The sequence below is a fragment of the Ascidia mentula genome, chromosome 3, assembly GCF_947561715.1.
Source record: "Ascidia mentula chromosome 3, kaAscMent1.1, whole genome shotgun sequence".
NCBI classification, from domain to species: Eukaryota; Metazoa; Chordata; class Ascidiacea; order Phlebobranchia; family Ascidiidae; genus Ascidia; species Ascidia mentula.
In genome coordinates, this window is record NC_138568.1 from 8,126,942 (window position 1) to 8,393,852 (window position 266,911).

Genomic DNA, 266,911 nt, shown 5'->3' on the forward strand with positions numbered 1-266,911 from the left:
ATGTTGTCCGCAACCAGATTGCGTTTCCATCCCTCGCAGACGTTTGGAACTGGAGGGGAACCTGCTTTTGTCGTAATTTCGTGAGTTTTAGCTCCGAAGAAATAATGAACACTATCAAAAGAGTCTATGTTAGTTTGACACATGAATATTGGAATTTTAATAAAATCTAAACTTGGGTTATATACTTCAGTTTGACAGTGTTTTACAGTGTGAGGGACATTACGGTGGCAGGATGTGGGTTCAACCACACTATATTCGCCACGTGAACTTGTTTCGTGGCATAATTTAAATTGTACTTCACCTCGACCATTTTGAACCAAAAAGGTAAATACGAATACAACAATTTTTATGGACATGGCTTATTGTCTGAATCTTAATGGTTTTCGGATTTCGCGACCACGTCTGGTGAACGTTGTTGGTTCCGGTGTTTCTGGTGTCTCGAAATCTGTAACAAGAGGTAGATTAGATTGGTCTAATACGGTATCCTGAGTGTCCTGAACAGTATCTAGTGTGCCAGAATCCGAAGGTATGTTGTTAGGCAAATGAGCTACTTTAATCCTATCAATGGAAACACTATCTTTCCGTCCGGACATAGCCAATACAAAGTATTTGTCATGCTTTTCTAAGACTTTGTATGGTCCTTTGTAATGATTTTGAAGTGGTGTTCTGTGGCCTCCTATTTTAACAAAGACATGGGTACACGTTTGAAGATCCTTGTCCAGGTAAGATTTGCGAGGTGGTTGTGGTCGTCTTGCTGAAAAGGTTAGATTTGACATAAAGGATGAAAGTTGTGTTGCGTATTCTGAACGGTGAGAGACAGATGCAGTATCTTCAAAGAATTCCAAAGGTAATCTTAAAGTGGTTCCAAAAACCAATTCGGCCGGGGAACAATCTAATTCCTGGTTGTAACTAGCGTGTATACCCAACATTACCAAACCTAAATTTGAATGCCAGTCCATTGGTCTTTCGTAAGCTTTAAGAGCTGCCTTTAATCTTCGATGGGTGTTCTCGATCAGGCCATTTCCGATTGGGTGATAGCTCGTGGTATTACATAATTTAATTCCCAAAGATTCACAAAGATCCGTAAATAAACCGGAAACAAAATTAGATCCTCGATCTGTTGTTATACGAAGAGGAACTCCATGCCGCGAAATCCAATTGAGTAGAAATGCATCAGCACAATTACTAGCAGAAATGTTAGTGAGAGGAATAGCTTCTAACCACCTTGTGAATCTATCAATGATAGTAAAGATATAGCTATAACCATTAGAATTTGGTAAAGGTCCTACGACATCCAAATTAAGATCGGTAAAACGCTCCTGTGGCTCAATATAACTTCCTAGCGGCGCAGTGTTATGCCTTTGTACCTTTGCGGCTTGACATTGTAAACAAGTTTTACACCACTCATGGATATCTTTTCTCATACCTGGCCAAACGTACCGTTCTCCAATCAATTTCTGAGTAATTTTAATTCCAGCATGTGATAAAGAATGAACCGTGTTGAAAATTTGTTTTCTAAAACCAGTAGGAACAACCAACCTAAAAACACCTGTGGAAATATCTCCAATGAGATCGACATTAATTTCTGGCCATCTTCGTTTCACAAGTTGAAGAGACCTACAATCCTGTTCTAGCAAGTTCTGAAAGCGCAAAGTGTCCTGTTCTACTGACAACTCGTGAAAGTCGATTGTCTCCGGAAATAGTTTAATGACATTAATTTCTATTCGTGACAAACAATCCGCGACAACATTTTGTAAACCTTGGATGTGTTCAATCTGAGATGTAAATTGTGAAATGTAATCAAAATGCCGTTCTTGACGTGGTGAAAGATTGTCAGACATGGAATGAAACGCTTTTACCAATGGCTTATGATCGGTGACAACATTGAAATCTCTACCATGTAATAAAGGTTTGAAATGCCTTATTGATTCATAAATAGCCAACAATTCTCGGTCAAACGTCGAGTATTTACTTTGAGCGGAATTCAACTTCCGAGAGAAAAATGCAAGTGGCAACCATTGACCATTCTCAAACTGATTTAACACCGCTCCCATAGCAAAGTTACTGCAATCGCAAACCAATGAAAACTTGCCATTAAACTTTGGATAATGTAGCATGGTTTCCGTGCTCAACAATTCCTTAGCTTTGTCAAACGCCACTATTTGTTCAGGGGACCAATCAATGAATTTACGTTTCCTGAAGGCTTTCTGTAACATGGCCGTTAAGACTTGGGTATGTTCAGCGCAGTGTGGAATGAATCTTCTATAGAACATTAGCATGCCAAGAAATTTACGTAATTCTTTTATCGATTTAGGCCTGGGAAATTGCTTGATTGCTTTTACCTTGTTTTCTAACGGGTGAAAACCATGACAAGTGACTTGATGTCCTAAAAATTCTACCTCTTCGACACCGAAAACACTTTTCTCGACATTAATTTCCAACCCATAATCAGCTAAACGTTGAAGTACCAAACGCAAATGTCTTTGGTGCTCTTCAGGTGACTTTGACGCAATTAGCAAGTCATCGATATAGCAAAAGACGAATTTTAGGCCTTTCAACACCTGATCCATAAATCTACAGAAAGTTTTCGGACTATTAGACAAACCAAAGGGCATGCGACAATACTCAAAACAACCATTTGGATAAACGACAGCGGTCTTATGTATGGAATCAGGATGGACTGGGATTTGGAAAAAGGCATTTTTCAAATCGACCTTGGTGAATATTCTAGCGCCATTGAGTTCATTAACAAAATCCGAAAGGAATTTCATAGGATATTGATCCTTAACTGTCCTCAAGTTTAGTCTTCGAAAATCACCCACTATTCTGTATTTGCCATTGCTCTTTTTAACAATGTGGATAGGCGAACAAAATTCAGACGAACTTGGACGAATGACACCTTTGCGCTCTAAATCCTCAAACTGCGTATCAACCTCGTGCAGAAACTCAGGTGACAACCTTCTAGGACGACAACTGACTGGGTAACCATCGGTGATTATTCGATGGAAAACATTATGTTGAACCGGCTTGTCAATGCTCATAGGTTCTGTGACAGACGGGAATTCTTGCACAATGCGTTCAAATTCGTTTGACGGCTTATCTGTTGCGCGGTTACATTCGGGTGCCCGATCGGCGCAAGTCTTATCAACATTCGAAGGTGCAGCTTTTATCACCTTGTTTATTTTTCGACCGGTGACTCGAGCACAATCTATGGGACCAGAATTGACACCATGGCCAGAGTGACAACATTTTCGCGATCGCTTCGACTGCTTCCGGAAAGGGGGCATTATCCTTTTGCGCTTAACATCAACCAAAATATCAAAGAACCGAAGGAAATCACTTCCTATTATACCTTGTTTGACATCGCATACAATAAATTTCCATTTAAACAACTGATTTAGACCAAAATCAACAACCTTAGTCATTTTCCCGAGAGAGACTATTTTATTGCCACCGAAACCTTGTAAAACGACCTTATGTGAACTAAATGATTTCTTTGCGGACTTGGCAAACCAAAAAGGTATAACTGATACATCTGATCCAGTATCAACAAGAAATGGCAAGTTTGAAAAAGAATCGTGTACGCTAAAGGTATCGCTTAAATTTCGCTTAAAACTATGTCTGCCTTTTCGCCGTGAGCTGTTTTTCGAAATGGACGAAAAGGCTGCTACAAGTTTTTTGAATGAAAGTGACCATAAAACTTACACGGTTGTGCACACGATCTAGCATTTTCACCATAAACAGAGTGGTAATAACAAACGTTGTTAATGTTACTTTGCCCCATAGAACCACTGTTAGTAAACCCACGATTTTCTGACCTGTTTTGAAATCCACCTCTCGATTGCCATGGGCGACCTCTGTATCTGTTATCGCCCCTTCCGCGTGACTGCGAATAGGCGCCACGGGATGCGTTCGAATATTGTCTGGAATTACCATAATTCGACCTGTTTGACTGCCCTGATAATGAGCTCAGTTTATCGAACAATTTATCAATTCGTCGATCAAAGTTATCATTGATCAACATTTGGGAAGAAACCGCAGGCGTTGTGTTTGGTAATGGCTTTTCAGCCACAGGCGCAACAACAGACGGTTGTGACATAGAAACCATCATATCAGCTTTCGAAGCCAGAGTTTCTATGTCCAACTCGTAATCTGTCGCAAGAATTAGTCGAATATGCGAGGGCAGTTTATCAATAAAAACACGTTTCAACAAGCGTTCGGTCATCGGATCCAAACCATTTCTTGCATCCAACAACGACAACATCTCATGTAATAACTCGGTGGGGCGTCTACCTTTCAATGACGTCTCATTCAACAACTGATTAAGACGACTTATTTCGCTTTTTTCATAAAACGTAATAAGCGCATTCTTTAAAGCAGAGTATGGTTCATCATGAGCTCTACTTAAAACCACGTGGCCAACTTTAGAAATTTGATCCTCACTAAGGCTAGACACAACGTAATTAAACATCTGCGACTCGCCACTAATTCCACAGCTTCCCAATGTCTGCTCAACGCTTTGGAACCACGCTCGAGGCATGCTCGTCCAAAAAGCAGGCAAAGTAAGCTTTGGAACACTTGGCGGCGGCACTGATCCTCTTCGCGACATTCTGACTGGAGATGTACTAGGGGATCGAGTCAACTTAGGTAAGCGCTCGTCGGCTGGATTCACACGACTGCTAAAATCATCAGGCAACGTCGAAAATCGTTGCGAACCTGATGGTCCAGCATGTGGTGATTTTGCGCGCACCGGGCCTAGCGGTGTATCAATCATGCGACAATCGTCTCGCATCGCTTCACGAACCGTATCTAACTCGTCTGGTGTGAAACGAACCCTTCCGCGCGAAGGTGTTTTTCGCAAACTACCTGGCTTGTCCGATTGTTTAAACGGAAACCAACTCATTCTGATACTAAGAAAAGCGACACACAAACAAAAATAAAATAAAATATTGTACAGTACCGTGACAAAGGAGCGTCTGGGAACGTAATTTCCGGAGAAGCGGTTCTCGACGATCCTCCAAGAAGATTGATTGAGTTCTGAATAAGCAAAAAGACTTGTGAGATTCGCAAGAATGCAATTCAGTAGAATATTTTTCAAAAATAAACGGAACAAACCAACCTGGTAAGAGCAATTGTGATCACGTCGGGGTCACCAGTGCAGCGTACCAGTAGGATTCCCAGTCGCTGCTTTGCTGAAGCTAAAGTCTGTTTGCGTGTTCTTGCTGATATAGACTACTGAATTAAAAGCTCCGTGAACAGACTTCTTTATTAATGGAAACACACGATTGCAATTACCAGGTGGCTTAAGTTTAACTTGTTTCAAGCGCGTTTAACACGTGACTGAATTGCAGCGAATTTAACTATTAAAAGAACATGCGAACGTTTACAGCGCGATGGCAAGAATAACGACAGGGCCGAGAGAATACGAGCGACTGAGCGATCGAACAATTACTACGAGGGCGTTTTATAACAAACATTCAGGAAAAACGTGGTTGTCCAGCAGGGTATCAGCAGCTTGGTTTGAACTCTGCAGGAAGGCTTAGCTCCGCCTGCATCCTTTCCGTCTAGTGTTCCAGTATTGAATTTCAGGAAACATGCGGCGTGGTCAGAACTAGGCCAGGGAAAACATGCGTGTTGCCACAAGGCGCCATTGTTTGTTCAAATTCAATTCCTATAGCGACAGGGAAAACACCTTCGTGTTTTTGTAATTTTGTTCAAACTTCAAACCATGCAAGCAGGAGTACACGTATCGTATGTAAAGTTGTGTTGTTATGCAGCATAATACAATTTGTACTATTACATACATTTATTACATAAAATCCCACAGTGCCACTTTTGAAGTTTGTAAACTATGAACGACCGCGTGCACCTAAAATTGGATCGAAGCGCGGCTTCTGCAGTTGACGCTTACTTTGAATATCGCAATATTGTTGGCGAAGACGACAACGGAAAACTTTTTACTCCAGAGGAGTATGAAGAATACAAAAAGACCGTATTGCCTATGCGCATGAAAAACAGGCTTTACGTTAGCTGGACTAACACTGCTGGAATTGACTGTAAGATTATAGGGCCGGAAACCCTTTGCTTTTGTCAACATCGATATAAACAACATCAGACTGACTTTCCAAATGCTTCAGGGATTGCTCAGTCTTCATTAAAATGCAAATCAAGAAGTTGTTTGTGCAGCGGATATGACTATTTCCCTAAAAATGGAAATCAGTCATTAAGATGCCACTGTAAGCATTTATCTAGTGATCATGGCCCCCAAGCACCACATGCTTGTCAGACAAAGTCATGTCTGTGTCAGTCATTTGTCACTTCTTTCCGTTGTGGTTGTGGGGACTTGGCCTCTGCACACAGTCTGGTTATAGAAACTAGGGATGAACGGATAAAGCGTGGTCACCCAGTTGCAAGAGAAGAACCTCCTTATGCTGCTATGGGTGGAATCACTGGCATGAGTTCTTTGATTGATGGATACATGAGGCTTGACGACAGTGGAATAGGTGCTCCCACAAGAGAGTTTTTGGAACAACCTTCTTCATCATACACTATGGGACCATCAGCTGCACCTAGTAGCTCTGGAAAGTCTCTAACATCAAAACGCAAACAATTAAGGCAGCCACAATGGAACAATTAATACATGTTGTGATTTGGTGTCAATAAGTATTACTCTGTTCCCATGTTTTTAGCACTGTGTCTAGTGGCATATATTATAGTTACAATGAGAATCGTTTGTTTGTGAATTACATTTTAATTGTATTACTGTAATTTTCTTGTTTTGTCCCAGATATACAAAAATTTAATTTAAATGCACTAAGGTACCTTGTTCTTACTTCACAAAATGTCAATGCAAAATTTTTTCAAGTTGTTTGGGAGATTAGAAGGGTCTGTGATAGGAATGGTTCATTTAAAACCTTTACCAGGTATGCTTTATGAGAAAATTTATCAACAAAACTTAAATGCTTTATTAAAGGATCACCAAGAAATACTGATTCCATTGTTAACATCAAATCCAATGCTTTAAGAGAGGCAGAGATGTATTTGGAAAATGGTGTTGTATGTACTATAGTTGTTACTTTTTATATTGCATTGTTTATGACTCTTTGTATAATGTAGGACTCCATTATGATTGAAAATATGCATGATATACCATATCTACAAGCACCAGAAATTGGTCCAGAGGTAATAACTGCCATGACAACAGTTGCTTGTTCTTTGCGACAAGCATTTCCTGAAACACCAATGGGGATTCAGATACTAACTGCTGCAAATAAGCAGGCACTGGCTGTGGCAAAATGTGCAGGTTTGGTTTGTTTTCAACACAAAATAACTAAACATAACAACCATTGCGTGAATCATAATTTTCTTTTTAAACACCCTTGTAGGTTTGAATTATATTCGTGCTGAGGGTTTTGTGTTTTCTCATATTGGAGACGAGGGATGGATTAATTCTTGCGCTGGAGATCTTTTAAGATACCGTAAAGCAGTTGATGCTAATGATGTGCTTGTGTTTGCTGACATCAAAAAGAAACACAGGTAAAAAAATTTGTTAAATACAGCATGAGAAAATACAAATGTCCAACAATTTACAAATATTAATTTCGAGTAAAAAGTATTGCCAACTTTTGTTTTTACAGTAGCGGGGATTTGGTTTATCTGTATATTTTAGTATATTTTCTCTTTTCCAATAGATTAGTACAATTTTATGTCAAATTTACTATTGTTTCAGTTCACATGCTGTGACCAATGACATAACAGTTGATGAGACAGCTCGGGCTGCAGAGTTTTTCTTGGCAGATGGAGTTGTTATTACAGGCACAGAAACTGGCATAGCCCCAAACCAGGGCCATCTAACTGGTAAAAGTTGGTTGAGTTTCACATCAAGTACCCCATTTCACATAACACTGATCTATTTTGCAGCTGTAAAGAATGCTGTCACGATTCCAGTCTTGGTTGGATCAGGTGTAACCACGAACAATGTGGAAAACTTTGTAGAGGCCTCTGCCTTAATAGTAGGGTCCCACTTTAAAAAAGGTGGTCTATGGAGCAATAAAGTTAATCCAACTCAAGTCAAGGAGTTTGTGGAAAAAGTAAAACAACTGAGAGGTTCCTAATCATGTGACAGGGGCTTGTGAATTAGGGTGTGGTGTTGTATTGAGGGATCAGATTTGATTTCCAGCCAAGGAATAAGTTTTGCAATATACTTTCTCTTGTGCAATTGTGTCTATCTACAGTCAATCACTGCCTTTTAACCCATATTATGTGGCAACTTTTGCTGCTTTTCTATGCACCCACAAATAGCATTGTGAAATGACAAACATACCTGCTACTATCTATGCATGTTTGTACTGTTACAGTTTCAAGCAAATAAATATCAACAATAATTGTAATGAATCAATTTACTGCACAGGATGATAGAAAGTATGGAAGCAATGTGCACCTTGTGAAAAAGAAAAAAGCCAATATTAACATCTTAAACTAAATTTGAGCAAAATTTGGAATGGGTAATAGGACAGAGTTTTAGATGATATTCTAAAATATTGCGTGAAATACCCTTGGAATGGTGGTAATATTGTGTAAAATATTCCACACAAAGCAGTTTGTTGTGGTATGTGCTAAAACACTGAAAAGTTCTATTGTAGCAACAATACATAAAGGAAATCAATGAAAATAAAGTAAAGCCCTGATTTCAAGGAAGCAAGCAGCAGTGACGCTAGTATAAAAGAAAATACGATGCAACTTAAATATATTTTTCTACCGGCTTGCAACAGAGTTGTCACCTTATGTTGGTTTGGAACATTATCTTAATGATAAACATCCTTTGAAAGAAAAGTTCAACAAACATTAAACAGCACAATGTCAACACCTTGTTTAATCCGGTGTTTGGGCGGCATTTCAAAGTGTTGTATCATCGAGTGAGACAGTGTGAAATACGCATAGACGGTGAGGTGTTCGAAAGAATACACATTTTCAATTATAAATAAACATGTGGCGACCGGTTAGTTAGTATGTAAGTTGGAAAATAATAGAAAGAAATGCGACCAAGGCGTTGAGTGACACTTGCACCTTGGAAAATTTGACAAAAAAAAAATCAAAAATGGAATGACTGCTAATAGTATTGGTTAAGATTTTTGGTGCCCGGAAGTTCCGGCCTTCCCTGGCGCTGAAAATATTCATACATTGGACTTTCGCGCGAATTGTCGTACCACGAACCTCTGCGCTCCAGGCGTGGCTCGGGTAATCCCAGGCTCACCGTTCGCGCATTTGAAGCTGGTTGGTGTTGCGGCTGCAACGACACGTAGTGTTCGTTAAAGCTCGACGTGAAACCCGTCGGGTGGCGCTGCTGCGTATGAAACGCGAGTGGATTGGTCCTTATCCGTTGCGGCTGTATATGCTGCTGGTGCTGGTGCTGATGATACGGTGAGTTAAAAGGCACTCGTTGTTGAGTGGCATAATGCGGTATGTTGTGTTGCTGTGGAACCTGGTAGCCATGCGTATGTTTCGGGAAAGGAGGTGGCTCGCGTGTGGCCATTTGTGGCTGCGTGTAGCCCTGTCGCATAGGGGACTGTTGTCGCTGTATGTATGGATTTCGATTTACAGCTTGCAGGTTAGGTGCCCCATTACCAAATGAACTACTGCTCTGGGCCGGCGAAAACTTGGAAAGGTTTGGAACCAAAGTCGTGGGGCGGACCGGCGCCACATGCTCCGAAAGCGGTGGGGTTACGTCATTGTCTTGATATTCATACTCGCTTGTTTCTTCATCCGCGTACGGTATTTCATCGCTCGTGTGTTCCATATTGGGGAATGCGTTGTAACGGGCGCCCCCGTCGGCCGCTTCCCGTTGGGGGCTCTCCGCTGGGCTGCTGGAAGAAAATATTGGCTGCGGTTCCACATCAAAATGACTTCGACCGCTCGCCACGGCGCTGATGGCGTCGTCGTCGCTGAGTGACGTAGAACGATGCTCGATTTGGTATTCGTCCGACTGCTCGTCGCGTTGCCAAGGAGCATTTCTGCAGCAGCACGAACACCACTTGTTCATTAGTCTCCGCATACGGCGTTTCCGTCGACGTTGTTCGTCGTTCATTCGGTTCATGACCGCAATGTGATTTACTCTCCCGTTGGAGTTACTTCTGGACGCCGGTGCACTGTACACGTTACCGGGACTGGCGGTTGATGAGCCAGTTTGCGACTGCCGCGCGTTGGCGTCCAAGAGTCTCGCATTTTCGGTGCCTTCGTTTGCCGAGTTTTCTCCTTCCTCGGTCTTGTTCTTGCGGCGAAATCTTCGCATGATGTTCTTTTCTTCGATTTTGCACACCAGCATACAAACTGTGAGGAAAAGTCCAACGCAGATGCAGGAAAGGAAGACGATCAGAACTTGTTCCTTGTTTTCTGGGAAAACAAACCGACAGTTGTTGCCTGTGTGATTTTTGGGGTTCTTTCGCATAAACCATACAACTCTAGGTAAATTAATTTTTGCGCTTGTATCTCATCAAATTAATTACTGTTGCATAACTACAGATGTACGACGTGCTTTGTTTATGCAACAAATTTATTAATCCGCAATTTCTGTTTCTGTGTTCTTTAGTAAAACGATGCCCACAAAACTACTATTTTATAATCTAATGTATGAAGAATAAGATTGAGTTTAATGTCATCTGGCTTCAACAGTTTTCTGCGAATGCGTTTGCATACCTCTGATGTATGCTGACAACGCCACCAGGCTTCTTATGACTGGAAAGGCGACAGTTTCGTTGCTATCGGCGTGCACAACCATTGGACCCGTAGTGGTTTCGTTATCCGACTTATCGACTAACGTCGTCGAGTTCATTTGGCCGGGATTTGGGACTGCATTTGCCGCCGATTTTTTGTCTTGAGTCGTAGTTTCGAAGTGGTTGCGAAAGATAAAGGGAGTATGAGTGGACTTCCTCCGTTTCTTGTTGGGCGTTGGCTTTACTGTTGTTGTAGCTTTACTAATGGTCGTAAGTAACGCCGTCTTCGGCTGGACTGTCGTGGTTGGTTTTTCAACCTTCGTGGGTTGAGTTTCTGAAACAGCAAAGTTGCCAGATAAAGAATAATCTCATTTGCCTTGCTGTGAAAAACAACACATTAGTAATAATTACAATGTAACGACTGTAATAAAGAACATAACGATACAGGTTAACAAGGGTTATATGCATTGGCCCGAATTGACCACAGGATATCAAGATATTTATAGTTGTTCGGAAACAATGTTTCGTGGTAAAAACAGCATCGAAGCCCGTGTTCTGGTTAACAAGCACTACGTAACGAAGTTAGGAGGGAGAACAACGGCTATCAGTTAACCTACTTTCAGGATGTCGTCAGTTTCTTGAGCCTAAGTTGATTGCGCACGACACTTCGGCGCGGATAAACCATGTCACATTATTGTAATGCCTAATCTCAAGTTTAACTGTAAATAAACTAAAAAAAAACGTTTTGTATTTATTTGTTCCAAAGATAAAAGTTGTGTATTTTAGACGCAAACTCACGCCGATTGTGTTTTTTACGAAGTAAATCAACACTATCCAATATTTTATAATCGACACACCGACATACAACCCTACAGTCAATAGTAGACTGGCAAGAATAGGTATTGGTTTCTCTTTTACCCAAATACGCAGAAGGCTTTTAATATGAGTAATCAAAACTGCAGTGAATGAATCTCGCAATTCACCCAAGCCTTTTTCCTCCAGAGCAAACCAAAAAAGCCGATTTCGCATTTGCGTTGACTGCAGATCCCATTTGCCCTCAGACTCGAGTTTAATCACTCGAACGCACGCCTGGGGAAGCCACTGTTTGTTAACAGTGGTAATTGTGACGACATAATGACATGCTGTAGTGAATCACGTGGCAGGTGGAGAACGCGCCGGAAATGATAGCGCTGACGGAAGCGCACTAAAACATAAAGCCCCCTGTAGTGTGCTACAGCCAAACAGACAAGAGGACACGATGTATGTTGTTTGTTAACCAACCAGAGGTTTTTTAACAGCATTAATCGTAGGGTTTAGGCAAGCAAAGCGTGTTTTGAATTTACCGAAGTTGTCTTTGTCGTGAAGCTAAACTTTTAGAAAAATAAAACCTTTTCGGAATTTTTTGTTGAAGTGAGAATATTTTGCGATATAATTGTACACTATATGGCCTTTTATCATTCTCACTATTACGCAGGAAAATATTAGTTTAGGATATGTTATTTATTAATCTAAAAACATTGTTTCATAGGATAAAAACGGAATTGTAAAGCACTGTATTTTAAGTTTACACACCTTTTCGCCCACGAAACAAAATACTGTTTATAACCAGTAAAATTAAAGATCAATCTACGATGTGGCGCTGTCTGCCCATTTTCATATTTTTCGGATTTATCAGTCAAGCAAAATGCGTCTGGGAGTACTCAGGGGTCAACGGTTGCACTCAAGACTGTTTCTACTCACGCACCAAGTAAGCGCCCTTTTTGTTTTTTCTCCCAACGTTTTTTTTTGCATTCATGCTTTATGTGAATGTTTGTTGCAGCAAATGTGGGAAAAACATTTGTTCCAGCGGTGCAATATTTGAGCAATTCTCGAACTGCCCCTATCCTAATGCGTGCCCCGGTGGAATGCAGGAGGTATCTGTAATTGAATCGTGTTCGGGCTCTTGCGACAGGTCAGCCGAAAAGGTAATATCCGACGAATAACAACCCGACATACAAATTTGCATGCACATTTTTAAAATAATTTTAAATTAGGAATTAGGAAAAAATACTTCTAAATTATTATCACTCTCTGTATAGGTTTTGTTTCGGTGTAGCAGCGATCAGCGTTGCTCAGTCAACCAAACACGTTTCTGTCAGTTTCTGCCAACATGTCGTGGCTCGTGGGGTGCGTGGGGAGCATACGGGGCATGTTCAAGCACTTGTGGAGGAAACAGATTCAGAACGAGAAGGTAATTGCCATTTCACTTGACTCAAATCGTATCTCTCCCGAACTAAAATGGATCTGGTATCCGGAACCAATTGTCAGAGTTGAAAGAGCAAACATTGGTTTGTGTCAAGTTATTTGTGCGTTGTTTTTGCACAGTATCAAAATCCAAGAATTTGTTTTCTAAATGACAGTAATTGATAATGGCTGTTGACAATCGTTGAACCAATTTTGCGCAGTAACTCATTTGAGGTCGCTGTGTGACTGCAACCCATGCTCTCGCGTGTTGTTTTGTAAACAAGAAACTGTCAAATTAAGTATTTATTTTTTGCGATGCAGATGTTTCTCAAAATCTGATCCCACAAGACCTAGTGTTGATTGCGCTGGGTCAAAAGGACTCAACGAAGAGGCCCAAAGTGTTGCGTGCCCGTCCTGCCCAGTCGGTGGTAACAATCCAACACCCACATCATCAGCAATGTAAGTGCACATATGTATTATCGCATTTTTTGACTAAAAATTTTCTCAAGCGGGAGGTTAATGTACTCAAAACTCGCGTTGATGGCCATTTTGGTCACTGGACTAGTAGATATTATAAACGTGCATTGTTACGACAACGTTTTTATTTGCCCGCGATTTTTGCGTGTTATAGGAATCGACCCATTCGCTCCCACTTGGATCCTACCCTGATTTCGGATGAAATTTGTTTTTCAGACCAACAACAACAAAAAAGAAAAGGAGCGGATTTAATTCGTGGCTAGTGTGCATCAACGACTGTGGGCACACGCACAAGAATATCAATCTTGATACCTTGTACGGCGCCTGCGACGGTTCCGGCACATCGTGCAACAGGTACGTTGCCCTTATAGTATCGACGTCAGCAGGAAGTGACCTTATTAACGTTGAGATCGCGACAAAATCGATTACTTTCTGCCTAAAGGTGTCTAACATAGCGGATCCTAGGAAATGCGGGCCCGATTAGACTAAAAATGTCGGTTAAACCCTGTGCGACACAAAACACTGTGACCTTTTTTGGTCTTTTTGGCAAACTGCGGTCCCCCTTTGTAAAGCGCGGGACGTAAATTGTTCAAATCGGTCCAATGTGCCACACCATGTGGGTGTTTAGAAGTGTTTGATATTTGTTGGCACAATTTCTATTGGCGTTAGCACGGAAACACATTCGCCAGCTATGGCAAATGGCAACCTTTGACTATTTGAAAACGAAATGCTTCATTATTAAAACAGCTTTTACTTGTATTTCGCGGTTTTGACTGTTCGGCGACGATAAACAACACTTCTAGTGTGAAACGCTTTGCCATTTAAACGAAACATTTTTGTAACCCATAAAAGTGACCCATATAGCTATAGAAAATATGAGTCGTCGTAAGTTTCATTAGATTCCACAAGTCCAAATATGTGTTTGTGTCGCAGAACCGAACGCTACGTGGTATTTTGCAACGGAAGTCTCAGCTTCAACGCCCGCTCATGCGGTCTTCCCGGACACGAGCTCCACTGCACCAATTATTTGCCGTACGAACAATGGAGCGCCTGGAAAACCTCAACAACCACCCCATCAAAACAGGTTAAAATTTGCATGAGTAATTTCGGAGGAACTGACATTTCGGCACAATCAAATTTTGATTTTATTCTGTGTTATGCAACTATACTCTGTAGGGTAATTAGCCTGACAGAAAAGCAACACAGTATTCGTGAGTATCAAGTAAAGCAAACTGACAAAGTTATCATTAAAGTACCGATTTAAATAACAAATATAACACTGCTCCAAGCACGGGCTTAAATTATTTAGTGATCGACGAGTGGATGCAAATAGTCCTAGATAGAAGTAAAACAAATGACTCGTATTCCCTTAAATAAACGGTCGTCTTTACACCAGAACCGCTACAGACACCAGTGGTGTTTCCTACCAGTGCTGGGGCAGCCGACCGAAGGTTGCAGACAGGAAGTGCGCGTTGAGAAGCAATGCCGTGAAACTGGTGAGTGATTAAAGCTAGCCTTAACGCCTTTGATACCAAACAGAGGTGACTGGTAGATACATCATACAACCGGAGATTGTAATGTTAACGCTTCTGCTGTGCAGATTAATTCATGAGTCAGAGCCGGAGATTAATTTTAATGATTCATTTGCAGTTTCACCGGAGAGCCTTTCTGGCACAGACTGGCTCACTTGGCTCATCGCCTTCCTGTTGGTCATCGCGTTTCTGATCTTCATCGTGGTCGTCTGTGTCCTAAAGAGGAGGCATTCCAAGAGGAAGAAGAGAAAAGGAATGGAAAGTGGACAGTCGGATAGCTTGCCACCGGTCGAAATGAAAAGTTTTGGAGGTGAGTAAAGTTGGCTAAATGATGACTTGCGCTCAAGAATAAATTAAATCCTTTGTTTTCAACCATAAGTTGCAATTAATCAAACCATTTCTGCATTTGTGGTATTTTACGAACATAAAATACATATTTATGCCGTGTGTTTAACCAACAGAAGAAGACACTGTTTTCGAGTCCGAGTCCGCCGCACAGAATGCCAACCATGCCCAACGGCGGAAGAGCAAAGAGGCAAGAGGAGAGGATGCTGTTACTCCAAGCAACCTGACGGTGATGCAGAGAATCCGAGTGGCTTCGGAACATTTGTACGAGAGCATCTCAGGACACGGAACACGTCTCTTCTCTCGGTCTTCGGTTGCCACGCAACCAGGCGAAGAACGGAGGTTGGAATCAGGGGAGCAAAACGCGGGAGCCGCCAAGCCGAGTTCCTCCAACCAGGCGAAAGGCAACGAGTATATAGTTGACGAGGGAGTTCCCCCGAAGGTAAATTCCCGCATGAAATGACTGTCAATCACACTTGGCTAAAAATTGAATTAACCCATGCGCTTTCGCAATACCCACTTTTACTGTTGTTTTGAATTCCTAAACAATTTTCTAAGGAAGGATTATACAATACCATTTTCACAGAAATCGGAAAATACTCTGAGGGCGAAACGACTTCACCCGTTTAGGATTTCAGTCACAATCACCGATCCAGAAGGAGTACAAGTTGGTAACAGCGTGTACAAAGCAAAGATGGCAACAACAGACCAGGTCGGCACATTTTGTCTCCCGTACTTGCAATTTCTTTCAGGCCCCCAGAACACGAGGCACAAAATTAATAAATCGATGATTTAAAAATTCCCACGGTATTTCAATGTTTTACAAAAGTGGAATAACGTGATTCAAAAGAGGATATTAAGGTGTTTCGTGTAAGAACCCCATACCTCAATAGTCGATTTTTCGTGGGCCTCACCAAGACAGATGTAGTCGAAAATTGTGGGCCACATTAGTTCGTGCCTTGCACCTGCGCCAAAGCGGCAATTTACTGTTTTCGCGACAGCTTGACAAGACAGGGATATGAATGTACGGCGTCCATATCCGGACTGAGCAAAATAAACTAAGGAAGTGGCGCCAAAACCGCAAAGCAAATTGGCGAAAAATTGTTTGCCTTTGTGCGCTCGCGTGCAAAACGGGCGCGACCGCAGTCGGAGAAGCATGTACTTTGTGAAGTTCATCCAACCAATTGATATTGTGATACTGCACTAGACAGGAAACAGTGTTCACACAGCTCAAAGACCTGACGTACACAGGGTCACCTGGTGTCGCACGACGATTTTCTTCTTAGTTATGCTATCAAAGACCAAACACTAAGCAATGCAATCCACAACTACTCCGTTTCGCCTTTGTAGTGAGAACGTTAAATAACGAGGAGTGTTTTTCGTTAGTTCGCCGACGAATCAGAGGGAAGCGACAAGAAGAAGAGATGGAGTCGCGTCCCAACTCCCAGAGACCAAACAAACGAGCAAAAGTTTTTCCAGAAAGATGTCGACCAAAATCCCCACGGTAATTTCATTTCAAATCAACGACAGACTGCTGACGTCCACAATCAAATTAACCATATTTAGCTACAACTTTTACTTTTAATGCAAAGTGTGACGCATTGAAAGGACCAATTACAGCAAGTCAAGGAAACGCCACTTTACGTAATAAACCCATTCTACTCGTAGTTTTCTCCTGACTTGCCTTTAAAAGTGCTTTAGTTCGAATTTAAGATCGGGCGAACGGCGCCTACTCAAGTATTCAAAGAGTTTAGAGCTTAAATCCAAGTGGCAACCGTTTTCAATGTAAATACTTCACGTATATCTCTGACAGAGTATTATACAAAAAATTCAACAGCCTTACGTTTTGCTTCTTCTGTCTACATAAGAATAACACAAGCGCATATTTTCGCAGTGCCTTCAGTTAAATACGTAACGGCCGGTAAAAACGACCGAACAAACGATCAAGGAACTAGTGCTGAAAAATCGCCCAAACAGCCAAGATTCGCCATCAGAGCTTTCCTCAAGAAACTCGCCGGCTCCCCGAAGGAAAAGTCTCACCAATACGATTCGGTGCCCAAGGAGGAACTGGACGCGAATGGCGAAACTCAGACACGTCGGATATTCCTTCAATCGGCAAGCGGCTCGGCAATGGGTTTGGACGACGATAACGCTTCCATGTGGTCGGGAAACACGTTTGACGGCAGCACATTTTCAGGTAAGAGTAGTCCAATAATAAACAAAATGCATTGGTGGGCGTATGGAGCGCGAAGGCTTTATACATCGTAAATCCTTTTGAGTAAACTAACTCATATGAATAGGCTTACTGTTTTTGTCCGCAACACATTATTGGTTGCAACATTTTTCCAGTCTTGTGTCAGGACAAATTAGGTCCTGTTGACTCATGTTATCATCACCGGCAATAGCAAGTTTAGGAAATGTCACAATTCTTACGTAAATTGGTTGGACAAACTTCGCATGATTATGTCTATATGTACAATAGATGACGAAATGGCGGGAATGGACAGTGTCCGATACAAAACCCCGCGGAAGACGAAGACGCCACGACATCACCGCCGTAAAACGCGAAGCGCGGAAAATTTGTCAACAGGCAACAAGGAAAACGTTGGCCTCGCTCCCCACCATGCCGTTTCCTCCCGTTCTATGGAATTTCCGTCTCCGCCGACCGGGCCCTTGACCCCAAGCGGGGATGTGCAGTCACCCGTAACGGCCAGGTGGCCGGAGCCAAGTAGACATGAACAGGGCATAAATAGTTTAACTGTGGCCAGCCCTAATCCGGGTGGCTACACAGACATGGCGATGCTGACCAGCGGAGACACACATGCTGTTAAACGCCAAGATATCAAGAGTTGGGTGAACTTGGGCCAGGCACCCATGCCCGAAGCCGAAGCGCCCAAGTCCAAGAAGAATGTGAATCTAAAGCTCGACCCTCAGCCGACAAGTGCGACGGACCGTGTCCGTTACGCTTCGCCGACTAAGGGAAGCCCAAGACGTTTGGAGGATTTGGATCAGAAATACGTGGCCTCAATTCCCGTCCCACAGGTTGCCGGCCTGAAACCTGGCGATTTGCCTACGGACACGCACGGCTACTTCCATTTGAATTACCCAAACTAGGGCCGAAGAGACATGACAAGATACACAAGTACAAAAACTTCCCTGGTGTGAATTAGTCGACGTGCAAATATGAATCAATCACCTGGTGTTGTGCACAACGCAATAATGGCGCCGTGTTTGTGAGAGAAATTGCTCTGTGCAAACACAAAATACCCAATTTAATGAGAAAACCAGAGACCACATTATGAACTTCGTAAATCACTGTTGTTCCGACCTGAGCGACAGAAACAAGTGGGCCGATGCACTGTTGTTTAACGCAAGCTTGAATTCACGTCAGCAGGGGCGAAAACCACCAAAAGCAAAATAAATTACGTCATACGTTTTGAAATAGCGATATTAGAAAACGATATTGTGCGAAGTTTTTCCTAAACTTTTTACAACGCAGTATGGTAGCATTTGTGTATGTTTGGTGTGCAGGATAACGTACCTATTTTCAATTTTCGTTAACTTTGATGTAGTTTACACGGCTTATTGCTTTGTACGTCTGCGTCATTACGGTGTTATGCTATCAAGTGGTGCGCTCAATTTGCACAAGTTTATATTGTTTATTTTTGAGTTGTTACATTTCACTACTGTACAGAAGTTATATTCTCAAAATAAATCGTTTTTATGTTGATACAAGTGCGGCTCACATTTCAGATTTGTAATACGGGATATGCAGTACCAGCATGTGCGCGATCAAGCGAAAATAAGTGTAAATGTTAACTTATCACGAGTCCGCACCTGGGCTTTTTGGTTCAGCAACTTTCTTACTTTTAGTCGTCGAAGTTGGAACTGTTGGTGAGATTGATGAAGTAGTTGTTGTGCTTGTAACGATGCGAACTACAACAAGAAGGCCATTCAGTTAAATCGTTAAAACAGAATTCGTCCAAAGCTGCATGCAACAAGTGCCTAAAATGTTTTCTATTTTACGTTGGGAATTAAAAGGTTTTATCAAAAATCCACAAGACATAATGACAATGCATGTTCAGGTATACACCAATGAAATTGGTTTCTTTTATAGTTTGCGTAGAAGCATTATCAAATTACCAACAAAATGATACAGATTTGCGTTTGACACAGGGATAGGTTAATTTGCATGCAAAAATTCCCAACAATTTCTTCCCCAGTGCCTTTAGTTCAAATTAAATTAATCGCATGTGGCATTTATCCCTTTAAGTAAAAAAATTCAAACCCGCCCATTCAAAGAAGCCTTTTTTACTCCAAGCCCACAATGTAACCCAACACGCCTAGCGTGGCCACCCAAGCCGCTGAAAAAATCTTCCAAAAACAACACAATAAAACGGTGGGTTGGCACTCACTGCTTGGATGAATCTCCTTTGGCGCCGGCGCCGTTGTGCTTGTTTGTGTGGTGGTGGTGGTAGTTGGTGGCGAAGTTGAGGTTGTGACCGAAAACGGGTTCTCCAGCGGCTCGTCCGACGCCGCCGACAAAACCGACGAGGGTAGGCGATCAGTAAGAATACGCTTTGGAACTGAAAATAAATACATAGGCAATATAGCAAATTGTAAACCAGCAAAACACAAGTTTGTGGTGAAACAAATACAAGCTGGTTTTATCTGGCAGTTGTTGCTTGCTCTTTTATACAGTTTCCAGCATAAGCACGATAATGAATGAGCTTAAACTAGAAAATATTACAAACGCAGTTGGGGATGTATGTTAATACACGTAAAAAGAAAAACTACAAAAAAAGAGGGGCAGACGATCTGCGTCAGTACATGATCCTATCCGTCTAAATTTTCGCATTCCCTTTTTCGCACTGTAACATATACGTGCAAACGAACTATAAGCTGGCGGAACTAATCTTTCATACGACCACACAGACCCTAAATCAGAGTGGCCCAACGGATGAGTGTCTCAAAGTTGCGCTATCATCCCCAAAAGGATCCAAACACCCTTAACACTTATATGTTCATTGCTTGTATTGATTGACACACCAAAGCCAAACAGAGTCTCATTTCCCCCAATGCATTGCATTTTATTCTTCACGTCACATGCATAAGAAAAGAACTCCCTGAAAGTTAAACAAATTTCTGCCAACCCTCAGTATCTAGTTCAAACTTGAATACATTGCGGACGAGTAATGCTACTAAATATCCATGATAAGTTACAACGCGACAATGCAAATCTGGTGAACTCAATACAAAATCATAACACCAAACAACGAATAAACTTTCCACAACCATTTAAGCTGCTCAAACGAAAGTTGTCATCGCAATAGTAGAAAAACGGCAGGTTGTCGGCTAAACGCGTCAAGACTTTCTCACCGCGCAACTTCTCACGAAAAAGTGGTTTTGAAACAAACAAACGGCCAATTTCGCACGCCAAAAGCTTCCTCGCTAATTTGCCGCCCATAACACTCTTCGCGTAGCAGAGGCCAAATGCTCATGGGCAAATGTTTGACCTCAAAGACTTAAGATGAGGGTTTGACGTCATGAGCTGTGGAAAAACGGTGCTTTTTGAGTCAGAACAGATCAGGTCCAAAAGGTAAAACACACAGTAACAAAAAAGACGAAATAGCCATAGACAAAATTCCATCAGGGGTCGATTGGAGCGTCTGGTATCGGGTTGCTACATGAGCTTTTAACACCGCCAACCGCAACTCGTTGAAAATGCAAACCACTTAACGTGGTAAAGCACTTTTTAACGACAGAAATAGGTTTGGCGACAAGCTGTTTATCATTTTCAATAAGTTTCGCATCAAAAGAGGGTATTCTGTGAAAATAGTAACGAAAGTAACGTTGAATATAAACAAAAATTCCCCTCTTACATTGCTAAGAATTACCAATATCACCACATCTCACTTTCCTGAATTTTCAGCTAAAATTGCTTTTGAAACCACTTGAAGCAATTTAATGCAAGACGTCCAAACGCTATACTCGCAGACTGGGTGTGGTGGCTATCAACCAAATGAGCTATTTGAGGACTTCGCAATTGATAAGAAATCGCCGTGAAAGGATACCCCTGAATTGTGGTGTTTGGATTAGGATCTTCAACGGCGGAAACTCTGGCAGAAAAGATGTGAAACACGAAAGGCAAATAACGCTTATAGCCCACCTGAAGTGTATATATTGGAAAAGGGGTTGTCAATAGACCTCGGCAGGCCTGTATTTTGACTGTCAGCACCCAGTAATATTGCCTATTGCCGTGTGTCGCAACACTTCGGAGGGACTGGGGCAACACACGCTGCACATCGTGTTAGTCAACGCCGATTCACATATAAGATGAACTACAAAAGGAGCCATTTGAGCTGTCGAAAGACGTTTGCTCGCCTAGTTCCTGGTGAAAAGGCTCTGAGACACGCGACATATATACTTCAATTCCCAAATGCAATCCTGGTGCATAAAAGTTTTTAAAAGTGCCGTTGAATCGCGCATGATGACTAAACCACCGCAATCGATATGTTACTTCGCAACGAATATTTGAAAAAACATTTCAGAAGTAATTCACACGCAAGGAAAGTGATGAGCTCGTTAAATTGCGCGTTATTGACGTTTCCAGAGCGCCAGATCGGCCAATGCAGCGCCAATGGTTGATTTATTCCCTTCAGTAGGTTCAACCACAGGATGCAGCTGTGGTCGCTCGCTTGTCATCGCCGATCATAACTCAATTTCGGGTCGTTTTGCAGTCTGCCCAACAGCCCTAATTGAATTTCCAGGTTTCGGACGTAGGCGAGGGACGCACGACAAGTGGTTATCAAACACATCGGCCGATCGGCGATTACGATTCATCAGATTACGTCACTCGTAGATAAGGCACAGCCTCGCCCGGTTTTGGGCGCCGAAAAGCCGCAAGAGCGCAAAATATGTCGCCTCTCAAAGTCGGTGATCACATTCCGCGGTTTCTTGACTCTACGACCTGGATTTCAACTCAAGCGGTTCATTCTGGTCGGGGCCTATTCACAGGTAATCTTCTTTCAAGCCGGCCGTCCAATGATGTCAATTGTATGATGCGCCATTCTAAGTGATTGCCAGTTTATTCGCTGTGTACATCTGTGTACAATTCTTAAAACTGATACAACCGCAAGGGTCAACACAAACATACAATTCGTGGCAATTTATCTTTTTTCAAAAAACAACCAAACAAATTAACATGTTTCTTATGCTAAACATTGTGCAGAATCCAATTTATTTTGGTTCTCGGATACTTTTCAGTATAAAAAGCAACAGACTAAGCCAACATGCCGTATACAGCAAAATGATAATTCAATGTGGATATCTACCCTGTAAAATCGATCGTAAACTTGGCAGTATTCAATAACAGTTCGGTCAGCCTGGCGCCAGACAAGCCCAGAAAGTCGCATAAAAACGGTGTTTGGACCTAGGTAATTTTCAAACGAATGGGTATCGTACGAGTTCTGTCTCTTGCTGACCCGGTCTACAATTCGGACGGTCTCTGTGTACACAAAGCGCCCAAGCAATATCGCATTGTCCGCGTCATAATGTAAGCATCACCGACCCAAAGGCAATTCTGGAATCGCCCGATTGTCGGCGTCGCGCAAAGACATTCTGTAAATATTTTCCTGTTGAATTACAAATTTCTTTCAATCGCTTCGGTTCCTAAATGAAGCCAGCTCAACGGGTTTTTGTTGTTTTTGATTGAAACAGAACACACAACCAATTAGAAATACTGAATTGTGGTTAGCACGTGTGTGTATCCATTACGCCCGTGGTATCGCACAAAATCAAAAATTTGTTACCATCTACTAGTACCAGCGAGATAATTAACCCTTAATCAGCTTAAGTACAAAATTTAATCAGATTACTGGCAATTTGGTTGAGTTCTACTGCTGTTTGCTAATCTCAACTTACCGCAGATGAGTAGCAAAACAAACACCCGCAGGGCGTGTGATTTTGATATCATGTCTTCTTTGGCACAGAAACATAAATCCTTGAGTTAGAAACTTAATCTCACTGGCCCATTTGAACGGATATGTGTCAAATTGTAAATCCCAACACACCTAATAATTATGTAACAGCAAAACCTGTAACAAATTGCATGTTGAGTCTACAGAAGAAACACCTCTCATTTTTGACAGTTCAATACATTTTTATAAAAGTTTCAAATTCAAAACAGTCTTCACTTGCCAGAATATCAACTAACCCCAGACAACCTCGTTCAATAAAATGTCACAACGTTTACCAGACGAACAGAAAATGCGACGCAACCACGGAAACATCGCCAGCAGGCCTTGGGCAATGACGTTAAGTTTTATCACTCTAACCGTAATGTACATATCTCAGCAAAAGCGGCCAGAATGCAACCTTAAACACAATATAATTAGCGCGATGGTCCGCGAAAGGATTTCGGAAATAATCTGGCCGCCGCTAAGCGTCTTCTCAAGTACCAGTGGCAAAACAGCAGGCGTAGATTCGGTCCACATCCTGCTGTTCGGCCTCCTCGCCACAAATATCTTGTTCTGGCCGTGTGGTTAGCCTTTCATTACGGACAATTGCACGTGTTTTAACCATCCAGGAATTTGCCTGTGGTCTCCTGGGCCTTTATGTACAGGCTTAGATATGCACTGTATTAAAAACTAGACCTTCCTGACAATGGTCTGATTCGCTTAATTTGTGGTCATTTAGCACAGAATCACTCCTCGCATACCAACTAGTTTTTGCCTGACCCTGGGAACTGTTCTTCGCTTTCTTACTTGAAAATGTAAACTAACCCGCATGCGACCGCTTTATTATTGCTTAGGATTTCAACCGTTACGCACCCGGTCTGTCAGAGCCCAACACAGAGCCTCGAAAATGCATGACATCACTGCTGGGGTCGAAGGGGCAACAGACACGCGAGACACGGCAAAGGAAATACGCTTCTGCAACTCAAGGAATTTGCCAGGCATTGTATTCTTCTACCAAAAGAACAATCTTCTGCATTCAGAACTTTGCGTTGTGGCTTAAAACTGAAAAGCTGTTACTGTTCTTTGAGGCTAATAGCCCTCGGTAATCCAAAAGTACACGTTTTCGAAGCAGAGGCAGTTCGCATGTAATTTGCAACCGTGGGAACCCAAATTAGGCGACTTAAACGGTGTTTAACGCCAATTCAGGCGAACCCAACAACTCAGAAGGTCACGAAACGCCATCGGGAGCTTTCTTGTGTTACAATTTGTTTAGCTAATGAGCATTTTAACCGTTTGGGCCAATGCGAAATGATTATCGAAAAATTAACTGGTTGCGGGAGTTAAAATTACGTCACAATAACCCGCAATACTTCGCTATTGCGTCACAATCACAGACCTGCTTTCAGTGCAGAAAACTACAAAGTAGAGCCTTTCTCATTTACTGTAACATTACAATCAAATGTTCTTTGATCTAAGTTTACACAAGCCTGCTGTGACGGATAAGTAAAACCGACATGACTTGATAAGGTTGATTCGGCGTTGCTTTTATCCGCCAAAGAACGTGTTGGTTCATGAAAGGACAGCCACAACCACGCGGTCAATAACGTCAATCAATACATGTGACTGACTCCAAAACAAGTGCCTTTGACTGCCTGGCGTACTGACGACATATGCCATCGCGTAGTGCTTCCTTAATTGCCCGCACTCATACCAAGTATTTCTGATCCTATCTTTCCCACGAATAGGTGAGATATGGGTTTTGCTTTTCACATTTCAGATCACTATTTGCAACACGCAGTTTGGTTTTCAAGTTGTTTTACAAGCATTATAGAAAAAAAAGTTACGTTGACCTCGATATATAGATTTTCATGATCTGTTAAACATTAACAAAATAATGAAAGTAACGAATGTGCAGGAATGCGGCGAATGTGCCATAAGTTAGCAACACGAGGTTGACCTTACGTCTTACTTGCAAACTTACTGTTCTCAACTCTTCTACATTCGCTGCAAATATGACAAACAGAAAGATACTAAACCCTGGATTTATAGCAACCTCGAAAGTTTTCAAACTTGCCAGTAGCTCGCTTCGCTCAGCGGCCGCAGCCGGAACGAAATAAAAGGCGACGCCGCGATGATTGAAAGCGCTTTGTCGTCGATCGCCCGAGCTTTTTTCCCTTATTGCCGATTCCGTATTCTCTATCCGGCCTAACAACAGCGCACCTGCCAAGCGGGGCGGACGGCATAAACCCGCCAAAAATTGCGATTAGATCTGACTTGCCTGGTGTCGCATTCGAAGAGGTAATTTTGGAACAGTGTTATTTAGCGGGGTTGTTCGCTTACTCAATGCGCGCCCATTACAAGACACGTTGGCTGTTGCTTGTTTCGCAATTACACACGTGTTTGATACATTAATTCCGGCCGGAGACGCGATTGAACATCACCTTAAAACACACGGGTCGCTCCAACTCTTTCAGACAAGCTGTTTAGGTTTCAGAGGCAAATGCTAGGCCAACAAACAGAAAGTAAAATGAATAAACGTCAAGGTTTTTTTCCCAGTAACGACTTAGAACCCAACACGTTTGTTGTTGACAAAAACGGTCCCAGAATTTCAAGCTCGTACCATCTTGGAGCAAGGGTTCAGCAAATGTTCACTACTTTCAATGAAATATACCTAAAATCCGGCTTGGCACATCACAGAACTTGTCGAATTCAAGAAACCAGGAAGCTCGTGGTGGCCAACTCCACGTCACCGAATATCCTATACCTTCGATCTTTGTTGTGGGAAAGGAAACCGCGTTGCTTTTCATTTTCCCGTTTTCCCAAGCACAGTGCAAGGTCACTTGACGTTCTCCCAGGAAGGTGCAGGATATTCGGCGACGCTTGGTTGGCCACCAAGGGTGTCTTGCTGTCGCAAGTTTGAAAGGACATTGCATGATGTGTCTTGAGGTCACAAAATTTTCGGGTCGACAAAACCTTTTAAAACTATCCTCACTTTGACAAAGCAGCTTTGAAGCAGGATCGTAAGCACTGCTTTAACTGAATGGGCAACAACAGGGTTACACAAACTATAGGCTGTGAGCCCCAAGTTGCAAAATGTAATTCTGGGCTAGCACAACAAAAATCCCTTCACTAACATGCACATGTATAGTTGGCAAGGGTCAAAGAAGGTGACAAAATAAAGGTGTACTCGTTTATACCAAAGCTTAAACTATGCTTGCACAAGCGTTTTTCATTTAGCTTTTCATTCGCGAGGCTTCTCACATTCCAGGGCGAAGAGATAATGACCAACCTTAGCGCAGCAGGGATCAAGTACACAGTGGCATTTCCGAGGGTTAACAACGAAAACCACCGCAGTACAATAGCTCGTGTGGAGCATTGTAACACGGTGCATTGTCCGTCGCCTCCCAAACAGGTGCGGTTTAGGCAATGGAAGGATTTCGGCAGTTCCAACGACCTCTGAAGAATCGCGAGAAGGTTTGTAACAAAAAGGTAAATATTTATCGTCGAAATGTCAACACAACGAGAGCGCACGGAGATTGTATCCTGTTTGATAGGCCAGCTCGGTTGAACTGCGATTAATGGCGTTCAGTCGTCCCAATTCTGCGATCATCCGGGCATTAAACTGCCGCCAAACGACTATCGGAACACAGATCAAAAAGGAAAGACCTTTCACGACAAGTGTGTGGGAACGCTTAAACAATTCGTTTTTCGAAAGCCAACATTGCTTCAACAGAGGTCTACACAGACATTCTGCAAATACTTCGCAAAGTTTTGGCATTTTCGCAATCTGGGAAAAAGAAAAGTGTAGGAATAACAAAATTAACAACTCTCCTTAACACCGTATAATTCAGATATGCAAACCAATCATAAATATCCCAGCGAACCAATAGAATCAATACTTTATAAAGCGACAAACTGGTGTCAAAACCTAGGATAAAACGCGGACAAAACGTCATCTGAGTACCTGACTGTCTAAACGCTAAAAATCTGATCCGAAAATATCAGCTTCAACTTTGTGCACAGTTTGCCTCGATAACACACCTTTTTACCGATGTCGGTTTAGAAGGATTGCTTTAAGAGAGGAGACCCTTGATTCGGCGGCGAACACGAAACTTTGCGGAATCGCGATCGACGATTCTCCCAGTAACGTGTGGAAAGAAACACGATACGGCAGCTACCTCCCCAAGTGCTATCGGAAACCCATGAGCAAATACGTTCGCGCGCGTATAGTTGGTGGATGTTATTTGCGCGGACAAATAAACACTCGCTATCGGCGAACGCACAATGCTCGATATTCTATTAAACTGGCAGTGTTTGCTTGTTTGGATAATGACGAAACGGATAGAATTTACGATATCTCAAAAACGAGAATTGACGTTCGGGTACGATTTCTCTGTTTGCTTTTGTGCGCACCTTGTTTCGGAAACTGTTTTTTACGAAGGGGGGGAAATATCGGCAAAAATGCGCGAGAATACTAAAGGCTTCTTTCAGAGTCATTGGGCAAAAGAAAAACAACCAAGAAAATGCCGTGATGCCAAATGTTATATTTTCCATGCCAAAAGCAAATGACATTCGTATAAGAACAAACGCAACCTGACCTAAAAAAGGCCCGTTTTTTACTTTAATCCCACCAATACCTAGCGTCGCCATGCAAACGTGGATATTTGGTCAATTGTTGCACTTACTGCACGCATATTCGAAGTGAATGAAGTTGAAACAATTCCGTTCAGAAACCTTCACAGTGCAACGCTGCCTCTTGTGGCAACGAGCCGTCACTTCGTCCAAGGCTGATTCCGACGTAAGGGAACAGTCTGTGGAATGACATCAATTCAACACTAGTAAACACTGTGATCAGATAATGTACTTTTGTGGGTAAATGTAAACAGAAATCGAAGACATCACGTATAAATATTTAAAGTACTTTTACTGAAGGTTTTAGCCCAAATTTGGGCAAAGGTTTGAGATGCTATTTAAGTACACGGAGCAGTTTTAAAAAAGGTTATTTTTCTTTAGGATAAATGTCAAATATTTGGAATATGGAGGTAGATGTATTTGTACTGTAGAAAATGTTTTTTGAGAAAAAAGCATCGCCTTTACTAGTACAACTTCAAAACCACCCTCCGTTCTGTTTGCTGTAGGAGAGATACACACTCCAACCCAAACGACCTTTCAAGATAAAAGGAGTTTCCGCCCAATTCTAATCAATACTCAAGAGCTCAGTAAACTTGTTTATCGTAGCGAGGGGTGCGTGTTGTTGTGTTCTTCAAATCAAGGCCTGCCCTCAAGCACTGATAACCGGTATCAGTTCTCTATTCAAGTAGCACTTGTCTGAGCCTAGATAAACCGTGGGTTCCACTTGGTGGGCGAACTTAGCAAACCTGTCTGTCACGCCTGTCTGTGTATTTATTATCGTGGTGAGGGAATACGATTGTGCGGTCTGTTGAATAAACTGCCACTGCTTTCGGGTGCAGTTGCACTTTTTCATTTGCGAGAGCGGAAAAAATATACGAAATACGTCCATCGGTAAAATATATGCCAATGACAAACGTACAGTTTCAAAATATCTGTCCGTGTATATACTGTATTATGTAAGGATATCAGGTAAATTTGGTGGTTAAATGTGTTGTACAGTATCGTTTTCCAAATGAACAATTAATATGACTTTTATATGACAATTAATATAATAAAAAGAACCTGATCCTAAAATATGGCAGAAACTGAGCATGATTGTTTTCCGAATAAAACGAAAACAATACTTGCGCAACATTGGTTCTCACGCTTGTTCCAGCTCCACTTCGTAACACAAACTCCTTTTGAACTGAATTTAATTGTTTCAAAAGTAACAGGGAGACATGATCGGGCAACGACCGCAGAAATCCCAACCGCGGAATCGCGTCATTTACCAAAGGCGCCCAACTTACATCCAGTCGTCTGGACTCGGATACAGAATTGACGGCCACATTAACTGTTGGATCGCCGGGGTGGTTTTAGAGGCGCCCCCACATCATAAGGCGCCACACACAGGCTGTCAGCCCATTGTGCGGTTTATGGGTGTGGGAACCTTCGACTTATTAGGAAGACGAAAAGAAATGCAGGAGTTTGTGCCTGGTCGGGTTCAGTGGTTTCCAACTTTCATAAAGCGGTGACGTATTTATCCTTAAAAAATATTATGACCGCACGCATAAAAATATCGACGTATGTTAGAGACGAATTACTAAGTGGTCCCCCATGCAAAACCTTTTAACATGTCGAGACAAAGTTAGCATTTCTTTTCCGGTGTCCTTCAACGATACTCATACTTTCTATCACCGCAGGTGAATGCCTATCTTCGAAGCACGATGCGTCAAACGGAAATAAAATTAGCAAAGCTTTTGTGAAAAGCGAACGCTATGGATGTAAGTTCGCGACGCTCTTGCCAAGTTAAAACGACTGGTCACGACGCCCCGTTCGTAAACCTCTGGTCTTACTCACAGTTTAAAATCAAAGGAAGGCAAGTCTGTTTAAATCGACGTTAAAACTAACAAAATGTTCATTAAATTAGCGCCAACGTGGATATTTTTTCATGTAAATTTCTACTATTAACAACAGGTACTGCCAAGTTTAAAAATGCAACCTTGGCCTTTAGTCCAAACACGTTTTTTGTCTCTATTAGTTACCTCTTATCAGCGGCGATTGGCAGATTGAGATAAATTGCCATAGCCTTTTGTGAAGCAGGACAAGTAAAATTCTGTTTACGGATTTTGGGTAAATGTTTACTGTACAAAGGAACCTGGCCGGTTTTGGTTGCCGACTCTAAAGTGCAATTTAGCTAATAGTTCACAGCGTATCGCTTGAAGAAGCTCAATTACGCACTAGCGTTTCTGATCGATGCGATGAGGAAAGGGAGATTTGGCGAAACTAGTGGCGGAGTTTATACAGTGCACACTGTTTCAACTTATTCTGTCTCATCAGTGTTTGGCGAACACAGCCCGTTAGTGGCGATTTCGCAGTCACCGACACTCCGTTGGGTACCAAATATAGGTACAGGCCACCGAAACGATAGTGGTAAAAGTTACTTTGACTGCGCTGGAAAAAAACAATGTAGATTAATCTTGAACTCTGGCTTACTGAATAAAAATCACAGTTTTTGTAACGATTTTTGTCGCATAACTATCCACTGTCCACTTTTTTAAAGCAACATAAGTATATTTCTATACTTTCTCCTCAATTTAAAGGGATATAATGGACAGGAGATGACCACTTGGTGTCGCAAAAGAGCGATATTTATCCAGCGTCGCTTCATAAAAAAATTTGGGAATTTCATAGTAGTTTAGCAAACCCCATAAGACGCGCTTGGTGAAAGACTGCTCAAGCGAATCCCTTCTGAAAAAACACTACTCGCCGCAATACATTTGCATTGATCAGATACCATGCAAAATTGCTCTCGTATCTTCAGCTATCAGCCACAGTATCAGGGCGCGGAGCCTTAACTCGTGTAACATGCGAGTTTCCTGGAGGCAACAACAAGTTCCCTACGAGTCGTTAGGTTGGTGACGCAATGTCTGAAAGTATGTAGCGATTTCGTGTTGTACATTGGACGTACAAAGTCCTGCGGAGTGGGAGCTGTTAGTGTTTGCCTACATATCACGGCGAGGATGTCAATTTTTCAGTGCACGACAATGGAAAGAAAACCTAGGATCGTGTGTTGATGCATTCACAAGTAAAAGTTTCACTTTGATTCGTGTCAAGACATGTGTGTTGTTGTGTATCAAGGCGCGGCCTTCTCACTGCAGCTCCCGTGTGGTGTCAATCTTAAGGTCAAGGCACAGGTGTAATTATAATTACCCTTTCTGGCCTTTGACCAGGTTTATTACGTGCACTTGGTTTGGCTTGTCAAGACACAAGGAAAATTGTAAAAATCAAGGGATTGGAACTTACTGGAACCCGCAGTAGCTCTGCAACTTTCCTTGTACGTCATCGTGACGTTGTACACAGCAATGACGTAGTTGACCTTAGCGCAGTGCACGACCATGGTTTCGTCGTCGCACGATCCTCGATCCTTAAACTCATCCGGCACTACAACATAAACAACATTTCGAATCGCCTGTAAAACATACTATTATAAAGCAGAACGTTGTGGCAAACCAACATACAGAAAACTGAATGTTATTCAACTGCTCTGTGGTTTGCTTAAAACAAAAAATATTGGGCGAATGCGCTGTTATTGTCATATTTGTTACAATAGTAGCGTGGTCTGGTGTAAGAATGCAAAGTTAAAGCAGCAAAATCCCATTAAATCCGAATTACGAGATGTAAAAATATCAAGTCTTATCCGGATTTTGCGCAGATCTGGATTAACCTTTTGTTAAAAAAAATATTGCAAATCATTTCCCCAAACTATCCCCAACTTCGCTCGCAATGGGCAAAGTTCCAGATATTAATAACTTCTATGGGCAAGGTGGCTGCAGTTTATTGGGTGCAAATAAGACTGTCACATCATGGGCATATGTTTTACGATACGACAGGTTCTACCAAAACTTACTCAGTTGGCATTTGTAGTTCACTGTCAAATACTTGGTTGTACCAGGACAGGGGTCGTCACCAAACACACGTGAATGCACCAGAAGCCCACAGTAGCGTCGACCGTCGCAGTCCGCAGCCGTTTTCTGCAAAAAGCAACACTAATTAGGATACAAAAATATCGCAAAAACTTTGCTGTGGTTTTTTGAGAACGAATTTTACTGTACTCTTTAGAACATCTCAATACATGACCCACCATACGATACACCTGTTACCACTAGGAGCTTACTTGTTGACCCCCCCTTTCAGATTATATTGCACGGGTTATTCTCTTGCGCAAGAAAAACAATTAGTAACCCCCTTTCATTTATCTCGGATGGGAGAAAATAGATGACATCACAAGCACTCCCTCGTGAAGCGAGAAATTGCTTACACGAGATGTTATCGCGGTGTAAAGCACCCGGTTGTACGACCTCCCGTCTTATTTACCCGCTATCAAGGTACGGTAAGGCAAAAGTAGGACCACATTGCACGGGATTTGTTTTTGAAACGCGTTGCCGCTTGTTGCAACACAAGTCGGATATGGCAGCACCGCCCGTTGGTCAGTGCTGGTTATTTTACTCCATCACGCGCGGGCAAAATGTTTTCGGAAATACAGGAAACCTGTCTCCATATTGCAAAGGCTTGGAACAGATTCCCACGAACCAGATGTGGGACCAACGACATATGTAGATAATCAGGCGCTATTGTGTTGGCGAAAATCTTGTGGAATCAAAGTGAGCGTATCGACAGCAATTTTTTTCGAATTCCAATGGAAAATGTTGGGACGATCAAGACACTTAGTTTCAGAATAGGGAGAATATTCTGAACTGTCTCGGTAAATCTTACGTTGTAATTTCATAATGAATGATAACGGTTAGACTCGTAACCGAAACATTAGAGTATGGTATTATTCGAGACAGTTGGGCTTATTCATTTTATTCCAAAGCTTACAACGAAATATGCCTGAAAATTTGTTGCATTTCCAAAACCTAAGTGGTACAATAAAGTGACGTAGGTATAATCTTTAAAAGTCCATCAACCCTCGTTAAAAACATCAAAGAAGCGGCGTCAATTGTTGGACCCCAATTGAACTGTTCTCAGATGGCAGTAATAAGATTTGGGGCGGCACGCTTCAACAAACCTGAAACGACCTCACAAACGATCCAATTTTGTCGCCACACGGGAGTAAGGGAAACCGCTTTAGCCCGCCTGTTAAACGGATTGATGCAAAACTGTTTTTTGTCACTTGGTGGTGATAAATGCAAAATTTAACATCGAGCATCTTCACTATTAAATGTTTGACGCAAGCAAGATAATGAGAAACGTTTGCAAAGCGTGAATCACAATCAAAAACGACAAGCAAAAAAATTGAGACTAACATACCGTCAGTGCGCTTGATACAAAACAGACCCCAAAATTAATTCGAAAGCGTTGTTTGTGGATTTAAAGTCTAGAAAAAAAGGCCTACCAAGATGCCACACTTTCGAACTGTCGGATGTGCGCGCAAATTACCCAAAACCAACTTATCGCGCATAAGCCGTTTTGACAGCCGCGAATCCTCTGATTCACACCGACCTGTTTAATGCCAAAACACCGTCACACAAAAACTCGACGCCTCAAACACACGTGGAGCAGTGAAGCACCGCCGGGAGTACTTTCTCCGCCGTTAGTGAGTCATAACTTTACGTCGTATGTTCGCAATTTTCGATGGATTGAATCCTTACCACGTGGCGATACGCTTTTGTAGCCGTCAATGCCCATTAGGGAAGCACTTTAATGGTCCGGGGCAAATAACAACAACTTGGACACAAACAGGAGACAGAAAAACAAAAAACAATTCTGATAATACTGTTTGTGGACAGTGCTGTTGGTTCGTTTGACGAAGAAATTGGAGTTTAGGTTCATGAAATACTTTATTGTAACAAAAGAGTAATATAATGCACAATTAAAACCGAGCACCTAAAAAGAGTCAAAATTGTTTACTTGTACTATGGACACTTATAGTGCAGTAACACGTTAATGGGGAAAGTTAGCATTAGTGGGACATTTAGACATTAGTGCAGACGTGTTTTCCTCGAATAAACCTTACATTGTCGCAGATTCAGTATTTGAAAACAACAGGCAACGTGCAAATGGCATTCGTAATAAACTAGAGTATTTAACTGCTTTCTTTCTCAATAAAACAAGATAGAATTACTTTGCCCCGATGACATAGAGACGATAAGAGAAATGGTTTACAGATATTTGCCCCGGGTTACACCGAAAATGCGTCACAGAACGAATAGGGTTCTCGTGTGAATTAGTCACGGAGAAATTCGACACCGCCAGTTTCTGCGCACGTATCACGTGACGGGAAGGGGAGAAACCGTTCACCCGTGGCCCCCTCCCCACACCCGGAGGTGCAAAAACGCGACAGGAGGGGATGTTTACGGGCGGTGCGTAAATTCGTCTTCCTACACCGGGCAACTAAATTGGCCATTAACTCAGACAAAACTTTGGAAATTTAAAGCACCTTATAGTTGGAATCGTGCCATAAGGGACAAAAATCGGTTCAAAGTGGCATCTTTGTAGAGAATTCCTTTTGATTAAGGTCTAGGTGGGATGGGTTTTGGTGGTTTAACACCGCTATCTTTTGTTCCACCATTTGTAGCGAGGTAAACAACGGTTATTAGATTTATGGGCCTGTAAACCTTGGGAACATTGTGACCTTTTGCATATGCTTCCAATGGATCTTACAGGAAAGCCCTGTACACACAAAGTTTACTGAGTAAATGTCATTTCCTTTAGATTAATTATAAGATAACTGGCGCATCCAGCGTAACTCAAATAATCAAACCAAATAGGAAATAGGGTTTAGGTCGTACAGTGAGCAATGCCTCCCGAGGTATTTGCGAGCCATCCGGGTCAAGGGCACAGGGCGGAATACAAACCAATTTCTTTTCATAACACGAGCAATTGAGTGCTCCTGTTGCATCAACAGATGCACGCGGCTTGCTTGTGCAATGGGCATGACAGGCTACTTGTGTTTCGCATAAACACTTGCCTCGAAATAAATGCGCAGCTTCAAAGAGTTGCGGGAATTGCTTTGTGAGCCAATACCCCAAACGCACTGATTCATTACACTGACTTTCAAACACAACCCGGCACAAAAGTTACCCAGAAAGCACATCGGCAAAAAAGTTTAATTGGCCTTAGTGTACAGTATGAAGAGTTGATTAATAACAGACCAATATTAAGGTCAGTCCACTAGGAACCAGGACTGACCTCATACAATCAACAACCTGAGTACAAAGGGTGCTTTGATGTGGCGGTGTTTGCGCGCCACTGTACGGATGAAGGCAGCAATAACTGACGTAAGCGGCGTTTTCCAGGAAACTTGTTTTATCTCAAGTACACAACCAACGAACACAAAGATGCACTGTGGGAGATGTCTCAATTTGATCAGACTCATAATTCACACGCATACTTTGGTTGGTATTAAAAAAAATATTGATAATACCAGCAAGCTGATCTTTATTGTAATGTCTCAAGTTTGCATGTGGCACTTTATGGGCAAAAAGGGTTTTTGCAAATCCACGTTACAACAACCCAGAAGAATTGTGCGGTGTGTGGTCATATTTTTCAAAATTTTCAATAAAAAGTTGGCGCCCAGCCGATGCCTGGCGGGTTCGGGTTTCAAACATCAACGAACCGTACTAAAAACCCATTACAATACGCTCAGGCCTCAAAATGAACACAGCGTCGCCTCACAGAAAAATTAAAACTTTCTGAAAACCAGGGTCAGTCAAGGACCTCTCACTTAACGCCCGCACGCATTCAGAAAGCATTTTTATGTAAGAACCCAAAATGCCGTTGATGGAGAAGAGGTCAAGCGCTTAAAAGGGGTAGAAAAACTCTATTGCGACACTTAGTCCATGTCGTGCCAGCGGCTTTCGTCGAGTTAGTATGTGACGATCAACGAAATATTGTGTTACAGGCTGGAGTTAAATCTTTTTTCGATGGACGCAAAGGTTATATGCCACCAAAAAATTGCCGAAAACCAGCAACGCCCAACCATTTCCCAGCATTATGGTGGCATAGTAAATCTGCACTCACGGCATGTTACGATTCCCAAACTGCCAAACAACAGACACACGCCGCGTTGAAATGAACGGGCACAATGCTTAAAACTGACCTAATGAAGAAGGAAAAGCCCCAAGACAATGCTTCATCACAACACAGGTCGTGAAGCATTCGGACAAATAATCCAATGCGCTGGCGTTCGATCACATTCGGAGACAAGGCGGTCGTGCAGACCTCTCGTTAATGAATATTGGCGCTCTGGGTGATTTACTTTATTGGATTAAATACGGTGGTCAACAGCAGGGGTCGTTACATAGTCAATAGAGTTGGAGAGTGACCAATATTTCTAACTTGTGTGTTGTAAAAATTGGTATTACAAAACTTCATTTTTTGATCGCAATTAGGAGATTTTTTACTGTTACTTTCGAGTTTGAAAAAAACATTACCCGGAATATCAGAAATAAAAATAACGATTACAGACTTTCGAATTGACATAACGCGTATCATTTTACTCACATGGCACCCAAATCAATGCAAACGCGATTAGACCAAAGGGCAATTATGTCATTAAATCGATAAACCACGTAATTGCGATGGGAAAATACCGTCCTAATTAAAAGGCGGCACTCGCACGTGCATCTGTCCTCAGGGTTTCAATAATCGCCTTTTTGTTTGGTTGCAAATATAATTTCGAATTCTTAAACGCCCCTAATATTATTCTGGATTAACAAAATGTAGAACAAAGTGAAGACGATTACTGACACAAAGCTGCACGTTACAACGAACACCATGAAAACAAAAACAATACATAATATATTTTATTTCTGCTGTACGGCAGTTTTCACGTTCCATGGACTTGTTAAGATTCGACGCACTAAGTTTAAATCTATCCAGGCGAATTGTTTCTATGTTTGCAATTGTAATTTTTAGTCACACCAAGCTGCATTAACTTGTTATTCGCCTTCATTTTTGGTTTTAATTTTTACGCGAGGTTCTTGGAACGTAAAATTCGCACTAGTACGTCGCAACGCACAGTTTAACAACCGTTGCTGTACGGGATGAAAACAAACGTTGGATTGTCACCACAGTTACACTGAGCAAAATGTCTACTTTATAAAGGCGTTTTGATTTGCCTTAGTAGTCAACTCAAACTACATTTGACCTGAGGAAATCTCATTGCAAAAAACAAAACGTCTTACCGCATATGACGTCACCGCTTCGCAGTTGGTGCTTTCCTTGCTTCTGAGGTAGGCGAACGATCCCCATATAGACGTCTTGGCAGGACATATCTCTACGCTCGGAACTTTGCGACCGAACATGGCGCTCTGCAAAAATATTGCTAAGTTATTACAAATATCGAACGTTTAAGTATCGGGTGCGATAATAATAAAAGGTTTGATAAATTGTGACATAAACGGCGGCAATGAAGAAATTATCAGAAAATGTCAAAACAAATGAACTTGGCAATGAACAAAAATCCCTGTAAATGATCAATATGTTTGAAACAACCGTAGGCAGATATGGTTCTGACTGCCATTCGCGCGCCTTATGCCACAAACCACTGTTTGTTTGATGCAAACAACAAACGGAACTTGGATATGTGTAGGAAGAAATGGAACGCGGTTTGTGTCCAAAAATACCCAAAATGAAGCTGTTCATAGCTTGACATTTTGCAGCAAGAGTGATTACAGACCTGAACCTTTTATCGCGTCGAATTACGCGTGTGTGACTGGTACGCGTTAACCGGAACTGGGAAATTACACACCATCAAACTTGACAGGAAACAAGTTCGCGGTGAAACGACTTCGACTTTTTGTGACAACTAAATTACCAACTGAATATTTAAAGGCAATCTTTATATAATGTTTACCGGATATTTTCCTGCATTGCAAAACAACACACCGTATATAGGGAAAAATGTAAATCTTTCCAAAACGATGTCCCCAGTATATATAGGCTAACTATACCTAAGTTGTTTTTATAACGAAACTGTTCTCTACTAACTGGGTTCATATTACATTTTCGGCGGCAAAGCTTTTGCCAAAGGTTCTGAAATGAGAAACGTGGGTTTTCAATTTACTGAAGCATCAACAGCTTTACAAAAACGTTGAAATCGTGAACTTTTCTATTTGGTAAATATCGGTGGTTCAGAGAAACGATACAGTTCAATTCTCTTGTTCCCAACCATACGTGCGGGCATGAATATTTCAGCTATTTATTTGTCTCGCATTGTTTTCCGCCTTAACAAACTGCGTGGATAAAAGCGCCCTTTGAGCCAGGGCACCTGGGCGAGGGTTATTTTGGGCTCTGTCGTCAGTTCTCGCCCCTTGACCGAACGAAAGGGGGCGTTCCTGTCGATTATAACGCCCCCAGGAAACCCTATAGCTGGATTCTAAACATCTACAAAGTGGGTCAGCGGCATATCAACAAGCGGTTTACCAAATGAGGTTTGTTTACATACAGCACACGCATAACAAGTTATCCGAATAGCTTCGTACGTTGCAAACAAGCTTATCAGAGGGAAGGAAAATAAAAGATGTTTTTCTACTGGTCCTAGAAACCCTTTGAGGCACCGCTGGAATTGTTTGCATGGCAACTTCGCTAAATGAATTAGGAGGTTTCTAAATCGTTTTTCGATCGATGGTAAACAAAAACACTGCCAAAAATCTGCCACCAAGCGCTTGAATGGATTTGCACGAATCAAAATACCGTTAGCTTGACACCAATTTGCATTGATAAAAGTCCACATAAAACCGTATTTTACAGCATGCAATAAAGCAAATGGTTTTAATTGCTTATTTATATCCAGGCTTGCATGAAAGCTTTTGCATTTCGGGTTCAAAAACAGAAACCAACCCCCAATATTCTAAATTCAAACACACCTTGCTTATTGTTCAATGATGCCCAGTTTAAAATTATGCCCATTGAAGTATGTGATTTAAATTTCAGATCTAACTTAAAAAACTTCAGAGAGCATTTGACTGCTGAGATTTGATATGCTTTGCTTGTCTTTGGGTTAGAGATCGGTGCTGTGTCGCACGGTGTAACGACAATGAATTGACCTTATCGACCAAAAACTCTTGCCGCCATAGATTATCGAGTTTTGTCTGCTGGAGTCACAATACGAAGAGCTGGAGTTTGGGGTTCAGAAAGTTACAGTGTCACTGCAGTGCGTTAAAGTGGTAGGAAAATTTGAACGTAAACATAAGCGACCAAACATTGCTCGGTGACCTACTTGCAAGTAAAGAGAGACCCACTAACACAAAAAATCGCCTTTTCCTACTTTGAATGTGAAAAAATTTATACATGGAGTTTCAATGCTATTCAAGGATTAACCCGGTCTTGTTTCTCACGCTGGCGACGGATTTCTATTGAGTGTCAAATACAACAATTGCTTCCATCGTTGACTTTTAACAGTGGGATTATTGACAACTGGATCCTGTGGCCAAACAATCCAAGCCAAACAGTAAACCTACTCGTTGATCCTTCTTTTCAAAGAAGAAGCATCATATGGTTAAAGTCACAGAGTTAGAAATATTTGCCAAATCCGAAAAAGATTAACGACTGCGCCAAACATGTGCAAATACTTTCGCTTTGGAAGGTAATCAATTGCCCCGTAGATTCACGGATAATAAACAAATGCACGGAGATAGAAATAATAAAAATATGTATGATTATTTTTGAATTGTGAAATACTGGACAGTAGTAATACAGAGAGGTTAAGGGGCAAGAATATATTGTTTTTGTTTGTTTAAGATGCAATTGTATATGTTGCTCACTGTAACATTTTTTCTGTTGTTTGCTTAAAAAATAGGCGTTATGACGCATATCTGTCAAGAAATGGCGTCTAAAAAACTACGACATTTTTGACCTGCTCGAGGGCTTTTACATTAACCATTGCTGCGAGGGCTTTGAGAAATCGCAGAGTGGTGGAAAAGGCATATAATGGCGTGGCGTTTATTTGACGGACAAAGGCCAAGTGGTGCCTGACTAAACAGCCAGTGAACCACAGCTGAGAAGCATCTTACCGCAGGAAATTGTATCCCGTGCTGCTCAAAAAGGGAACCTCTTTTGGGTTGCAGTAATATGTAAGCCCAGATTTTGACAAAAAAGAAGTGCTGATTAGACAAACAACAATACACAAAACCGAAGTTAAAGCCGCAGGTTTAAATTTGCATTGATTTGAATCGAGCATTTAGAGTATTTTTTGCCGCATCCTGAACATGAACACAACTAATATAAGTTTAGTCCCCATATATAAAATACTTTAAAAAGAATAGTGTGTATATCTTAAAGTTCATAATTCCAGGATATTTGTGATGGGGCGCTGAGTTTGCAAGCTTAACTTACTTGAATGTCGATGGTGGACATCATGGGACACCTGATGAAGAGGACCTGCCCCTCGCATGCGCTCGCCGTGTGGTTCGTGATAATCGACGCCATGTAACCTGCAATCAAATACATTGTGTCGGTAATTGTCGGCCATTATTGGACGCAAAGCGTGCTCAATGGAGATCCTATGGACGTCCTGCGGGGCGGGGCGGCAGCTGTAAATCGCGCGAATGTGTTTGTCCACGAAACAATGTGTTTGACGGAAAGCTGCGGGTACAAAGGAACGGGAGACAGCCTTTCCCGCAGGGCCATGCCGCGCATTTTAATTGTCCTTCAAGCGCATGGTGGCAATTTTCAATGAGATTTTGTCTCCCTGAAGTGACATTTATTTGCAAACACAAAATGTTGGCAATTTAAAACAAAAGATTATTAAATTTTTGGTGTTTTTGTGGGGTTTACATTTTACAATACATGCTGAGGATTGTTCAACATTTAGTTATTTGCAAGGTTGGCAATGTGCCAACTATCAAGCAAAACACCTAAAGTTAATTTGACTGTATATCATAGATGAATATATTGTATATGAAACAAAATCACTAAGCCAGTACCTACAGAACAGTTTGACAGAGGTTTGAGTGGTAAGCCCCCCCTGCACTCTTTAGTTGGTAATATTTCACCATGCAACGCTGGTGGCCCAAACTTCCTAGGTGCGTCGACTTTGACACACGTCAAAGCAGTCAGTTTTTCGAATAAACAACCGCTATAATTAGGCACGAGAGGCTTTTTCAAAGACAACTGACATTTCGTGCGTTGACGGTCAAAGCCACGTTGAGCAGACATGCGTGTTCGTTTGCTAAAAGGTCCAGTTACAAAATCGATGAAACAAATGGAAAACCCGACGGGCCGTCGCGGAGGCCCAGAGATCAATGCTAATGCAATAATAGGCGGAAGATATGATGTGTGCAGGTATAAGCGCCCGTGGAATCTCCCGGCTCTGGAGGGGGGTTTATCGCTTTGCACGCAAACACCCCACACAGTACGAATTTCGTGATTGGCATGGTGAAATATTTCTGGTTTAGAGTTGGTCACCTTACCCTTGTGGATGTCAGATGGGGTTTGCCCAACTTGTTTGGGAGGAAAACACTTGCGAGGAAACGGGCAAGCGAAGGTAGACCCGCGAAACACCTTAATTTAATTTACGTCGGTAGTTTTATAAAGATATATGATCTCCGAGAGCGGATAGTCTGTTTGCTGAACGGGGAGTGTATGAGCAACACATGCGCTTGGGGTCGTACCATAGAGGAAGATACATACACTTACAAAAATGATAGTAATTCACTTCCAAAATAAAATAAAAATGTCAACAAAGCTTCACAGCTGGTCTAGCTGCACGAGTGGCGTTTATTACCCTTTGAAGCCATTCTAATCCCTTGGAAACAGCCACGAGACAGGCTAAATCCTTCAGCAGCGCTGTTGAATCTAATAACCCTGCCATCCATCACTAATCCCCAGCCCACTGCCAAAGGCCCGGAAAGGCGATGCAAGGCAAATATCCAAACGGCCGCGATGGTTAGCAAAAGTGCACTTTTCTGTAAACCCGGAGAACAAGAATGCCCTCCATGGCACGGAACCGGCCAAGCCCTAGGTCGCAACGGTCCGTTAGATTGGTTGAATTGAACAGCAGACGCCGTTGGTCGGTTGTTGGTCCAGGCGCACTGGCTGTTGACGATCTTTGCCGCTACGTTAACCCCGAGGTCCCACCCGTCAAGATGGGTTTGAGAAATGGACTGATGGTGTTTGCGTTCGCCATCAAGCCCGCTGACGTAATTATGCTAACGATTTCTGTTGCATTGTGTAAGTTTGTATACAATGTTCCACATCGTGTACGTTGTACAAACTAAATGTACAAGGAGAACGTTTCCTGTTGGTGTGTAAAAAGCGGACGCCGCGTTTGCCAATTCAGTCTTAAGTTCTGGCTTACTTGGTTAAAATTACCAAGAGCAGGATATTACCATTGTCACTGCAGTCTAAAATTTTCAATTTTTTTCGAAGCGTTCGACTCGAGGGTAAAATTAGTATTACAATCGTTGACGAACAAGTTTGAGTTTAATGAGATGTCAGAGTATAACACAAAAATCCAATAAAGCTTTTGAAATTTATCCAACAACTTCAAAACGAAATGACACTTTTGGCAATTCTGCATTATCTGGAACGACCTCATGTACGCAGAAATCAATACCAGAACCACTGAAAGGTGCCTCGCTGTCGAACTCTCTCACAAGGAAGACAGTTCAATGCCAATACGCAATTAACTTCCTCGAACAGGTGTGACGTAACTGGTCGATCTGGTAACGAAATCGACTCGCAGCATCGATTTTTTGAAATCCCGCACCGCTTGGCTGACGGCGAAGTTATTTCCTCATTGGAATCGCGTTACGCTTGTTTTCGCACGGCGTCGGTCAATTGCAACGCCACAATGCTCGTCAGCGATATCCGGGGCTAGAGTGATGGATGAAATCGTGAGATTCCCCGTGGGAAAGCCGTTTCCAAATGTTAGGCCTGATATTGAGTTTTAATGGGAAATCAGGATATTTATATTAGTTGAGGTAATTGTTGCCAACGTCGAGGGTACACTCTGTGATTGACATGTATCTCGACTTTATATAAATGAATATTCTGATATTGATTTTGTGGAGATAAATTTAAATCGAGGACAAAAAATAACAATACCAAAAACACAAGAGGGTAACTGTTATTTACCTAATTACTCTTGATACAACTCCACGCTCTACGCATTTAAGACTTATCGTGTACTGACAAAAACATGTTTTCCTTGTTTCTGCTTCTAAAGGGAAGGCAACAAGTGTGCCAACTTCAAGCATAGCGCGTCCTTTGCTGTTACCAGCGTTTCCCTCGACCCAATATTAAGCTATGCTTTTGACACATTTATATTGTGGAGGGTTTTAGTATTGGAAACTATAATTCATGAATTTTTTTTTACGACCACGAAGCTAAGAGAACATGTAACAGTTACCACATCAATACGCCGCCCCTAATCTCACGGCAGACAATTTATGCCACTTGACATAAAGCCACATAAGAAGTTGCCTGGAGACGGATTAATAAATAAAAGGGGGCTTGAGTGCGAGTAGTTCTTTAATCGGTAAAGCATTGGGTAAATTATTGAATGTTGACAACAAAGCGAGGCGGTCTCGAATTGTCGTGTGAGCGCCAACTGTTTACAAACGCCTGATCTTGCTCAAAAACTGCCAGACAAAGATTAGGTCTGTCACTGGAAAGTTGACCTCTTTTGGGCGCCAGTCACAATTATGTTAAGGTCCCACATTTTGTTATGGATCCTGGTTGACATTAAACAAAAAAGAAATATTATGATTGCAATGATTTCAACGTATATTGGAATTACAGCAAACGTACGTAATCCCCAATTAGTTAAACCGAATCTTCGCCCAATTCGAACGAAATTGGATTTTTTATGATGTCCATTGCTGTAGTCAAACTGCGACACTGTCATACACGTGCTGTCCCAAGTTTAACATAAAATAGACTTTTAGAAAGTTGAACTACAACGAAACCGGATAAAGTTGGCGTAGTACACTTATGATTTGGAACAGATCGTTCGGTGCAGATTTATGTGTGTGTGATGTTGCGGTACATAAGGGAAACTTGTAGCGACTTGACACCATCCCGACACTCCGGGGAGTTTTGTTTACGTATCACACGGTAGCAGCAAACGCGTTTACCTGAATAGTAGTCCCCAGCGGCGAGATTGCACAGATGTAGGAAGTAAACCGTTAAAAGTAGTCGGTACATCAAACGACCGGGTCCCGACGAAGAAGTCCTTGTACGCTCTCGGCGGTTTAAAGTTCTGCTACATCCATTCAAACACCTTTTAGTTTGGCAGTAAATCCATTGAGTACAGCCTACCCGGGCACTGGAACAAACTGCGGTGGAACCGTTGAACCCGTATACCACGTCCACGTCATACTTTATCCACTTCGTATATCCGGATTTGACGTCATCGTCTCTATTTCGCATACTTTTGACGCTCTCCGCGTGATGCCAATACCCAGGCTTAATTACGTGAATGGTTGAAAAGAAAATGATGATGATGGTAGTTGCGTATCGCTACACAGGTTATCACAGAGATGCCATGAATATTGCCTGTCGAAACTCTTCTAGCAGAGCGGCGGCGTGTGTCTCTAAACACAGCAAACGATAATGGATCGCATTCCGGGTCGACAGGTCTCAATAAAGTCGTTCGCGTCCGGCACCTTACACACAATATAATAAACAGGTTTTCGACGACCGTCAGCGCCAGTCGAGGGCAATTCTAAAAGACAAAAATAAATACAGCAACACTGCGATAGACAACGGATAAATGAATGAACACAAACACTACTAAGATAGGCATGGGGACTTCTCATAACTAAGTATCTTTACTTATGAAACAACAGCATAAACGTACATTTAGACGCAACAGGAAACTTGGCAGACTCACTTTAAGGTACCTGCTAAAAAATGGCTTCCTGTCTGTGAATGGCTAACTCGGAATAAAATTTAAAACTCTTCCCTTCACGATAACACCCGAAAGCCAACTAAGGGCCATAATTGGCAGTTATATTTTAAGGTAAACTTTGGTCATTATCCTTTCTCCACGCGAAATAACATCTCATAGCTATCGTTATAGTAGTGATTCATCATGTGGTCGAGAAAACCTCTAAGCCGCATGCCTGGCCTGTAACACTTGCCACGCCGCTTGCCCCTGGCTCTCAACTTCGGAACTGTCCTGCATCAAACTGAAACAACAACATTTCGTGGCCTGTCGATCCAGCCTGTCTAAACAACCACTTGTCGGTGTAGCCCGGTGCATTACCGGGATCACTTCGATTTTCCGCCGCGTTTCTGCGTCTCTGGCGCCGTGGTCATGCTCCATTTCGCTCGAAGGCAAAAGATAATGAGCGTGCTGGAGCGGGTCGCGCAGAAAAAAAGCGGCACTGCTCTCGAAGGCGAAATGAATGGCACTGGGCACTGGCGACATGCTCGTGTTTTTCGCTGTTACCGCGTGCATCACAACAAAAAAAGCGACGACAACCCTATATCTTCCGACCAGACGCAAACGATTATGACAAATCCACTAAACACCAGTAAGAGTGCAACAGTGACATAAATTGTTGCGTATTTTGTCAATTTTTGACCCACGTGTGACCCGCAACCATAATACCATTACCTCGAATCAACATCCTCATACTGTAAATCCAACAGAGCAAACAGCAGCAATCCTTAGACAAGTTGGGGCACTGACAGTGACCTCGGTCTATCCTCTTGCATTACAGCGGGTCTGTACATGTTGCATAGCAGGTGGTAAACCCGGCCGAGTTCACCACGCAAGCAGCTGAATCAGCAGGCAAGCAGATAAATGCAGAGCAATGCGTTGAAACACGAAGGACGGTGGACGGTTAATCGCCCAGGCAGAGTGCCGTTTTCCGTAAGTCCACCAATTGACTATTGCCCCAAAGCCAAAACGATTTCGAGCGCGTTATTAACAGGCGCCAATTAACTTTGAGAGCGGACGCCGCGTTTAGCGCTAAGCCGCGAGGTCCTGTCATAAATCTTAGGGTTGTGTGTGCAAAGTTTAAGGCCCAATGCACGCAGAAGAGAAAGGTCATATGCCCCGTTCCTACTTTTAAAGTCAGAAAATACTTTTTCATAAATTCCTTTTAAAATAAAACACAACAGTTACCACATGTAATATCGCAAAATACTTCCTTCGTTCCACTTTATTAATATTACAATACAAAAAATTGGGGAATCGAAATATTATTCGAGTTATGCGAAAGAGATTTATAAAATATTAATACAAACACCCCTTCACCATAAACCTTTATCAATTCAAATAACAACTTTTTATTGCATCCGTGGTAATTCTCAAAAATTTTACACCTTACGTAAACAATTTGTTTCGCAAACATTTATGACCTAAAAGTGCGCGGTCAATCGTTAAAAATGATAAAATGTGGTCAAGAAATGGAACTCAACATATATTTTCCATAACTCAACCACACCACCGCGAGTTTATCTGATGGCAAAGGTTCCAAGTCTTGTCGTATAAAGCATTTCGACGGGAGGCCACAGCACGCAGTGTTGTGCTTGTGTACACACGCGCGGCAAAAATGGGCATACACGCACACGATAACAAACCACTACAGGGCTGGACGTACAGTTGTTTGCCCACTAGCTTACTTCGCGCGTAGGCCCTGGTAAATTGGGCACGAAACGATGAGGCGTTGACTAAAGCTTCCCAGAAACCCTTTCTCCACTCCAACTCCATTTCTAATATATTTTATCGCCAAAAATCTGTTTAGGTTACAAAGTTGTGTCCCTCAGAATTCCTGTGCCTATTTTTGTCTTAGATCTTACGTACTGCCTTTGGCTTCGGAAATGTTCCGTTTTAGAACCGAAAATTACAGAAAAGCGTTAGTTGTCCATGTCAAGTTTTCTGGTTGTCAATGACACTTGCAGGGTCGGACAAGTTCAGAAGGCGCTGCACGAAGGAATCGTGTTTACTTGGTGGTGAGTCCAATCTCTCTCGAAGATAAATTTAATTCACCGAGCTGTGCTTGCCATAACCATGTCTTTCGTAATTTCCCTTAAATAAATAAAACCAAAATACTCCCAGCAAAGCTATAGGCGCCACCAATTTGTTGGACTTTCCGAACATACTAGAGTGAATTGAAGTTAAATGCCAAAGGCGCCGTCTAAACCAGTTTACTGCATCACGCACCAAAAACCTGACACCAAAGAATGTCCAAAACAAACGACAATTTCTTCCGATATGGCTCACTGAGTTCATCAACAAATTCAGATGACTTACTAATAGATTTATTTTAAAATAACCTTATTCTTTAACAATTTGCATTCGTGTTCCAAAACTTTTGCAAACAAGCAATCAAAGATTAGCCGATTTCCACCATTGCCTCAGCTGCAAGTCTCAAGTGGCTCCTCTGTATTACGAGTGCCCCCGCCTAAAGTGACCACAACAGTTTCGTTAAGTGTGAGAAAATCGTCTCATTCAATCGTTTTTGTGGCTATATTGGCGCTTGTGTTTGCACTAACGTTTATTGACCCTGGAACTACACGTAGTTTTTGTGTTAGATTCACGAATTTACCTTTGTTATGTGCCTTTTGTTATTTGCTACTTTAATAGTACAAAACTATACGACCAGGCAAACGCACAATCCTAACTGCAAAAACCCTTACATCTTTCAAGCTCCCGGGCGAACGTATAAAACTCCAAACCGTCAAAACGAATAAAGTAACAATCCACAGTTTGTGCTATTCCAACAAAGCGGAAAAATTACCAATTTTTCGCAAAAAAAACATAGATTGTTTACAACGGAACCTATCTGTCAAACTCCCACTGTTGTTCAACGTACCGACTTCACCCCTACTCTACGCACGCTAGACCACATGCTGCTATCAAGCCGCGCTCCATCGCCACTACCAACTCTTGCAAAACGAAGACAGAAGGCTGGGTGCTCTCGCCGCTCAATCCCTTTCTTCCAGGCGCCGGGAGGTTCGCGCAGGCAAAGTAAACATGGGGTCGCCCAACGCGTTATGACGTCACACATACCGAGAATAACAAAGATGGCGCGGGCCAACGCGAGGTCAGGTGCTGGCAGGTTTACTATTTGTCGTTATCACAGCGGTTTAAAACAAGCAATATTGTTTTTGTCGTTTGTCGTTTACAGTCACAATGTTTTGGCTTACAATACAACAGAGGTGTTCTAGCACAAAAAATGCTTAATTTACTATTGAAGGACACATGATAGTTGTGGTTAAAATATAATCGGAGCAGCAGAAAAAAAATTCTCTGTCTTTGCAAACCTAACTATACCAACACCATGCCATCTTAGAAACCCGATTGATTGCCAGTAAACCTTGGAAGTTTCGATCGAAAGCCTTTACGAGCTGGTCGTGCATTCTCCCGACCATTACGTACTAGACTGGTTATTGGAGCAATCTAAATCGTTGAAAGTACTTCGCTTTGATCTTGATTGTCTGGAGTCGACAAGGCAGATTGCGGGCTCGGGTGATTGATCACAGTTGGTTGGAGCAGCCGCACAACCTCCGGTCTTTTGATTTTCCAGCAACATCCACTTGTTTGTGCATGTGCAGTGACTACCCCACACAACAAAGCACCGGAGGCCAAGTAATTAAATGGAATAGACTTCTTGCATTCTTGTCTTGGCAAGATGGGATCGCTCGACCACGAAGGCCCTTTCAAAGGGATTTTGGCTGACGTATCGATTATGACGTCACCGTGACTTTGCAGCCCCGAGTGAATCAAAAGTATGTTTTCAGTTAATTGCGATTTATTGCTGAAATTATTTATTGACATTCATATCATATGGCCGTAGTTCGGTGGTCAACCTGGTCTGAGACCACTGAAATTTTTCATGTTGTTTGGTTCAAGGATCAAAAAATTGGGGGAAGCAATTTTTTTTCTTACATTAGATTTGTTAATTTCGAATATTGTGGCAAACATTTTATTCGCGTATCCCGTAGTAAAAATGTAAACCCGCCTTCGAAAGATTATCTCGATTTGCTCTATAACGCCACCTTGCGCCAAACGTAAACGAAGTTTGCATGTTTAGAAAGAATTCGAAGGTCTTGTTTTTGTCAAAAAATTGGAAACGGCTTTCCACTGGCAATCATTACTAAAGGTGGGATTAAACATGTTTAGTTTCCAAAAGTTTATTCAATCAAACAACCGATTGGTTTTGCGAACCACAGACAAAATAATAGCGGGATGTAAAACAGATACTGTTTTGTTTTTGTTGAAATGTAGCCTATTACATCATTCGAATCCTTGTAAAAAAAGTTTTGCACAGTTTTAGAAAATGGTTGAAACTCGTTTCGTGATATCGGGACGACGTTTTGTTGGTAAAAATAGGTCTACCATACGTCATGTGCTCCTTATTCGAAATCAATAACATGTCCTCAGATGTTGCCCTTTGTAAAACGCCAGCAGACAACATTTTGAGGACCTAAAACGTTTAAAGAAGTGCGGCGCTGAGATATGAAAGTCACCTTGGGCTGCTCAATAACCCACCGTTCTCAAAAAGAGATTTACGATGTGATGTCATCGACGATAAGTGAATGAATCACCAAACTGCAACGTAAGCACACCAGAGCAGCGGAAACAATTTACACTATATATTAAACTAGCACCTAACGGTTCACATGAGAAACAGGATTTGCTTGGTAATTATAAGATCGGTGCAACGCCACAGCAGGCTACTGGGTAGCTATGAAGAGTTGGTTATCAAAAAATTAGGCTACCAGTTACTGGTAATGTAGGGAACAGTCGCAAAAAATGTAGAAGTTGTTCTGAACCCGGGTCTGTAAAGAGTTGTCAGGGGTGTTTGCTGAAACTTCTCAACGCGAGTTCTTGGACGGGGATAAAGTACGATTTTCCAAACATATTCTTGCATTATCAATCAAAACTTGCTTGCAACATATAGTCTTGTTGCTTGGCAAACAAAAGCCTACGTAACACCACGTATCTCAGTGGGAGGCGCGGAAGCAGATTTTTTGTAACAGCGCAAAAACTATTCAGCCTACACCAAACGGGATCCACCAGGACAAGTTGAGGCCTTAGTGTGAACCGTTTTTCGTCACCTTCCCGCATTCCTCCGTTTAGTCGCGTAAACATTCAATCAGGTTTTTGTCTTACTTAAGGTATTGGCATGCCAAGAAACAACTGAGCGCCTTTTTCTGATTCATTCCCCCAAGGAAGCCGGCTGGGAGAATGTCACTTTCCTGTATTCGCGCCATTTGAACTTTGGCGAAAGCTGAAGGCTTTGACAAAAAACAAGTGCTGTAGGCCACAACGGGATACTCAGCACGGGTTGAGTCATGGAACCACGTGGTATGTGGAGGGTCACACGCCGGTAAGATAAGTGAAAACGTTTTGAGCAAACTATTCGAGTTTTGGAGCACGTGGTTGCCATCTACCACATGGTTGAAGCGTAAAGGTGTGGTAACGTACAAAAATATTTGAAAATGTTTATATCAAGGTTAGTTTAATATCAAAAAATATGTTAGGCCTACATGCCGTGTTGTATGAAATGTGATGTAACGTTTGGTATAGAAAAGACATCCGCGCCAGTGGAGTTCGGGGTGGGCAGTGGGTGTGGTGTAGCAAACCCGCATGGTATAATAATAACCTCGCGTGGTTGAAATGTATCAAATGTTAGATATTGAAATTGAACAGTGATCACCAAACTTTTACTCTGGAGTGATATCTGGAGCATAGGTTCGTACGATTCCGTACTAGACCCATTATTTGTCTTGACTTTTCGTCATAGTTAAATGCAATAACGGTCAAGTAAGACCACATAACGCTGAAGAAATCTCGCCGGATGGTAGACGAAACGCCGGTTGTAATAAAAATTCCGTAACTTTAGGCCAGAAGAATAGTTCTGGAAATTTACGATGCCCGGCAACAAGAACAGCACTGTAAAAAGTAAGCTGTCAATTATTTTTATGCCATGCATTTCTCTGTGCAGCCAATTGGCCTAGATACAATCAATTTTGCCCGGAGCATGTCCTGCGCATTTCCCACAACAGCTGTTCGGCAATTAGTTCAGTACAGACCTGGAGGGTGGACAGACAGCATATATAATATTGTGGTCATGTTAAGAAGTGTCATTGTGGTTGTTTATTTGATGTTGGTGTTTTATATTTCAGATTTTCACTGTAACATTTTTGTATTTTGCTGCTATTGTTTTGCAAGGTCAGTTCAAAATGAAGTGTGACATACTGCATATTACTAGCTTGATTACAGCTGTGGTGGAAGGCCTCTTCTTTTCAGGTCTTATATTTGGTTGGTCATCTATAAGCAGAGTTTTGGAACAGGAAGGCTACTTTAGCAACTATTGTCCCTCTGCAAATTCTACCCTAAGCAACTCTACCACCTCTGATAATATATCCCATACAACTGTTGCTACCCCTTCAACTTGGGTTACTTGTCATTTGCAAAAGGAATACATCAACCTAGTCTTTACTATTGCAAGTGTAGCTTTGTCCTTTTCTACATTGCCAAATGGGTGGATATTTGATCGCTTTGGTACTTGGGCATCTCGCGTTTTTGCAATTCTTCTATTCACATGTGGCTGTGTGTTGGTTTCTGTTTCAACTATTGCTACTTCTTGGCTCTTGTACCCTGCTATGTGCTGCCTGTCAGTTGGTGGCATTCTCATGCTTGTCACCAATATGCAAATAGGGAACTTATTTGGTTCAGCCAGGTCATCTGTGATTACACTATTAAATGGTGCATTGGACTCTTCATCATTTGTGTTCCTTCTGGTAAAGCTGGCATATGACAGTGGAATTCCTCTCAGCACAATTTTCCAATTCATAGCCATTTGTTCCATTTTTCAGTGGTTTCGGACAATATTGGTCATGCCGAAAATGCACATTCCCTTTCCATTGCCCTATAAAAGGTTTAGATATGGATTGCATGACTGCAAAACTCAAATTTCCGAAGAGAAAGATCCAAGCATAATCCGACTGCAAGAAACAGGTGATGAAAAGATGGAAACAAAGGTTGAAATTGAAAAGCCCAAGCAAGAAACAGCTTCCTTTGTGTCATGCGTTAAATGTGTGAAATTTTGGACCAACTTATTTCATCTCAGCATTTTGCAGCTGCGAAACTACTTCTTTCTGGGGACCTTTGGCACCTGGATGGCTGGTCTATTACCAGCTGGAAGCAGTGAACTGAATGGATACTTCAATGCATTTGGAATCTTTCAATTTTTTGGGGTCCTTACAGCTCCCCTGAATGGATTTCTTATTGATGGCATGAAAAAATGGTTTTCCAGAACAACATCTGACCCATCATTAACTTCTGCAAAGGCTGTCGCTGTTTCGGCTTTTACTACAACATTGTTGGGAGTTTTGTTTTCTCTTATCGTTGCAATTCCAATGGCTAACATTCAGTACGTATCGTTTTTTCTCCAAGTGGTGTTCAGGTCTTTTCTATATGGTGGCAATGCCAGTTTCATTGCCTTCTCATTTCCAGGAAAGCATTTTGGAAAGTTATATGGCCTAACCATGACTCTTTCAGGGGTTGTTGCTTTGTTACAGTTTCCTCTCTTTAGTCTTGTCATCCGTGTACTTGATGAAGATTTTTCTTCCATTAACATTGCCTTTATTGTCGTCTGTGCCCTGACAGGAATTCATCCAGCGTTGATGTTCTGGAGAAGTGTAAAACAAGAAAAAATGTTGAAAAATCAACCAAAATCTGTGGAGCAACAGAATCTTACCACTTGACTGTCACCCGCAATTAAGAAGACTGATGTTTTTGTCTGGTAATTGGAGTTACTCAAGGATTTAACTTGTAAATGTGTTTAGGTGCCGTTGTTTTCAAACTTCACACTTGTGTTTAAAATGTGGTGGAAGTTGAGATGCATTGTTTGGTGTTGCTGACACTTTTTTTAAACTGTTGGTTTTGTAATAGAGTAGTGCTTTTATTCTTGTGGTAGCTATGATTTAATTTAATGTTTTTTTTGTGTTAAATTAAGTTTTAAAAAGTGTTCCAATAATTTATACACAATACACAACTTAAGTAAATGTATTTTTTTGTTTTCCATGCCTGTTTATGTTGTTCGTCATGGAAGTTAAAGTTCCTGATATATCAGTTACCTTGCAGACTAAAATGTGTACAGAAATAATCGCCAGAAATACTTTTGATTTGAAGGTTTTGTTATGCTGCAGTGATTTGTTTGCAATTGAATTTTAAAACATCCCTTCGTTCTAAATTAATCACTTCATTGCAATAAGACGAAGCTGATTTTATTAATATGCATTTTGACATGTTCATTAATTAACGCTTTAATATTGATAAATTGACGCTGTGTGAAAAGTAAAGTTACTTATTTCCTGCCTATGCCTTGTTAGTTTTAATACGGTGACAACTGTTGTGAGCGAAACGCCGCCCAAATCCAATTTTGTTATTTGTTTTAGCATGGGTGATTTAATAGCTAGATCGGACACAATTTGGGTGTACCAATTTCGAATTGTTCTGTTGGGTGATTCCACTGTCGGCAAATCTGCTCTTATCCGGAGATTTACGGATGGATGCTTTTTAGAGGTAAAATTGCTACTGCTATATATATTTTAAATACTCACTGTTGCTTATCCCATCCCACGAACACCAACAACTATCTTTCAGGGTGTTGCCACTATATTCACCTGATAAAATGAACCTGGTCAAAATGTTTTTGAGAAAATCAATCTGCCTTGGAAGTGCCAAGACATTATAAATGAACTGCACATTTTGAAGAATAATACTTTGTCCATTTGCATCTTTAGCCTGTAGACTATATAATAAGCAATAAGAAAAATAATTTGTGTAAGATGTTTGATGGTATTTGATTATCTTACATGTTGCCACTTGTTCTGTTCATTGATTATTCTTTGCAACTGTTCTCTCATTTAAGCAAGCAATCAATATCTTGGTGTATTGATTGCCCCTTCATAATTAAATGTAGACTTCCAAGCAAATTCCCAATTAGAGTCCAGACAAGCCCAGACAGTGAGAAACAACTATCCCAGTGCATCATGCACCTAAATGTCTATTATGTTGTCACTATTTTTAGGTCTTTCAGTGTGTAGTTTATTTATACTTATTTTACACAATAGCAGCCAACTTTTAATTTCCTCAATCGTGTGTATTTTCCAAATACAGTATTTCTAAACTGTTCCATTTGGCGACATGTGGTTGAATCAACTTGTGTTTCAAAATTTTTTAGGCTTCAGATCCGACGGTGGGAGTAGATTTCTACTCGAGGCTGGTTGAAATTGCTCCGGCAACGCGGGTAAAACTGCAAGTTTGGGACACTGCCGGGCAAGAAAGATTTCGGTAAATTTTGAAACTAGAAGATACGAGGCAGACTTGTAATTATTTGGGTGTAATTAAAAAAAAATTATGTGTAAAAAAAAACTAAAAAAATATAGCTATAGAACTGTAAAATCATTGCCATTGCCAACTATAAGTTTTTTGTTATTTTCAGGTCTAAATATTGCTATTTTCAGGTCTATTACACAATCGTATTACCGTAATTCGGTTGGTGCTATCCTAGTATATGATGTTGCAAACAGGGATAGCTTCGAGCACTTGTCATCTTGGGCGGAGGAGGCCCGGATTCACGTGGCACCTCGACCAATCTCATTTGTCCTTGTCGGACAGAAGTGTGACCTTGAAAGTGAAAGGAGGGTGGGTCTTGCAACAAACTAGTGTATTAAAAAGCCAAACTCATCAATTTGCTGATCAGCACAGTCATGCATACTTTTCAAACAGTGAACTGTGCTTATCTTAATGCATTAAATACAAAGCAATTGTGGCAAACCGGTTTGAAATCAAATAGCAATTGCCTTGAAACTGTCTGAAGCTGAAATAATTATGCAAAACATAATAAATTAATACATAACATAACCTCAAGTCAAAATGCATTTTTATTTTAAGGAAAACATGTTTCGCCAAAGAAACTATAAAATGCAAGACATAATAGGTTTAATTTGAGTAGAGCCTTTAACACTGGTTATTGTCAGGTTTCGACAGAGGAGGCGTCAGCGTTTGCTCGCATGCACAAGATGCTTTTCGTTGAAGCCTCGGCCAAACAAGGCATCAACGTTGATTGTTCCTTCTTACTACTGACGGAACTCATTTACAGGTGACTAGGATTACTAAGGTTTTATTGGTTTACCAACTGCATATATATTATGGAGCTCCTGTTGCTGCCAGGCATATTGCAATTTAAAATATAAAATTAACTTACTGATGCCAGAAGAGCAGTATATTTTGAATTGCATATATATTGTTCATTTATGTAAAATCAGTTGTATTACTCACAAAAAAATGATTTCATGTTGTTGTATTGTCATAAAATAAGCGTATGATAAACTTAACATTGCTCAGCATGTGCAACTTTAATCCAGGTTGGTCAAATCTGGTGAGCTCAGGCCTGAAGATGGTTGGGAAGGTATTAAAAGTGGTCTGGTTCCGACCCCGACACCAATTGAAGAGGATGAAGATTATCTTCCCACAAAACGAGGATGTTGCTATTAACTTCTTTGCTTTTCTAATGTTCTCCTGTTCTTCTCACTTTAAGGAAAAGTGATGCAGTATGTTTTTGAATGTTTTATATTGCCATCATATCACTTTTTGTAGCCCTGATGTTGTGACTTTTTATCTCATTTTAGTGTTTAATGTTGTTTTTGAAAGCTGTGATTTTGTTTTTCCTCGGTAACAAAAGCTGTGTTCAATTTTTTTATTTCAAAGGCATGGTGAACTTGCAAACATTCGTCTAGATTTACTATTTGTTGTCCAACTACTTTTTTATTTGTGATGTAAAATGTTCTATTGTAAATCAACCTTTTTATGTTTTTAATTGTGTCCATGTGTTTAACTTTACAGCACTCAAACTTAGCGTTTTATTTTCCAATAAGTGTTGAAGTGCAGTTTCCATTGTTGCCCTGTGCAATATTGAAATATGTGTATGTACTTTTTCAGTTGGCTCAACACAAGGTATGTTGTCTTGCCACTTATTCTCCTATCATACAAAGATATTGGCATATGGCTGTGATACATAAATCAGTCATATTCTTTGAATAAAAAAGCCAAAGCTAAGATGCTGTTGATCATTTTCAGTAAACGTTTCAAACCTATGCTTGGTTCGCATCTTAGCTTTGGCTTTTTTATTCAAAGTTATTAACTCCACTTATTTTGCACCCAATCATATTCTTTTCTTCATTTTATAACAGTTTTCGTAAATTTGCATTTTATAGCATTTTTAGTAAAGCCAAATCACCTCTTTGCTGCCACGAAGATTTTCCATAATGTCGATGTTGTACTGTGTTTATGTTCTCACTGTCACTTTTGATCAATAAATCATGCTGGTGGTTTGTATTTGTACCATACAGAATGATATTGCACATACACAGTAGAAGCCTCCATGTGTGTGTAGGTAAGCAGAGAGGCATTATATGAAATATTTTCAAGCAACATTTTGTAAAAACGTATAGTGGACACAGAAAAAAGTAACGTGTATAGCTAAAAAAATTGACATTCCTTTTAACAAAATAATGTTTGTACAAGGTTGTCCGAACAAATTAATGTACCTAATTTAATAAAGAAGCAATTACCACAAGCAAAAAAAAACAGTTCACTCTGGTCAAGCAGCTTACAGAGCTATATGGCCCACAATAATTCAATGTCAGTCACAAAAGCAATACATGCACAGCATCGACAGTTCACATTTGTGATAAAAGAAAACAACGTTCAGTGGTATAGCAAGTTTTTGAAATTGAAATATTTTCAAAAGCACTCGTGTTTAAATATTTCCAACTTTTATTTCATTACATTTTTTTTATAAGGCCAATAAAAGTAGATTCAATATTCTTTTGATGACACACACCTATTTTAACAAACACTAACAAATTTATCACAAAATGCATTTTTATGTAAATTGAGGTCGGTACTACTTCGGCTAACAATGGGAATTCGCAAGGTCAAGAGCAAGTACAACCACACTCTGTGGTGTAACTTTTTATCATGTATATAAATTCAATTCACACACACAGAAATTCAAAACACTTGTGTAATACATTTCAATTACAACTTCAGAAAACGATTCATCTTACACTTTGCAACTGATCTGACAACCACTCGATTCCTTCGTTCAGGCCGTCCCCAGTTATTGCATTACTTGCGCTGTTAAGAAAACAATTTTTTTTTATTTTTAGAAAACAAAATTACTAAAATGGTAGTTTGATTAATTTTTTTTTTTATTGGAAAATTTCAATTGGTCAAAAGTGTTGGCAGCGAAGAAAAAAGAATTAGCAAAAGGTAAAAATAATTTGTGTGATAGTAAATGTTAAAGAAAAGAATCTGCTGTGATCAAACTAAAACAGCAGTTTTGACTGTAATCCTTCCAATGCTTCATGCATAATTTACATTTACAGTTTGGTAATGTTGTGTTGTGTGTAAAAGTATGACACCTATTACTATGCAACAAATTGCCTATATCATACATATGTGCTATTTTATGGTTGTTGTTGTTGTTGTGGAAGGCAAAATAATTTGTTCCTTTCAGGATGCTATATCTACCTTATGTTCCATGGTTTCTCTTTTAGGTTATCAAGGCCCAAAATTTTAGAACATTGAATAGCTGATAATGACTCTGTTAAATCCATCTTGTTGGCAAAAAACAAAATTGGAATTCTCTTTGCCTTGACACCTGCAAAAATGTTTTTAATATTTTTATAAAACTTTTAATATGTAAGACTTGTGTCACAGTAAACTTGAGATGCACACACACTTTTGTTGAGGGTTTATTTTGGAACAGGTTTCTTTTTTTGTTAGGTTATGTGTTGTTGTATATACGTACATTATTATTATTATATTTTTGGTGGTATAATAAGTCCTATTACGCCATTAAAGCACCAGCCAATATCTATAGAATACTACATGTTACAATTTTGTCATGTTTTTTGTAACATACACCATAAATTCGGGATTACACTAAGCATACAGAAATAAACTGATAAAACATAAAAATTATTGTACTTTGGTTTTCAAGAAGTTGATCCAGTTCCTCCTTAGCAACTGACATGCGGAGTTTGTCTGCACTGTCAATCACGAATATTATACCATGTGTTTCTTTGTAGTAATGAGCCCACAAATTACGATAGCGGCCTTGTCCAGACATGTCAATCACAGTGAAGACCAAACTACAAAGAAATCAATAATGTATACGACTGTTACATTTCAAGTAATACCATTTATACACATTTTATAATATATATACCATTAAACAGGATATCATTTAGAGTGCAAAAAAATCCTCTGCAAATAACAAATTATTCAATCTGGAGACACACATTAAAAGTTCACACATATGATCCAGATTCATAATTTGCATGGAGGATTTTGGGAAACATCGCTTGCGCAGAATACACATACCAATGTTTTACCTACAATAAAGTGCCAGAATATACATGTTTTTGTTCAGAGTACCGATAAGACTATGAACATGTGTCAGCATTCTTTCCAATCAAAAATATGATGCCAAACAAGCTGTGTGAAGTTGAAAAAACATGGCTATGTTGGTGCAGTTAATATATTTTTCTTGATGAACTGTTACCAAATAAATATGCTTAAGTTTAGCAAAGGTCTACTAGTTCAACAGATTGGAAAGTTCATTATTTTCAAGGAATTTTTTTCATCATTCTCGCACGACATTTTTTCCAATATGGACAATTCACCATAAAAGCAAATAATAAAGCAATTTTATTTTACCTTGAAGTGACAAATTTTTCAACGTTGAAGCCGACAGTAGGAACAATGTCTTGTCTTTGGGCGTCCGGTGCTTTTAATTTGTTGATTATTGTTGTTTTTCCGCTATTATCCAAACCAACGCAAAGTATGTTTGCTTCTTTCTTTTTGGCCCTAAGCCACCCAAAAAATTTGTCCATAAAACCCATCGCACTGCAGAGTGTCTTGTCGAAAACCAACAATGTAATAATAGTGGGATTGTAAGCCCACGAACCTTCACGAAAATCAGAGCTCGTCGGCTTCTGTTTTGTATCTTGTTACTTGGACAACAAATGGCTGCATATTTCATGCACTGTTGATCATGCATGTCCTAATATTGGTTCAGTGAAGTTAAAATAATTAATATAGTTTGCTTTGGTTCAAGATTTTATTTTGAAAATCATTTGTTTGGTAGTTATATTCAAAATATTGCAAATCCATTTTTTTCCAAAATTTCAGTATTGTTTTTAAACTGTATCATCGCAGTTGAAACATGGTTTTATGAAACAAATAGGAATATTTTTTCCTGCTTTAAAGATACTAAATTATTTTTTCACACGATTAATCGCAAACGCATTTCATCTATTCAAAAATATAATTTATCCCATGTAGAAAAAGAAAAAAATTCTGACGCAAAACATTCCTTTTACCGTTCCACAAGGTGTCGTTCTTTTTGCGTGAGTGTGGCATGCTGTGAGGTTGCGCCACGAATTTCTCTTCAAAATGGGCAAGTTTATGAAACCAAACAAGGTAGTTTTGGTCCTGGCTGGACGTTACGCAGGCCGTAAAGGTGTAATCGTCAAAAACCAAGACGATGGAACGCACGATCGACAGTATGGCCACGCTTTGGTTGCTGGTATTGACCGATACCCTAGAAAAGTCACAAAGCGCATGTCAAAGAAGAAGCTAAAGAAGCGCAGCAAAGTGAAGACCTTCGTCAAAGTGTTTAACTACAACCACCTTATGCCCACCCGTTACTCCGTCGACGTACCGGTTGACAAAGCGGTGGTTAACAAAGAGGCAATCCGCGATGCAGCTGGCAGAAGAAAAGCCCGCCGAGAAGTGAAAGCAAAGTTCGAGGAGAGGTACAAGTCGGGAAAGAACAAGTGGTTCTTCCAGAAGCTGAGGTTTTAAACTTCGATAACTGCACACCTGCACCATTAGGATGGACTTGCCTTTGAGGTGGTTTATACATTTTATCGTAGAGCTAATGCATATGTTGCAGTCTACATTTGGAGTTGTCGTATCCAGTGTGCAGGTTGTGTGCGACTTGTTGAAGTAATAAACCTTAGTATAAATCGCAATCAGCTGCATTTTGTCAACAGCTCTTTTTTTAGAAAAACTCTAATCAGTAGAAACTGTTTTTCATCTCAATAGCCTGACTAAGCGACCGTGCAAGCATTAAAACTATTGAAGAAATTAATTTAAAAAAACACCCAAGAAATTTTTGAGTCAATTTTGCTGGGTTTAGAATTGTTTATTAATTGTCAGTTATTGTGTGCCCAACACAAATAAGTTGTTCATAGTCAGGGATGCCATTCCACCCGTTTTCTAAGAAATGTCACTTTTTCTGACTAGATGTCGTTATTTTTAATCTGCTTTAGAAACTTTGCAGCATCCTTATTTTAACATTGTTTCATTGCCAACAATGTAGCCTTTTGTTTTGCTGTGCCAAGAGACATTCCCCCGTAAAACAACTTCAAAAATTTCTTTTAAATCTTAGTACTGCATTATCAAAGGAAATTATTCCTGACAGTAATACTTCATAACAGCTATTGTGTTGTTGTTAACCATATTTCACAAACTTTGATCTATGGCGCTTTTAGCAGTAACTGCATAAACACACTAGTGACAACATAGGTTTTGTCCATAAACAATGAACAAAATTAAAACCTTGGTGCAACATGAAAAAAGATTAACCGACCTGAAGCATTTTATAAGGAACTTACATGCTATACTTACTGGATCGGTGCGTTGAGATTCACAAATCAAGATAAATCATGTAGTGAGTTAAAACTGTACGAAAGCTCTTGTAAAATCGGAAACGATATTAGTTGAATTCTTTGTTTCATGAAAACTTGATTGTTATAATGTTTAAATATTTCTAGATCTGAAACAAACTATTTCAGATTTTGTACACTTTTGTCAGAAAAATATTGGGAACATTTATTGTAACAATATTTGGTTGTATAGAAAATGAAAACTGAATCTGCATAAAACCCCATAACCTATTAACAGTATTCATGTATTTAATACATGCAACTCTGGGGATACAAAGAGAAAAATTACTGTTTTCTATATTATAATACTAACCGGAGCTCCACAATGCAAGACTGAAAAGAATTTTTCTCACAATGCAAACTGAAAAGAATGAAAAACCACCATGTGATTCTTTGATGCTTTTTTCTCAGTAATGAGAGATTTAAAAATTCCATAAAACAATTTTTACTGACGCCTTTTGTCTTCAAAAAGTCACCACGGCACCCTAAGTTTAATGTCTGCCGGCGGAAGAGATTACAAACTAAAGACAATGGTTGCACATGCTGTTGATGAATCTTTTGGGCACCCAGACAGCATTACGGCGAGGCTTTTCATAAGTAGTGGCTCCAACACGGTCCCAGCTTTGGCAAATACTCCATTTTGATGTAAAGATCAGATATATTTCCAAACACATCAAAAGCCAGTGCTTATGTGTAGTTGTAGACATCTAGCAGACCATAGGGTAAAACTTGTGGTTTTCATGAAATGTTACAAAATGGCATGGAAGATTTGGGTCAAGAGTTCGGTTAGTTGCTGCAATTTGTAAGAGCAACAAATCAAATTTCTAAATCAAAATACTGACTTTGTTCCTCAAACTTTAAAACTTAATCACATCGTTTACAAATGATTTTATAACTTGCTCCACTTAGTGTTTTTTATACAGTAGTTTTAGTTTATGCTTTTGAATTATTAATTTACCAGAATTTTTATCCTAATTTAAAAGGGTGACTCTAAAATCCCATTGTAAACCCATCGTAGGCATCACGTGATTATATGCATTCAATGCCTGCGATGCCTAGGCTCGGTGCCCACGAAGCCCACAACGGGTTTTCAGAGGCAACGTAAATAAACTTCTATTCCATCTGGAAGATAAAATTGACTGGTTCGGAACCAGACACGAGAATATCAGACAGAAGAGTCTACAAAAACGTTTTAATCCGCACTCCGTACACATGTCACCCCAGAGGTCGGCAACACTGACGCGCGTCGATATTCCAATATTGTTTAAAGTAATTAAACTATTGCATTGTTTAACAAACCATGGTGAAAGGTTCTGGGATGACGTGGCAGTTACGTAGGCCGGCATGCCAGGCAGGGTCCGCCGCATAAACCTGTGTGATTTTTAGGCATTTTACAGCACATGCAATATGGCAGAATCACGTTGCAGTCTTCTATCTCAGCAGGGGCAGATTTTTCGACAAACCCAAAACTGGGGTCCGCGACTACCCCGACGTGATGAAAGAGCATTAATGACCAATGTAGGGACACTGTTCTCAATATACACACGGGCCTGTTTCTTTAAGGAGAATCGCAATAGGGCAATACAAAACATATAAAGACAGAACCAAGGAGATATTGAACTTAATCGAGGATAATACAGACCCCATCACACCACGAACAAGGTGTGTTTTACATCACACGTTAACAGGAAGAAATATTAAATCTGCTCACAAAATTATAATAGAAATAGTCAATTTATCAGTGAAACTAAGATTTTCTATTTGCATGTGTAAGGATGTATATCAACCACAGTTAATCAAAATACAGTAGTCTAACTGTTGGTTGATTGCAAATTCTCCTGCGTATTCTTAGATGGCCCAAACTTTTTACAAGTTGTCGTGTCACATAAGGGAAAAAACAGATGCTGAATGTAAATATCGACGTTTAACAGAAAAAAGAACTTACAGTTTTAAATTAATTTGTTTACCAGCAAGTCTAAGGCCGGGTCCACACTCACGCTTTGCGCCGGCGGATTCTTTGTTTGTTTCATTATACGCCGGCGTGGGGGCGTACGCTCGGAACATTGAAACAGACATAGAATCCGCCGGCGCAAAGCGTGAGTGTGGACCCGGCCTAAGATATTTAATCTGCCGGGAAAAGTACACGAGCTACCCAAAGCTTTAGAAAATCCTGTACGTATAGATCGAAGAATCAAAAAGGCAAGTGGCCATTTCCCGAAAGCTTGGTTGATACAATATACGCTAATGCCCCGATGCTGATATTGAGCCGACTTAAAACTTACTGTCTGAAGTATCCCCAGTCACATCCCATGTTACCTCCGTACCGGTGTGATTTCGGACATTGGGACCAGTTCAAAAAACGTGCTAAAATAGGATTTTTTATTGTGCTGAAATAAACGAAACCCCCATCGTTTGGGGGCAATATACTTCACTGCTTACAACAGAATGAATTTTAGGAATGTGGACCACTGTTTAAAAAAATCAAGCAATTTCCAAAAAAGTGAGGTACGAAAATTGTAAGCTATAATTTGAAACAATATCCATGTCTGAGAAACAAAAATGCAGACGAATCAATGATTTCAGAAGGCAAACAGTTACGTACTTGGGCTCATAGGATTCGCTAAACCCCCAGGTGGTGCTTTCCCTATTGTGATATTTCAGAAGGCACGAAGAATCAAGCATTTTACTTCGAAGTATATACGGCAAAAAAAATGAGCCTGCCTGTTCATGCCTCAGCAAGGTTGATTGGAAAGTATTTGCGTGAGTACATATTTATACTCCGATAATAATAGAGCTCTTACTCAATAACAAATTTTGTGTTACGGGTTAGTTAGGTATGTTTTGTAATTTGTAATATTTTTGTAACAAAACGACAAAAGTCGTAATCGCATATGTAACCAGTTCACCTGGAACACATTTTTTGTTATTTCGTCAACCAATAAATTTCTCTGTTTACAACAGGCAGTTCCAATCTCTTGCCAAGATACTCCTACTCGCTACAATCAAATACCAATGGTTTGACCAAGGATTCCAACCAAGCAATTAACAAAGCAGTTTATGATGCTGAAAAGATAGTTGGATTTCCAACATCATTTCTCAGTTTGCGGGCTTTGCTTAGCAATGAATTAAGTGCAGTTGCATTGCATTTGCGTAAACTGGTTCGGACAAATCATCCTTTAATAAAAACTGCAAGGTAGTTTGAACTCTAAATCAGGTTTTTGGTATGCACAATTTTATCTGCGAAAGTTTTTTACAAAACACGAATGCAAAACTAAACTTTTTGACAAATTTCTAACTGAAAGTGGTAAAATCAATTTCTGATTTTGTTTGCAGAGGGATGCTGTTTGATTCGAAACACAATGTACAAGTGCGGGGGTTGGTTGTCCTTCTACTCTCGAAAGCTATTGCTGATAAGGATGGAGGCCTTGAAGCAAGTGAACTTTACACAAGGTGGAACACAAAATATTTTGAAAACAATGTGTTTTTTTGTCAACAATAGTGTACTTTGAAATGTGTGAGTCACATAAGTTTTGGTATCCTTCCCCCTTAGAGTCACTTACAGTCAGGGAATATAAACAAATTGTTTTTTTTGTGCTGCACTGAATAACAAATTCCTTATGGCATCTTCCTTAGACAATTTGCAAATAAAAGTGTTTATTTGCACAAAACATGAAATAATAAAAACCTCATTTTAAGTCGATCACTGTTTTACTGTTGCACACTGTAACTTTAATCTTTTCCTTTTTGCAGACAAAGGTCCCTGGCCGAATTAACAGAATTAATACACACTGCATTTCTAATCCATCGTGGGTTGGTTGATGTTGAAACTCTCATGAAAGCGGAAAGCAAAAATTCTAAGTCTGAATTGGAACTAGGCAATAAGATGGCCGTGTTGAGTGGTGATTTCTTGCTAGCAAATGCTTGTGTTGCCCTGTCTGAATTGAAAGATTGCAAGGTAGATCGCTTCTTATCATATTTTTTTGAGCTTTTTTGGGGTCCGAATCAAAATTTTTGTGGAAGTTTAACTATGCTAAACAAAATAAACAACACAATTTAACAAAGCTTCATGAAGCAGCGATCCAAAACAAAGTTAAATAATTGTGCACTTTTAGGTTGTGGATCTAATGTCTTCCTCCATCAGCGATATGGCCCATGGCTTTTTTGTACTACCTGAAAGTGGCGAATTTTCACGGATCTCTTCAGTGGATGAACTTCCAATGACCCTGGATGCATGGAGAGAAGCCATGTTTCTTGCCCATGGAAGTCTTCTGTCAAATGTACTTATTGTAAAAAAGTAATTTATGGGAAGCAAGGGACTCTATTTTTTGCAGGCCTGCAAAGCATGTGTAGAATTGGCAGGAAAAAGTTCTGACTATGAAGAGACAGCGGGTGATTTCGGAAAACACCTAATATTATCCCAGCAGGTAACTTTATAACTGTTGTAAAGTTTGGGGTCTCTGTTAATGTTTCATGTGGTTAATTTCGTAGGCCAATTTTGACCTGCAAAGGATCCATAACGGAAATGGCAACAATGGACACAACCACAATTTTCTCTCTGAGATTTGTATGCTGCCAGTTGTTTTAGCAGCGGAGAAAAATGGTGGCAAAAACTGGTTGGAGCAGTTCCTGGAAAAGGATGGAAATGATTACAAACTACAAAAAGATGAGGTAACCCTATGTGTATTCAAAATGTATTAATTTACTAAACAGTCTCAAAAGCAACATTCTTTTTAAGATTAGGCCTTTTTATAAATAAAATAGTAATGATCACACTAAATTCAGTCAATCTAAGATGTATTTATTTATATTGCATGTACTTTAAACACAAGTATTTCTTAACCACCGATCCCCATTGTATATTTACCAGAGGCACAAAATTGTATTCCACTAGTTTACCTCTAGGAAACCTCAAATAGGCAGAAATTTTTGTCAAGAAGACAATAGTCATTTTTACACATAATGAAATGTTCTTAAGTATTCTACTTTATCAATCTGCCATGTTTATTATGCTGGTTTAGTTTAGATTTTATGAAATAATCAGACTGTAAAAGTTGTTTAAATGTCTGCAAGCGTAAACAGACTAAGAACCACTGGTTTAAAATACTTACATTATTAGCAGAATATGTGCTGTGCAGTTGCCAGTTACTAAAACATAGTTATAACAAAAACATTTTTCTCATTTTAGCTTATGGCCTGTGTGAAGAGCAATAATGAAGAAATAACGTCTGCACAAGAAGTCAAACAATTTCACAAACACGCTGCATTGCAATCTCTTTTAAAACTACCTGTCTGTGAAGAGAGGACTTCACTAGAACTACTGACCAATGCATTTGCAGGGTCCTGATTCAAACTAACCATTGTTGAACTTGTGGATGAAAGCAAAAGTGTTTGATCCAAGAAATAGAATTGTGTTGTGTTGCAATTTTTTCAAACTTCCTATTTTGAAATGCTAAATACTTGTGTAATATAACATTTCTAGAGCTCCAAAAGGAGTAACAGACGATCACACCAGTATAAGATCTTTATTGGAAGAAATAATAATTTCACCTATTGGCATCTTCAGTTTCTGTCTTGTTCAAATAGAATCTGAAGATGCCAACAGGCGAAATTAATATTTCTTTGATAAAGATCTTATACTGGTGTGATCGTCTTTTCCTCCTTTTGGAGCTCTAGAAATGTTATATTGATTTGCAAAGACAGATCCGTCGTTTACCAACCTGCAAAGGCTGATTCCTGCAGTCAAATTTCTGACGTTTTTTTCTGTTACTTGTGTACTTGCAACTTTTAGTGGGCATGACTGGTCATTCCAAGCTACTTGCGTTTTACTACTGATTCTTCATTACTAAAATTTTTAGTTTGGTTAACATGGACCTAGTGGAAATATGTTACCAAACTACCTTCACACCTAACCCTATGGTATAAATGCCCGAGATCAGTGAACTATCTTTAAAAATCTGCCACTGTTTTCCTTTAACAGAAATATTAGTATTTTGCCATGAATTCTGTCTGCAAGCTGTGTGGTCAGCGGACGACCAACAGACTCGGAAAGCTTGTCAAAACTTTGTACATCAGCAAATTTCCTAAATCACAACTTTCAACCATTAGTAATGCAATGTGCAATACAAAGTACAAAAAAAGCAAAATTCATAGACTTACACCTTTACTAACCGCAACACCATGTCCTGGAAAAAGCTTATCCTCCAGTTCTGTATCAGAAGAAGAAACTGCAAAGTTTTCAAAACTTGCTGAAAGGTAAGTAATGAAATTTGCAGAAAGACGTGTTTTTATACATAAGTTAATATGGAGTTTATGTCATGTTTTGCATCCATGGTGTACAATTGTAGTGCATTTATTAGCTGTATTTTATATGCTGGCTGCATTAGGCAACCTCTGTTTTCATTTAAACATGTTTTTAGTTGGTGGGAGGTGGATGGTGACATGATGGCACTACACACAATGAACTCACTACGTGTTCCATTTATCAGGGATTGTCTGTTGTACCAGGGATATGGCCAGCCTAAAACATCTAAACCTTTGCTTGGGATAGATGTGAGCAACTAATCTGTAAATAAGTTGAGCAAAGTTAATATTAGTAATTATTAATGTTTTATATTTCCAAGTTATTTATTTTTAATTCTAAAATAAGAGTTTGATTTCTTTAAATCGCATGTATTCTTTATGGCTAACAGAGACTCAGTAACGGATTAGCACAAATTATTATTAATAATCCTGAGTCGTCTGTCTGTTTAAAGTTTCTACGATATATATATTTCGTGTTTGCAAGCATCATCAGTATCGCTTATTCAATAGCCTATTTAAAATATATACATCGTAGAAACTTTAAACAGACAGACGACTCAGGATTATTAATAATAATTAATTCTAAAATATGTTTGAAGGTTTTGGTAATAACCAAATGATTGAACTATTTCATGTGCTTCAAGTTTTTAAACAGGCTGTACGATCTGCTTTGGGCTGCACCCTGCCTATTACATTGACACAATTTACAAAGGACAAACTGAATAAATACATAACATTGTTTTTTGACACTGGCTAGATTTTGGAGGTGGGTTGTGGTGCGGGAATATTGTCTGAACCACTTGCACGTTTGGGAGCTTCCATTGTTGGCATCGACTCTTCAACTAAGGCTTTAGATGCAGCTCTAATGCACAGGTAAGTTAAAAGATACAAATGTTTTGTTCCTGTCTCATATTGTTGTGGTTATTGTCACCAATATAGGGATCTTTGGAAGTATAATTTGTGGAAGTTTGAATCTAAACAAAACAAACAATACAGAAATTTTCGAATGTTTCAATAATCTGTGTGTAAAGTCAAGACTTGATGGTTTTCAAATCCATGATTCCCTTAACTAACTGTCATAACTAAACTTTGCCCTAAGGTAACATTGGGTTGGCAGGAATGTTGCAAAACAAAATTGCCTATAATTGAATAGGAACAATAGCACTCCGATATTCGGCCAAATCCTAATGTCCATAACAGCCGTGGTATAAAGTGTTCACAGTGAAATTTTTCCTGTGATATGTGTTGTTGTAACTTCCAGTCCGAGAGCACCAGTTACTATTAGCAAAAACTTTGGACATCACTTGCAACATACAGTTATGTGACATCTGTGTTCACAGGGGAGATGACGAAGATTTGGAGAAACTTCAATACCTTGACTCATGGTTAGAGGATATTGTTGCAGTGGGTTCTATTAGGTTTGATTGTGTGGTGGCATCGGAGGTGATCGAACACGTCGAGGATTACAGAAATTTTATCTCCATGTGCATTAAAGTGTTAAAGGTGTGTATTAAAATGACCATTGTGTTATGTTAGTTAAGGTTTTCCCAACTGGGTCGTGCAAATTTTATGGGTATTATTGAGTTGACCATCACAAAAAATACAACATTTATCTGTAATATTTTACTATACCTCCAGGCATGAATACTGGGTTACATACTTAAAAACTTCTAAAAGTTTTAAATTATTCACTTCCTATCGGAATAAATTGGTGTCGCTGGTAGAATGACAATGCTCATTAGAGGGATAGATTCAGGCAAATTTAAGGAACCAGTCTGGGTTACATATATGGATTTGTGAAGTTTTCCAGTCGTTTTTTAAAAGTTGGTATAATAGTATTCAGTAAGTACCAAAAATTGACAGTTTTATCAAAACACAAAGGACAAATGGAAATTTTGAGTTTCTGAAACCTTGAAGTAGGCTGTATTTTAACCCGCTGTCTTCAGAGCCTTAATAGGGTTCGTTAAAGCTACAGTATACTGTTAATGCAAGGGTGTCCAAAGTGTGGCCCACCGCTGTATTTATAGTGACCTGCGACTGTGGTCATAAGTTGTGTTGCACATATTCCACCAAAGTTCGGAGGGCATTTTGCCACAAATAAAAGTTCTTTGAAAATGCAAGTTAAATAAAATGCTTCTCTATCCTTCTTAGCAGTTTGGGAAACAAAACGATTGTTTATGCATTGTTTATGAGTATTTGCATATTATTTTTTTGCTTTAAAACTACGAAGAAAAACAATGTACCCCCTGTGTTAATGTGACAAACAATATTTTAAAAGGATTCTCCATTTTATTCAGCCTGGAGGTTCTCTGTTTATCAGCACCATGAACAGAAACAATTATTCCTGGGCACTGGGTATTGTGATGGCAGAATATGTTCTTCATGTTGTATCACCAGGTACACACACTTGGGAAAAGTTTCTCAAACCTGAGGAAATAGAGGGAGCTTTAATCAAAGGTATGCCAATGGAAGTATGTAATAATGTTGTGACCTTGGTTCCTATTTATCATGCAGGCACCAGCAATTTTAAAGAGCAAAAAGTTTGTGCTCAAGACATATGATATCTAATATCTTACAGTTAAATACATCACAAAATTCAGTTGAAATTGTCGGCTTAGAAATTATTACTGGGTCTCTTGGGATGTAGTTCTGTTGTATGTGTAAAAATAGTTAGGTTCTGTAAAACAGACATATAGACATATTATGCCTCATAATAACATTGACCAATACAATTTTTGGGTACCTGAAATTTGAGAGACTGATTTTTAGACACTGATTAAAAAAATTAGCTTGTTTTTTCTGTCCGGTCAAAAGGTTTTTAAAAAATTAGGATTTTGTGATGATCTGAATATTATGACTTACTATGCTGTGTGTTGGCAGAAAATTGTCCGCTTGTCAAGATCCATGGCATGTGTTACGATCCACTTCGTAACAAGTGGAGTTGGACCAACAGCACTGAGTTGAATTACATCCTACATGCTGTTAAATCACCCTCAGAAGTTGTTGATGACGGATGTGCAGCAACAACAAACAATAATAACAATGTTGACAGCACATCTCCCTCAACTTAAAGTCCTTTATTGCGTCGTTCGATACAGACATTTTTTGTTGAACGCTATTGAATGGCATGGGCTTGAACATAACATGATTTATTGAAAATTTCTTAGTCGTTACACCCATGTTCTTTCCGTTTAATGTTGTTACGATTTTCTTTTAAAACTGGTTATCATGGAATCAATCATTTTAGTTATTTTGTCAGAGATGTAGGCTTAGGGCTTAAACTTTTGTATACATGCTGTAAACGACCATGCAATATGGAAATGCACCAGAAAAAAGAAAGTTTGAAAGTTATTGCATTTGAGCTACAAGATCTGCAGACCAAATGCCGCCGGATAAATTATCGACAGGTATGAAAATATTTATACATTTTAGACCTTTATGATTATCTGTTTTATTTGTAAAGATGGCCAAGAATGCGTTTGGGATGAAATCGATGCTTCCGTGGTCCTTCTTGCTTCTGGCCATCCTTTTTGTCATTATATTTTTTGTCGGCGGCATGTATCGCAGTGACAAGTAAGACTTTAAGTTTGTTGTATAGTTTAAGAACATTTTTATAACCTTAATAACACAGCCAGACCAAGTTTATGGAAACGTCTGGACACCCTGCTACTTGACACAAAATTAAAAAAACGTCTGGACACCCTGCTACTTGACACAAAATTAAAAAAACGTCTGGACACCCTGCTACTTGACACAAAATTAAAAAAACGTCTGGACACCCTGCTATTTGACACAAAATTAAAAAAACGTCTGGACACCCTGCTACTTGACACAAAATTAAAAAAACATCTGGACACCCTGCTTTTTGACACAAAATTAAAAAAACATCTGGACACCCTGGTATTTGGAACAAAATTAAAAAAACGTCTGGACACCCTGCTACTTGACACAATTTTTTTAAAAATGCATTCTTTCCATGTATTTCACCCTTTAGTTTTTTTATGTCATTGATCCAGATAACCTACTACACCAACATTTTTAGTCCGGATTAACAAGGTCAGATTTCATTGCTTGTAACTATTTTATTTCTATTCAGAACTGATTATGCTGCTGGCTGCATTGTTCTTTTGCTGCTGATAGTAAACTCCGCGACTGCAGTTTATGACAGTTTTCTAAAATACAGAGAGGTTTTCCTTAGAATAAAGCTCATCTTGGATTGCATCAAAGGTCAATATTGTGTTTTTTTAATATACATACAGTACATATAAGGTATATACAATAATCAATGATTTTTTGATAAATATGAGCCACAATGTTCAAAATTTAAACTTTTTGCAGGTTCAACTGACAATCCTGAGGAATATACTAATTTCATGGAAAACCTAGAAAATATGTGTAGTCCATCAGGTCCATCCCGCACATTTACTTCAGTGTGGAAACATTGCAAAGGTTTACTTTGTTTTCTATTGCCTGTGTTTTGCGACTGTTTCATCAGCCACGTTGTTTAAGGCCAAACAACTGAGAAACCCGTCTCATTTCCAACAAGTCTAATTGCTACCGGTGACTTCATCAGTTTGTGTGTTGGAGAAACATCACCATGCCAAGCAGTTTGTACTGAGGTAATTTGAAAACATATTTTTTCATGTTTGTGTTTTTCAAAGGTTTGTTTACTTGTTCTGGCCATTCCCACAGCATTTGATGAGTATATCCTGAAGTGAAGTTTGTGGCTAACATAAAAATAGGAAAGCTAAACTCACACGTCAAAGTGATGCACACACTTTTCAATATATCTGTTCATTTATTTTAAACCCTCCTGTATTAGGATCCCAGTCTAACACTGCAAAAGGATGGTATTTTTGCTGAGGACATTGTGCAAGGGCATATCACAGAACATAAAAGTGACTGCAGATACAGGTAACTTGTATCGATGATCAGTAACTGAACAAAAACGTATCCTGGGTGTTCGTAAATTTTCAAAAACCTTTTCTTATAGATTTCGGGTCCTTAAAAGTCCAATAACGGAGGAGCTGGAGATGGCTCTTTTCGACAAAAGACACAAAAACAGAAACTGCACATTTAAAAGAAACAAAACAAGAAGCATGCTGGTAAAAAGAAGAGAAAGGATGATGCACTTTTTTCTTGTGTATATGATACCACTTCTCTTCGTAAGTACGCACGTGTACAAGTTTGATTGCTCCTTTAATCACTGATGTTTTTCCTGATGATTCACAACTTTTTTATAGATTATTTCCAGCTTGTTTGGTATTTTCTGGTACATTTTCCAAGTGAATCGATCGATTATAATCACGGATTACAACAAAAATGAGACATGTGCCCCCCTTTTCTCTGATTGGTCTGTGGATACTTACTGGTTTCAGATATTCGTCTACACCCCAACACTCACGCTACTTCCTCTTGTGCCTATTATTTGCCCCACCTTGTGGCTGCTTCTTTATGGCATTGGTGAAGCGAAGACCTTGTCTCCCTGTATTTCCAGCGGCCATGGCAGTGGTAAAAGGGTAAGAATTGTGTGATAGTGTAAAGCTGTCGCTTTTAAATCAAAACCAGCATGTTTATATTAATAAAGGAAAAAGGTAATTTTTTGTAAATAGCTCATAAGAGTACAAATCAAATTGACCTTTACATGTCAAATGATAAACAATGTTAAGTGCTGGTTAAATGCAATCGAAACTTATAGCACAACATACCCTTGTTTGTATCAATGACATAATCGTCACTGTTTAATTCAAATTTTGAACTTAAAAAATGTACTTGCTGAATTTTTTTTTGTGTGTCCAGCTCTAAATCTTTGTCACAGGAAACACTGCCACGTTCTGCAACCACCCACAGTATGAGTGTTGCGCAGTTGAACAATGATAGCCAGGTACATAAGAATTATTTATATAAAAAAAATTGGCTGTCGCAGTCAGCACAACAAATATGAATATATTTCTAAAATATATTGCAATATATTTCATAAATTGGTGACGCACCCATTTCTTGCTAAATCTTATATTGTTGCATCCAAACAACGCTGACTTTTTTAGGGGTTAGTGAAACCATGGTTTTTATAGTGTTAATCTTTTTTTTTACTTTGTTTTTGATATTTTTTAGAATTTATCCAAAAGTTCTTGGATGCACATACTCCCATACACTTTGTTTGGCAATGAAAAAGTTTTACCAAGAAATGCTGGTACATTTGACATCCTAGGCTCCTTGACAGTAAGTTTTTAGCACTTTATGATCAAAATTACAATATAACAAAAAAAAATTAAAGTAAGAAGCAGAAACTGTGATGTATCTTATCAAAGTTGCCTTTTAAAGCATATCTGCTATATAATTTTGTGTTGTGTAGGTTTTGTGTTGTATCAACAAGGAAGGTCTGCTCTCCTGGATTGACCCCTACCCAGAGAAAGTGTTTTTTATGAAGACTAACAACGTTGAAGACAGCTGCAAATCTTCTGATGGTCAGAAACTACCCAATGCCTTTTTGTTTTCCTGTTGTGAGAAACAGATTCTGGCCCCAGTTTTAGATGTTTATGCATGTCTTTAAAATTTGTAATAAATTGTGGCCCATGAAGGTCGCCCCCTGGAAAAAAAATGAAAAAGGAAATGTCCAATTGTTACCAACAAAATCATGTGGTTGTGACCAACTTACACACAAAAAAATATCTCGAACATGAAAAACTGCATTGAATAAAGACCATGTTGGTAAATTTCACGAGCAAAGACTTTGAGCAGTGTTTGTAACAAACCAAAAGCAAACGAAATCTTCGAATTTCGTCTGGTTCATGGCAATCTTAGTCCCAATGCTCTGTGTTGTAATTAGTAACAAGATTTCGTTCTCTTCAGATTCTCGAGAGCTCCCTGAAAAAAATGCAACTTTGGAAGACCAGCAACTTATTGTAAGACCATTTTCGAAATTTTCGCAGTCTTTTTGATTGTCAGTTAACTTTGTGAGAAAAACTTTCACACACTAAACTAAAGGTTCACTGGTATTGCAACAAAGCTAGGTCAAAACCCAACCAGTCGGAGCGTGATACAATAAATGAAGTTACCGGTGAAATAGTTTTCTAAATCTTTGTCCAACTTGTCAGGAAAAACTAGCTTTAATGTCAGTAGACTATATGATAAATATGTGATAGCTTGGGTCAGGAAGGCCTTTGCAGTGGAGCGATACCTGTTTGTCATGCAAGAGCATGCATTTCTTCGGCTAAACTATTAGGTTTATGTTACATTCAAGTTTGTTTTTGTTATAGAGTGCCAGGTGCAAATTTTAACTTTCCTTTTAAATTATTTTATTAACAGCAAAAGAATGAGTCAACTGTTTCTGGTGAAGCCCACACAGAATTACTAACTTTGTCCCAAGATACACAAGATTCAGCCAAGGTAAACATACAACTCATACATGTGTTTTTTCTTGTAAATTACAAGTTATCTCAACAACTCAAATTTGTGCTGTATTTAGACAACAGTCGACACTTAAAAATATAACTATAATAACTGAAAACATGCATTTTTCAGCTTCATTTTGATGAAACTGACTGGTCTAAGCATCTGTCTTCTCTAAAAGCCATTTGTCTCAACATCATAGTGACCCACCCATCACTAGGCATCGACAAAATTCTCTTTCCAATTGCAATGTGTGACCAAGAGGAAGAAATATTGGCCACCGTTTCTAAACTGCTTCTCGATGTAAGAATTATTATTTTAGCTTCGTGGTGGAAGGCATTTGTTCTTCTTATCATCAACATTGTGTCCTTTGGAATCGATTTAAATGAAGTTGTGCAGTTGTTTATTAAGGGGAACTGGTTAGTGAGCAGAGGGTGCCATGATCAGACTTTGCATAATTACTTAATGCACAATTGCATTTGGAGATTATTTATTGTCCATATGCTCCACATAACGATATATTATACACATTAGCTGAAGGATCCTAAGAAAGATGGAGTCGACCCTGTCACGTGCCAACAAACCCTTGAAATGCACCAGAAACACATCGCCGACATTGCAACTGGAAAACGAGTTTATGGACCAGGTCATTGTTAGAACGATGTAAAAATTGTACACTCAACTGTTAAGTAACAAATGCTCGAATAGATGTTGGGACTAACATAAGTTATGTTGATGACAAACCTATATTATATAAATACAATCAAATTACCCAAAATTATATTGGTCACTAATTTATGCCTTTCTCGTAATTTCAAGTTTCTACATTTCCAGGCACTTCTACCACGAAAAATGGTCTTCTCTCCCTGGCTGAACTGACCGGCTTCAAACAGGACGTATCCTTCTTGTACTTACCCAAGGTAAAAGCAACATATATTTAAAAAAGAGAAACGTAATTTAGACGATTGGAATCAGCCTGTTTTGCTTGGTGGTACCGACGAATCTGTCCTAACTTATCAGATATCCAAAATCACCCTCGGTGTTGAATTTGGGTATTTCAAATATTGACATTGAAATTTCGCCAAAGAGAAATTTTGTGCCACTCTAAAGAAATGTTGCTGGTCAGGTTTAGATTTCCTGAAGTTAAAACATTTTGGTTGTTAATTTTGAATATATTTGAAAAAATAATGCATATTTGTCATTGATTGCTACTTCACCATTGTGGTCACGTTCTCACAGAGAGTGATCACCTTATACAAGAGCCCGACGTCAAAGCAACGAACGTCGACCGCAAGAACACCAAATTTGCAGCTCGATTCGGACTCCCACTTACCTTACGTACACGGCGTCGTTGTCTCTCAGCTTTCAAGTAAGCCCAACTTGAATGTGCAGTTGGTCACATTTGTTACGACGCTTAATCTGTTAATCTACTGCACCTGTTAAACAGTCTTTAGGCAGTACATGAAAAGCAGACTTTAGCCCTTGGGATTAATCCAGGAATTTAATAATATCAATATATCTTTATTTAACTGATTTGAATAGAATATAAAATAAGTTAATTAATGTTAACAATGAAGTAAAAGTGCTTGTCACAACCATGCTCCGAAGACAAAGCACTACATTTACACAATTCACACAATTTGCATGAGCACATTGACCTCTAACAATTACATCCACTTTTGCAAATTCTATAGTAAAAACATGCAGCAACTAAATCAGAGTTATCTGAGGTTTGTAACGCAAACATCTCCATACCAGTGCAAAAATTCTGTACCAACAGAGGAGCACCACCTACTGGTAGCTGGTTCAGCGGACATGGTCACCCATCTCTGCGGTTACTACTTTGATGGCGGCAACATTTTACCTTTCGACGAAGCGATTCGAGCCAAAGCGACTGATTTCTACAATCGATCGGCTGCGGTCGGTCACTGCGTCGCGTTTTCTTGCATTCCTGTTTCAAACAAATTTGCTGAACAAAACAGCGTCTTAAAGGAGGTCGAAGTCGACAACATTAGGTTGGTTTCTGGGTTAAGGGGCTGCAAAAGGTTTGCGGATTTGCAAAGCAAAGCTTACGTGAGGTTGCCCTTGCAGAAGAAATTAGCATTAACTTCATCATGTTCTAAATAATGTTCGTCTTTGTCCCATCTTAAAAACTTGTTTGCGGTATAAGAGCTGGTTTAGTATTGTCACTGAACAAAATTACATTACTACGCTTAACAACTTAAGACATAGTGCTTGGGTGTTTTTTAAAGGATCACTTTTTCCCAAACGCGTTTGCTGCATCGTTGTAGGTAATCGTGTGCTTAGGCAAGTTTGATCATAGCTTTTCTAGCATTTTTATTCAAATGAAGACACTTCATTTTGTAGTGCTTGTTTGCAGTGCCTCCGATCTTCCTTCAAACCAGGTTTTTCTTGGCATGGTTTCGCTTCAGTATCAAAGTCGTTTGCCCGTCTTCCATATGGTGGAGGCGCTTGAAAGTGCGTGCATCCGGTTCGTTCACTTTACACAGGAAGACGAAGTCAGATCACGGGTCAGTTTCCTGATCATGATTTTGTTTCGATACATTTTGTCTTCAATCTTCACTCACCTTCACAACAGGGCTGTTCTATTTTCACTTCCAGGAAATAACGCCAAAAAGCATAACTTTTTGTTAAAAACAGTACCTTTAACAAGATTTGTCCATAGGACTACTTGGTACAACCAAAATACCAGTGGAACTCCGACATTATAAAAAACTCGTAACGTTTCGTGAAATGTTCCAGGTATTTGCGGAAAAGATGGGGGTTGAGGTTGGGTGGAATTGCCACATTTCGCTGTCAGCTTGCAACACGTCACACGCGAGTCGCCATACAAGCACCAGTCATGCCCACACTGCCACTGACAGTGATGAAGAAGGTATATTTTGTCTTGTTAACATAATATTGTGGCCTCACTTGCTGTCTCCTGTATACATATAGAGGGGGCGTTTCACTAAGAAATGTCTTGTTAGCTGCGATTGCAAATGGTCTTTTTAACTTTGTTTTGGGTAAGCACAATGATAGCGTAGTACAGTAGAAGTGTTACAGGCCTAGATACATTCAGCTGTATCATCGTTTCACGTTTTTAACTAAGTACATATTTTTACATAAGTTTACTAAGTGTAACAAATAGTATATATGTTAATATTTTAATACAGATGCTGAGGACACGGAGCTTCTGCAGCAAATATTTTCGTCCTCTCCCACTAGCGAATCCACCATATCAGAGTCGGCGTTCCACGCTTTAAACCGGGTAAACCAACTTAGGAATATATTGTACAGCAAACAATTTGGAAATCAATGTAGGATGCAACTGGAAGATTTTGCATACACTTTATAATGCTCCGAGGGCCTATGCAAGACTTTGTTCAAAGAAATTGTAAGAACAATGTCCCAGATACAGTATATTAATAAAATCAACAATTAAACATTAAAGTTTGAAAATATAAAACTTTATATTTTTTTTCAACTGACTTCGCTTTTCAGGCTAAGCTCCCACGTGGCATAGAAAACATAATTCCCCACATAGAGAATGTGGACAACGTGCCTTTGCTGGTTCCTCTCTTCACCGACTGCCAGAAAGACTGTAAGCTTTATTTCCAAACCACTAAACATTTCAAAATCGGCTGCTCATGTTATTGTAAAAAGCACAATTTTTTTCCAGCCATGTGTAAGATGATTGAGATAATGCAGAAGTATGGAGAGGTTGTCTGTTGCATCGGAAGTGCGGATTCCCTCAACAACTTTCCTGTTTTTGCCCACGCTAACGTTGGGTGGGTTGGTGTTGTTGCTTGTCGGGTCCAATTTTCGAAGCGACTTGTAGTCTTTTATCAATTGGTATTTTATCGTTGTTTGAACGGAATTTTTGACCTCTCCTTGGTCGTATTAAAGTGTTTAGTAAAAGTGTGAATCATTTCACTTGCAAATTGTTTTACCACGCAAAAAGTATAAAAAAATATTTTTTTTTCGTTGGAAAGAAAGATAATTGACACCCACATGCGTTACATGTTTGATAATTCAATTTCTTCAATCTGCCGTGTCAGTCTCTGATCTATGAATATATTGCTTGCTTGTGCACTGCTATTATAAGGGACCGACTATGAAACCACCACGAGATTGATCTCGCTTCTTCAGGTGCAGCAAATGCACAAGCAAGCAATATGTTTGATAATTGTCTATCCAAAAGTAATCCGTGCTTAAGAACGTTTTTACTACCTAGTATTGCTCTGGAGCCTGTCGTCGCGTCGGATACAACGGATGAGAACAGGAAAATAAACCGGAACGTTTCATTCAACAGCCGATTCCAATTCGAATCGAGTCCTTTCAACAATTCTTCGACACTGGATTCCATCGGTGTAAGATACGACGGCATTTTACTGCTTTTTATTTTCTGGAATATTGTTTGTGTTGTCTCTTGTGTAACAATTGTGTGCTGAAACATAGCAAAGCTTGTAACAACGTGTATTTTATAAATTAAAATAGAGTCTGCTGATTAGCAACATGTATTTAAAGATTAAGAGCATGTCTTTAATTCTCACAGTTGAATAAACCTACTGTAGTGTCCTTCTGATCGTATCTTGTGCTCTTCGGCAGACTCATAACGCTGGGAATTCAAAAAACAGCTTGATGGAGGTGGCGCGACGCCTCAACACGTTTCCTTGTTCCGTCACATTATCAGGAGAAGACAGTCTGGCTGTTGTTTACAGTATGATCAAACAGGTAACTGTTCATCTGTTTGCGGTCGTATGTTCTGTATAACTTGCGTGCTCACGCCCACAATCCGTTTTGTTTGGCCATACTGTATGTTAAACACGTGTTTGTCTCTTATTAGTGTAACAGATGTGCAGTGATTTGCGACTAATCAAAACATGCACAATCTTTGTCAGACTGCTTTGAATATCATGAGCAATGAGTCAATAAGCATGGTTTCAACCACATTGATCATTGAATCGAGTCTCTCTGAAAAGTGTTTTAACATGTGTATCGACAGGCCCGCCACTTCCTCTTCCTGGTGCAAGTCTGCCTCATTTTTTACATCAAGTGCTTGAGCGTGACGTCACTCACCCAACTCGTATGTCACGTGACCCATTTTCCTCTGATGTTCGCTCCCGGGGATTTGCTTTGGCTTTGTTACGTTGTTTTTCCATTGCTCAGGTATGTTGTGAGGTAAAACTCGTTGTTTACTCACAAGACGATTGCCCGAAATTGTTGTAGAGTCACTTAAAAATACCGCGTCTTGAAATACCAATTTTGAGAGTCTGTGGTTTTCGCGTAGAGTTGAGAGTCACTTAAAAACCACGCCTCCGACCTCTTTGCTGTACTTACAGTCAGCGACAATGCAAGCTGCGTTGTTAAAAGGATTCGCTGGACTCAAACTAAAATATATTCGCGTATTTAGAGCCAACTAATTTTTTCGCAAAACCTCGGCAATAATTTTTAATATGCCGCTAGATGAGTTGTTAGTAATTTAAAAAACAAATCGCGGGAATTCTCCGTGTCCTTAACGTGTAGAACGAACCAGTCAAAGTGATTTCTTGGTATTGTAAAGTGCACATTTTTGGTTCACCCTGCAAACTCAATAGCGTTTTGGAATGCAGTTTGTGCAAAACAACTGTTGAAAATTGTGTTTTGTTGTTCAGAGTGCGTAAAGTTTTGAAAATATTACACCCGTCGTTGCAAACTTGATTTTCCGGTCGAATGCCATCGGGACGCCTAATTCGTGTTTGACACAATTTCCTGCTTCACCTTCTGTTCTTAACCCGCAGCTATTCGATTCTGGGATCGCCAAGTGACCCGGACTTAATGTCATGGGCTTCGCTGAAAAACACGCGCCGTCAGGTTTTCCACGCACCGCTCATACGACAGAACGTGGCCCACTTTTGCATCAAGTTTCTGCCAAGCTGCTTGGTGGTATTTCTGCTGTACGCGTTGGCAATGCAGTCGTCGTGTTTGCATTTGCAAGAGGTGATCATATTGTTGTGCAAATGTCCGTTAAAGTTTAAATTTGTTGATCTATTGGTTCGCTTTCATGCCAACCCCGTATTGCGTACACAACGATCAGCAGTTCACTTTTGTGGTTAATTTACATACCAGCTCTAAAACTAATTGACTTGCTAATTTTGGCGTTAATTAGTAATGATGCGATTACTTACAGCTCAGCGCCCACAGTTGAAAGGGTTAATTTACTTTATTTGCCTAACTCATTTATATTTAACACAAAGCTCTTTTTTTGTTGTAAACAGATGGTGACAGGGTCATTAAACACATCTGGTACGACCCCTTTCACGAGGTTGGTAAAATGCATACAACCTGATCGAACAGGTCAGTTGTTTAAGCAGTATTTTGCCACAGTGCTTCCGGTATTGGCATCAACTGCTACCCGTTCTTTGACTTGTCCCTCACCGTGACGTCACAAACGACTGAAACTATTCAAGCCATCATGGCAGCGAAGAGGCGGGAAGTTCAACAGATCGCCATGTTTGGATTTGTGTTATATATGTGTGAGTTGAATAGGGGTTCGTGCAAAGAAGTATACTCCAATGAATGTTAATTTCATCATAACAATTTAACTGCTTCATATATTTTTGTCCAATATATGAAGCAGTTAAACATTAGCTTTATATATTCCGTGATCGGCTGACTATGACCGCGCATTTGACTGACGATGCTATTTCAGGCGTGATTTCGGCTGGATATGTACATCGCTGGAGGCTTATGAGGAAAGCGTCGCCGTTCACCAATCGTCTCTGGCTGTTTCTGGCCATTTTAACGTAATATTTGTTGTTCTTGTTCAAAATCACTATTTAGGCGACCACACAAACATTAAACGTAACGCTTAAAACAACTGTATAATTGTTTTACAATTTGACCAACCAAAAGCGGGCAAACATGGCGTTTTTTTCTTGCAAAAAGTCTATAGTTTTACCACTCAGTTTTGTGTACTAAGCTAACAATACCAAGCATGTTACAATATCGCGAATGGATTTACTTAAATTTAAGCACATTATAAGTTAATGATTCACCAGAAAGGGGGCGATTACGCAAAAAAGAAGAACAATAAGTCAAAGTGTGCCTATCTTTTGCAGCGTCACCATCCAAGCCATTTATTCGGCCATTGTTATTTTCTCCAAATCGGCCACGCCAACAACATCCTTCCGCATTTTGAGCCTTGGACCGTACCAGGTATTGACAATATGCCTGCTTTGGTTCGTCGAAAATCTCTCAATGGCGACACTGATTATACATTTTTCTGGTGCCTTAAATAGAGCGAGGCATGTGTAACTGACTTTACAAGTGTCTGATACACAGTTTAGATGTCTCGGTACGCCTTGAAAATTGCAGCGTTTTTTGGTAATAAAAGCTGTGGTTATGTTTAAGCCGGATATAGTGGTTAAAGCGACCGCACAAACACTTGCTGTCAAAATGCATTGAAATGTAGATGCGGTTAGTCCGTTTGATCAGATAATTTGGGTTAGAGCCTTAACGACCCATGTCTGTACACTCCTAAAATCAAGCACAACGCAGTCTCATAACACCACAAATAAGTTGTTTGTTTTTTCCAGATTGCAGTGTGGGTAATGCTGTTTGCTTGGCCCGTGCCATGCCTCGCGTGCAATGAGATGGTAAAATGGCGAGAAATCCGATTATGGGACCGAAGTCAAAAGCGTGCCCGACTGGATTTCGGCACCAAGCTGGGCATGAACTCACCGTTTTGAAATGAGACATTGACCTGAAGTTAAATATGCCGGTGCCATTGGATTTGACCAACGTGTTGTTGTTTCATAAAATTCATTTTGGCAGTTTATTGATATTTTGGTGCCACTGTGAGTTCTTCTGTGCTAATAAATGTGACTAAAGTGTTTGACAGCAATGTTGCGATGGTAAGTTTCATTTGATAAACACCAAATGCTAGTTTAAATGTAATGAAAACCCTTTTTTCCTTGTTGCAACCCTGAACCATGGGTTTGCTTAGATAATGTTTAATTAAGTCCTACATGTCCTTACGAATTGCAAGGCAAATGTTTTGGTAGAATTGTTCCCCAAAAGCAAATCTGTAATCGCCCTTTGGCTTTACCTGTGTCCTTGTTTCCCCAAGTACATACTTGTTGGTTAATAACCCCAAAACCGTAAAACGCATTCCAAAAGACCTTCCAAATTCGGGTGGGATAGGTCAACTGAGGTTGTTTATGAATGATGTTGAACTACATTGTGTTATTTTGGGGCAATAAAAAAACTACTAACATTGTCAAAAAATACCATTTTCTTCTCCATTTTAACCTTTTTTTGGTTAAACATTTTTTAGTTAGAGGTTCTTTTATTGTTGAAATAATGTCATTGATATTGCAAGGCATAGACATGAAAGAAATAAAAGGATTGCATGAATGGACGATCTTGCCTGCCAAACAGCCAGGCGAAGGCTATTACATGTTGTTATTGCACTGTTATCGAAATGTCAACTTTTAAAGCTGTTTGGCAAAAAAACTTTTGAAAAAGTATTGCATAAAACATGAAGGGGTGGCAGTTTTTTAGCTAATATATCGACAGAAATAAAATGCACAGTGGCTAAAACATATTTTGGAAAAAGGTCACTATGGTATATATGAAATGAATGTTGCAGTTTTATGCCATTTCCACATGAAACAAGGTGACAATTTGCCCAACACCAATATTGGCCAGTTTTAAACACTATTAGAGCAGTGTCCAAGACGCTGGAAGCAGAAGACAAGATGATTGCTTGATTATAAAATCAGGTTTTTCCATATCTGCACAAAAATATTAAAGTTGTATATTGTGAAGTTTGAACAAATGCAGGTCATTTTCAAAATTTAGTGCTGTGACCAAGTTTATGGAAATATTCAGGATGAATTACTATTTGCAGTACGCTTGGTCTCATAATGCAGATAAACCCCACAAACTGCTGTGTTATTTTAGTGTTAGTTGTTTTAGTATCACATACCTTGCTTTAGCAGCACTTTAGTGTCAAGAGCTTTAGTTCTATTATCTGCCCTGGAAGCATAGGAATCATATCTCCACATGATGTGCGCTACATATTAATAGTTATTTTTAAGGTTTTAACCAAAAGTTCTGCAATAAGTTTATTTGACAGATTTTCCAATGATGCCACTACAGAGTTTAAGCAGATTGCAATTGAAACAAATGGTTGTGCAACTTTAAGTTGTTTACAGAATTCAGCTAATTGCCTTCAAGTTACACATAGGACAGTAATACCACTAAATACTTACAATTTGGTTTTACTGACCTTGAGCCCGATTTGCAATGTCGCTATACCATACACCAATTAAATTGGATTTGTTTTGACCAGCAACAAGTGTCTGTATCTGTTTTTCCCATAACTTTGTTTTATTGGTGTCCAAATCAAGTGTTTCTAGTTCAAAAATTCCTGAAAAATATATATGTTGTTTCTCCACACGAAAATTTGAGGAAATTTTACACCACTGTCTTTCTACTCTCCTACCTTTGATTCCAAATGCCGAAGATGGATTTTTAAACCAAGAGGGTATGTAGCACAAGGAATTTGACTGATTTTCAAACATGTTTACTGCATTGGAAACAAACTCACTCAGCCAGGCTTGGTTTTTTGACAAAGCAAGTCTTACATCTGCTCTATGTTGCAAACTGTCTGAAACAAAATAAACCATCATATATGGTTTAACATAGGTGGCACAAAAACAATCCCACCATATTCCCAAATGTGAAAAACTTCATTCAAATTGGAACCAATTTCTGAAGTCCAAAATCCAAAACACTTTGACACAGAAACCCTTGTGTGCATTTGTTCTTCTGTTAACTTTAGATACTGCTGGTATAAAGCAGGCTTAATAAGATACCGGCGCAGCTCATAGACTTTTGAATCTGACGTTGTTGTTCCATACCTTCTGCCAAACAGAAAGTGATCCCTGCATTGTGTCTGTATCAACATAATTAATTTTACATTTACTAATAAACCATCAATACAGTTCAAAATTTCTAAGCTACAAAGCTGTTAATAACATACAAATCAAAGTGTTGAACTGTGTTCATTTGGAATTACTTTGTTTTAGATTTAAATGATAAATGATAAGCAAAAATTTACAAGCCAAAAAATATGTACCAGAATTGAAGCTGTTCGTCCATATCCCATGGATGTGCTCATCATGCTACTTGATTTTAAGCTGCTACACAAATAAAAAGAGCATTCTACAGCCTGCAACACAATACCAGTCACTCAAAGTGCAAACACCTAATACATTTTACACCACAGTGGAGCAGATGGAACTCACAAACCAAACTGTCCAACTAGAAATGCAAATTGTATGTTCAAACCAATTTCACTGTGCGAACAGTTTGAAAACCGGTCATCATAAAAAGGCAGTTCACACAAGGACCAGCGTTTATGTTTGCTAAAAATAAATTAAACTAACACTCATAAAATTAAAAGATATTTGTTTTAAACACATTCTTAACTAAACAGTGGTAAAACACAAACAATGAACCGTTGCTGAACATAAAATACTGACAGAAATTAACACCAACATAGCAAAAAATTTTTCAAAAAATGTTTATTACAGTGGGTGGAACTTAAGTGTTTGCTTTTCCATAAGGTTATTAAAGGCTAAACAATTTGCAACTACACAATTACAATAATTTTTTGATGTCATCCTGGATGCTGAGAGGCCCGGTTTGTGGAGAAAATCGTTTCTTTGGGATTCCCTGTTTATCGACAAGAAACTTAGTGAAGTTCCACTTGATAGCATCTGTCAAAGTACCACCGGTGTTCTTGTGCTTCTTTAGAAATTTATATAAAGGTATAGCACCATTTCCATTAACTTCAATCTTGGAGAACAGATCGTACTTGGCATTATATTTTTCCCTTGCAAACTTTTCTATTTCTTCATTGGTGCCTGGTTCTTGATTGTTAAATTGATTACAGGGGAAAGCAAGTATGCGAAGTCCTTGTTGTGAGTATTTTTCATACAGCTGCTCAAGTTCTGTATAATTTTTTTGGGTTAAACCTCATTGGGATGCCACATTTACAATGAGGCTTACATAGCCATCATATTTTTTCAGTGAGACATCATTTTCATGAATGTCCTTGACGGTAAAGTCAAATATTGATGTTGCAGACTTCCATTCGTTTTCGGTACTTGCCATGCTTTCGCTGCTAGTAAACTTTCTGTAGGCAGCAACTGATGCTACTAGACCACCAACACTAGGAAGCAGTCTACGGTACAAAACACTAGACAATGTCATTTTGCTCTAAATTGGGTTGTCAGCATTGTCAAAAAGAAAATGCAAATTAAAATACATGCAAATTAAATGAATGCAAAACAGATTGATAAAACTTGTAAATCATGCCTTCCTGCATCTTTTAACAATAATATAGAGAAAATAAAAACCTAACTGCCTCGAGATAGGAAAAAACACAGCTAATTGTCGCAAGAACACGCGCGAGTCGTGCCACAATCGATTCAGATCCCTTCTCGTTCTAGCTAATTTCACAACCACAATCACAGTAGCAGCGTTACTAACGAAGCCGCTGGTCATAAGCACACGTGACACAGCAAAACCCAGAAAAAAAAGCAAAAGTCGGTCATGTGTGTAACAAGCGCCTTTTGCACTTTTGCAAGATTGACATCGCGCGGCAATGCTTGGAATGATGTTTTCTCCAAAAGATTTTAATTTTATTTTTAAGCATTCTGTTATGTATAAGTTTTTTTGTTATTTAACTTGTTTTCGAACATTACAAAAATATCTCAGTCTGTAACAATATCTACATACCACTATATACATATTTTCAAATATATGCTTAAAGTACACAGGAATCGCATCGGTTATCTGCCTCGTGTTGAAAAAAGACTTCGGCAAATTTGTCTTTCTAATTACAATCACGACTGAATACTTATCAGCGGCAAAAGAATATACAACGCAAAAATGTTACTGTCGGGACTGTGCCTATATCACTGCCTGGTTTCATGTCTACTCTCCTGCTGGTTATATTGTGTGTGGTTTAAGATTTAGGGAATTAGGATCACGACCATAAAATCGCAATTTACACGTTCATGTAAAGGCAGCATATTGGCTCAAAACAGTGTTGTAAATATTATGAGAGATGTATACCAGCAACCATCTCATTTCTTGACCAAATAACCCGTTGTTCTACGTGTTTCGTTTCGATTTCGTGTTCTGTAGCTTTGAACATCGGCTACCTCGATCTTCATGTTACTCGTAGGTGTTGATAGGTCAAAGAAAATGAAATGACAGATGATCTTACGTAACTGCCATAAACAATGGCCTACATTACATTAAGTTGCATACATATGTCGATTCATTTGTATATTTTATGTGAGCTTTGTAAGCGATACGCAACGGTTGTTACTTCATGCCGCTTAAATGGTCTTATTCGCACGTAATTTGTTGCTGTTGGTGTTTCAACACATTCTTTTACATCTGGGCTATATATATCTTGGCAAGCGCAGCACGCAACTACTTATAAAATTGAACAGCTGCATGATTACCCGACTGACACAATACGAGCAGCTCAAGAAGTGTCCTGTACCTATAAACATAGTTAAAACAATAATATGAAGTCAGATATCAGTCTATTACGAAGTCCAACAACGATGACCCTTGTTTCTTTTCATAAGTCATATGCAACGGGTGCCAAGAGCCAAATCTACGTCTTGCAGGGTCTCACTTCATTTAGTACTGCATCCACCCAACGTTACCCATTCGTTTGACCTACGTTTTCGACCACTCAAGTTTGGAAAGACAAATATTTGCCGTCGTGATGTGGCACTTTCGCGAGGCACGATTTGCTTGTCAGCAAGTGACCTAATTAAGCCGTTTGGCACGCAGGCATGTACTTCAAACGTGAGTATAGGGCAGATGATTGATATATTCAACTTTGCAAAAATACACCCTGAAATATAGCCTATTTGATACAAGAAAATTGTGGCAAAGTTTGCTTTGCTTTATAACCGTGCATAATGCATGCGATATATATTCAATATACACTACAGCCCCATAATGTAAAAAGGTAATGTATACATTTTTGTGTAAGCTGCAGACAGATGGCCGCACTGTTTCGACGTAAAAGGTCTTATCTGTGCAGCTGGTGTGACTATCAGACGACTTTGCTGACCAAACGGCCAAGCAAAGACTTCCACATTACTATTTTTGTTTGAACATTGTGAGAAAATATTTTTGTATGGGCTAAGTAAAGTTGCAGCAGATAAGTGTAGACCCATACAAGTTACAGCATCGATCGGCATTATAGTGGTTTAATGTCAATGTTGGCAAAGTAAATTTGTCTGTAGTTCATGAATTTTTACCCAACAAGTATTAAATTCGAAAGCTGGTTTCTTGCCAGTTAGTTACAGATAATGTTTCGCCGCACACTTGGGCAGCGCTTGGCAAACTGCCAGTGCTCGTACAGTTTATTTTCAGAGTCAAAGCGCGCGTCACGAAAAATAACGCTATTTTCTGTATCACAACAATCTAATATGACTAACCAACAAAATAGCGCCACACAGCTAACCAACAAAACACACCGAACTGTGGCGTAAAGCAAGCCTTCACTTCTTCGGTTTACAATTCAATGAGCATTAAATTTTAACCACCTCCTTATTCAAAATAGAATCTATAAAATCAGCAGAGTAAGCAGAGCACATGCAGCACAGCCAAACGACAACTAACACAACAAACAAAACAAAAAAAAACAATCGGACCAAGGCAATGTACTGCACTGACCAACAAAGGCACGCATTATTACGTAACTATAACGACTGTGCGTGCAGCACTACAAATAATTCACTTGTTAACAGGTAAGAAACAATGCTAACAATCGCATTTTAAAAGAGATTCTAGCCATCACGATGAAGGCCTTCACTAAGGCGAAATCAGCTAAATTACATTTCGATCATATAGACATCGCAGCCAAACTGGATCAAAGACATTTTGCCTGAGAAGCAACAAACTCATGTTACAACATAGCAATGGTCTACGGACTGAGCTGCCATCAGCTCGGAGGTTATACAGTGGTCATTATTTAGTCATAGCATTACACCTATACTGGCCGTTGGGTCCTCCATTCCTCAAACACCAGAAAGGAGCGTAACTTTTTGTAAGTTATCTTGTCCCGATTTGTCAGAAACAGTAAATTAATTGCAAAAATAATGCATAGGGAGTGCATACACCGCACTGTGAAATATCGGTTGATGTTTTATAAACGTTGGGCGTTTTTGTTATATTGTTGTTTTTTGCTGTAATATTTTTTTTGTTTACAAGGAAATTCATACACTTTTTTAAATTGCTGCGAGAAAAACTTGTTCATTGTTACATGCGATTAAAATAATTTTGAAAATTGCGCCAACCAACATTTACATGAGAATAAGTGGCGTTCAACGATTGATAGTTGGAGCAGTCTTAGGGTGGAATGCAGAAACCCCGCTTAACTTTAAGCTCGGCTTAAATCCCCGCTTAAGACGTCATAAGTTAAGCGGGGTTTCTGCATTCCACCCTTATTATGTCTTACATTCTTTGCTTTTTGTTGCAAAACATGTTGGAAATTAGTTTGCGAAAGTCTTTTTAGTTTTGGTACAAAAACCGTACCAAAATAATTTCAATATTTCCAAAGATATAAGCAGTTTGTATAAGAGACGAATTGCGCCGTTGAATAAGCGAACTACTCTACCAGCTTTTAGGTTTTCAAACCAAGTATGTGGTGTTTTTAACTTGTTTCTGGTAGCGAGTTTGAACTTTAAATACTTCCTTTTTTTGGTGTCAGGCCATGATGAATCCTCATTGAGATTTTCCATTTTACTATTAGACAGTGTTCTATACAACTGTTTGCTGTTTAGGCAGTAGATTCTGCTATGCCAACAGTCTGTTTGCTGCCTGGCACATTGGCAATCCATACTACTTGCCCTCTAACAGCACATTGTAAACTGCAAAAGTAAACTCCTTTTGGGGAATTTTTACCCTTTGCCGTCTCTGTAGATGTTATTGCCAACCTGTAGGCTACTTAAGGCAATGTTCGATGTTATAAACTTCGAAGAAAAGTCATTTTTAAGTTAAATGATTTTGTGTCATCGAGGGCGCTATGCGCCAACTAGCCAACACAGCCGATGCAAGGAAAAAAATGACTTCACTCTTGCTGATAAACAGAACATCTCTAATATTTTTGCACTCGTTACACCAAGCAATAAACTCACACTAATTTATGTTATTTACTTCAAAAAGTTTTTACTAAAAGTTTATATAAAAGAAGTTCTCACATCCTAAATATTCTAAATGCCATTAAAATTAAACATGCCAGTGCTAATAACTTGCTTACTTACTTAAAATAGCTTTTACTAAAATTTCTTTATAATAGGTTGAGTATAGGACTATAACATTTGATGTTGTTGAGTTTAGTGACGGTGCAGTTGTTTGTGTGACGTAATAATGAGGGTGCGCCAACTAACCAACGCGCCAACCATACATTTATTTATTTATTTATGGCCTTGAAAAGTTTTTTTTCTGTTTTTGCTTCCTTGACGAATGCCAACGGGTAGAATTGTTGCCGCACAAACTAAGTGATTTCTGAAAACCAATATTACAAATTTGATGGTCCATTTGCATTTTTGACTGACATTATGTTTCCTATTTTGACATGACATTTTTTGCAGCATTCGTACAATCAGCAGGACTGCACAAATTGCGCCACTGGGGCATGTGGCCCACGTGTTGGACATCGCTGTTTTAAATTCCAAATTTATCTAGTACTCTCATTGTACTAAAAACATTTTTGCCGGATCGATTGAATCAACCAAAAAAAAGACAAACTATTGTGTTTATATAGCCCTTGCAACGAATTTACAATTATACCAAGCTAAAATATTGCTACCTTATAAACACACAGGCGACTGCTGAGTTGTGCAACATGTTCAATGCATGTGTGTGTTATAAGTAAATCCTGTTTTTCAATGAGAAAGTGCCAGCCCATGTTATAACGTAAATTGTTTCCTCTGCTCTGGGCTTAACGTTGCCTGTCTCCACATTAACGACCAGGGTTAGGCATAATTTGAGAAAAGACAACAGTTTGTTCAATTCCATCTTTGCAATAAAGGTGCCATTTGAGTGAGGCAAGGTGAACTTTTAAAAAATAACAGAATCAGCAGTAGAAAATGTAAACAGTTTAAATATTGTGTTCTGTCTGTTGCATCTGGCGAAACAAACATTTTTAAGTCAAGTCAATTGCTATCTGTCAGCTTGATGCAGAAGCAGACATTTGGATCAGTTGGATTTCAAGTTCGGGGCGTGGTCGATTTTGGACTTTCATCAGCCGCCGTTGTCATTTTGAACCCTGCATGATCTATGTCACTAGTTCGTGACAAGTCGCGGCAAGGAATCGATGCCAACAAACTTCAAAGGGTTTTATTAACTTAAAAAATAAACATTTTTCGTTCCAAGGCGAAGAAAACTTCAGGACTTTCCATCCCCATTTCATCTCTGGACCCCAGGAGATCTCGGCATTTGATTAGATCATTCGAGTCACGTGTTACCAGTTTGTGGGAGTTGTTACGATTGCTCAGCGTCATGCAGAAAAGAGTGACGTGTGCGAAATTCATCCCGCCGAACGGACAGGAGATATATAGCACTGCTATTTCCCACGTGGACAACAAGGTTGTCTTTGTCGCTCAAAACATGGATTGTAGCAACAATAAAACAGTTGGATTTTTAGATTTGAGTAAGTCGTGTCACCAAAACGTTAGAATCTTTTCTCCTGCGTGAATGGCGTCTGTTAGAGGGCAAGTGCCGATATAAGCTTCAACTCACTATCTGCTTAGAAATTCCTTACACAGAAGCACATAGACAAGGGACCTGCTGTGTTACTGTTTTTGCCGCAAATCGCCTTGTTACCTTCTACGAAACGGGCCACATACTCTCGCCAATGCCTATTGTTGTGAACGTTCCTCCGGGTGAGATTTTAAATAAATAAATAAATTCACTTAATTTATTTTTTTGTAGTTTTTGCACTGTTCATAGCAAATGTATCAACATTATCAAATGATGAATAACAGTTATTTCAATCATTAGGACCATGAAAATATTTTGTGCGGATGCATAATATGATGCTGATGACAATTATGTAATAAATAGTGGCTTTAGTTCAGGAACTTCTTGTTTGTGGCTCGCTTATCATTGCTGCCTGCAGTATTGTTTCATGCAACCAAAAGGCCGCATAAACCCTGGGAATTATTTCTAATCCACTGGAACGTGCGACCTTCATAGGCCCCTCGCCATGATTTTTAAGCTTGAACAATAATCACTAAAATTTATAACAGTTATTTGACTAGAGAAGTGCATTTCAACCACTGGGACTATCCGCACTGATGCGGGTACGAAAATATTTGTGTGGATGCATAATATGATGCTGATAACAATAGTGTGATAAATAGTGGTTTTAGTTCAGGAACTTCTTGTTTGTGGCTCGCTTATCATTGCTGCCTGCAGCATTGTTTCATGCAACCAAAAGGCCACATAAACCTTGGGAAGTATGTCTAATCTACTGGAATGTGCGACCTTCATAGTCCCTCGTCATGATTTTAAGCTTTCTTCGAGTAAAATTTCTTTTGTAAAATTGCAGCAAATAGTAAATTGCAGGTTTATTAACTAATATCTATGGTAATGTTCTTTACGTAACCAAAATATTCTATCCTTTCTGGTGTTATTTACCTGTGTGTTAGTATTTGCGATGTAGGTTATACATAACGGGGTTTTTGAAAATCTAAATCTAATCCGTTCAATTCGTTTGGCTGGTTGTGCGGATAAAACTTTCGTGCCAGAAAAAAGTGCGGACCGTCCGCGAAAAGGTTGAAAATCACTGGACTAGAGTAACTTCCATTGTGGGGTAAGGATATGCAGACTTTTGAAATAAATAAGTTAAATCCAAACATGGTGCGGATCTCACACACTCCTGCGACTTTTCACGATCACCGTGAACCACGTGAGCAAAACCGCAATTGCACTACACCCATGCTTTATGGCCACTCCGTGATAAGATTTTGTTCTGTTTTTAAAATAACATCAAGTTTGTCTTTTAACACATGCAATAGGTACAAGAACTAGCTTAATTCAAAATGCGATAACCACCAGTGCAAAACAGCGATTTCAATCAATGGCGGATGAATATAGCGCTTGCCGAAACCCTCATGAAAGCACGTGGTCAAGATATAGAAAAAGGCGGTGTTTTCCAGAACTTTCGATTACCAGCAACCTGCCAGTCTCTTTTGCTGTTAGATCTAGTTGGTTGTTTCATTAGTTACGTGTGTCGTTAGCTTCCAGCAATCCACCATGGCCACCAGCGTATTTTTTGACATGACCGCAGACGGCAAACCATTGGGACGTGTTATCATGAAGGTAAGGAAATTATTACACCTGGAAAATGAGTTAAAATTGTTTTAACCTTGTTCGAGTAATGGACAACTAAAACTGGATGATACCGGCTGTAACAGGTTTTCTTTGCTTTAGATTCGTCCTGATGTTGTTCCAAAAACTGCTGAAAATTTTAGAGCTTTGTGCACTGGTGAAAAGGGATTTGGTTACAAGGGAAGTGCATTTCATCGTGTAATCCCAGGTTTCATGTGCCAGGTACTTTCACTTCCAAACAACATAAATATTTTTAATAAAATGTCAACTGATCCTAATGCTCCACCACTTTGTGCCAGGGTGGTGACTTCACTCGAGGTAATGGAACTGGTGGCAAAAGTATCTATGGGGAGAAATTTGCAGATGAAAACTTTACTTTGAAACATTTAGGACCAGGTTTGTGAACTGTTTATTGTTGGTAGGCTACTCTTTGTGGCATGCATACCTAAAGTAAAAAAGTTGTTTTCTTTTGTTTAAATGTGTCTGGCATCCGGGTAATTTTGTTGCTACATGAGCATTTTTCATATGTTTATCTGGATGCTTATCAATATGTTGCTTTTTTATATTTTTATTTATTAATATTATTAGTTTTTATTAATACGTTACGGTTTATGTTTAACAACAGTTTAAAACAAAATGATGGAGGACGCAGAAGTAATGCCATGCTTACGCATAGCAAGGTGGGATAGCCCCCACTGCGCAGGCCCTTTATATTTGGCGATCACAGCTCTAATATTCTGATCAAAAGGTTCACAGGCTTGGCTGCAATGCCTTGGCTGTGAAGCCTGTGAACCTTATGATGGAGGACTGTGGTAAAATTCATACCCACATGGCAGTTTTATTTTTAGAAATTAGTTGTGGGAAGATTGGCTTATCACATTTATTGTCATAAATCTGGCTCTTGAAATACTGCATTACACAAGGGCCTCCAGAGTTATTGAGGTTTTTGCCAATTATTAAAAATTTACATTCAAACTACACAAATAAATGTTTGCTGTGCCATCAACTGTATGGTGATGCACATATTATTCTGCCATAATAGGAGTGGTGCTTAGGGTCACGCTAAACATGTACTGGTAACTATCTCACAGTGCTCCTTATTGAAATGCCCCTGCAGTCAAATTGACCTTTCAGGAGAAACATTTCTGGAACATACTTAAGTACAATTTCGCATTAGACCATTAATTTGACCTGATACTTTACATCACACAATATTAATCAACTTCTAATGTATAACATACAAGATGTTAAAGGCCACCATGTTATATTGCCTGTGCATGACCAACACATGTAGCCCAGAGAGCAATCATTGCTTGTTCCTTGAAGCTAATTCAACAGATAGGTTGACATGACATCACAGTAAGGTACCATTTCTATGGATTTAAAGGCATTGGTGCCAGAGAGTACAATAAATGACTCATAACTCCCTAAGATACAAGAAATTTTGCCAAAATAACATCACATGATTTTTTTGTCTTAATGTTTCTCAAAAAATAGTTAATGGCCAAGAACTACTAAAAAGTTGATATCAAGAACTACTATGATTCGTTTTGTCACTTGTTTGCTGAAGAGACTAATTTACATATTTGCTGATTGGGCAAACTTTAACCTCTTTTGGAATAGCCTATGGAGATCAGTCTATATAGTCTAAAAGTTATTTTATATTTTGTAGGTACTTTGTCTATGGCCAATGCTGGACCAAACACCAATGGCTCTCAGTTTTTCATTTGCACTGCTAAAACAAGCTGGTAAGTTTCCTTTTACATAAAAATATTGTGGAAGTCCATTTTTACATGGAAAGAAAATCAAGTTTGCAAATGTGCAAATCTTAGGCCGGGTCCACACTCGCGCTTTGCGCCGGCGGATTCTTTGTTTGTTTCAATGTCCCGAGCGTACGCTCGCACGCCGGCCTATAATGAAACAAACAAAGAATCCGCCGGCGCAAAGCGTGAGTGTGGACCCGGCCTTAGCACTTTTCTTAGACTAGCCAGACCGGTGATTGTACAAATATTGGCACACACTGTATGATTGCTATGATTTAGGTTGGACAACAAGCATGTAGTTTTCGGAACAGTTGCTGAAGGAATGGATATTATCCAAAAAATTGAATCGTTTGGTTCAGAAAGCGGCAAGACATCGAAGAAAATTGTCATTGCTGACAGTGGCCAACTCTAATTAGAAGAATTTGTGATTTCGTCCCTTTATACACTCATACCTGCTTCTGTTCCTGCTGACAAAATTCCAACAACCAAGATCGTGTAATCCTGTTAAACCTGCCAAAAAGTTCTGTGTCCTTTTGTCTTTATATGAAAGGCGAGGAGTGTCAGAGGTCAGGTGACAATTATGTTGCTGCTTTACTTTTATAAACCGCCCACCTTGCTCAACATTGCTGCCCAGTCCAAGTAAAAAAAACAGAATTTTGTAAATCTTTTGTTTTTGTGTGGTTACTGAGATGGAGCAGAGGCAGAAACAAAAAAAATTTCGATCTGCAATCGTGTAACCACGATGAGCCAGCGTTTTTTGAAAGACTCCTAGTGTGCAGGCGTAATATATATTCGAAGAGCCTTGACTTCAGAAAACTGTTTTCTCTGAAATGGGTTTGTACGATATGCGAGCCCCTTGTTGTCTATGATAAGCATGATAATTAAAAATATAAACGACAGCATGGAAGTGCAAAAAGTGAATTTTTTGACCAAGGCCATATCTCCTAATTTAATGGCCAGATTTGGTGCGCCGTTGCGCGTCTCAACCGATCGTGGTAGCCAGTTTACTTCGGACGCATTTAATGATTTTTGTATTCAATTTGGCATTAAACTTCAGCAAACCACGGCTTACAAGCCCGCCAGCAATGGATACATTGAGATCCAACATAAGTACTTAAAATCTGCTCTAAAGGCACACAATCAACCAAATAATTGGCATGCGAACTTGGGACATATACTTTTGGGTTTGAGAAACGTATATAAGCCAGATATAGATGCATGCGCAGCCGAGTTGGTTTATGGTCAAACATTAAGATTACCAGGAGAATTTTTTGAGGAGATCGCACCGGAAATATCCGTATCCGACTATTCTAAACGATTAACCGCATTTATGGCTCATTTAAATTTTGCCAGACGCAAGACACAGCAACAGGTCAACGTCTACATTGATCCAGCTCTAGCCAGCTGCACTCACGTTTTTGTAAGGGTACACGCCAAAAAGGGTGCCTTGTATCCAGCATATGATGGTCCTTAAAAAGTATTAGAAAAACGACCAAAATTTTTTACCTTAGCCATGAACGGTCGTGAAAATACCGTTACTATTGACAGGCTCAAAGTAGCTAATTTACCTGAAATTCAAACTTTAACCGTTTATTCTCCTGACCTAACCAATCTTGATGTTCATCTAGACACTTCTATAGGTTTAGGCGAAATAACTGATCCTTCTATTGCATCTGACACTGCACCTCTTGTTCCAATTCCCGATCAAGATATACACGTTACCCGAAGAGGACGCGTAATCCGAAAACCTCTTCGATATTGAGATTGAAAAGAATGAACGGGAAAATGCATCAAATAGGTTTTATCCTTTTTATATCATTTTTTGGGAATGTAGTGAACGGCGGAATGCAATCGTTCAAACTTTGCCACGAGGCCTTGTATAAGGGAGAATATGCCATACCAGAACCTACTGTTTGTCAGAAACAGAGAGTCCCAATTTTTAAGACATGTTCTGGCGAGCTTTATAATCCTTCTAGCGATTTTATTCGGATAGAGGTGTATTCTTGTCAAATTTTTGAATCTTCATATGAATCACACTTTTATTTTTTCGGAGGTAAATTTCATACAAAGAAATCTATGGCCATAACACCCCCATCTTAAGGTGCTTGTGGGGATTGGCAACGAACTCATAGCGCTCCTTTAATAGGACGTTTAACACAGTCCTCTGATAACGTTTGGTCATCTTCGAATGAAGTTAAAGTAAATTATAAATGGCCTACCTCCACAAAAGGAGTTGTTCACAATGGTGTTTTGACAAAGTTCACTATTTTATATGACCCCATACATAAACAAATGAAGGGTGCATTAGGAATTATGTCCAAATGCAATATCCACCGTGGTAGCTGCACAGTAGGTACACGTATTTTTACGTGGGCGATGCCTCTGACGTCAGATACACCCTGAATCAATACTAGGGGGTTAAGTGAGTAGACCTATACACCTAAATATCAAATTATGACGTTTGACGTAAGAACATGTTTAAACAAGATCTTTTACGGTTGGCTGCAATGTCACCGATTTTTCGCGAAAACAGACATACAAGCTTTCTATAAAAAGGTTGCTGTAGTATTGGTGCCATTATTGAGCTAGAAAAGTAATCGTTTAGATGAAGTTGATTGCTTGCGATCTCTAAAACTAAAAGAGTCTGTTGCAGTGTTAGCTAAATAAATTCAATGTTTCGGCATTTGTTTAAAGGTTAACGTGACCCGAATGTATGGACAATAGGTTAGGTGGGCGTGACCGAAAAAAGGTAAGAACCACTTCTTTTAAGCTATCATACGCTTTAGTGGTGGGATTTAACTGATTCGCACCAGTTCGTGCGAACCGGTTCGTATAATTTATTGACCTACGCGAGACGGTTATTAACAGGCGTATGTATAGGCCTTTGTTTCACTTCGAGTACTGTATTCCCGCGGTTACTATGGCATGCTGCTAGCGAGAGAACTGGTTGCTAAAATATTTGAATCCCACTGCTGTTTTATACTGTTTAGTTTTAGTGGAATATGCGTTGTTTCAATATTGGGTCTTTTTGTAGTAACAGAATAGAAAAGTTTGGTCAAATTATGTTTTTGAAAGCAAAGGGTCGTGAAAATAGGTGTGTTTCGTATATTTATTTTCATGTCTTGCGCTTTTTCTCGCCGCAATGCTTATACCCCGGACGTATATGCGGCGAAAAATTTTGACAATGTTTGTTTGTTGTAGTTTTGTTGACAATCAGACTCTTAAAGAATTAAACAGATCTCTAATTTAGGCCCGTTTTTGCTTCCTACACGGAATTTTACCAAAAGAACGGTTTTTGCTACGGCTCATTTAAGTTTAACTTTTGCCAGGCTCCATTTTACTGCATAACTTACTTTACCGTTAATATGTTTACAGTGACGAAAAAAGTCTTATTTTTTTATGTTGCATGCCATTAACTTGAGTAGTACCTAGTATGTATGTTCGCAATTGTGACGTCACAACGTATTCGAATCCGAATTAAGTTGTTTTTCAACATCTTTACAGATTTGGCGCCGACTGTAACTGCATCAGTTAGTTGAAGGGGTCGGAAAATGCTTTTCTATGACGTAATTGACGTATTTGACTTTGGATTGCTTGGTTATCTATGGGCTTCGAAACACCAAAAACTGTTTCAAAAAATACGTTCTGGCGATGAGTGTTAGGAAACGTATATAAACTTGCGGGAATAAATAAATCACAAGCAATGAGAAGTATTTTATGTAGTTTACGTTTAGGCATTACTAAAAAATAAATATTACCGCAAAATCTTAGTTTATTGTTACACTTGAATCTTATTAGGCAATAACTGTGACACATGAAGGCGGTTTTAGGATCACACTCTCTTTTTGGATCCATTGGATTTGTTTGTGGCACAAAATTCAGGAGAGGTCATGTTGATAACAATGCATAAAAATGGAATGGATTATAGTCACTTTTAAGTCTGCTCAATTTAGATTTATAGAACTCTCGCCACACAGCAGCATTTAATGCGAAGTATAGGGCTGTCAAATTGTCCCAAATATGGACTGAAAGCACATGTCAGTTCTTGTGTCAAGCCTGCTTGGGCTTGCAGACTCCAATAGATGGTTTCAGTGGGTTCGTGAATGACTGCGAATTGTCAGCTTTTTTTCTTTTCTGTAACCTTGTTTTATGTCAAGTTGATTTGTTTTCCGGGGTATTCCTACGTGTTAGTTCACATCCATTTCTACACTTACACAACCTGGTTCCACAAATGCTACAGGTATATTTTCACTAGGGGACCACAAACTTGATAATTTTGAGAGGGATCTGTGAAAAGGTTGGGAACCACTGTCATTCATAAAAGACCGATGACTGTAATTATTGCCATGGTAGCATGCGCTGCTATGTTCTTGTATTTACATTTAACGCAACAGGTAAAAACTAATAAAGTGGCAGGGACATTGCCTGAGAAGTTGTTTTTCGTTCGCCTTTGTCTGTCAAATGCGTGGTAGGATATAACAGCATATATATATGCACCATAAGACGTCTTGGATCTCAAGCAACATTAGACAATACATAACTTATATAAAAAAAAACAATCAGAAAAACATAAGGGTTAAGTTTGGATCGTATCCACCGCAAAAAAACTAATTTTGTTTGGCCAAATTTGGGCCGCAAAGAAAAAAAGAGGTTTGGTTCAATTTGGTGAAAAAAATTTCCTGTCCAGTTTTTTTTTTCTTGACCATTTTACTTACATCTGTATGACACCGCATCGTATTACATGACAAATTTGGCGCCAAAAACAACAATTGAATTGTGAGATACTGTCCTCACGTGAATTTAGCTTCAATTTTTACGATCTGCTTAGCAATTTAACGTCCTGTTGGAATTGCTTTTAAAGTTTTACTGTCGGTACAGGATGGTTGATTCACCTTGATACTATCTCGTTGTAATATATATGGTTCTATCGCATTCACTTGAGGCAGATTTCCGTCAATTTGTGTTCAATCATGCGTGAAATCGTGCACTTTTTATTTCCCCAAAGTGGTGAGTCCTGATATCCATTGCAGTTTTTGCAATAAATCAATCATGGCCAGATCAAGGGTATTTTTCGACATGACAGCTGACAACAAACCATTGGGACGAATTGTTATGGAGGTAAGAAGTTCTCATTCCAGATAAACAAGTAAAGAGTGTCATAACTTGATGTGGATAATTGGCATCTAAGTGAGATGACATCAGTTTTTCATCACCTTACTGATTTTTTTAGCTTCGTCCTGATGTTGTTCCAAAAACTGCTGAAAATTTTAGAGCATTGTGCACTGGTGAAAAGGGATTTGGTTTCAAAGGAAGTGCATTTCATCGTGTCATCCCAGATTTCATGTGCCAGGTACCTTCCCCGAAGTATATTGTTGACTTCCAAACAATATATATATTTTTTAATAAAATGTCAACTAATCCTAATGCTCAACCACTTTGTGCCAGGGTGGTGACTTCACACGAGGTAATGGAACTGGTGGCAAAAGTATCTATGGAGAGAAATTTGCAGATGAAAACTTTAGTTTGAAACATACAGGACCAGGTTTGTGAACTGTTTATGGTCGGTTGTTTGTACCCTTTTGGGCATGCATATTTAACACCTTTACTAAATAATTATCATCTTTTTGGAATGCTATCTTTTTTAAATGTGCATGTGCATTTTGTAGCTGGTTAAAGCTGCTTCCCCCCCCCAAATATTTGTATTCTAATTTTGATTTGCTGCTTAAAAGGTATTCTGTCCATGGCCAATGCTGGACCTCACACCAATGGCTCTCAGTTTTTCATTTGCACCGTTAAAACAACCTGGTGAGTTTCTTATACAAAAAAATATTGTGTAAGTTACTTCAAGGCATGAAGTTGCAAAGTCTTAGCACTTTTCTGAGTGGCTAGAGCAGTGATAATGATTGTATGATAAATACTGGCTCAAAGTTTGTTCAAAAATACCTTTCAGGTTGGATGGCAAACATGTGGTTTTCGGAAGTATTGTTGACGGAATGGATGTAGTGAAAAAAATTGAATCTTATGGTTCACGTGAGGGAAAAACATCAAAACCCATTGTCATTGCTGACAGTGGGCAATTATAATTAGGAAATTTTGTATTTACTGTTTTTATAATCTTAATCAAATCAGATTTCTTCTGAGAAATTTGAACTACCAAAGGTCATGCAAATTGTGATCCCGCTAAAATTATTTAAAAAACTGCTAAAATTGTTTTGTGTCTTTTTTCAAAAAAGTACAATGGGCAGTGAAGGTCTGGTAGCGTTTATTTTTCTGTATCTATCTTCATAAATTGCCATTGTTAGGCCATATTGCTCTCTAAATAATGATTTGTATATTTTGCACAAACTACAACGCGATGAACAATCGGGCACATGAAATAAAATGGCTTGGGCACCACACTACAAAACACATTACAACGGAGTAATTCAATTATGCTGCTTACCACAACTAACTAACAATAAAATAATCCAGAGAAGCTTAAGTGGGTACCCATGAAACATTTTGAACATGTTATCATCGTTACAAAAAGGTCGCTGATTTACCCTAGCATTGTAATGTTAAAAGCGTGTAGTCTTTACGTAAATAACAAGACGGACAGGCTTTGTTTATTTTTTAAATTGACTGCAGACATAAAGGCGGAGAAGATTGGTTCGTTAAGGTGATATACCTGTAGCTAATCCAAAGGTTACAGTTTTTTTGTTAACTAACATCCCTCTTATGCATCGTTTGAGTTTCGGAGGCGTCTCGTAACAATTTAAAAAAATGGGTTTGTGTTTGGAAAAAATGGAGGCAAGTAACAAGTTAAGTGAGTCTTCCGATACTGATAATTGTAAACAAATATGTGAATGAATCGTGCTGATAGATTTGCAATTGGTGCGTCGCCACAGCGCCGTATCTTTACGTGCCTATAATTCTGATGAAAAGCTTCAAAACTTAATTATCCCCAACTGCATATTTTTAAACTTGTTTGACTGTGTACACAAACCAATGTATGACAATACTTTCCCTCCGAGAAAATTGAAACGGAAATTTGTCCTTCATAGGGATCGATGAAAAGTAGGCATTGTTCATACTTTCGTGTCCGCACCCTGTATAGCACATTCACAGACTCCAGGTAAAAAACCCTTACGTGAACAATATGATATAGATATACTCGATGATGATGTCGAGGTTCCTATTAGCGGCAAAACTGCCCAATATGCCTTTACTATAGGCTACGTGAATTATGTATAGCCATCATAAACTGTACTGATCTTAACATAATACCGAAAAATCCCCAGCATTCAAGCACTTTTTTTTTCCACTTCTCCCTGACGCAAATTTGAACACCAACATCCCGCGGACATGTCAGGGGATATATGCTCTGGCGTATGGCAACCCAATAAGTTATAATATGAAAAGTAGTCTAAGGAATTTGGCTTGTCGTAAGTTAAATTCTTTTAGCATTATATCTCGGTCTTTCAAAATCGCTTTGTACTTTTTTACATTTACATCCCGACTTTCTCAAACCTTCGCTGATTATCCGCTAGTTCTTCTTACAGTCTTATTTGTCACGAAATCGCAGCATTGTTTGTTAGTCTGTCTCGTCTTTAAAGAACAAATGATTATAGTGTTTTGGTCTCAGTCTCAGACTTTTTGACTCAAAACACAGGCCGGCCGTAAACGATATGTGGACTATACCGAAGAACACAGATATATACCAGTTACAACCCAAGATCAAACTCCGGGTCCAAAGGGTCTCTAAGAACACAGGAATGAACCGTTTCTTGATGTGGGGTTCACCTATTCACAGCTATGACACATATTTCTAAGGTCATGAAGGCATTTGACAATCAAAGGAGGTCGCATATTCACGAGCATGATTGGGTGGTTGGGATTTAAGTTTGCGTGGTTTTCTTATTCGCACATGTCTGCAAAAATATTACTTTTTGTGACTCGTACAAAAAAGCAAAGAATTGCACCATTCACCTGTGACGTGAATTTGGTTTTGACATAAAATTAATTTGGCGCTCTCTGTTCAAGTTGTTATTTTGTTCATTTTAATTTTTACGTATAATTTCACATTAAAAACGTGCCACAACAAATACAAATTGATACCACTAGATAACATCCACCCTTATTGGATAAATATTTTAAACTATTATATGGTAAATGCGCAGTTTGCCACAATTTATACTTGAATATGAATCCTTGCGTCTTTTTGCTTTGCAATAACTGTTTGAAAGTTACGGGGCTGTCATGGTTCAATGCACTCCATTTTATATCTTTCGCCTGCGGATCCAATCGAAGCGGCAGAATGAAACGAAAGTGCGAGTATGTGGGTAGCTTAGTTCTTTAAAATGTGATTTTGCACAAAATAAGTCTATCTCAAAAAGCAACCGAAATGTCAGTACTGCTTTTTGGTTACAAGACTGAGTACTGTTCTTTGGGCAGTACATTTTTTGGTGTTTGTTACAGACATATAATAATTTCCATAATCTAACGCAGCTCTAGCTCTGTAGCTTAAACACCAATCGTTGTTTGAGGTCCTTGATCTTGTAATGTACACTAAGATGTACCATTGAAGAGTGTGTAAAGTACTGACTTGAAAACGTTTTATCATACTTAATATGTTTATTTAATCATAATTAGGAAATTACACTTTATATGTTCAACTCTATTATAGCAATAATCACAATTGTAATACTATTTTTCAAACCTAAAATTTACATATGTATGCACACTCTTAGATTGGTATCATTGAAACAGTTGGCAGGGTAGCAAACACATTGTTCTGAACTTAGTTTATTGCCAGTATGGACACCTAAAAACAAAAAAGCAAAGTTGAACAGACAAACTACTGTTGGAAGATACTTCTGGTGGAATTCAAACAGATTTTGTACATTAAAAAGACTTTTTTTGAAAATCAACAACCTTGTACCTTCTAAGATGAGTGCCAATGATAAAGACCACAAAACTTCCACTGTGGAAAGATTTGTAAAAAGTAAGGTTGTTTGTTCTATGTCTTCGCTTCTGAGTCAGTGCATACTATTTTTATCATGCAAAATCTGTAGTGTTTTTAATGCCTTTTAACCCCCCTCCATGCAGCACTTGGACAAATATTTCAAATATTTTCTGCTTATTACTTTTCAAACATAACAGGTCCTCGTTAGGTCCACTTTTAATTTTTTTGTTGCAATCCATTTAATAGATGTCTTCTGTTGTTTTAGTAACAAATGCAAATTAAAAGTGATTAGGGTGTACACTGTACAGGGAAAAGCATCAGAAGTATGTTATTTATTTAAAAAAGCTAGCCTAAATGTTAGCATTCTACCAGTAAAGAAATGTAACCATTGTGCTGGTGTTGTATGAATACAAAGCCGCGCTATGTGGGCATTTAAACCAACATAATTGGATGTAGGATTGTATTTCATAAACAATAAATTAGCTTCCCCCCTCCAAATACTTTTGTGTATCATATTACGACATCACTGCTTTTCAGATAACCTTTAAAACCAGCACCTGGTTTGTTATGTTACTCTGCTATAACTTTTCTAATAAAAAAGGATCCACATATGAACGGGTGTTTTTTTAATTTTCTGGTTTACTTAAAACTCTATTGTAGTTGTGTAATCACTTTCTAAGACAAGGTCCTGGATAACAATATGTTGGCAATGTACTGAAATCCTATTTAATCTACCAACTAAATCTACTGAAATGTATATAATACATATTGTATGTGAAGCATTGTGTTTTGGCTGCATATTTAACCAACATTTTCTATTTCAGGTGTTCCTTTTCCTCCAAGCCATAAGCTTGTATTGCATGAAGTGTTCATGGAAAATGGAAAACCTCGAATTGATGTTTTAAAAGAACATTTTGTGCAAGAAGGAAGACTAGAGGAAGATGTAAGTCTTATTGAATTGTAGTTATGGCTATATTTTTGTTTGTCAGGTTTAATGTATAACAAGCTATTTTTACCCAATTGCTTGACAAACTTCTCTTTTGATAGGTTGCTTTAAAAATTATAAATGATGGCTCAAGTTTGTTGCGAAAGGAAGCCACAATGGTGGACATTGAATCTCCAGTTACTGGTTAGTAAAGTTTATGAAATGTTTTACACATTACCCAAAAAGTCAGTCATGCGAATTGTATATATTGGAGGCTGCCCACAGCCTCATCAAACATGCACTATTTGACAAGTGAGCAAACGCCCAGTCTGATGCCGGTGGTGGCATTGTTCAACTGATGAAAAAAATCCTCCGAGGTTAGCTGACAGTTGATGACAAATGCAAGCCAATACACAGAGTCCTTGCAATCCTGATAATGTTATTGTCTTCACTATTGATCTGTCCAGTGTATGATGGACAGATCAATACTGGTGTTGAGAAGTGGGTTTATGTGATTAGGTGAACAAAATTTCAGTTTTTCAGTTCTTCTATGATGAGTGTTAGGAAACAATGCATTTGGGCGGAGAAATGCCTACAAATAATCCCAATATGAGGATTTTGTTCATCAAAAACCTATACTCTTGTTAACTTTTTCTGATATTATTATCTGCTTGTGATTTTTTATGATTTCTTGATATCTTGGACATTGGTCATGTAGATAACATCAAAATGCTTACATCTTAAAACTTAAATGTAGTCTCCTTTCTAAGGAAATCTAAGTTTTTTATCTTTGAAAGAAATTGTTGTAAAGTTTCGAGATTAGGAGGCATTTACCCAAATGTGTGAAGGTGTTGCTTTTTTGTGGAAATGCTTACTACGGACATGATCTGTTTCTTCTGGCTTGTCCTAGTCAAGTCCACAAGGTTTATTGCCACAAACCACGAACAAATCAGACATACACCCCCAACGTGTATGTTGAATCATGTTGCTTTGGGGAACGTTTAAACAAGCCTCAATCTAGCGGGCGCCAGTGTCCATTGTGTAGCGCGTCCCAGCTTGCTTGGGGCGCCAGTTTATTTGCACAGCACAACGCCTCCAGAGAAGTGCCGATGCTATACTAACATCGGTAGACCGCGTGGGTCCACTGCTATGATGGAACTCTTGTTTGTGGTCATCGTGCGTTTGGCCTTGCCGGAGTTCGACGCTAGGTCGCTTGGCGATAATTGACAACGTGCTTGCCACAAATTGCTCAACATTGTGAGTGACCTTTGGGAAAGTTCAACTGTTATATTTCCACTCATATGTCGTGTTAACGTGACATGTTTTTGTATCTTAGGCTGCCGACATTAACATTTGCCATGCTTCTACCCAAAATAGAAAACGTATGCGTGCTAAAGTACAGGTGTGATCATGAATCGTTTTTTGCCATTCGAATCCTTGGCAAGCCTCGATGTTCCGCCACCATGTTGCAGGTTTTTTCGGTTCCGAAATGATTTACTAAAATATTTTCGGGCCAACGTCGTCTAGTTTGAATAAACACACTTCGCGGGGGTCTTATCACTTGGCTTTCGCATTCATAAATAATGAATTTACCTTTGGTTGCGCTTTGGCCCTTGACCCGAATGGTTGCTCCCTTGAGGGCCCAACGCGTAGACGCCTGATACAAGAATATGGTAAGAACTACGCGATAGCAGTTTTACAGAAAGTTGCGTTGTAAAACACAGACAGCTGATGTCACTTCCGCACCGCTATACCATGCCCCATTCATCGCTGTGCAGCACGTCCTGTTGATAAAGTATGGCGAAGGTAGATCCGGCGCAGTTTCGTCATAGCCATGTTGTCATGAAATACAAACCGGGTACTTGGGTTTTTTTTTGCAAGTGATGTTTGCTCGCTTGACAGAGTATCCCGCTGAAAGTAGATTTTGTTTAGGCGATTATCTGATATTTCCTTACCGGAAAGTCTTTGGAATATTCTGCATTAATATTGTTTCATTACTGCTATCAAAAGTGATTTAGTTGGTTTCAAACCGAATAAACTGATATTAAACATTTAAACACCGCTCCCACAGCCAATTTATTCTCCAATTTATTCTTTTCTTAAAGCACGGTTAGTGACCGCATCCGCCAATCATTAGAAACGACCCCTGAAATCGATGTATTGGCACCGTAGGCCAATCGCCGGCTCGTTTTTTATTGGGCCCAGCTGCATTTTGGAAGTCCTTCCGTTTGAATTTGGGATTAGGCTCAACAAAGACAGCGACGTAGCCAAATACACAACGACGCCAGTCCCTCAAATTAATTTCAACTGAGCACGTTTTTTTTGCGGGCGGGCCTGGAAAAACACGTTTTCTCGGCAAGCTGACAGGTCGAGTGGTTGTGCTCCACTCCAGGGGTCTTGTAATGTTTTGTGGTTAATATACAATCTTATCGTGCGATTATGCAAACATATTCTGCGTCTCATCCATTTTCGATGTTAACTGGAACTACTCCTTCACATGAGCGCTTGTCTGAAACTCCCAAGTTACCAGTGTTTGTGTTGTACCCCGTATTTTGATTTTTTTGTCGTTCATCGCAGCAAGCAAGTCCTATTCTATGAGCGGTTGTTGTAAAAATAGCAAAAACTTGTTAAAAAAAGTCGAACAACAACGAGACATTTGTTTTAACTGGGATGCCTAAAAAGGCAGCGAATGCTAATTTTTGTTGCAACATTAAGCACGCTCAAATCCCAGGCATACGAGACAGTAAAGCGTTGTGCGCATTTACATAGTCCCACACTTTATCACACCGGCATATTGAATACCGCACCCACATTCCACGTGCCGAGAGCAATTCGAGCAAGTGTGCGCTTATGCTGGTGCATCATAGCGTGTACTAGATCTAAGACCCGTCTGAGCGTTTAATATCAACAAGGGTGCCTTTACAGAGGAAGTTGCCCACTCTGTTTCGTCAGTTGAAAAGCTTATCTGACGGCTGGTGCTTGTGCATTCAGCGCGCTACAGCTGTCAGTACTACGCGTGCTGGGCGGGAGGAAATTCCCAACTCTTCACGGTGTCCGTTCGTGGATAAATTAGCGCGTCACACGTAAGTTCTCACCTGGTGTTAACTCATTCACACAAGCTTCCACGTTTCGAAACACTTATTCAGTTGGTCTGCTGTTGCTGCCACTCAAATGTAATTTTCAATACAACAATGCAGTCCCGCCGTTTGGCAGACTAGACGTTTGTTGAATGCAATCTTCGTTAGTTTTTGTGCCCGATCGCCAGTTCTATTGGAAGTTATTTTTGTACATCAAGTTAACCTCGCCGTTTCCGCAATTCCTAATTATTTGTGTTTCTCTCAAAAAAATACGCCGCAAAATACAAAATACTAGTGCCAAAAATACAGTGCACGCAAGCTCAGAATACAGAATAGTACAAATATAAAGTGCGTTATTATCTCTCCCACTAGTGTTTTTGTGTATGTTTGTACGATTTATTACGTACATTGGGTAATGAAGGTAGGCAATATGTATGCACATGAACAAGCTTTTTGAACTTGGTTCAACTTGTCAATTCACCGTATTTTGCCGCAACGTTTCCAGGAACAACATCAATGCAAAGCCATGAACAAACAATTTGAATTACCTTGCGCTTACTCTCCGGCCCTGCACCTAATTGTGATAAATAATTGCAACGCGGGCGTTAAGCGTCCACCAAAACAAACCCATCCCACTGCAATTTCACCTCAGAACAACATTGTGATTTATAATGGCTCGGTGCGGACATTTGAGCCCAGCGCTCGCTGCCGCTTGAATAATTTATTGGCCGCGTGGGGGAAATGGCGACTACCAGGGTCCTCCCTTAGCCCCTTTGCTACTTTGTGCTTTGCAGCTAACGTCGAGTTGCTGATGGTTAATGCAGTGCGGTTGGGCGTAGCGTTGTCACGTTGCTGTATGTTTCATTGTGCGGCACCGCCCATTCTGACACTTTTTTTCGCCTCTCCATCATACCGCAATGGATCGAGTTTCGAATGTGTAAACCCGACCCTACTTCGAAAGATCGATAATGCCAACGAAAAGTTTAAGTTTTCTGCACGGCACAGACAGACTTTTTCTTGTATCATGTGATAGCTTGCCGTTAATGTCAGCCTTCAAATCACTTTTCTTCAACACGAGCCTTTAAGTGCTCATCTGCGGTTTCGGTACAAGGCTTGGTGCGACTGTTATTTTTTTGCTTTTCGTTCAGAAAATTTTAAACAAGACGAAAAAGAAAATGAACTGGGCAGTTACTCCTAGTTTATGAACACATCGCATTTGCTTGTCTTTTGTTACTTGATGAATAATGTTCATTACTTTTTGGCGGACCAATTTTGCCATTGTTGTTCACCAAAACCTTATTTTACCGGTTGTTCAAGTCTAAACGACGGGCTATTAAGGTCCACAAGTATATGCGAAAAATGCACTTCAAGCTTTTTGTTCTAACACTAGTTGAGTGAGTAATTGAAACATTTGTGGCTGTCGACGGTTACCATGCGCTGTGCTTAATTATTCGCGGTTCGTCAGCGATCATTGAAAATGCTAATATGTGTGTTTGGCTTCGGCTCGCTTCGTTTATTTACAATTCCTGTGCAACAAAGACCAAACGGATACAACTTTAGAAACCTGAATTCGTTGAAACTATAACCGGCTGTTATTAGCGGGTGCTTGTTTTAATTGTTTGCCATGTATGTGTTGGGTAGTTTTTGTTTTCCCAAAATATTTAAGACCTGACGTGCACTAAAAACTGTGTTGTGTGCCTGATTGACTTTTTGACAATTGGGAATTTCTCTTTAAAAAGCGAGAAGCGTTGGTCGTGAAACGTCGTAGCCATAGTAACAGACGTGGGACTCACAACACAAGTACGGTCGTGCTTAAACAGCATTTTAAATGCTGTTTACCGAAGGACCAACGTAAAAATCACGGGCAGGTGTGGACAAACATTCGTTTTCGGAAACCGGTACAGTTTTTGAAATAGTCTGTTGCGGTTGTGCGCATACCATAGGGTTCACGAACTCCTACCTGCGTGGGTTAACAGAATGTGGCGTTGGAGGTCGGCCAATTCTACCGTAGAGATACGCCCTTGAATACATCTGATTCAAATCCCAAGAAAATTAGGCCTCCTGCTGTGTCACCCAAAAATGAATGTGTGTTGGCGGACTGTTCGGGCTCCTCGAGATAACTCGACCGATTGTGATGTCACAATTAATTAATAACCTTCGGAATCATATTCGGTGCTGCTTAGAATTGGTACCACATGCAGCGATGGGCTACGCCGTCGCATTGTGGACAGCCGTCGGTGTGGTAACAGAACACCAATCCTTCAATTAACAGAGCGCCTTGTTCTATTGTATTCGGTCGCGTTCGGTTTCTCCAGAAGTCCGGTGTTGGGTCGGATAAGGTGAACCTCAACGCTAATGTTTGCTTTATATTTCCTATGTGTGATTTCCGTCTGATAAGTTTACACATTTTGCCATTGAAGAAGAACTTTAAAATAAGGTTTTTAAACATTCTTTGCAAATATACAAAACAATCATTATCAGAAAAAATGGATTTTTTGTTGTTTGGAATATTGTTTTTACAAATGTTCCGAATTTATTTCAGTGTGTGGTGACATACATGGACAGTTCTTTGATCTGATGAAGTTGTTCGAAGTAGGTGGAAACCCTGCAAGCACCAACTATTTATTTCTGGGAGACTATGTTGACCGGGGATATTACAGTATTGAGGTAAGTGCCATTATACTCGCTGTGTGCTTCTGTGATAAATTGAACAAGGAAATGAGACCCACACAATTTTGTGGTGAAGTAAGGCATGCCCCAACGCACAGAGTAAAAGAATGGGCTTGCTATGCATAATTTATGCCGTGTTTGGCTGGTTTATTGCTACATTTGCCATTTACAAATCTATAGCCGGTGCAAGGATGTGCTTCACACTTATTGGCATAGCATATTCAAATCTGTGTATGCCGCTGCTGTGTATTACCAAGAAGCAATATGTCAATAATGTTAAGAGGTTTGTAAATTATGTTTAGCTCAAAAAAATTGTGCATGTCATCGTATCATTTTATGTAGAAGCATTTTTGACCCCAGGTAAAGCTGTTTAGCAAAAAAAAATACTCTTAATTTTCACACAAGTGTCATTAGCTAACTCCTTTTCATTCACCTGACTGTGAGACATGCCCCATAAATTATTGACCAATGGGCTTTTATTGTGCTCTCACTTGGGACAGGCAAAGTAGTATTGATTTTCTATCATGTAGCTGCCAGAAGGATTGGTCTGTTGTGTCATTTGGCCATTATTATGCAGGTCTATTGTCACTGATTCGGTAAATTTAGAAAAAAAGGCCTTTGGCTTTTTTGTAAAACCAAAACCATTTGAAACCCCCTGATGCAACTAACATGTTGCATCGTGCCTGGTATCTTTGTCTATCAGTGTCAGACCCAAATTTATACAACTCTGCTGGATTAAGAGTTGTTTGGTATTCCATGGCAGCAATATTTTTAACATTTTTGTTGTGAACCCAAAAAATATTATTTTCATACATTTACATATTAATTATTTCGAGAAACCTGTTTAAACTATTTTACCCAGGAAAAAAAATCTGTAATGTTTATTTCCATCACAAATGCTAATCGTGTGTTTTTGTATTGTGTTGCGCAGTGCGTTCTCTACCTTTGGGCACTGAAAATCCTCTACCCTTCCACACTTCATCTGTTGCGTGGCAACCATGAGTGTCGCCATCTCACAGAATACTTTACTTTCAAGCAAGAATGTAAGTGCAGCCCAACCAAAGCCAGTCTTTATTTGTGTTGTACACTGGGAACCACAGTTGGGTGCTGTGTTAGACTTGTAACACTAAACCAATCATTGATCCATTGTACTTCAAGTCAAGGTTGTCATGGTGATGTTTAATTTTTTGTGGAAAGGGGAGTCGCAGCATGACCTGTTGATGCAGACACGACTTTAAGCTTTATTCAACTTCCTCCATGCAAGGAACTCATTGCCTATTGCAAAACTTAAGATTTAAATTTGGGAATTTGTGGTTGCTGTTTTTCACTTGTTTTAGTACTCATTGATGAATATTTATCAGATATTCTTTGTAGTGTGTATTTTTCTCTGAATAGAAATGACAATAACGTTGTTGGTGAAAACTAACTGTGTACAAATTTGTAAAACAATTAGATACTATACGTGTCAAAATTTCAATCTTTTTCACAGGCAAAATAAAGTATAGTGAGAAAGTGTACGATGCATGCATGAATGGTTTTGACTGCTTGCCACTTGCTGCATTAATGAATCAACAGTTCCTATGTGTACATGGGGGCTTGTCACCAGAATTGCACAACCTAGAGGACATAAAGAAGGTGAGTAGTATATGATCTTGTTGGACACTATAATTTTCAGATTTCTATGTTAAAAAAGTTTATTTGTATGCAGCGCCTATTGTAATTTTGCTTGAACATGTTTTGCATTCGTGCTGTAGGTGTGTTAGGAGATTTCAAATTATATATTAGTTGATATGCTGCAAGTTTTATTTGAACTTTGAATACAAAAATGTTTAAATGCATATATTGTACATATTATATCATGTCAAAACTATTGGCAGAATTCATAACTATCTGCGTAACATGACATTAAACATAGCATTGTATATACCTTAACAACCCAGTTGATCTTCAGACATTATCCTATGAACATTATACTCATGTTGATTCTGGTTCAATTTGAAAACCGTCTGTGTTTTTAGCTGGACCGCTTCAAAGAGCCACCGGCGTTTGGTCCTATGTGTGACATTCTCTGGTCGGACCCACTGGAAGATTTTGGCAACGAGCATTGTGAAGAGCATTTCTCGCACAACACGGTCCGAGGGTGTTCCTACTTTTACAGGTACCACAGAATGCCTGTTTCAAATTTGCGCAGTGGAGTTAATAGCAAAGAAAGTTTTCTATCTTTAAAAAACAAAACTTTAAAAAACTCAGTTCAATTCATTGTATTTTGTTTACAAATGTTCAGATATTTTGGAGGTATCATAACCATCCATAAAAATTCATTTGGTCAACATATAACATTCATGTTTTTTTTTTCAAGTTACCCAGCTGTGTGTGAGTTTCTCCAGCGTAACAGTCTTCTTTCACTTATCCGTGCTCATGAGGCACAGGATGCAGGGTAAGCATGCTATTCCATCAAATACTCAGTGTGACATGAAATGATGTTATTTTAATTTAATAATCTGTTCTTCTGGCACATATAAAAAATGTAACTTTAGGAGAAGCCCTGAGGAAGCCTTGTTGAATAACAGGCGAAACGTTGGTGAATAAAGTTACGTTTTTTATATGTGCCAGAAGAACAGACTATTAAATTACAATATGCCTGGCAGCAACAGGAACATTATATTTGTGAAATGATGTTGTTTGAAACAATATAACTGAAGCGTCTTTTTGAAACTCTGGCTATCAACCTTTTTTTTATAAGCAATGGATCCAAAAATGTCTTTTGTAGTAAGCTGACAGGGCCATTGTTTCGACCTAATTGGTCTCATCAGTGCAGCTATGGCATCATCTAAATTTTTATTACCTGCAGATACCGAATGTACAAGAAAAGCAACACTACTGGTTTCCCTTCGCTCATTACAATTTTCTCTGCACCCAATTACCTCGATGTGTATAACAACAAAGGTAAACAACCTTTATGCTGTGTGTGTCTGTATTATCACATGTTTGCTTTGTGTGGGTGTTTGTGACATTCCTGTTGTATCCATATTTTGACAGATTCAATGGTGCTTCATCTCACATATTTCTTTGTAATATTACTGTATCACATACCTCAAAAGTGTTTGTGAAACACAACTTTGAAAAGCTTGGCCCACCTATTTATAATTTGCAATACCATAACAGCCATGTAGACGTTTCTACAATGGTTTTCATAACACCAGTAATTTACCTTTTATTTGCAACATCTTGTTTCTTTGCAATAATTGTCATGTAAACCATCAAAATTGTTCTATTGTCAGCTGCCGTGCTAAAGTATGAAAACAATGTGATGAATATTCGTCAATTTAACTGCTCTCCCCATCCATACTGGTTGCCCAACTTCATGGACGTTTTCACCTGGTCTCTTCCCTTTGTTGGAGAAAAAGGTTTGTCAAACGAAAAAAAAATATTAATATATTAAAATAAGTTTGCTTCGTTTTATCTGCCTTCTTTGGTGTTGTGTTAAGCGCACATGAACTGTTTAGCACCTTGTTTTGTGTGCTGATTTAGTTATTGCAATGAATATTTAAAATGTGTTCACTTGTTCGTATAATTGTCCCCTTTTTTTTCGTTTTCATTAAAACTTAGCAATGGTCCTTTAATGAGAAAATGTCATTTCATTACTTTTTTTAAAGTGACATGAAATAACAATTAACTTACTGTGTGTATATCCACAGTCACTGAAATGTTGGTCAATGTTCTCAACATCTGCTCTGATGAGGAACTCATGTCTGAAGGCGACGACAACTTTGATGGTGAGTTCCCTAAAGTGTTGACAAAAATGTCTGCAAGCTGTAAGGAAATTTATGGGGGTTTGACTTTGTCAACATGTATGGTTTTATTCCAATCATGTTTTGTTCAGTGCAGGTATAGAAACCTGCATTTGAATCAGGTTGTTACTTTGCTATTATGGTTGGCAACCTGTGAATTTTTCTTCTCATTATATAATGGTGGTTGTAATGTATTTTTAACTGTTAGCTATACTTTTAAGCAAATCCAAACCGACATTTAGGGGCTTATGAAACATAAACCAAAACTGTTTGCTTTTTGTCCTCGTTTCATTTGTTTGAAACTTTGCCCTGCCAATTTTGTAATGTGTAACACAAGTCCGATGATGGTTATAAATTATTAATCATGCATCCCATTATGCTTATTCTCTGATTGCTTCTTGGGGTTTTCCAGTGATTTTTCTTGATCAATGTCAGTGTGAGCAACATAATTTCTTTTGTTCACAATAGTTCTTTTGATAACAACAGGTGAGTGTGAACCATTGTTAACATGTAACTGTAGGACATTTCAAGTGACCCATCATTTTGGCTTGGTGGTATAATTTTGCCCCTGCACCTGCCAGTGAAATTCAACTATATTCCACTGTGATCCAATAATTCTTGCTTTAAATGCCTATTTGGCCTCTTGCAGAGCCTCTAAAGAGGCAGTGGAATATTATGCTGATGGCAGGTAAACCTGATGTGCTTGTCTGTGCACAAAGTCATGTGCTTAAGGCTTTGCTGCCACGGGGCTGTTGATCACCACCTATCTGCCAGACAATGTTTGCTAAACAAAGTTGCGCTTTGATGCCCCATGCTTTGCACCCCCTTTTCTGATAATTAGCTTGGAACATACATTATTTATCAGAGCTCTCTAAGTATTGGTCTTAGTAAACGAATCATGTTAGAGGCACATTTTCATAACTTCACACTCTCCGTATTTAATTATTCACATGCTGCTAAGTGCACACATGTCCAGACACAGCCCACATAAAAATATATGTGTCACTTCATTTCATAGTAAAGCATCAACTGTGATTATCATAGTTGCACTGAACTTTTTGTGATAATGATATTGCACAACTGTGTATATTGCTTGTTTGGGAGATTTGAACAAATTTCCTGAATATTTTGTTGTACATCTGACCTCCTGTTGTAAACACTGATACAATATGTTTATTTTATTAGGTCCCAGTTTTTATAATTATAATTATACTAATTATGTTTTGTTGTTTTAAAACCACTATCATAAAAAGATTATTGTAATTGTTGGTATTAGACATACAACGTAAATCTTCAATTTCCCAGTTAATTAACCTTTTTTGTCTATATGTTACAGGCATGGTTAATGGTAAGAGGGGTGTGTCAATGCAATGTAGTTGTAGTGTAGTCTGTTGCACAGCAGTTGCATCCGTGGTGTTATGTCCATGTGACATGTGCATTTCAATAGGTCTAACATTCTGATTTTATCATGTTCTTTGAAGCTATTGATAGTGAATTGTTTGCCAAGTTCATGCACCTGACTTTAACTTAATGTTTGGATGCGAATGGATGGTAAAACAACATGCTTGGTACTGTAACGAATGTCTGTGTTGATATCATTTGCCCTTGACCGAGCAATGTTAGTCTTTGTCCTTTGTGTCATCTCATTGATAGCCTTTTTCATTGTTCAGTGACCCAATAAGCTTATCTCTTTTTACACCACTCTTTATTTCTCTTGCTTTGACATAGTCCAATACGATATGCATCAAGCATGCTGAAGTATTATGATTGCATGCAATTTAATGTCAGCGTTTAAAGTAGTGATGTACAACATGGAGACCATATGCGACCTTGTGGAGCAACATGTGATTGCATGAATGTCGCAAAAAATGTGATGTTAAAAAAATTACGTTATCAAAAAGTTACGAAATCAAAATTGTCTACCTGATGTGTAATATTGATATTGAACACGGTTATAACATCCTTTCACATTTATGTTACGGATAATCACAAATGTAAATTATGTGGTAGTTCCTGAATACTGGGAAACATAAGGGAAATACAACAAACTTTCTCATTAAAATTAATGATTTGTGTGGCCCTTCTTGGAAAAAGCAACATCAATTTTGGCCAATCATAGCGTTTTAGTTTGAGCAACCATGACATGTAAAGTCCCATCAACCCAGCCATATTTGTCTGTTTAAAATTTTGCCTGTTAACCAATACTTACAGGCCTAAACAGATTTTGTTGCAATGGGCTCACCGATAACGCCTCTCATGACTGACATCTTTATAAACAGATTTTGTTGAAATGTTTTATCACAAAAATACTAAGGCTGTGTAACTGCAAAGTTGTCATAGAATTCTCTGCCAACATTCTGGCACGAATATTATTGTGGGTTTTATTCAATCAATGAGGCAGGTTAAATGCACTCTGCGATGTTATTTTTTTTTGCCAGGTGGTCATCTATCAAAGATTACATGGTGCTTTGGTGGCAACAACAGTAAAATGTTGTATAAATTGTTTTTTGATCAGTGTCTCATAAATTTTCACATAATTATAATGATAAAGGACAATGTAAACCTGGTTTTGGTATAGCCTAATTTTTTTTGTAAGAAAATATACATACTTTCTTAGAAAAATTTATTCACATGTTTAAAACTTTTTGTATGTAAAAGTAATTATTGTCGCAATCAAACTTGGCAGACTACATTGAAAAACAACTTCGAATTAGTGCCTCCTTTTTGAAACAAATGAGCACCAAACGGTCACAGTTACAGCGCCAAAATTCTGGTCCACTTGTTCCTGTTGGTAACCATGGTAAGATGGTATCTAGAGCGTGACCTCGGATGTGCTGTGCTCTAGAACTGACCTTGTTCTGTTTTTTTTGTAGTAGTTCACAGTAATTAGATTGAAACTCAATTACGCCTTATCAAAATTAGTTGTGTTCATGTGTTTGTTTATTGGTTAGTGAGTTAAAAAGTGGTTTATATTGTCAACAACATTTTCTGGTACAACTTACGAATAGGTTTTAGGTCTTTGCAGACTTGCAGTTTACATGTGAATTACATGTTAACTTGTATGTTGCATTAAAGGAGTGTTCAGTGGTTTCTTCTCTGTTTTCAATAGTTAGCATTCTTTTGATCTCTGTCATTGCATGTATTCGTTTGTGCCACTCACAATACTCCTTCCAATTCTTCCAGTAGTGAGTTACTAATTGTGGTGCAGTGTGTTTAACAATAGTAGGTTTATAGTGTATATCTAGCAGTGTTTGTGACTTATTTAATTCAACTGCAGTTTCATAACTTACTCTATGGTGTTAAGGTGGCGTGCAGGGTTCTGAAGGTAAGATAGCGCATGTCCCTTAATGTTATAGCATGAGCTTAATGTGTTTCCACAATCAGACCCTCCAAACATTGTCCTTTGTTTTACTCTTCCCACTAGTGGACAATGTTGGTCTGTGCACTTGACTGTTTAATTCCTGTGTCAGTCCATTGAACTCCACAGTGTTAATTGCAAATTCAAGTGATTTGACGTACTTGTATATTGAACTGCTTTTCAAACCCAATCAGTAGTGGTGTTTTTTTGCATGAAGCTTTTTGATTTTTTTCCAAATATATCAAACAACAAGATAAGTTATTACAGTTATGGCTTTTCAGAAACATTCCCTGCACATTTTTTTAATTTTTTGTTTTTCAAATAAAATTTTCTGTTTTAAGTTAAAAAAGGGACATTTCCACCCACACGAGTCTAATAAGCAGGATTTATTTGAAGTTTTTACTGACACCTGCTGAAGTGTATATTTGTAATTGTGGTATATCATCGAGCAAATGTAACTGGATTATGTTTTGTTACCTAATCCTGTGTTATACCAAAAAGCATGCCCCAAAGTGGTGCAGCATTGCCTAACCTCTTACAATTGTTTAGCGCTTGGGAGTTATTTCATGGCTGTTGTTTTATGCCATAGAAAGCGCATGCTTTTGAATATTGGGGTTTGATAGTCTGTTATAGCCAGTGGTAGTTTTATTCTTAGCTGTTTTACCTGTTTGTATGTTTTTGGTGTTCCTGTTTGGGTTTCCATACTTACACAATTTGTTTTGTGATTTGTCATAACACTAGTCGTGCTTCTACTCCATTGACCTTGAAAAAATTATTTTAACCTTGAAGGAGGGTACCCGGCTGCCAGGAAGGAGGTGATTCGAAATAAGATTCGAGCAATCGGCAAAATGGCTCGAGTTTTTTCTGTTTTGAGGTAAACTGGGCAAAACCATAGGTGTTTTACACCAAAATTATTGAGAGCAGCATTTTGTCATGCTGCTCTTTAAAAACAGTGCAAGCCCGGGGATTTCGATTAGAAAGTACAATATTTTTGCATAAATGGGTTTGCACTGTTTGTTTAAAATTTACAATGACTTATATTTAACATTTTGTTAATTGGTGCATTTCAAGATCAAAGTAGCCCTGCTGTCAGTGATGAACAGGCTAAAAAACAGCAACAGTATGCAGCTATCAGAAGAAAAATCTTAGCAGTTGGCAGAATGGCAAAGTATTTTGAAGTGTTAAGGTAAAGGGGTCATCAGATCAATTATTTATCCAGGGTGATCAATAAACTTTGTGTGAAAAAGGAGCAGTTTTAATAATTAAGCTGTTAAATTAAGAAACATAGTCTATTGTGAAAACACAGTGCTGTAGCAGTAAAGTATAGCCACAAGCAGGAGAAATTAAATTAGTAGTCAGTGTAATTCTTCCACAGAAAGTAGAAAAGTGGTAATTAAGAAAATTTTTAATCTAGTGAAACAGTCAGCCCTACAGGTTTCTTGGAAAATCTATTAGCAATCATTTTCTTACCAAGATCCCACATAACATATATTCCAGAGCATTGCTTCTCAACCTTGATCACATCCCTGTCCATTTTTTTTGTTCAAGGCCACAGAAAATTGTTGCAGCGAAAAACATTGGCTATAAATAAAAACCCTGTTTTGTTTAAATCAAACTATGAAAACTATTTCTCTGTTTTTACGAACCCCTTCCGCTGCCCACCTGAAAGATCTTTAGGGATCACTGATTGAAAAGTGCTGTTCTGGAGTGTAATTAGTGGTGTTTATGACTCGTGCTTAAAAACAGTTTAAATCTTGCAGTAAACTTTTGTACAAGTTTTCCTTAATCATTACATTGTCTAACAGAAAAGAAAGTGAAACTGTTTTGGAGCTGAAGGGTCTTACACCTTCTGGAATGCTGCCCATGGGTGTGTTGTCTGGGGGAGCTACATCTTTACAAAATGGTAACAACATTCTGTGCCTTCACACTTAGTTGTTAGTTAACATTAAATTCCTTGAAAAGGTTCTTAGGATTCAATGACTCAATATTACACTTTTATTCAATCTGATCTTAGAATACTCGGTCAAACCATGTTGCCTGGGCCCATTTGTGAAATGAACTTGATTCAAGTTTCTTACCCTGAAAAAAACATAAAAATTTTCTGTTGTGCGTACACGCTAATTTGTTTAAAACTTGGCCAAGGTTGCTCGACTAAACGAAGTGTTGCAGCCTAAAATACACCACTTTTACTTTGTGCAGCGATCACTGGAATAGATCCAACCACTGGAATCCGTTCATTCGAAGAAGCCAAAGGATTGGATCGCGTCAACGAGCGCATGCCACCACGTAAGGATGAAAGCCAGTCCGGCGGAACATCCAATTGATCCACAAGCTGCCATCTGCAATTTAACTGCCCCTGACGACCGTGTCGTCTGTCTTCTCAAAGCGGCGGCCTTTTCCAATATCATTATTCTGCTTCTTTTCGATTCGAAGTGGCACAATGGACATATTTGTGCATGTATGATCCGTTCTGGTGCGGAACGTCTTTTTTTTCAGGCGCCAGGTCGAAACCGTTTTTTTGTGTGCGAGCGCATATAAGTTTCTATACATGTGTGTATGACCCTTGCTGCTCGGAACCCACTACAATTCACTACTGTAACTAGCTGGATTTGACGCTTGGCGGCAGTCACAACCCCCCCTGACCGTTTACGGTATATATGCGTTGTCCGTAAGAATCCACGGACGGTTAGACTAAAGTTGCACATGCCATTCCTCATTGATCGTTTCAACCGCTTTTGGGAACATTTTCAAAACGTACGTTTCTGTGCATTGGCACAAAACCACGCGGTTTTTGACGAGCTGCGCCCGTGTTTTCTTCTGTGGCAATGTAGAAAACCGTTTGAATTCAAAAAAACAGTCGTGTAGGTACAGGTGTTCCTCGTGAATGTCGTCACTTGTTTTCTTTTCGGATCGTTTTTTTCCTGCTGCCTATATCCTGTGTACGAGGTAAAGGACAGTGGGTGTTTATAGAGAGCAGCCGGAATACTCATCGCCTGATGACGCGCGCCGTGCAAGCACATTACGTCATTTCCCCCTCACAACTTTGCAGCCAGTGCGTCCTCAAGTGTCGAAAGTTTCTGGCATCAAACCAAGCTTCGCGGAAAAGTTTTTTTCAGGGTTTACGCCGCGTCACTGTCGCCGCTTTGAACTCTTCACAAATAAGTCGCACTCTTTTTTTTACATCCACTTATATGCAGTATAGGGAGTGGACAACCCTTGGCGTGCGCACAGGAACGCCACCATGTACAATTCAGAGTTTTATGATAGGTTTTTGCATGTTGTGTTCCTATAAGCTTTCTACCGACCCGAATACGATATGAGAGTGCTCTTCATAAGCTCTTGAGATTGCGACAGCTATTATGGCCGACTTTGCAGATATACACCTGTTCAGTTTAAGTTTATAAAGTTTCTTGTGTATGTTTTTTTTTCCTTTGCAGTTGTGTTTTGGTGTTCCTTTCCTGTTTGTCCCGTTATTGAGTGACGGCCAGTTTTCAGTAAGTCTCCTCGCATTGCCCCTCATACCGATGTCCTGAATGGACGCAATGCCCGATGTAACTGGTACTGATTGTTCATTTTTGTAATATCCATAATTACATAGAGAATAATAAACATTTTGCGTTAATTTACATGACTGGAAGGTGTGTGTGAAAGTATGAGAACTCGGGGTAAGAAGAAAATTTTGCAAAAAATTATGACTTTATTTGTTTGATCAATTTAGGTAAATTAAATCTTTTCAAAAAAAATATTAATCTGCAATTATACTGATAAGTTAGGCACTTTTGAACATCTTTCTGTCCTGACGCGTGGTAACCTATATAGTTTAGTTTATACACAAAAATAAAATCAACGTGAGTAGACTACAATTGAGCAAGGGCAGCTGTGAGGAATCCATTACAAAAACCTAATCATCAGATGCCATCAGTTTTTTGACGGGAGCATTTTGACAATTCTATGATATGACCTTATGTGTTGACGTTTGCGCTCTCTCAATTGTGTAAATCATCTTTATGTGACTTCCCTGGTTGCAGTCGTTATGTAATGGTTTGTTTTTGTCCAAACAAAACATCAAATCTTTGTTTTTGAATCCCAATTTAGGAATCTATGATTTACGTAAAAAGCCAATTTATGGTAAAAATCCCGGATATTGAATCACATTCAAAACATTCTGACGTGGGGTAACCCTATAATTTCCGTTTCGAAAAACATCTTAGAAAACGCATTAGGCCTATAGCAGTGGTGATTTGCTTTGCAGAAATATGTGGCTTTTGTGTGCCAATCGAAGATATTTAAATGCTTGGTTTCTTGTTTAGCATGCCTGTACACAACATCGTTCTCTATAGTGGTATGTTACAATAACGTTTAGTAAAGCACATTTTACAAAGGGTCGGAATACAACGCACCAACGTTCAAAACATGACACAATACTCATTTCGCAAGAAATGTATTGTTGACATTGCAACTACATAACGTCTCATCGCGAACCACTGGTAACAAGTTCGCGCAGTTTTAGTGTTCAAATTCTCATTTATTTGGGCGGATGAAGCAAACACGTGACAAGAGCAACTGGGCGCGAAACGGCAACGTGGAGGAAATGATTCACAACTTCCACATATTTCAAACTCGAAACCCATGTGCCTGCAAATGGTTTTTGTTCTTTAATTGAAGTGGGATTTCATTCAATTACCGACATTATTTACGTCACAAACTGGCACAGCGGTAACAGCTTGACCTTCCACACAGAACAAAAAACGTGGTTGCCAAGCCGCTTTTTTTCTTTTGTGACTCTGCTTGTATGGCCTGGACTACTGCGCATGCGCGTGATACCACCGCCCAATAAAAACGAAGAGAAAACGCACGTGACGTCTCGGCGTGGCTGTCACATGCTTCACGAACCACGGGGCGCCATTCGTTGCGAAGCAAGCTGAAAGAGTGGTGGTGCTTGCAACGATCGTTAGGTAATTGTTAGCTAATCGGTGTTCGCACAATTCTTAAACTGGGCTACAAAACTTAATCACCCAAACCAATCGTTTTAACATGTCGGACAATGAAAACGTCGAAGTTAAGGTGGAGGTGAAACAAGAAGCACAGCAAGAAGAACCTGCTGCACCAGTTGCCCAGGAGGAAGAAGCTGTCGCCGAACCGGACATTAAAACCGAACCAGAAGTTAAAACCGAACCAGAAGTTAAAACCGAACCAGAAGTTACAACCGAACCGGAAATTAAAACCGAACAAACTGAAGAAGAAACTCCTGAACAAACCTCCGAGGAAACTCCCCAACTTGCCGATGACAGCGAGGAAACACCGGCAGAAACGAATGGACAAGAAGCTGAAGCAGTGGCCACAGAAGATGGCCAGGGTGAAGGTGATGTCGACGGAGATTCTGACGAGAAACAAGAGAAGAAATTTGAGGAAGGTGCATTAATAAATGCCACAGAGGACAATGATGCGTGAGTAGTAAATATCATATTTTTATTGCGCTTTTGTGCAACATTTTTATACGTAAACGAGTAAGTTTTGAAATGCTATGATGGTTGTAATTTGCGTCAGAGGTTGTTGTGGTGGCAGTTGCCTGCTGCCATTAGGCCACTTCATCGTCCTGCTGAAATTTTTGTACTGAGCTTTTTTTTAGAATATGTATGGTATTTTTGTGTATGGTAGTTGGGTTACTTACAATTTCTTGCTTTTTTTAGAAAAATGTTCATTGGAGGACTTTCATGGGAGACTAGTAGTTGTAAGTTTATAGCTGAAAATATCTTTTTATTTACATAAGCTATGATTATTCAATTTTTCGTCATCTGAACCATTTCTGTGGAATTCATGTAGCTTCGCAATGAGCTTCTTATGTTAATAAAAACATTGTTTGTGTCAATACTTGGCATTTCAAGTTTCTAAACTATTTAGGTGCTCTACGGGAATACTTCGAGAAGTATGGAAGAATTGTGGATTGCACCATCAAGAAAGACAGCAAAACTGAACGATCAAGGGGTTTTGGCTTTATTTTGTTTGAGAATTCGTCATGTGTTGATGAAGTAAGTAATACAGCCTCAAGTTACAATACAGTATGATAGAAGTTGTATTCAATGTTGTTCATGCTTTCAGGTTCTTAAATGCAAGGAACACAGGTTGGATGGACGAAACATTGACCCGAAGCGTGCAGAGGCGCAAAGAAAAGATGGGAAACTTTTTGTGGGTGGAATTAACTATGACACTGATGACGACAAAATTCGTGAGCACTTCAGCCAGTTTGGAGAGGTAAATATCTCTAACAACAGCCACTAAATTATTGGTGATTTAATGCCTTTTTATGCAGATTGATGTGCTTGAAAGACCCATTGATCGAAGCACTGGGAAAAAGAGAGGTTTCTGCTTCATCACATTTAAAAAAGATGGCATTCTTAAGCTGGCCCATGCTGAAAGGTGTCAAGAGCTTGACGGCAAAATGGTATGTTGCTTTCTTGAGTAACTTCCACTGTAATATTGCAGCTAATAGATCATGCATTTTGATGTTTGTTGCAGATTGACGTTAAGGAAGCACAGCAACTGGATCGCGGCAACAGATTTATGGGACGAGGGGGTGGAATGGGAAGGGGTAAATAATTATATTGTTCTATGTGTGTGTTTTAAATTATCTGACAATGATTACTACAAGTTATCCCTGTCTGATGAATGTGTGAACGATAACAACCGCATCGCTATGAGCAGATTTCGTAAAATCAGGATGGTTTAGGCTTAAAAATGTACAGGTTTTAACTTTTCTGTTTGGTTACAGGTGGTTGGGGTGGTCCACCTGGTGCCTATGGGGGCGGTGGTAAGTGTAACATGACATGAACTATGTAGGTAATCTGTACAAAAATGGTGTGTAACCAGAATGTTATATTTCAGGCTATGGGTATGGTTCTGGCTACGGAGGTGGCTATGATAGCTACGGTGGAGGTGGCTATGGCGGTGGGGGCTATGGTGGCCCCGGGGGTTATGGTAATTATGGATTCCAGGGCGGTTATGGTGGTGGAGGTAAGGGATCGAAAGTGAGCCGCCCCACTTTCTCATTTCTTACTTTACCAAAATTTCTTGCAGGATTTTTATATTGGCTTACTTGGAAGCACAATTTAACAAACTTTCCCTTAAACTGGACTCGCATATCTATACAGTAAATGCTTAAAAAAAATTAACAGTGCCACACAAGAACTCTTTTTCCAAGTGTAAGGTAGCAGCAGTGGCGTATTTATTGATTTATTCTCGTTGGCACATCGTTTGACTTTGTACCTACACACTCTAACCTACTAGATTGAAATGCAATTTATGCCACCCATAGTTGACGCTTGTCTTTTTGTTACAGCCCAGGGAGGGTATGGGAAGGCGCCGAGGAGGGGGATGGGGGGACACCAGAACTCATTCAAACCATATTAACTGGTATGGCCACCGTGGTCAATTCCACGGTGCCTACCATGGCTATCATGACTACTAGCTCTCCAAGGTATGTAATTTCTGTTTTGCCATATCTTCACTTCTGGGGTTTATTTTCTTGTAATTTAGATCTATGGTAAAGTATCTTTTTGACCTCCCTTAGCAGATGTCGTGTTTTTTAAAAACAACAAAAGTACAGCGAAAAAAATTAAGATTCTTTCAGCAACAATTTAATGCAATGTGAAAAATGCAACTATAAAACAAAAGTTTTAAAATAAGCAACTGAATAAAGATCAGTTGAAATAATGGGCAAGTTAAACAGATAGATATTTGTGGGTGGCGATAGTGGTGAATGGTAGATTGTGATTTGCAAATCCAGTGATTGAGACTTTCTTCTTTTGTGTTGCCTGCAGAGCGTCCAAAAGTCTTTGTGAGAAAGAGTGTGGCCACGGCTCCGGGCCTAATAGTTTTTTATTAACTTTTTATGTTATTTGGGGATATTGTTAACACGATAGACTCAGTAAACCCTTTTTTCGTAATGTTTCCCCATTTTTAATGTACAGTTGTAATGTTTTGAGTTGTAAAAAGGTGATGATATAGATCTCTTCTATATGATAGCTTTCAGCGTATATAAAGGGTAGCGCAGCATTTAACGATAGCCTCTGCTAAGCTTCGTAAAAGTACTAAGAAAATTTTGGCCTACCATAAACATGCCCTTGCCCACTGTTCTTTCCACCCCTCTGCTCACCACTGCAGCACGACAAATGGAAAGAAACGGATTGTCGAGCGGAATCAATTGACGACGACGGGTAAATGGGACATTTAGGGGCTACATACTGTCATAAATGATTTGCTCATGAACAAGAGAAAAGAAAACAGTAAAATTTCATCCCCACCAGATAATCAATTTGAAGGAAAATGTTTGTGATTTTTTCCTATAGAGTTTTCCACAATTCATAAATGTTTTTACAGGTAAATAAGTGGGTATAAAACGACAATAACCCAAACATTGTGCCTGGCCTCTGTGTTTTTGTTAAGTATTTGGTGCGGTGCAACAATTGCTTTTAATATTAAAGGGAAGTCTGTAAACTCATTTCCTTTGCAGGCACTAAAGTTGAGCAGCTAGTTTCATATTGTTAGAAAAGTGTATCTCGTGGTTAGAAAGTCCCCGAGCTTAGTGAAAGGAGACAACTCTTAGTATTTAGTAACATCTTGTCCTTATCTGGATTCAAAATAATTGTCAAATGAATAGCACCGCACCAAATCAACTAATTGTTACGTTGTGTAAAATATGCAAAAATTCGCCAATATTTTTAAAAACTAGACATTTAAAACCACTAAAGTTACATTGTTTTGTTTACAGCACCGCTTGGCGCCGTCGATTGCAACCCATTCCATCAGCTAATCTATCCAGCACTAGCGGTTGCGTCGCCTACATCTGTACAGTGCGTGAAAATCTGGCACGACGTTTTTCTTCTATACGCTGCCGACGACGAAGGCGCTAAATCATGTTTATTTGTGCTTGTTTCCGTTATACTTTGTTTTTGTTTGCGTCAATAAATTTGTTTAGAAACAATATCCTAAACCCACGTTATTGCCAGTGAAAAGTTAACCCAAAGCAGTTATTAAGAAATCTGTTTTGAAGGCCATTTGCAATGATGCACCTGCCGACTGTTCCGATTGTTTGCGAATAACCGTTGCTGGTGCATGTGACCTACATAGACCTAGTAGTTTTTTTTACATGTTAATTAAGTTCAAAAAACATATTGCACTTGGATGGGAGGAATTATGAAGCCTTCTGGAATACCATGTCACCTGGAGGGGGTTGCTTACGTAAATATTCAGCTAACTTTTGCGCAGAGAGGTGGGCCTTGCTTGAAACCACAATGGATAAGATAAATTACTGATTAATTTTTCTGCAAAATTCAATTGTATTTCTTGGTCCATCATAAAACCACTGATGACTGGGCCAGTGTTTCCCAACCTTCCTTGTATAGCGGCACCCCTGGGGAATTTACAACGATTTTTCCGCACCCAATGGCAACAAACCAATAAGCGACCACTACAAATGCTGCAATCAGCCCTTTTTTCTGATTCTGAATGGGTGTCATTGTGGTAATAAAATTGCTCTCTCGCAATTTTTATGGGTGTCGGCGTTACATTATCGAGAAACCGCACGGTGCAAATTACCAGAATAAATAAAAGGCAAAAGCGGCTCCTAGGTTAGGAACCACTAAAAATACAGTCTGGCGTTTAGGCTGCTCTTTTAGTTCAATTTAATACAACACACAGCACCACGTAACAATCTAATTTTAACGCCTAAACCCCACTATAACTGCCCGAAACTGGCTCAAATTCGCTTAGCAACAGTACGTGCATATATGTATGTGCTCACTCAATTGTAAAATTGATCCCCATGCATTACTGCTTGCTTTGTTGCGTCATCGATATATTGTTACAAAGGACCTTATGCAGTTGTTGATGGCCTCGCGCCCAGTTTTTTAGCGGTTACTACCGTCGTTAGTAAATCTTCGAACAGTTTCAAAACGCCAACTCCACTCAAAGCCGATGTTTCGTAATATGGCAGCTTTTTTGAGCTCGCCCATTTGCGTGCCTCTGATGTACTGACGCATCCCTTCTGTAGACGAACAAAAATCATCATGTGGTTTGGGTTTATAAGTTGTGTTGTCATAAAACAATGGCCCACAGTTTCCGAAAATGTTGTTAAAAGTGGTGAGCTTTTCCTTATTTACGAAGATATTTTTAGATATCCTATTTTATTAGCACCCTTTTTCATAACTTTTCGCAACAGGAAATTTTTTTTAGGGGTTCAAATTTTAGACTCCACATTTATGGAACTCGTTTATAACTAATTGAAACGTAACCAAGTCTAACAATTTAGCAATTTAAAAAAACACACAACAGAGCTCATACAAAAAGATAGCAAACAAAGTCAATACTTACATTATTCCGCAAGTCGGCTTTGTTTCCAACGACAGCAATGGTTGAACTTAAAGCTCCGAACTTACCAATTTCTCGGATCCAGTTATCTAGAAAAATTAGACATAATTGGAATATACCGGTAGCATTTATCACAGCTGCCTTACCTAAGTTTTCAAAGGAAGAACGATTTGTGACGTCAAAAACAATAAAACAAGCTTCTGCCCCTCCGTAAAGCTCGTTTCTGACGTCATAGTATTGCGGATCGCCAGACAAATCCCAAAGATGAACCTGTGAAGAGCAAGACCAACTCAGTTTATGCTAAAAACAATAAAAAAAAGTGTTTTTGGAATAAGAAAACTCGGGTAAAATTCTTACCCGCAGCGGAATTCCTTTGATATTTTGAACCTTAAATCCATAGTCCACGCCAACAGTCGCGTGATAACATTGACTGAATTTGCTTTCACAGAAGTGCTTGATCAGGCAAGTTTTGCCCACGTTGGCATTTCCGAGGGCCAGGACTGCAAAACCGACATTAATTTGCACACGCTTTGTAGGCATCACGTAAAACAGAAAAGGAATACACAAATGAGAGCCTACACATGATCAAGGAATCAAAACACAAATCATTTATCAAAGCAACTCACTATAGCTTTATTATACAAGGACTGTAATTTGTGACGAATCAACAGTAATTTATATATTCCGGTTTCGAAATTTGTCACAGCGTAGTAATACATAAAAAACAACACAGTGCATCGATTTTCTTTGCAGCCGTAACAATTTTAATTTTGGCGTAAATGGTAATAGCCGAAGCATAAAGGTATTTTCCCAACCTTTCATCCAAACAACGTTTTCCACCTTCTTGCGAACACTTCGTTCGATCGACCCAAGGTCGCATTTGATGTCATCCATGTTAAGCTTCGTTTCAGCCATAATAGCCAATTTTCTTTTGAATGAACTTTAAATTTGTTTCAAATGAAGTGGTAAAAACATTTCGTGTTGCGTTATTCACCGACGCCAACAAGCCCGTCTGAATACATATAACTTTTCGGAACCTGATCTCTTTCCTTAACAATCACAGATGTGTCCTGTTCGTATTAAATTACAATGAGCAATCTCTGCTTGGGCAAAACAATTCGCTTGTCGTAAGTTAATATTTGCTGATATTAAAAAAAACTGCCAGAAATAACCACTTGCAAACAAATGGCGAAAATTATAGCTTCCTTCCAACGAAGAACTACTCAATAATACCTCGCTGTGTCACTGGCGATGATGACGGTCAAAAAAATGACATATTGCAGAGCGCGGATGTTGGGTACAGCGACACAACTGTTACAGCATTTCGCAAGCGTTTTTGCGAATTCCAAGGTTTCAAACATGGCTTCTTCCTAACATTTATGTAATCATCCCATCAAATAAACGAAACAAAAAACGAAAAAAAAGTGCAAAACGTGTGTCTTGCACTTATAATTAAACTAAACCCACATATACATTTTAAATGGCCACTACCATCAGGTATGACTTGCACAAATGCTGTATTGTTTTGATAACATACAACCAGTAAATTTCAGCATACAATCAGTATTTGATAACATACAATCAATATAAAATTATAAATTTGCAAAAAACACAATCCTACTGTGGAGATAAAATGACTTTATAATGTAAAAGAAGTTTTACTATTGACCTGTATTTTAATACTCTGATGAGCTTTAACAAAAACACATTTAAATGAAATTTGATAAAATAAGCATAACCCATATAAATCCATTCATTTGGAGAAAAATAACCTGCACAAGAAACAACCACAAAGTTTATAGCTGTTCCAAATGTTGTGATGCACAAAAAATCCTTTTATTGGCACCCATGTCAATTTATTTTTTTCTGTTTTCTGTGTGTTACTGCTTTATTGCACAAGTACATAAGGCAAATTTACAATTACAAAGGAAATCATGATTTCACTATATTGATGCATAGTTTATTGAATTGCTAACACCGATGTCCCTTATAATCTTGGGTCTTTAAATTAATGACCATCCACCATCTATCACATGTTCCCCTCCAGTAATAAATGATGACTGCAACCAACATCACAGGTATAAAAAATTGAAACAGTAGAAAAAACAAATGTTAATGGAAAAAACAGAGGGGCAAAATGTTCATAACTAACGGTCAATAACAATGACCATGAACCAAAACCGAAATATCTGCAACAAGAAATGAATGACAATTAATAATAACATACCTCATCGCCAGCCAAGAACACTGCAAGCTGGGCTACTTCTTCTGGTTTGCCAAATCTCCCTGCAGGACTTCTGGCCTCAAACATCTTTTTTGACTGTAAGAGTTTCAAATAATATCAGCTGTAGACAGGCAAGTTATACTTTATGACTGAAACAAAACTATTGAATATATACCATTAATACAGGCTTTGTATACCTCTTCTGGGTCCATTTTAGAGTTGCTTGCGATTCTTTGGTTCAGTGAAGGCGTGTCTATTGTTCCAGGTTGTATACAGTTGCAGCGAATACCGTCCTTAATAAAGTCGGCAGCTATAGATTTTGTTAATCCAGTCACTGCAGCTTTTGAAGTCTGATAAACACACCTGACATAAACACCTGCATGAAAACATTGACTTGTTGAGTTTTTGATATATACAAATTCCAAAAAAACAGTTAAAATAACTAAACACCAGGAAAACGCAGTAATGAAATCATGAAACTTTTCCAACCTTGAAGCAGAATGTCCTGCTTTAAAATTTAACTCATTATCAATATATACAATGTGAAACCTACCAAGACGATTTGAAGCAACAGATGACATGTTAATAATGCTTCCCTTTCCTGCTTTTCGCATCTTGGGCAAAATTTCCTGAATCATATGATACATGCTTTTCACATTAACATTCATTGTCAAGTCCCAATCTTTTTCAGAGCATTCCAGTATTGTTCCATGATGTACGACACTGAAAACATTGTAATTTTTTTTGTCATAGAAAGTCACCAGGTAGTGAAACATATATGCAAGTTAAAAACGTAACATAAAATTAGATGGTTCAAAGACATATGACTTTTTTTCTTGACCAGAAACTTTGAGCAAATAACTAATTCACCAAACAATTGGTATTTACGATTTCATATAGCAATTGCAGCTAATAAAAATGCTGCTCTTTAACAGTGATTTAAACAGTGGTTCTAAATAAATGGCTTATATATGCCAAACATCCAATGTACAAGTGCAGCTTTATATATTTTGTCCCAAGCGTTATTGCAGGTATAGCACGTTGTAAGCAGTACAAACCTACCCAGCAACATTGAAAAGAACATCAACTTGCGTCAAAGAAGCTGCAAACTTGTTAATGGCTTCTCTGTCTGTTACATCGAGTCTATGAATAACCACTGAGCCATCTTTCTCGATTTCCTTCAGTTTCTCAAAGTTAATGTCGGCTGCATGAACTACGGCACCTTCTTGCGCGAATGCCAATGCCGAAGCACGCCCTATGCCCTGAGCCGCAGCGGTTACCACACATACTTTTCCATCTAAACGGCCCATTTTTAATCTCTAGGATAGACTTCACTTTATTAGCGCTCAAGAAATTGTTAACCGTTTTCTTTTGGCAAGTCACATGAAATACAATCAAAAACGTCAGTGCTTTGCACGCATGACTGACTTTTGCAAACCGATCTACAAATAATTGATATTGTTCATTGAAGATAATCGACACCATTTCTGTCTGATGTACTTGAAAATGAGACTAGCTTGGCACAAAACATACTACATATGGCACAGCAAGCGTTTTTGTCACTTGGGTGGTGTACTGTAGGCCCCCACAGTAGGTAGCTGGGTTTTACAAAATTTTCGGACCCCAAATTCGTGAATTTGATATTTCTCGGACCCCACATACACATCATACATTATTTTACCGCCCAATCAGAAAAAAAATAGATAAGAAAACGACTCAAAAGCTCACGTAATCAAGTTTGCTGTATCGTCACGGACCCCAGCAGTTTGGGGAGCCCTGTTGAGATGTGTGAATGGGTTTGTAATATTTTACCTTTGAGGGACGCGGGTGATTTTGACAGAAGGTTTGATGCTCTGCATCTCCGCAAACCAAACATTAAGCAAGTTAAGTCCGACACCAAGCTGAGCTGATTAATTGTCCCCGATGGTCTTGGACCAACTTCTTTCTGAGGTTAAAACCGAGATCTAGACTGATCTGTGAGACCAAAAGTTGCGATCTGTTTATTTGTGGAAGATTCGCAAACCAAAGAAGAGACAGTATCAAAAGATAGAAATGCTGGGATTACGCGACAAAGGAATCCTATATATTAGCAAACGAGATAACTAGCGGAGGCGTCAGAAACACGGGGTGTAAATGTGAAAGAGTAGAAAGCGAAAGACAAAGTTTGAACAAAATATTAAAAGATTTTTGCATTGCCTACAACCCCTTTCCACAACAAAGTTAAGGAGCTATAGTAGATCTCTGTAGATAATTGAATCAAGGTGTATAAGTTGTTTAAGTAAATAATTTTGTGGGCGTCATACTTTGTTAAAACAACAGCAAAAACATAGTTACAAACCACAAGCACTTAATAGTTTCTCAATCTTTCATAAAATCCCAAATGATCTGTATCGTTCAGTTTTCTAGAACACCCGACACAATGTAAAATCCAGACAAAATAATTTGCGAGACCGCCTCAACATTTGCCCTCCGTTTGTACATTATTTTGGGCAGATATGCGATCTTTATTCAATACAAGGGCACGTTGCGATATCAGGCGGCGGGAATTCAAGTGCCCAAGTGCGTTATAGTGACAGCCAGTTATCGAGATCAAACAATTACAATACGTTAGTGACAAAAAGTGAACTAACTGTTCGAGGAAAAAACAAAACGCAACTGGTGACTAGAACAAATGTTTATGTTCCAGTAACAAGTGCCAGTTACTTAATATTGAGATGTGCGGACGGATAATACGGTAGGTATTTATAAAAGGGAGCGATAATAAAGGTCTGAGATCTGTCGTCGAGCCGGATGTCAGAAGGTTGTTGGAGTAATGCGGGAAAGATAACCCCGTCTGCGTGTCAGTTATGTGAAGGATTAGATTAGGAGACATGCATGTTGTAAACTTCATTTAAGTGCAAAAGAAAAGAAAAGGTTGAAGAAACTTTATGAGAGTTTTTACTCGTTGAAAATATGCCACAAAACATTTATAACAGAAAAGTACAAAAAGTCATAACATGATAAAATTAGGCATGACTAAAACAAATATTCTTTCTACATTCACAATGTGCTCTAATTTCGATTTGATATGAAAAACTTGCTTTTTGATTGCAATTTACAGAGATCGGGGAGGGGGGGCGTGCTTTTTCGATCAAATGCCTAATTGTGATAAGATCATCGAAGCTCCAATTTTCTCTTTTTGTTTCAATTTAATGATTGCTTCCTCCCAGGTTGAGCCTGTGTACAATTTGTTTGTAAAAAATAAAGTATTTGAAAAACAACCAATAGAAAATTCGTCCACTAAAATTGCTGCTGTGTATTATTGTGTATGTGCTCAGTGCCTGGAATATAAGCTGTCAATTTTTGAATGAATGATAAAGAAAAAATCTCATACCCAATTCCAGTCTGCGAGCAAGACCAGGATTCTTTTTTTCCAATACCAATTGTATTGCTTCTATTTTTTCAAGGCGCTTCAGCACAGCTGCATGTTTTTCTGGCAGGAATTTAGTTTTAATAAGATCCTGTAACAACAAAAAGTGTAACTAAGTTGATCTTTTTAAGTAGGCCTTTTCCTAGTGTTCGATTAATGCTTTATGTCTGGTACTGATACACATTTGCAAACTTTTTTGCATTGAGTGCTCAAGTAGCGTGTTTATATTGTACTGTCTGCACTACCAAGTACAAACCATGTTATATGTTTGGTGCAAAGAAAAAAGACAATGTACAAAATGAGAAATGCAATACACTTTGATTAACTTAATTTCAGCATCAGACACAGTATTTTTACCTTTGCAAAATGTGCAAGAAATGCCATCAGCAATGTTACATATGCAATCACTGCCATTTGTGGGCCTGAACATAAAAGTTATGGTGAAAATTACATATGCATAAAAGATTATTGGAAAACTTTGGAACTACACACACTGAAAAAACGGCAATGTTTCCTTTAAACTCATCAGATGTTCCCTTGGCAGATATGAATATTGAAGTGCATAATTAATGCAAAAAGTAATGTTCAAGCAATCCCTCAACAATAAACCACTAAATGTTAACAATGACAATGTAAAAACTAGCTGTAACTTTATATTTTCCAAACCATAAAACAATGAAAAATATTCTTTGACCTCTTTTTAAGTTTATAACCCACATTTAGTGAAATAGCAATCAATAGATGTTACTCACCCAAGGACATGACACCCGCTTCTGACAGCACTTGAAACAAGGGTAATTTCTGAAATTTCGATAGACTTGGAATTTGCTTTCCAGACTTAATTGTCTGTTCAGTTGTTGACACGATTTTCTGCAGCCTTAACTGATAAAAACAGGATATGGTTATCTTTTAATGTTAAAGTGAAATAGAAAACATGCTTGTCTTTGTGTTTCTAAATTGGTAACACACGTACTAACCAAAGTTGAATCTTCAAGGAGATATTCAAAAAGTGCAGTATTCACTTTCCTTTCACTTTCATCCATCCTTTTCTCTGACAAAATATCACATTGCGATTAATGGCATTTATTTAGGTTATTGTTGAGAGACTGAATCTGTTCAATGAAATATAGGTGAACTAATTGACAACTGTTGCAGACCATTGCATGTGGCCAAAGAAAAGGTGACATGTTGTATGTTAAAAAGCAATTAGTTGAGTGAACCGCATCCCAAACCTTCAACAGATGCAGGAACGGTTGAATCTGATGTTGGTTGCTTGCTTCTCTTAACCGATTGTTTTCGTAGTGTCTTGCTCAAGGGCCCAATAACTGCAGTGTCCTTCATCCAATAGCCATGTAAATCACTTGAGGCTACTTTACTTCGAAGCTGTTTTTCTTCACTACCCTCATGTGTACGGTCTGGAGAGATGGAAGCTGGCATAGAGGAAAAAAATTAAGTCAAACAACATAAAAAAAGTGTGATTGAATTACATTCATATGACATTAAAATACTTTTTAATTTGTGTTACTTCTTAAGGAATTTAGGGTAATCTGCTAGCCTGTGATTTTAAATTAAAGTAGTCAAGTAAGCTGTGGTCAAAAATATAGAAGAAAAATATAGAAAATAGAAGCGGGAACATGATGCACTATCCAACTTGTCTGATATCAACAACATACAACTGATGAGACCTTATAGGTCAAAACAAAGGCCATGTGTATATAGCTCACAGAAATCATAATATTGGTTACACTCGCTAACATACAACCAATGATATGTAAATAACATTTTCAACAAAAAAGTAAATCTTTGCCTTCACGTTACATTGCAAGCCTATTTCTGTACCACTCTCCGATATTCTGTCTGAAGAAATGAAAGCGGACAGCGAATAAAAATCTGAGCTTTTTTGGCTCCATGTATTTGTGTAAGCAGACCTTATCTCTGAAGAATTTAAGTAAAAGTCGATAGAGATCCAGTCTAAGTGCCACCCACTGGCATGATGTTTTCCGTATCTCAACCACTGCCCCTCGACTCGATCTGGATTTCCTAATAAAATCTAAATTGCAACTTCATCTTTCGCACTAATTATGACAACAACAGTTGAAAAAGTGGTAGCAGTGATAAATTTCTGTCTGGTGTTCCAGTGATTTTTCCTTGTATAAAATATTCTTTAAACAAAGCAATTATTTCTCCTTTCAAAATGAAAAAAAAGTTGTTCCGCGGGTGTCTTTACATAAACACAATAGGCCGTCATTAAAAAAACTTTGCATCCCAAACCTTCGGCAAATGCAGGAACAGTTGAATCTAATGTTGGTTGCTTGCTTCTCATTACCGATTTCTTGCTCAAGGACCCATATCCTGTAAACATGTCCTTGCTACAGTAGTTACTTACTGTGAGACAAATAATGTGAAAAAGTTTAAATTGAAATTCCGCGAAACCGATTATTGTGTATGTACCTCCACGTGAAGCACTCATGTTTGAACTTCCTGTGAAAAACAACACATAATTGGTTATTCATACAGTTCATACCTACCACAGTTTCAATAAAATGTGAATTACTTTTGGGTACTTTACTTCGAAGCTGTTTTTCTTCACCACCCTCATGCGAACGGTCTGGAGAGATGGAAGCTGACACAGAGGAAATAAATTGGTCGAACAACATAAAAAAAGTGTGATTGAATTACATTCATATGACAATTAAAATACTTTTTAATTTGTGTTACTTCTCAAAGAATTTTAGGATAATCAGCTAGCATGTGTTTTAAATTAAAGTAGTCAAGTGGGCTGTGCCCTTTTCTAAAGCCAATGATGTCATGAATGTGCTGATTGTTTACGTGTGCCATGATTACAAACGATTTTCAAATTAATGTTTTTGCAATTAATTAAAAAAAAATACTGAAACATTTGCTGAGCTTTTGTAAATCAGTGGACCTTTGTCGAATCCAAGAAATGTCCAGAAACAAAATACAAAGTCTAATGTGAATTGCCTGTGTTTGGATTTCTATTTATCAGTGGTTCCCAACTATCATGAACCACTGACACACTCCTTCCTGACAAAGCACCTGATAACTGTACACCCTTTTTAAGAGATATTGATATTGTTGGCCATTTTTTAAAGATGAATCACTTGCATAATGTGATAAGCTGTTTTTCTTTAGATTTGTGTTGTTTGTTATGGAATTAAAATTTGTTCCAGGCTTTCAAGTAGGCCTAAGACACCATGTTAACATTAAACAGACCCATCAGTGTGTTATGGTGCACCATTTGGGAGCCTCTGTATTAAATGTTGGTCAAACTTTACTGTGATTTTAATATACATATATTTCAATCTGTTTGTTATCACAAATAATTTTCAAGACACAGTAGTCTACTAATCTGTGTTTCACAAATTCAAGGTCAAACAATTGTCTTGTGGTCTAGGATGGTTGGGGTGCACTTGGCCTGGCTGTGCAAAAGGTTGCACTTCCTGCTCCAGAGTGTTGATAAGGGATTCATCTCCCAACCAATGAGTAAGAAAAAGGTACATTGTCCATGTTCAAAAGCAGTTTGTTTGACAAAAAGCGTTACCAACCTTTGGTGGATGCAGGATCACAAACTAATTCTGGTTGTTCACTCTGTATAGAGACCGATGGTACATGTCCATCTGTTCCATATTGACTTGCAGTGTTAAGGGTAGCTAATAAAATATGGTTTTATTGATAAAAAGCAAGGGCAAAACAATGTTAAATGGAATATTGAAATGTAAAGAATTTACACATTTTCAAAATAAATACTTTGCCAATAAAAGGGATAGAAAAACAACAAATTTGCTCATAAAAAGGTGCAATATTGTATGTCACAAACCGCTAGCTGAGGAAAGAAAAGTTGACTCTAATTCTGGTTTCTCCTTTTTCTCTGTCAGCTGTGAAGAAGGCACTGGCCGACGTTGCATCATTCCCAGTCCTCCATTGTAAATAGTGTATGAATAAATAGCATTAAATTTTAAAAGAAATCACAAAGTTGAAGCTTCAGGGTTCTAAAACACGCTGACCATCTGGACTACCTGTGCTGAATCATTTTGTCATATTACTTTATGCCAGATAAAATGTCTGACTGATGTATCAACATTATACAATTATTTTGAAGAACTAACTGGAAGCACATAAACACTTTTTTATTTCTTTGCAGCTTATAAGTCCGTTAATAGGATTAATTCTGCCAGAAAACAATTTGTCACAAACTACATTGCAATTATGTTTTATTGTTGAAAGGTTTTATGCTCAACGGTAGCCACCATTTATTTTAATTTGCTATAATTATGCATACAGTTATCTTAGATTTTCGGTCACAGCCCGTGTTAATAGGGTGAGGTATATCATTTATTGGTATTGTTGTTGCTGGGACTTATAGTGATGTCATTTGGGTACTTGGGATAATTTGGAGTTCAAGGTCCCTAATCTAGGACATATTACATGACACTTTTCTCAGATACACCAGTAATTACAAACAACAAATATTTACGAAAGGAATTTACCTGGCATTCTTTTAACTTCAGTGCTTAACTTGGCACCATCCCTAGTGATTCCCGCCGTTGAGATGCGATCTGACAAAACATTTGTAACATAACAATCGGATGGAATTACATGACTATTTTGTATGTTTTTGCACATACTTAATGTCGTAACTTTTGGGAAAAAAAACAATGATAAACTAACACTTTATGTATGTGTTATACCCAGTGGAATAATTGGCACATTTATATGTTTAATACCACAAAAAAATTTTCCAGGTAATCTACTAATCTTTAATATACATTTTAAACTGTAGATGCCAAGTGCAGCAAACATACAATACTCTAAATTAACTTTTTTGTGCAACAGAAGGTTTTCTCACATTTTATCATAAAAGAAGAAAAAAAACAATGACTAGATTTCTTGCTACCTCTATCCCTAAAACTTTTTGTAGGGATCTGTGGCGTTTCCAAACATTCAGTTAATGGTGCTGACATTCCAGGCTTTGGCACACCAGATGGTTGTTGGCTTTGATCCCGTACATTCATCTCAAATTCTGCTCGTGACAGTTTATATGCTGATACAATGGATCTTTTTTCATGTATAGCCATTTTTTGCTGACGAACTGATTCTGAAACCTGTGGCATTAAGTTATCTCTTGGGGGGGCAAGAGGAGACCTCACCATAAGTGGTTGCTCTGGCAATAACCCCAACTCTTGTGATATTTTTTGGGGGGGAGGAATGGACCTTATCATACGAGCCTGTTGTTGCACAAGTACAGACCCAGGCAAGCCACGTTCAAACACATTACTAGATGATGACCCAAACAAAGTGGTTCCAGATTGGTCAATTTCGGGCTGTATTGAAGCTTCAAGTATCGCACTTTTTTTCTTTTTTCGTAATGACATTGCGGCTTCAGATAAATCCTTACTTTTTTGTTCAAAGGAAGTAACTGAAAATGAAGGTTTCTGTCCTGAGGCAAATTTCATTCCTTTTATGTTAGTGGCGCTAGATTTTGGTAAATAGTTATCAGCTATACTTGTAGAGTCAAATTTAAGTGAGCGTTGTGCAGGTGAGGAAGCCATATGTTGATTGGCTGTTACACCAGATGAACAAACGTCTTCTTTTTGTAAAGAAGATCCAAACAAAATATGTGGATCTGGCAAGTTTGCTCCAAAACCAAAAGGCATGGCTGGAAGTATACCGGCAGGTGGCATACGCAATGGCAATAACCCCAACTGCTGTGACATTTTTGGGGGGGGAGGAATAGACCTTATCATATGTTGATCTGACAAGCTTGCTCCAAAACCAAAAGGCATGGCTGGAAGTATACCGGCAGGTGGTGGTGGCATATGCAATGAAGTTTCTATTACAGCCTTACTTTCTGTTTCAGAAGTATCTGCGAGTTTGGCCTTTGCTCTAAAATGCATTATCTCTGGAAAATGGTGACCAGCTTCAACACTACATGCAGAACTTGGTGAGCTGGATGAGCTGGGTGGACTTGAGTGTTCAGATTTACCCCAATCATAAGTACCTTTAAAAGGAATTACATTTGAATCTAGTTCTACTTCATCATCTAACAAGCATAGATCCAAATAATGCCCCACAATCTCCTCATCTCCACAACACACAGCTCCCAGAGGTTTTGTCGCATGTCTGGGGATGGAATCACTTTCGATGGTGAAATCACTAAAATCCGTAATGCTGAAGTCACCGCTAAGTTTCATGGAATCAGCTAGTTGTTGTGCAGCAGTTATGGCTTCTGTATCATTTTCTCTTGTTGCTTCTTCAATGAAAGTTTCAAGTTGTACGTCAACTTCTGCAAAACAATGTAATTATTTACTATATTGGACATGGTAACAAAAAAGTTTTGGTTAACAATATTCGCTGTTAAAATTGTTTCTACTTTTGACAAACAATGTATCTCAAAGTAAAAAAATTAAAATTTTTTAACTAAACAATAGTACCTACACATACCTAAAAATAGCGTATCCCATAAGTTTAGCCTCTGTTTCGTTGCCAGGTAGATATAAGTTGCTTTCTTAAACTCATAGTTTGACAATTCATTCAACATATCAGAAGCCTGCTCAAACAGCCGATTAGCTTGTGCCAAAGAGCTGTAGTAAGCAACTTCAGCTGCAAGAATCTTTTTACAAACTTTCTCCACAGTGACCTAAACAACATAACATCCATTTAAAAAATAATATTTTTTTTTGTTGAGACAGATTATGCAATTACAATATTTTCTTCAGGCTCTTCACCAATCCAGGGAAGACCTGTCAATTGGTCAACATCAACATCTGACACAAGATCAGCAACGCTGGGCCCGTCACCAGAGGTCAGGTTTTCACCCTACACAGCAAGAATATGAGTAACACATATGACATTTGTTTAACAGCACATTCTGTCTGTGTTTTACCGCGAAGTCCCCTGTGTTTTACTGCAAAAAAGCAACAGAAACAAAATTTTTACCTTACAGGGGACTATGGATAACATAATTGACGCCTTACAATAATGGCAAACTTGTAATTTATTGTTATATAAGTGCACAATACAATCTCAATATACCTCTTCTCTTTCTTCAATGGCAACAAAACTTGTGTATTGTGACACAATTGAATTTTTTATGCTGAGGTCGATAATGTAAGGTCGCCGTTCTTTCTTAAGTTCGTCACGCTTTAGTGGGTCAACATCATGCATGCCATCCTCATAATCTTTTATCATTGAACGAGCTGCAAGTTGATGAATGGTCTACATGAAAATTATAAATTGTTATCAAGGCCGTGAATATTTTAAATTTACTCAAAAGAATAAAAAAACTGGAGTTATTCCATAAACAGGACGCTCAATGAAAACAATTAGATTCTGGTACTTCTAGTACCTAGTAGCCTTGGGTTAGAACCCAACAATTATAGCACTGCTTACCTGGCCAGTGGTAACACTAAGAGCAGATGTTGAAACAATTGTTGAAATCTCTTTTCCACAAATTTTTGCACAAAGTTCTGCCTGGAAAACAACACATGTATTTGATTGTTTTAATAATAACAAATATGTTGGCAATAATTTTATGGTAATTAGTTTGTAAAACATTTGATTTAAAAAGCCATGTCTTTATTACATGCAAATGTGGTGATAATTGATGCCTGTTATTTGCAGAGAATTAACAAAACCACAATTTACACATAATAAATATAATATTTTTTTTTTAAATTACTTTGTTATCACTGCCCTATTACTAAATACATACTTGCATGCAATGAGGAACCATTCCATACACAACAAGCCTTGATGAATTATACAATGTTGAAACATGTTCTGGAGCTTGAATGGGCAAAAGAGATACCCCAACCTCTGTGACTTCATCTTTGTCAACATATTTTCCCCACTTAATGTTGATGTCTGTCAGCACGGGTTGACTTGCCTTGCTCAGTTGGTTTTGTACCTTCAGTGATTTTATGCATAATTACAAAAAAAGTATAATTCCCCCAAAAAATGAAACATGTGAGAAAGAGTAATTAAGCTACAGAAAGTGTCACTGTTTTATCCAATCAGATTTCACCAAAAAACATGTTACCCTAAAGTTATGCAATAGTAGTAGTGTTTGGAATTGTGTTTTTAAACATGGGCAACAGTTCTACCTTCTGTTTCCATTTGGATTTAAGGTTGATGGTAAAATGCTCATGGAAACCATCTGAAGCATTTGCAATACTTTTCATGAAATGTTGGTTTGCAGAAGAGCTGTTGATAGCAAACAAAATATAAAGTAGACAAAATAAATGTATGTTTCCTATTTATTAAGTTAATTCTGCTTCAACACAAAAAATACATGAAAAATTTTGGAAAAAAATGAGGTAAAAGTTTTTTCTATGGTTTGTTCACAAAAAAACCTTGTTTGGTTGCAAATTTACTGAATAACTTTCAATAGAAAACCTTAACTCACCCTATACTGAAGGTGAAAATGCGACAAACTTTGTCTGAGTCCCCTGCAAGGTCTCTGGCAATCTGCAGAGTTTTATTCTTTTCGTCAAGATGACCATCAGAAACCAGAAACACATTTGTGAGCGTTTTGTCCTTGCTGAATTTCCTCACTGCACGCAGGTATGCCAAGGATCTCCATCCATCACTCATACCCAGGTTTCCAACTGAACTCTGTCAACATGGTTTAATACAGACTTGCCAATCACTAAATAATTAAAAAAAAAAATTCCATAGAAAACAAATATATTTTTTTCCTGGTTGTTCAAACGAAGATGAAAAGTTTTTTACTGGTATTTCAATGTTGGCATTCAGGGAGTTTGTCCAACGCCTTGATACGGTTTACAAACAGGTTGATAAGCATGGAAATTTTGATTATATTGGTTTCTTATTTTGATAACGCAACTCTTTTTTTTAAATAGTTTAATGTCAACACTGTGATAGATGCTATGAAATTAATTGCATGGGAAATGGAAAACATTTTTCAAATATTAATTAAATTAAAAAAAGTATATTTTGAGAAGATTTAATTGCAACAAAGAATATTTAGTTTAGAAAATAAAAAAGTAAAGAAGAAAAAAAAGTAACATAATTTTTTGGGATTGTTTTTACGTACACATAAGAAACATTGACTTCAGGATCCTTTTTGACAATTAAATCATTCACCTGAATGAAACACTCTGCCTTGGTTTGCACAATATTTTCACTCAAAGGTTGCTCGGTGATGAAAAGTTCTTCAAAGAGTGTTCCGAACTTTATCACATTGAGGCAACATTTCGAAGGAAGGTATTTAAGAATCATGAGAGCCAACTGCAGAAAAGGTTAGTTTGAAGAGTTTGTCGATGTCTGCAGTCAATTTAAGGTAAAGAGGCTGAATGTCACAGCATCAGTGCGCTAAATGTTAGAGGGATAAACACAAATATTGAAGACTTTTTCACATTTTTAATTTTTTTAAATATGTATTTGCACTACTGTGATGTGCTTAGTTGTGAAAAAACGTCTGTGTACACAAATATGACCAAAGACTCCAGTTTATTCACCACTTAATGTCTATACTATTAACTTAATGATGGACAAGAGTAACCTTTTTAATGTCATTTTCCAGTGCATCTGAGGTAATTGAGTTGGAATTGTCAATTAGGATAATAGCCCTGTATGATGAAACAAGTGGGGCATCGAACTCAGGGTAAAATGCCAGCATGGAAGCCTGGGGAAAACTTTGACGCATTAGTTGTTGACAAACATATACTAGGTCATGTAATGTTGGCTAAGACCTTAAAATAAAATAGAACCAAGCATTCATGATGCCTGATGGAAAACAATGTGTTTATCAGTATAAAGTAGGCTAATGCAACAACTTAGAGCCTTTGGTGGAATATTAAATTGGGAGAAGATTGCAACTGATTACCTGGCTATCTTTATCGGGATGTTTTTCTGACCACATTCTGGGAACATGAATTTCTGCCAAACCAATCAATAGTCGAAATCCATCCTTACCCAGGCTCTCTCTGTTCAACAACTGAACAGTTGCTTTGCTTCTGGTGATCTGGGATAAAAAAATGTATACTAAACATAAGGGCTATTGCTAACAAGTATCATAAGAATATAGAAATGGTGCTGTGGTGTGTAGAGGAAAATCGCCTTACCTTGTATTTAATTTTGTTGCTTGGACATTCAAGTCTTTTGATGTCAAAAGGCATTTCCACAGATATAACAAGCGAAAAATTGCTGCAAAAATAGTTCTAGTAAAAAATGGTCTGTATCAGTGTTTCTTAATTGCCTGCATATGCTATCTTTTTTTATCAGTCGCTAATGTACATTCTTTGCATGTTAAATGGATTTCTTCCTAAGCGCATACTTGTGCATTATTAAACATTGTTTTATGATAGTGTGTTTGGTATGTGAGTGGTTCTTAACCACGTTAAATGGATTTCCTCCCAAGCCCATACTTGTGCATAATTAAACATTGCTATGTTATCAATGTGTTTGGTTCATTACATATCAGTTTGCAGTTCATAAAATCAACGGTCCATAAAGAATAAAAATGTTGAGAAACACTAATATGGATATTTGTTAATGAGTGCTTGCATTTAACATGGTAATTAGTGGAGAAAAACATCTAAGTAGGAAGTGTTGTCATGCTTTCACATACCAAGGCAGGATCACCCCACTGCACAGGCCCTTTATATTTGGCAATCTCAGCTCTTCGATTATAAATTCACTGGCTTGCAGTCAAGGCGTTGCAGCCACGCTGGATCAGTCAAGTAGGAAACACTTACTTCAAATTTCCTGAATCTGCAGCTACTCTGTCAGTCTTTGTTTGTGTTATTGGACCCGAGACAAGGATGTTGTCTTTTACAGATGGTGCAACAGTACTGGGCAAGTGAAACTGAATGTAATCGGTAAGATCACTTTCATTGATCATCACCGGTAGTTCAGTGACATATGTTATCTTGATTAAAACTCTTGCTCTTGGAGGTAGGTTTCCCACGCTGACAGTAAAAACATCCTGCAAAGATATGAAACAAAATATTTTTTTCAGTTGACCCTTGAGAAGCGAATTAATTTATACGCATATGTCAAGGAAATACTCCAAAACTTTCAACAAAAGGGAAACAAAAACTTACATTACCATAATCATTATGAAAGTACTTTGAATTAGCATATTTTATTGCATTTTATCCATAAAGTAATAAACAAGTGAAAACACATCATTTACTGGTTGTTCTTCGTCCATTAGGTAAGCACCATGTCCTTTTGAAACTGCTTGTTTATACTCACGATGAGCTTGTTCCTTTTCTTTTACCTAAAAGATGTTAAAATTAGTGATGCTGTCCAAAATATGTCTGTTAACCCATTAACTTTGATGAATGTAACACTATACACATTGACATGCTGTTGTTTAAAACAGCAAAAACTTCCAAAGGCACTCTTTAAGTCAATTATAAGAAAGAAAAAGACAGACTTTTTTATGACAAGGGTGGTTAATACCACTATATAAACAGCATTTCAAGATGGATTTGATTATATTTAAATATTGGATGTTGAGTGGCACTTGTGTATTACTATCACTGTAAACATCATACCTTGCCTACAACATGTTTTCCATTTATAAATGCTTCAAAACCACAAACAGCTGAGGAACCCCCTAGTGGAAAAACATATTTTGCCTCCAAAGCTATATCTGACTCATTGACGTATGACTGGAATATGACAACCTTAAAGAGAAACAGATGGAAGGGTTTTGGTTGTTGTCTAAAACAAAATAAACATTAACAACGTATGAATGGTTACGCAAAAACAAAATTTTAGACCTTTGTGTTAAATTGAGGACTCAATGGTACCTGCATTCAGTTTGTCTTATTTTGCAGCTTTATTATTAAAGAATATTAAATATTTTTACTTAACAGTCAGACATTGTTAATCCTGACTGTAGTGTTTTGTCATAATATAAGTTGGCTAATGGGGTATCTCATGAGGTTCAGATTAACAAGGTTTCACAGTAGTTTATCATGGCAATTATCTCTCCAAGTTTAAATGAAAATAAAGGAGAATGATTTACACCTCTGCCACAAGGTCAATAATACTTCCGCGAATGTGAACTTGTTGAAGTGGGACTGGCTTACTTTTACCAGTTTCTTCAATTATCAATCCTGGATCAACTTTTTCCAATGGATCAGTTGCATTGTCGACATCAACTATTGCAACCTGATAAACAATAGAAATCAGCATTGAAAAATATTCTGTTACAAATAACTTTTACATTTTCATGACGCTGATGATTCGAAGGAAATACTGTCAATGGTTTTATTGGAATTTCAGGATTTTTCATTTTATCTCCCTCAAGGACAAATTCAACCAGATATCTGCATAAAAAACTTATGAAATAGTTGTATTTAACAATTGAGCAATTTTTGACAACCTTAGTCTTTGCTGCTTTTTGTCGTAAATCACAAACTCATTGGCATCGAATTGTGAGGAATTGTTGTCACTTTTTCCAACTCCCTGGACACTATTGTAACCCTCTGGTGCCTTATTTAGGTTTGGCTGTTTTTCGGTAAACTTTGCACTGTTTCCCAAGCACACTTCATTCACCAAAACAAACCTGGTTCCCTTCTGTTCGTTTGGCATCGAATACTTTACGCTGGCTCTGAAAGTTAAGCATTTGTCTTCAACATAGAATTACATTAAATGAATTAAGGATTTCCACAAATCCAAATTTTATGGAGACATGGTCAAGTTTATGCCATCCCAAATTATTTCCAACTAAAAGCATGCAACTGCATACTAAGATCAGACTATAATACATCATTTAATTTGACACACACAACAAAAATCTTTGCTAAATTGATTGTGTACCCAATGTCATCAGTAAAGTAAATTCCACTTCCAAGCAATCCACAGTCAGTCCGATCTCCACCATGCTCACCAACCACCACTTGAGGCAGTAGCAGGCCGCGAGACAAAATTCCAAAGAAGTTCTGGGAAAACAAACGATTAATACTTTTTCCCTTCAAACATTTATGCTATGGGCCATGGTTTGCAAATATTTTTAGAAATGTAAGAGTAATTACACAAACTATCGGCATTTGAATATATAGTTATTATGTAAACAACAAATGTTAATCGTTTACACCTACCTCTGGTTTTGACGAGTGAAAAAGAAGTTTCTTGTTATCCATTGAGTGAGTGAAGTCAAAATACTCTGCATCTCGATATAAGCGAAATATGTTGACTATCTTTAAATCTGGTTGACTACAAGAAAAAAAATCATGATTTAAAATAATCTCATGCTGTGTTCTTTACATCATATGCATTCAAGATAATTTGTACAGAAAATGAAGTTTATCATTAATTTTTTAATTTACTAATTGAGCAAAAAACAGGAGAAAGAAAAAAAATTGAGGAAGTCTTCACTGACTATTTAGCTGGCAAGATTAACACTAGTCACCAAGCTACACCGATGAGACATATGTAACGAACCTCTGGCAAACACCACTTCTCATGCCCACAAGAGTTGAAACAGAAGCATACTCAGGATCTTCAGGAGGTATCCATGTTATTGCACAACGAATGCCATGCTGTAGCAAGGTTATTTCTTTCATACTAATTTTATTTGGTTCAACAAAACTGTTATAACTGGATGGCAACTCTGAAGTGGAATTGTCTCTTGAAATGCTGTTATGGTCATATGGTGAGTTTGCTTCAGAAAATACTTTCATATCTTGCAAAGTCTGAAACATGATTTTTAGCGAAACTTACTTGGGAATAATGCAATATTAACTCAGAATGTGTTAACAGAATGTTAAAAAGTGAGTTTTTAAATAGGACATAAAAACAAACACACCAAATAACCATAAATCAAGCAACCAAAGAGCAACAATGGATAGCGCTTTTCAAAAAAAATGTTTTTATTGAATGGCAACTCATATTGTTAAGCTTAATTGGTGGTGAACCCAAATAAATAAATACCTGCACAAAATCAAACTTCAAAGACAAAGTCTTTTTGTTTGATATTGCTTGTAAACTGCTGTCGCACGTAACCGTCTTATAGTACTCTTTGGAAAGATTATCCGTCGATTCATTGTTTTCCAATGCTTCCCGAATTTTGATTAAAGTCACTTTGGCTTTGGCAATCTGGAAAAGTAATTATTTTACACATATCAGTGTTTCTGACAATAAACAAAGGCCAATTTCTTGTAAGATCTATAGTTTATAATGCAACACAGTAGCATATGTAAACATAACACTGATGGAGATTTTATTGCAGTCAAGAAAATTTCAGTACCTCATCAACATTCATTTTGCTTGCATGTTCAAAGTTGCATATTTTGCAGACAGATGCTGCGATGACTGAGACAACCATACAGACTTGAGGATTCATGTTTCCCATGCATTTTCCCATGCTATCGAACACCTAAAAAATTTTACAATATTAAGTGTGTACTGTGCTACATGCAGATATTAGAAACTGGCAAAAGGGATGGGCACCACAGCCCATTTTGTTTCTTTAAGTTGTCTCAAAAGTATTCCATATCATCCTTTTACTTCAAAGAATTCTGCATGGATCTTAGCTGGGTTGTTAATTTGTGCTTTCATTGCAACAAATTCATTAGTTCTGCAAGAAGGGTTGTCATGCCATGTCTTGTTCTAAGATTTGTGCTTATTCTCACAAATAAATTGTCTCAGCATTTAATGTGGATTTATAGATACATGGCACATTGTGATAGACATTTGGACTTCCCCGATAACAAACACAAATAAGCTCATCCTACTGATGTAATAACAATAGTTTTAAAACCTTGAAATAAATCACAATTGATATCTAAGTATAATTTATATTTGGAAGTACATATTACTGCATAATCAAACATTTTTGGTCAATGCTGTTGACAACCCATACTGTAAGAAACACTGGAATTAACAGTATGTGGCAATATATCAATGTAAACTTTCAGTAATTACATTGGTAAATACCTGAGAAAGTTTTGATGAACCAATGGCTATGCTAGATGAACAAGGTAAATAGGAAATAGGTTCCATTTTTTGGTTACTTTTGACATGTCGGTCAACCAAATACTGCATCACCTCCATGGCATCCTTACAACTAAATTTCAAAAAATACAAAACATCATCAAAATAATCTGAGAACAAAGTTTATCATTTTGTTTTAAACTCTAGGAAAGCAACCTGTCGAAAAAATATTCCAATGAAGTTTTGTCTTTTAGGGTCATATCTTTAGTAATCTCCCCACGCTGTTCCATAATCCGGAACATATTTCTTCTATTTCGGTCAGGTTCCAGGTATTGTTTTTCTTCATTAAGCGGAAGATGCAGTTCCAAAACACAGATTTTCTGGGAGCTGTTCTTTGCATTATGTTCCTTTGATCAAGAAGTTTTTTTTGTTTATTGTTTTGTTAGTTTCTTGATAGATTCAATCTAAGCAAAGCTTACAAGCAATTGCATAAGAATGTTGAATTTTATTATCTGACTCATAAATGACCACAGACACTTCTTATATTGATGCATACCATAAGCACAACAAATTTCCCAACTTGGAAATCTGTGAGGAATTTAGGGCAAGCTTGATCACCACTGGTGAATTTCTGTGATTCAAACTTCTCCAAGTCATCCTTACTTAAAGGCTGCACTTGTGATGGTTCCTCACTTACAGACTGCCATTTGGGTGCTAAACAAATACTAGTTACAATTATGTCAGAGAATAGGAAAATAATAAATTACACATTGCATTAAAAAGGTTTTCATGAAAAACAAGATAGACGCTTTATCTTAATCCAGTGACATTCCTGAAGGAAAGTTTAAACCATGCAATGCATTTTTTCAAAAAATGCAGTTGATATGGCCATTTGTTGGAACAAGAAATTTCTATTATTGTCAGTGTAAAATTAAAACACACATCTATATGTATTTTTATGACATATTTTTTGAACCTACTCAGAATTGTTCCTTCAGAAAAAATATCTTTATTTGATTTGCCGGCAACTTTATATTCATCAGTGTCAAGTAATCTTCCACTAGCGAGGGAATCTTCAACGTAAGACCTACTAACCACAGGTATTTCCAACTGTACAGCTTTCCTTGTTTTGTATGTATCTATTTTTAAGCCCTTTTCACAATTCGCAATGACAAAAGAGCTCTGTAATGCAGTAAAAAACATACCCTATTTATCTTCATTTCAAGCATTAGGTCATGACGAGATAGATTGTCTAATAAACTAATTGAAGCAGTTTATTTTTCAAAATTTACCTTTTTTGTGAGTATGTATGATACATATCCACCATTGAATGTGATGTCTTCCCTCAATTTTTTCTTCTTCTTATATGGCAAAGAGCCAATGTCAAGCACAAACTGTAGGCCACAAAAAAGGCCTGATTTTGACAACCCAACCATTACTGCAGACTCTAAACCATGTAGTACATTGTTAGCAACACAACTGCAAATATTTATATGTAAATGGGTTATAGACTCATTTCTTGCTCTTGACACTAAAAAATTGAAACAACTACTGTTACTTCAAAGCTGCAGACAGGGTGTGTACATGCACTGTTTCGACCTGTAAGGTCTCATCAGTGCAGCAGTTGAGTGGCACTGTGCTAGCTTTCACACTAGTCTCCACTTTGTGGTACCTTTCGGTCAACGTCGATCTGCAGACCTTACAGGTCGAAACAGTGCGTGTACACACCCTGTCTGCAGCTTTTCAATATTATGGCTTTTTTTGCACATATATTACTGTTACTTCATTTTTGCATTTATTTGTACATATTTTTCCTTTACATTTTCCAAAATATATATTTATTTTGGATATCAATAAATCCACACACACATTATGAACATAATTTGGATAGTTGCTACAACCATCTTCTGCATATACATCAGCAATTTTTGCACTATGTGCATGAGTTAATCTATTTCCTGGTACAAACAAAGGCTGGCTTCCTTATTTTGTTTCCACACAGTTGAAATTAAAGTATCCATATGAATAAATCATTGACAAGTCAAATAATTAAGTTTGATGACCAAAGAATAACATGGATCATTCACAGAGGTAAAAAAATGGAGAATATATTTATGCCAAGTATGCTACGTGTGTTTAGGCATGGAAAAAATGTTTTTGATGACAATAAAAAAATTGTTGGGAAAAGATGACTATAATAAGTGGAATTTTTATTAATAATTCTTTGTTATGTTTACATATATTTGTGTATAAGCTGCAGAAAGATGGCCACTGTTTCGACCTAAAAGCTTATACACAAATTCATATTATTGGCTCCACATTGCTTATCATATGATTATTGTGACACGGGGCCTGACGGCACTATTGGTTAAGCTTGCTTGGCCGTAGTGTTTCCACCTTGTTTGCTCCGTAAGGTTGCACCTAGTTTGGTGCCCAACGGATGACGGTGACTGTATAGTCACCACAAAGTGGAAGTCTTTGCTTGGCCGTTTGGTCTGCAAAGTTCGTCTTATAGTCACACCAGCTGCACTGATGAGACCTTTTAGGTCGAAACAGTGGCCATCTGTCTGCAGCTTATACACAAATTCATATTATTGGCTCCACATTGCTTATTACATATATTTCCCTGCCATACCATTTACATGTTCACACGTTACACTCACCTATGTCACCACATTGTCAGTGCTGTCTCTGCATTGTAAGGACATTTAGCTCTTCCAACTAATCCTTAACTTCGTTGTTACCCAGTAATTACTACCAACAACCTTATGCTGAATGCAGAAACATTGGAATATTGAAGAGCTTATACAACAACTTCTAATTCTGCGAGTTCCTGTTAGTTTGATCACAAGATATTGTTTCAGGGGAATTCCCAAACCGATGTATACATTTTTTTTAAAAAAACATCCTATTACTCTAAAAAAGAACAGTTTGTAAAAGTCCATGCTACAAAACAGAAGACTCAAAACAAAAGGCAGTGAAGAATACACCAACAAAATTTTCCACTTTTCTTTACAATGTCATGGATTAGTTGACAACACACAGAATGGGGCCTTAGTTTGCTACTGATACACACAGGATTAGTGAATAGAAAAGGAATAGTTATATACATTAAAACACACTGGCAGTGTTATTGTAAACTTCAAGGGAGAGTAGACATTCTTGCATTATTCTGGAACTGCAAGCAGAAGGCTAATTGGGCAGTGGTCACTGCCTAAAACTGAAGAATGCATCACATTATCACAAACATGACCTTTCCATCTATCAGATAGAATGAAGTAATCCAGCCTCCAGCCAACATTCTTTGCTCTCGCATTACCCATGTATGTCCAGAAAGTGTATTTGCCTGTTTTCTCTGGGTAGAGCTCACGATACGAATCAACAAAACCACCATCTAAAAGTGAAGTCATGCCATCACGCTCTTGTTGTGTAAAACCAGCATTTTTTTTGTTGCTTTTCGGATTCTTTAGGTCAATCTCGAGATGTGAGACATTCAAATCACCACATAGCACCACAGGCTTTACATTATCAAGCTTTTTGAGATACTGCTGAAAATCTTTGTCCCACTGCATTCGATAATCAAGACGTTTTAGTTGCCGCTGGGAGTTGGGTACATATGATGTCACCAAATAGAATTTCTCATATTCAGCTGTAATGGTCCTACCCTCCTGGTCATGCTCATCAATGCCAATACCAAACTCAACTTTCACCGGCTTGACTTTTGAAAGCATGCCGATGCCACTGAAGCCCTTCTTACTCTTGGCTGCATTCCAGAAAATTGTGTATCCTTTCAAAGCCTTCAATTCTTTAGGAATATCCTTTTCTTCACACTTTGTCTCCTGCAAGCACACAATGTCCGAATCATGTTTTTCAATCCATTCCACTCCATTCTTTTTGACCCAAGCCCTTACTCCAGCCACGTTCCATGAAGAAATTTTCAGGTTGTAATCTCGTCCATCCATGGTTTGTGTCTTAATCTCAGGGGAATCACCAGCACTACCATTGGCAACGGGAACTTCTATGGGGTCATTTTCCTGTGAATTCTCCGGTGTGTTGTCTTTCTTCTGCTTGACATCTTCATTACCAGCCTCAGATGTTTTTTTCAGCTTGCGTTTTGGCATTTTTATCCACTGATAAACACTTGAGCATTCACTAAAGCCAAGCAAATGTGTCGCTTTTCTATACAATTGTATCATGTAACCTTCAACTGCAAGTAAAAGTTGTATGACTAAAGATTTGCAGTTTCAATTACCATGGATTAATTAACTCACTAACAGGAAATAAAGGTCATGATATGTATAAAAACCATGTGACAACCACTCAAATCATTTTTATTTTGCATAAAGTTACTTTTCATACACATAATCAGTAAACGTTAAAAATAACATGGCATGGGCACCTATCATATAGACCAGTGCTTCCCAACCAGTGGGTCGTGAAGCTATTTCAGGTGGGTCGTGAAGCATTTCTAAATGTTCGCATTAATAGTAAATTGCAAATGTATACATTTTTTTTCTTATTAAATTGTTTTTCATTCGTTTGGTCATATCTCATTGTGGGTCGCACAATAAAACTTGCATTAAAGGTGGGTCGCGAACTGACAAAGGCTGGGAAGCACTGATATAGACGGTGTGCCATAGAACTTCGCTCGCCCGCCTCTCGGCTGCAAATTCCAGCAACGTTTGCCGCAGCAAAACAGATCGATTTCGTCACGTGAAAACGAAACAGCTCAAAAACGCAAACAACATAATCACACATAAAAATCGGGATTTTCTTAGTTTACTTTCGCTTTACACAACACTTGATCGGTTTGTTTGCCAGAAATATATATGCCGTGGTATTATAGCTTGGATGGAGTCATTTCACAATTTTTTATTTGGCAGATGGGAAAATAATTATGTGCGGGATCATTGGCGTAGCCAAGAAGGGACAAACTAAATTTCTAAGATGAAGTTTTGTAAGTTTTGGTTTTTCAAAAAAATATCCGAATTCAGTTTAAACAAGTACGCTCATTTGTTTTCTGGTTCGCGGTGCAATTATTAAAGTAAAAAATTTCGGACTGGCTATAACACGTACGGAGTTTTCTCTTTCAAAACAGGATGTAGGCTAAATTTTTACTATAACTGATAACGATTATGGGGAAACAACTTTTATCTGGCCCAACTAGGGTAACTATCTCATCTTTATTCCACCACTGTGTGAACTAATCGATTAAAGGAATCGTTCATCAAACTACGTTGGCCTTCTCGGACGCCTGAATAAATAACCTTTGCAGTTTTATAGTTGCCTAAGCCATTTCATTTTATTGTTGAGTCTTGTTTACCCTCGGAAATTTTAGCGCAAAATTCACATGATTTATTTACCAATAACTACTGTGACAGTCCAGTACCTTTTTCCAAAACTCTCATCGATACATCGTTTTCAAAAAAGTAATTGTAACTTTCTCGGCCACCAAACAGCCAGTGTAGCTCACCACCTCAAAAAAAGCCTACAGTTTTGCGCGCAAACAAAGGACATGTATCAATCAAATGGGTGCACAGTGTGAATCCAAAAGCATGAGCCGCTCAAAGGCTGTGTTTGCAAAGGTTCCTGACGTAAGATTTATCTCTTTTTCAGTAGGTATACAATTGTACGAATGCTTGTGTGACAATCTTTGAAAATTTTGCATTCCAATGCAACAGGGGTTTTCTGAATCAGCAAATATAGTTCTGGTTACTTGAACCAAATTTGGAGCTGATTGTCCGAAAAATACCCACCCACCATCTGAGCTTTTAATTTCGGAACTGTGTTTGTTCACAGTAAAGGCCATAAAGGAAAGCACGTTTAAACAAAAAAACTAAGCACACGCTAGTCCAATAATGAAATAAGCACAAATCTCATAGCACAGGATGGCGACCCTGATTGGGTGCAGGCTTATAGTTTCCCCCAATGATCGCCCTTTCCTTAGCTTACCACCACTTTTAAATATTTTATACGCCCTTGTTTATTTGATCTTGATTGGTCATTACGTGACACGAATATGGGTTCCATTTATATTATTTTGATAGGTCTTATAGCCACAGAACGGAATTTCTTCCACTTTAATTTGCAGTAATTGATAAAGGCTTATAAAAAATTAATTTTCTTGAGTCATATGCAGACAGACAATTCTTAACAAAGCCGCAGAAACAGACTTCTACTGCCCTGTGACTTCAATTTGAGGAAAGACCTGTATTACAGGCTACCAATTTAAGGAATAAGGTTGCTTTTCTGCAAGAAGTTTTCTAACTTATTCTAAAGGCAATGTTTCAGAAGATTCATAATTTGTGACTAAACCGAAATCTTTGGTCGAAGCTTCGATTTCGGCCAAATTAACTAAACCGGTTTATTACTGCATCGCTACAAATTAACACTTAAAGGTTTTAAAACTGTTTTTTTTTTTCAGATTTTTGTAAAGAATTCTTTTTAGGCAATTCAAAATGTCACGAAACAATAGTTTTCTATACACCCTACCTGTGATGGAAATTGCAACTACAAGTGAAGCAAACCTAACAGAACCATTTGCATCACGACCCTACGAGAAAGCACTGATACCACTGTTAATTGTTGGAAGCTTCTATCTCACAATTTGTTCTGCCATCTACCAATCAAAGCCTCATCGCCAAAGCATGTTGTGGACCAACCGACTTTGTACCATGTGCGCATCTTGCCTTCTCGTTGCAGGAGTTAGCCTTGCTCTAGAAGTTTATGCTGCTAAGAGAAACCAGCTGATTTGCGATTTGCAATATCGTCTATTCACCGTCTTTTACACAACGAACCGAAGTTCAGTTGCCTTGGTATTGTGGTTGCGACAGAGGGCACTTTACGCGAAAACTACATCCTGTTATGGGCGTTTTAAAATGCGGGCTATAAACTTTAGTCGAATGCTTGTAGCGGTATTAAACGCTGCTAGCCTTATCCTTGGTTTCATAACTGCGGCATATGAACGGGTGCCCACAGCGCGGGGTTGCGATTACGTCGATTTGTCTACGATATCGCCTTCCCTTGTTCGCGCAGGTCTCGCTCTGTTTATAGTTTCTCAACTAATTCTAGTCGCCTTGACGTTGATTCCATTTGCTTTCTTGAAAAGGTATAATGACGCTGTTAAGGCCAGTGTTGTAAGGGTTTTTGTGTACACTTGCATATGCGCTATTTCTGATGTCGTCGTGTTGACAGTTATTGCAAGTCTGCAAACAACCATAAGAGTGTTTGGATCGAGGTCTTTCTCCCTCGTAATGCATTCATATAACTTGTTGATAAACAATCTATGTATGATGCTGACGTTTCGCGACTTTTGTCAACGGATGTTGCTGTGGTGCAACTCAAAGATCCAACCTGAAGTGAGTTCAAAACACGCCTTGAGAGGCTTCACCAGCGGAGCAAATAAACACAAGCAATTGCCAGTTTTAAGCGACGAAGTTTGAGGACTTTATCCTAACTTGCTTTGCTGCAAAAGGAGAAATGATCAGCATTTGTCGTCTTTTATGTGAAAAAGATTCTGTGGTGACTGTGTTGAATAAAAAACATGTTTTGGTCGTCCTTTCCGACTTGTAACACCCAGTTAATTCTTGGGATTCAGTTAAGCTTATAACCCAAAGTGTATGATACTTAAAAAACAAATGGGTGTTGGATTGTAGCGGATGACACTTAAAAAACACGATTGATGGTTCCTTACAACGAATTCGAAGGTTAAAAAACATACAAGGCATTTGATTTGCCCATAAGCGGTAAAATTGGAGCAAGTTTTCAATATGTTGAATAATGTAAAACTTCACGACATGTTAGCTAGGAACTTACCTTTATAATCAAGGCTACCATTTAAAAAAGTATGCACGCCGCATATTAATGCCGGAATTGAATAAAACGCTTTGAAAATACAGCATTTTTTGATTTGTACGCCGACCATATTTTGTCCGAGTTTCGCATTTAACTTCAGGCATATGTTCACCTACATCACTAAAAGCAACAAATTATTGCCTCTTGCATTTGCAATTGTCTCATAAGAAGTCTTTAATTCCCGAATAAGGTGCTGGAATACCTCGGATTAATTGAACATTATTTCTCGGATATCGTCCAGTTTTGTTGGTGCGGTTATTTTTGCCTACACATTCTTCTTCCAGCTTTTCACACACCACGTACGTTAGAATGTCTCCAACTTGCAATTCTAGTTGATTGTCATTTCTTGGTTTGTGTTCTGTAGTTGCTTCATGGTACAACTTTTCTCCCGGGTAAAACCATGGTTTATCAACAGTTACAGCTCTGACAAGATTCGTATCTTTGCCGGCCAAAAACTTTTCATATATCAACCTTCCAATCTGAAACATATTAGAAAAGCGAAACGAAAGGACATTAATAGGTAAGTCTTGTTATGGATTAAAGACTAAATCTGACTGTACACAACACAGTAATATATTATTTTGTAAAGTTTCTATGGACAGCAAATAAGAAAACTTACGTTAGAGCTAAACGTGCAAACCACGTGATCGCATTCACCGAGCAGAGCCAAGTCTTGAACAATTCCCCAAAACCCAGTTTCAGAGTTTCGATTCTTCGCTGCGACCAAAGAGTTGTTTCTCAGCGATACGAAAGTGTATGAAGGATATCTAAAAGCGTACAATATTCTGTGAGTGCAAGTACAACGGTATGGTATAGGCAAAGCAATTAATTTGCAAGAATTGTTCATTTACAAAAATCTTAAATTTCAATTATATTATTTTAAACTATACATAAAGTTCATCTGGACGTTAAGTTAAATTTGTGGAAATGGAGCTTTTTCATTGTATTTTTTCTGTTAATAGTAGTTACAAAATAAACCACTACCATTGATGACGACATACTTTTGCTTTGCTTCTATGTAAACACTGGGGTCGTCAGTGGCCAGAAATACACGTCGTGTAAAGTTTACATTAGTTGCGTCGTGTTGATCATCGAACCATTTTTCAACTTGTTTCATGTAAACTTCCACTTCCGTTAACTTTGCTTCACGCTTCAGTTTATCTGTTCTTCTGATGTGGACTCTAATCAGATGTAGAGTTAGACCGATTAAACAACAACGCTGATCAGATGCAAGTAAATTGCCAAATTGTTTCTAATCATTAAATGCGATATATATTGAAGGTTTACAGTGACTTCGTAGTTGGATGGTGTACTCACAATTACTCCAAACTTGCTCGGCAAGACAAAGTTACGGTTGAAAAATATTAAAAGATCTGACTTTGAGGTGAGTTTCCTACGCACTTATTTCCAGCTTCTGCGGTTTTCCAAACATCAATTAGCATTGATTCTAAGAGGCTTTGAACACTTCTGGATCACTTTCGAATATTGAAGCATAAGAACCACGATAACCATTGAGCTACAAACGGCAGTGCACACTCTTTCGACCTGTAAGGTCTCATTAGTACAACTGATGACTGCAACGCTGAACCAACAGTTAAACTGAACTAGCAGCTAAGTTTTCCACAATTTTCCACTGTACTGATTAAACCTTTCAGTTCGAAACAGTGTACACTACATTCTGTAGATCACCTTTATTGTTGGTGTGTATTTTGTCCAGGTTTCGAAGTCGCTATGCCTATATAGTTGTATAGTAAGTAGTCTAACCCTCTAATAAAAAAATGCTTTTATTTAAGAAAACTGGTGCAATAAAGATTCAAACTTGCCCCACTATTGGATGAAGAAACTGAACATGTTCCCTGATTTCTTGCAATTGCTCCGATACCGAAGGTTGAAGACGGGATATGTACGTCATCAGTTGACCGATCCACCAAACATGTGGTTCTTTGCAAAGTGGCTCGAGTTTGTCTTTTAACGTTTCGGGATATGTGTTCGGTGCAAAGGCTGTAAACGGTATAACTTTCCTTTTCACCAAAATCTTTACAACCCGTTCATTGTTACTTGTTTCAACTTCGCCGTCACCTTCACAAACAACACAATTACTTTCATTTTACTGTTCGGAACCCTAATGCTACAAACACTCGAAAAACGATAGCTTGGGTCAATGCTCACAATCAACAGTCAAGGCAGCGGCTTGCATATTATCGGGATACAAAGCCAATAAACACCGTTAATGAAAAGTTAGTCTATGGTAATGTGTCGGAAAACAGACAATTCTCTTATTTGTTGTGAAAAAGTAAAATGGATGAAAATGCATCGACGCACCTGAGATATTAGGAGCTTTTTTAAACTCTTCCTCAGACCATTGTGTACAATTTCACTCAAGGGAAGAAATGCTTCGGTAAATGATTTTACGGGGTACATTTTTGATACAACGTCCACCACCAAAGTTCTGTTCGTGCCTGTAGCCAGCAGAAAACATGTTGCCATATGATGCAAATGACAACCTAATCCACAGCCTATTTGTATTTTGCAAAGTAGTTTGCGAGCTACTGAGCAGTCTTGTGGGTTCTGCAACAAAAAGATCTTGTTAAAAATCACATGAATTCTCAACGCTTATACAACCGAGATTAAACCATATGCTCACAGCTAAAATATTTCACAGTGAACCCGCTTCTTACAATAAATGCTGTTACGCTACGAAACGTTTGATCGAATTTATTGTCTTCGAAAGTAATACCTTTGAATTTTGTTACTTATTTTTGGTTTTCTATTTTTGATTTACTGTTATTTGGAGTTTCAACGTCACATAACATTACGCAGGTTACCTGTAGAACATGGAGTTGTTTTTGCACTTCGTTTCTTAAATTGTCCATTAGCTTTACTTTGTATTCTGTGAAAGCAAATATGTCGCTGATCTTGGTAATCGGAACTGAGTTATTGAGCAAATTCGATGATAACAAAAAACGAGATAACGAGAACAGGCTCTTTGTTTTTTTTTTTTTTTTACTATTACGACACCGAACAGCATGTCATATTGTCCACAATACCATTTTTCGGGAGACTTAAAAATTTAGTTTGATAAATAATTGACACTGATGCAAATATTGACACCGGTCCAATGAACATTCGACAAGTCGGACACTGAGCATTCCGGGTGGCCGGCGCTTCGAAAGAGGACCTGTAGCATAGGTCAAGGAAACCAGTACTTGTAATGCGTTATGGTTCATTTGCAGCATTGGATAATTTATTTCGTTTGCAGCATTGCACAAGCATTTGCAAGCCCGTTACCAGATGTATTGAATATTTCGCAAGTTCCGACCCAATTGGAAACATAACCTCTCAATGCAACCCAAATGATTAACCATCGAATGTTCTCGAGGAAAGTGATTCATTTAATATCCTGTTTACCACATAAAATATTCTTACAGGATACATTTTTACCCTTGTATTAAACAAACCATTTTAATGTGTCACAGATAACATATGAACCACGCCTTCTGTTAGTGTTGCACCACAACGTGTCCACCAGTGACTCTCCAGCACACGTATATCACCTATATCCGGCTTACATATAACCCCAATGTCTCCTGGCTGACAATAATCTGTATTTTATGTTCTTGTATTGTATTACTTCAAGCGTCTCATGATATCAGGTGACATTATTGACCAATCAGCTCTCAGTATAGAAAGCCTTAAAAAGCCCAGTGTGTACCTGTAAATTTAAACTATTCTGTCGCAACTCTATTATATTACTGTTATACTGCTATTCTGATATTAACTGCAAGTCTCTCTGAACCTGGTAGAATCAACGTTCGTATTGCAGAGTCGTAATGTACCGGTAAAATGAAGCTGGCAGCAGCTTTCAATACAATAATTACTCAGGAAATCTTCCGAGGTCTAGTTGCTTTACAGAACGAAGCAGAAGCAGGTTTTATACTTCAAAAGACTCGTCTCGCGCTCACGCTATCGAGACACTGTTAAATATCTGTGAGACACTTAGAGTTATTTACAGACCCTAGAATTTAACATGAAGGCCAGAAATCATCAAATTTCCATACTTTGCTATCGCTAATTGTAATATTATGTTGGCATACCATTCTGTGCGGTACTTTGATTGTGATTCTCTTTTCGGATCCTTGTTATCGTATATCGCCAGTCCTTATTATCCAACCTGTGATTAGCAACATATATTAAATTTATCATACGTACAAACTTGGGATAACACTGAATCACAAACAAAAATAACAAATAATAATGCAATTGAAAAAGTTATCTAGCTTGGCTATAATGCAATGGCTGGGATGCCAGTATGTAATGATCTATCTAATGCAACTAAATAGCTTTGTTTTGCACAACCTTTTTTGCCCAATACTATGACTGTAGCCACGTTAATGCCACAAATAGAATAAAACTCGTATGTTACATAACTAGGATAGTGATTTGTTTTATTTCAAAAAAAGTTTTGCTTGGCATCAAATAGCACGGCTGTAACTATGAGGCTACATTTAATATGCACGTTTTACTATCAGCCTTGTCCAAAAAAAGCACACCGCTTTTTAGTGACGCACAACAGTAGATTATATTGTGATTTGTTTCAGTCCCAGTGCCCGAATTTAGGCGGTTATTATTTTTTGTCGGGATTGCGAACTTTATCTAGAGATGTACAATGATACGTTTACTGCAATGTGCCTTACAACTAACAATCCACATTTACACTCACCTCAATCCACCGCACAGGTGCACAACTATCAGACCAGATGTAATTACATTCAACCATACAAACAATATAAAACATTGCCTCATTTTGTCAGATTTTTCAATCACCCACAAAAGTTACGGTTAAAATCACTAAGGAACCTAAAAATCAACTTCAAGGATTTTAATAGGTTCAGAATTCGATGTTGTTCCGTTGGGTTGGGAAAAGTACTTCTTTGTGCTCCTTTTATTTCTTTGTACACTAGTCTATTCTCTCAACATTTTTGATGTCAGAATTCGTGTCGAGTTTTATATTACAACCTGATCAAAAAAAATCTGAGAATAAACGGACTGGTTCATAGTGCTGAAAACATCAACATGTTTTGTTTAGTAAAACCGCTGTCGATCGCTGCACCAACAGTAAGACTGTTTTAGGTGTGGTACTTAACCATACAAATATACTTGCTCAGCACTTTCCATTTAAACATCGCCACTGTTTCTTTTATTCGTGTGGTTAACCCTTTGTTAGACATATATCATGAAACTTGTGCACACGCATCACTGAACATCAACGATCGCCAAAGTCGAAGGTGTGCAAACATCTACTCGACAACCGTAAGACCGGTATGGTCTCCTGCTAATGGAATCGTTGTACATGCAACAGCAGCGGCCACAACTTAATGTGGACAGTAGCTCTGCCCCGCTTTTCTGTCTATCGTTTATTGTGTTGTTTTGCGTTTTGTGTCGTCATATGTGTGCTAATTGTTTCCGCTCCTACTGGTATGTGACTGTTATCAACGATTCCATAAGCACAACCAAAGCAGTATACGGTGTCATCAATTCTCAAATGCTTCGGATTAGCGTAATAAGCATGTTGTGTACATTAACTAACATTTTCAGTTTACTTCGACGCAGGTATAAACCTTTCCAGCTTTACAACAATATAAAATTTGTTTATGTTGTTAAAAATTGCTGAGATACTACGTCAGCTTTGCCAAAAGGTAAAAACGGATGATGAAGTTGTGTTTAGTTTTGTAATTATGAAACTTATCGGTGTTAACCTTGTAGAGCCCTTTCCTTCCACCGTCGCGCATCACAGAAAACTTAGCCGATATCAAAATCCAAGCAGTAACACAATATGTGCAAATACTCAAGCGTGATAAAAACATCTCTTATATGCCCTGGAATCTTTCACTTTCGTGTCATAATTACGAAATGCGTTGCAGCTCTCACAAGCGTTTCTATAAAAAACAAAAAAAAAAACTCCGCGATTGCAAAAAACTAACAAATAAACAGTGGCGGAGATCCATGTAAATTCTTGTGGGGGACAATTATGAAATAGTTAAAGCAATTGTGCTCATTTTTCAAAAGATTTTTTGTTTTGTTAAGTGTGTAGTTGTCAACAAAACTACAGCCAACGCACAATAAATATATTCGTCCGGGGTTATTAGGCATGTAAACAATGACATAGTTCGGTTGTACCAGTCAAAAATATTAGACAACTGTGAGGTCATACTACGGGAAAAATGGGGACATCCACTGTAAAACGTACATCATCCAGAGAGGCTAACGATTAGCTATGGAAATGTTTGTTTCAAATAATTTATTGATCCGGCAAAGGCGACTTTTAATATTCGAGGGAGTCAAAACACTAAACATTAAAATTTATGGATTTTTTGGAGGCAAATTATATTATGTCCTATCAAAATATCCACATCACTAAAAGCAACACATTATTGACTCTTGCATTTGCAATTTTTTCATTTCATTAAAAGTCTTTAATTCCAGAATATGGTGTTGGGATACCTCGGATTGGTTCAACCTTTTTTTTCGGGTATCGTCCAGTTTTGTTGGTGCGACTATTTTTGCCTTTACATTTTTTTCGCCGCTTTCGACACACCACATACGTTAGAATGTCTCCAACTTGCAATTCCATTTGATTGTCATTTCTTGGTTTGTGTTCTGTAGTTGCTTCATGGTACAACTTTTCTCCCGGATAAAACCATGGTTTGTCAACAGTTACAGCTCTGGCAGGATTCGTATCTTTGCCGGCCAAAAACTTTTCATATATCAACCTTCCAATCTGAAACATGTTAAATAACGAAACGACAGGACATTAAATAGGTAAGTCTTGTTATGCAATAAAGACTCAATCTGTTTGTACACTACACAGTAATATGTTATTGTATAAAGTTTCTATGGACAGCAAATAAGAAAACTTACGTTGGAGCTAAACGTGCAAACCACGTGATCGCATTCGCCGAGCAGAGCCAAGTCTTGAACAATTCCCCAAAACCCAGTTTCAGATTTTCGATTCTTCTTTGCGACCAAAGAGTTTTTTTTTAGCGATACGAAAGTGTATGAAGGATATCTGAAAGCGTACGATATTCTGTGAGTGGAAGTACAACGGTATATTATATGCAAGGAAATTAATTTGTAAGAATTGTTAATTTACGAAAATTCCTAAATTTTAATTATTTTTATTTTAAATTATAAATGAAGTTCCTCTGAACGCTTTGTTAAATTTGTGGAAATAGAGCTTTTTCATTGCATTTTTTCTATTAAAGTAGTTACAAAATAAACCACTACTATTGGTGACGACATACTTTTGCTTTGCTTCTCTGTAAACATTGGGGTCGTCAGTGGCCAGAAATACACGTCGGGTGACATATGTTGCGTTGTGTTGATCGTCGAACCATTTCTCAACTTGTTTCATGTAAACTTCCACTTCCGTTAACTTTGCTTCACCCCTCAGTTTATCTGTTCTTCTGATATGGACTCTAATCAGGTGAAGAGTTAGACCGATTAAACAGCAACGCTGATCAAATGCAAGCAAATTGCCAAATTGTTTTCTAATCATAAAACAGATGATGACTGCAACGCTGAACCAACAGTTAAACTAAACTAGCACTTTACAGTTCGAAACAGTGTACACTACATTGTGTAGATTACCTTTATTGTCGGTGTGTCTATGCCCAGATTTCGAAATCGCTATATAGTTGTATAGTAAGTAGTCTAAACTCTCTAATAACAAATTACTTTTCTTTAATCAAGAGAACTGGTACAATAAAGATTCAAACTTACCCCACTATTGGATGAAGAAACTGAACATGTTCCTTAATTTCTTGCAATTGCTCCGATACCGAAGGTTGAAGACGAGATATGTACGTCATCAGTTGACCGATCCACCAAACATGTGGTTCTTTACACAATGGCTCGAGTTTTTCTTTTAACGTTTCGGGATATGTGTTCGGTGCAAAGGCAGTAAACGGCACAAATTTGGTTTTCACCAAAATCTTTACAATCCGTTCATTGTTGCTTGTTTCAACTTCGCCGTCACCTTCACAAACAACACAAGTATTTTCATGTTACTGATCGAAACCTTAATGCTACAAACACTCGAAAAACGGTAGCTTGGGTCAATGCTTACAGTCAAGGCAGCGGCCCTCATATTATCGGGATACAAAGCCAATAAACACCGTTAATAAAAAGTTAATCTATGGTAATTGTCGGAAAACAGACAAGACTCTTTTTGTGTAAGCTGCAGACAGATGGCCACTGTTTCGACCTAAAAGGTCTCATCAGTCTTACACAATTCATACTATTGGCTCCACTTTGCTTATCTTAAGACTCTTTTTGTTGTGAAAAAGTAAAATGGATGAAAATGCATCGACGCACCTGAGATTTCAGGAGCTTTTCTAAACTCTTCATCAGACCATTGTGAGCAGTTTTCGCTTAAGGGAAGAAATGCTTCGGTAAATGATTTTACGGGGTACATTGTTAATACAACGTCCACCACCAGAGTTCTGTTCGTGCCTGTAGCCAGCAGAAAACATATTGCCATGTGATGCAAATGACAACCTAGTCCACACTTTCCTGCTTGTATTTTGCAAAGTAGTTTGCGAGCTACTGAGCAGTCTTGTGGGTTCTGCAAGGAATGGTCTTGTTAAAATCACGTAAATTCTCAACGTGAAATTTGGCCACGGTCATATAAAAGAGATTAAACCTTATGCTCACTATTTTACAGTGAACCCGTTTCTAACAATAATTGCTGTTATGCTACGATCAAATTTGTTGTCTTTGAAAAAAAAAACTTTATTTTTTGAATTAATTTTAGTTTTCGATTTTAATTTACTGTTATTTGTAGTTTCAACGTCACGTAACATTAGGCAGGTTACCTGTAGAACATGGAGTTGTTTTTGCACTTCGATTCGTAAATTGTCCATTAGCTTTACTTTATGTCCTGTGAAAACAAATATGTCGCTAATCTTGGTAATCGGAACTGAGTTAATGAGCAACTTCAAAGGTAACAAAAAACGAATTTACGAGAACAGGCTATTCGTTAAAAGGTATTATATGAGTAGAAATCTTATTACGATACCACACAGTATGTCATATTGTTCCACAATTCCAAATTCTGAAACATGCTGCTATACTGTATAAACTAACATTTTCGGGAGACTTTTAGTCTCCCGAAAATAAATTAAAATTTAGTTTGATGAATAATTGACGCTGACGCAAATATTATGACCGGTCCCAGGAACATTCAACCAAATCGGACCCCAAGAATTTAGTGTGGCCGTAGCCTCAAAAAGGGACCCTAGAGTTTACCATGAAGGCCAAAAATCGTCAAATTTCCATACTTTGCTATTGCTAATTATAATTTTATGTTGGCATACCATTCTGTGCGGTGCTTTGATTGTGATTCTCTTTTCGGATCCATGCCATCGCATATCGCCAGTCCTCATCATCCAACCTGGGATTAGCAACATTGAAATTTATTATGCGCATTAGCTTTGGATGACGTCGAATCACAAATTACAACAACAAACACTAATGCAATCGGAAAAGTGGCTGATCTAGCTTGGCTACAACGCGTTGGCTGCAATGCCAGTGTATCTAATGATCTATCTAATGCAACTAAATATCTTAGTTTTGCACAAGTTTTTTGCCTAATACTATAAACTGTTATAGTCACCCAAATGACTCATAAACCTGAAGATTACATTAGTGATTTTATTTGATATAAATATACATAAATAAAGTCGTTTAAAGTTTTTGCCGGGCATCACAAATACCACGGCTGTATTCTTGCTAGCAATAAACTAAGTGGGTAAAACTACACTTACCGCAATCCACCGCCCAGGTACGCAATTACCAGTCCAGATGTAATTACAGTCAACCACATAAACATTTTGAAACCTTGCCTCATTTTCTCAGAATTTTTCCACCATCCACAGAAGTTGCCGTTAAAATTACCAAGAAATATAAAAATCAACCACAATGGTTTTGTTTAGGTTCAGAATTCAATGTTGCTCAGTTGGGAAGTCAAATAATTTAAAACTTTTATAAGTTTCAGATTGAAGTTGGCTGGTTTATCATAAATGTTGAAAAAAATCGAATTTTTTCTGCACTGGCATCCGTAGTTTTTGCAAATACAAAATTGCAAGTAAACATAGAAAGCTGTAAGAATATCATAAAAACAAACAAATAAATTAAATAAAGCCGAAGTAGAAAGCATCATATTCTGTACTGCTGTCTTTCCTACACACTACACTGCGATAAAAGGCGCTGTGACTCCAGTTGCACAAACAACAATAAGGATACAACAAAAAACGCCAACAATACATCAATCACCGGATCCTGGGAATGGTCATTCAGTAGGTGTTAATTGAAGTTTGGATAAACTTGGACCATTCGGCAAGCATTTGGTTTGCGTTGGCAATCGGTTGTCCACAAATGTCACTGCAAAACAGTTGCCAGTAAGTTTGAGCACTTGAGGAAATGCGTCGCCCCGAGCGATTAAAAAAACTTTGACCTTTTCGGTGGTACTGCGAAAGCGCAAGTTCGTACATCTGCAATATTTGCATCAATCTTCGAGAAGCCAGATTTCCTGCACTTGTTCTGAAGTTTATCAAGGCTTTGTAGGTATAGTGGCCATGCCTTTTATTCAGGCAACTCAAACGACATGCTTCACTCGGGATGATAGATACGTGTCTGGGGTGATAAAATGTTTCTCGAAGGAAACAGCGCCGTTTTGCGGTATGCTTAACAAAGTCTTAGGTGACAAACTCAAAGTTAGATTCGCAACCCACTTCTGCAAGTTTGAAATTATTGACTTTCTATCGGAATAAATTGGTGTCGCTGGAAGAATGACAATGCTCAGTGGAGGGATAGATTCTGGCAATATTAAGGAACCCGTCTTCTTCAGTTGCGTTCAGAAAAGTACTTCTGTGCGCCCCTTTCATTTCTTTGCACACCACTCTATTCTCTCAACATTTTTGATGTCAGAATTCGTATATGTTACAACCTGATCAAATTCTGAGAATAAACGGACTTGGTCCATAGTGACAACATTGACATGTTTTATTTAGTAAAACCGCTGTCGATCGCTGCACCAACAGTAAGACTGTTTTGCGTGAGGTACTTAACCATACAAATATACTTGCTCAGCACTTTCCACTTAAGCATCGCCAAAAGATCATTTAACTCTCATCTGTCTCCTGTTCGCGTGATCAATCACCAAACCACTGGGAAGCGACAATGAATCTTGGTGCAACGAGGAAAGATTTAGGCATGAATTCTGCAATATTATACACAAAGCGAAATTGTCAGGTTTTGCCTTGGTCGTTTCAATAATAATTATAGGTATTGCAACGAATTAATAATTAACAAAACAAAATGATGCATAAACGTTATTTTGTTATGTCACGAAAGCCAAATTGGTCGTTGTGTTGTGTGTTATTTCCAATATATGTTGCTGGCGTTGGCCCAAGTCTGACCAGTCAACGCCATGCAGTGTGCTTTGCCTTTAATGTATGTACAGAAAACATAAAGACAAATTCTCGAATGTTTTTTCGAATTTAAAGTGCATATGACACCGTCATGGCAACTTTTCGTAAAACTTAAGGTACATCTACAACAAATATATATCCAAAGTTTTTCGGTTCTGCGTCAACTAAAAAATGTAGAAAACTGCACGAAAAGTAGCGGCGACCAAAAATAAACCTTTTTTCGCTGTGGTGAAACTGACATCACATAAGGCGCTCGCGTCGAAAAATTACATTGTTTAGAAAGGAGAAGGCGCCCTATATTGATGATATCGAATAGTTTCAAACATAAGGAGAATCCGCAGATTACGTTACCCCAAAGTTTAGGACAAGGTTTACATCACACAAAAATATGAATTATGAAACTGACGTCGGAAGACTAAATGGTATCGCTGCAACGACATTACTCTGTTCTTTGATAAGACAGGGATGTTGCGTTTTTTGCTCTGTGAATGACGTCATATTGGATGTGATGTCATAACTTTAACCTCACCTTTGTGTTAACTTTAATATGATGATTACCACATTACTTGTTACAACTATACTGCGAAAAATACATTAGTGGTTAATTGTGGCAAATTAAATAAATAATTTTTACGCGAATTCGTAGGCAACGCTAATGTCGGGAAATAGTGTTACTATGACAGAATGACATTGTTGTGTTGCATATTTAGCTAATTTGTTCGGTTTTTCTCGGCAAATTTTGCCAGCCTCAAAATTCAATTAACCGACTTCTATATTTTGCTGTGAGTGGACACAAAGACAATGCTAAATTGGCGACTTGTCTCTGTCGGGTTTTCAAAAGTTCATGTATCACGTTAGCGATCATAAATGCTGTAACAACAAAAACACTCTGTCCCAGTAACTGTTTTATTATTACACAACTAAATGTGTAAAGACATAGTAAGTCGAAACAGCGGTCATCTGTCTGCAGCTCAAATTAACATCGAAATCCGTTTGTTGCACTTGTTCACTTGTTGTCCCCTGTTTAATGCAATGCTATACTAAACCAGTTTTGCAATGTTTTCCATTCCTACACACAAGGCTTGCTGCCAGCACTCGCACGACCAAAGCGCCTTCTATGACGTCATGCAACAATAATCTCGCTTTCGCACGATTTCGTTCGCAGCGGCAAAAGTGCGACTTCGATCAGCTGTATCTCAGAAACCAGTCGCCGGATCAAGCTACTTTTTTGGCCAAAAATGTTTTAAAGTTATGAACATCTCTTGGTTTAATTATTAACTTGTTTTATTTTTTCGTGTCACATGCACTTTAAGCTTCTGAAGCATAACTTTCGGTGCGTTGACCGTTTTTTGACATTTAATCCCAAATCTCTAAATTACGTCGTTAGTTTATCGTAAGCAATGGACCAGCACAAGTGTAATTTTGACTGGATGCGATAAGGTTTTTTTCTCTTTAAATCTAAATTATCGTATTCAGATAGTGAGAATGTTTGCAACAAGTTTGCAATGAACTCATCACAATGAACCAAAATGTGGCATAGGGACCATAAACGACTGATGCTTCCCATTCTTTCCTTAACACGCTCTTAAAAATTTAGACTATGTTATGTATTATAACACGGAACTTAATGGAATATAGATCTCTTCAACGTTGTCGGTCTACGCAAACTGCATTGCACTGCCAATGTTTCCTCAGCCATCAGTGCCTTCGTTGCGCAATGTCTCGTGGTAACTTCTTTAATTACATTCGGTATCATGGTTGATTAGACTTGAATTGAAGTTACGACTTATTAGCACCCGCTTAATCGTAATGATTGAAAAGAACCCATACCTAAGAACCAGAATTAGGCAAATGTGGAGTTGCCAAAACCTTTTTCTACATTGTTTCAAAAAATTAATTTAAAAGTTTTCATACAATTTTCGAGGTAAACTACTTCGAAAAATAAGTATTGTGAAACGCAGAATTACTTCATAAACCACAGCTCTCGTTCCAGCTCATCATAAAAGTATTTATGTCGTGAGAATGCACGAAACGATGTCAGTTGTTACAGGCGCAAAAACAGTAAATGACAGGAGTGTGGCGGTTAAGATAAGCAATGAAAAGAAGGGCGGAAGACAAGAAAAAATAACAAACCCTATCTACAATACTGCATTATATGACAAACCGAATAGTGATGAACTAAGGCAAGCGTTACACAAGGAAGCGATACGCGAATTAAAGTAAAGTTTGTGGAGACTGGTCTGATTCCACCAGTAGCATGTGTATTCATATTGCAGCGACTACAAAAAGTACTAATGCTAAATTGCCTGTTGCTACGCGCTACCTGGCCAATAGGACACAATACAGTAAATATCATGAAACAAAAATGTCCCTCGCTAAATAGTAAAACGATCTTCTGGCCCTAAAAGGAAATTGCCATAGCTGTTAATTGTTACGTCACAATTGCATGGATATTTAAAAGGCAGCAAGACGGCTAAAAATCCTCTACAAGAATCAAGCAAAAGAAAAAGTCGTAAAAATTGCCAGGCACAAAGGCTATTGCTTGGGGTGAATATTAACTAAACTTTTTCTGGAAACAATTCAGTAACTTGGGCCCGCCAGTCACATTTGGTGCAATATTATCGAGTTTGTGCAAGGGACTTGCAAACGAGCACAAGGCGCCCAAGAAAGAAGTTGGAAGATAAAAAATGCTGTCAATATTACATAAAATGACGGCGGACATTGAAATATTGAAGACATCAGACGAAATAACAACGTGATAAAGGCAGCAATTTTACAACAACGCGAAACGGCACAAAATTTAAACTTTTGCAGTCTTCGGCGTTTACGGAATAGGGTCGAATTGCAATAACACCGTGAAGATTTAAAATACACTTCAAGAAAGGTTAGAAAGTAACCGAGGTCATGGAAGATAGCAGCTACTCATGCAATTCCTAAAAAATGAAATTCAGTTGACAAAAGTCACAAACCCACGTCTTTAAATCTATGCTCATGACGTGGGCATGACGTCACACGAACTCGACGTAGTTCTCCGGGAAGAGTCCGGTGCGCTTGTTCAAGGTGCCCGTAAGCCATCCGGGTTCACTGGACACTTTCACGTTCATTATTAATTGGCCTGGTTGGAAGGATAACTCCGAATCGTGTTCAGCCTGGCATGCGTACAATGTCCGCGCCACGCCCAATGGCGAAGGCGAAGTGGCGTCTCGCGGAGCCGTCACGTCACCAGATTCCGAGTCGCTGTCGGGTTGTGAGTTGACGGAGATACGACCGACGCTCTCTCGTGACGTCAGCACGGCAGAAGCGCGTGGACGAATTCCATCTTGAAAGGATTGGACGTCTTGATGATTTGGGGAATGAGAACTCAAAGATACTCCCGCACTGTCACCAGGGGGCGCGTCGTTTGTGCCATTCACCGCTCCCTCCTCAACCAGAAAGGCGGAAGGAATAAACTCGGACTTGGGACGTCGCTTTACGTTAGGAGAACGGAAAACGTCTTTGGAGCCTTTTGGCGAGATTGAGTGACTCGATTTCGGTTTTGCTTTCTGTTGAAAACATTAACATACCAACTGTTAATCTGCTGCACCTGTTGGTCAGTCTTTAGTTCTTGACAGTTTGTAAAAGGCAGTGTTTAGTCCTTGGGAGTCATTACTCAATGTTCGAGGAATTTATAAATATGTCTTATTTAAATAAAACCTTATTCAAAGAGAATCATAAAACAAGTATATAAATTAATGTTAACGAGTAAGACTTTCCACAACCATGCACCAACTCATAGCACTGAGAACTAGCACATTGACCTCAATAACATCAACCCACAATTTCATAAGGTACAACAACAATGAATATTAAGGTACGAGAACAATTAATATTAACACCAACAAATACATGTGTCCGAGTTTTGAAGCGAACAGCAGCAGACGAAAATGGGAACTTAACTTACCGAAGGTGATGTCAACATCTTGCGGGCGTATTTTACAGGTGCGGTTGGAGAGCTTCCGTCTTTCACTGAAGCCAGAAACTTCTTGCTTCGCTGCACGATTGCCGCCGACACTGCAAGTGACCGAGGCTTAACTGGTGGCGCCACAGAGCTGCTACTGACGTTGTTGCTGCTGTTACTGTTGTTGCTGTTGGAGTTGCCAGTTTTGTTAACCTGAGCATACACTGGCTGAATTTCAGGCTTCGCCCGACGCGATGAGAAACGTTTCTTGGCCGCCGGTGACCCAGCTGGCTTCTTCCAATCGTGCGGGTCATCTTGGGTCAAACCGGCGGGGTCACTCGAGGGCATGAGGGAATCAGGGCTACGGGCGTCGCCGTTTGGAGTCCAGTTTTCCTTGGCGACGCGTTCCTCTGGTGCAGAGGGGTTCGGAAGGTTGGGTATGTTGACGTAAGTGCGATCACCGTCGCCGGACGACTTGGTCACGTGATCAAAGCCGAGGCTTAGATCAAGGGGCGAGATATGACCAAGTTCGTCGTCATCGGTGGATGACATGCTCTCGGCGGTAACCGGACGCTCTGCAATTGTAATGTAATGGTAATCCTGCTGTGTGCACACACACACACACACACACCTATAACCACATAAACAAAGTGTCCAAATAATTGAATTAAAAAAAAAACTGATAGTTAAAGAATCTGTTTATTGATTGAAAACGATGTTAACAAGAATAAACCATCAAAAGAATTTAATCATCACCCAGCTCACCTAAATGATTCCCTCTGCTCCTAGGACTGGGAGACCGGCCGTCATTTGAGCGGAACGCATGAGTTCGCCTGAAGTTGGCCCTCTCCGACAGCTTATTTTTAGGTTTTTCCCCATCCTCGAGAATGTTGGGCATGCTTGTCATCTCGTACACGGCTTTAGGGCGGGATTTCAACCTGACGAACAACAGATGTAGCGTGTTGTGCCTCATAATAGCTTGGCTTGGTGCGTTAAGAAAAGTTTTTTGTTGTTGTAAACTTTATCTGCGTTCAGCGAAACCCAAACCTTAACAGAACCCTATACAGCTAAACAACAACGCTATAATGTCGTAGATGCTATTTTTCATCCATCTACGAAACATATTCAAGTTCTAGCTTTGTGACATATCTGCAGAAAGACCAGCGAAAATACTACTTCCGCGCAACGTTCAATACCTCATTATGACAAAATTTACGGTTGTTTTTGTCAAGAGCGTGCACTATATAAACACAGACACATGCGGTATGTTCTGTATTACCTTTGCGATGGAAGCCTTGACACAGTTCCAGCGCGTATCTGAGATCGTGGTGATTTCCTATTCTCATTGTCAGGTTTCATGGCATCAGTGCCGAATACCAAGAAATAATCCTCAATGAGGATTTCGACAATTATGTTCGAGAACTTGAGCTCCATAATCGATTGAACTGTTTCCTGTAAACCACAAAGAAGTTTAGTAGATTCGAAATGTTTAATGCTACGTGTGAGCTGTGAACTAAAACTACTTGTGACGTAACAAACAACTTGCGAGCAACATAGCTCAATAGAAAATATGGACAAAATAGGTCTAAGATAATGGTTCCCAATGGACCCCACATAAAATTAAGGTGAAGTTCTTGGGAAAGACCGTTCATAGGAAATACGGGGTCAGTTTAAAAACCAGAAAAAATACTTTAAGTTTAATGCGCAGGTTGCTTTTCTTATTCAAACCCATGTTGGAAATTACTGGACGTAAAGACAGGAAAAACTTTTCATCCAAACACAGGGACGTCACAAGCTTATGGTGGTACTAATATGGGACAAAAACAAATTTTTTTCGAAATCCAAATAGCCACGAATTACATGACGTCACAAAGTGGCTAACCTCTCTCTCTCGCATGAGGGTGGGTCCGAAACAAACTCCCAAGTTCTGTATATTCATCTTGTTACACGCATGCTTGGCTTCCACTTTGCGCAGATGGTGGCACAGGATGGAGAGGACTCGGCGGTTTTGAGCAGGAAGCTTTTCAACCAGTGCCGCTACCCTGTAATGCAAATGCGACACATGTTATTCGGAATTCGCCGTCTCCTTCGCGCTGCTGTCGTGGTTCCAGTATATGCTGATGTCTGTGTAAATTTGTTTACGGTTGTTTTGTGAACGCGCAGATGGAACCTTGACAGATAAGCTTTTGTAATTGATTTTCAATGCTACCCAACGAAGACAAGGCCAAAAAAACACGAGTATTTACATATAAGGAAGGCTATATATTTGCCTTTCGTGTTTGTGCAGATTACATTCGTATGGTTTGGGAGATTAAAAAAATGTGCTCTGATAAAAAAACGAAACATTTATTGACGAGACGCTGGGTAGGCCATGCATGTGTTTCACTAAACAGCTTCTTCATTACCATAACAATATGGAATTATTGACGTTTTGCACGGAACACATAGCATGGCCTTGAGTCAGAAACACACTTTTTGCCGTACAAAACTTGACAAGTTGGACCAAATGCAATTCTTAAACCCAAAATTGACCCGACGCCTGACGCCGTTGGCCCAAAATTCAGATGCCGGAAGTCGCGATGGGATCACGAGCTCGGACACGTCACAGGTGCCGGCACAGTATGACGTCATCGCGCTGACCGAACACGGCAACATAAGTGGCGTTTGTGGTAACGGTTGTAAGGTTTGCCAAACGGGTATTGTGTTGGACCATTTTTTCTACAAATTTAGTCACTTGAATGCGAGCAAGTTTTAATGGCGTTAAACCAAAATTAAACATATACATACAGTATTTTATGAGCAGAAATTTCGGGTGCGCAAAATTAATTCGTTTCATTACATACGCAATTTTATTATGGAAATATTTGAAGGCTCAGCCTTTCCAAATAAATAAACCAACTTTTAATGAAACGTTTTGTAAGTCACTGTTGCAGAACACTGTGCTTTCAGTGAAGCAATAGATACTGGCTTAACAAAGCATTCATTACTCTGTAGCAGTGCAAAGCTTCTCTTCTATTTTTAATAGTGACAACAAATAGTGCGCTCCCATGGCGCAGTGACCATGAATAACCTCGCGGTGACACAATCAGTATGTGACGTCACAATCCAGTATAAGGAAAATGAAGGATGCCAAGTCGCTGCTTTTACCCACGAAACCCTTTCAACCAAATACGGTAATTTTGCTTGTAACGCTCGCAACAGTGTTATCTGTGACCAGTTGTAAAGCGTGCGCGGAGTGTGACAAAACAAAGCGCCTCTTGTGACGTACCTGGTGACGCGATCTTCGGGACTTTCGCATTTGGCAGCGTTGATAAAATCGGCATGCATATCGAACGTCATCAACGGATCAGGTAGATTGCGGAACGCCGATTTAAGGGCGCTAGTTAGTGTGTTGATCTCCCAATCATTATCGTCAGTCAAGTCGACGCTGTGTACGAAATAAGTGGTTTCAACAAAGTTACATTCCCCATAACAACTCTCCCACAAAACCGCCCTAAACCATATATTTCTAGAGTTTTACTGACCAAGAAATTGTGCGTAGATGGAGTATATATGTGGCAACTACACCAATCGATTTAGATTTGAGCACTTTAAACTATATATCACGTGATAAGAGCACGCCGAAGGTGGTGAGTCAGGTGAACCTTGGCTGACCAAAGCATGTGAAGAAAGATATACTTATTGGCTGAATATACCCGAGCCATATGCGGAAGTTGCTGCTTGACTCACTGTCAGTGTATTTTCGAACGTACTTTAAAACGAAAAAAGCCTTAGCGGCATGAATTTCATGGTGTTTTTCAGCATGAGGAAGACAGTGCAATTAGAACTGGTTTTCTGTACAAAGTCACACGCTCAATGTCTGTTAATTGCGTTTAATTGTGCATTACATGGTTGTGAGATAACAACAAGTGCGTAAATGCGATGGACTTACAAAGCATGGACAACTAACAAAATTAGGACAAAGCATCTTGCTGACCAAAAAGCACACGTCAACCGGCTAGTTCAGTGGTTCCCAACCGGGAGTACCATTTGTAACATTCAGGAGTGCCGCGCTATTCATTTCCGCGGTAATTTTGCACCAAGCGGTTTGTCGTTAAGTTATAAAACCATATCGAGGGCTATAAATTTTTATTATGATGATAACTACCTATCTGCGATCAGATTGGAAAACTGATTGCAGCATTCGTGACTGTCGCTTATTGGTTTGCAGCCATCGGGTGCCGGAAAATCTTTGTAAAATCCGCATGGGTGCCGTAAGCCCGGGAGGTTGGGAATTACGGCGATTATTGTTGAACGCAAAAACAGAATTATTTTGAGCATTTTTGTGCAGAAACTAACCTGTCACAAAGAACTGGGTCCAGAGCTTGCATCAGGAGCTGGTCAACTTTTGACATGACGCCGACCAAACGATAAATCCCTTCATGTTCCACACCCCGTCTCTCGATCTCCGCTATTACTTTCTCCACGAATCCAAAACCGGCTTCGTCCAGTTTAAACCGACTTTCCTTCTTCAAGAAATCCTGTAAATAAAACAGTGGTTTTGTGTCAATGAATATAAAGCACATTAAGTTATACCAGAGAAGCAGCCCTGTTTAGATTTTATTTTCTACATCCAGTTTGGAAAGAATACTATTCGGAAGTTCCACGTTTTACTGATACTGCACTGACATAGTTGGCATTTTGTGTCCGTGTTACAACAGGAAGTGTATATTGTCAAGACTATCCTTGCCACCATTTTAACAGTCTTTTATCATCAGATCCGTCTTTTATCACAAATAAACACACTCTGGGGGAAAGTACAGTGCCGTAAGTTTTAATGCATACGACCTGCAGACAGCAGACTGAAAACCCACAGACCCACACTAACGGGTCGCGGCAGACGCTGACGACAAGTGAAAATGAAACTGCTTGGTGGGAGTCACTGCTCGCTCTAACAAGTATCAAGTATGTGTAGCACGACTGTTTGTAAAAACTGCTGACCATGACATGTTTCGTGTTTCAAATTTACTTTCGTGTTGCTATTTTTGTGTTTTTCGAGTGTCGCTTTCAATAAGCAAGTTAACATTCGAACTGTGTGGCCTAATTGACCACAGAGTGCGGCACAATAAATAACTAACCACACTTTTTATCGAAACACAACACAAAACATTGAAGCCAACATACCATCGGTCTCATCTGACTTCTGAAAACGCATGCAACTATGGGCTGTTGGTTAAAACAATTGTGCTTGTTTTCTTATGAATAACAGATTATGAGGTCATAAAGGGTGTGACGACCTTCATTCGGCTAAGGAAAGCAACCGGGTCCAGCGGAAAAAAGGAAATGTGCTGTGCTGTAGGAGTGCGTTTCAAAGGTAAATTATAGCAAGCAAGTATAAGCGTATTACAAACTACGCAGATACACATTTACAAAAGACAAGCGGAATTTTCAACGAAATTTAATGCTTTTATGCAAAAAAAAACAATTTTCTTACGTTCCACAGACACTAAAACGTCACCGTACGTGGGTTTATTTGAAACATAAATATGTTGGTAAATAATAATTAATCATTACACAAAAGGCTCGTGTAATCTATTAGGCACTACGTACATACACGTGTCAAGCTATTAATGAAGATATACGATAAAGTCACATCCGCTGTAAAGTCATGCATCAAAAAAACCCGGTTTTTCAGTCTAAAAAATTCTCAGAAATAACTCAACACACGATGCTTCATCATCGGCTTTAAAATTTAAAGGTTGTTTCAACGCATTCGCGACGAACTTAGAACTAAATTGGCTCACGGCGAGGTCCACAAACATCAACTGCTAATTGGCATTTTGGCTTGATGCTTGAACAAAAGATTCCAAACAACGGTGGTAGTGAAAACTACAATGACTCCGTACTGTCTCCCTACTGCGCTAAGCGTGGGAAAGCGGCAATTTAATCTCAGGATTTTCGCCTTAATGCGTGAGAACTGTCTATAAAAGAACTTCGAATCAACAGTTGCGTTTCCAATTGGGAATAGGCTGTGATACTTTTTTGCCAAAAGAACACAAAAAAATCATACCTACTTGCGTGTTATAATTGAATCAATCAATTGACACTAAATTAAAACCATTCAAGCGTTTGTTGAAAAAGAACATCACCGTTATCATCCGAAAAAGCTGTTTTATTTATACTTCATGTAACAACTGTATTCAAATTTAAACGAACTGGACACAGTGTTGACAAACCGAACAACCCCGCAGGATTGTGACGCCAAAGAAAGGATTTATGACGTAATAAAACCAAGGTCTAGCCCCAGCAGGGCTCAATGATGCTATTTGATGATTTGGATTTTGCAAAAGAGGAGACAGAAAAGAATACAAACACACAAAGTAATGCTGTTACCGTTCCTTAATGGCATCGGTAAAAACACACAGTTGCCGTAAAAGTCCTACGTCACACAGTGGTTCCCTGAAACGAATGACTCACTCAGATATTTACACCACCATATATCTCGAATTGTATCAGACTTTGTACTCCAGTAAAACAAAAACATACAACATCTTGGTTAAAGCAACCTAGATGAGTGTTGTTGTAACACGGTGGAAAATTGCCTTGATTGAGTACGAAATTTATTCCATAATAAATATATTTGCGCTGTAACATTTGTCAAGGCGACTGTAATTAAATCGGCCAGGAATAGAGTTTCACGATATATAAAATCAACTAACTAATTCACTGCATAACCGCTGTGTTGAATTTACACAGAAATACCTACATTGCAATATATGAATATATATGGTAACCCTACTACCACTTGGAAGAAACATTTATGTTTGGTTCCAGGTCTACGTTAGCCTTACGCAGGCTGTTATTGGTTAGCGCGGGTGGAATGTGATGATGTGATTAAGAGGTCTTTGTGTTGACGCCATGGGGTGATGACAGTTAATTAGCAATAAACATATGGGAAGTGGTAATACTGCCCACATCACTTGTAATCAAAACAAACTCGCCGCAACCTTTCCCACCCTCAAGCTTGCCTCATTTACCATATTGATTTGTGGTAAACAACTCAGGTGAATTAAATTTGGCTAAATACACTGCCATTTTTTTTTATCTTATTAGCCACTTGTTTTGTTACATTTTGGATTAAAAGACTAAATCAAAATATTTCTGTTGCGGCCATTGTCCTGTTTTAAAACATAACCAACAACCAAAAACTGGAATCACATTGAGAATTGCTGCTGGTATTCGCTTTTCGTGCATATAAAAATAATTTACAACTTGTCAATTTTACCCATGTTTTGAGGACTCCTGTGAGGATTTAACTAAACTTAAAAAAGTCACAAATTTTTGTGGCTCCAACCACAGCCACAAAACGGGTAGATAGTTTTGTTAAGAAACATTCACATTGATCTGTGCGTTGCAGTGAATGAAAAAAAGGTGCGATGCGACTTACTTTGGTTTGAACGTATTCTGGCTCCTTCCCATCCATGACCTGCATCCACTTCTTTCGATCAACATCGGAAACCGCCTGGAAGGTGATAAGCTGAATTTTTCCACCAACAGCATCCTGCGAGCGAAACAAAAAAATTATGTTCAACAAGTTCCTTAACTATCTGTTAAGATATGTTGTACGATTGGGAGATGGAAAATTAAAGTACTGTTCTCTATGTATGTAACAATGGATCTTCTAATCACGACTGATTACGTGTGTATGCGATTTTAGAGCCTTTGAAAACGTCTTTTTTAGTAAACTTGACGCATGGTACACAATAATGTTTCGGGACAAAACAGACGAAAAGCCGTATATGGCTTGCAAGAGCGACTCTAATCACAAGTTTGCTCAGACTTGGTCAGTTAGACAAAACACGACTTTATCATTCCGATTAATGACGTATTACTTACCCGACTACATGCTTATAAGAAACAAATAGACAAATACCTTTACTTCCAGATCGAAGCAAAATCGTTTGTCAATCGAGTCGGTACTTCGTCTAGTGCACGTATGAACAATCATCGGCTCCATAACCGTCCCACCATTTGCACTGCTTGCGTTGCTGAACGACGAATGGAAGGCCGAGAAGGCCTGGAAGAGTTTGTTGTTCTTGTTGTACGTGCAGAAATATCTTGTCCACTTCGACGTTAGCCTGAAAAGTAGAGAAACGTGTTTGACGCCATTATAATCACCAGCACTTTTAAGTCCACAACAAACTTACACGCAACTGTTACTTGGTAAAAGGTTGTCAGCCAAGCTGAACTCAATTCCATACAAAAAAAAGTAATTTAATTCAATACAAAAATCAACATCATGCTATTCCGTTGTGCATTTGTAAAGGGACTAAGACTGCAAGGTATATCTATAAATACTACGTAGTAGCTAAATATTTAATGCCGAAAAATGGTTGTTTTCAATGTAACTTTAATTTGCGTAAGGTAATGCTGAAACAATTATAAAAAGAGATTTAAGCCGCAGTACGGTGAGCACGTTTGCCTTTAGGTCAAGCTCACTAAAAAGGCAACGTTACTGCAGTAAATTTGCGTGACAGCATAGACTGCTAACCTCATGCCGAGGTGAAGTGAGGCAGATATGCTGATTGGACATATCCCACACGGGGACGTGCGGGCACCACGCGATAGGAAACTGTGCCACACAGCGCATGCAAAATATATGTATGTCGTACCTACAAGGTCGTTAATATGCGTTACAGAAGGCTTGACAAGGGAACTTGTTTTGTTGAATACACGCTGTAACACTGCGCGAAGTTGTAATCCCATAAAAGGCCATATTTTGGTGCCCGTCAATACGTAATGACGTATGGCACGTGTAAACAGTTGCATGCATATAACTCAACGAACCGTGGTTATATTTAAAGAAATGCCTGCAATGCACTATGACCTATGTTCTAATCTTAGATTTGAAAGAGACATATCTCTACAAAATGCAATTATACTTGTGATACACAACCTGGTTGATGCTTTTCTGGACACAGTTTTTAAGCACAACATGCAGGTTTATACCACATACTATGTGATCAAGACATAATTACCGGATAGTATTTTTGTCCATCATGAACAGGTAACCAGCTCTTGACCACTGTCGACCATCGACTCCATGACCACTTTCATCTTTATTTCCATCAGGGTTCGTCTCCATTTTGCGCATGAGGGCGTTGGTCTTGTCTCTAGTTTCATCGAATCTGGTTCTAGTTGAAACAAGCCGTATCTGCAAAGAAGTACATTTTACTAATAAGTAAAAAAGATTGCTTACATGTTCCAACAACATGCAAGTATCATGATTTTGTCTGAGCCAAAACCTTCATGTGTCTTGACTGTATAAAGACTTTAGACATACACAACAAAAGTAGTATTCACACACATAAAATAGTGCATAAAATTTACTCAGCACATTTATATTGAAATAAATCAAAGGTTATTGCCATGCAGTATCACACAAAATCAAGTTAAAACTCTAATTTTATGCCTTAAAAATTAGTGGTTAGGTTTGATACAAACCTGCAGATCATGCATGTAATCTTGACAATCATTAGCAGTTTCATGGCTTTGCTTGAAAAATTGGAAATAGGTCTGGAAACATGATAGCTATATTTTAATAAATGTTGCCTAAGTGATGTAGATGTATGATACAGTCAACAAGTGGAATAACAGTTATTTATATCTGCTTGATAGTCCCAACATTTACTAAAAATATTGCAAAAATTGCAGCCAATTGCTTGAATTCACAAGAAATAAGGCAACTTGCCTTCATGAACATCAGTAAGTGTTCAACAAATTCAAACTTTTTCCGTTCCTGAATTTCTTGAAGTTTGTAAACATAGCTCAACGAGTCTTTGTGAAACTGACGTTTGAAATACAACAGTTCATTGTCGGAATCCTGTCAGAGCATAATAAGGTTTGTAAATATACAAAACACACTTTATGGGATATATCCTGGTTGATGTTGACATCACTTTCCTGTAAATTTAAATGCCCAATAAAACACTCACTAAGTCAATAAAATATTGTGCAAGTTTACAATCGATCCAGGTATAAAAAATAAAGTTTGTAAAAGACAATACCAGGAAAAGTGGCACAACGAAAATGCAACTACCGGTAATGTAGCCATAACAATAGCGATAAGGACCCAGCCAGTTGACAAAGTTTAGCTGCTAGTTGTGAAAGTGCGCTCAGAGCAGTTTATTACAGTGAAAATGCACTCCTTTTGGTCACATTTATTGGCCTGAGTTAACAATGCTTTACAGCAGCTCATGATATCACTCCTAATCACCAGATTGCTTGCCGGAAAAAAAAACAAACACAAAAATGATACTTTAACTTGATGACAATTCATGTCAAAGCATACACCATGATCATTTTTTTTGGTTGGTTCAAAAACAAACTTACAACTGATAAACAAATTACTTAACAACTGTTAATGCATTTCACTCAGGTCAGTTTAAGAAAATTTACAATGTGGAACAGCAATGCAAAAAACAAAGGTTGTACTTTAGTTTTTGTCAATCCAAAATAGTTTCCTGGCCGCTTTGCCAGAACAACAATGGAATGAGATATAGGTAAAAATTTTACCTGAAGGGACTGCTCTTTTTTCTTGTGTGAGAGGGCAAGAGTGTGTTCAAGTTGTTTGTAGTATCGCTCACTTGACTTATCGAAGAGCTTTTTAGACTCCTTGTAGCCGTGGATCTGGCTTTTCCTAAACCTGTTAAAACAAAGCAAACACATGTACTGTAATCAACACCTGAGGGAGAACAGGAAAGTTTAATACCAAAATTAATACCAAAAAACTATAGTTTGTGCAGAATCGACCAATCTCTCTGTTAGTTTCTCAAAAAAAATGAATTGGAATTTAAGAAAAAATTTAGGACACAACTTACATTTCAAGTGGTTTAATGAGTTGTATTTCAGAGCGCTCAATAGTGTCGCTCCACTGATTGGCAACTTCATTTAACATTAATCCAAATTCTTTTAAAGAGCCAGCTGAAAAATATAGTGACGTAACATCATAAAATAAAGAGTTGAGGCATTTTGTTTGCTTCTAAATAATTTTTTGATCCATCCATTAATGCCCGTCTTCTTACATCAATAAAAATCAAGTTTGCCTTGAGGTGGTTTAAAGATGGTCAAGTTTTTGCCACAAATAAGCCACATTTTCTGTGCGACATCAAATACCCTGAGGCCGTTGTGTAAAATTGTGATACTATGCCATACTATTAAGCAGCCTGCTATTGGCATTTGCATGGAGTGTTACATATACAGAAATGCATTTGCAATTTAAAATCCATTAGAAATTTCAGTGGGGTAATGAACTATGCCATTACCATGCATTTCTATTGGATGTTTCAGAATGTATTTATCAAATAAGTGACTGTGTTTGTTTATAAAAACAACAGTAGGACAAATGCTTGGTTGGCAAAAAGATTACTCACCAATGGTCTTTTCATCATCAGTTAGGTTGGCTCCAATGCAATCAAAGCGGAACTTTTGTAAACGTTCATTAAAAGCACACATCATCTTGGCCTGCGATCTTGATGCATTCAACATGTTCTTGGCATCCTAAACAAAAGAGTAGGGGCAAATGAGATTCAGGAAACAATGCTTAACATTGGCGAGACAATTAACTACTCAAGGGAATGGCAAAACATCTCTGGATGTGCTTTGTTTGGCAAACGAACCTTTAATACTCGCACACAGTTCACGTTATATTTTTAAAAAAGCTCCAAAAATAAACACCTATATGGTCATATGATATCATCAGACAACATGTGGTAGTGTTTACACAATTTTTTTTTGTTATGCAGTAGTATTACCTTTAACAAAATCAAAATAACAACAATTCTCATGCTTACAATAATTTCATGTTTAGATCTCACAGGTTAAAAAGCGTAATAAGAAAGCCTTTCTTACATAAGGGAAACATTCTACTGCTTGATCAAAAGTCGGCCTCCCAAGTAAAAAAAAACATAAACTAAAGTTCCCCCCCCAAATATTATTTTCTTGATTTCTCTCAGCCAAACTAACAACTTTAAACCTATAATGCAGTTGGTCGTGTGGCATAATGATTGCCTTCCTGTATTAATGTGATGAAATCACATTGTAAGGTGAAAATCTACTTGGAAACCTGACTTGGAGAATTTTCCTAGGTGCCGGAAACAGTTGACTCATTGCATGGATGACTTCTGGCTGCATCACAAAACTATGACGGCAGGAGACACAATTGTTTTGTAACCGAGTTACTTGCTGAAACTAGGTTTGCCAAACTGGTTGCCTTTTTAAGTTTTTACTGGTAGCTGTGCAAATGTGTAGCTGACAAAGCAAATAGTTGAATCAAATTGGTTATATTATACAATCCAAAGACAACACAGGAGCTGAATGCTGAATGTTTACAAATATTTGGCCAAACCAAAAGTTTAACCTTAAAGCAAATCAGTCACCGAGCTGCACTAAAAGGATGTTTCATCTGTCTTACATATGTCTCAATCTCAAATTTTCAGGTCCAACAATATCTATTCATACAATTAATTGTTATGGTGGCAACGACAATACCTTCAGTCAGTCAAAAGTGTTTGTGGCATGTTGTGTTTCAGCCGAACTTTCTGAAATTAATACAAATCAAATATAAATATGGACCTACTTTAATCAACTGTTTAATTTGGCCATTAGTATCATCCAGTTCTTCTTCATACTGGTGAATGCTTTCCCGAAACCAAGGTGAATCCAAATAACACTCCGAGAACTCCAGTGGATGCAACACCATTTTGTTTCCCTTGTTTATATCGAAAACTTAAACAGACTTTTTTGTTGAAATATATAAGCCTTGGCTTGTATCCTGTATTTTTTTACTGCATTATTTGTACAACGCACAACTGTTGAAAAATGTAGAAATAACGTTATTTCTGTCTTGTGTTCTCCAACATAAAAGCTACATTATTTTTTCTGAGAACAAAAACTGCTTGGCACAGATGGTCGTCAATAGCTACCGCAGAACACTAAACTTTGTAAATACCACAAAACTCCCCCGACCCGCGCCCTATCGACTGTAAAACGACTTGTAAACAACTGAACAAAAAAACAATTACTGAGCTGCGCTGCCGGGCTTTTGTGAACTTACCCTCTAACGCCCGCTGCCGGAATATCGTGATGCCAGCTTCCCACGCTTCCGACCGCAAGTGCCAACTCTCCAATTACCTGGTAAAATCCTACAGGACTACTTCCCTTACTAATCAGCCTATCCATAAAGTGAGTAACATCACAAGGATTTTTTTTAATGACAAAGAATTACCACAGTAATGACACTTTAGCAACACAACACTGCATTACGGTTGAGCAACAACACAATTCCTTACCCATGCTCAAAACAAATTGAAGCATTATTTGAATGCAGAAAACTCTTGACATAAATAATATACAACAAATACTAAAGTTTATGATTTGATCAAACTTGTAACAAGCGCGTTAGCACTGGTGCTACCTTTTGTACCAATCATAAAAGAGTAACAATAAAATAAAAACCGAAACAAACAGTAACCAATCAGTTGATTGAAGTTTCTTTACAGGCACTGGGCCATCATAATCAACTGATTCAATGTTTTGATTTGAACTTGGGCAAGTTTTTGGTTCTGATGATTCTGTTTCGCCACAAGTCCTGGGTTTTTTGTCTACAGACAGCTTCATGTGCTGAACGAGAAAATCCATCATTTCCGACAAGTCGGGCGTTGATTTGTTGTACCTTGCCACAGTTCTGAGACCTTCAAATATCAGTAAATTGGGAACTGCTGTTGTCCCAAACCTGCAAAAAAACAAATTCTTTTAAACATCAATTTAATAAAAATTTCATAATTCATGAACGTATTTTAATAAACAGTAGTACTAGTTCATAGAGGAGCAACAAACCAACATACTTTAGCTGATTTGTGGCAAAAGTGTTATACTGGAGCTTGACATCAACCGCAACAACAGGGACAGTTGGAAATAAACGACCCAGGGCATTGTAAGCAGGTGCAAGCTGCATTGAAAATGGACACCAAACCGCATAAAACAGCACAAGGGTACAGAAGCCGCTTGTCTGGTTTCCCAAATGCATTAGCAAATGAGTGGAGTTCATCAGCATCACAGCAGGGTAGTCAGCTTCAGTCAAAGATGCCATTTTAAGGCAAGGTTCAGGTAAATGTGCTGAAAGGCTTGCATTTTTCATAGACATGTCGATGTCAATGATAGGAGGCTGGTCAGTTATTAAACATAATTGGCTTTCTTCCCAAACTGGGCAGTAACCTAAGCTGTCATTCATCTGCAAAGTAAACAAATATGTACAATAACTTTACAGGTTGGTCAAAAAACTAGCAGCAATTTTAAAGGGAACGCTACAAGACTCAATTTTGTCAAAAAACATCAAAACCACGGCAGTGTGACACATTATGAAAATACAGACAGGGGTCATACAGCTTTCTAGAAAAAACATTCCACAAAAATAAAACAATGGTGATTTCAATTTATGATTCAACATTGTAATTAGGGTGTACAACAAGAATGGCATCTTCCCGTGATTCACTATCAGTGGACATCATTTCACTGCTGCTCAGTTCAATTAATATGTGGTCCTGATGGATAAGTCGGTGAATCACTTTTTCAATAATTGTTTTTTTTTCCAACAAGTCTTCTTCGGATTCAAGATCATCTGCGATCTGTTCCAAATACCAATTAACCAAGTTGTTCTTTTTAAGACCCTCAGCTTGAATTTCAGTGTCCCCAGATAATTCTTCACTTTCCTCTTGTTGTCTCATGTGCAGCACCAGCATGTTGCTTAGTCGCTTGTATTCTTCAAAACTCATCTTCATTGGAACTTTTTGAGGTGTTTTTGTCACCTCCATCATCGACTCTTCTTTCTCAGGTTCGGTATCAGGCAATCCGTTGACATTTTCTTGCTCACTCTCCTCCACGAAATTTATATCGGGAGTTTCAACACGAATAATGGACTTGTTTAGAAGTCTTGCAGCTTCTTTTACATGCTTAGGCAAAACTTCTTCCAAACAGTGAAGTCGTGCCATCCCTTCTGACAATCTCACAAGACTCTCAAGTTGACGAACTGTTATCCTCCAAGATGACCTTGCTATCCCAGAGCTGTCTCGCTCACGCATTTTCTTGTATTCATCAATCATAAACTCCTCAGCTTGTTTGGAAATTTTAGGATTAAACATCCTGGCAAAAATCAAGTAGCGACGGATTTGCTCCAAGCTGTACATCCGATCAACTGATTCTTCAAGTCTTGTGTGGAGGTCTACTATACGTCTAGCAATGGCATAATCTGTCACTTCATTGCACTCATCAACCAAAATAAAAAATAAGTCAAATCGAGACATAATTGGAGCGGACAAAGCAATGTTTTGTCGCAGTGACTTTGCACGGTCATAACGCCCACCGATTGGGTTTGCAGCAGCCAAAATTGAAGTACGAGCATTTAGCGTGGCCTTTACACCTGCTTTGGTAATTGAAATGGTTTGTTGTTCCATGGCCTCATGAATGGCTACTTGGTCTCTCACTTCCATTTTGTCAAATTCATCTATACAGCAAACACCATGGTCAGCAAGCATCAAAGCACCAGCTTCTATTACAAATTCATTTGTCTCCTCGTCACGAACAACTGCAGCTGTGAGTCCAGCAGCACTGGATGCTTTTCCACTGGTGTAAACGGCCCTTGGTGAAAATCCTTCAACTTGTTTTAAAAATTGGCTTTTAGCAGTGCTTGGGTCACCAACAATGCAAATATTTAAATCTCCTCTCAGTGTTGTTCCCTCCTCGGTCTTTTTTGGCACACCTCCAAACATCTGCAGCAATATACCACACTTAATTTCGTTACTTCCATGTATAGTCGGAAACAGGCTGTTGCAGAGGTTGGAGTACAAGTTTTTGTCACATGACATTTGATACACTTTCTCCCATTCCGATTCTGTCATTTGATCTTTGATACTCTCAATGGTTGGTTCCTCCAAATTCCCACCCTTACCACCAAAACTTGGATTTGTGGATGTAACATGACAAGCTAAAAATGCCTGTCTGTATGTTAAATCACGTACACCAAGAGCTTTTAAACCTCTGATTCCTTCAGCCTCATTGACCTTCTCGCGGCCCTGGGCTGGTTCCGCTCGAGTGCCTTGAGAGTAAAGTTGGCCCACATCAGGTACTGCAATTAATGTGCCAATAAAGTCACACCTGTCTCCAGCCTGAGCTACCTCCACTGCTTCAGCCCTAACAACAACTTCAACCGTTCTTGGAATGGCACCTCTTGGCAGCTCAGATTGAACCTCTTGAATTCTTACCTTTTGAAAGTCAACAAAACTGGAACTGTTGGCATCCAAAAGAAATTTAGAGCGATTTCCACACTGTTGATTTTTACAGATTGTTGGTTGCATAAACTTAAACTGCTGCTCAATGCCTTTGATTGTTGTTTGGCAATCAAGGCATGTAAATGTTCCTGTAATTAGTTCAGGGTGCACTGGGTGAGTTCTAACCACCTGGCCACTGATACGCATCAAAGTACCAATTTCACTGTTTTTGAGTTCACGTATCTTTTGATGAGATGGAACTTCCCGGAAGGCAACATAAAGTTCTTTGTTGCCTGGTATTCCCTGAAAGTGGTGCTGCGTAAAAGATTTAACAGAACCACACATAAACGGATACAGTCTATAATATTCTTCTTGTATAGACGTGGCCAGCTGTTGGTTATACTCTGCAACATCCTGAAAACTCACCACCAACGTGTTTCTTTCAGGACGCAGTAAATTTTCGGCGTCCCGCAGGTGTGGGTTTTCGCCATCAACTTGAAAACCCTCCAGAAAGTCCTGGAACAGCTTTTGCACGTGCTGCCCAACAGCGTCGCTACTTCGGGTAAGTTTCGCATTTGTACCTTGTATATCCATTATTGCGGCTAATATTAGGTAACACCAAAATGTATACTTCTAAAACAAAGCAAACACTTTCTTCGTTACACCAGGGCGCATACTTTGGCGGGGAATTAACTTCTTTGGCGGGAAAATAAAAAAGGTATGAACTTGTTACCGGCACCTGGTGGATAGTTGGACAAAATTTTGATAAAACAAATTGTCACGTGAGTTATGTTACATTAAGTAACGCAGTTTTAAATTTTATGTATATTCAGCAAATTATTCCTAAAAACTCTTGTAGCAGCAAAATTATACACGTGGGCTACAGCAGTTGTGTTCAACATACGTACTTCACAAGAGAGTAATTTCGTTTAGTCACATTTTAATTAGTGATAATTTCATTTAGTAATGAAATCCATTTAAAAAAAAACATTTCAACCTTATTGGAATATGAATATCACATAAATCACTATAAGTTTACTATTTTCCACTGAAACTTTTTGGTGTGTTAGGATGGGAGTTTGCAAGATTAAAAACTGTTTAATTATATAGTGTTTCTTCCACGTCCATTTTAAACAGAAACAACCCAGTAAGTCTGCGGCCTAACACAAGCGAAAACTTTTTGTTGAAAAAGTTTATTTTGCATAACGGGAATATAGCAAAACTGTAGGCGATGTTTTACGTCTTGCTGGCGTGAAGATAATCGAAATGTCGCAACATTACAGGCAGATTTCGAATAAAACATAGAGTTTAACTAATCCAAGTCGTCCGCCAAATATTTTTCTTCCTCGAAACCGCATTGAACAAAGGCAATGTTTTCCTTTCCAAAGACTTTACCGAGCCAGGCAGCCAACCCTTCAATCTCCCAAAGCGTCCGGCAAATAACGACACCGTTTATCGCGTATTTTGAGGGGTGCTTCCACATTCGCAAGGAAAGACCTTGTTTTGTCAATTCGTTTGCCAGTCTCTCTTTGTCAGGGTGCACAATACGAAATAATGAAAAAGCGAAGCTGTTGCCTAGCGGTGCAGCGTGTTGGCTGGGTGCAGCATCGACCTTCTCGGCCTGTTCAACGCCGTCAAAGTGACTTAGTAAAGCCGATCGCGCCTCAGACCAGGAGCTAATTTCAACGTCCCGGCAGAATATGTCCATTTTGCTGACGCTGCCGTAAACACGACTGGGGCGGTTGCGACCTTGATTGTCGGAAACAAATTTGATACGCCACATTTTTCCAGTTGCGAAGCTTCTTTCAAAAGACACGAGTAGCAGACATTCCATTCCGTTGTCTCCCCAACTTCGTCGTGACAATGCAGTAAATTTGTGTCGTCGACGATCTCTATAATATGAAAATAACATTGCTTTCGATCTAATTCACGTAAATCTTTAAGATCAATATAGGCCCTGAAAATGTTGTGTTGATCTCAGAAGCTTTAAGCAACATCAAAAGTTACAATTGCCTTTCTGTTATCCATACCTGCTATGTGGCTCTTTATGCAGGTAATCGTCGGCTCTATCCTTCTGCTGATCCGTGACCTTGTGCGGCAAGTCATAAGAATCTGCAAATTATTTGTTTGTAATTTTACAACATAGAGTACAGAAATAAAAACATATAAAAGGGAATGCTTCACCAATGTTTTTCGACAAATCAAGGTTGGATTGCATAAAAGGTGACTCGAAGCCGCTTAATTGGACAAAAGCTTTTGCTTCATTGTTATCCGTAAGCAGAGGTTGCAGCTTGGCGATTTCCTTCATCACTTGATCAACACGAATATGAACCAGCTGCTCTCCCAACAGATCTCGAACTGTAAATGGAAACATACATTTTCTGCAATATAACACCAAGCAAACTGCAAAGTGTTTTGTCGTGTGTAGAAGCCAAACTCACCTATTTACCAAAAATAATATATGTTTTACCACAAATACAGGGTCTTATAAATGTGTATGCGTTTGGAAATAACAGACCTATCGAACTGCTGGGACGATTTGAAGGTTTCCCGTCCCAGCAATTTTCCATAATGTCTTTCAGCATATTGAATATATATTTGTCTTCTTCTTCATCGATGGACTCAAGGGTTTTCTTAAGGTGTTCTGGGCTGGGCCTTTCGCCTCTTAAAATGTTGAAAATCACAACCGTTAGAGGACGGTTATAACCGTGGTAAATCGTAACCCGGGTGAGGATTTCGTACAAGACCATTGCAAAACTGCAAACAACCAAAGTTAAATAGGATATTAGTAATAATAAAACAGTTGTTGTACCTGTACATGTCCATTGCTGATGTAGATGTGCGCGGACTCTGTTCATCTAAGTTGTAGCATTCTGGTGCAACGTACAATGGTGTATGTTGACTTGTGTCAACCATTTCCAAGGTCGTTGATTCAACTTTAGTGACGCGAATGATGTTTGCCGCGCCAAAGTCAGCCAACTTTGCCACAAGCTGAAGAGTCAGAAGGACATTTTCGGGCTTAATGTCCCCGTGGCAGAATGGCAAGTGAGATTCATGCCTGTGTAGAAATGCAAGGGCCGCGGCCAGTTGGTGGGCAAACATAGTTCGGACCCACCAGCTGATGTGTTTAATATTCTTGTTCTTTAGGAAGTTGCTCAGGTTGCCACAGTGAAGATACTCAAGTACGATTCCGACATTGTTCGACCAAATCGTCACACCAAATATGTGGACAATGTTTGGATGCCGAACTCGAACCAACACATTCGCCTCCCTTTTAAAGCTGCATTCACAGAGTTATCTCTTTGTTGATGTGAGTGTATACCCATCACCTCATTCATGTGACTTACTCAAATTGAAAAAACTTTTTTAATTTTTTTAAACGGGCTTACTGAAAATACAAACAAGTAGAAACTGTAAATTGTAAATTGAAACAGTTAGGGGGCTGCATGCTTCGGAATAATAATAATAATAATGTTCCATTCTAAATACCATTTTCCAAGATTTTAGCATTGATTTCTTCGTTTAGAACCTTTGTCAATCTTTGTCGTGTCAGAAAGAGAAACAGAAATCAGAACGACTGTGTCAATATTTAACTTTACGCAACTGGTCGTTGCAGCACGTCACTATTTCACCATACGTAAAGGTTACAAGTACCCAGACGGTCGTTATGGATTGTTTAACTTGAAGCATGTTGGATGGCATATAATTCTCATGCTCCATTAACATGAGCTATGTGATATGGATTAAAGCTGTATCTAATTTAAAGTGAAACGGAATTCGAGCTATTGGCCTTTTTTGGCTTCGCATTTTTTAAATACAATTAACCACGTACACAATAACATATTTAACTACACAACTTGTAAGAATGTTTCATTCAACTAATGGAATGCCACAGTGTAGCTGTAAAATGCCGGTTTATACCAGCAAATAGACATACCTTTTAATGCCTTTCTCTATACATTGCTTGGTTCCTTTCAGTGAAGCACATTTCACAACAACCGACCCAAGTACCTTGTGCGACGATTTCCGAACTGCTCCAAACGCCCCACAGCCAATGAAGTCTGTCTTGTCATAGCTTGTTCGAAAGTCTTTTGCGTCGAACTGGCTAAGTTTCGACGAGACTTTAAAGACCTGATGACAAAACCCAATTGGTATTCAGGCCTAAGCATGTACAAGATATTGATCCCACCTCATGGGGCGGCGGTGGTAACATTTCGTGTGGCTTTTCCAGTATGTCTGACTTTGCTTCGGCGTCCATGACACAAGATACGTTCTTTCATACCGTCACTAATCACTTTTTCAGCAGCAAAGTGTTTCATTCGAAGTAGTTTGCTACGTTAACTCTTCATTTCTTTCACAGATGATCCTGCTGGTCGTTGTCAGTAGCGTGTGCAATATTATCTGCCTGGCTGTGTTTGGTAGGAATTCGTTTCGCTTGACTTGTTTTATGGTTTCGGTTCCTGTTGGATGCTCTGTGCGGAGGTTCCTTTGTTACGTCATAATTATCAAGATGAAGATCCATCTTTTTAATTTTATTCATTTAATTTTTAAAGTGATTTTGTTTACTTACAATAAATTGAGCTTGGCTGGAAAAAAAATAGACAGCAGATTTGTTAATACATTTTTTTTCTGCACACGTGCCTTTTGAAAAAATAGATTTTGTCGTAAATGCACCTTCAGTTTCTACAACTGCCCTGTGTACAAAAACGCAAGTTAACGCAAAAGTCAGACGAAAGTAAAATAAAAATTTAAAGATACATCTTGCTACATAGGAACATATAAATGTTAAATAGTAAAAATAAATAATGTAATTACCGAGCCGTAAACCCTGACAAAACTCACTCACCACACACAAGTTAAAGACCGAAAAACACAATCCTATGCCATGGAGTATGATGTAGGCGGCATCACAGCGCAAAAATGGAAACAGAATCGGAAAAGGATAACAAAAACAAGGCTACCAGCATGTTATTACAAAGCTAAACACTCTATTTTGTGTTTTCGACCGAATTTTGGTTTAATTAACATTTATTGGACACTGAGGATGCTTGTTTTTGAAAAACAACATTCACAGAGCGATTGTTTGGATTTCGTCAAGAACATGGAGGTGTCGTGCACCATCGGAAGTCTGCCAATCTGAGTTAATTTAATCCAGTTTTTTCTTTGATTAAACTTACTTACCCATCACCATATATATTTTTACATATATATAATGTGACTCCACAAACTCCACTTGATCGACCCGAGCTTCATATAAACTGGGTCGCCAGTGACTTAAACATCCAACACGAATTTGTTGTTTGTAACAAAGGAATTTGTCGGTAGAGACGATATATGCTGATGCAACTTCCCAATCCTGAGCGCGTACAGAATCAATGTGTATTGGATTGTTCCCACGGTCCAGGGAACTCACGCATTCATGCATTCATGCGTTCATGCAAATCATCTATGCTAAGTCTAAATCATGTATATCTTTGTCTTATACGAAGGTAAGTATACAACACCGCACCATTTGGTAAACTATTGTGCTGTTTCTCTTCGCAGCTAAGTTCGAAAATCGTTTACAGTACAGTTTTCGTTGGAACTGATCGCAGACAATTGATGCGCTTACTAACAACAGGACAAGGTTAATTTCGAACTGTTAACAGACTTTTTTCTTTGTCGGATTCTTCCCTACAGCTTCATTCTGCTTTGTGCAGTGCGTCTAAACAGAAGCTTGGTAAATGCTTAGGTTGTAAGGGCGTTTGAATAAAATAACAAGATCGTTTCTCAGAAACAAGCACATGAGTATTTTGAAATAAGCACAACCCTTGAAAATGGGCAGATTAATGGTAACCCTGGTTGTAGGAATGATTTGCATTAGTTTGCTGCAGATTTCAGAATTGACAAGTGTAAATGTTTCACAATTGTATTTGTTTATTGGTTTCTGTTAACATATTTCTTTTGGTTGAAAGTGATTCCACATATAAGAGCAACAGCAAAAAGTCATGCTAGAAACTGCAAATTGTCCAAGGGGATGCGCTAGAATAATGACATACTTGTGTATAGTAGATATAGAAAGCGTTGTGCGTAACGGAAAACTAAACGGAAACTATGAACTGTGTATTCGATATCGTATCATAGCCTGTAATAATGTCACTGGAGCAACCACAAGCAAGTGGTATGGTTTTGGGGATGGAATAAATCTGTCTGTACCTAACTGATAGAAACGTAGTGACAGCTTCTTGCAAGGTTTAGTTTATAAATACAAACGCCTGTAGTTTGAATTTACTTTTCGATTTTTTATATTTTCTTCACTGTTTTTTTTAGTACGGTTTGTTGTCAACGTGTTTAGCAGGAAATCTCTAGGCATTTGAAATTATGCTTCTCAGCAATGTGTATGCCCTTGGTTATACAAATGTCCTTGATGCGTCCCTCAACATTGAAAAAAGGGTGGTAAAAACGCCATTAGTGAAAAGCAAAATTGAAGTTTCCAACAACAACAACACCGATCTTTTTTTCAAAATGGAAAATCTTCAAAACTCGGGTTCCTTCAAACTCCGTGGAGCATGGAACAAGTACATGGATGCATTAAGCAATGGAAGCCGGCCAAATTGTCTCGTATGCGCTAGTACGGGGAATCAAGGACTCGCCGTATCCATGCTCGCCAGGTCAGTAGGCCTTGAATCGATTGTAATAATGCCCAAATTCTCATCACCTTCTAAACAACAAAGAATCCAAGCGTTAAAAGCCAAACTGGAATGGTTTGATGGCAGTGTGGATGACATGCACGAAATGATAAAAGTTGCTTGTTGCGAAAATCCGAGATCACTCTTCTTTTCGTCTCAAGATCCGACCCTTATCGCCGGGCAAGGGACTGTAGCTGTGGAGATCCTAGAGCAAAGACCGGATGTAGATGCAATTCTTGTTCCCGTGGGAAGCGGTAGTTTAATCAGCGGAATAGCGATTTATGTCAAGACAAAAAATCCGAACGTTAGAATATACGGAGTAGAGTCGGAAGCGTCAAAATCGTGTTATATGTCTAAGAAGAATGGCCGCTTAACAATGTACGACCACCTTCCAAATTCTGTGGCTGATGGAATTCGTTCAAACATAGGCAGAAACACCTGGCCAATAATTCGTGACTTCGTGGATGACGTGATTCTCGTGAGCGAGGAGGAGATTATTCATGCTTGTGATGCTTATCACGAAATTCATGAATCTAGAATTGAACCTTCGTCTGCAGCTGTGGTAGCTGCTTTCCGGAGCCCTAAGATTCATCAAGCAATTGGTTGGGATGAAAATGTAAAGTGCGTGGTGGGGGTGTTGACTGGAGGCAACGTCTTGCCCGAATGTTAACCCAAAAGTTTCGACTATCTCATTAACTTTTGTTTCAGGCTGAAATCTGTCAGTCTTATTAAGTTTGACAAATATATTTCGCTTTGTTAAAAGCATCATCAGTGTCTTCGCTAAAAGTTTGTATGGAGGAAAGTGTTGCTTTTTTAATTAGATGCTTATTTATTAAAAACACTTGACCAATAATATTGTTGTTGTACCTGTTGCCAATAACAAATTACTTGTCAAATTGCCCATGTGGTTAGGTATTCGTGGATCCGTTTTACCAGAAACACTTGTAATGATCTCTAGATCATCGCCGACATTTAAGTGCAATTTATCTTCTACAAATAGTAACGTTTAATCGCATTGATCGTCACGCAATCACGTGATCACGTGAATGAAAAATGTGAGCCCTCGTTCTCTCCGTTGACCCACGAGATGGTGACTCTGTATGAAAAACACACACACTGCGAAGTTAATAATGCATGCACGCCAAAAGTTTTGGAGTCTACAGTTGATTATGTGATAGAATAGGGTGGTCCAAACTGCCATTGATCACATAGTTAACTCGGTAAGCCTGTAGCGAACACAGTGTATTATTAATATAAAAAATATAATATTGGCATTGTTTATATTCGTGACCTATTTCCCACGTACAAAAGGACAACACAAACGTGTGCAAACATAATTACAAACGACCGCCCTGACTCTAAACTGTTGTAACTTGCTGGTCCGCTCTGACATGCCTCGCGGGCGCCTTTGACCAGTGCCAGTATTATATTTTTCATATTAATATTACATTGTGTTCGCAAAAAGCCTAATTTTTATACTCGTAGCCAGTCAATTTGCGCTCTGATACCAAGACAATAGTTGCAAGAAACCACAGTATATTACAACATCAATCCACATTGTTTCAACCTATCTTGGACACGCCCTTAACCTACCAGGATTCTACAAAGTGTATGAATAGAGCGCCTTAATTAAGTTGGCCAATGGATTTAAATGTGTTTATCTGTCACTCATTTCCATCGTTCCCACCACTCGGTGGGCACGCGAGCCATCTGAAGGAAGGGACTGTTTTGGACATGGTTTTGGTAAACGTTCGCTCGCTGTTCCTGGAATTGTGTGAGCTGTGAGAAGAAACTTGCTGCGTACGGGCTATGTATGAAAATGTTTTTGAAATAAAATGTTGTTGTCATGTTTGTGTTATTTATACTTTTGTGGTCATATATTTGACAACTAAAAATTATCCCTTGATTTTGGAAATATGTTGGAAATATCTTTCAAAGTAGACCTATACTGTTCCAACAGCATGGTTTGCTACAAAATATGTAAAAAGACTGGAAATTAAATTGGTGCGTTATTTCAAAACTACAAACGTTGTGATACATAAACGATTGGTCATGGTGACATACAGGACATTGACAGATTAATTCAGGTATATGCTGATGTTGGCTGGTAAACGTATATATTTGTCATTCCTACCCAAATTGCCTATCGGCATTTCTTGGGCTTTTTAATCTCGTTCCTAAATGGAAATTCTCTTCGTTCCAGAGCGGAAACGTCAATCACAAGTACCTCAAAATGTCACGACATCAAAATTACCAATTGTCCAGTCAACCGCAAAAACCCAACTTCAGTCTCAAGTAATGTTGGTCTGTTCATTGTGGACTCGTCCGAAGCGTGTTGACTCCCTTTTCGTCTTGGCGGCGCTGAGATTGTTGTCCGAAAACCATTTTGCAGGTTTTTCTGTGGCAAATCTGTTTCAAAGTTATGTTCTGCTGGTTTTCGATCGCTAACAAGCTAAAACAAAATTCATAATTATTGGCATTAGAGGTAAGTTGTGTCACCGAAAACACCAAACCCACAACTGCCCAATTTTATTGCAAAAAACTACTCAAATGAATTTAAAGATTCATTTAACAAGTCCACACTGTTTTGAATGTCCTGACTTTAAATGTCAGTTATCCAACTCATTTCTGCTGCCAGGTGTACAATGCATTTGCCTGGATTTTTTTCTTCGGATTTGAATAAAGGTTAATAACTACGGAATTTAAACCTCATGTTGACGCGTCCATCTATACGCAAAACTAACCGGACCAGCAGTTTATTTTTCTTAATTGGATTTTACAAAAACGACCAGCGATTGCACATTATACAAGGTCCCAAAAATGCAGACACCGTCTGCTTAGCAAAAGACTTACTGGACGTTCACCACTGTTCGGTGATTTCAAGGCCAAAGCAAAGCTCATGCGAGATTAGCATGTTTCTTTTTGCGGGTTTGGCGAACAACTGACGGAGACGGGTATGCAGTAACTCGATACAGCGCGAGTAGATTGAACTTACGCCTAGGCCTGTTGCCAGATCTTTGCGGGATTTAGGCAGATAAACGAACTATAGACCCCTTTATCTTTAAAAACGCGTTCAAAAGTTTTCGTCGCCTCGCCTGCCGAGAACTCACCTCAGCAATTAGTCAAAGGTGAGTTGAGAGGCGCGATACTGAGTTGTTTGAGCTAGTGATGTTTGTGTTCGTGCTGAATTAACGGCTCTGCAGATAATGCTTGGAGTAAAGAAGGGTGCACTGTACAGCATCGCAACACGAGATAACTACTGGTAATTATTTCCATCGGATATAAGGGAAGTGATTTGCGTTTGTGTTTGTTTCCCCTGCGTCCCTATGGAGTTAGTATTTCATGGAATATCGCACATACCTGTATTTCCGGTGTTCGGTTTCATTTTTTCGCCCGCTCGATACGCAGTGCGAAAAAGGCCTCGCGGGATTTACACCGACAAGCTTTTACATGTTCAAGTTGTTTGAAAGATCCTTTCTGAGGAATCCATTTTAGGGCAAGTGTTTGTGCGAGGTAGGTGCTAAAATGGCGCGGAATAACTTGACCACCTAACCGCGATTTCCAAAATTACGAATCCGAGCTTCCCTAAGTGTGTATTAGGACTTTTATGAGATGACAGCGAGCGTCACGAGGCTTACAGAGGATATAAGGAAACATTATGAGTAAACGTACATTAAGGTCTGTGAAGTTAGTTGAAGTGGTGTCCTTTTCACATTATTTGACGTACTTTGCAGACAGTCCAACCTTCATTTTCTATTGCCATTTTGTTACATGAACTAAAAAACGCATTGGATTTTGCGTCACAGACGATTATGGAACAAATTTGTTGCAACACTACTAACCCGTATTAAACCGGAACGTTTGAAGGACGTTATTCTCATCCACACGACAACAAATGTATCACATTTCTGTTGGATTTTTAAATATTGGGAATTGTGGTCTTGGTATGTTTTCATTGTATAAATCAAAACAGTGCACCGAATTCGCAGACGTGTTAGGCTTGCTGATATTATGAAAGTCTGCCAAACAGAAAACCGTTTACAAAGTGTCAGTTTGATGTTTTGCTCCCATGCGTGATAAGCAGCAGCCGATGGGAGGTTCCAGTCCCAGGCGTGAACGACTGTTTACTTTTTCGTCCAAAAAGCTCAATGCTCGTAAAAGGATTACGATACGCGCTTAGCCCGCCAACATGGTAGTACATCATCCCTTGTCGGTAGTTAAATCTGCCTGTAATTCTCTTTATTTGACTTGAGATTTCGTGTTTCACACGGGGAAGTGGGGGTGTTGCCATTTTTTGCAACCATTTGTCACAACATTGGGGAAAACCCATCTGCGAGATGAGACGTTTTGCTTCTGTTTGAAGATTAGAGAAGCTCGCCGCCCCTGAAAGTTGGTCGCGCGTAAAAGGGCAAAAATGCGAAGCCCGCAGAAAGTTGTCTGCTGCCTCTAACTGTGTTGGCAATGTCGGAAACAAGCCACAAAAGTAACCCGCAATGTTCTTTCTAGATAATTTAGTTTTTTCCGAGGCGCTGCTGACTAGAAGATTGTTCAGAAAGCGGTTATTCGTGAATCGTACGATGCAACAGATGCTCAAGGCGTTGGTTGGCAATTAAGGCTTGTTTGTGACAGGATTGCTTCGAGGTTTCCCACGGTAGATAATAGCCACTATTAAGGAAACGTCGGTACAATTCACACGCAAAAGTTGCCAAGAAATGTTAATTTGCGTTGGCTGGTCCACTATTACTTTTTTAAGCGATGAAGCGAGGCTTTTGCGAATGTTATGATATAGTTGAGTAGCGTTTGTGTCGCTTGCGTAGCGCAATGCTGAACAATGCGTTGTATTTGCTTCAGCCTTTTGTCTCTCCGTGCTTGACTTTTCGAGTAATATACAGCGCTCTACCTGGTCCAACTATCTTCTTGCACTCAGCAGAGATAATATAATGCAGTGTATGAACACGCGTTTTAATTCATTCAGATATAGTCCTTGTATACGATGAAAGACATGGTTCGTGTGATTTGCCAGGTCAAGTGCCCAGATGGACGTCTTGGGTAAGGCACATACCGCATTAGAGCTGGTTTACAAACAAAGAAGCACCAAAGGGGTAGATTGCTGAGATATTGGTGGGTGCGTGCCGATCAGTCGAATCAGACCTAATCCAAAGAACAATGACTGATTGCGGCAGGAATTATGGTAATGGGGCGCAGAGAGACAAGTGCCACAAGCGCCATGCAAGGGGATACGGTTGCGGGTTGGCTATCCACTGGTAACAGATGCCTGTAAACAGAGGTCAGTTATGTGAAGCGGGTCACAGAAAACAGAACTTGGGTAAACTTTTCTTGGATAGTAGTTTATCTCTGTATTGAAAAGCCTCAGTATCTAGAGCTTGAGAGGTTAAATTGAAAATCTCAAAAACTATTGATTTTACTATTTTGTATGGTTGTGGACACATAACAAAAGAAAGATACAATGGATCTAAGATGTTTTTACGCTAAAGCATTTGAATGCACAACTTTAATGTTTTTGCAATACAGTGACGTTGGCGTGTAGAAACTAACGTTAACCTGACTTGCAAATAATTTGCATTTAAGTGTAAAATTTCGATTCAATCCGTGCTACTTCTAACAAGTCACGTTGCTGTATGTTACTATATCGAGAAGCAGGTCAGGCCAGGTCGGAATTTGTTTGGCGTCGAGGGGCTGTTATGTGTGTAAACCGAACCGCCAGTCATAAATTTTACGGCCCTTCGAGACATAATAGATTACAGCACAAGCCTTGTGTACTTTAACGACTGTCCGGGTTGGTTTGTGATCCCAAAAATAAGGCGCCGTGTTTGTAAAAACTTTTTGCCAATATACCAAGAAACTTTGTAATGACAAAAAACTGAGAATTACAAGCAGCACTTCGATTCTCAACGCACAACAGACGAAAAAGTTGAACAGTTTGCTGACTACATTTGACTGTCTGTTGCGATTCCGTGTTTCTTAGGCTAACAGCGGAAAATTGGATTAGTTGTGGTCACTTCAAAGTTTGGTTTCAGGCGTCGTTTGGTTTCAAAGTTTGGTTTCAAGGTTGAAGGGTCAACACTACAAAAACCGTTCGGGTCGAAAATAATTCGATTAAGGCCAAGAAGGAAGTCGCTTTGTGGTAAACAGTGCCATTTGCGACAGCTGTTGGAAATATGTTATTGTTTCTACATATCGTAATTAGAATACGGGTACATTTTTGGGTAGCAGAACGACGATGGTGTGTTGTTATCCTAACGCACACTTCGACTAGTACCGAAGCAAAACGACGACAGAATTACCCCTTTAATCAGATGGAATCAAATTCCCAGACAGGCCACATCCGCCCATGTGTGGTTGTTTAAGCTTTCCAACTTAAGTCCTTCGAGTCAACCTGTCACACAGTATCATTCCAGCAAAACATGTTTGCTTTTGCGTGAACACGTGAGCACACTGTAGAGATCGCCAGAGCGTTTCTTCTCGGTTTGGATTTAATTATTGGCTTTGCAAAGGTATTTCATTTGCTGCAAAGGACCGAATCCGGAAAGGCCTCTGGTTTCCAATTGGGTCTGAACTTTTTTGCGTGTTTCCGGGCCGGACGCTGACGACCTTTTGTTGGGCAACGACTGGAGCATATTGAGTCGGGCCTTCGGCGTCTAGATGTCCGTGGCGACGTCTTTCTTAGTCTGTCAACATATACCGGTTTGTTTGTTCAGATCTCGCATCACTTGGGCCGATGTACGTGGCCGATCTTGGAATCTTGTTGACTTTGATTTTTGCGTTGACTTTTGCGACCGCTCGTATGACGTAGTTGTTAATTCGGCAATTGAAAAAGTTTGCTTAGGCCGCAAACAGCTGGGAGGTTTGAAAAAGGAAGTGTGTAGTTCAATGGTGGCAGACTCTATGTTGGTAGTACGGCAATTTGCGTTGATTGTGTTGTTTATGATATCGAGAACGAGACGTGTTTTAACCATCTCCAAAAATTACTCGCTAAAGTATACGTGTGAGAGCAATTTCTGGCAAACCGTAATGTCGCATGCAGACAAACTTTACTGAAATTGTTCTCTGTTTTAGCTGAATTCGTGTCATTTTTAACTGACAAACAAACATGGACGAACCATTTCCTCCGGATTCACAAGGAGGATTCCCTTCCTACGGCAAATACGGGAGCGATTTTGGTGGCTCGATAGACAACGAAGCGGGCGCCGCCGCGTATGTAGACGGTCCGTTGTACCCGATGCCTGGGATCGGCACAGACATGAACATATCGGCTGGGTCCATGGAACCGACGAACTGCAGTGAAATGTTAAAGTTTTGGGATGAGATCAACTCGTACCGTCCACCGAGTCAACTGGTAGTTCCAGTGGTTTATTGCGTCATCTGCGTCGTCGGTTTGATCGGCAACGGGCTGGTGGGTTGCTTTTATACATTAACTTTTCCCCTGTTTTTGTGAATCATATTGGAGGAATTGGGCTAAAGCATTTAGTACGTACGTTAAAGCAATATTAATGAATAATTGCGCTATATTTTTTTTGACGAGGGTTGTACCTTAATTAAAATCCGCCTGTAACGTTGTTTTGGTTGCCATGATTACCTTGTTTTGTACTTCACAAGTCAAAGTTATATTAAGTATGAACCAACGGTACATAGTGTTAAAGTATTGGGGTGGTGCGTACATTCTTACCGATTGATTTTTGTAAGTGCCCTGTCATTTGAGGTAGGAACGAAGTGTGATTAGAGTGGAGCCATGCATTTTCACGCGACTGTAACAACACCGCAAATTGGTGCGAAAACTGTTGACGATCTTAAAATCACAACCTTGAAATGTTTACCATGCGGTAATTTAAAAAAATCGCCGCTATTGTATTCAAATTTTCCCCTCCCCTAACTGCGACCTATTCGTTGTATTATAGAAAAATTCGACGCAATGGCAAGGAAAAAATTCTATACTGCCCTGCTAGGCTGTGTAGCAGTGTTTGCATATTCCCAAAATAAAATCAATTTTCTCACTTTAAAATACCACAAGAAGTCACTTAGCACTTTTAGAACACTAATGGTCGCTAAAAGCAGAGATAAATCTCCTTATCAGAAAAATGGGGGCATTTCAGCTATTTCTACAACCTAAAGCGCATAATATGATCAACTCCTAACAAGATTATGAAAAATAAAAAAATTACTCACAGTTTCTATTAAACGCCCAGTAACGAGACAAAACGCCGGTTGCAAATATAACCATTTGGCGTAGGGCTGCGGAAACCGGCCTAAAGCCCTTTAATAACGGATAATTATCCACTTCAGGTTATGTTTGTGATATTCGGGAGCAAAGAGATGACAAAAACGGTCGCTAACATCTACATATGGAACCTGGCTGTGGCTGACACCTTGTTTCTTATCACTCTGCCATTTAGTGCCACACAGAGAGTGATGCTTTCCTGGCCATTTGGAGCTGGAATGTGCAAGGTATTGTGGGTTCTTACAAGTGTCATAAGGCTGTTATTTAAGATCTGTTAATACGTTACCCACGTGTTATAAATTACAATTGTTTTCTGTTTGTTTATTTCTGTTCGATTACCGTGTGTCCAAACTTTTTAAATTTGCGTTTGCGATCTTATTCCACAATCTTATAAAATCCAAGTCCCGTAGGTGAAGCTGTCAACAAAAGCAGGCACAAAAAATGTGGTTCCTGACTGTTGGCGCATTGCCATGGGAACGAGACAGTTGCCCCGTGTGAAAAGTGGTGCTTGGCGCGCGGTAGTGACGTCTGATCATGATAAATACTGTCTGAAGATAGCTGGAGACTTCGATTCCATTGCCAAATAGGGAATTTAAAACGGGGATTTGGTGGGTGCCAGACCTTTGCTTATGGGGTAATATATATTGAAAACTTTGCATTCCTAGTAACTTTTAATACAAACAAAACAAGCACCTTTTCGCCATGTAGACTCGTAGTAGAGTTTACAATGCACGCGCGGTCATGGGAATTTTGTGTCAATTGTCATATTTTTGTGGGCAGTGAAATGTTGATTTCCTGAAGTGGGCGAATTGACATTTACTTAAACCAGAGCTTTTTTTATTAAGCACGCATTTTCTGTCCGATTACCACAGGTTAATAAGTGACACATTTACATCTTGAACTTTGTCATTCCACCGTGTGACGAATTGTTTGTACAAGAGTGTTTAACAGTCTGTGTCTCTCATCACTTGGCAATTTACAACATTATGGAATGTATTTCATGTACAAGAGAGTTGGGTACATATTTCTTGTTTTGTTGTGAAACATCGTTCGCACGCGAACTACGTTTGATGTTGCGTTGATTTACATATTGCAAGACAGTTACGTGACTCCAATGCGATCGTTGGTGGTATATGTTTTGATTTAAAGGGAATTGCAAAGACAATTTTGTAAGTCACAATAAATACTAACAGATTGGGTGCCAATAGCATTTCGGGTAACATTTTCCTATATTTTTTCAAGCTCCAAATTTAATGCTTGCACTGTTTCTGTTTCGTCAACAATGGGTATTAATTTTTTTGAATATCTTCCTGCGCTTTTAACAACCTAAAGCCTCAATGGAATTTAAAAGCCAAAAACAAAAAAATGCATATGCAGAGGCTACTCGAAAAGTTACATTTGCGATTTTACACAAGTTAATCACAGTGTCATGTTGTAGATCGTCGAAGCGGTAAAATATCTCAACTACTTCGCGAGCATATTCTTCCTCACGGCGATGTCGATCGATCGGTATATCGCTGTGCAGTACGTTGTGACTTCGAGCAGGTGGAGAACCAGCCGTAACACCTTCTTTGTAAGTTCTGCCTTAATCTAATACTTCTTACGTTTCATACAGGCTTATTAAACCTGATACAGCTGGATTTCATAATCTCTTACCACTGCAAATATAATAATAAACGATATGACTTTTATGAACAAAAAGATTCGTCTTTACCATGGAAAGTTTTATACTTAGGTATATGCATAAAGCACGTGGATGCAGACGTACTTGTTGGAGTAAAACAGTGTTAATATGTTTATCCTTAGGTCTGTGCTGCAATTTGGCTTGTTTCTCTGGTGATGGTTACTCCATTGCTTATATACACACGGATCAATGAAGGTAAGGTTTTCATGCTCGCTTACATCTTAATTTAGCAGCAGACAAGCCTTATTTCCCCATTTACGAAACCAAGCTTATTATACTGAAACTATACATTATCGCGTGACCGTGTGTCACAGTTAAAAAAATCACGTTACCTTTCATTGATATTGTTTCCTACTAGTTTGATTTGCAGTTAGGACGATATTGTATATGGGGTACGCGTTATGCTTTCTCACGCGAAAACCCAAGTTCCCTATTTGGCGATTGCTTTAAAAGCCATTTTTGTAGCGGAATGTCGTGCAAATACAAGGAGAAATTCCCCCAACAACGTCAAGTTGAATCAACATCATCGGCGCCCGTAGCCCCTCGCTGACTAATACTTCCATGCGTGTTTTGCAATCGATGTATTGTTAGCTAATCGTATTGTCCGTTTCGCTGGCGCCACGAGCCCGTGCTTCGCCCGCCGCAAGAGACAGAAAATTAATAGCCTGATGACGCATAACTTGCTGTTTTGAACACGAACAATACGTTTTAGTTAAGTATTGTGGAAGTAAAATTGGCCACATGCACCTACATATTTTCTATATCTATTATAAATTTTGTCTTTTGCAATGTCACAAATTACGCCCACAAGTACCCAAGTTGTATTGCAGAAAACCACTTGAGTTTACTTAGCTATTCAGAAGTTAAAATTCTGTGCATTTTTTTTACGTATTTGTTGCCTCTTGCTTGTAAGTTAATTCACACGTGTCTTTCAGATGTTTGCGCTCTTGTGTTTAACACCAACGGAAAGGAGTTCGAAGGAATGCATTACCAACCTCCGGATTACAGTTACCCCTACGAAGATTGCGAGAGATTGGGTATCTTTCCCGGGTTGGGTATTGGTCGAGGTAGGCATGCCTAAAGCTGCATGACAAAATTAAATATTTTTGAAACGCCCTTCAGTCAGGTGCTATTTTTCCTCTGTTGAAACATACCCCATTTTGCATAGGCTATTTTACCTATTTTGCACACGTAATAACCTTTTAGGCAATGAAAAAAACAATGGCTGATGATTTACAATCACCCAAACGTCAGCAAAAATCACTGATATACTCTTTTGTATATCTCTTCTTAATGAAACGTTCTTCTTCCCGTAGGTTCTGGAGAGGGTGATATATACGAAGACTATGGCGACAGTGCGGGAGTAAGCCTGGAACAGTTGCCCGTCTTATGCAAACACCAGGATTCAAAAACCTTTCACGTGTTTCTGATATTCACTACCGTGATCGGGTTCGTGATACCTTTCATCATAATATCGGTGTGTTACATTCTGATCGTGGTGAGACTTCTTCAGCCGTCTGAAACTAGAAGCAGATCCAGACAGGTAATGGCGAACAGGATTGTTGGTCTCTGTGTACGAATACAGTGTGTGTTTAAAGAATGCTCACAGAGGGACTTGTTTGTTTGTTTATCTATGACTGCGCTTTGACATTGCATGCTACATGATGACAAGTATCAAAATATACCTTGGCGTTTATCTAAGCTACTGAGCTATGTGTAGCCAACAAACAACTGCAGCAAAAATCTTTTCCCCGCAGGCTGAACGCACCCGACGCAAAGTAACTCGGATGGTTGTTGCCTTGGTGATTACTTTTTTCATCTGCTGGCTTCCATTTTACGTGTGGCACCTCATGCAGATCCGGGGCGTGATGGCCAAGCAGGGCGTGTGCCACAACATCCGGGACTTTACTTTCTGCTTGGGATTCGCCAACAGGTAATATAATTCTATATGCCTTTTTAATACATCCCATAGGCTTTCGACCGGAGCAAAGACTCAATTCCCATAGGCAACTAGGATTTATAGCGAAACACACAGTTTTGGCATTAAAACACTAATTGTCCACCTGCAGCGGAAGTCGATGTTCGACGATAAATGCCAAAATCTCGGTCTTCGCGTATCGTGCGAAAAGCAAAAGCGAAGGCCAAACGTGTCCCCTTTATGACACCAAAAAGCAAGGCACTCATCCCTTCGTTGACCGCGGCGCAAGCGCTTGAAGCAACAATAAACAACACTTCAAAGGTGTTGTAGTGCTCCTTGCGGGCTTCGGTGCCAAATTTCCCGCGCGCTTTTATTGCGCCCTGTGCGAAGATCAAAAGGCTTTTCCGTTTAGGCAATGCGTCAAACTTTTGGCTAATTGCTTCGTTGGGGGACAGCTTTGATGGGATGGGCCTTTGTTCGTTTCTCGGTGACTGAGACGCGGTACACAAACAAATCTATTTTACGTGATAAGAGGATAAGAGGAGATGGCGACCTGGGTATTATTTATAAATAGACTGAAACAAACAACACTCGGGATATAAAGTGAGGCATTAAACAATGTCCATCTACGTGAGACAAAATCATTAGAATCGCAACACAGCAGTAGGATAATCCCTCAAGAGCGATCTGTATCACTTGTGCATGAACCAGACATGAGTGGATAGTTGACACAAATCTGAGCCCTCGGCACTTTGTTCGCAGCTGCCTCAATCCTATCCTATACACCTTCTTGGGCCACAATTTCCAGGAGCGTTTACGCAAGAGCATCGCCAACTCCATTCGATCATTCTCGTTTACCACCTTCACCAAGTACACAACCAATACTATGAGGTAAGACTTGATTGAATATTATCTTTGGTGCTTCGCTTCGTCAGTTGTGCAGTCAATACTATTAGGTGAAATTTCAGGAATTTAAACATGTACGTTGAAATGCAACAAGAAACGCACAACTGACACCAAATTCGTTTTTACTGTTTTAAAGTTATAAAAATTATTCCTTCGCAGCCGGCAACGGCTATGTTTCTTCATCAAACACATAAATCAGTACAATCTTAACGGACAACGCGCAAACACGGGCCTAATCCGTTGTGATTATCACGGGTCAACGGATTTGCTTCCATGCCACTGCGCGTGTCATTGACGTCACGCAACCAGACAAACGATGAGTGTTCTCCATCCACTGGCGACCACACGTGATTCAGTTCGTTTGCGCAGCCGTCTCAAGCGAACCGCTCAACCAATCATCACTTCCTCTGCACTGTGTTTGGAAGAGCGTTATTTCCACATACCCGGTCACCGCACAAATTCAAGTCTTGTAATTGCCTAAATATGTTTTGCAGCCGTGCTGAGACGCCGGCACACAGTAAGAAACTGGATGCAAGCAATTCGGAGCCAGCGGATGTGTCTGTGAAAGTCGTGCAACCCCTGTGTCAAGTAAGTTGTGTTCGTATGAGAAAACACGTAAGTTTGGGGTTTTGTTGAGAATTTCTGCCAACCTTATGCCACAGTTACTTCAAGCAACGAACAATAAAATGAGTAGTTAACCACAATACTCCACATAGTACCTGCAACAAAACAGTAAACGAACTGGGACTAATGGGCATGTAATATATGGGTTTCTAGTTTCAAATCAGGCACTAGATTAAATAGACTGTGGATTGATACTCCGCAAAAGTAGTTTCTTATAAACTTAAAAAAATGGACACAGTATTATCCCCTGCAATATACCTTTCCGATTTCGTCTGAGCATCGAAACAAACACACCAAATATGCCTTGTTCTGCAGTTTAAACCGCAAACCGCAAGCCCCGGACGCATAGGCGCGAGGTCGATTTGTACTCAAACTTGTAAATTGAGCACATACGGGGAATCAAGCCAAATATCAATACTTCAGTCTTATGTTTACACCGCGTTCGCACCAGAAAATCACTTGGGACAGATCCTTGAATGAGGCAAAATGGTTTGGCAGTACGCATCACACAACGCTCTGCTCAGATCGGAGTTGTTTGTTTTAAAAACCGCCTGGCGGCCGCTTTCCTTGAGCAGGCCGACCAATTTTGGAGCGCCTTCCCGCTTGGCACAAAGTATCTAGCTTTCCGACCAAGGCTCCAGGCGGCCAATTGATCGGGGAACCTTTTCCATTAGGAAGCAATAGGCCTTTTATTTCCGGGTCCTACTACGTCGAAAACTAGTCAGGATTTTAGGGCGATCCGTCATTTACGAGATCCGGAAACGCGGTAAACTGCGTGCGAGGTGATGGTGACCGAAATAGGCCGAGGCATTGGGGTGCGGACCAACGATCGATCTCATTTTCTCATTCATTTTCCTTTATTTTTTGATTTGTATACGAATGAATGGGCGTAAAGTTTAACAACTGTTGAGAAATTAACCCGATGCAATGAATGCATTCTTGGTTCTTGATCTGGGTCCACAAGGCAAGGTGTGTCCGGTGACCCAGATTTGCAGCTGCGGCAAACGGTATTAAAATGTCTTGAAATTACTTCAGAAAGCAAACTGCGAACAGAACAAAGATTCCTCGATTTTTTTTATGAAATAACGAAAATAGTTTGAAAGGTCGTCGCGACAAAAATATGATCCTCGAACATTCAGCGAGGTTAATTATTAGGAATCATGTTTAATTCAAACCCTTTTTCTTTCAGATTTCTGAGGTAAAGGACCCACATTCCAATAAATGCGAGGTTATTGAGCCTGCCATGGACAAACTTCTTGAAGAACACAGGAAGTGACGTTCATATTGGTGTGATGAGGAGGTTTTGTGCAGAGTAACAATGGAACAATCACAGTCATAGTCGAAGATAAAGCGGGATTAACAAGTTTCAGCAAACATATTTATTAATCCCAATACGCAGCGACATCATGTGGTTCCTTTTAGTGCTTGGTGTTATTAGACAGATGTCAATAAAGGGCCAAAAGCAAATCCATCTCAAGTGAATTGGCAGCATTGGTCAAGTGCCCGACCCATATATCAAGATGAAAACCTGATCGGGATTCGTGTCCAGGATATTCTGGGTTCAAGTCCCGGTGTGGTAAAAAAAAAATATTCGCCATGCCCCTGTAGCTCTGTTTTGCTTTAAATTGTACAGTTGCGTGTTTCTGCCTCTGAGTGCTTGTAATGTACAAATGAGTAAATCATTTTCACTGGAATTGTAACTGATACTTTGAAGATAATATACCCTTCATATATGCTGTTGTCTAAAACCGTATCAAGCGTATAGTCATGAAATTTCTATCCAATTCACGTACTGAGTTACACAATTTTTCATCCATAGAGTCACCTGTCCCTCAGTTTTTAACCAAACGAAAAATCGCTTCCCTATTAAATAATAACAGTTTTTTATATTTGTGGCAAATAAAAGTGTCGTATTTCTCACGTCACACAATTATTAACGTTTGAAATTCAGCGGCACATCTCAGTCAAAACATGTCAACTTTACGTCTGTGTAAGCCAGGGGCAGATGCAGAAAATTAAACTTATTGTGACGTATTAATCGCGTTTTTTGCTTCTCGGGTAGATTGTCATACGTGCACTAGACAAGGCACGCTATAATGAACAAAAATCTATCTCAGATAATTCTTTGTCTGTCACTGGAACCGTTGTTTTAGCGTTATAGTATATTCAAGGGGAATAATCCCACATTCGCCACCTCTTGGATCCGCCCGGTTCAAGAAGTAAAAAACACAAGGTTCTACAATGGGTCGACGTTTTTATATTCTAAGGACGTTGCAAACTTACTTCCATAGCATTCGCAGGGTATTCTAAAGGCGAAGTTTAATTCTGTTTGCCACAGTGATCGTACAAACCTGGCTCTTTATATGTTGCTGTGCTAAACGAGGAATTGTTTAGGATTTCGTCGAGAGAGAAACGTCTCCCATTTATCGTCGTTGTCAGATTGCATCTTGTTTTGCTCAGTTGTACCACGACAAGCAGGCGAAACCATCTGATTGCAATACAAACATAAACACTTTTGATAATCACCGTTCATAAAAGTTGGGTGCCATTGACATATGAAACTATAATAATTATTGGCGGTCTAAAAAGAGTTTGAATTAGTGCGTTGTCTAATTGTTGTAAACTTAGAATTCGTCCATGATGAAAAAGTTTTATACAATTTACATTTACGCTGCGGCATGCCTAGGGTCAACTCCTGTCGCAACTAGTTTGCGAGCACAGGCACAGATAAATTAATAATCTATATACATACGAGGTAGAAATTGCATATGAAACTTCAGTTATCGGTCAATATAATTCAACATATCCTGTGTTCACATTAAAGCAACATAGAATGGAAAATATAACCACATAGCTAGTATATAAAAGGAAGAAGCATGATTTAATGTTTCACCTTCCACAGTTTCTTGCTCGTATTCAGAAACGTACCTTCAATGACATAAATGTGAGAAGAATATTCTCTCAACGCAGCATTAAAAGTATGCGCGTTGGATCTTTGCTGTTAAGATCTAAACTAAGCATGTTTAGACGAACCACTTTTAACGTCACACGTTTTTTTTGTCGCATGAGCAAGGAAACACATCGCCATGGGCAAGCATTGTTTTATATTTTATTGTACACCCGAGCACATGAAAGCGTAGAGAAAAGGGTGCAATCTATGACACAAGCACACCTAAGTTAACACGCTAAATATTGCGTAGGCCAGGCAAAACGGTAATAAACCTACAAAAGGAAAAAAAATCACTTGAGATTTTATTGCTTTTGTTTGAAACCGCTTTATATTCTGCTACACAACTTATGAATGGGCATATAATTCGCTAATATCATTTGTTCATAACAATTCGGGCTATCAATGGGACGGAGTGTTGGCCACTTTGCGTCGAAGCACCTCGGCGACGAAGTACTCATGCCATCTAGTGTCCGTCGTCAGCTCTGGGTGAAACGAGCATGCCATGATGTTGCCCTGACGAACTCCTATGACACTGCTAAGATCTTCGCCCAAGCCAGAAGCGCTGATGCCGTCGGGAAAGCGGCACAAACTGTCTACGGTGTCGTTGTCGATGGATTTTATTCCTGGAGCACGGATAAAAACGCCTTTAAACGAAGGATTGTTCTGAGATAGCTGCTCGTCCGTCAAATGCAAGTTTTCTTCGAAGCTGTTAATTTGACGGCCAAACGCGTTTCGAACACACGTGATGTCCAGACCTCCAATCTAACGTTTAAGATGGATTTGTATGTTTCTCGTATAATGAAAGGCAAATCTTACCGCAGCAATTGAATCCTTTCCTTGTCCACTACACTTGTTAGAAAGCAAGATAAGGCCTGCGCAAGTTCCCCAAGTAAACTGAATAAAAACATCAAGCCATTACAATTTGCTCAACAAGGCATAGTGATAGCTCGCACCGATTTTTTGCATTAGCAAACAGATAAATAACGATATTATTTTCTTTTAATACGACAATTTACTTTGCTCTGATTTTGAGTCCACGATCTAATCTTGTCTAGAAAACCATTCTTTGTCAGGTGGTTGGTCAACACAGTACTTTCGCCACCAGGAACAATTAGACCGTCAAGATCATCATTTACCTACAAATCATATTGGCCACAGATAATAGATAATAATTTCGAAACTAGATTATATCAAAAAAATACTCAAATAGTAATGTATTTTTGTTCACAAATATATACAGTGTTTCGTCATCATCGTGTTGTTGATGGTGACAATTGTACTTGACAAATGTCGTGACAAATTGCGTTTCAGCTGCAATTTGTGCTTGCCACCATAACGCTGAGCGACAACTTCATATTTCCACAGAGGTTTAACGCTTAATGTGATTTATCAAGAATCACGTGATCTTCAAAATGTGTTTAGTCGGTTTAAGTACATTTTGTGTTCTTTGGAATAAAAACCACGCGAAAAACCTGTACCAGTTAGTTGAACTTACCTCATCCGACGTTCGTATTTCTTTTACTGTAACGGTGACGTTTTTGTAAGATGGATCAAGAGCTTCTACTTTGTCCACCGACGACTTTACGGCGTTTACGTGTTCCAAAAAATCTCCTTGTAATGCCAGCACACCAATGTTAACACTGTAACGATGCAAAACGAAGAATCCACATAACCGATGGAGTGAGAGAGAGAGAGAGAAAAACGTTGATGTTGCAAGAACAGTTAAAAATAGGTCTAGAAGGGTATTGTTCTGAATTAATACGTTACTCGTGTAGTAAATGTGTTGGTTAGTTAACTATGTTATTCAAATAGGCAACATGTTTCTTAAACAAGTATCACGTAAACTTTGACTCTTCTAGATCCAAGTAACACGTTTTTCGTAAAGAAGCTTGTATGTTGGTTAAATGAACAACGCATTAAATCAGACGAATTACGACATTTCGGCAGCCCATGATTGGAGTATCAAAGAGATTCTAGTACATTGTGTGAGTGGTACTCTGCTTGGCAAGGCGGTTAAAATTCGTTCAGTAATGACATGGCAGTAAAACTCAACAAAATCGGAAATACCTGAGCTTCAGCATGGTAAACACGCAAATCAGTTCCGTTCGTAGAGTCTCGAAATGCTCTTTAAATGTACGCAAACAAAACTTACCTACTACCCTGAAAATAAAATCGTGATAAAACATTAAAAACACAATCGAGTTTTGCAGTCGATCAGATACAGTTTTGGTTAGGTTACGTTCACTAACACGCTTACTTTCGTTGAGTAAAGTAAAGTATTGCCGATCAAACTACGTGTTTAGCTTGCATGTTAACTGGTTGCGCAGGAAACGAAGCCAGTTTCCTGTTTTCAACATAACTAAACGACCAAATTAAAACCTGAGACCAAGTCATGGCATGAAAACACAGTCTCAGCTGCTGGTGTCGGCAAGCTATTCTCATCCCAACAAAAAAGGTTAAAACCACTCAACCGTAAAGTTCAGGAAAGTATGTTTCGTGTCAGGCGATGTCCTACTTGATGCGATAGCCAGTAAATTGCAATTGTCTTACAGTATCACAGCGGTAGAGTGTCTCGGACAGCTGTTTTTCTGTGCAGCCTGTTTACATGCTTTTCACTCTTTGCGCTTTTTCAATAGTACCTCGTTTCGTCACAGTTGGAAGCTACAACGTACCAGCAGAGACATTGATTTCTCCTTCAGCACCACGCAGTGCAGCCATCACCCGCTGATGATGCAACGCTTTGTAACTGAGAGTCCGGCCCACATTCGCAGCCAACCACGTGGGCTTTTGTGCAGTGGCGTTCGATTTTTACACCCAGCAGAACAGCCAACATCTGGCAGCTGGGTAAACGCTTATGTAACCAAGTTCGACCGTTCTTATATAAATATATGTAGCGCAGTATATGGTGTTGTTTCAGTGCTAGCTTTGTTTTCAATTGCTCACAACGTAAAAGTTGCGAAACAAACGCTCAAATTACAGATCGCTTTGTCTGAGGTCAAGCTAGATTAAGCTGCTGGTCAATTTCGTTTGTGATATACAGTATACTGGTTTTGTGGTATTGTGTTTCTTGTATATTATGTTTATGACCCGCAGCACACGACTTTCTTACAGTTGAATCAGCAATAGTTTAAGAATGATCGTTAGTATAGTACAGGACTAGCAAACGCTTGTCATTGCCGTTCGAACCATGAGTCAGCAAAATGAGTAGGGTGATTTTTAAAAGCTTTTATTAATGCTTTCAGGCTATTATCTTCGGTATTATAATAGGAAAATCGTGACAGAATCACTCTGAAACAAAATGGAAGAGAAAACAACAGGTACGCTACAAGTGAACACCTGATAGATCGAAATGTATCAGCAATTCGTATTACCGTATTTCTGAACTGATTTTTTAAACCATAATGTTGTATGTTGTTTTCTTTTTTGCTGTAGGAACCTTTACTGTGAAAAGCGGTTTTGCGCGAATGATGAAGGGAGGCATTATTATGGATGTGGTGAATGCTGAACAAGCACGAATTGCTGAACAAGCCGGGGTGGGTTTCTGGTGGTATTAGTTGGAAAGGAAGCTCGCCAAACCAGGAAATCTATGAAGTGTTTCCTACGCTTGTGGTGTTCGAGCGCTTCATGGAGCTTTTTTGTTTGTTTTACAGTGTTTACCAAACACCCTTTTGTATAGAAGTGTATACGTCCACCTTAAACCACGTGTACATTACTTGTTTTGTACATGCACACACGTTCAAAAAACATTTTGCAGAAATAGTATTGCCAGGACTAAAAATTTTTTTTTTTTTGCCCTTACCGTGTCACCAAATTTCCATTCAATTATATACAGGCATGTGCAGTTATGGCACTGGAACGTGTTCCTGCAGACATAAGAAAGGACGGTGGTGTTGCTCGAATGTCTGACCCAAAGGTAATTCAACTGTACATTTGACGGAACAGTGTTTTTGTAGACATGGAATATTTGTGTTTAAAATCTTTGAGTGCGTTGTCATAACGCTTTGTTATGGATAAGTGCGTCACGAGTTCTGGAGAGTTGGGAACCACTGCTTTATTCTAATTGCAATTCCTCTTGAAATTAAAGTTTAAACTTCAAATCTACAGCAATGCTGGTTTTTGAGATTTTGCAAACGTTTTTCTGTCTTCAGATGATTAAAGAAATTATAAATGTTGTGAGCATCCCGGTAATGGCAAAAAGTCGCATCGGTCATTTCGCCGAAGCGCAGATTCTACAAAGTCTTGGAGTCGACATGATTGATGAATCAGAAGGTATATCAAGCGTGAAATTTATACATTAGCCATGTTTTTTTCATTAGCCTGCATATAACCATGGTTGCCAACGATGTGGAACCGAAAATAAAAGGACGGAAACGGAATACAATTTACAATAAAGGGGTTGCGCTTTACAGAAATTGCAACGTGATGTTTTTTTAGTGCGGTGTGGCAAAAAAATTATGTAGACAAAAAATGTAATTTATTCAAAACATATTGAAAATAAGAACGCCTGTAGCTATACATGACGAAAACCAAGGACGCCCAGGCACAAATAATGACAAATCTGACAGTATGGCACCCCTGACTATAACCAGAATGACGTTTTTAGTACTGACTATGGCGGACGAAGAGAACCACATCGACAAAAAGAAGTTTACAACTCCGTTTGTTTGCGGAGCAAGAAATCTTGGCGAAGCATTGAGGAGAATTTCTGAAGGGGCTGCGATGATCAGAACAAAGGTGTGCAAACAATATACAACCCCACGACTAAAAGATGAAAACAAGTTACGGGGATAAGCGTTAGTTGTCATCCATATCATTAAGACCTTAGGTGTTTTACAACTTAAAACTTTTGGCAACCAAAAGTCATGATACAGATTCTTGAAGTATGTAAAGATATGTTAGAAATATATTGAATAGTTCAAATCTGTAGTTGAACGCATTAACTATGCTATAGCTATCAGACACGGTAGCAGAATGGCCGCTGTAACTATTATAATCAAAGCGTGCTGCCAAGATTTGCTCGGATATATATTCTATGGTCTACAAAAGATTTATGTTAAATAATGCACTAGGGTGAAGCTGGAACTGGAAATGTGGTTGAGGCTGTGCGACATGCTCGTACCATCAACCGACAAATCAAACACGGCAAAGCGCTAAGTCCCGAGGAATTGTATTCATACGCCAAAGAACTGCAGGTATCTGCATTTAAATTTACACTGTTTTCATAGAATAAATTATTACATGCTGATCTGTTCAAAATTAGGTGCCATATGACTTGCTGAAAGAAACGGTGGAGCTCGGGCGACTCCCAGTGGTCAATTTTGCGGCCGGTGGCCTGGGTACGTAATTTATATGGGATTTAAAGTTTGTGCCTGGCACGCACTTTGATAAATGCTGTTAAACAATTGTCCACTGACGGTTAAATCAGGTTTTATTGCAAATGAATTTTACCATTTTAGTATTTTAGATTACTCTCGTATGGCAGAGAATCGACGTTATGGTAATTCTTGTGTGGTTAAAGTTAACAATGCCGCCGGCTGGATAAAACAAAACTGGCTCAAAATCTCTATAAATGTGGTACTTTTTGCAGCTACCCCGGCAGATGTATCACTGCTGATGCAACTTGGTGTTGACGGAGTATTCGTTGGTTCGGGAATATTTAAAAGCACGAAGCCCGAGAAGCGCGCAAAGGCGATGGCACAAGCTGTGCTCCATTACCAGGACCCAAAGATTTTGGCTGAAATTAGCGAAGACCTTGGTGAAGCCATGGTTAGTTGAGCATTCTGAAAAAAAATTGGTTATGTTGGACTGTAAAAGCGACTATTTCAGAAATTTTCTTGCATCACATTAAAATCTTGTGTGGAAAGCATTAAAATGGTTCTTGTATAGGTTGGAATCAACTGCGATGACCTCGAAGAAAAATGGGCAGGCAGAGAAGCACAAAGAAGCTGAGATACATCTGCGACCCCAATTATTTCGATAGGAAGACTCGTCACCTCGTTGTCCTTTATTAGTGTATGGTGAAATTTATGTGCGAATTGTACAATAAATGTCTAGATTTGCGATTTTGCAAAATTCAGGTTGTTCCAGTTCTGAAATATCATCAGTGTGTTCAATTAGATTACTCTCTTTTAGTTGTTAAGTTATTCTGTTCCACAGAAGGCAAGGAATGCGGATTAACCTATTCTTCGTTCCGATTTAGCGTCATTAATGGGCCTGACGTCACAATGCTGCTGGTAAAGATTGGCTGAAAATACATTCTTCTTCGATTTAAAACGCCTGTAGCTCAGCGGTAACTCCTCTTCGGGGGAAATTTCACGCTTAGACAAAACAGAATTGTCGAGGAATATATTTATAAAACATTAAAAACAAAATTGGCTTTTTTCGCAGGACGGGCGTTTTAATCAAGAACTCTTATCTAAACCAACTGCATTTCCGCGCAATCTTTACCTGCAGCATTGTGACGTCAGGCCCATTGCTGTCACGATGTTGGAACCATGAACAGTTTGTTTTGCAAATATTGTTGACATATAGTCATGCAACGTATTGTCGTAAATTTTTATGATTATATATAGGACACTCAAAAGAATAGAAGTCGGTAAAAAGAATTTATACCAACAGTTGGTTTACCATGCAACTGATTAAACATAATTGACTACCAAATTGCTTATTGTTTTCAAAAAGGTTTAATTGTTTTCTTTCTTGGGAAAATTTGGTGTATTAAGTTATATGTGCTTACCGTCAGTTGAAAAGTATTTGCAGGCAACTTGTCGGTGCATATGTCCCTGTAATTACGTCAAGCGGATATCCGCATGTTTTTTTACACAGCTGTGTCCACTTTTGTAAGTAAATAACTTTCACACTTTTCGGGTGTTTTAAGGTTTATTACACTAAAGATAACGATACTTCGTCCATGCACACAAGTTTTCAGAATCTGCGTACAGTGAAATAAATATTTACTACATCAAACTGAAATCAACGTCAGTTTGGAACGAAATATACAGGCCATCAAAATGAATACAAAATTTAATTTTATGGCACGAAGCAGGAAGATTCAGGAAGCTTTGTGGCCGTGTTGATGTTTAAATGATTTCAAAACATTTTTTAAAATAAAATACATTTTATGGATTACATAATAACAAATTCAAGGCTTAGTTGAGTGTTATAAACATGCAAAATATTATTCACAATGAAACTTAGCATCACTGCTGTAGGACAAAAATTAAGGCTGTGTCACTTTATCAAAAAAATTGCTGGGAATTTTTTTTCATACTTTAATGTTGCCAATGTAAAATATTGAAGCATAAAATAAAAGAATAAAACAACACTAAGGCACATATATCTGATTGTTGCCATTTTAGCCAGAACAGATGCTATTGTTATCATATTGCGGAATATCAGGATGCCAAGCAAGCTATTGTAGTTTAGGAAAGCCTGGCAGTTACCACATTTCTTTGAAGAGCATCCTGGATCACAAGAGGGGCATTAAGGCATTGGATCACAAGAGGGGCATTACTTGAAACAAGTACAACTTCATAACTTAGGAAACGCAAGACGTAAAACACTTTTTCACAGCATCCCTTGCAAATGGAATGTATGATATGGAATACCACGTAAAGGCAAGAAACTGAAGAACACAGAATAGCAGACAGAGGGCACCGTTCTTCCACTGCAAACAAATTAATTTATTGGATTTAACATTATAAAACCTGCACACAGTAAACAAAAAAAACTTACCCAAAAAGCAGAGCAAAGTGTAAGTATGATCATCAACTAAAATTAAACAAACAGTATAATTAGGAAAATCATGCTAACATACGTATATTTCACTATCACTGACTACTTACAATCATTACAATAGTTGCAATGATTCTTGTTTCTTTGAACATGCTCTTCATCTGGCTTATGGGGCCTCTGAGGAAAAATGTACTGCAAATTGCAGTAGCTGTTCCAAATGTGTACAAGACACCAAAGGCAGTGTACTGCTGAATGATAGCCATGATGGAACCCTTTAACAACAAGTATTGTGTATATCTTGCGAGTAAGCAGGCTCTGTATTGTACAATTATGCTCTGTACGACACAAACACAGTTGCTTTCTTTGCAGCACAATAGTTGTCAAGGTAAGTTCTGGCATATGTCTTATCTAATTTACTCACAATTTTTTGAGTATGTCATCAATGAGGGTAAATATTGTTACTCACAATTATTGACAAAAGAATTCCTACAACGCAGCATGCAACAAATCCTTTAATTCTTGTTTCCCAGCTTAGTGACGGACACAAGCTATCTCCTCCCCCTGTGACCTAAAATAATTTAGTATAATATTTATGTTAAAATTTAAAAGCAGTAAATGTAAGATATTGCTATGCAAAAATTTTTGATATGGCTCTCATATCATAGTAGGTGGGGTAGACCTCGGTTAAACCAGATTTGATGAAACCAGATGCCTAGTTTTTAATCTGTAAGCTTTAGATAGCCCAGAATAAAAAACCTAGATCTATACCAATTCCAGCTATTTGGGAGGATTTTTCAGAGCTTTCATACACCAATCCATGGGAATTTAGCAGGTCCAAACCAGTGGCGGATCCAGAAAAAATATGAGGGGGGTGTTCGGTTTCGGTACCTAATTAATGAAGCCGTTAGATGCGGTTACAATTTTTTTTCGGACATTTGTTATGCTGTAATTTTTTGTCAAAATCTCGGTGGAAACGAGTTTAGTTGTTGAACACGTTGCCAATATTACGCTTGTTAAAAACAGCTGTTAGCGCTCGCAAATGTGTAGTTTTTGTTTGTATGTTTTCTTGATAACATAAGCCCACATTTAATTCCTTTGTAGATGACACGTATATTCAAGCCTTTCTTTCAAAGTCGCGGTAATGAAACTACGGCGCAAGCCTACTACAAAAACTCGCATCGAGTGTTCAACAGTGTTACGCAATTGCGAAAGCCAGGAAGCCACCGTTTATGTGACGATTCGCGCCAACACTGGCGTTCGTATTTTGGCAATGCTCGACCACAATTAACCTTAGTTTAGAGCGGAAAATTGGGAAATTCCCCCCAAAAAACCCAAATACACATCGATGTTTTAGCAGTAGATAATTTGCGAAATATATATAAAAAAAACAGACGATATCGGAAATAATCGTTCAGCTACATTTATTTTGGTGCAATTTTGTCAAACAATTACAACTCTTATAGAGTGGGCTTCTGTATAGAAATTGTAGCAGAAATGAATAAACTTATAAGGCCGTGCTTTCGAAAACAGTATCGGGTTATTGACCAACGGCACAACCAACGATTGTTTCATAAGAGTCATCGCCGCGTGAATGCAGCGTGCGCGACCGAGAAACAAAGAAACAGTGAGGACGAACACTTGACCGTAGTGTTCGTTCCTGCGGAGCGGGAAATTAATCGCACTTTCACACCCCATAATGCTGGGGGGGGGGGGTGTTCTGACACCTAAACACCCCCCCTAGATCCGCCACTGGTCCAAACAATTAAATTAAGAGTAAACTAAACTTTTTTTCTGGATGAGCTTTTTAAGTGGAGTTTTTTGGGTTTAACAAGATAAATTGAATCTGGATTATTACTAAATTTAGCAATGTTACAATTACAAGTAATTTAGCAGGCTAACTATCATGGGTGCTGATAAAAACCTGATTTAAAACCTAGTTTTATCGCAGTTAAAGTGCATTGATCCTAATGCATGTTTGGCCTTCAATAGTATTTTTATTTTATTCATTGTTAAAAAAAATATATTCTGGAACCTATGCTATGTTAACAGAAGTATGGGCCAGTCTCATTATTCTGAGAATTAGGAGCAAATCTGTAAATAGTGTTCCTAAGTTATATACATTTCAACATCCTACAAAATTATATTTAAATGAATAATACACATGTAAATGTCTATATAAGTGCTTTTCATGCAGAAGTGGAGGTGTCTTTTATACACACAAAAAACTTAAAAAGAAATGGTAAATTTTGACTTGAGGATCATGCCAATGTCAACCATCTATAGTGCACAAAAATAGTTTTGCAGACAGAACTGCCTAACTTTGTCCTTTTCCAGTTGAAAAACATGCACCAGTATAAATAATTAAACAAAGGAATGTCCAATGACAACATTTAAACCCAGGTTTAGCAAGAAAGCACATCAGATGATTGACACTTACATTACCACCCAGGATATTAGCTTCTTCATCAGCCTCTTCATTCCCATTTAAAACCCTTCGTAATGAGTCCATACCAGAAATACTATTTGCCCCAACAGTGATTAATTGTAACACCACTACACTACATGCAACTACTAACAACTTAGCTGGGGACACAGATACATAATGTTACAAATTATTTTATATTTTATGCACTATATGTTATCTCGAAGAAGCGCTTGTTCCATTTTTGAATTTATGTTATCAGTACATTTCAAAAGAAATAAGCAATATTTCTGAATGATACACAAGCACAGTTTAATAAAGACACTAAAAATATGCTACAAATGTGAAGATGACAACACACAACACTCAAATGATCTGGATAAGCAGGTTAACTTAGTGGAAAATGTTGTGGCACAAAAGTGAATTTGGTATCGTACAATGGGACTAACATGGTAAAAGCTAGCCACTTGCATGCCACATATAACTTACCGATGTAACCAAGCCGGATTCACCGCCATCATCTTCTTGGCCATTCAATACTTTGCGTAATTTATCCATGCCAAATAATTTAGCTTATCTGTTTGATCAAAACCACACGTCTAAAATATCCCAAATTTTATATTACACCTCTGCAGTCAACTTCCACTAAAATTTTAAATCAGTCTATTGGTTTGAAAACATGCAGATTGTAATATTTTATGAACTATTAGTTTTGCAACACAAACCCAATGTTAGTCACACGCATTTTACAAGGCGCCCAATCCTGCACACAGCGTCATGAAAACCGTAAGAAACGCACACCACACTCATGATGTAGTAACACTACTGTCATTCTGGCAGAATCCAAAATTATTGTTTCGCAAAATGCGTTCCGCATCAATGAGCAGCATTGCACAAGAAGGTTTAACTTATACAAAGGAGTTTATTGTTGGTATATATCATACCAGTAAGCATTATTTTGCAAAATATTTCACTTCTTCATCATTTAGTACCAATACATCTGTAGAAGTCCCAAGTTTATATTCAAAATAACCTGAAATACGGATGTTTTTGAGCCTTTTTGCATTGCCGGTGACGTCACTTTCAATCAAGTGCCAAACCACTTTCCGCTTCATAGGATTTTATTTAAATCACAGTATCTGTCAAGGATAGAGTGCAGAATAGCGTGAAAGTAACAAAAATCGGTAGAGATCCCACGTATTCCATCAGAATGACCTGCGAAACATGTTTTTTTTCGCTTTCTTGCATTGCCGGTGACGTCACATTCAATCAAGTGCCAAACCACTTTCCGCTTCATAGGATTTTATTTAAATCTCAGTATCTGTCAAGGATAGAGTGCAGAATAACGTGAAAGTAATAAAAATCGGTAGAGATCCCACGTATTCCATCAGAATGACCTGAAACACGGGTGTTTTTGCGCTTTTTTGCATTGCCGGTGACGTCACTTTCAACCAAGAGCCAAACCACTTTCCGCTTCATAGGATTTTATTTAAATCTCAGTATCTGTCAAGAATAGAGTGAAGAATAGCGTGAAAGTAATAAAAATCGGTAGAGATCCCACGTATTCCATCAGAATGACCTGCGAAACATGTTTTTTTTCGCTTTCTTGCATTGCCGGTGACGTCACATTCAATCAAGTGCCAAACCACTTTCCGCTTCATAGGATTTTTTTTAAATCTCAGTATCTGTCAAGGATAGAATGCAGAATAGCGTGAAAGTAATAAAAATCGGTAGAGATCCCACGTATTCCATCAGAATGACCTGAAACACGGGTGTTTTTGCGCATTCTTGCATTGCCGGTGACGTCACATTCAATCAAGTGCCAAACCACTTTCCGCTTCATAGGATTTTATTTAAATCTCAGTATCTGTCAAGGATAGAGTGCAGAATAACGTGAAAGTAATAAAAATCGGTAGAGATCCCACGTATTCCATCAGAATGACCTGAAACACGGGGAGTTTGCGCTTTTTTGCATTACCGGTGACGTCACTTTCAACAAAGTGCCAAACCACTTTCCGCTTCATAGGAATTATTTTAATCTCTGTATTTGTCCAGAATTTATGTCGTCGCAAAATCTAATGGAGTGACACACCCGTTTTTTCACACATTCTCATACATTTTCTCTTCTGATCACAATATGTCAAACTTATGAACTTGCAAAGAACGTTTTATTGTGCAATATTCGTCCAATTGTTTTTCCTTCTTTTTGTAGTGAATATAAATGACCGTGAAGGTAATGCTTGTTAAAATAAATATTTTGATTCAACATTTTCAAATAAAATGATATTTACTCTTAAAAAATGGTAAATTTATACATGATGTTGATGTATCACAGGTGAAAGTGATCTTTGCTTGTTACACAAACATATAAGAAACACAATTTTTATGGTGGCCACTAAATCTAAGAAACAAATTGAGTAAACAGGCACAATTAAAGAAGAAACATTGCACGTTTATTCGGACAGTTTTAAATTATCAGGAGTTTTGATAACTGCCACATCTTTGACAATTGAGTTCTTGAAAATTTCTGCATCATCTGTAGTTAGTACCTTCTGGTAACAGGATCAAAGATTGCTGAAATTTTCATGAGTCGGAAACGTTCGCTATTACTGTACCTCATTAGGGTACATTTCATGGCCAACCGTGTAATAAGTCAAACTCATGTACTCGTACTTAATTAACGAACATGCAACTTATTAACGTGCTTGTAACTAATTAACGTGCGCGCATGTTAAGTTGGCCGATAGTGTCATAATCCTAGGTAAAATTACTTGTACTGTCATCAGCTTATGGGCGTCGATATGCTCTTGTTTTCTGCTTACACCTTTGCAAATATCACTCATGTATCCATCTAGTGGCAGGTAGCGTCAGATCTATGTCAAATCATCAAATGTTATCGCAACTGCTTAAAAATGTAAGTGTTTCATCACAGGCCCAAATATACCATGGCCCTGCACAAATTTGTAAGTACCGAAATGTATTTTTCAAATATTTATCCTCTGTCAAATTTGTCCTCTTTTTCCAGAATTAAACATTTGAACAGCGAAGTTGCGCTGTATGCTCAGCTAACCTTGTACTTTTACGTGCGCATATGCCTTTACAAATTATCTTGATTTTAAGTTATAGTAAACATGTACATACTTTGTTTTAGTGCGCATGGGCTGCCCATATTCAAAAGAATTTTACAGCGCTTGCAATGCCACACAATAACTTTACAAAGTTTGCATCTTTACGTCGCAATTTAATTGTGTTAAGCTTGCCCAAAAGCAGAGTTGATTGCAGTGAAACCTCACGTTTTAGGTTCTCTTTAGGGTTGCGATACATCAAAGTAAACGGTGCGAACTACAGATATCCACAAGATGGATACATGAGTGATATTTGCAAAGTAAAAGCAGAAAACAAGAGCATATCGACGCCCATAAGCTGATGACAGTACATGTAATTTTACCTAGGATTATGACACTATCGGCCAACTTAACATGCGCGCACGTTACTTAGTTACATGTTCGTTAATTACGCATGCGTACATCAGTTTGACTTATGACACGGTTGGCCATGAAATATATCCAATTAAGGTGCATGTAAACTAATAGCGAACGTGCTGCTTACCAACGCGCGCGTACCTTATTATACCACATGATGTCGCTCTTATTCGGAATTTGATACTGTTGGCCAGGCTTTAGATAACGCGCACGTTCATTATTACGGCACACGCACGTTATCTAAGGTACGCGTACAATATGGCGAATTAAGACACCGATGTCCCAAACAACATAACGAACGTGCTCGTTATTTAAAGCCTGGCCAACAGTATGTCCAATACAACATAATATACGTTTAGGGTTTGAATGTGAAGTTGCAATATGTCACGATGATAATGCTGGCTAATTGCCTTTAAATTGTCCGCTTACCAGTGCACTTGGCTAAGATGCAGGCAGTTGGGTGTAATTGTTTATTGATGAAATGTAACTAAATAGCATAAAATGAAATGGAATATATTTAGAATCAAATAGAACGGTCAGAAAGGGCGAAAAGCGTTACCGTATAAACATATAGTCTCGTGATATGCGATATTGTGAGAGAAAAACAGTGGGCTCGTAAATAAAATTTGGGTAAGAAAGCCCCAGCCCATTACGTAGGGTGAAGTATCCCTGTCACAAACAAACTCCCCCAATGGAATGCGATGACAAATTTTTTATCAATGCAGCTTCCAGTTCTGACATTGTCCCACATGCGACTTGGTGAGTGTCAATGCAAATTCTTATCAACGCGATTGCGGGTACATTTTCACCCATATGTCAAAGGCGGTTTGCATCACACGACCGCAATTTAAATCGAATGTCGCTAAAAAGTACTTAACCCTGATATTGGGATGTACTTCAATATGTAAAAAAAATGTTTGAAAAATAATGTATGTTCACAGTACGTTTTACACGCAAAATTGACGATAAAGGTGTGCGCAATGCTAATGATAGGCCTAATGCCGACCATGCACATTCGCAATACAAAAAGGAAAACAAACGAGAGAAAAAATCATTTGTTCAAACCTTACTGGATGATGGAACCAAGCTACCCTGGCAGGCTGTCGATCGATTACCGTATCTATAGTGCTGAGTAAAAGGTTTGATACTTGCTGGACCTATGTTTCAAATGTTTATCACATTGCTTATATGTGTTTTGCATTCCACGGAAACTGATGACGCCCTTTACAAGGCGAAATATAAATCTAAGCAACCTTCGTATTAAAAGGAAGTCAACATAAATGGTTACATGTACATATTCGCAAGGGTTAGGCGTGTTTATGAAAAGACTAACAAACGCGTTTGGTATGTGTATCAACATACTTTATACAGCGACGTTAATCGAAATTAAACATGCACAATATCGAATCAAGTCAACCAGCATGATGGGCAATTGGCATATTTAATCAAGAAGTATTGCAAAGGATGTTAACGTCGGTATGGAAATAAGGTCAGAGTCCGACGATTTCGCCACTACCATTCGTCAATACAAACTCCCAATCGGATAACATTAAGTACCTCAAAGGCTATCGCATAACGAGACAGGATCGTCACATTGCGAAAACCCTCATTTGGCAGCTATGGTATTTGGCAGCTACAGTACATGCAATGTAAACATTTCTGTGTTGTTTGATTACAATGGTGGATATCGTAAATGCAAATTTTGCCAGGCAATTTGTGCACAAAACACTGCATTGGCTAAAATCCGAATTCTCTAATCGTTGCGATCATGTACAGCTCATCTGGTGGAGCGTTGGGCCTCATTAAAAATCGCAAAAAAGTGAAAAAGCCCTGGTTTGAAGTCATTCTGATGGAAAACATGGGATCATTTTTACTTTCACGCTATTCTGCACTTTATCCTTGACAGATACTGACATTTAAAAAAAATCCTATGAAGCGGAAAGTGGTTTGGCACTTGATTGAATGTGACGTCACCGGTAATGCAAAAAAGCGAAAAAACACCCGTGTTTCAGGTCACTCTGATGGAATACGTGGGATCTCTACCGATTTTTATTACTTTCACGTTATTCTGCACTCTATCCTTGACAGATACTGAGATTTAAAAAAAATCCTATGAAGCGGAAAGTGGTTTGGCACTTGATTGAAAGTGACGTCACCGGCAATGCAAAAAAGCGCAAAAAAACGTGTTTCAGGTCATTCTGATGGAATACGTGGAATCTCTACCGATTTTTATTACTTTCACGCTATTCTGCACTCTATCCTTGACAGATACTGAGATTTAAAAAAAATCCTATGAAGCGGAAAGTGGTTTGGCACTTGATTGAAATTGACGTCACCGGCAATGCAAAAATGCGCAAAAACACCCGTGTTTCAGGTCATTCTGATGGAATACGTGGGATCTCTACCGATTTTTATTACTTTCACGTTATTCTGCACTCTATCCTTGACAGATACTGAGATTTAAAAAATATCCTATGAAGCGGAAAGTGGTTTGGCACTTGATTGAATGTGACGTCACCGGCAATGCAAAAAAGCGAAAAAACACCCGTGTTTCAGGTCATTCTGATGGAATACGTGGGATCTCTACCGATTTTTATTACTTTCACGTTATTCAGCACTCTATCCTTGACAGATACTGAGATTTAAAAAATATCCTATGAAGCGGAAAGTGGTTTGGCACTTGATTGAATGTGACGTCACCGGCAATGCAAAAAAGCGAAAAAACACCCGTGTTTCAGGTCATTCTGATGGAATACGTGGGATCTCTACCGATTTTTATTACTTTCACGCTATTCTGCACTCTATCCTTGACAGATAATGAGATTTAAAAAAAATCCTATGAAGCGGAAAGTGGTTTGGTACTTGATTGAAAGTGACGTCACCGGCAATGCAAAAAAAGCGAAAAAACACCCGTGTTTCAGGTCATTCTGATGGAATATGTGGGATCTCTACCGATTTTTATTACTTTCACGCTATTCTGCGCTCTATCCTTGACAGACACTGAGATTTTAAAAAATCCTATGAAGCGGAAAGTGGTTTGGCACTTGATTGAAAGTGACGTCACCGGCAATGCAAAAAAGCGCAAAAACACACGTGTTTCAGGTCATTCTGATGGAATACGTGGGATCTCTACCGATTTTTATTACTTTCACGCTATTCTGCACTCTATCCTTGACAGATACTGAGATTTAAAAAAAATCCTATGAAGCGGAAAGTGGTTTGGCACTTGATTGAAATTGACGTCACCGGCAATGCAAAAATGCGCAAAAACACCCGTGTTTCAGGTCATTCTGATGGAATACGTGGGATCTCTACCGATTTTTATTACTTTCACGCTATTCTGCACTCTATCCTTGACAGATACTGAGATTTAAAAAAAATCCTATGAAGCGGAAAGTGGTTTGGCACTTGATTGAAATTGACGTCACCGGCAATGCAAAAATGCGCAAAAACACCCGTGTTTCAGGTCATTCTGATGGAATACGTGGGATCTCTACCGATTTTTATTACTTTCACGTTATTCTGCACTCTATCCTTGACAGATACTGAGATTTAAAAAATATCCTATGAAGCGGAAAGTGGTTTGGCACTTGATTGAATGTGACGTCACCGGCAATGCAAAAAAGCGAAAAAACACCCGTGTTTCAGGTCATTCTGATGGAATACGTGGGATCTCTACCGATTTTTATTACTTTCACGCTATTCTGCACTCTATCCTTGACAGATAATGAGATTTAAAAAAAATCCTATGAAGCGGAAAGTGGTTTGGTACTTGATTGAAAGTGACGTCACCGGCAATGCAAAAAAAGCGAAAAAACACCCGTGTTTCAGGTCATTCTGATGGAATATGTGGGATCTCTACCGATTTTTATTACTTTCACGCTATTCTGCACTCTATCCTTGACAGACACTGAGATTTTAAAAAAATCCTATGAAGCGGAAAGTGGTTTGGTACTTGATTGAAAGTGACGTCACCGGCAATGCAAAAAAAGCGAAAAAACACCCGTGTTTCAGGTCATTCTGATGGAATACGTGGGATCTCTACCGATTTTTATTACTTTCACGCTATTCTGCACTCTATCCTTGACAGATACTGAGATTTAAAAAAAATCCTATGAAGCGGAAAGTGGTTTGGCACTTGATTGAAATTGACGTCACCGGCAATGCAAAAATGCGCAAAAACACCCGTGTTTCAGGTCATTCTGATGGAATACGTGGGATCTCTACCGATTTTTATTACTTTCACGTTATTCTGCACTCTATCCTTGGCAGATACTGAGATTTAAATAAAATCCTATGAAGCGGAAAGTGGTTTGGCACTTGATTGAAAGTGACGTCACCGGCAATACAAAAAAGCGCAAAAACACCCGTGTTTCAGGTCATTTTGATGGAATACGTGGGAATTATGTGATGATATGAATGCGAAGGAGTTGTCAAATGAAATATTTTGCATAATTGCGTAACCTGGTATGACATAAACCCAAAATAAACCTAATTGTGTAGTCCAAACTTTGTTGTGAAATGCTGCTCAATGATGCGGAACAAAGTTTTCAAAAAATTAATTTTGGATTCTGCCAGAATGACAATAGTGTAGTAACACGATCCTTTTTCTGAGCTGATGGCCAGCGGCAGTCATGTGACGAACGTATTTGAACAGGCGAGCGCAGGATCGAACGCCTGCGTGGAGAATGACGGCCATATGCTTTTTTATTTCTATCGCATGTCCTGCTTGCAAACATGCTTCTTTCGTTTTATTTAGGTGACTAACATATTCTGTTTTAAATCTGTGATTTGTTTGAAGATAATGGAAAGTACTCCGTGGATTCAGAAGGTATGCAAAAGAAGACCGTGCACGTATTTTCATTTTGCGTGGGTTTTGTATTGACAGGCAGATAATCGCATTGACATTCGGACCAAACCAATCGACAAATCTAAAAGACAGGTGGCTCACGTATTTCTGTTCAGCAAATCTAGCGCCGTGCTGTTCGGCACAATTGAAATGCGATACGCCGTTCTGGTGGGTGCAATGGCATATGTCATATATATTCACTTTTGTTGTTACAATATACTCTTGCAGATGGTATTGCGCTTCGACGGAAAATTTGGATTTCCTGGAGGGCAAATTGAAAGCGAAGAGACCGTTTTAGATGGACTCAATCGTGAGCTACATGAAGAAATACTTTTAGATGAAAAGTGGGGGGTGGATTTAGCATTCAAGACCCTAATTCAAGTATTGGTTCTTAGGTACTATTTGGACGAGTCGGACTATTTTTATAGCAACGATCAACAGAACATGATCAACCATTTCTACGTGAAAGAGTACAAGGAAAGTGAACTGCATGACATTGAAACAAATGCTCTTAAATCAAGAGACTGGGGTGGGGAGGTATACATAGTCCAAATCCCTAAATTAAATATTCCATGAAAGGAATTATTGATGTTTTTCAGACTCTTGGCATTGTAAGAGTACCGGTGCAAGATCCACTTAAAACAATACAAAAGAAAACCCCTTTGGCTCAATTTCTTAGAAATAACTTTGTTTCAAATTCTCGTGAACAGCTTATCGAAGCCATGATCAAGACAAAGATAATGTCCATGGCGGACATGATGCAAATCTGGGCCCAAGTGGACTGATACAGTGTATGAATACATAATCGATAAAATGTCATTTATTATGATATTCTATGTAGCATAAAAAAGCAAACAAACACCAAGGGAGGCAAAGTGTGACCAATTTTCATTTCAAGATGATAAAGAAATCTGCATTTTTATAATTTTCACATGTAACATTGAAACAGCAGCAGGCGACACGACACATGTCCAATTAAATACACAAGTGCACATAAACTTTATTTGAATTGTTGGCATCATGTTTGACAAATCCTATGCCAATTATACACATTGCATATTCGGGAATTAAAAACGAAAACATGTAAAGCTAACTGCAAGCCCGTGGAGGAATCTTGTCTACATCATAAAGACAGACCAAGTTTTATGACCTGTATTTATCTGTTTTGTGTAAATGACCACATAAAATTTGCAAAGAATGTCGGACTAAAAATATTTGTAGTTCATGCAGTTGGAGTAAATTCTTCAAGTTTAAAAAAGAACTAATTGTACAAAAAACAAAACAATGTACAACTGCATAAAATTACATTTTGAAGTGCTTCATACAATGTAGTCGTAGACATCGGTTTTTGCCGTTGTGGGCTCATAACAAGGGAAGAACCAATCAAGCGAAAATTTGTCTCCGAACACTGATTTAACATTTAACCACTTGTCCCCTTTGCCCCAATGCTTCTCATTTTTCAACTGTTCAATCCCTGTTTCATTGTAGCATATTGAGTGCATTTGCGTTCCAAACATTATAAGGGTAAACAGGAAAAACAAAAGTCCCTCAAACGTTAATGTCACCAGAAAAATGATAGTAGTTGGTGGTGTAAATGCCTGGCAATCATCCCATTGTGACCCCAAGCATTTCAGAAAATGGGAAACTACCAGGATTAAGGCATGCAAGGATATTGAAGCTATATAGAAAGTAAACAGAACAAAGTATTTCTGATTAGCCTCGCCGACACAGTTGTTTATCCAAGGGCAGTGATGGTCCATCTTCTTGATGCAGCGCTTGCATACACTGCAGTGGTGAGCGCGGTCTGGTTTAATACTATAGCACTTCGCACACTTGTACACTATCTCTCCAGGTTGAAGGTTGAGACTTTCAAGTTTTTCTTTGGTGGCGTTGTTCCGTGGTATCGACCCAGGATCAGTTGTCATAGATTTGAAATGTGATGCCAAAGCCAAGAATGCGAGTGCGTTGAACAGGAGAAGGTTAAAAAGGCCTGAAATAGGACTGGTCTCCAGAGAAGGCAACAACATGACAAAGCAGACAACAAATTCTGCATACAGAACAAGGCCCCATGTGATCGCGACGCACACCATTCCACATACATCTTTTACGAGCCACAGTTCTCGGCCCTGAGTTAACCAGTTCAAAAATTTAAGCTTCATCCTGCCTTCTGCTATAAGTACAGCATACCAATACAAAATTGAGCTGAAAAAATAACAAAAATATTTCTGAAAACATGGCTGTAAAATTTGGTTAAATCAGAAATCGTTAAAATCATGCGAACAAATTTTTTACATCATTTTGGCATGTAAAAATACATACTGAGCAATCTTTTTATCAACTAATACAAAATATTTAGAAGAGTCATCCTCCACACACATCACAAAAAAACAATGTTTTAACAAAATTTCTAAACAAGCATACATTTGGAAAATTTGTAGTGTGGACTAGATCAACAACAAACACGCCTATTTTAGGGTACCATACATTGAATTGTACCTCTTGCATCGTGTTTTTGGTAATTTGATGAATATTACATGGTGAGAAAAAACTTACTAAGTAATACAAGAAAGACTGTTAAAACGATCTTGACATTATGTCACCTGTGTGTAATCGGGTTACATTTTTACAGTAATATAGATTGTTGATCACCGAATATTGACACATCATCAATAGCCAAACAGATTTTTTTTATATATCACAACCTTATACAACGACCAGCGAACTGCGACTCGCTTCAAATAAAAAAAAAGAAACATGAAGCCTACCAGACCAGGGGCTACCACACAACAAAAAAAATTTACGTATACCGGCAAGCTGCGTTCCACTTTGACTTTGTGATCTCTATCAACACTGTAAAACACTTACTACAGAGATCAGCTGGTGCTAATTTCGGAAGAAAACATTGTAATTTAAATTAATTTTGGTTGCACAATAAATGCTATACATGAAACGTATAACATTACAAAATAACCAAGCCATCTTTTTTGATCGCACATGGATTCTAATATTTTTCTGGTCACGAATCCCGATCGATACGCCATGATTAATATTTAAATTTGTCTTTTTGCGATTATTCGTAAATAGAGTTCTTTAGTTCCACAGAGAAAAGTAATAAAGCCAGTATTCCATTGTTCCATCGTGGGATTGTTATTTAGCTCTACCTTTCGATTTTTATTTAACAAGAAAATATACAAATTTGCTCTATTTTTCTAAAAAAACAATCTAAAAAAACATTTCAAAACTAGGAATGATTAGAAAATGTAATTATTAGGTTTTGCATAACAAACTACACGTACCAAAAGTGAGGTGACCATTAACTCAATTTAAATCGTGATAAGCAAGAACTATGATTTTGGATGTTTATAATTGTTTTCGTTTCTTCTCCATTATCAGATAAAATTAAACTAATAGACAGACGAATTTGGTATTTTCGTTTTGCATTGAGGCCCACAGTCTTAATTACGTGTCAGACACTTTATCAATAATTTCAAATTAGGAATTTGTTGAACGTTTTACGTTACCACCCACTAAAATTAATCAATGATAATTTTTGAGAACTTATTTTATCAAGAAAAGAAAGATTTTCAGCACCACTAAACATAGTTAGTGAAGCGTAAGAAGTACACCTGGCGTAGAGTAAAGTAAAACACAGACAGACAGACAGCGTTCAGAGTTTGACGTATGAATAGTCTTGTGGAGCATCTGACGCGTTTGCCGTTTGCTTTAAAGCAGCAGATGAAGGAATTGCAAATAACATATAGAAGTTTCTTGTTTTATCAAACTAAAGTGTGCATTTACTGAACCATTCTGCGAAGCTGCCTTGCTTGAAATTATGGCTTTGCCTCACGTTCGTGGAAAATATATTGTGCTTGGCGAAGTCAACATTGTGGTAACTGCATTACGTCGAAATGTGAGGTGGGTGTTAGTTTTTAGGTGGTGTATCCATTTGCTTTATTGCAGGTGTAAATGTGTAATCACTTTTGAAATCCTGACGTTTAAACATATGCTCGCAAGACTGGCCAAGAATGTCAAGATTCTGTAAACCAGATCATCACAAACCCTTTAAAAACATCTTTTTACGAATTCATGCATTAAATTATTGTGTTCTTTAATGTGTAAAAACTTGTAATCATGCTAGATTGCATTTTAGGTGGGCCACACACAGCTTCCAATCTGATCAAGAAGATCCATTGATATCCAGCTTCAACAACTTGAAAAATGTTTTGAATCGATGTGACGGTAGGATATCACCTTTCCAGGCCTTGTTGTTGTTGAAGTTGCAATCTTTCCCTTCTAGAATTAAAAGATTTGGAGCCATCAATTTTCCTCACTCCCTTCCTTGATGTCATTCGTTCAGAAGACACAACTGGACCTATTACTGGACTGGCATTGTCTTCAATGAATAAATTTTTGTCCTACAAGTTAATTGGTAAGTGTGCAAATTACTTTTTATCCCATCTACACCAAAACCAAAAAAAACATTATAATATGTATCGACTATCAAATATCGGAACTGTATGTTTCTTGTCATTTATTGACCTTTGTGTATCTAGTTGACAGTTTTAAATTAACTAGTTATTTGATTATTCTGTTTGCAGATGAAAGGTCAACCAATATTGCTTTGGCTGTGTCTAGTATGGCTGATGCTGTTACACATGCACGGTTCGTTGGCACTGACCCGGCAAATGACGAAGTAGTACTAATGAAAATCTTGCAGGTATCCCATGAACTTTGTTGAGACCAAATTGTTGACTAAGTTGTGTTATTATGCTTTTAATATTTTGTAGGTATTGAGAGTTCTCCTTCTTACGAATATCGGCACGCTGCTTACTAATGAAGCTGTGTGCGAAATCATGCAATCATGCTTTCGGATATGCTTCGAAATGCGTTTAAGTGGTAAATACCTTTGGCCAATAATCGTTTTAAAGCTCTATTTTTCTTTTGTAGCTTACTGTAATTGCTTTGTGCCTTATGTTTAATTTTTAAAATTTTTTTATACTGGTGTTTAACTATATATATACCACTTCAATTAATTCACTTTCACCAAACAAACAACAACTTTTCAGAGTTGCTGCGAAAATCGGCTGAACATACTTTGGTTGACATGGTACAAGTTTTATTCTCCAGACTGCCGGAATTCAAGGAAGACATAAAAAACCCTCTTGCAAATACAATGAGAAAGGTGAGCCATATTTGAAATGACTGTAGAAACACTGAACACCAGCACAAATATAGATAATTTTTCCATGGATGTTAAAGAAATGTCTATGCTTTCTGTTGTTAATCCCAACACATGTTTCAAAATTGTTGTATTGAAAAGACTGGTTGTGCAATTAAAAAATGTATTGCAGTAGCCTATAACAAAAAAATACTCTGGATAGTCCTCTAGTGCCAAGGTACCGCGGCAAGCTGTCAATTATGCACCAAGTTTGAAACACATAGGGACAGATCATTTGTTGTTTATTTAGAAAAATATATATTACAGAAACTTATGATGCCTGAGGCGAAATATATTTCTTTTGAACAAATAACAATTGGGATATCTCTATCATTATGTTTTCTAACTCACATAGAAATACTACACAATCAACAATTTTAAATACAAAAATGTTCCAGCTTAAAATGCGTGCTGGTGGCATGGGTGAGACCAGCAGTCGCAGCAAACGCCAGAGAAAAGGTGGTAGAGGCAAGAGAGGCGATTCAAGGCGGATGAGTGCAACTTCAAGCTATCTCTCTTCTCCTATCTCTGAGGAATCAGTTCCACAAAGTTTAAGGTGTGGCATGTTAGATTGTATGTTGTTTTTGAACTTTCTTTCCTAATTATCATTTTTTCACAATAAAAAGCGCCGCTTAGATTGTGCATAATACAAGAATACCTTGTTTGGATGTTTTGGTTAAATTTTGGTGTTTGTTAGACGATTGACTGCTTATACAAAAAACTTATTTTTTTTGTCATTTGAATGTGGCTGGCCTTTTAGCACAAAAATAGTCGTATATTGTATTCAAAAGTCTCTCCCCATGGCAGATAAAAGATTGAATACAGTCTTATATTAATTTTTATACCAGAAGGTCAGTTAATTTGAAAATTACGTTATGTCTAAAAGCAACAGCAAATACATTTGTTTGTATGGTTGCATAATGTTAATGATTCTCCCGTTGAACGGTTGAATTAAGAAATGTTTACACGTTATTATTAAGTCCCGAGAGTCCAAGCCCCCAACCTCCAACGCCAGTTGAAACCCCATCAACTGTTGAGACACCAAGCACACCTGTACCCAAAGATGGCCAGGGCGATGGGCTAGAAGAAAATGGCAGCCAAACCACAGAGGGTAAGTCATTTGTGAGTTTGTTTACGATTTAGAAGTGAAATTACCAGTTAAATTCCTTGGGAAAAATTGTATAGTTATTAACATTTAGAATAATGTTCTTTGGTACCACAGTGTCACCTAGCATCTTATAATTGCGTTTGGTAAATAGCACTATTTGGTGTTTCGGCATTATGTTCGGATGGGGATGGGAGGACAGAATTTTGTAAATTTAAAGTTCGATTGATCAGCCTGTGATTCATTACGAAATTAGCATGGAACAAACCCCCATTGTTTACCAAATTTTTGCTTCCTTGGTACAAAGCCTCCTTTGCATTTTCTTGAAATGTGTTCTTGACATCCTGTACTGGTAAACACATACACACATAATGCTAAATTGTAGTACAATATTTATGATATGTATTTTTGTAGAGAATAAGGAGCCATCGCTTGATGGAGAAAAAGTGGATAATGAAGCTTCAAGTCCTGTGATGGACAATGATGAGGTAATTAGCATGTACTGTATCTTTACACAATGTTTCGAAATACACTTATCATCTTCAGTATGTTATTTCAACATCCTGTGACTGGTATGAAGTGCAATTCAACTACTTTAAAAGGCTCTTAGTGTTTTTTTTTTACTCTGGTAGTATTTGGCATGCGATAATTTGTGTTTGGTGAACTTTGGCTGTTCTACATTATTCCACACAATGAAGGCAAAAAAATATATGAATATTTTTTATGAGTTTGAAAACCCGGTCAGATATAGCAAAAAGCTAATTTTGATTGAAAATGATAAAATAAAGCCAAACTGGTATTAAAATATGTATTGGAAATAAAGCTGATTCCAATTTAATATTTATAAACGTGACCAATATAGCAACTATCTTTTAACTAACAGAATGAATTACAATTCAGTGAATTATGCAGATCAAATTTGAAGTTGTGTTAGAGCTGCCATCGGCTTTTACAGAACACTAAATTATTTATAAAATATTGACTTTAAACCCAAATTCCATCAATGTGTGTGCAAACATTTGTTTTAATGAGTTTACTCTTCAAGGGTGAGATGGCCGATATGGAAAACAATGGAGAAAAGGATGATACAACTGAAGTTGGTGATGAAGTTGACGTCCAGTCACAAATATCTGAAAGTGGATCCACATTAGATGCTGAATTTACAAATAATCCCAGAGGGGTAATGAAAACGAAAAGTTAAAACTACACTCCTAATATTTTTATAAAATATAAACTGTAATGGCTGCACAAAATTCTATGTATTTTGGCATACAAATTTTACACATGGAAATTTTAGGGTATGAAATAATTTTCAAAATTTTCAGCACTTCCTCAAAATTATGCATTTTTTCTGGTAAAATCTACTGCCTGTTAAAACAATTTCACAATTTGTGATACAGGTGCGTTTTTCTTCTACACCAAGTTTGAAAGGAGTTCCTGGACCTCTTCTTCCATACAGTTTGCCGTGTGTTCGAGAACTTTTCCGATTTCTCATTTCACTTACAAATCCACATGACAGGTACTTTTTGTTAGTTGTTTGTTTTTGTGAAAACACCAGAAATGACTTTGAATCTGCCTTTATTGCTTTGTAGTATCTGACGATTTACTGGTAGTTTTTACAAGAAACAATGCACCAGTTTTTCTCTTTATTTAGACCATGTGATTTTTGGTCCTTTTAATCATAGATGTTTTCAAACATAAATTCCACTCAAGTTGAACTTCAGAAAGTGTTATAATCTGATACATTTTACTTGCTTAGTGTAAAAATGTTTAAAAAAGGGGTCACATGGTCCATGTAAAATTACCATACAGTTGGTAATTAGGGTTGGCATATCACTTTACCAATATTGGTTTTATGTCAGACCGTTTCATGCATTCTAGACACAACACTGATGTCATGATACACATGGGGATTTCCCTGCTCATGGTTGCATTGGAAGTTTCACGTGATGAAATTGGAAAGTTTCCGTCACTGCTCATTCTTGTGAAAGACGACATGTGCAGATATTTTTTCCAGGTATGAAAAAAGATTTACTAGGAAAAGTGGTCTTTTGTGAATATCCAATTGTCCACATGTACATCTGTATATTGGGTTTATAAATCAGAAACCTAGTGAAAAAATAAGAAAATTGGAGTACAACACACAAATTATGTTTGGTACTACACTTGTTTTTAATAATATAAGAAAAATAACAGCTAAAAATTAAAAATTATGGATTTGAATTTGTTAATTGCCTTGCTTGACATTACAGACATAATTTTAGGTAAAAAAATTCATTAAGTCACGATATAAAATCATGGTATTCTCTTTTTTTGTTTACTGGCAAGATTCATACACAGTCCAAGACCTTTATATTTTCTTGTAGTTGTTGAGCAGTGATCGACTGGGTTTGGTGGCTGCCTCCCTCCGAGTTTCTCTGCTACTTTTTGAGTCACTTCGAAAAGAACTGAAATTTCAGCTTGAGGTATGATGATGTGCATTTTTTCTGATGTTTGTTTAAATACTTGGTCTACAAAAATATTCTGGTCCAAGGCTTTTTAAATTTTTCCTGGCCTCTTTTAGTTGATTGAAATTTACCACATGCCTTGTATGACAATTATCATTTTTTTATTGAACAGTAAATTAAACGAAACATCTAAAAAACTTTACACAAAGTGACCCAGCAGAAGTTTCAGGAGATGTACTTTGTGAAGTAGTGCAGTTTAATCTTGTATTTTGTGTGACTTTGTTGAACTCTCTGCATCCCATAAAATTCATAGTGCGATTCCAGCGCAAAAAAACTTTTCATGAATATTTTTACAGTCACTTCTCAAGAAGCTCATGGATTTAATCACAAGTGACAACCCTAAAATGCCTTATGAAGTAAAAGAATTGTCACTAGAGGCAGTGGTTCAACTGTGGCATATTCCCGGTCTGGTAACAGAGCTCTATCTCAACTACGACTGTGATTTCTACTGCTCGAATGTGTTTGAAGATCTTAGTAAACTTCTTTCTAAGGTGATATTTGTTCATGTTTTATTCTAAACTTCTTTGCAAATATGACTTCCTTTGTAACTACATTCAATATTTTCATTCCGAAATCTACCTTTTTCCAACGCCACTTGTTGTGCGTGACACAGATTGAAACTTCATGTTTGTAGAATTACAATATAAAATAACCTTGTGTCAAACGCATTTAGCGGCTGCAGCGCTACACCACATAAGTCGGTCACCAGACATTGCTACTCAAGAGTGTCTTGAAGGTTATCACCAGCAGCCCATTTGTCATCCAGTTTTTAGGATTTATTTTTCAGCATTTTATTTTTGTTTTGCGTTTTATTTTAGAACTGAAGATGCTTATTTTTGGAGACATGTATTCTTAACAATAAATGCGTTTGACACAAGGTTATTTTATATTGTAATTCCTTTGTAACTGTCATATTTTACTTGCTGACACTGTTATGATAACAATGCTTAAGTTTGTAATACCAAGTACAAGTATTGCGTTCTGTAAATCGAAACTATAATACTCTGAAGAAAATTCCAAAAAGAAAAGTGACAAGTTAAATATTCAACCAATGAGTTACAAGTTGCTACAAAAGAGTCAAAATTAAATATTTAAAAAAATAGTTTGTGCATGTGAAATACTTAACACATTCTTGTTCTCACAGAATGCTTTTCCAGTGTCAGGACTCTACACTACCCATCTTCTCTCATTGGATGCACTTCTAACAGTTGTGAAAAGTATTGAAGAGCGATGCAACCAAAAGGAATCCATTAAAACACAAACTGTGGATCAACTGACTGTTGAAGTACAACCATGTAAGTGCTTTATTATTTTCTTGTATTTTTTTCAGGAATGTTTGTGTTTTTAATAGAAGTTGATCATCGCCTTTTTCACCATGGGTTTATCATTTACCGTATTATATTTCTGTGCTCATGTATCAATTAATTGTCAAAACATTTGTATTTTTAACGAAACTGGTGACATTGATTCTAGCAACGCCTCCGGGGTCACCCACTGCCACTGCAGTTCGGCCTGCCACCTTGTGGACTTCTGCAGCAGCACTGGATGACCAGCAGGTGGCAGAAAAGCTGAGCAAATTAGAAGGCGAGGAAATGGTCAAGAAAGTTCCGGAAAGATTTTCCAATGCGTTTCCCAGCATTGCTGAGCTGCAAGATATAAGGCAAAAGAAAAAGGTAGAAACAATTTTCAGCAGCCCTGGTTTTTTAAAAAAGTCTGCATTTTAAATTAATTGGCTTAATTAATTAATTTAAAAATTTATATTCATTATAGCAGAAAAATTATGATGCGCATTTTTTAAAAGGAAATTAAAAAAAATAAAAACATGCAATTACTAAATTTTCTTTAATTTTTTCGCAGATATTGCAAACTGGCACAGAGCTTTTTAACCAGAAGCCGAAGAAGGGCATAACCTACTTACAGGAACAGAACATGCTCGCCTCGCCCTTAGACACGCGCGAAGTTGCGGTATGGCTTCACGCTAACCCGTGGTTGGACAAGAAAATGATTGGAGAATACATAAGCGACCGAAGAAACCCTGAACTTCTCGACGGCTTCGTGAGGTAATGTTTCACCCCAACTTATTGTTACAATTCTATTCTATTGAGTTTTTGGTATTATGTTTGTGAGCAGAACAGTCCCCCATCTTTAACTGGACCAATCGAACTTGTTTGGATTATTTTTTTTATTTTAGCGAAGTGTTATTGACCTTTTGTTTCAATTCACTAACTAATTTGGTACCATCGACAAATATTGGAAAAGCATTAACTTGCTTTCTTCAAAGTAAACCAAACTGGTTGCCCACAGTACGCCGTATTCCTTAACCTGCCAATTCCAATGTAGAACGTTCAAGTTTGAAAACTTGCGAGTGGACGAAGCACTCCGGATGTACCTCGAAACATTTCGTTTGCCCGGGGAAGCCCCAGTTATACAACGTCTGATCGAAGCGTTTTCCTCGTATTGGTCGGTAAGTTGCATCGACTGAAAAAAACTGGCGGATTAACAAGTATCTGGTTGTGCGAATTTACGCGTTCGTAAACACCAATCTCCATATTTTACCTCTCTGTTTTTTTTTAAATAAAGAAAGAACCAGTTAAAATAAAAAAAATATATGAAAATTGTTTTTATAAGTTAAAGACAAACCTAACATTTTATAACATGGTTAAAACAAGGTGTAACATGAACTGTCAAAGTCTAGAATTTTTTTTAAACAAGGGCCATAGCGTTATCACCTTTCACGCAAAACTAAAAATAATTTTCATATCCTGCAAACAGGTTATTTTTTATAAGTTTCCTTCTCTGCACCGAGTTTCCACAAAATTTAAAACAATCTTTCGTAGGAATGTAACCACCACCCGTTTCTCAACATGGATGCTGCCTTCACTCTTTCGTACGCTGTCATCATGCTTAACACTGACCAACACAACAGGAACGTACGTAAACAGAATGAACCCATGAGCATCAATGAGTTTAAGAGAAACACTAAAGGATGCAACGGCGGGAAGGATTTCGAACAAGGCATGTTGGAAGAAATATACAACACTATCAGGTATTGTAGATCTTGCTAACAACATAACGTAGGCCTGTAGGTCTTTGCAAATATTTTTCCCCTTTTTAGATTCCAGCAGTACTTTTGTACTGGAATGCAGTGCAAAATTTTATAATTTTATTAAACAATTAGCAGAAAGAAGGTGACATTAATTGTTGACTGGTTGCTCAAAAACCTATTACAACTCAGAGATCGAAAACTTAACAAAATAATCACCAGGGCTGAGTACAACCAGATGGATGAATATCTACTGATCAAAAATATTTTTGTTTAACATTTAAAAAAAAACCTAATTTGACTAAAAGAGACAAAAAATGTCACCAACCATTTGTTAATTTCATTATTTAACAACTTGCGTTTGTGTTGCTTAGAAATGATGAAATCGTTCTTCCGGAAGAGCAGACTGGTCCCATTCGTGACAGGTGGTTGTGGAACGTTTCACTGAGAAGAGCAACCTCTCCGGAAGGTGTTTGGTTATCTGCACCTATTTCAAGGTTGGTTTTCATCCGCAAAACTAATTTAACACATGTTAAACTAGACTAGACAAACGAGGTTTAACTGTTTACAATGGCAAAGAGTAAAAAAAAAGTATTTCGTTTGGAATCTATCAAACTGTATCATTGCTGGTGTGAAGCAATTTATCAAATGCCATCATTATAAATTGTGATCCATCTTTTTCTTTCCAATTTCCATGGCAAGCAATTGATATAAATGAGTGATTTCATGTCAAATCACCAAACCCATAAAGCATGACCTTTTTGGATTTTCCTCAATTGGTACACTTGCTCAAGCCCAAACACTTACTCATTACAATAGAGTTGTGCATCTTGGCGAATTTTTTACTTTAATTATCACATGGATATTGTATTGTCCACTCACTGATTTTTTGTTATAGTACGGCTGATGACGAAGAGGCTTTGCACGTCTATGACCGCGATCTGTTTGCTATGATTTGGGGTCCAACTGTCTCTGCTCTCTCCTACGTTTTTGACAAATCCCTGGAAGAAAACATCATACAAAGAGCAATCACAGGATTCCGGTAATGATTTTAGCTGTCTTGTTACGGGTTGATTGGTGATCAATTGGAAAATCTTTATGTTTTTGTGTTTTTTTTAGGAAATGTGCCCTCATCAGTGCCCACTTCGGCATGAGCGAAGTTTTTGACAATCTCATCGTGTCTCTATGTAAATTCACCACCCTCGCAAATGCATCTGAAGTAAGTTTTCTTATATAAGCCCTTTCTATGGTCATTACTCAACCCTGGGTGGTATTTCATGGCATATGATTTTGTTTATTACTGACCCCCCAAAAATTGCTGAAGACACACACAAAACAACTCAACACAATAGTTTCTAACCTCAATAATAACTGACTGTGTTTAAAAGGATGTAAAATAATGAGCTATTTTGAGACATTAACAAATGTTTGTTGGTTGTATATTAAATGTTAAACAGAGCTTAACAAAAATTATTGGTTGCCATTTTTTTAAGGCAGTCTCCTTGCACAGCAGCTCTAATGTGAAAAAAAAATTTCCTTTTATTCCTCAAGAAGTTAGTTTGTGTAAAAGCAAGGACTCACTTAAATATAATCAATAATAAACCAACACAATACTCCCATTGACAAACTTAACTTGGCGCACAGACTCCTGATGCAGCAGCTATCATATTTGGAGCCAATCCCAAAGCCCTTCTATCAGCGAGGACCGCATTTCACCTTGCTCATCGCCATGGCGACATTCTCCGAGAGGGCTGGAGAAACATCCTTGACATCATCCTCCCACTCTACAGAGCCAAACTCCTTCCTGCTGCAATGGTGGACGTGGAAGATTTCGTGGATCCAACCGGAAGCATCTCCCTGATCAGGGATGAGCAACCAATGCAAAGGTTTGGTTTCTATTCTGGAATTCACAACTGTGTGCAGGTTTTGACATCCCCCGGCTTTTATACACATTAAATATGTGTCACACCGCCAAATTGAAACCGACCACACAACGGGGCCTATGCGAGTCTGGAGGGGCCATTGACATAAAAATAGGACCCATGAATGTTATTGTTTGTTCGAAACTGAGGAATTTCTACCGCAAAGGATTGGTCGCCCTTAGAAACACACATGATCTCTGTAAAAAGGGTCCTCACACCCCCACACCTGCATACTTTTTCCTCTCAAGGTCCTGATACTGATCCGTGTTTTCTTATACGTCACTTAGCACGTTATTTGCTAAGTTCCCGAACCGTGATTTTTGCCATTTACTGATATACGCCGTTTTAATGCTACTGTAAGTTAGCAAATGTAAAATATGTGTAATAAAACAGAAGGTCACAGTTTTCCAGAACAAAGTCTAAAAATTTTTGTTTTTCGTTTAGATCTGACTCCTCAATTTTCTCCAGCTTCTATCAGTTCATGATGTCTGGTGGACCAGCTGACAACTCAAATCAAAGGCAAAGTACTCCAGAAGACCAGGAAAATCTCAAATACGCCCAGGTATGTTTGTTGCGTTGTATACGATTTTGCAAATAGTTTCATTTTAATGATTTATTGTATTTTCCCACGAAGTTATCACACAAATATCAAAATTGTTTGTTTTGCAGGAGTGCGTAAAAGAACTTCAACTGGAGACCCTCGTTACTGAGAGCAAATTCCTCAGACTCGATTCCTTGCAGGTATGAAGGTTATGTCCTTGTAAGGCCAACCGAAACTAAAGACTGCTGTCAAGTACCCAAGCTGTGAAAATGCGAAAGCTGATGCATAGCTTTATAATAACTTGTTAAAATTACATAGTTGTTGCCCTTGATGGCATGTTTTACCTGACAATATTATGTCAGCCTTACATCCTAAATAGCCCTCTCGGAACATCATCGTTTCAAGCAACTCATCCTATTTTGATTGGAATTAAAATGTTGTTTGGTGAATACAAGCAAGCAGGTTGTATTGCTCAGTTTCCCGTAATTATCGTTTAGGAGTTGATCAAAGCTTTGATGCAATCCTCACGCGGTCCCCACGTACACGAATCAATGGGAAGTATTTACAACGAGGATTCTTCCATCTTCTTCCTTGAACTTCTACTTCGAGTCGTCTTGCAAAACCGGTAAACTTTCTTCACTAAAACATCTTCGCGTGAATTGTGTTCAGTGCAATTTGAATTTCGGAAGAATTAAAACAGAAAACGGTTATTTCTCGTAGTTTGATAAATTATCACGAATTTTTGTTGTTTTTTATGTGATATCTGTTTTTTTTTGAAAAATTAAAATAATGCAAAGAAATCAGTGTAATCTGGAGCGTCAAATGCAAAGTTAAAAAAGAATACAAAAAATTATCAATGCCCTATACACTTGATTGCAAGACCTTGAATTACGTAATATTACACATTTCAATGAAGTATTCACACTTTAGTGACCGCATCTTATCCCTGTGGCAAATGGTGCGTGATCACCTTTACACCCTTATCGTCATGGCAACCGACTACAGTCTTCTCCTTGAGCGTGCGGTGGTCGGTTTGCTCCGGATGGCAATCCGACTCCTCCACAGAGAAGATGTGGCCGAGGAGGTGCTGACGTCACTGCAGATACTCCTCATGATCAAACCTCATATAATACCCAAGGTAAGTGAAGCTGTTCCACAGAAACAAACATGTTTTTTAACCACGGAGTCAAAAAGTATTCAAAGATCTGAGCAGTTTTTTATTCAAAAACATTCTTGGAAAATTGGTATCGTGAAAAACTTCGTTTGTTTACATAGCGTTGTTATGCACTCATGTCCATACATTCTTTCAACCCTAGAATGAAGATCTAGGATTGCTAGACTACTGCGTTAATTATACGTATTAAAACTTGAAACACTTTATAAAGGTCACACACATCTCGCCCGTAGAGCTTAAATGGTTAAAGAGCAAAAATCGGCCATATAGAAACTAGCGCTAACATCAGCGGTAATGTTCAACAATTTACGACCTTCAATAAGTCAGTCCTGTTCCTCCTTCCTGCAGGTAAACAGACAAATCGCTTACGGACTCCACGAGCTCCTCCGCACAAACGCAGCCAACATCCACTCCAGAGATGACTGGATCACCGTCTTCACAGTGATGAAGTGCGTCGGAGCTGGAGCAGTTCCTCCTCCCATCCTCCAGATGTCCTCCGGTTCCGCGTCGCCAAGGCAACAATCGCCGGACGAGGCCACCACACCCGAAATAGACGTAGAAAGAAGTATGGTTGAGAATTGCAACTTGATTCTTGCTTGCAAAACTGAAGGTTCTTTCAGTTGCATGTAAATTGCAAAAGGCGTTGTGTAGTGTTGAATAATGTAGTTTGAATGGAAGCAAGCATTAATTATGATGGAGGTAATCAAATCCTGACCCTATATGTTTCATTCGTCAACTGTAAATACTCAGCGTCTTTTGGACCAGATTTTGCCTCCGCTGTTCACAAATCTTGACAATCGTCCCTAGTGTGTGTACAAAAAGTGTAGCCTGATACTAAAATTGAATCAAAATTTGACCGACACGACAAAACACGTGGACCGACAATCGTTACATATATTTTCAATTATGTCATTAGGGACGCAGTCGGACAGTGAAACAGTAGCGAGCGACAACCACAGCAGCGCCTTGTCTGACCGTGGATATACATCAGACAGCGAGTTGCTTGAAATTCACCAGCCGGATGGATCACAAACCGAACTACAGGTCTGTATTAAGAATGTATTTGTGGGTGTTTTCATTCGTTGGTGGTGCGTTGTTTCCAGCATTACGGCATGTGGCTTGTATGGAGCGAAAAATTTTATGTCAAAATTTTCCGGTTTGATTGCGGATCGTTTGACAAACTTTCAACTTCTGATGCCTTTTCTCTATTGAAAATCATGAATTTGTTTAAGCACGCAGCGAAGCATTTAATCTGACAGGTGTAATAAGCCGAACGATCAACTTTTTCGTCTCGCTTTGATTTTGCAATAATTTGCCGAAGTGTAGATAGTATACCGCACAACAAAAACTTTGCGGCCTGTTTCTGGTTGATAAATGTTCCGAAACTAAATGGCTTTTTTAACGAGCTTACTGCAGTGTAGTTTTCGAAGCCACTGGGTAGTTATTGCATTGTAAACAATCGTTTTATAGCGCGCAAGTTGCGAAATTCACACAGTATGATGTGTTGTGGTGTTGTGGTGTTGCTTGTAACCTTGGTTCGTTTATTTAGCACGACCTAAAAGCGAACGGCTTGGTGTTGGTAAGTGCATACGCAGCATGTTCGAGTTACGAATGCCGGAATTGCCGGACTCGTAAATTTTAATTTGATCCTCTCTGCCATTGGTTGCACTCTTTGCATGTTAACTTTCTATGCCCAACCTGAATGAGATAAGGCGTCCTACTGTGCTTTTTTCCTACTTGGCGGAGGATGCATGTAAATTTTTTATTCTTTACATAATATAAGCCTTTTGTATGTTAATGACAAAAGTTTGTTTATTGTTTAACCCACCATGTACAATTCCATTTTTCAAAAGCACAACTTTGACCAGCTTCACTGATGAGACCTTACAGGTCGAAACATTGTGTACACCTGTCCTGCTAATATAATGTTTAACAGTCAGTCTCTCATCAACACAGTTCACTTAACAGCAAGTACTATAGATATAGACCAGAGACTGAATTTTGAAAAAAGTACACTTTGGCAGAGCATGATTACAGTATAATTACTTGCACATGTAGTCTGGTATTAATTTTTATATCATGAGCACTGTTTAACATCTGGTTGATCAAGTACCTTGGCAAACTTATGGTTTTCTAAACTGCTTTGCTGTTTTCAAAGCTTGGATGCAGCTGTTGCCCTTTTAATACTTTGCCACGGCCATATTTAATTCCACCGTTGATATTTTCTAATAAATTGCATTATTGCCAAATACCGTCATATCGTTTTTACAATTTTTCTGACCATGCATGCATTGCTACCAGTTTAGGAACTCAACATAAAATAAACAAGGCTGTAGTTAACCACACACAAAACTTGTACTGTCAAGGAACATAACAGACCTTTATGTTTAAAGTCAGTATTTCTGCCCAATTCAAAACCAACAAATCACTTGTGATTTTTCGCAGAAACTTCAAAAGTCATCTGAAGACAAAAATTCGACTATACAGGTAGAATACGGTGATGTTCATTAAACATGTCATTACCTTTAACAGTAAGACCTTAGTATCTTACACAAATTCGCCAAAGTTCCAATGCGTTGTATAAACACAAGTTATGACACAAATTCGCCAAAGTTCCAAACCTTTCAACAATAATATAGTGGACAACAGTACAAAAGCAAAGTAAAGTGGCATTTTTGTGAGTATCTAAAACAGTGGCTCCCAAATTGGGTTCGTGGGATGGTTACAGGAGGTCCTTGAATGAGCAAAAAACACTGTTCTCTTAAAGTTTACATATACTTGTTGTTTATTTCACCCTATTTTTGTACATCATCTTACCAGTGGAGACACGTTCCTTTCGTAACCTTTCACCCTAAATTGGCAGGTGATTCCCCCGCCCCCTACCCCGTGTAACCAGTTCACCCTCCAGCTGGGTGAACAACTCCGTCAACACGATATGCGTTCAATGGTAAAAAGTTGTGAGACGTTGGCGTTTCTGGTGCGTGACGCCGCTCACGTGACACCGGACAACTTTGAACTTTGTGTTCGTTGTATTCGGACCTTCGTAGAGGGAAGCATCAATGGAGGTAAGTCTATTGCTTAACAAGAAATTGTGCATAAATACCTTGTTTTGTGTAGCTATAACAACAAGTTTTCAAATGAAGGGATATAATTAGTCGTGTACATGAAGTGTTTTCTATGTGATATTCTGGTAAATTCGATGTTGCGGCCGATTCTAATTAGTTTTACCTGGTCTTAAAATATTCAGCCCAAATTATCTCCAACAATATCATGTCCACTTACTCCCTGTTGTAAGTTTTTTAATTTGAAATTATGCATGTTTATTTTTTGTATTGATATTACTACATTACATGTGTTGTGTCCCTGACAAACATGACAGTCACCAAAACTTTTCCAGTACATATTCTTCTATAAAAACACGATTTTTTTTGGCAGTGAACCGAGCTCATCACACCAGTCAAGATCTCATCAACCAACAACACCAGAAACACCAGCTCGACAAGAAGAAACTGAAAAAGCGAAAAGAACGTGACAACAAACGACGGGGTCCACAAAATCAACAGGCAAACGGAAGGTAAGTTTAACATTACCTCTGCGACAATGTGACAAAACTGTGTGACAAGAAGTTGCATTTAATGCATATTGTATACAAATACAATCAACATCATTTCTTTTTAGATATGGACAATACGGGCAAAACTCAGATGACGAAACAGTGGTCGAAAATGTCCCCAGTGGATACCACACTCTGTCCTTGCAGGTAAAGCTTGACGATTTTGCAAATAAACTTTCCGTTAGTGCAATCGAAATAACAGGTAAACGTAAAATTGCACTGAAAACCAGCTGCAGACAGTTGGTGTTAACGAACATAATTTCAAAACCTCGACAGTCGGCTGTATTGAAATGTATGTTGCTTATTGCAATGATTTTGCTTTCCTTTCTTAGCTCCACAATAATGTGCATGTTTTGCTACGTGATTGTCCTTGGTGTGACGTTTTTTTTCATCCAAGCACAAGCTTTAAGAGTGTTAACCTAACCCTTACCATACAGTTGCTTGATCTGATGCACACTCTACACACGAGGGCCGCATCCATTTACAGTTCATGGGCTGAGGAAGAGAAGAAAAGAATGCAGAGTGGTGCCTCTGCTGTGCCATCAGTAACAGCAGAAGCAAGCAATTTGTGGGATAAGTGTTGGTGTCCACTTCTTCAAGGCATTGCCAGGTAACACGATTATCAGCATTTGTTGTACTTGTCCTTGGTAACATTTTGCAATGACGATACTAGGTATAGTGCTTGCACGTTTGTTCATAAAACAATGAAGTCCATAAAACCAAATGCCTAAACTGGATAGCTTTTATGCCAGAAATGTCATTCCAACACCAGGGTATTGCATCCAATTAACAGTATTTCATACAGTCCAATTCCACTTTCACATTGATGTATTTTTCCGCTCAGATTATGTTGCGACGCTCGGCGCCAAGTAAGGACATCAGCATTGACTTACCTCCAACGGGCCTTGCTTGTACATGACCTTCAAACTCTTACTGGAAAAGAATGGGAGTCCTGCTTTAACAAGGTGGGTTTAAATGCTTCGAATGGTGTTGAGTTGTTGTACTTTATCGATATGCAAAACGTGAAGGGTTCTAATTGAATCAGTTTTTAAGTAAGGGACGCATATACACACTGATGATTCTTTTGGCGAAATAAACTTTTCTGATATTAAACATTCATATGTATAATTATGTTACAGTCACAGAAGCGGTAATTTAAAATGGATATAGCGAAATACATTTGTCTTACATACCAAGACTGTCAGATTTAGCCCTGAAATTAACGTTTCTGTGATTCTGAGAACTGTTGCATTATATTCGTTTATTATTAAGCTTTCAAAGCACAAAGTCAAATATATATAATATGCTTTGTTGGTGTTTAAAGTATTTATCTACTCTCAGGTTCTCTTCCCACTTCTGACAAAACTTCTTGAAAACATCAGTCCTGCAGACCCAGATGGTATGGAGGAGACACGAATGCGAGGTGCCACACTACTATCCAAGGTATGGAGGTTTAACTCAGTTACACTGTTGTCGACTCTTCTAAATATGTAATACCAATGTATGAACAAATGTTAAATGATCGTAAGTACCAACATCAGCCGTATACATTTCAATTCAAAACTATGTTGTTCTTATAAATGCTTCTGCTCTTGCAGGTGTTTCTGCAACATCTTAATCCACTCCTGACTTTGCCGACTTTCACTGCCCTGTGGTTAACCATACTTGACTTCATGGACAAATACATGCACATCGGCAAGAAGGACCTGTTGGTATGTGACCTTCACTACCGTGAATTAATGTTTTTATTTATAGAAAGCGTATCTATGGCAGCTGTTTAAGCAAGTGACCAACATAACTGTGACGTTTTTACAAAAAAAATGGTCCTATTTCTAAACTAAAAATGTAAAATTAGTGATTACTTCGGGAAGCAATGTGCAATTATATTTCTAAACAATTTCAAAACCAAAAAGAACCTTTAACTGCCAACAGTAAATTCTCACCAGTTATGTAAACTCCGTTTTTAGTACGAGGCCATCCCAGAATCTTTGAAGAATCTTTTGCTTGTAATGGACACAGCTGGAATATTCCACAGTGCTGACACATCGAGCGGATATACGTCATTGTGGAATGTCACGTGGGAGAGAATTGACTGCTTCCTGCCCAATCTTAAGGGAGAAGTATTTAAGCCACCTTCTCCAGGTACTACCTTGTACCAAACATCCTGGTGTAGTTTTTAAACCACTGAAATTGCGAAAGTTTTGAGCTGGGAAATGTATCACACACCCAAATATTTTGTCTGTTTATTCAATATCAAAATCTACATATTATTACTGTAACTGACTTCTGCCCGTTCAACACAACTAAGTGCCTAACACAACAACTGTTGCTTATTTTCAGAACCAAAAAAACAAGAACTTGTGGCCCCGACGGCCCCTGAGCTAAGCCGGGACGTTAAAATTCCGCAACCTCAACTGGCTGCTCCACAGCCCCCGGTTGTACAACCCCATATGGGCTCCCCTATTCAACCTGCTGGAATCATCGCAGCAACGTTGCCGAAACTTACGCCCCCAGCCAGTCTCAACTTGGGCCCACCTTATCTGAGCCCCCAGAACCCAGTCCCGGTTGCCCCTCTGCCCCTTGGAATGAGCCCGCCGAAACAGCAGACCCAAGTCGGTTCGCCTTTGAAGCCGCAACCCCAGGGCCCACCCAATATTGTGAGTGTGGCACCGGTTTATGATTTGTAGAGCTGGGGTGCTGGTGGTGGGTTCGAGTTATGTTGTTTGCAGGTAGCGCGATTTTTTGGAAGTTTTGGTTGGTTTTGACGTGACGGCGCTGTATTTGGCACGATGCTTCTATAAAAGTGATTTTATTTAAGCCTTGTTATATGATGGTGGGTAATGGTGGTTGTTAAAACATACAATTTTTATAAGCGCCTATTATTGATAATGGCAATTAAGAATTAAACCAATCAACACCGTGGAAGATTGTATAAAAATATTCATGCTGTTTCGATTTTTTAGGTTCGCAAGAATTTTGTTGTTCGCTTAAATTTCTTCACTTTTGTAGTCTTTATACCAGAGGTCGACACTCTACCATGCCAAGAGCTGGTCAACCCCTTTTTAAACAAAACCAAAACGTGTTTGGGAACCGCAAAACCTATAAGTTGGCAGAAATTATTTTGACCCTTCGACGTACACGAAGCAAAATAATCGTCACTTATACGTTTTCAGTGAACGTCAAGAGCACCATCATTTTTTTTTACTTTATTAAGTGTTTTCCCAAATAAGATTGCCGTCACTATGGACCATAAGAGAAGGTGAAACATCCATACGTGCCACCTGGCCCAGGATGCGGTGGCAACCTCTGCCCTATTCCATTTTGGAAAAACCTTCACTGATATTAGCCCTGATCGAATGAAATCCAACATACATCAACCAATATTTCTGTGTGCAGTTGATGAGCTCCACTAACTTCATCGTTCCCCCTCTACTGACCCATCCTGCTCCCGGAACTAAACAAGACCAATCTCACAGATCGTCCCCTGGACCTTCCGTGACCATCGACATGCCTGTGACTTCCATACCAGCTTCCAAGTAAAATTATATTGCGCATGACCTGACAAATTGTATATTGGTGCCATTGGCGGTAATGGGCCGCGTTTTTATTTTTTAAACCGCGTACTTTTAGCTGCAAATGTAAAACAACCGTTTGTTGTTTATTTCCTATATGAATAGCTTACAAGGATTGTTTTGTGCGTTGAGACATTTCTGTGTATATTCGTGTATTCTATGTTGTGTTTCCTATTTATAGCAACGGTGGGTTACTTACGTGCGCTGGCTAACATAATCTGTACAGTTGTACACTTACATGTTTTTTGTGGTGATCGTTACTCGGCGTCGAATGTGCAATGTCAATTTAGAAGAAATAAACTTTAACTTAAGAGTACGCCGTGTTGTTATGTTTGCGGAAAGCCACCTAATAAGAGCGGGAAAATGTAATTAAAACTACAGAAATGATCCTCTGCAGTTACGTATAGCTACCGACGGAGCTGCCAATTTGCGAAATAACCAAAATACTCAAAACACTGGCGGACGACCAGTGCCAATACGATGTAACGTTTGCAAAAAGAGAACAAATATTAATTTCCCTCAATGTCATAGTCCGTTTCTGTTTTATTCCAATAGAATTTGTGCTCACTTCACATCAAGTGAATTTTGCGGAAAATACAACTCCGCTGATGAACAATGCACAAAAGAAAAAAAGTAATCAAGTCAGTCGCCCACGCGGGTTCCTTTGCTATTCACGGGCCTGGGTGCGCCGCCATAGCTGCAACCCTGTACTTTTAAAGCCGCCTACGAAGTCAAATAAGTAACTGAGACAGGGGGGTGTACCTAATGAAGATTTGATGAAGATAAATAATGAAGAAAAGGTTCCGGCAGCTGAATGAAAAACGTTGGGAAGACTCCTTGTTTTGCAGAACCTATATGGTTGGTTTGGTAAGTGGGCGTGTTTTTCCGGATATCTTTATTAATATAAGCTCCTTCCTCAAATATTGCTGTAGTTACCACAATGTGGTGGGTGCTTGTTTTCCTGCTGGAAGTGACCCGCAGGTAAATAAGGTGGTGACATCTTATGCACGGAACTAGCTAACTATTCCTGCAAGTAATCCTAAGTCGTTTGTTTGAAGTTTTCTAGATATATATATTTCGCCCAAACGGGCATCATCAGTATCATTACTCAAATAGAACAAGCTAACAGTTTCTAAAAACGATCTTGTTGGCCGCCTGAAGAGAAGTGGAATTACGTAGAAATGGAAACCTATCAAATTTATGTTCACGTAAGTAATTGCCCTTGATAGAAGTGTGTTGAAAGTGCGCATTTGTTTTGGTTTAACTGAAGTTTTAAAACAACAAAATCTTAAACGTTAGACACGACTGGACACTACTTCCATCTATATGCAGCGAAATTGGCACCAATTACCGCAGAAGTATCTGTTTTTACTTTGCATGACCTTATCTGCTTTACAATTATTGCCTTGTGACGTGATGGATGTTATTGTAGTGACGGTGCAGACATTTTATAAGCAACCCAGCTAAAAAAATTAAAAAGTTACCTTGCTTCCAGACTTCGGGTCGTTATCTTACTGGAGGAACTCTGTGCGCAGTGAATATTAAAATCACGGGCGAAGAAGGTGGAAGCACACGATGGGAACAACTCGGAAAATCGCGTTTATTTCAAAGCAATCTCAAGCGAGGCTCCGTTGAAGTAATGCGAATTGATCATGAGGGAGAACATGTTGGACCACCATTAATTTTGTCGCTGAGTATGAGATTTTTGAATTTTTCGGAACTTTTGAAATGATCAAATTATAAAACGTCATAGTCAAATTGCTAAAAAAGTTTATTCGGTTTTTATATATGTTGAAATTTCTGATTATTTGCTCAGATACTTTATTTAAAGAAAACTGTATCTTCTTGCTATACTGTGCTTAATCAAAAAACAAGCATAATAGGTCTTCGTCGGCAAAGTTGTCCATAAGAGTCACACTATGCTGTACTGATTATTGGTCAAAACAGTGCCATCTGTATGCAGCTCACAGAAATAATATATCTTGTTTGTAAAACAACAACTCGTATCACCATATATTGCGTTTGATTTTAGAGTTAAACAAACGTTGGTTCGACAGCTGGTTGTGCGAAAAAGTGGTTGTGGTTTACAAGGAAACTGAATACGAGTTTCCAATTTACGACTGGATTGATGAAAATGAGATGAAGGTCGTCCAAGGTCACGGTAAGGATCAATTTTGGTCCTCACCTGTTTAACAATTTTTATTAGTATTGAAATGTAATATTTTATTTTAAATCCGACCCTTTGTATTTTAGCCGAACTGCCGCAGAATGTCGGCTCTCCGTTGGTTCGTACGATGCGCCAGAAGGAAATTTTGGAAAACCGTAGCAAATTCGCATGGTATCCGGCACCCACTGATGAGGATGACGTAGCTTGGGGAGTAAATCGCTTCGTGAACGCCAAAAACTTTCTCGAATTGCCGAAGATCTTTCTTCGTACATTCAATCACATGAAAAATATTGGTCGGTCTGGTTTTAGTGTGGCAGTCAACACTTGCACCAACGTGTTGAGAGGTAAAACTACCTAATTCTTCCAGGCCGCCTACATTTTGTCTCTAACTTAATGTGTAACTCTTGCTTTTAGTCTTACACAGGGTTATTATTAAAGTAGTTTGATCACTGATTTTAAACAATTGCTTTCGGAACAAAAGCACCTTTTATGCGCTAGATGGCAGTAGTGCACCAACATTAAACCTGTCCTGTCATGCAAAAACATTATAAGACGTGTGTATTACTATAAATTACTATAAACTTACAATGTACGCTTATTACACAACTCAATGCTTTTACCGCACAGACCTTTTCAACTCGATCAAAAGTTTAGATGACTACAAAAAGTTGTACAAGGACCTGGGGCACAAAGATCCTGTTTTTATTGACGAGTAAGTCGTTGCCAAAGTATGAACTTATAAATCACAACCAAACAATAAAAATATTCGACGATACAAGCTGATGCATCTTTGTAACTGCAATAAATTGTCAAACGTAAACCCCAATACAAGGAAAATAACCAGCATTTATACAAAGTTTTCGTCACCTCTGCACAAAGCCGAAATATTAACAAAAGATCCACATTTAACGAAGCTGGATGAAAGACGAAGAGATGGGAAGGCAAGTGCTTAATGGGATTTCACCTCTCGCCTTTGAACGCTGCACTTCCCTACCAAAATACTCTGATATCACTGAAGATGATGTGAGAGGCCTGATACCTGCTTGCACAACATTGGACGCCGAACAGCAGGTGAAAACTATAAACCATGCCTTCCCAAATGGTTCACGATCCTGCGGGGGGGGGGGTTTGCACGACAAATTTTGTGGGCTGTTGTCACACAAAATACAAATTTATCTGTACTTTTTTCGCAAATTACGCCAAGATATACTGGGCCTCTACAAAACCTTAAAAAAATAGTGCATTGTTGTGTGTTTCTAAATTCCAATACCATTTTGATAATATCGAAAACGAACGCCGAACACGGGGAGTTCGAAGCCCTGATTTACAGAATACAATAGGGTCAAAACTAGGATGTTCTTTGTGACGCACATATCCTATCGCCAGACTTTGTTTACCACCACTCGTAACCTTTGAACACTATTCAACCGAGGATATTGCGCCAGTGCAAACATGTAAGAGGAAACTTTCGCAAGTGCTAGGAAACCAACGCGTCACTTTCCTCTGTTGCGAGTGTGCAAACAAAGTCTTTGCAAGTGTGCAAATAAAGTCTTTGCGAGTGTGCAAACAAAGTCTTTGCGAGTGTGCAAACAAAGTCTTTGCGTGTGTGCAAACTAAGTTTTGCCAGTGTGCAAACAAAGAAATTGTGTCTAAAAACCCTCTGATTTTTATGGCGTACGAGTTTCCATGCAAACGTGTACTGGCAATCAAGGCCCTATGTAAATGTCAAAAAAGGTCCACGATATCATTGTTTGCTTTTTTCTAGTGGATATCACATAACATGCCCTACACACCCATATATATTCTTTATTCCCTTGTATTTCACATTTCCTTATTATACTCAAGAAATGGCCTAACTTGTAAAAGCCTTGATATTGCAACACCATACACTTTTTTGTGACACATTTTTAATATTAGTGTTTGTTTACAGGCTGGTCGAATCTACATAGCTGACTACACGTATGCGAAAAACATCGAACGTAACAAAAATCCCAAAACTGGGGAGTTTCTAGTTTGTGCCGATTGTCACGCTCTTTTTCACGTGACAGAAGATAAGAAATTTGTTCCAATCGCCATTCAACTCGTCCCCGGTGACAGATCATCGGTTTATACGCCTAAAGATGAACATTACGACTGGCTTCTCGCCAAAATGTATTTTCGGTCCACCATGTCCACCATGCACGAGGTTTCAAAAATAAAATCTAGTTTCAGGTTGTGAAATGTCCATTTTATATTTTTTTCTTCTCTTCGTTGCAGCTGCCTGCATGCTGAAGTGTTAATGATAATTTGTTTAGCCAATGGACGCTTAAGAAATTCGTTGTTCTCCCTAGATAACACGCTGATTTGTTTGTGTATGGATCACGATTACAAACCAATGATCAAATAGAGATCAATCTATTTAGAAATCCAAAAATCTGATGATGCTTAGAATACGTATATGCGAAATCGATTTTTCTGGACTAATACAGCAGCTGACAGTAGTCCAGGGCTTTTGTTACCTCGCTAAGAAAATGCGAAACCAAAATTATATACATGCTTATTTTATATTTATAAATATATAGAAGCAATGGTTTTATAACCAAACATGTAAATGGTATGCTTATTTTTTCAGTGGTACCATCACTACCTCTCCACCCATGCAATGTCGGAGACGTTCTGCATCGCCACTTTTCGCTGTTTACCTCGATCCCATCCTGTATACAAACTATTGCGTCCGCACTTAATTACAGTTCCCACCATTAACACAGACGCACGGTTTGTGATTATGCCGCGGGGATCTCTTGCAAATCGTTGTAATAGCCTCAGTAAGTTCTGTCCAACACCCTTACCATTGGTGGTATTATTAATTGTTGTAGCAACAGCTCTGTTTTATTTTCTGTATTAAATGCTGTATAAATAACTGTAGGCTATTTGTGAGATGGTTTATTTTTATCATTTCAGTTATGCGTTATTGTTTTCCTTTCACTATTTGAAATACTGACTGTTATTGATGTGTTATGGCATAGATAGTCTTTCGACACTGAGAGAATGCTACAAATGGTTTAATATCTCTCAATTAGATGTGCCTGCTGAACTCAAGAGAAAAGGTAATTCCACCCAAATTTAGGTCAAGTTAATTAAACAACCGCATGCATGTACCAAAATAAACCACAGTTCGTGCACACTGCGGTACACTATTGCTTTGGGTCAGGATACTTCATATTATGTTGTGTTGCGAGTGAGCATCAATCATTTAATAGGAACTGATGATCCGTCCCTTCTTCCCAACTACCATTATCGCGATGACGCAATGCTCATATGGGAGGCCCTCGAAAAGTTTGTGACCAAAGTCTTGAATTCTTATTACAAATTTAATCAGGTAGGAATAAAATAACAACGTATTCTATGAAACTTATCAGTCTTCAAATAGGATTAGTGTGGTTATTGAGGGATTTCAATTAGGACTACAAAAAAACTGATAGTTCGATACTGATCAAAAAATAAAACAGAATAAATTGCTATCGCAGGAAGTCCAGGATGATTGGGAGTTGCAGGCATGGTTACATGACATGGCTCATGAGGGATTTGGTTGGCAAGATGGAAACTTGAGGGGAGTCCCGGATAAAATTGCCGATGTTGAGCAATTGGTAAGAGCGTAAGCCGTAGTCAAAGCTATTGATCAATTAGGTAAAGGTAGATGATTTTTACATTTATTGCTATGTTTCGCATCTTGTTCCGCTCATTCGAATTCGTAGTTCAAAAGAAAGATGTTTTCTAATGACGTGAATAATTTTAAAATATTTTATTCGCAATAAACTTGAACGATTTTTTTTGGTTTAATCATACTTTATTACTTCTCAGGTCCACCTTTGCACGATCATTATATTCACAAGCTCAGCCCAACATGCCTCTGTAAACTTTGGTCAAATGGAATCATATCAGTTCGTACCAAACTCACCCGGATGTATGAGGCTCCCAGTCCACAAGAAAGGCGAGGTGCAAATAAATTATCAACAGACATTTTGGCCAAAACTAAACAAACTCCGCATGTATTAGTTGGGCTCTGTCCAATCCGCTCATATCAATGTTAGGTCTTCCACACATATACTGAACTGGGCATTCGACAGCTAATCGTCGCATTTGTTTTGTCACAAAGTTTGTTGTATATCATATAGTTCCAAACAATATTGTTCGAGTTTTGTTATGTAGGGCTCACTCGATAGGATCATTGCTTCACTTCCAGATGTAACAACGTCAAGTCTATTTATTTCATTCTCCTACTCGCTGTCGCACTTCAACGAAGACGAGGTACGTCACTGTGTGGACACGACAACATAGAAATTCAACCAAGACTTGTATGTAGGGGTTGTGTTATCATCAAATTCATCGGTGCTACAAGGCATGATGCTCAGGCTAAAAATACCCTAAAATATGAATAAGTCGTTGCATATGTGTTTTCATGAATCAAAGTACTGTTTCAGTGATTGTTGGCAATTTTTTTAAAGGAGAAAAGAGAAGCATTCCTAATATTATTTTATTACCTTCATGACCTATGCGATTTGTGCCTGGTGGTTTAGCTCAAAGGGGAGAAACATTGTTTAATATTCTTTCGGGGAATACTCCTAAGGTTGACCTTTTTGGACGTGTACAAAGAGACCAAGAGAGTATTTTAGGACTTTCTAGATGACCTTGTGATTATCGGCCAAACAATCACTCGCCAAAACGAAAAAATTAAATTTCCATACATATTCCTGCTACCTGAAAAAATTCCTTCCAGCATTGCCATCTGATTGTATTTTTGGGTGGTGTTGAAGTTTTCTTGTTTACTGCACTTTGCTTTTGCCGATGCCAACGAGTTTAATAACACGACTAATATGATCAAATGCATGCACTTACGGGTTTATTGAACGGAATGCAAAAATAGCCAACAAACGACACATGTGTTGTGTGATCATATTTATGTATTTCTTTAAATTAAATTGAGAAATAAAATCCCAGACGGTGTCAGACTTGTAAACCACCCACTCCCCTTGGAACTGAAATTTTCACAATTTGTTAAGAGCATTGCTGTTAAGATTTTTAGGGTTGGGACCATGAGAACAGCATTGATCAAAATCAAATAACTACAGGAAACTGTTCCAGGTAGGGCTTGCGGCAGACATAGGCTCACCGATCATGTGCTTAATCGCCAGACTTTGTTTACCACCACTCGTAACCTTTGAACACTATTCAACCGAGGATATTGCGAGTGTGCACACAAAGTCTTTGCGAGTGTGCAAACAAAGAAATTGTGTCTGAACACCATCTGGTTTTTATGGTGTACGAGTTTCCATTCACACGTGGTTCTGGCAATCAAGGCCCTATGAAAATATCAAAAAAGGCCCACGCTGTGCGCAAAACCCCGTTTTTGTGGGTATTTGTTTTGTGGGTATTCTGCTTATGACCGTCGTGACTGTCCAGCGCAAAATGCGATATTTTACAAATGCAGAAAACGGGGTTATTTTACGAAGATGTGTAAGTCAGTATCCGACATCTGCAACAATCTGTAGACAAGCCTGATGCATGACCATATAAACAATTAATATCGTAAAACACCGTTAAATAATCTTCCGGGAAATATCCCTAAGGTTGATCTTTTTGACGTGTATACAAGGAGACCTAGAGATTATTTTAATACTAAACAATTTTCTTATAGGTTTACTTCGGATGCTTTCCTGATCGCTTGTTTTCTGAAAAAGCGATAACAAACTTCCAGAAAGACTTTCTGGATGACCTTGACGTTATCGGCCAAACAATCACTCTACGAAACGAAAAACTGAAGTTTCCATACATGTTCCTGTTACCTAAAAAAATTCCTTCCAGCATTGCCATCTGAATGTATTTTTATGAGTGTTAAAGTTTTCTTGTTCAACTGCACTTTGCCGATGCCGACGAGTTTACACGACTGATGTAATAAAACGCATGCACTTAGGGCTTTATTGAACGAAATGCAAAAATAGCCAACAAACGGCACATGTGTTGTGTGTTCATATTTATGTATTTCTTTACATTAAATTGATAAATAAAATTCCAGACTGTGTCAGACTCGTAAACCCTCGTGGTTGTTTATTTAACTGTAAAGAGGAATTGAAATTTTTAAACTGGAACTGAAAGTTGGCACTGCTGTTAAAAGGTTCCTCTCACAGTTCATAATCCGATTTCTGCAGAAGGACAATAGTTTTAAAGAACTTTTGTTATATGTAGCCACCGACATGTAAAAGTTATATTCGCTTTTTGAAAATGGTTTGTTAAAATAAAAGAACTTTAGCGCCGTGTGGAAATAAATTCAAATTGGCGAAAATTTTTTACGCATGAGTAAACAACATTTTTAATTTATCGTGCTAAGTAATATTATGCATCATTGAGGAAAAATAACAATAAATCGGCAATACACCAAAAAAAAACAGTATAAACAAAATACGATACAGTTAACCAGCTGCTTTTGTATTAGTTCACTCGACTGCTGTGACCATAGAATACTAAAACATGGAATGGAAACTCCGGAGAAAGTGCGTCGTCGCGCATAAGTAACACTTCACCCGAAATGGAAAATGCGCTGGGTTAAATGTGATTTTGGCGATTTTTAGGGGGCTTAAAAACCTATCCAACTGTGCAAAATTTAAAACTTTTTTCAAACAACAAGTTTGGTTCCTCGTCTTTTGAAATATGTGAATGATTTTAAATAAATCGAGTCGCATCATGTTTTACGGCGATTTGCTGTCTACTGCCTTTGCGGTCATGGACAAATAATTGCGCATGAACAAATATTTGCGCATGAACAAATAATTGCGTATGAACAAATATTTGCGTATGAACAAATAATTTCGCGATTTTGCCGTTTGCAGGCATAGTATTCTCAAACACTTTGCTTAATATGTCAAATCAACTACTTTGCTTGCTGGTTTTTCCTAGGACAGTATCTCTGCACACAGTAGCCTAATGCGGTGTTTTGACGAATATTATGTAGAGCTCATTCAATAGGGTTATTGCGTCACTTCCAGATGTTACAACGTCAAGTCTCATTATTTCATTCTCCTACTCGCTGTCGCACTTCAATGAAGACGAGGTACGTCACTGTGTAGACATGACAACATAGAAGTGCACCGTCACGCATGAGTAACATTTTACGCGAAATGAAAAATGCATTGGGTTAAATGCGATTTTGGTGTTTTTTTAAGGGGCTTAAAAACCCATTAAATAGAACAAAATTTAAAACTTTTTTAAAAAAACAGAAATTTGGTCCCTCGTCTTTTGAAATATGTGGATGATTTTGAATAAATCGCGTCGCATCATTTTTTAAGGCGATTTGCTGTCTACTGCCTTTTGGGTCAAACTATGAACAAATAATTGCGCGCTTTTGCTGTTTGCAAGCAGTGGGAGGCTAAATCGAGTAATATTATCAACTACTTGCTTATTATGTTTTTTTCTAGGACAGTATCTCTGCACACAGTAATGCGATTGTTTGGGAATATTTATTTTGCAAAAACAGGGCATTTGACAAACAATAGTATGACTGCGTTTTTCTGCGATTTCTGTATCTTGATGAAGATGGAGATGAAGATATTATAATGAACCAAATTATTAAAATCAGTTGATATCAGGAAATACCTCGCCAACACCATGTTCATACTGCTGAGTGCAAATGTTGTCAGTAAAGTCCAACACAAAACAACATTTTTGTGCATAATATGGGTTTGAAAAAGCTAAGCCCTGACAAAATATGTGTTGATTGCTTGCAAATACTCAAGGGCAGTGGGAATACTTCCAATACAAACCGACTATAATTTGTTTTTAAGTGTTTGCATACGAAATTCTGAATACTTTCATCTTTTTCTTCAACATGACATGTCTCCTCAGAAGCATTTTAATACATATCTAAATCAAATTCTGTTGTGTTTTACTTAAAACTAATCTGCGAAGAAAAAAAATGACTTGTGAAAAAGGTTATTTATATATTAAGGTCCAATTTTGCTGAAACAAAAGGCAATTATGTTTAGTTCAACAAAACACTACATATCTTCAACTGTGTCAGGAACATTCAACCAAGTGTTATGATAAGAGTAAAAAAATATTCTTCTGTTATGTGTGCAATAGTTTGACAAAAATAATTTCCATCAAATTTGTTTTCTTCTCAGGGATATTGGACTAATCAACACTTAAAGTCGAACTTTCGGACAAAAATGCCAATATACAACCAAACATTTACAACGAAATCAAATAGAAAACTCAGTGATGTGTGGGAAAAATGTATAAGGTAGATTACTAGTACAACAAAAGCAAGTTCATTAATATTCACAGAGCATCGGCTCATATGTGGCATGAATTGCTCAGAACCAATGGAATATAAAAAATGACACAAGAATTTATTTGATTATGTCAATATTTTTAGATAGTAACCACTATTTATTTACCATTTTATATTATTTGCATAAAAATGAAAAACAGCCAGATTTAAGTATGGTTAACCAAGTAAATAAAATCTTTAAAATTAAGCAGCAAAATTTGGCCCTATCATATCTGGTTTACAAAGGCTACAATCTGACATTTTGGGTCAAAAGCTACTTCATGTAGTACTGCACTATCTGTCCAACATATGTCTTTACAAAAAGAGGAGCTATGAAACATTTTGATTCGACAATGACTGCAAAAATGTGACCTCTGGGTCAGACTGTTTTGTTCAGATATTAGGTTTCTGAATCCCATGATAGCTTTTTAGGCAGATATGCAAATTTAAAACATTACGTCATCACTTGAATGACGTAATTACATGTTTTACGTCATCTTTGAGGTTGACGCGATGACGTATTAACATCTTTTTAGTCAGTAAGGTGACTTCGTAACACACGGTTAAAAAGTGTATTAGAGCGCGTCATAATTAAAATCATCCACATATTTTAAAAGATTAAGGATGAAACTACTTGAATTACATTTAAATAAATTCTTGTGGTTACATTAACTTAGACTTTTTCGCCGCCATAAAACGCCAGAATCGCATTTAACCCAATGCATTATTCATTTTGCGTAAAGTGTTACTCATGCGTGACAAAAAGAGTTTCCATTAAAGTGTTGTGTTTTAATCAAATACATCGGTGCCACAAGGCATGCTGCTCAGGCTAAAAGTACCCTAAAAATATGAATAGGTGGTTGCATAAGTGTTTTCAGATATCAAAGTAAGTGATTGTTGGCAATTTATTTGAAGGAAATGGTGATTTATCTCAAAGGGGAATACCGTTAAATAATCTTTCGGGGAATACCCCTAAGGTTGATTTTTTTGACGTGTTCAAAGACCAAGAGATTATTTTAATACTCAAAAAAAAATTTCTTGTAGGTTTACTTCGGATGCTCTCCTGTTCGCTTGTTTTCTGAAAAAGTGACAACAAACTTCCAGAAAGACTTTCTGGATGACCTTGACGTTATCGGCCAAACAATCACTCGCCGAAACGAAAAACTGAAGTTTCCATACATATTCCTGCTACATGAAAAAATTCTTGCCAGTATTGCCATCTGAATATATTTTTGTGAGTGTCAAAGTTGTTCAACTGCACTTTGCTTTTGCCGATGCCGACGAGTATGTATAACACGACTATATGATAAAATGCACTTAGGGCTTTATTGGACCAAATGCAAAAATGTGTGTTCATATTTATGTATTTCTTTACATTAAATTGATTAATAAAATCCCAGACGGTGTCAGACTCGTAAACCCTTGTGGTTATTTATTGAACTGTGAACGAGGAACTGAAATTTTCAAATTGTAAAGAGGAACTAAAAGGTCACTCTTTGTGGACGCTTCAAGCGTAGCAGTTCATAATCTGATCAGAAGGCGGATAGTTTTACCTAAACGGTAGGGAGCTTTAGCAAGCAAGTTAAAACAAGCTCAAATTAATGGGAGCCAATAATATGTTTTTGAGTAATGTGCAGATAGGACCACTGTTTGACCTATTCGATCTCTTCAGCATAGCTTGGTGACCGTTGACAATCTTGTTCGCCAAACGAAGACTTACACTTCTTGGTACGGTAACTATGTAATCATCGACATCCGTAAGTTGAAGTTATATTCGCTTTGTTAAAATGGTTTGTTAAAATTAATGAACTTTAGAGCCGTGTAAAAATAAACTGAAATTGACGAAATAATTTTTATGCTTGAGTGAACAACATTTTCAATTTATCTTGAAAAGTAATATTGTGAATCATTTAGAAAAAAACAACAGTACATCGGCAATACATTAAAGAAAAATAGTATATTCAAAATAAACAAAATAGTGAACAACATTTTAAATTTATGCGGTCAAGTAATATTATGCATAATTTAGAAAAAATAACAATAAATCGGCAATACACCAAAAAAACATTATAATCAAAATAAACAAAATATGATACAGTTAACCAGATGTTTTTGTGTTAATTCACTCAACTGCTATGACCATAGAATACTAAAACATGGAATGAAAAGTGCGTCGTCACGCGGGAGTAATCAAAGGCAGTAGAAATACTTTCAATATAAACCAACTATAATTTGTAAGTGTTTGCATACGAATAAATTCTAAAAATATTTTACTTTTAATAAACACATTTCTACATCACATTCTGTTGTGTTTTACTTACAACCGGTCTGCGAAGAAAAAGAACTAGTGAAAAAGATTATTTTTATTATACTAAGTTCCAATTTGTCGAAAACAAAAGGCATGTTCAACAAAATATTACATATTTTCAACTGTGTCATAAGCATTCAAACAGGTAAAATGATAAAAAATTGTACTTCTATTACTTGTGCAAGTTTGACAAAAATTTTTTACTGATATTCAAACCGTTTCCTTTTCAGGGATATCAGACTAATCAACACTTAAAGTCAAACTTTCGGACAAAAAAGCTAATAAACAACCAAATATTTGCAAAAAAGTCAAATAGAAAACTCAGTGATGTGTGAGAAAAATGTATAAAGAAGGTTAATGGTACAAAAAAAGCACGTAATGGTACAAAAAAAAACCAACTAAGTAAATACAATTTTTTTGAAAAGCAGGAAAATTTGGCTCTATTTGGCTTACAAAGACTACAATCTGACATTTTGGGCCGAAAACTAACTAATGCACAATCTGTCCAACATACAAAAACAGAATGAAAATTTAAATATGTTCAACATACAAAGAATGTCTCAACAAAACGAGCATAAAAGTGTATACTCAATCATGACCGCAAAAATGTGACTTTCAAAACTGTTTTGTTCAAATATTAGATTTCTGAATCCCATGATTGACTTTTAGGCAGATATGCAAATCTAACAAGTTACGCCACCAAAAATCTACAAAGTTACGCCACCTGAATGACGCAATTACATGTCTTACGTCTTTTTTTAGTTTGACGCGATGAAGTATTGACAAAATCATCCCCATATTTGAAAAGACGTGCGTAATTCACACAATTCTGCTTAGCGTTGTTAGAAAAGGTGCCAATATTGACCAACAATAAGAGAACCAAAATTTAATGCTTTACAAAATGCAATTAGAAGATTTAAAATCACCCATTGAACTTGACCCTCTTTATGCGAAAAACGTCCCTATTCAAAGAACTCTGTACAGCGCTGTAAAAATAAGTGCAAATACTGACCAATATCACAAAAACGAAAATTTACTGCTTCACAAAGTGCAATTAAAAGATTGAAATTAAGGTGGCGGTCGACATCCAAATCGCCCATTAAACTTGACCCTCTTTTCGCGATTCACCATAATGGTGACATGCATAATCTAAACAGTTTTTTAAACAGATCTTTAATCCAGTATTTATCCAATAAAAGTTCATCATTATAAGCACAACCATGCATAAATGATTGTCTAATATTTGAGAGGTTAATACCGGATCACATAAACGTTTTTTTCCTTTTTGGTTATTTTCTCGTCACCATAATTCGACCGTACTGATCTACTTGAATCTAATTTTTTAAAAACTTTTGCTAGCTTTCAAGTTTGGCAGCCTTTAACGTGTTATTGTGTAAGTCTATGTTCGACCGGGATAGATATACATGGTTAATCGCTTTCATGCGGTTTAAAACCCGTATATCGTGCCTATAGGTAGAATGCAGTTATTCGTTTACTTGAGTGTTCAGTTTTCTACGCAATTCTTACACGAAGGAACGGCCAAACAGGCATAAATAACAATTTGATCCAGAAAGAGAGTGGTATCTTGTACCATTGTCATTTAACTTCAGATTTTCTATCCTTTTCTCTTCAACTCCAGCAGTCTTTCTTCTGTTATTTCTTTGCAGTCTACTGCGACTTCTACGTTATTTCTGTGAACTTTTTTGTGCTCTGTTTTGTACGAAAGCAGCCCTGTTATTGTGTGCTTTCCAATAAATGGTGACCATCCAAACAAAGAAGGTTTGACGGATAATTGTGGAATTTCATCAGATGAAAATCCTTGCAAAATTATCTTAAGTTCAACTTTGTTCCAAAATGCATCACGATTAACGAGGTCGTTGCTTTCGGTTTCATCCTTTTGGCTTTCGTTTGGATCATCAAGATCGGAAACTTGACATTTAAAGGCAATTGTTTTTGTTCAGATTTATGACTAATGATGTTGCATGGTGCCCACAGTACACAAAAATAACTGTAAGCGTGCTGACTTAAACTATCAAAATGCAAACAAGCATTTAGCACAGTTTGCTTTCTATGGCTCCAACTTGACCTTCAAGCAGTTTCACAATGCTTCCGATAGGAATGTGCTGCTGCAGGCAATACTTGAGTATTTCATCATTTTGTATCCTCCGCTGTGCGACAGATCTTCAAGAAACTTGTCCTGCTGAAAGTTTTCTGTAATTTCTGGA

General features: G+C 38.6%; 36 protein-coding genes, 1 non-coding gene and 1 pseudogene across 55 annotated transcripts in view; 20 read left to right on the forward strand and 18 right to left on the reverse strand.

Annotated features, from left to right (window-relative positions):
* The window catches only part of LOC145895496 (uncharacterized), a 2,061-nt gene extending 1,705 nt beyond the window's left edge, over positions 1–356 (reverse strand). Inside the window, exon 1 of the mRNA XM_082984303.1 lies at positions 1–356. This exon is cut by the window's left edge and continues 1,460 nt beyond it. Coding sequence (XP_082840429.1) covers positions 1–356 — 356 coding nt within the window.
* Positions 357–5,730: 5,374 nt separating this feature from the next.
* On the forward strand, positions 5,731–6,639 carry LOC145896133 (protein FAM221A-like). The gene has a single exon (XM_082984993.1). The coding sequence runs from the start codon at positions 5,852–5,854 to the stop codon at positions 6,635–6,637; it is 786 nt and encodes a 261-aa protein (XP_082841119.1). The 5' UTR covers positions 5,731–5,851; the 3' UTR covers positions 6,638–6,639.
* Positions 6,640–6,785: 146 nt separating this feature from the next.
* LOC145896132 (uncharacterized protein F13E9.13, mitochondrial-like) lies at positions 6,786–8,228 on the forward strand. The gene is made up of 6 exons (XM_082984992.1): positions 6,786–6,923; positions 6,974–7,056; positions 7,117–7,303; positions 7,386–7,536; positions 7,730–7,857; positions 7,921–8,228. The coding sequence occupies exons 1-6, from the start codon at positions 6,842–6,844 to the stop codon at positions 8,112–8,114; spliced, it is 825 nt and encodes a 274-aa protein (XP_082841118.1). The 5' UTR covers positions 6,786–6,841; the 3' UTR covers positions 8,115–8,228.
* Positions 8,229–8,392: 164 nt separating this feature from the next.
* LOC145896131 (uncharacterized) lies at positions 8,393–44,526 on the reverse strand. Of its 2 annotated transcripts, none has more exons than XM_082984991.1 (10): positions 43,941–44,526; positions 40,198–40,295; positions 37,047–37,172; positions 31,766–31,889; positions 31,162–31,299; positions 27,930–28,055; positions 19,702–19,872; positions 19,154–19,222; positions 10,693–11,043; positions 8,393–10,389 (listed from the first exon to the last, which is right to left on the reverse strand). In XM_082984991.1, exons 1-10 carry the CDS (start codon positions 44,233–44,235, stop codon positions 9,110–9,112), a joined length of 2,778 nt encoding a protein of 925 aa, XP_082841117.1. In that variant the 5' UTR covers positions 44,236–44,526; the 3' UTR covers positions 8,393–9,109. The 2 variants fall into 2 exon arrangements, with proteins under 2 accessions (XP_082841117.1, XP_082841116.1); XM_082984990.1 differs by having other exon boundaries at positions 8,395–10,389; positions 19,124–19,222.
* LOC145894561 (uncharacterized) lies at positions 11,053–19,100 on the forward strand. Its single transcript, XM_082983184.1, has 14 exons — positions 11,053–12,456; positions 12,529–12,673; positions 12,788–12,939; positions 13,254–13,394; positions 13,442–13,447; positions 13,626–13,851; positions 14,806–14,905; positions 15,060–15,251; positions 15,403–15,728; positions 15,873–16,054; positions 16,494–16,551; positions 16,673–16,790; positions 17,181–17,483; positions 17,769–19,100. Exons 1-14 carry the CDS (start codon positions 12,341–12,343, stop codon positions 18,398–18,400), a joined length of 2,697 nt encoding a protein of 898 aa, XP_082839310.1. The 5' UTR covers positions 11,053–12,340; the 3' UTR covers positions 18,401–19,100.
* Positions 44,527–50,957: 6,431 nt separating the features above from the next.
* Positions 50,958–53,229, forward strand: LOC145893807 (equilibrative nucleobase transporter 1-like). The gene has a single exon (XM_082982155.1). The coding sequence runs from the start codon at positions 51,010–51,012 to the stop codon at positions 52,534–52,536; it is 1,527 nt and encodes a 508-aa protein (XP_082838281.1). The 5' UTR covers positions 50,958–51,009; the 3' UTR covers positions 52,537–53,229.
* A 1-nt stretch (position 53,230) lies between these two features.
* LOC145893808 (ras-related protein Rab-39B-like) lies at positions 53,231–55,861 on the forward strand. The gene is made up of 5 exons (XM_082982156.1): positions 53,231–53,356; positions 54,018–54,127; positions 54,301–54,481; positions 54,817–54,938; positions 55,204–55,861. Exons 1-5 carry the CDS (start codon positions 53,231–53,233, stop codon positions 55,331–55,333), a joined length of 669 nt encoding a protein of 222 aa, XP_082838282.1. The 3' UTR covers positions 55,334–55,861.
* A 294-nt stretch (positions 55,862–56,155) lies between these two features.
* Positions 56,156–58,855, reverse strand: LOC145893809 (ADP-ribosylation factor-like protein 6). The gene is made up of 4 exons (XM_082982158.1): positions 58,565–58,855; positions 57,833–57,996; positions 57,374–57,503; positions 56,156–56,977 (listed from the first exon to the last, which is right to left on the reverse strand). Exons 1-4 carry the CDS (start codon positions 58,747–58,749, stop codon positions 56,899–56,901), a joined length of 558 nt encoding a protein of 185 aa, XP_082838284.1. The 5' UTR covers positions 58,750–58,855; the 3' UTR covers positions 56,156–56,898.
* A 397-nt stretch (positions 58,856–59,252) lies between these two features.
* LOC145894143 (large ribosomal subunit protein eL27-like) lies at positions 59,253–59,883 on the forward strand. Its single transcript, XM_082982614.1, has one exon. It carries the CDS (start codon positions 59,303–59,305, stop codon positions 59,711–59,713), a length of 411 nt encoding a protein of 136 aa, XP_082838740.1. The 5' UTR covers positions 59,253–59,302; the 3' UTR covers positions 59,714–59,883.
* A 3,369-nt stretch (positions 59,884–63,252) lies between these two features.
* LOC145896181 (all trans-polyprenyl-diphosphate synthase PDSS2-like) lies at positions 63,253–66,563 on the forward strand. Its single transcript, XM_082985063.1, has 8 exons — positions 63,253–63,339; positions 63,541–63,772; positions 63,913–64,029; positions 64,330–64,534; positions 64,692–64,856; positions 64,911–65,003; positions 65,068–65,247; positions 65,765–66,563. Exons 1-8 carry the CDS (start codon positions 63,291–63,293, stop codon positions 65,921–65,923), a joined length of 1,200 nt encoding a protein of 399 aa, XP_082841189.1. The 5' UTR covers positions 63,253–63,290; the 3' UTR covers positions 65,924–66,563.
* A 128-nt stretch (positions 66,564–66,691) lies between these two features.
* Positions 66,692–69,950, forward strand: LOC145895497 (ubiquinone biosynthesis O-methyltransferase-like). The gene is made up of 6 exons (XM_082984304.1): positions 66,692–66,831; positions 66,996–67,128; positions 67,637–67,752; positions 68,220–68,382; positions 69,177–69,336; positions 69,760–69,950. Exons 1-6 carry the CDS (start codon positions 66,692–66,694, stop codon positions 69,948–69,950), a joined length of 903 nt encoding a protein of 300 aa, XP_082840430.1.
* A 67-nt stretch (positions 69,951–70,017) lies between these two features.
* Positions 70,018–82,595, forward strand: LOC145896180 (transmembrane protein 94-like). 2 transcript variants are annotated; one of them, XM_082985061.1, is made up of 32 exons: positions 70,018–70,286; positions 70,343–70,452; positions 70,976–71,106; positions 71,218–71,328; positions 71,389–71,498; positions 71,702–71,793; positions 71,873–72,044; positions 72,123–72,398; positions 72,698–72,763; positions 72,994–73,101; positions 73,235–73,346; positions 73,732–73,784; positions 74,188–74,268; positions 74,404–74,574; positions 74,806–74,917; positions 75,106–75,191; positions 75,511–75,640; positions 76,052–76,286; positions 76,652–76,802; positions 77,035–77,167; positions 77,448–77,542; positions 77,776–77,875; positions 77,954–78,062; positions 78,509–78,644; positions 78,883–79,008; positions 79,280–79,443; positions 80,055–80,253; positions 80,532–80,578; positions 80,641–80,789; positions 80,966–81,059; positions 81,375–81,471; positions 81,852–82,595. In XM_082985061.1, the coding sequence occupies exons 1-32, from the start codon at positions 70,074–70,076 to the stop codon at positions 82,002–82,004; spliced, it is 4,122 nt and encodes a 1,373-aa protein (XP_082841187.1). In that variant the 5' UTR covers positions 70,018–70,073; the 3' UTR covers positions 82,005–82,595. The 2 variants fall into 2 exon arrangements, with proteins under 2 accessions (XP_082841187.1, XP_082841188.1); XM_082985062.1 differs by lacking the exons at positions 80,055–80,253; positions 80,966–81,059; positions 81,375–81,471; positions 81,852–82,595 and having other exon boundaries at positions 80,641–80,733.
* An 8-nt stretch (positions 82,596–82,603) lies between these two features.
* Positions 82,604–84,524, reverse strand: LOC145896182 (protein NipSnap homolog 3A-like). Its single transcript, XM_082985064.1, has 6 exons — positions 84,401–84,524; positions 83,989–84,217; positions 83,765–83,929; positions 83,549–83,689; positions 83,246–83,332; positions 82,604–83,051 (listed from the first exon to the last, which is right to left on the reverse strand). The coding sequence occupies exons 1-6, from the start codon at positions 84,443–84,445 to the stop codon at positions 82,978–82,980; spliced, it is 741 nt and encodes a 246-aa protein (XP_082841190.1). The 5' UTR covers positions 84,446–84,524; the 3' UTR covers positions 82,604–82,977.
* LOC145896183 (uncharacterized) lies at positions 84,494–85,568 on the reverse strand. Its single transcript, XM_082985065.1, has one exon. It carries the CDS (start codon positions 85,537–85,539, stop codon positions 84,925–84,927), a length of 615 nt encoding a protein of 204 aa, XP_082841191.1. The 5' UTR covers positions 85,540–85,568; the 3' UTR covers positions 84,494–84,924.
* Positions 85,569–92,529: 6,961 nt separating this feature from the next.
* Positions 92,530–94,991, forward strand: LOC145895006 (peptidyl-prolyl cis-trans isomerase-like). The gene is made up of 5 exons (XM_082983741.1): positions 92,530–92,691; positions 92,803–92,922; positions 93,000–93,096; positions 94,373–94,448; positions 94,743–94,991. The coding sequence occupies exons 1-5, from the start codon at positions 92,626–92,628 to the stop codon at positions 94,873–94,875; spliced, it is 492 nt and encodes a 163-aa protein (XP_082839867.1). The 5' UTR covers positions 92,530–92,625; the 3' UTR covers positions 94,876–94,991.
* A 4,431-nt stretch (positions 94,992–99,422) lies between these two features.
* Positions 99,423–100,916, forward strand: LOC145895004 (peptidyl-prolyl cis-trans isomerase-like). Its single transcript, XM_082983740.1, has 5 exons — positions 99,423–99,581; positions 99,694–99,813; positions 99,909–100,005; positions 100,193–100,268; positions 100,414–100,916. The coding sequence occupies exons 1-5, from the start codon at positions 99,513–99,515 to the stop codon at positions 100,544–100,546; spliced, it is 495 nt and encodes a 164-aa protein (XP_082839866.1). The 5' UTR covers positions 99,423–99,512; the 3' UTR covers positions 100,547–100,916.
* A 2,280-nt stretch (positions 100,917–103,196) lies between these two features.
* LOC145895321 (protein phosphatase 3 catalytic subunit alpha-like) lies at positions 103,197–120,859 on the forward strand. Of its 8 annotated transcripts, XM_082984108.1 has the most exons (16): positions 103,197–103,446; positions 104,232–104,350; positions 104,455–104,536; positions 109,952–110,076; positions 111,011–111,122; positions 111,569–111,714; positions 112,098–112,237; positions 112,439–112,516; positions 112,931–113,025; positions 113,361–113,486; positions 113,778–113,855; positions 115,207–115,218; positions 117,175–117,195; positions 118,018–118,102; positions 119,034–119,131; positions 119,428–120,859. In XM_082984108.1, the coding sequence occupies exons 1-16, from the start codon at positions 103,392–103,394 to the stop codon at positions 119,550–119,552; spliced, it is 1,497 nt and encodes a 498-aa protein (XP_082840234.1). In that variant the 5' UTR covers positions 103,197–103,391; the 3' UTR covers positions 119,553–120,859. The 8 variants fall into 8 exon arrangements, with proteins under 8 accessions (XP_082840234.1, XP_082840233.1, XP_082840235.1 ...); XM_082984107.1 differs by lacking the exons at positions 115,207–115,218; positions 117,175–117,195 and adding an exon at positions 116,557–116,670; XM_082984109.1 differs by lacking the exons at positions 115,207–115,218; positions 117,175–117,195.
* Positions 120,860–122,129: 1,270 nt separating this feature from the next.
* LOC145894752 (heterogeneous nuclear ribonucleoprotein D-like-A) lies at positions 122,130–126,210 on the forward strand. 4 transcript variants are annotated; one of them, XR_014401574.1, is made up of 10 exons: positions 122,130–122,675; positions 122,919–122,959; positions 123,130–123,257; positions 123,328–123,480; positions 123,539–123,670; positions 123,745–123,817; positions 123,998–124,036; positions 124,111–124,239; positions 124,565–124,702; positions 125,046–126,210. XR_014401574.1 is itself a non-coding variant. In XM_082983398.1 (10 exons), exons 1-9 carry the CDS (start codon positions 122,263–122,265, stop codon positions 124,691–124,693), a joined length of 1,251 nt encoding a protein of 416 aa, XP_082839524.1. In that variant the 5' UTR covers positions 122,130–122,262; the 3' UTR covers positions 124,694–124,702; positions 125,996–126,210. The 4 variants fall into 4 exon arrangements, 2 of the variants coding, with proteins under 2 accessions (XP_082839524.1, XP_082839525.1); XR_014401573.1 differs by having other exon boundaries at positions 125,996–126,210; XM_082983398.1 differs by having other exon boundaries at positions 124,111–124,253; positions 125,996–126,210.
* LOC145896444 (small nucleolar RNA SNORD16) lies at positions 122,749–122,848 on the forward strand. Its single transcript, XR_014401893.1, has one exon. It is a non-coding gene; the product is annotated as a small nucleolar RNA SNORD16 (small nucleolar RNA).
* A 689-nt stretch (positions 126,211–126,899) lies between the features above and the next one.
* On the reverse strand, positions 126,900–128,579 carry LOC145895093 (dnaJ homolog subfamily C member 27-like). Its single transcript, XM_082983846.1, has 5 exons — positions 128,409–128,579; positions 127,951–128,093; positions 127,740–127,863; positions 127,597–127,682; positions 126,900–127,270 (listed from the first exon to the last, which is right to left on the reverse strand). Exons 1-5 carry the CDS (start codon positions 128,506–128,508, stop codon positions 127,100–127,102), a joined length of 624 nt encoding a protein of 207 aa, XP_082839972.1. The 5' UTR covers positions 128,509–128,579; the 3' UTR covers positions 126,900–127,099.
* A 523-nt stretch (positions 128,580–129,102) lies between these two features.
* On the reverse strand, positions 129,103–131,174 carry LOC145894297 (dehydrogenase/reductase SDR family member 6-like). Its single transcript, XM_082982838.1, has 5 exons — positions 130,880–131,174; positions 130,371–130,540; positions 130,015–130,193; positions 129,821–129,913; positions 129,103–129,653 (listed from the first exon to the last, which is right to left on the reverse strand). The coding sequence occupies exons 1-5, from the start codon at positions 131,125–131,127 to the stop codon at positions 129,597–129,599; spliced, it is 747 nt and encodes a 248-aa protein (XP_082838964.1). The 5' UTR covers positions 131,128–131,174; the 3' UTR covers positions 129,103–129,596.
* A 618-nt stretch (positions 131,175–131,792) lies between these two features.
* LOC145893851 (protein mono-ADP-ribosyltransferase PARP4-like) lies at positions 131,793–150,965 on the reverse strand. Of its 2 annotated transcripts, XM_082982215.1 has the most exons (41): positions 150,824–150,965; positions 149,453–149,607; positions 149,141–149,342; positions 148,717–148,874; positions 148,377–148,567; positions 148,164–148,293; positions 147,475–147,603; positions 147,159–147,323; positions 146,670–146,920; positions 146,327–146,441; positions 146,046–146,167; positions 145,609–145,836; positions 145,450–145,552; positions 145,251–145,394; positions 144,773–144,904; positions 144,406–144,492; positions 143,966–144,195; positions 143,333–143,414; positions 143,095–143,232; positions 142,771–142,893; positions 142,353–142,496; positions 141,652–141,860; positions 141,350–141,449; positions 140,959–141,153; positions 140,637–140,717; positions 140,280–140,462; positions 139,950–140,063; positions 139,689–139,884; positions 138,142–139,530; positions 137,735–137,803; positions 137,065–137,163; positions 136,793–136,897; positions 135,781–135,849; positions 135,678–135,707; positions 135,498–135,611; positions 134,459–134,656; positions 134,204–134,277; positions 133,979–134,108; positions 133,584–133,648; positions 133,191–133,317; positions 131,793–133,033 (listed from the first exon to the last, which is right to left on the reverse strand). In XM_082982215.1, the coding sequence occupies exons 2-41, from the start codon at positions 149,594–149,596 to the stop codon at positions 132,948–132,950; spliced, it is 6,651 nt and encodes a 2,216-aa protein (XP_082838341.1). In that variant the 5' UTR covers positions 149,597–149,607; positions 150,824–150,965; the 3' UTR covers positions 131,793–132,947. The 2 variants fall into 2 exon arrangements, with proteins under 2 accessions (XP_082838341.1, XP_082838342.1); XM_082982216.1 differs by lacking the exon at positions 134,459–134,656.
* A 29-nt stretch (positions 150,966–150,994) lies between these two features.
* On the reverse strand, positions 150,995–152,363 carry LOC145893852 (DNA repair nuclease APEX1-like). Its single transcript, XM_082982217.1, has one exon. It carries the CDS (start codon positions 152,354–152,356, stop codon positions 151,328–151,330), a length of 1,029 nt encoding a protein of 342 aa, XP_082838343.1. The 5' UTR covers positions 152,357–152,363; the 3' UTR covers positions 150,995–151,327.
* Positions 152,364–155,227: 2,864 nt separating this feature from the next.
* On the reverse strand, positions 155,228–158,887 carry LOC145895498 (alpha-(1,6)-fucosyltransferase-like). Its single transcript, XM_082984305.1, has 7 exons — positions 158,840–158,887; positions 158,519–158,582; positions 157,838–158,093; positions 157,016–157,195; positions 156,634–156,781; positions 156,284–156,493; positions 155,228–155,365 (listed from the first exon to the last, which is right to left on the reverse strand). Exons 1-7 carry the CDS (start codon positions 158,885–158,887, stop codon positions 155,228–155,230), a joined length of 1,044 nt encoding a protein of 347 aa, XP_082840431.1.
* Positions 158,888–162,477: 3,590 nt separating this feature from the next.
* Positions 162,478–165,967, reverse strand: LOC145895499 (alpha-(1,6)-fucosyltransferase-like). The gene is made up of 8 exons (XM_082984306.1): positions 165,839–165,967; positions 165,389–165,465; positions 164,888–164,952; positions 164,388–164,637; positions 163,794–164,049; positions 163,316–163,489; positions 162,933–163,080; positions 162,478–162,792 (listed from the first exon to the last, which is right to left on the reverse strand). Exons 1-8 carry the CDS (start codon positions 165,919–165,921, stop codon positions 162,478–162,480), a joined length of 1,368 nt encoding a protein of 455 aa, XP_082840432.1. The 5' UTR covers positions 165,922–165,967.
* A 3,523-nt stretch (positions 165,968–169,490) lies between these two features.
* LOC145893933 (rho GTPase-activating protein 26-like) lies at positions 169,491–184,284 on the reverse strand. Its single transcript, XM_082982338.1, has 16 exons — positions 184,057–184,284; positions 182,852–182,978; positions 182,300–182,402; positions 181,995–182,124; positions 181,171–181,302; positions 180,924–180,995; positions 180,458–180,633; positions 179,353–179,557; positions 178,867–178,980; positions 175,779–175,960; positions 174,709–174,867; positions 173,323–173,482; positions 172,720–172,892; positions 172,206–172,378; positions 171,444–172,015; positions 169,491–171,045 (listed from the first exon to the last, which is right to left on the reverse strand). Exons 1-16 carry the CDS (start codon positions 184,177–184,179, stop codon positions 170,512–170,514), a joined length of 3,135 nt encoding a protein of 1,044 aa, XP_082838464.1. The 5' UTR covers positions 184,180–184,284; the 3' UTR covers positions 169,491–170,511.
* Positions 184,285–184,746: 462 nt separating this feature from the next.
* Positions 184,747–185,709, reverse strand: LOC145893911 (thioredoxin domain-containing protein 15-like). The gene is made up of 2 exons (XM_082982308.1): positions 185,324–185,709; positions 184,747–185,211 (listed from the first exon to the last, which is right to left on the reverse strand). The coding sequence occupies exons 1-2, from the start codon at positions 185,707–185,709 to the stop codon at positions 184,890–184,892; spliced, it is 708 nt and encodes a 235-aa protein (XP_082838434.1). The 3' UTR covers positions 184,747–184,889.
* A 180-nt stretch (positions 185,710–185,889) lies between these two features.
* On the reverse strand, positions 185,890–188,415 carry LOC145893910 (zygotic DNA replication licensing factor mcm6-B-like). The gene has a single exon (XM_082982307.1). The coding sequence runs from the start codon at positions 188,333–188,335 to the stop codon at positions 185,912–185,914; it is 2,424 nt and encodes an 807-aa protein (XP_082838433.1). The 5' UTR covers positions 188,336–188,415; the 3' UTR covers positions 185,890–185,911.
* A 509-nt stretch (positions 188,416–188,924) lies between these two features.
* On the reverse strand, positions 188,925–192,233 carry LOC145894594 (dual specificity protein kinase shkA-like). The gene is made up of 7 exons (XM_082983213.1): positions 191,931–192,233; positions 191,679–191,872; positions 190,554–191,021; positions 190,260–190,498; positions 189,926–190,099; positions 189,772–189,853; positions 188,925–189,633 (listed from the first exon to the last, which is right to left on the reverse strand). Exons 1-7 carry the CDS (start codon positions 191,997–191,999, stop codon positions 189,054–189,056), a joined length of 1,806 nt encoding a protein of 601 aa, XP_082839339.1. The 5' UTR covers positions 192,000–192,233; the 3' UTR covers positions 188,925–189,053.
* A 1,824-nt stretch (positions 192,234–194,057) lies between these two features.
* LOC145895181 (serine racemase pseudogene) lies at positions 194,058–195,431 on the forward strand (annotated as a pseudogene).
* A 6,034-nt stretch (positions 195,432–201,465) lies between these two features.
* LOC145894496 (somatostatin receptor type 5-like) lies at positions 201,466–209,714 on the forward strand. The gene is made up of 10 exons (XM_082983108.1): positions 201,466–201,823; positions 202,711–202,872; positions 204,084–204,218; positions 204,452–204,524; positions 205,265–205,396; positions 205,646–205,872; positions 206,087–206,262; positions 207,010–207,138; positions 207,648–207,741; positions 208,967–209,714. Exons 1-10 carry the CDS (start codon positions 201,521–201,523, stop codon positions 209,051–209,053), a joined length of 1,518 nt encoding a protein of 505 aa, XP_082839234.1. The 5' UTR covers positions 201,466–201,520; the 3' UTR covers positions 209,054–209,714.
* A 1,152-nt stretch (positions 209,715–210,866) lies between these two features.
* On the reverse strand, positions 210,867–212,883 carry LOC145895158 (pyridoxal 5'-phosphate synthase subunit PdxT-like). The gene is made up of 5 exons (XM_082983930.1): positions 212,795–212,883; positions 212,223–212,367; positions 211,744–211,863; positions 211,544–211,621; positions 210,867–211,489 (listed from the first exon to the last, which is right to left on the reverse strand). The coding sequence occupies exons 1-5, from the start codon at positions 212,806–212,808 to the stop codon at positions 211,127–211,129; spliced, it is 720 nt and encodes a 239-aa protein (XP_082840056.1). The 5' UTR covers positions 212,809–212,883; the 3' UTR covers positions 210,867–211,126.
* A 1,084-nt stretch (positions 212,884–213,967) lies between these two features.
* Positions 213,968–216,799, forward strand: LOC145894844 (pyridoxal 5'-phosphate synthase subunit SNZERR-like). Its single transcript, XM_082983504.1, has 9 exons — positions 213,968–214,044; positions 214,160–214,260; positions 214,560–214,640; positions 214,876–214,996; positions 215,331–215,461; positions 215,797–215,919; positions 215,988–216,063; positions 216,315–216,493; positions 216,614–216,799. The coding sequence occupies exons 1-9, from the start codon at positions 214,026–214,028 to the stop codon at positions 216,674–216,676; spliced, it is 894 nt and encodes a 297-aa protein (XP_082839630.1). The 5' UTR covers positions 213,968–214,025; the 3' UTR covers positions 216,677–216,799.
* Positions 216,800–217,597: 798 nt separating this feature from the next.
* On the reverse strand, positions 217,598–221,644 carry LOC145894038 (vesicle transport protein SFT2B-like). 2 transcript variants are annotated; one of them, XM_082982476.1, is made up of 5 exons: positions 221,373–221,644; positions 218,928–219,029; positions 218,572–218,733; positions 218,462–218,497; positions 217,598–218,393 (listed from the first exon to the last, which is right to left on the reverse strand). In XM_082982476.1, the coding sequence occupies exons 1-5, from the start codon at positions 221,439–221,441 to the stop codon at positions 218,265–218,267; spliced, it is 498 nt and encodes a 165-aa protein (XP_082838602.1). In that variant the 5' UTR covers positions 221,442–221,644; the 3' UTR covers positions 217,598–218,264. The 2 variants fall into 2 exon arrangements, with proteins under 2 accessions (XP_082838602.1, XP_082838601.1); XM_082982475.1 differs by lacking the exon at positions 221,373–221,644 and adding an exon at positions 220,899–221,302.
* A 7,484-nt stretch (positions 221,645–229,128) lies between these two features.
* LOC145894341 (U8 snoRNA-decapping enzyme-like) lies at positions 229,129–230,021 on the forward strand. 2 transcript variants are annotated; one of them, XM_082982897.1, is made up of 5 exons: positions 229,129–229,196; positions 229,254–229,382; positions 229,443–229,558; positions 229,610–229,751; positions 229,814–230,021. In XM_082982897.1, exons 1-5 carry the CDS (start codon positions 229,170–229,172, stop codon positions 229,997–229,999), a joined length of 600 nt encoding a protein of 199 aa, XP_082839023.1. In that variant the 5' UTR covers positions 229,129–229,169; the 3' UTR covers positions 230,000–230,021. The 2 variants fall into 2 exon arrangements, with proteins under 2 accessions (XP_082839023.1, XP_082839022.1); XM_082982896.1 differs by having other exon boundaries at positions 229,443–229,751.
* Positions 230,022–230,528: 507 nt separating this feature from the next.
* On the reverse strand, positions 230,529–231,418 carry LOC145894340 (palmitoyltransferase ZDHHC3-like). The gene has a single exon (XM_082982895.1). It carries the CDS (start codon positions 231,371–231,373, stop codon positions 230,534–230,536), a length of 840 nt encoding a protein of 279 aa, XP_082839021.1. The 5' UTR covers positions 231,374–231,418; the 3' UTR covers positions 230,529–230,533.
* Positions 231,419–232,878: 1,460 nt separating this feature from the next.
* LOC145894338 (Golgi-specific brefeldin A-resistance guanine nucleotide exchange factor 1-like) lies at positions 232,879–252,222 on the forward strand. 3 transcript variants are annotated; one of them, XM_082982890.1, is made up of 41 exons: positions 232,879–233,129; positions 233,365–233,453; positions 233,512–233,643; positions 233,813–233,931; positions 234,002–234,110; positions 234,281–234,396; positions 234,831–234,988; positions 235,413–235,543; positions 235,952–236,025; positions 236,583–236,717; positions 236,938–237,056; positions 237,419–237,554; positions 237,904–238,002; positions 238,341–238,535; positions 239,189–239,339; positions 239,518–239,717; positions 239,902–240,104; positions 240,385–240,508; positions 240,882–241,090; positions 241,462–241,584; positions 241,986–242,129; positions 242,207–242,306; positions 242,732–242,973; positions 243,454–243,571; positions 243,679–243,750; positions 244,048–244,175; positions 244,481–244,688; positions 245,073–245,289; positions 245,641–245,768; positions 246,274–246,303; positions 247,170–247,211; positions 247,588–247,789; positions 248,160–248,298; positions 248,403–248,484; positions 248,775–248,947; positions 249,182–249,302; positions 249,679–249,780; positions 249,936–250,049; positions 250,305–250,479; positions 250,678–250,994; positions 251,734–252,222. In XM_082982890.1, exons 1-41 carry the CDS (start codon positions 233,047–233,049, stop codon positions 251,875–251,877), a joined length of 5,703 nt encoding a protein of 1,900 aa, XP_082839016.1. In that variant the 5' UTR covers positions 232,879–233,046; the 3' UTR covers positions 251,878–252,222. The 3 variants fall into 3 exon arrangements, with proteins under 3 accessions (XP_082839016.1, XP_082839020.1, XP_082839019.1); XM_082982894.1 differs by having other exon boundaries at positions 250,678–251,066; positions 251,734–251,868; XM_082982893.1 differs by lacking the exon at positions 246,274–246,303.
* A 712-nt stretch (positions 252,223–252,934) lies between these two features.
* LOC145895125 (allene oxide synthase-lipoxygenase protein-like) lies at positions 252,935–260,058 on the forward strand. Of its 2 annotated transcripts, none has more exons than XM_082983884.1 (14): positions 252,935–253,117; positions 253,405–253,603; positions 253,942–254,070; positions 254,163–254,420; positions 254,704–254,788; positions 254,991–255,147; positions 256,007–256,261; positions 256,688–256,880; positions 257,082–257,162; positions 257,316–257,434; positions 257,583–257,702; positions 257,917–258,051; positions 258,265–258,363; positions 259,751–260,058. In XM_082983884.1, the coding sequence occupies exons 1-14, from the start codon at positions 253,091–253,093 to the stop codon at positions 259,928–259,930; spliced, it is 2,037 nt and encodes a 678-aa protein (XP_082840010.1). In that variant the 5' UTR covers positions 252,935–253,090; the 3' UTR covers positions 259,931–260,058. The 2 variants fall into 2 exon arrangements, with proteins under 2 accessions (XP_082840010.1, XP_082840011.1); XM_082983885.1 differs by lacking the exon at positions 252,935–253,117 and adding an exon at positions 253,295–253,346.
* Positions 260,059–266,911: the final 6,853 nt, after the last annotated feature.

Coding starts and splice junctions, on each gene's coding strand:
- LOC145896133 (XM_082984993.1), top strand. CDS start 5,852: ATGAACGACCGCGTGCACCTAAAATTGGATCGAAGCGCGGCTTCTGCA.
- LOC145896132 (XM_082984992.1), top strand. CDS start 6,842: ATGTCAATGCAAAATTTTTTCAAGTTGTTTGGGAGATTAGAAGGGTCT. Junction 7,057..7,116: donor TGTATTTGGAAAATGGTGTT/GTATGTACTATA, acceptor TGTATAATGTAG/GACTCCATTATGATTGAAAA. Junction 7,304..7,385: donor GGCTGTGGCAAAATGTGCAG/GTTTGGTTTGTT, acceptor ACACCCTTGTAG/GTTTGAATTATATTCGTGCT.
- LOC145894561 (XM_082983184.1), top strand. CDS start 12,341: ATGTGGCGCTGTCTGCCCATTTTCATATTTTTCGGATTTATCAGTCAA. Junction 13,852..14,805: donor CGATTACTTTCTGCCTAAAG/GTGTCTAACATA, acceptor TCTTTACACCAG/AACCGCTACAGACACCAGTG. Junction 15,252..15,402: donor CGAAATGAAAAGTTTTGGAG/GTGAGTAAAGTT, acceptor TTTAACCAACAG/AAGAAGACACTGTTTTCGAG.
- LOC145896131 (XM_082984990.1), bottom strand. CDS start 44,235: ATGCGAAATAGAGACGATGACGTCAAATCCGGATATACGAAGTGGATA. Junction 37,173..40,197: donor TGTCCACCATCGACATTCAA/GTAAGTTAAGCT, acceptor ATATTTTTGCAG/AGCGCCATGTTCGGTCGCAA. Junction 10,390..10,692: donor GTTGTCAGCATACATCAGAG/GTATGCAAACGC, acceptor TTGTTTTCCCAG/AAAACAAGGAACAAGTTCTG.
- LOC145893807 (XM_082982155.1), top strand. CDS start 51,010: ATGAAGTGTGACATACTGCATATTACTAGCTTGATTACAGCTGTGGTG.
- LOC145893808 (XM_082982156.1), top strand. CDS start 53,231: ATGGGTGATTTAATAGCTAGATCGGACACAATTTGGGTGTACCAATTT. Junction 54,482..54,816: donor ACCTTGAAAGTGAAAGGAGG/GTGGGTCTTGCA, acceptor GGTTATTGTCAG/GTTTCGACAGAGGAGGCGTC. Junction 54,939..55,203: donor CTGACGGAACTCATTTACAG/GTGACTAGGATT, acceptor ACTTTAATCCAG/GTTGGTCAAATCTGGTGAGC.
- LOC145893809 (XM_082982158.1), bottom strand. CDS start 58,749: ATGGGTTTTATGGACAAATTTTTTGGGTGGCTTAGGGCCAAAAAGAAA. Junction 57,504..57,832: donor TCAACTTCTTGAAAACCAAA/GTACAATAATTT, acceptor ACATTTTTGCAG/GTGTCAAGGCAAAGAGAATT. Junction 56,978..57,373: donor GAGAAACCATGGAACATAAG/GTAGATATAGCA, acceptor TTTTCTTAACAG/CGCAAGTAATGCAATAACTG.
- LOC145894143 (XM_082982614.1), top strand. CDS start 59,303: ATGGGCAAGTTTATGAAACCAAACAAGGTAGTTTTGGTCCTGGCTGGA.
- LOC145896181 (XM_082985063.1), top strand. CDS start 63,291: ATGAGCCTGCCTGTTCATGCCTCAGCAAGGTTGATTGGAAAGTATTTG. Junction 64,857..64,910: donor ATGGAAGTCTTCTGTCAAAT/GTACTTATTGTA, acceptor TATTTTTTGCAG/GCCTGCAAAGCATGTGTAGA. Junction 65,248..65,764: donor ACAAACTACAAAAAGATGAG/GTAACCCTATGT, acceptor TTCTCATTTTAG/CTTATGGCCTGTGTGAAGAG.
- LOC145895497 (XM_082984304.1), top strand. CDS start 66,692: ATGTGCAATACAAAGTACAAAAAAAGCAAAATTCATAGACTTACACCT. Junction 67,129..67,636: donor AACCTTTGCTTGGGATAGAT/GTGAGCAACTAA, acceptor GACACTGGCTAG/ATTTTGGAGGTGGGTTGTGG. Junction 69,337..69,759: donor AGAGGGAGCTTTAATCAAAG/GTATGCCAATGG, acceptor GTGTGTTGGCAG/AAAATTGTCCGCTTGTCAAG.
- LOC145896180 (XM_082985061.1), top strand. CDS start 70,074: ATGTTGTTACGATTTTCTTTTAAAACTGGTTATCATGGAATCAATCAT. Junction 71,499..71,701: donor GCCAAGCAGTTTGTACTGAG/GTAATTTGAAAA, acceptor CTCCTGTATTAG/GATCCCAGTCTAACACTGCA. Junction 75,192..75,510: donor CCTTCTTGTACTTACCCAAG/GTAAAAGCAACA, acceptor ACGTTCTCACAG/AGAGTGATCACCTTATACAA.
- LOC145896182 (XM_082985064.1), bottom strand. CDS start 84,445: ATGATGAGCACATCCATGGGATATGGACGAACAGCTTCAATTCTG. Junction 83,333..83,548: donor CATTGCAAATCGGGCTCAAG/GTCAGTAAAACC, acceptor ATTAATATGTAG/CGCACATCATGTGGAGATAT. Junction 83,052..83,245: donor TAAAGTGCTGCTAAAGCAAG/GTATGTGATACT, acceptor ATTTTTGTGCAG/ATATGGAAAAACCTGATTTT.
- LOC145895006 (XM_082983741.1), top strand. CDS start 92,626: ATGGCCACCAGCGTATTTTTTGACATGACCGCAGACGGCAAACCATTG. Junction 92,692..92,802: donor TGGGACGTGTTATCATGAAG/GTAAGGAAATTA, acceptor TCTTTGCTTTAG/ATTCGTCCTGATGTTGTTCC. Junction 92,923..92,999: donor TCCCAGGTTTCATGTGCCAG/GTACTTTCACTT, acceptor ACTTTGTGCCAG/GGTGGTGACTTCACTCGAGG.
- LOC145895004 (XM_082983740.1), top strand. CDS start 99,513: ATGGCCAGATCAAGGGTATTTTTCGACATGACAGCTGACAACAAACCA. Junction 99,582..99,693: donor TGGGACGAATTGTTATGGAG/GTAAGAAGTTCT, acceptor TGATTTTTTTAG/CTTCGTCCTGATGTTGTTCC. Junction 100,269..100,413: donor TGCACCGTTAAAACAACCTG/GTGAGTTTCTTA, acceptor AATACCTTTCAG/GTTGGATGGCAAACATGTGG.
- LOC145895321 (XM_082984107.1), top strand. CDS start 103,392: ATGAGTGCCAATGATAAAGACCACAAAACTTCCACTGTGGAAAGATTT. Junction 110,077..111,010: donor GGGGATATTACAGTATTGAG/GTAAGTGCCATT, acceptor TGTGTTGCGCAG/TGCGTTCTCTACCTTTGGGC. Junction 112,238..112,438: donor GGGTGTTCCTACTTTTACAG/GTACCACAGAAT, acceptor TTTTTTTTCAAG/TTACCCAGCTGTGTGTGAGT.
- LOC145894752 (XM_082983398.1), top strand. CDS start 122,263: ATGTCGGACAATGAAAACGTCGAAGTTAAGGTGGAGGTGAAACAAGAA. Junction 123,258..123,327: donor ATTCGTCATGTGTTGATGAA/GTAAGTAATACA, acceptor TCATGCTTTCAG/GTTCTTAAATGCAAGGAACA. Junction 123,818..123,997: donor AGGGGGTGGAATGGGAAGGG/GTAAATAATTAT, acceptor GTTTGGTTACAG/GTGGTTGGGGTGGTCCACCT.
- LOC145895093 (XM_082983846.1), bottom strand. CDS start 128,508: ATGGCTGAAACGAAGCTTAACATGGATGACATCAAATGCGACCTTGGG. Junction 128,094..128,408: donor AAACGTTGTTTGGATGAAAG/GTTGGGAAAATA, acceptor TCGGTTTTGCAG/TCCTGGCCCTCGGAAATGCC. Junction 127,864..127,950: donor TCAAAGGAATTCCGCTGCGG/GTAAGAATTTTA, acceptor TGCTCTTCACAG/GTTCATCTTTGGGATTTGTC.
- LOC145894297 (XM_082982838.1), bottom strand. CDS start 131,127: ATGGGCCGTTTAGATGGAAAAGTATGTGTGGTAACCGCTGCGGCTCAG. Junction 130,541..130,879: donor GTTCTTTTCAATGTTGCTGG/GTAGGTTTGTAC, acceptor CAATGTTTTCAG/TGTCGTACATCATGGAACAA. Junction 130,194..130,370: donor TGTTGCTTCAAATCGTCTTG/GTAGGTTTCACA, acceptor GTTTTCATGCAG/GTGTTTATGTCAGGTGTGTT.
- LOC145893851 (XM_082982215.1), bottom strand. CDS start 149,596: ATGGTTGGGTTGTCAAAATCAGGCCTTTTTTGTGGCCTACAGTTTGTG. Junction 139,531..139,688: donor ATGGGATACGCTATTTTTAG/GTATGTGTAGGT, acceptor ATTGTTTTGCAG/AAGTTGACGTACAACTTGAA. Junction 134,278..134,458: donor CGTTCCTGCATCTGTTGAAG/GTTTGGGATGCG, acceptor ATATTTTGTCAG/AGAAAAGGATGGATGAAAGT.
- LOC145893852 (XM_082982217.1), bottom strand. CDS start 152,356: ATGATACAATTGTATAGAAAAGCGACACATTTGCTTGGCTTTAGTGAA.
- LOC145895498 (XM_082984305.1), bottom strand. CDS start 158,887: ATGGACAATTTAAGAAACGAAGTGCAAAAACAACTCCATGTTCTACAG. Junction 158,094..158,518: donor ACAAATAGGCTGTGGATTAG/GTTGTCATTTGC, acceptor TTGTTTGTGAAG/GTGACGGCGAAGTTGAAACA. Junction 155,366..156,283: donor AAAAGCTGGAAGAAGAATGT/GTAGGCAAAAAT, acceptor GGTTGTTTGCAG/ACTTGCAATAACTGTCAACA.
- LOC145895499 (XM_082984306.1), bottom strand. CDS start 165,921: ATGAGGCAAGGTTTCAAAATGTTTATGTGGTTGACTGTAATTACATCT. Junction 164,050..164,387: donor AAAAGCTCCTGAAATCTCAG/GTGCGTCGATGC, acceptor TTGTTTGTGAAG/GTGACGGCGAAGTTGAAACA. Junction 163,490..163,793: donor TTTCTTCATCCAATAGTGGG/GTAAGTTTGAAT, acceptor TCACCTGATTAG/AGTCCATATCAGAAGAACAG.
- LOC145893933 (XM_082982338.1), bottom strand. CDS start 184,179: ATGGTGTTGCATCCACTGGAGTTCTCGGAGTGTTATTTGGATTCACCT. Junction 178,981..179,352: donor GCTTCGATCTGGAAGTAAAG/GTATTTGTCTAT, acceptor TTTCGCTCGCAG/GATGCTGTTGGTGGAAAAAT. Junction 171,046..171,443: donor AGATGTTGACATCACCTTCG/GTAAGTTAAGTT, acceptor TGTTTTCAACAG/AAAGCAAAACCGAAATCGAG.
- LOC145893911 (XM_082982308.1), bottom strand. CDS start 185,709: ATGAATGACAGCTTAGGTTACTGCCCAGTTTGGGAAGAAAGCCAATTA. Junction 185,212..185,323: donor TTTGCCACAAATCAGCTAAA/GTATGTTGGTTT, acceptor GTTTTTTTGCAG/GTTTGGGACAACAGCAGTTC.
- LOC145893910 (XM_082982307.1), bottom strand. CDS start 188,335: ATGGATATACAAGGTACAAATGCGAAACTTACCCGAAGTAGCGACGCT.
- LOC145894594 (XM_082983213.1), bottom strand. CDS start 191,999: ATGGACGCCGAAGCAAAGTCAGACATACTGGAAAAGCCACACGAAATG. Junction 191,022..191,678: donor ATAGAGAAAGGCATTAAAAG/GTATGTCTATTT, acceptor CTGTGAATGCAG/CTTTAAAAGGGAGGCGAATG. Junction 189,634..189,771: donor CATAAAGAGCCACATAGCAG/GTATGGATAACA, acceptor TTCATATTATAG/AGATCGTCGACGACACAAAT.
- LOC145894496 (XM_082983108.1), top strand. CDS start 201,521: ATGGACGAACCATTTCCTCCGGATTCACAAGGAGGATTCCCTTCCTAC. Junction 201,824..202,710: donor GTTTGATCGGCAACGGGCTG/GTGGGTTGCTTT, acceptor TATCCACTTCAG/GTTATGTTTGTGATATTCGG. Junction 204,525..205,264: donor ATACACACGGATCAATGAAG/GTAAGGTTTTCA, acceptor CGTGTCTTTCAG/ATGTTTGCGCTCTTGTGTTT.
- LOC145895158 (XM_082983930.1), bottom strand. Junction 211,864..212,222: donor AAATACGAACGTCGGATGAG/GTAAGTTCAACT, acceptor TATGATTTGTAG/GTAAATGATGATCTTGACGG. Junction 211,622..211,743: donor GGACTCAAAATCAGAGCAAA/GTAAATTGTCGT, acceptor GTTTTTATTCAG/TTTACTTGGGGAACTTGCGC.
- LOC145894844 (XM_082983504.1), top strand. Junction 214,641..214,875: donor CTCGAATGTCTGACCCAAAG/GTAATTCAACTG, acceptor TTCTGTCTTCAG/ATGATTAAAGAAATTATAAA. Junction 215,462..215,796: donor CTGCGATGATCAGAACAAAG/GTGTGCAAACAA, acceptor ATAATGCACTAG/GGTGAAGCTGGAACTGGAAA.
- LOC145894038 (XM_082982475.1), bottom strand. CDS start 220,970: ATGGACTCATTACGAAGGGTTTTAAATGGGAATGAAGAGGCTGATGAA. Junction 218,498..218,571: donor TTGCAACTATTGTAATGATT/GTAAGTAGTCAG, acceptor GTTTAATTTTAG/TTGATGATCATACTTACACT. Junction 218,394..218,461: donor CACTTTGCTCTGCTTTTTGG/GTAAGTTTTTTT, acceptor ATTTGTTTGCAG/TGGAAGAACGGTGCCCTCTG.
- LOC145894341 (XM_082982896.1), top strand. CDS start 229,170: ATGGAAAGTACTCCGTGGATTCAGAAG. Junction 229,383..229,442: donor AAATGCGATACGCCGTTCTG/GTGGGTGCAATG, acceptor ATACTCTTGCAG/ATGGTATTGCGCTTCGACGG. Junction 229,752..229,813: donor CAAGAGACTGGGGTGGGGAG/GTATACATAGTC, acceptor GATGTTTTTCAG/ACTCTTGGCATTGTAAGAGT.
- LOC145894340 (XM_082982895.1), bottom strand. CDS start 231,373: ATGAAGCTTAAATTTTTGAACTGGTTAACTCAGGGCCGAGAACTGTGG.
- LOC145894338 (XM_082982890.1), top strand. CDS start 233,047: ATGGCTTTGCCTCACGTTCGTGGAAAATATATTGTGCTTGGCGAAGTC. Junction 236,026..236,582: donor CTGTGATGGACAATGATGAG/GTAATTAGCATG, acceptor TTACTCTTCAAG/GGTGAGATGGCCGATATGGA. Junction 239,340..239,517: donor GACTGTTGAAGTACAACCAT/GTAAGTGCTTTA, acceptor CATTGATTCTAG/CAACGCCTCCGGGGTCACCC.
- LOC145895125 (XM_082983884.1), top strand. CDS start 253,091: ATGGAAACCTATCAAATTTATGTTCAC. Junction 254,789..254,990: donor GATCCTGTTTTTATTGACGA/GTAAGTCGTTGC, acceptor CATTTAACGAAG/CTGGATGAAAGACGAAGAGA. Junction 256,262..256,687: donor CCATGTCCACCATGCACGAG/GTTTCAAAAATA, acceptor TTATTTTTTCAG/TGGTACCATCACTACCTCTC.